Genomic DNA, 288,358 nt, shown 5'->3' with positions numbered 1-288,358 from the left:
GATTTTCAACAAGGATCCTTATTTTTAAACGGTAGTGCTGTAGATCAAGCAAAACAAAATCTGATATGGTCTTAAATCAATTGAAATTACCACTGAATACTTTTGCTGAATAAAACTATAAAGTTTTGGATTTATGTATATTTAAATCAGGTGTACATTCTGAGAATACAAATGGCTTATCTGTTTAAAAACAACAACGATATACATGAATAAAGTAAAAAAGAAAAAAATGAAGTTTTGTAAATGTGTAAATACTTTGTCCATATAGAAATCTATAAATAAATCCATGAAAATGTCAACAAAAAAAAAGAAAACTAAGGAAACTTAAAATGTTACATTTCACAATCAAATAGACCCCCTTTAGAGAGCAGACATTTCTATTTAAGCTGCTCATCCGAAACAATTCAATATCATCACATTACATCACCCACATAAAAAAAGCAATATACAAACCGAGGTCTAATGTAAAAATGTATTCCTGCAGTGCATGCTGGGATTCTCAGTTTTCAAAAACATATCATTTTGATTAACTTCATTATCTAAACTAAAATTACAAGGAAGTTAAAACAAGAAGCAACTTGTTCTAATGAATACGTTAAATAAAAAGTATTAAATTTGAGTTCATTTACAAGAATTTAATATTATATATTAATTATTTGTATTATTTTTCATTAAATCTGCTCTTAAATCTTCAGAATCGTTGATAGACATTTTACAGTGCAGATCATAAATATGATTAATTGAAAATTTTCATTTTTCGTTTAATTTTCTCAGTGTACAAATCTTGGACGTCTGAGTACTCTTCAGCTGGGCCAGGAAAACTCTGGGCTATTGGCTAAATGTTTAGTCGACTGTGTGATGGTGTACAACGAGATCACTGGACACACCTACAAGTAAGACAGAAGTTAATCATCGTTTTTATGTCCCGTCTTCTCTGCAGCCAAACAAGCTGTTAGCAATTAATAGAGATCTAATCGTGGGCTTCTTGCCGGCAGGTTCCCATGTGGACGCTGGCTCGGCAAAGGCGTGGGCGATGGCAGTTTGGAGCGTGTTCTAATCGGTCAGCTGGTGTCGCCCGGCGGGGAGGAGGATGCTGGAAGATGGACAGGAACGCCTCCGGAGTTGACCTCTCCCTCTCAGAGTGTCCGTGCTGTGCTCGGGTCCCTTAGCAACCGCAGTCGTACGTATTGACAAAGAACACATTCTTCTGCACAATGCATGCCCCATTTTTTTTTTAGTAAAGACTTAAACCTGGTGTCACTTTTCCACCGTGTCTTCCTCACGTGTTTCTCTCCTGGCAGGCGTGATGTCCGGGGAGGTTCATGACGACATGAGGGAGGCTGCGAACAACCTTGTGAAGCACTTCCACAAACCTGAGCAGGAGGTAAACACACTTTCACAATCTACCAAGTAGTGAAGAATATCTCGAGAGATACTGTGACGGCTGGGTTTGTGTTCACCATGGTTGGTTGCTCTGCTTCTGCTGGACGGGCCTCATTTACAGCTTCTCTGTCGACACTCTCTTTCACCTGAGGGATCACTTTACATGGAACAAAGTCGCTACACAAGCTCTAGTTTTCAAATCTGCCTGAGGTTATCTGCTTCTTCATGGTGACCCTAAAAAACTTCTAGATCATTTGAACGTTCCTGAAATGGGTCTCAAAGTAATAGAAAACCGGAAAACTTAACCCAAAGACATTCATATCATCGTTTTTTTGGTGTTTTTCCATTGTAACAGAATTTGTCTCCATTGTATTCTGTCAGTATTATTGTGGGGCTAATTGTGTGTGTGATGATGGAGTTCAGTTGGGGAGGAAGAGTGTGCTGCAGATGCATCTCTGCAGGAATGTTACTGGGTATCGAACTTCACTTCTTTTGTGGCACTGACCAAAATCTTTCGGTAGTACATAGTTTTGGAGCATGCTTCAATTTTCCGTGCCATGTTTTGATACCAAGACGGGATCAAAACTTGGTTATTGGAATGTGAAAAAAAGTGAACATCAGATTTGTTTTTTAACTTGTTTTGCTATGGAAATTATTTTTAACCATTTATTTCTACAAGAAAAAAGATATTGGTGGACAATTACCAAAGCTAAAAAGTTTAACTTGATGTGTAATGTCATTTTCTATCTGCTCTGTTTTATCTCATAAAACTAGTATAGAAAAAAAGTTTCCTTCAGGAACTGGTGTTTTAAGTGAAGTATCAGTATCAGTACTGGTATTGAAGATTTTTGTTTGATTCCAATCCCTAGTTACTATTGTTATTTGAGTAGCAGCATCCATCAATACAAACATGTTTCCGAGTAATTATTTTTATTAAAATGGCCACTCTTGTGTATGTGGCTTTTCTCTGGGTACCCTAGGAATGACGAAGCTTCTTAAATTTGTTTCCTTATTTATTAAATTGGATTTTAAATGAAGGTCCATCTCCACATCTCAAGATTGTATTTTTTTTATGTTTACTGAAAGTTCACTGAACTTAAACAGCTTGCACCAAGGTTATTTATTTTTTAATGTGTATTTTAATGCATGTATATATGGTCAATCAAGAGTTAAATATATGAATATGCCAAGGTTTTTTTTATTTTTATTCTGACACAGAAACACTCACTAAAATGACAAAATAAGTCCTAGAAACAAAACATTTAACAAGTTTTATTTGAAGTTAAACTCGTAATGTATAATATAATTCAGTATAAAATAGTTTCTTACCTGACTACCTTTACTGACTGTCAATCAAAAAAATGGATTCTCAACATCTGATATTCCCTTGTGCCCTCCTGAGCACAAACATACTTAAGATACACAAATGTTATATTTACTAATATAGTGGTTTATGGATGACAATATATATGCACTCAGATTAGGCTGTTTTTCAGAACCAAAAGTCCAGGCATAATGGTTTATTGACTTTCTCTACTGTCCGTCATACACATGAGCTCTCAATAACTACTGATCCAAAGACGCCGTATTGGAAATTCTTTTGGATTTTCTGTTGGAGTTTGTGGTGATTAACTGTTTTTTTTTTTTCTTTTTTTCTCAGAGAGGAAACTTGACAGTCTTGTTGTGTGGAGAGGGAGGACTGGTCCTGTCTCTGGAGAAGTTCCTCCTTCACGGGTTGAAACCCAACCGGCTGTTCTCGAGGAATGTGTTTGTGTGGGACTTTGTAGGTGAGTAAACGTGTCATATCCTCATTGAAAAGTCAATGTTTTTTTACACTCTTTGTATCGTCCTGCAGAAAAAGCTGTGGTTTCCGTGGAAACGGCAGAACAAATGGGAGACTTGCATGGAGCTGAACTGATGAAGAGTCCTCCATGCCAATTGCTGTGTCATTACGTCAACTCCATCAACTCATGCTCCCGGAATATAGGAAAGGAGGGAAAGTTTCAGCTGTTTGTCTGCTTGGGAGTGAGGTGAGTACTTTAATCTTTTAAAATGTTTTACGTCCTTTAATCGCCGACCTCTCGACCCCTCAGGGACCGCCTGCTCTCTCAATGGCTCCCCCTCCTGGCCGACTGTTCTCTGACCGCACGGACATACGAGGAGGGGGCTCTGCTGCGGGACCGTGCCGCCGTTCAATCCCTCGCGCGCATCCTTCACACGCTGAACGAGTTCACCATCACGCTGGAGACGGCGCTTGTGAAAGGCGTTGACCTCTGACCCAAAAATGCTGTGTCTGCGAAGTGTTGCCTTCTCATTGGGAGAGAGAGAGAGAGACACTGAGAAACGTGACTTGAGATGAGCGACGAACTGGAAGAGGAAGCCTCCTGAAGGCCATGGCCGACTCCTACTCCAATCATATTGCCTTGTTCTCCGCTGTAAGTGTTTCAGGAAACAGTTGTGAGTGTTTACACTGTGAAATTCTGCTTGCGTGCAGATGGGAAGTCATGATCGCACACCTGCATTCCATACTTTTACTTCTGATATCAGTTACCATACCCGACTAGTACAATGCAGTTCCTGTTTTACCGCTTGCACTGGAATTTTAATCTCAACACATGCATGGCCAAATCTGTTTTTGCAGCTCTCTGACTTTACTCAACTGTATTTATCCAATAGCTCCGTAGATGTAAATGTTCTCTATCATAAGAAATAAGTTATTATGGATCTGTTATAACGTGGATATAGATTCCCTTACGGTTCATTCACCTTCCGTTCATGCTAAACTGAAGTGAGTCGATGAGTCAAAAACCAAAATAGTTTCCCTATCGTGTCAGGTTAAATAGTCCAGACCCGTGTACATACCTCTGCTTCATAGTTCACAAGTGTTGTTTATTTGTGGCATATCTTCTGTAAAAAAAAAAAGAAAAAGAGAAATGTTTTTGTCAGTGTAAAAAATGGATTTAACTGTAAGATTTTGAGTAGCCCCTGTTTCCCTCTGAAATATCATATACGATGTCGATGGACTGCTTAGTGTTATTCTTTTTGCATTGTTGAATAATGATTTGCTGTCGCCTGCACTGTCCTACAAGCACTACAACCCACAACCAAGTAAAGAAACAGTTAGAGAAGGCAATAATGAACTGTTATTTATGGTATGTGCTGTCAAAGATTAAAGTTATTATTTAAATGACGAGTGTGATTCTGGTCATTTTTCATAAATCTACTGTAATTGGTCTGTATTCAGCTTTTGAAAGTTGAGACTCAAAAGCAGAAGCACTGACTTGACCCCGAGCTGCTGACTGGCTCAGATAACTAAAAAGAAAGTTTGTCTGTAAATGCAGATCAATCCGGATTTCTCTCCATGACCCTCCGTTGACTCTGCTGTCCTACTCTCCTCTCTTCTCTCACTTCATCATCACTGTCCCTTTTCTCCATCCACTCTGTCTACCCCATCCCTTCTCCCAGTCAGCCACAGCAGGAGGCCGTCAACACAAGTCTTGGTTCTGCGTGAGGTTTCTGCCTTTTTTAAAAGAACGTTTTTTTTCTCGCCACCGTCACACTATGATTCACTCTTTTTCTTCTCCCATGTAGTCTTACTTAAACTGTAAAGGGTCTTCAGATAGCTTTATGATTTGACACTTTATATTTAATAAAATTGAATAGATGGGTTGGTTGTTTTAATAGTAACCCAGTTGAGATCCATCAACTGGAAATTAAAAAACTAGTCATGTTTCTTGTCATTTTAAGAACTTGTTTTGTCACAAGTTAAATAGTCCACTGATAGTTTAAACAGAAACTACAAAATGCATTATGTTTCAACTCTTATCAACTGTTATAGATATAAAGATGTATACTTTATTGATCCCCAGAAAGAGAAATGATATTGTCCAGCAGCAATAACACATCCATCCATAAAAACATACAATAAATGCATAAATACTCACAAAAAATACAAAATACTATTTTTAATACGTACTGCGTACATATGATCTGTTGGACACTCGACTCGGACTGAGTTCATGTCTAAATTATAATACAAACAACCTCCTAATAAAACTATATGGTGTTGGCCCCTTGTTTGCTGCACTTATTTCTTGTTTGTAGGGCCTTGTGACGACACATCCAGAACGACACTGACAGGCAATATAACGTCAACAACGATAGATTTTTAAAAAAGCTTTAGAGCATTAAAATGTTTAATACTAACCAGTAGATACAAAAATATCATGTAAATGTGTGTGAGCTTTTTAAAACCAGAAGACGTTACAATCTTGTGGAGGGTCTTATGGCTTCGTTGCTCTTTGTGATCGTGTTATTATTCTCTGCTAATCGTGTACCCGCTGTCACGCGAGCGGAGTCAACAAAGCCCGCGTCTCCTCTAGACGTCGAGCCCCTGAAAAACCCTCCAGACGGACCATCTGGCGATCAGTAGTAAAAAGCGAAGGCCACGCCCCCCTGCTTACATTCTCCAATGTGCCATAGCAACCGCGGCCGAGCCCCCTGTTCCCGCGCAGCCTTCCCCTCCATATATGGTCTGCGGAGCGCTCACGCACGATGACGTAGGACGTCGTTTATGCAAATCTCTTGATTGAAGAAAAAGAAAAAAAAAAGCGCCTCTACTCCGACATGGAGGTGTGGGGGGCTGCGCATGCGCACCGGGCTCCACAACTCTCCAGTCCCGTCCAAGCAGCAGCAGACATCAACAAGAGAAGCGCTTTACTGATGCGGCTCCATCTTCCCACTTCTTCCCGTCATCTGCGCCCAAAAACAACAACAAGGTAAAACAATCTGACAACTGGCTTTTATTTATCTATGGGATCCTCCCGAGATTAATCGAGTTTAAATATGTTTTGAAGCGTAACAAAAAAAACACCGAGTTGACAGTATTTTATTTTCTTTAAAAAAAAGCCGCTATAGTTTGTGTTTAAGTCGCTAAAAAAATGCACTTTAAGTGCAATAAATTAAACGAAAGATGTTTTTTTTGGGGAGGTTTTGATCATTTTTTTGTGGGTTCGTACGAGCGTGATGTTGTGTGTTCGAGAAACACTCGGGTAAAGATATAAAGGTTCTGATCGTCCAAGTGTGTTTGGACCGCAGTGTGTGTGTGTGTGTGTGTGTGTGTGCGAGCACGTTTTTTAGCGCTGCGGCTGCTACATAAGCAAGTTGGAGGTCTCACGCCCACCCGGAGCACAGATGCGTCTGAGCATGTGGCCGCTGTCAACAAACACGCAACGCTTTTAAAAACTACAACTGCCCCCAAAAGAAGCCTCCGCGCGCTCGCTCCATGGTGTCCCAAAAAAAAACTAGTGAAGCGTTTTTCAGAAAAAAGCGAAACAGCCATTTTGACGCTGGTGGATCTAAGTTGGTGCACATGTCCAGTCTCTCTGGGTCGCGGAGTAACAAAGAGTAAAAAGATCAAATTACAAAAAAAATCGCATTTCCGTGTCCGCGTGCGTAACATTTTTAACAGTCTCGAGGTGTGTTTTAAGTTTGTTGAATCCGGGCGGAGGGTGAGAAGCAGCGGTGAGGAGGACAGTTGTAAAATGGGTGCGCAGTGAGCAGGTCGTGCCATGCTTCCCGCTGCCGGAGTGGGCGGTGAAGCTGGGGAGACTTTACACTTTCTTTCGATAAAAAAGGCCTCTATTATTAGCGGTTTGTTTTATTAAAGTGTCTGGAGTTGCTGTTGAGGTGTATTGTGACTGCTTTCACGCGGCTTTTTACAGTTTTGTCGCTACTAAAAGTGGGTTTTTTTTGGCTAGCAAATCGCATCACACCTCCTCCACTGCCTCCGCCTTTGAAGTGTGTTGCCATGTTGAGTTGCGTCACGTACTGTATTCTGCTGCAGAGATCGTCTCCTGGTGACAGAGGATGAACTCTGAGACAAAAATGTGTATTTAAAGAAATTAAGTTCTCGTTGTAATAAATGAAATATAAGTTCAGTTTAAGACAATAAAGAGGGGGAAGTTCCTTGTATTGCCTTTCCAAAATTAATTTTGCCAAGTAAATTGATATGATTTTTGGTTTTATTTATTCATCATTTCCCAACACACTTATTTTTTTTGTTAATTTAATTGTTGTTTTATTATTATTTTATTATAGTGACTTAAATCTAAATTACATTTTCTTTATTGTATTGTTTTCTGCCAGCAGTGTACAGACTTAAAACGAAAAGTATTTAGCAGAGCACTTTCCAAACAATCTTCTTCTTTGACAATAAATATTGTATTTGCCCATCTTGAATCTATTAAACAGAATCAAACTGACTCCTTCAAGAAACATCTTAAGACATTCTTATTGGTGCAGGTTGATTTTCTGGGACTCCTGTGTTCGTCTTATGTATCTTGAACTTTATATAGTATATTGTTTTAACTGTGTATTGTTTTTTGATCGTTAAAGCGCTTTGTGACCCTGGTCTAGAAAGGCGCTTTAGAAATAACCATTACTTACTTACTTACCATCACTATTTATCCACTTTAAAAACAAGACATGACAAAACTATTCTGGAATATGTTTAACCGAATCAACTAGTGGAAAACGGAGATAAAATGGTAAGAAGCAGTGAACACGTAACCGGTTTCAAGAATATCAATTTCTAAAAATGCTCTACACAGTGTCCGGATGGCCTCTAATTTTAGTGACTCTATATTTAAATGTATTTTATATATATATATATATATATATATATATTCCCCTTTTTCTTTATACATATTTCTGTGATTGAAAAAACTATTATTCATTCATTATTCATTGCATTCTGAATGTTATTTATATATTTTATAAATAGTAATTTAGGAATAATACTAGTAATAATACTTTATTTATTGCGTGAACATTTCATTTAGTTCTAATATGCCAACCCAATGAATGTAAAAGCGTTCTAACGTCTTTAGTTGGACACGTGTTATAAATCCCGGTCCGAGTGAGAGCTCTGCTGTGTCTCCTCTCCCTGGCACCGCACTGTCAGAAGACCCCGAGGATTGATGGCAAAAAAAAAAACAGTCTGGGGGGCGCGGCTCGCAGTTTTTGCCGCAGTTCGGCTCCACATGTGCTGTGTGGCGATCACATTTTGCCTAGCAACATGCATCGTACTACCCCTGCTCCACGCTTATTGCATGAGTGAGAACCACTTTGCCGGAGACTTCCAGATGAAACCCTGCTTTTTTCTAAAAACCGGCCGCATGCAGCTCCTGCAAGACCCCACCATGCTTCCTGCAGAGACCCCACCATGCTTCCTGCAGCACCATGTACAAGTGGGATGCGTTGAGTGTGTGAGAGCGCAGCAGCGTGGCGACATGATCTGTCTGACACGCTGTCTGTTGACCTACTTCCTCTCATGTGGGTCACAGACAAGAGATGTTTCAACCAAAAATCTCCCCCGACTGGATGCTTTGATGGTGCCAAAAGCACCGTAGATTTAGTCATTCTGAAGTGGTTCAATAAAAACACTGGTGGTGTCTATGAGAATGTAGGTCAAATGATGCAAAACAAACAAGAATTGTTGTTGTTTTTCCACGCAGATGTTTGGCTTCCACAAGCCAAAAATGTACAGGAGTTTGGACGGATGCTGCATCTGCCGAGCCAAGTCTTCCAGCTCTCGTTTCACGGACAGCCAGCGTTACGAGAAAGACTTCCGCAGCTGCTTTAGGTGAGAAGGCGGACACGTGGAGGCGACTATAACGTCTTTATATTTATTAATTAATTTGTTTTACACTCTGTGTTGCAGTCTGAGCGAAACACGATCCGGAGACATCTGCAACGCTTGCGTTCTGCTGGTGAAGAGATGGAAAAAGCTACCAGTGGGAACCAAAAAGAATTGGAACCATGTACGAGTGGGACTTCTTAATTGCTACATTTAGCAAAAAAACAGTTAAAACTAAGTGGAAAGTAAAGCCGGACGACACTTTGACCCTTTAAGAACACATAACTACTGCTTACAAAAACATGAACCAGAAAACTCTTAGTTTTAAAGTGATAAAATTCCACTCACCCTCATGTCGACTAAGGTGTAGAGAAGTTTCAGAGTAATCTGTGTATTTTTATAGGCAGAAATGGTCTTGAATGATACTCAATTTTCCTCTTTCCAAAAGACACACCAAAAAAAACTCCAAATACCTCAATACTGCTTGTCTTTAATTTTCCTCTTCTGTTTAATTGTCCCAAATGATTTTTTGTTTCAGTTTTTTTTGCAAAAGTCCAAATTTTAAGATTTTTCGTAGCCATTATCTGTGACAATGTGACAATGTGACAATGGGAACATCTTCTAAAACAATCTTAAATCAAAGACTTATTAAAAAGCTATTTGGAACCATTTCTCATGTTGGGGATAACATTTACAAGAAACATTGTGGACCAGCAGTGTCGAGGTATTTGGATTTTTTTGGATGGCTTTTTGGACTTCAAAAAGTGAGCCCCATTCATGACCTTTATACGCTAATGTACTGTTTACGAACCCCTAATGTGAATCCAAAAAGACACGGATAATTCTGATTCTACTCCTAACACATAGTTATCAAGAGGGGGAGGAGAAAATTAGTGACATTCTGGGAGACTTCGAGTCACATTACCATTTACCTTTTTAGTCCATAAATGCAACTCCAGTTGTAGACTGGGAGACAAATGAAGAACTGTCAATAAAAACATGTTATTGTGAACTCGGATCATCGTTTCAACTCTCGACCTCACATTTAAAACCATTCTAATCCATCTCTGCTGACACCCATCAAAGTGGATATCACCCTACTGTCTGGAATGATGTATTCAAATGTGTCTTTGCTCCAGGTGGTGGACGCCCGAGGAGGTCCCAGTCTGAAGATCACCTCCAGACCCAAGAAGTTGAAGACCATCTCCAAGAAAGCTCGTCCAAGCCAGATCAACCGGCTGCAGAGGGAGCTGAAGAGAATTAGTAAGCATCTTAAATATTCTGCTGAGTTTTTTTTTTTTAATGGTCTCGATCCTAACATTTAATGACTGCTCTGTAGACTCTGACGCCCACAGCACCACCTCCAGTGCGTCTCCAGCTCAGTCTCCCAGCTACAGCAACCTGTCCGATGATGGTTCAGACACGGAGCTCAGTCGTGGGTCCAGCCGCACACCTGTCTTCTCCTTCCTCGACCTCACGTACTGGAAGAGGTGAGAATATAAACTTCCATTTCACGCTCTCGCCGAGCTGTCAAACACAACACCTCAGTTACTACAGCAACTCAGAGAGGCCAGACTCCTCGAAGACACTCATTTACACCAATATTGGCATTTATTTATATATATATATATGTAATACCCTTTAGTCCAAAAATGGATAAAAACAGTTGATATAAATGTACTCACTTTTGTTCCTCCTCAACATCTTTTTAGCATTTGAAATATCATATAATTTGCAGTAGCAATCCAGAACTGACTGGCACAACATACTGCACAGAATGGCACGTTCTGCAATTCCATCATCTTTTCTTTTCCCCCGTTATCAACGTTTCTTGTGAACTGCTGTGACAACTTAAATCGCCCCAACGTGGTGAGGGTAAAGTTGAATCAAATAAAAATAAAATTTATTTGAAAACTAACAGTCACTCATAGTCAGACATACAAAAACTCCTTGGCTGAAATAATTACCTAGTCAATAATGTGTTTTTTAAAAGTATGAAAGTACTTAATTTCTGTGTTGTTATATTGAACGAAAACACGTTTGATTGTTGTTTTCGCAATGAATGGTTTAAGAACGTTTTATTAGTGTGTGAATAAACAAAGTGGAAAAAAGTTCATTGCTACTTTCCCAGCATCTGATTTGCTAACTTTTTAAATGACAGAACACAGGTTGGCTGGTACTTTGATCCATAGCTTAATTGCTGAAACGTAAAGAAGTAACGAAAAGTTAGCAGGATGGTATAGATGACTAGCTAATGGTGTTTAAAAGGGTGCATAAACCAAGATTACAACTGTATTTTTAACACGATCTGATTAAATAAATTAAAAACAAACCTATATAAACAATAACGATGTATAAAACTAAATAAAAATCTAGCCAATGGTAACCGCTGAAGTACAACGAACAAAACTAGGTATATTAGGAAAATATATAATTTTATAAATGCATAACTTACTAAACTAAACTAGCTTGCATCATTGCATTAACACGTTACTAGCTAGCCAATAAACAAATATTGAACTGCTATAAGCATATAACAAGCTAGCAACTGGTTAATATTGTGCTAGCTAGCGATGTATTTCTCCAAATGTTCTTGGATGACAAGCTTAGTCGTGCATGAGTTAACAAAGGTGTGTAATTTGTCTGCTCCCTTCAGGCAGAAGGTTTGCTGTGGAATCATCTACAAAGGCCGTTTTGGGGAAGTTCTCATCGACCCTCACTTGTTCAAACCCTGCTGCCGTAAGAAACAACAACAACAACAGCAGCAACAGCAGCAGCAGCAGCACGAGGAGGATGAAGACGAGGAGGAGGAAGACGATGAGGAAGAGGAAGAGGAGGAGGAGAGCCAGGTGGCTGTGTCTTCCCCAGTGATCCAACAAAAGGTGAAGGAAGTTCCAAGTTTCATCCAGCAGGCTGAGACTCCCCAGCTTTGTGTAACCATGACAACAGGTGCCACCAGGGCGGGGGCCATGGCTGAGGAGGAAGTTTGGTGAAATCTTTTCCGGTATCCGTTTACCTGACAGCACTTAAAAAAGAAACAGAAGTCGCCTCTTACGGCCTTCAATCATGAAGAAGTTTGGGAAAATGCTGGAAGTGTTTATTTCTCTAAAGTGGCAGCACATAAAGTCTTCTACTATATTTAATACTGTTCCGGTAACACTAGGGGTCCCGTTGCTCGGAGTGTCAACTGTAATCTCTGGGAAACCAACTTTTTACTTTTTTACAAAAGTTGACAAATTAATGACACTTTAATCAATACAATTATGAGGTTCATGATTGTTTTAAGGACTCACGATCTAACAAATGGATTGATTACCACAAAAAAGTCCTTTGTTTACAACACTGGCATTAAAAGTTTCTGATTCATGTGTCACTACAGCGGACACTAGTGTGTCATGCCAAACACTGATACAAATACATTTGTTTTCTGGCCATTGGGTCACCTTGACCCTGAGATAACACAAGGGATAAAGCCAAAAGCAAGATGGCCGACGGCCATGTCTAAATCATGACTGCGACTGATAAAAAAATTGAAGTAGATGATCATAATATGTGTATTAAAGGGTAAAAAGTGCTACTATAACACATATTTTAATGATGCATTTCTTTTTTGACGTCATTTAAATGTTTGTAATTTAATTCAATTCAATGAGCAATTTCTTGTAACATGAGATATGTGCAGCTGAAGTTGACTTCCCTTCGCAAGGGACCCCCACGTGTTACCAATGTACTTACTGTCCATTAGGCGGACGATCATCTGTGTTTGTTTTTGGTTGAAAGCTGGAGTTATATGCTGGAGTTATTTAAATTAAAACACATTCTGCACTGACACAAAAGAAGGTGCTACGCAATAACTTCACATTCTGGCGTAATCGTCAACGAGGTGGATTTTATTTAAGAATATAATATCAATATTACTCTAATACTATACAGTGCTTCTGTTTTGAGGGTATTTATGTCTGAATTTGGGGGAGAGAATGAAGCTCTGCAACGACGGGGCACAACGGCTCCTGTGTTAAGTTTGTGTTTGTAGACTGATGTTGCGTCTCTGTGTGTACATAAATGGATCCCCTTCTTAAAAAGGCCTATTCACAGCTTCAACAGCAAATACACCAGCCTTAATAATGTGTTACAGACAGTGCTAGTGTTAATTCTGGATTAGAAACGAGGGATAAAAAGGGACGGTAGCTCTATTCATTGTGGCCTCAGCGACACGTAGTGCATTTCTCGCATGAATGGCAAGGCCACTCATCCAAAAAAAAAAAGACCAAGTGATCTGATGCATGGGTCTTTCTAAATTGCATGGCCTTATACGAACTGTAAATTTTACTTTTATTTTTTAGGATCCGTTTTTTTAGGAGCTTTCAACTTATTTTTGTATGTAAAAATAAAAACAAATAAAAATGTCTTTGCATATTAATACCACAAAATACAACAGTCAAACATAATCGGTCTATTGTCACTCAGCAATATTGATATCAGTAATAATCACAACTTCCTGGTCAGTATATGGTTAAAAAACAAATCTTTATACTTGCTTAAATGATACGCCAATGCCTCTTATATACCACAAATGTGTTGTGATATATATCATTATTTTATTTATCAAACCTACGCCAAAGCACATTTAAATTCACACCAATATCATGCGATCAGTGCAGGTTTTCTATGGACACTTGTTGTTCCAGGTCGTGTTCGTCTGTCACGAGAAACACTAATGTTCATCCCTGTCTTGTTGTTTTCGGGTCCAATGGGTGTGTTATGTACATAGTGGGGTTGGGTGAGTCACATGGCTCTAATGCGGGTTCCATTATTTATTTAATTCATATTTATTTGTATCACTGCACCCCTGCTTAGAAGTGTAACACTATGAATTCTCTCCGTCTGAAGCCGAAGCAGGTTCAGTGCATCAGAAATCAACCTTGAATTATCGGTTGTTAATATTTGTGAAGTGCTGTTAAATATTTATTTATTCATCACTTGAGTTTTGTGCAGCTTAACTTATTCTCTGCCGCTGTTTTTAGAAATGTAGACTGAAATGACTGATGATTGCAACCAAACTGTACCTTCTTCTCTTTCTGCCTGTAGCTTAGAACCTTTTCCAAGACTCGTAGGAAACCAAACTGTAGACTTGCATGACACGTCGCTATGCATTTACTTTGCTTACCAGTTAGAAAAAGCTGTTTTGTATTTTTTATACATCATGTAACTTTTTTTACCGTTCCATTAATAAAAGTACTTTTGTGAATTTTACATGTGTTGTTGTTTATTGTATTGCTACTAGCTCTCAAGACAAGTTGGGGAGTCCAAATATAAGGTGACCCACTGTTGCTAATGTGTACATGATTCACGTGATTTGGACATAAAAAAATATATATATTGTCATCGTTTTATGAGGTACATTAAACAGTAGACCTGGAAGAAGTTGTATTTATTTTATTTTTTATATAAAGTGCCTTATCATAGCGAAGTTATCGAAACTTTTATCCATTTAAAATATCTGAAATTTGTGAAAAATATAATGCCTAAATAGATAGATAGATAAACTTTATTGATTCCTCTGGAGGTCTCCTTCAGGAAATTGTTTTTCAAGCTCACAGCAAGACAGATGATAGATTCATAAAACAAGAACAAGGTGCAATGAAAAGAAAGTGCAAGATGTAAAATGTACTTAGAAACATACTTGCAGTATACTTCTTAAGTACTAAAAGCAGTTATCTACTATTGTATCTAAATCCTTTAAGAAAAATCTTTCCTTTTTCTTAGTTCATAGTTGATATTTAGAAAAGGATCTGTTTAAAACAGTATATTTAGAAAGTATGTTAACATGTTTCTCTACATTTTATTGAGAGGAAATTGATCCAATATGTTTTTAGACTATACATAATATACAAATTAACACAATTTAGCTTTATTTTAGAGTAAAATGTTTTAAAATAATTAAATAAATGTCATTTTCTTCAAGAAAAAAGACAACCTTGCCTGAGGACTGCATATGAAGATTACATAACCAATCTCGGCCATGCACCATCCCTGGAGAACACACCCATTAATAATTAAAACGTTTATTCTTACTACCTCTTGTTCAATGGGTTATTAAATAACCAGTATAGACCATCTGCTGCTCACGATAGGGAAACACTTGGTGTTTATCATTAGCAAAGATTTTCCCAATTTTCATGTACATAAACCACGATGTCGAATAAGAAAACTCAGTTAATTCAATGTGTTTAAAGGTTTACGTGTAAAGCTATTTTTTTTAAATACTTTGAGACATTCGGAAATGTAAACTATATCATAAGAGCGATTAAAGTGGTTGATTTCAAGACGATTTGGTGCCTAAAGTGTATCCGCCTTGGATAAGTTATATTTAATATTATTTTTCTTTATATTATATTTTATAGAATTATGTATAATATTTATGAATAATATATAATAATTTGTAGAATTATATTTGTCGTCCACTTACGGATGTTTAACGTTTTTCCAGTTTGCGTTTACAAATAAAAATAACGTGACCGGAAGTTGTTATCACGTGACTGGAAGTTAACTCTGGGCGTATGTTCTTTATTTTTGTTTCATTTCCCGGCTCTCAGATGAAATCTTCTGCGTCTTCTGTGGTCGCTTTCGTTCAGTAAACTGCTCGGCGTCGTTACAAGAACCTTCAAGTAGTTTGTGGTGAGGTTTGTGCCTTTACTTTGCCGGTATTTTGATAGCTAGCGAGAGAGCTAGGTTGCTAAACATGGATGGATAAACTCACGAAATAATACATACAGCTGACATTTTGCAGATTCCTCTCGTTTTATAATAATGTTTAGATTTTCAATTCATCTATAATGTGTTTGGTAACTAATCGATATTGTGTTATTGTAATTATAATGTATCATTGTTATTATCATTACATTAATCAGAAAGTGACTCAGCTAATATCGCCGAGTCTTTTTCCTCATAAAGATGGTCTTTTTTATTAGACTAAGTCATGTTTTTATTGTTGTTTTATCAATACATGTTCATAGTAAACCGGTGTCACTATCACACCTTCCAGCAGTTGATGGTTTTGACCACCCATCGCTGAGGGTATTGAATGTCCAGTGATATTTTTTCAAATAGATTTTCTAAATACAAGCATTTGCAGCCCATCTAGATCTTCATCATGGTGGAGCCCACAGCCTCAGGTGTGTTCTGTAATCGGATGCTGAGCATGGTCAACTCGGAAGACGTCAACGCCATCATCCAGGCGCAAAGGCACATGTGAGAGAAGTCTTTTTATTTTAAGGGTTATATTTATTATATATGACATGATATCCGCTCGTCGAGTAACAGTAATAGAGTTGTATCTTAGGACAGACATTTTAGGCATAATGGTTTTGTAATTCTGTTATCTAAGTACTGTGAGGATGAAGAAGAAAATGAATAAACAAGGTATCAGCAATGTACATGAACCTAGATTATGCACCTGAACATCAGTAGGAAGGCTGACCATATTTTTGTACACTTGCCAGGCTCGACCGCTTTGAGAAAACCAATGAAATGCTCATCAACTTCAACGGCTTGTCAAACGTACGATTGCAACAAATGAACGAGCGTTTCCTGCTCCACACGCGCACCCTTGTAGAAATGAAGAAAGACCTGGACAGCGTCTTCAGGAGGATCAGGTAGTGGTCAAAAACAGAAATATTTTTTTCGCAACACGAACCAAGAATTATTTTTGTTTCCCCCACCAGGACACTGAAAGGAAAGATTGGTAAACAATACCCAGATGCTTTTAGTAGTAAGTATTTTTCTGTCATATTTTAGTCATCGCAACGCTTTAACTGGAATTGAGTTCCATTTTATTTCCCCAGATATTCATGAGTCGCCCACCTTGGAGGACGATGATGATGAGTTCGAGCCAGTCCATGCCAGTGTTGCTACAACTGCAACAACAGTCACTTCGGAGCAGAGCACAGAATCTTGTGACACAAGTCCAGATATTATCTCACCTGCTGTGAGCAGATGCTCCGATGAACTTTCTCAGGAGCCTCCAGACACGCCCACCTCGGACGCTGCAGACACAGCGGTCCTACAGGATGAGGGCCCGGACTCCGTACCAGCAGAGTAGATCCTGCCCGTCTTTAACTTATGTAGTCACATTTTTAATTGTATTTAAACTGCATGAACACAGTGATTGAGGAGATTACGTGTAACTTCTTTTAGGGATTCAAATTGTTCTAAAGCAGTTCTTCTCTTTTGAGAATCCATGTATTTACTTTTTATGTTTTTGATGGTAAATAAAATGTTTTATAAAAACAAAAATGCGGTTTGATCATTAGAACTCAAAAGTGCTCAACAAAGCCAAGAGTGTAATGGAACCAGCTTTCTGATGGTGTTGCTTTCACTGCCTGGTAAGATGCCATTCCTGAATGGCATTTAAACCATCTTTATCTGAATTGTTTAAGTATCTTCGTCCCAATTTTAAATTTGTTTTCCACACAAAATTCCACAACTCTCGCATTTTAACTGATCATCCAGTCTTTGGCCACCAAATAACGTATATGACTGTTTCATATTGTGTTTTTAAATTAAATTAAATTAATTTATATGTCATTTTATGGCAATGTCTCTTGTTTTATTTTAATTGTATAAATCTCTCCTTATTTAATTCTTATTATTTCTCATTTTTATGCCACCACAACAAATTCCTGTGTTGTGTTTACAACACTTGCAATAAAAGTTTTCGGATTCTGATTTAAAGTCTGTATGTTAACAACGCTATGGGGGAAAAAAAACCTTTTGCTTTGATTTTACTTTTTATTGGAATTAAAACTTTGCATTTAATTTTTTCTTGTATTCATTGCGCCAATATTTTAATATTAATTCATTAGCCCACTTTTAATGTATCTGAACTAATAAAGTATCTATCTATCTATCGATCTATCGATCTATCGATCGATCTATCTATCTATCTAAAAGGTGGTGTACCATCACTGGCCACAAGGTAGCGCTCCTTAAAAATGTTTACAGTTTTCTCTCCGCCCAGAGGTCAAAGTTCATTGATGTGTTCGTCATACATACACAAAGCAGGATCCAGCGCCGGATAATTCCATCTCTATTTTAAATATTTTTCTATCAACTTAAACGAAAACACGGAGGATAAAGAAGCACAAAGAAGACAATTGAACGTCTTTGGTTTATTTAATGCTTTTGTAAAGCTTTGTTTAAGCGACCAATGCGGTGGAAACGTTGATTCTAATGAAGAAGTGGATTGAGTGACAGCATCAAAAACATGAGGAGACTGACCAAGAAGAAAGCTCTGACGTTGGTCAAAGAGCTCGACGCTTTCCCCAAAGTTCCGGAGAGTTACGTGGAGTCCACAGCCACCGGTGGGACAGGTTAGTCCTCCTCGAACCCTGTGGAACATGAAACTATCTCAACATCTCAGAGGGAGAAATGTTCTTGTCACATGAACTATTCGTGTTTTGATCACATACTTCTCAATATTGAAAACATTTTTTTATTTACCAGAATCAGACTCTTTTTATTACAAATTAATGGCATACAAAAATTAACAATGAATACAAGTAAATAACAATCACTTAAATACTATTCATGATCCAGGAAGCAGGTAAAAACTGTGTTGTTGTTGTGATCTGTATCCATATCATGTTGCAACAGGGGGTCCCAGGTGAGACCTGGAGGGGGTTAAGGAGACACTGAATGCAACATTATGTGTTTAATATTTCTTTGTGTCAGTGTTTGCAGTGGCCAGTGTGGAGGTCAAGGGAAGGTCTCATAAATTTAAGTGCTGTTGAAAACAAAATGACGACACATTTTAGGTGTCAATTGGACGTCAATCATTGGAGGTGAAGAAGAAAGTGAGGACAAGTAGAGCAGGAATTTAACAGGAAGAATGATCATAAACCATCAACTGATTAGTTTCTAAAAACAAAACAGGATCAGGTTAAACAATGACACTTTCCATGAGCACTGCTTAAACACCCATTATCATTTTGTGCCAATACAGTTAATTTCACATGTATTTTGTCCTGCATTGTACATGAAAGAAAGTTCATTAGCTTTAATGAAGTTCTCTTGCAATCGTCATTGAAACGAGTGCTAAAATAATGATACTAAAGGCATGATGAGTATATATACTGTATATATATATATAAAAAACCCAGTAATAATAATAATAATAAAGTTGTGGTTCAACTACATTTAAATACATTTAAAATGTTTCTGATCTTGTGTATACCTTAAGAAAAAGAACATTATTTTCTTCTTAACCAGCTGTTGGTGAGAAGGATCACTGTATTTAACTACCTCAACTTCATTCTAATTAGTTTTCTCCTGCTAAGAAAATTCACAAATGCTTCTCAGAAATGCTTATTATTTTGAGTTTCTGTCCTTTTTATTTTATTCATTAACCGTCTCTTGTCTATTCAGTGTCTCTGGTTGCCTTCACGCTCATGGCCATCCTGGCCTTCCTGGAGTTCTTTGTCTACAGAGCGACGTGGATGAAGTATGAATATGAGGTGGACAAAGACTTCACAAGGTGAACGTTCACTGATGTTTTTCTTTAAAAACAATTTTGAAATCTATTTTCATTTAAACACCATCTTCTCCTTTTTTTCTTGCAGTAAAATGAGAATTAATATCGACATCACTGTGGCCATGAGATGTCAATGTAAGTGTGATGTTTGAGTACAAACTGATGATGAGATGTTTTCATCCTTTGTCTTTGTGCAGATATTGGTGCGGATGTTCTGGACCTGGCAGAGACCATGATTGCCTCTGATGGCCTGAAATATGAACCAGTAATGAATCAACAAATATGTTTGCTTCCATTGACGTCAGTGTTGATTATTTTAGTTTTTTTGTCCAGGTTCACTTTGATCTTTCACCGGAACAGAGATTATGGCACAGGTATGTTTGTTTAGTTGTTATAATGTTTTAAAATGTTCTATAACAATATTTGTTCTGAATGTGTTTTGGATTATGTAGAAATGTGTTTACGTCATGTTTCTTGATTCCTACTCTTATTCTTTTATCTTCGTCTTGAGGTGTTGAATTGTATCCTGCAAACCTGTCTTATTTATGCACCTGCCAGGACTCTTCTACACATCCAGGACCGTCTGCGGGTGGAGCACGCGCTGCAGGACGTGATCTTCAAAGCTGCCATCAAAGGAGAAACTCCTCTCAGATCTCAGCGGTGAACAATTTTATGATTTCTTCTTATTTAGTTCGATTCAATGTTTCATTTGAAATAAGAGATTAGACTCGAGTGTGGAATACACATCATTATTTGTTTATTTGTTATTTATTTCAAAATAAATACATTAAAATTAAAGAAACTTTGAAGAAACTAATCGTACAGTAATGACGTGACCTCCAACTAAACACTCTCAGACTGTCCAAGTCTGCAAACTTTAAAATATGATGGTAAGGTTTCCTAAATTCCTATACGCTTCTGTGTTAATCTTCTCATTGTATATTTATTATTTATTCAAATTTGAGGAAAAATACAACATCTCTAATCTACATTGAAGTTTTCTGTAGATTTGGAGATTTCCAAAGCAGAAGCAGAAGTTGTCTAGCGTCAAATAAGTCGATGTAATGACAGTTTTCTGGGCAAAATTTGGATTATTGTTCTTAAATTCGGTTTCAAAATTGCTAATAGTGGACATGGTTGTATTCGGGTTGAGTTCAACTCAATGCCAATACTCGATACCATTTTCGATAAAACAATGATAAAAAAAAATGAACGCCCGACTTTAAAATAAATCTTTTTATTAACAAGAAAATTGCAAAAAAAAAAGTTAAAACATCATGTAACAAACACCAAATACCACACACTTAATATGAATGATTTGAAAAAGTTGTGCTTAAAGGAACAGCAACTATGGTACAAGCTTTAGGTCTGAGGTAGTGAAAAATATTAATAAAAAAATATATATTTTAAGGTTATTGATAGTTTTCCAATGACTATCGTTGTAAAACATTTTAGTATTGCTTTTTTGAATTGTCTCCAACCTTTTTTGCATCGTGGACAAGTTTAGTGTTTGCATTATTTTCAATAAAATGGAAAAGAATTGCATGAAAAATACATAACACCATAATGCTGAGTCAGCAGGAGCCCATGGTTTGTTTCTCTGAAACAAGATTTATATAATTTAACTCCTTACTCACTTATTTTTTGAGTAAACCTAAACAAAAGCTGATTTTGATGAAAATGTTTAAAAGAAGAAATAAAACCTTTTTATGACCCAGAACTTGTGTAATTTTGGATAGAGAAAGAATATGGGTGTCCCCATTAGAAAATTAAATTAAATAAAAAATGAAAACAACTAATTTATCAACTGTTTCTCTTTGTGAAGGCCTGAATTTAGAGAAATGAAATGAAATCAGTTTCTTCTCCTCCAGAGATGGCGCTTTATCCGATTTCACCTCCTGCAGGATCCATGGCCACATGTATGTCAACAAGGTTGCAGGAAACTTTCACATCACAGTGGGCAAGTAAGTGTTGACACACGCATACACACACACACACACACACACAAACACACACACACACACACACACACACACACACACACACACACACACACACACACACACACACACACACACACACACACACACACACACACACACACACACACACACACAGGGATGATGGTTTTGTGTGTTTAACACTCGTGGTCCTCCACACAGGTCCATCCCTCACCCTCGAGGACACGCACATCTGGCCGCACTCATTAGCCACGACTGTGAGTTCACACAGGCCTCTTATAGATGAAGGGTTTGTAATGGTGTCTCCTCAACAGCTCATAACTTCTCTCATCGGATCGACCACTTGTCGTTCGGAGAAGCCATACCTGGGATCATCAGCACGCTGGACGGCACGGAGAAAATCGCTTCCGACGGTGAGTTCTGACACTTAAGTAATCAAGTTAATGTGGCCTCTTAACCTGGTCAACCACCTCTCCAGCAAACCACATGTTCCAGTACTTCATCACCATCGTCCCCACGAAACTCAACACCTACAAGGTCTCCGCGGACACGCACCAGTACTCCGTCACGGAGCGAGTAGGTCTCCCCGTCCAAGTGCTCTGTGGGTGACTTCTGGTTGTGACGTGCGTATATTTCCCCGCAGGAACGCGCCATTAATCACGCCGCCGGCAGTCACGGCGTCTCCGGAATCTTCATGAAGTACGACATCAGCTCGTTGATGGTCAAGGTCACGGAGCAGCACATGCCTCTCTGGAAGTTCCTGGTGCGACTGTGTGGCATCGTAGGAGGCATCTTCTCCACCACAGGTCTGTCACGTGTAAAGATGCCAGTGTTTAAAGGAAGATACGGAACATAGAGGAACCTGATGTCAACGATTCTACAGATAATTAAACTCAAAGAAAAAATGCCTCCTGAAAATAAAGACCGTGAGTTGTTAAACTTTTAATTATAGATTTATTAGTTTTTTCTTTTGAAGACTAAAAATAAATAGTATCCAAAAAAGCAGATCATTTTCAATAAAAGCAGATTTAAAAGTGAAGAGATTTTCGTGGTGTTGTTGTGTACTTAATTCTAGATTAAGGGAAAAAAAATAAAAAATAAATATATATATTAAACAGTCAGACTCCTGCGATTTAGACGGCTAAAGGATTTTGATTGAGTTTGGTGTCTTTATCCTGTACATCAGCCTTTTGAATGTCGTCAATGATTTGAGAGGTAAACAGGATTTTATCAAGTGAATCATGCTGAAGAAATCAATAAAATGTTTTTACCAAGTGACATATAAGTCAATAAAATGGTGACAAATGGGTCTTTAAATGCATCGCAAAAGCATTAAATGAATCCAGCACTATTTCAAAACGTAATCAGTTTTCTACTGTAAAAAGTACAAACCTTGTAAAAAGAAGAATTTGCATTTCAAGCCTCATGAAACGACTCTTGTGGTTTATGAGTTGATGTATTTGGCAGAGAGCTATTACACCGATCAAACTTTGATGACGTGTTATTCACCCCATTTCACATAAGTTTATTTTCTCTCCCAGCTGTCTGATTTCAGAGGAAGAAAACTGCAACAAACTCCCTAAAAGCAACTCATAAATAAGTTATAAATACAGCCCATTACAAAACTGCATCACTAACGAAGCCTGGATTAAGTCCAAAACTGTTTCTGGCTAACAGCAGAGAAAACTTTTCTTAAAGGCTCGTGGTATATATGGACGTCATAAACTACTGAACCTACAGGATTGTAGTTCCATAGAACTAAGAGTCTGCTTTGAGTTCAATTATTACTACTACAGAGTAATGAGTGAAACCAACATAAATGTTTAAAAGATACATGCGTTTAAATTTATTTAACCCTCCTTAAGTCACCGTTGATATAATTATATTATAACTTTTATGATATAATAATCGTAAACGGATGTAAACATTTGTTCGAACTGCCTGCGGTTTGGTTCATTGACCGCCAGGTGTCCTCAGTGAGCAGTATTACAGAAAATTAATTTACAGTTAACAGTTTTTAAAACAGAAGAAGAAAAAAAGGAAGCGATCTACGACGCTAATTTGTATTATATATTTATAAATTAAAAACACTCATTAAATTAGTATATATATAATAGTTATTTCAATGCAGCTAGATAACCAGTTTTAAACTAGTGAGACCAATACTATGTGTTATTAAAAAGTAATAAGTGGTTCATTGTTGCCATTTAATATGTGAATATTTACGTTAATGGTTGCATTAACGAAAACTCTCCTGCAGGAATGCTTCACGGGATGGTCGGCTTCCTGGTTGATGTTGTTTGCTGCCGCTTCCAAGTCGGAGTTTACAAACCACTGACGGTGAGTTTACACAGTTTTAATATCATATTATATTAAGTACCACTTAAGAATAGAATAGGAAAGATATATTTTATTTATACATAGGGGAGTCGGGTGATATCCATCCTTTATTTTATTTACGTGTACGTGCACAAATGATAGTTATGACTTTTTGCACACATTGTGAAATCAATATATAAGTTGATATTTTGAGTTTCCACAATAAACTTGCAATTGCAACATTTTTGCAACCTCTATTTTTAATGCACTGTGGCTGTACTTAAAATGACAACTGTCTTGTCTCCCATTCTCTAAACTTGAAGTCATAAAATACTCAAATGTCCATAAACAATTTAACAATTTCAACAATTTCCCGAAGGAACCCTCCAGATGGATCAATGAAGTTTTTATCTATCCATCTATAAAACTCGGCCATAACTGCCATGTTGACATTTACTTAATATTATTATTTTATATTTCTAATCAAATCTTTTTGTGACTCAATATTTGAATTTCAGTGTTTATTGTAGGTTTTTTCTTTTTGAAAGGAGCCATTAATCCTACTTTATCCTCATCTGAATACTCCTGATACTGAACCACTGCGACGAGACAAATAACAATTTAACTTATGATAATATTTTGCTCTTCTCCACTCTCAGGAGGATCCTATGAAAGCACCAGAGGAAAGTGAACCTTCAACCCCCACAGAAATCCACAGCGAGCCAGTAGACATAGGCACACAGCTGACTGTAGAGCAGTGATAGTTAAAAGTGAGTATTTTTCAAGGTTTTAAAAAAGTACCAGGGGATAAAAATGTGACTCAGAGTTGAGGAACTGTAGCAGAGTCCATCTAAGGTTCTGTCACTGAAAGCCGCATCATGAAGATTAACGCAGGTGGAGTTAAGTTCCTTAGTGAGCGCTCGAGCGTGTAAACATCAACGTCAGGATTGTTAAAGTCACATCTTTGGGGGAAAAAAACATCTTACACTTTTCTACAAATGGGCTTCTGGTGTCACTAACGTGCCTCGGCCGGGATGATGGTTGGGCTCCAATAAAAGCAGGTGTTTCTCGCTGAATGAAAAGAGTGTTTTACACCATGTCAAGAGTTTATTTGACAGTATTTCAGAATATCTTTCAGTAAACAAGGTTTTTGTTTTTTAGCAAAATGTAATATATCAGCACTGTTGCATTTCATAAAAATAGTTGTTCACGTCTTTGAAACTACAGTATCAATGATACAGTAAACCATATTTGTAGGAATACAGCTGTACAGGGTGAATAGTACACAATGAACACTACACACGTACACTTGATCTCGATGGGAGTTTTCAACGTGCCGTCCTTTACATGATAAAGTTTTTTTTATTTTTTATTCTTTACAAAAAGATCACTCACAACAGGCAGGGCGGGGACTACGCTTTCTCCTTCTTTGAACGCACCATGAACATCTGCAGCCCAGAGGCAACTTCTTATTCTCCACCAGCTTTAAGATCTTCTTTCCACTGTTGCTCGCCGACATCACGTCCACTGTGGGTTCTTCGTCTCGGCCAATCCGTGAATGACTCTTTCTTTTTCTTCTTTTTTCAACGGAGCACAAACAAAAGAGTATAAATGTAGAGGTGTTCATGGAGACCACTGGACTTCTGAAAGATGCTACAGAACCATCTGATTTCACTGGCCTGGATTTAAGAGGCTGTATCTTTGGTGGAAGAGCAGAAATGCTGATTATTGATTTTTTTTTTTAAAGACATTAAACTGGATTAGTTTAACTGCTTGTCTCTCGTGGATGTTGGAGCTCATTATAGCAACTATAACGTGACTTTTTCCCATGTATTATTTGACAAATTGGTGCATTAAAGAAGTGTTTTTTTTTTCATATCCACACGTACAATAGTGTCGATAACATCCCACCTGTGCCTCGTCTCATCCGGGGAATCATTGCCAAGCGAGCAAACGGGACAAAAAATGTTTTTATCACTTTAAAAACCAATCTTGATTTCCACGGAAGATCTCTGGACAGGCACGCCCCCTAAAGGATCCCTGCGAGCGTGAAGCGCTAATGCGAGGGACTCATCATTCCCAAAATACTGATCCCAAAAACTGCTCGTCAACGCAGCACGGCCACACCGGGACGAACCCCCGGTTAAGACAAAATGGTTCCACTCTTGAATCCAGGGGTTGACGACGATGACGAAGAAGACATGCGGCGTGATTGAAAGCAAAACTGATTATGATGATGATTGTTGAACGTCCACCGATCTGCTGAGCGATGAGGCCCCGCGGCTACATTTGATCGCCCGCCTTCAAACACCAGCAGGAGTCGAGGGCCATCACTGACTGTAGAGAAGCTGTACGGCTTTAGTGCATCGAGCCGACCGACCATGCAGTTGCTGATATGCGTGTGTGTGTGTGTGTGTGTGTGTGTGTGTGTGTGTGTGTGTACGGTCAGTAATACTGGTTCTGCATTCAATTCCCCAAATGAATGGCAACAGCTCTGCATTAGTTTGAGTAAGGCACTCAGCCCCACCTTCAACGCCGTCGCCCTCCACACCGGTGCCCCTCCCCCACAGTGACGTGGTACACGTAGCACAGTAAAAGGCATAAATGGGGGGGCGGGGGGGGGGGATCAGGGGTACAAAAACGGGTGAGTTTTTCGGTTAAATGAATACAGATTAATACTTTTTTTTTTTTTGTTTTCTCCACAATGACGGCGAGGTTGATGCTTCAAGTGTTTCTCGCTAAGACAACGGTTCCACCTGTAAAAAATATCCCACTGTGGCGTGAGATCCCGTCACGCCATGTTGGTTTATATCCATGCACAGGACCCGCCGCCTTGCTCAAGAGGTCCAGGGGTTTGCGCTGTCCGTTGATATGTAGTCGAGGGCGGTGAAGGAACCGATACGTGTCTCGTGTGTTTGTTTTTCTTTTCGTACGTTTCTACGACACCTGGACCCGCTGTACACTGGCTTCACATCTTTACAAATATTCCCAAAATATGTTGGTCAAGACGTCGTCCTCGCAAGGGAGTGAAGTAAATATCGGGAGACGTGAGGTCCCCACAGATGCTCCAGAGTCGGGGGGACCCTAGGTGTGGAGCATGAGAGGGGGAGGAACACGTCGGGTGTGGGGGAGGGGGGGGGGGGGGGTGGAGCAGCGAGTCCAGGCTGCTCTGCTCTTTAAGGTGGTGGGTGCAGTTGTTGCCTCGCGCCTCGCACGTGATCCAGAGGAAGATGCGAGATGGAGGGATGATCCGCGAGGTTCCGTCTACCTGCTGACCGTGGAGGTCCAGGACCGGAGCGTGCCGGGGAGTTTGTCGGCCCCCGGGATGTTCCAGGGTCCGGGGGAGACGGCGGTGCTCCTCGCCGGGGGGGTCTCTGTTTTGGAAAGGCAGCAGTTCCCGCCGTAGCCACCGGGGCGCTCGTCCTCTCTGGACGGCGGACCCCTGGGTCTCTCCTGGAGGCCCACGTGTCCGTCCACGCCGACGCCCGCCGCCGCTCCATTCACATCCCAGCGAGTCAGAGTCTTTCTGTCCGAGCAGGGCGAGCCGCACTCCCTCGGCATCCTCTCCGCAGCCTTGCTCAGCGGTCGCTCAGAGTCCGGCGCACCAGCCCCCTGCTGTTGGGTGGACCTGCCACCTTTGACCCCCTTGAAGGAGCCGTGGTCTGTGAGCTGGGGAGCGTTGTCGGTCATGCACACCGTGGCCTCTAGAGGGAGCTGATGAAAGGAGGAGTCGAGGACCGAGGCTTGATGGGATGAAGGGAATGTGTTGGGGTGGGCGTCAAGGGTCACTTCCTGCAGGGCAGAGTGGATGGTAGAAAAGGAATCCCAGTGGCCGCCACAGTCTGCTGGAGGAGAGAGAGAGTGAGGAGGACGGAGACGGAAGAAGGAGAGACTCACAGCCCAGCATGCACAGGCAGACGCTGAAGAACCTCAGAACACATAATAAAATAAAACCACAAAAAACATCAGCATGCAAATGTGTCACCACTACACAACACATTACACACTCCACTGCACAAGACTCATCAAGTTACACATGTTCTTCTAAACACACTGACGCTGCACTTTTACCGTGTTGATAAACTGTCGTCGACTGAGAGACACATCAGTGATGTCACCAGACTGGCAACACTTATTGAATCACACATTGTTGTCAAGACCCTTATGATGCTGTTGTCGTTTTTTTGTTTGGACAATCAAAGTTGTGTGTTAATGCTGAGGTATTGTTGACACTTTTGGTTTTGGTAAGAAAATGTTGAATTATTACATAATTGTGTAATTACCGATATAAAGTAGTGTTTATTTTGAGTGGTGCTACTTAATAACAATGTCATTACACATGGTACAATATGATTTTGCTTCTTATATGATACATATTTCATTGAATATACAGCAATATAACACAGTGGTATATAAAACCGATATTTAATTGAATGTGTAATTATAGACTAGTATGTAGGCCAGTATATTTAACAGAATTGTATATTAGCCAGTGTGCTAATACAGAGTAAGTAAGTAAGTAAGTAATTTGTATTAATATAGTGTTATATTAGCACACAGTGGTATATTACATCATGTGCAGTACACTGTGTTATTATAGAGCAGTATATTACATAACAAGTTATTACAGGGTTGGTTGGTAGCAAGGATGTTTTTTACAAAATAGTACATTAGATAGTTTGGTATATCAAATAGCTCTTATTTACGACTGCTATAATAGCTAGCATGTCATTACAAAATGGTATATGTGGCATATAAGAGTAGTATATACGATAGCATGATTATTAGCAAGTAGTATATAAGCTAATATTAGCTCGTATTAATAACAGAGTGGTATATTAGCATGCTAATTATTACATTGCGCTATGTTAGCTACAATGTTATGACAGTATCGTGTTAGCTAGCTTGTAATTACAGAGTGGTCTATGTGGCATACAAGAGTAGTATATCAAATAGCATGATATTAATAAGTAGTATATAAGCTAGCATTAATTGGAGAGTATAATTACATGCCAGCTAATATACCAGAGTAGTATATTAGCTCGTATGAATAACAGAGTGGTATATTAGCATGCTAATTATTACATTGCGCTATGTTAGCTAAAATGCTATGACAGGGTCGTATTAGCTAGCTTGTAATTACAGAGTGGTCTATGTGGCATACAAGAGTAGTATATCAAATAGCATGATATTAATAAGTATTATATAAGCTAGCAGTAATTGCAGAGTGTAATTACATGCAAGCTAATTTAGTACAGTGGTATATTAGATAGCATGTTATTACAGAGTATTATATTACCATCCATCCTATTAGTAGTATATAGCTTGTATGAATGACAGAGCGGCATATTAGCTAGCATTGAGCAATATTTATATAGTAGTATATTAGTTTGCATGTTATTACATAGTCGTATATTATCTAACATCGAATTCCAGAGTAGCATATACTTGCTAGAATTAAATACACGGTAGTATATTAGCCTGCTATCACACAGTGGTATGTTATCTAACGTCTATACATATATAAATAATTCCAGAGTAGTATACTATCTAGAATTAAATAAAGGGTAGCATATTAGCTAAAATATATTACAGAGTAGCATATAAGCTAGCCAGTCATTACAGAGTGGTATATGAATACAATGTTATTATTAAGCACATTGTTGTCATGTTTCTAACATCGCTTCGACTTTAGGTGCTTTAAGCAATGTTCTAGTGATTGTGTGTCATCATACGATTGTGTACTTGTGTAGACGTGTAGAATGATTAGTGTGGAGATGTGATAGAAGGCAGAGAAGCGATCATTTGCTAGTTGTTGTTACTGCTTAGACTCACCCAGACATATACTTATTTTTAGTGACGTGCTGGAGAGAAATTGCTGGTTCAAGATCAGAGCGTATAAATACACAACGTTCCATTCACTCTCATTCACAGAAGTATGGAGAGAGAGAGAGAGACATGCAATTTCCACGAACCGTGTCTTTAGAGTGGCCCATTAGGAAGAAATAGGGGGAGCTTAGTGTGTCACCTTTCATGCACATGGAGAGGTTGGAAGGTACCAATCCTGAGGGAAGGCAAGTAAAGAGCCTATACCATCATTACACTTCTGGACTCTGCACATGTGTGTAAAGACAACTGGAGTACAGGGAGGAGGGAGCAGGGGCGAGCGTCAGAAGTCAATGCAGAGAGATTAATACAGTTAATGAGTTAATGGAAGAGAGAGAGAGAGAGAGAGGAGGAGGAGGATTGAACCCACCGTACTCGGGCACCTGCCCTGTTCCTCTCTTCAGCAGCAGCCTGACCCGCCGGCCGCCCGCCTTGATGAGTTCGATGGCGCGAGCATGAGTCATGTCCCGGGTACTGTCCCCGTTGATCTCGATGATCTGGTCGCCCACCTGGTCAGCACACACACACACACACACACACACACACACACACACACACACACACACACACACACACACACACACACACACACACACACACACACACACACACACACACACACACACACACACACACACACACACACACACACACACACACACACACACACACACACACACACACACACACACACACACACACACACACAGGTCACTCTTTTGTCGGCGCTTATTTGCTGAAGAATGAAGGTTGCACACCAGGTGTTGGTTCTTCACCATTCACTTTGAACTCAATCAACCTCTGATACTATCATTTTTAGGAACCATGTAAGAAGTTTGATAAGAATCCTTCAGTGTTTCCTCGTTTATTTTGGGGGGTTACCTTCTGAAACCCACGCAATAAACAAAATCCAAGAACAAGTGAACATTTTTTCAATAGTTTAAATCAGGGGTGCTCACACTTTTTCGCTTTGTGAGTTACTTTTATAATTGTCAAGTTCAAAAGACCTACCTTTATCAAATTTCAATGTAAGTAAGTACATGCTTTACTCAATGAATGGACTGATAATCAGTCATGATGGAAGGATGTGTGGATTTAATCATCTTCATATAAATGCTGACTTACATAAATAACTAGAGTCAGTCAGTGAGGAGCATATTTCCTCATAAGAAGATACTTTTCCTCTGAGAGTAACTTCCAAAAATGTCCATGAGACCTGGTCTTAAGCTCAGTGTCAGCCTGTGTTAAATCTCATCCTCCACTGCAGACAAGTTCAGACTCATATGCACTAAGAATTGCATTTCCTACTGAAAATGGTCATTCATTCGAACCAAAATGGTCCACAAAAAATATTCAGATGTAAGAATCTGTGCGTGACACGAATTCAAGCCCTTTTCTATGTTCATCAAAATCAACAAAGAATTCAGACGGGTTCATCCCTTTCCATGCCTCCATTTCAATATGTCGATCATATTTAAATGAAGCACAAGACTTAAATTTCTCCATTTCTGTGATCATGAAAAAACAAAAACAAATGAAAACATGAATTCAAACTAACAGTTTATATTTGTTAATTTTAAACATGTCTGATTTGAATCACACTATTGTAAATGAGTTCAGATGTGCTCCAGTGTAAATGTTTATATTTTACACACACGGTTATTAACAAGAATATTGAATTAACAGAGGCGACCACTGGATTATTTAAATTTTAAAACATCTTCAGATGAAGTTTAACAAGAATAAAACTGTTCATCACTATCTTCACATCATCATCGCTTTGTCTGATCGTCTCCGAGCGTCATTAGAATGTGTGGCTCACCTGCACACACCTGTTTAACGTGTTTGAGTTTGAGCGTATTCTTATTATATTCATGAGATAAAGGTAATTTACAAATAGTCAATTGTGTTTAAAGGAATTATACTCGATCACGTGATCACATGAGGAAAACCAGCATTTGTTGCGCTTTCATTGGAACCTGCAGCTTCACTTTGATGGAACTGACGTCATGTATCTGTGACTCTCTAGAGAAGAACCTGAAGCGATCAAACACGCATTATTTTGTTCGATATATTATTTTAAAAAAAAACAAGCTTATAATTGTATATCGTTTTTCTGAATTGCGTAAAATGATGGGAATGTCGGGAAGTCTGCACGTTTTGCTCTTTTTATTCTCGATTCATAAACTTTGCAGTGCTGGAAGAGGCGGGAGCTCAGAATTGTCAACCAATCGGTGCAATAACCATTTGATTGACATGCACAGCAGCCAATCCGAGCTCTCTTTACTATTTTCTTATATCATATTTTATTAAATCACGCGATCTACTCGCAACAGCTTCCATCGCGATCGACGTATTGCCCACCCCTGGTTTAAATCAACAATATATTAAAGGAAATGTATTTCAACATACAAACTCAATGTTGGATATGGAGCGAACCATTGTGAAGCTTCTCTGCTTCATTTCAAGGTCTCTCATTTGGTTCTCACTAAAGCAAGAGTTTTAGAAAGATCATTCAAATATCTCACCCTCATCCTCCCGTTCCGTACGGCCGGACCGTCCTCCGCCAGCCGCAACACAAACAGGTCCATCTTGTACTCTCGGCCCCCGCGGATGCTAAAACCGAAACCTTTTGAACTTTTCTCCAACTCCACAGTAAAGTAGTCGTAGTCCTGCGGGAGAGACACGGACATGCTCGCATCATAAAGCAATGATGACTCGAGTGTTTTTAAGAGGAAGTTCCTCTCTACCTGTGGTCTGAAGTCTGTCGTGATCCCCAGTGGGAACTGAGCCGCCGCCGCCGCTGCCGCCGCCGCGTGCTGTCTGTAGTCCAGCAGGCCGGGCGGGTGTCTGTAGTCCAGCGTCGGGGGCTGTCTATAGTCGCTCACGGGCGGGTGCCTGTAGTCGACGGGTGGTTGCCTGTAATCAGTGAACGGAGGATGACGGAAATCAGGTTTGACATCCTGTCTGGCTTTTACCTCTGACCTGTGAGGAGAGAAGAGCGACAGCTTCAGAGAGAGAGTCGTGGAGCAGAACCTGCACCGGAGTGGACCGCTCCGTAATCCGCTCGGAAATAGAGCCGTCGTGAAACTTTCAGGGAGGTCTCGGTGGAGGAATGAGAGCCAGTGATGGACCGTGAGAGCTACTCTGCGTGTGTGTGTGTGTGTCGCATCCATCCATGCGTGCACTCACACTTTCACAGTTTTGACAGACCGCCGGCCGCTGCATTACCGGATGATACCTGCTGCTTAATTATTCACACACTCCGTAAGAGCTGCTGTTACACTCGAGTCTGGGAGAGACGTGACTGAGACGGAAGGTTGCAGGAGACTCACTGTTTGCAGACACTCGCATCTATTAAGATAAGCTTTTATTCTCCTCAAATCATACAAAGATCCCTGCAGAGATGTTTGATCTCTTGACACAGGAGTCTTTCTCTGCTGTGGATTTGATTATTTTCTCTACAGATATGAGATAAAAAGGACTAACATAACGATATTTCATCACAGCGTGTGGACAGTTTGCCTCTGCGTCCAGTTTGACAAACTTAAAACATCCAAATACCTCCCTGGTGCTCGTCTGCAATCTCTGGTATTGAAGCCTTGACATGAGAAATGAGAACATTTTTGTCTACGACTCTACAAAGGAACATATTACTCTGAAAAGAATCTGAACCTCGGTCGATATGAGGGTGAGAAGAAAATGAGTGAAGTTTGAATTATGGTCGAACTATCAATTTAAGTCGTATCTTGGACAAATGGAAACACTTCAGAGCGCGACTGAAGTTTATACTTTTGTTTAGAATAAGATACATCCCTTTAATTTGATGAGAATTTAAGATAATTGTAGACATCTTTAGGCCTTCATTTATTAGCTGTTAGACATCATTTAAAGTCCCAGTCTTACATAATGAAGTGTTTTGCTTCAAAGGGCCACTGTGTTGGACACTGTTCTCCCTATTGTTCCTGCTGTAAACTACTCAGAGGAATTTAGTTTCTTCTTCTTCTGAGTAATAGATTACATTTTTTAATTAAAGTTAAAAAATAATGAATTAAAAAAAACAAAAAACCTATATATATTGTTAAATAAATACATGTACACAAATAGCTATTTTAATATACACGTATAATACATTGCTTTGGTTAAGTATCTTCCCGACTCCTGCTCAAGCCTGAGAGCCTGTTTAAGACGTGACAAATATGTGTGTGCGCTTGTGTGTGTGTGTGTGTTTGCACTCAGCACAAGCTTACCTGCCATCATGGAGGAAGAGGTGAGGGGGGAGGCCAGACTGAGTCACTGGGCTCTGCTGGGTTCCTGCTGGTACTGTCTGTGAGGCGGCTGGACCAGTCACACCTATTTGAGCTGGTGACTGTATCGACGCCTGCCCAGTCTGGGCGCTCATATGTCCAGGCTGCAGGGTCACCTGGCCGGGATGAAGGCCTATTTGGCCCGGCTGAGTCGCGGGACTCGGCTGAGGACTGTGTTTCTGGGTCATGGGGCTCTGTTTCTCTGAACCGGGCCCCGACTGAGACCCTGAAAAGAAAGGAGAGAGAGAGACTTGTAAGCGAAACAGCAGAAAAAACGCCTCCAGACACGAAGACGTACCCTCTTCTGGGATGATGTGCAGGGTGACCGTCAGACCCGCGTCCTTGATAAGCTTGACGATGTCGGCGTGTGGCATGCTGATGATGGACTGTCCGTTCACCGCCAGGATCCGATCTCCCACCTTCAGTTTCCCACATCGGTCCGCGGGGCTGCCCTCGATGATGCGTCCAATTTTATGGGGCACAGCTGGAGACACAACGCCAGCGCAGTTGTCAGGACCAATTTGGGGGGAAGGATTGTTCACAAGCAACTCATTGTCACTGTGCGAGCTTGTTCTGAAGCCATTACAAATACTGGACACGCACATTATTGAGAAGCTCAGAGTAAAACGAACAAAATAGACAAAGAGATTAAGTCACTTTATCGCTGCTGAACAAAGATGCGGCTGAAAGTCTGTCTTACTCCACTTGAGGCCCATAAAAGAGTTTGACAGCACAAACTCAGGCAGAGACATAAACGTTGTTAACGCCCGCGATCCGTAGCTTTAGCTTGACAGTTTCATTCTATGGATAGAAATGACTGATGGAAGTTATTTTGTTGACACAGTGTCCTTGTGTCTTCAGTGACCCTAATGGCAGTGACAGGTTTGAGCGGAAAGTAACAAATGACATTTACTCATTTTCGACACAGGACTTCTTATACATTTAAAACTTTAATTTTACTTTTCTTTCACTTCTTTGGTACATAAACATGCTAGATAGATACTTTATTTAGAAATAATTTGAAAATAATTCCAACATAAAAAAGAAAATGAATTGCTTGTCTGAGAAGACATACAGACATTGAAGAAGGTCCTTTGCTTCCTGCTAATTTTAGCTCCAATTGAAATACCATGATGTTAATTTGAGGCTTAATCAGGCTGATATTGTTTTATCTGACAATGTCTTTAGTATCTTAAGAGCTTCTCGACGAATGATCTAATGATTGATTTAAAGATAACTAGGGGTGGGTAGCTGTTCATCCTCTTCAGTGTGGGTCCTTGACCAGATGTCTCAAGGATCCTGCGTAGTATCTTGGTCGTTTCTAGATCTGCTCTCTTCTTGAGGGAGATGTCTGATGTTGCTCCAGGGATCTGTTGGAGCTCACTGCTCCGAGTGCTTCAATGACTTCTTACACTAGTGTTGCTCTTACCTTCAAGGCTTTCTTTAGCTCTTCTCTGAGCCCCGGGTAATTGTCCAGTTTCTTATGTTCCTTTTTCCTGATGTTTCCATCTCTTAAGATAAGCTACACTTAACTATCACAGCCACTTTCCTCTGTTGCTCATCTATGACCACAATCCGGGTTATTTGATCATTTCATTATATTATTATTTTTGCTCTGTATCTGGAGGTCCCTCAGGATCTCTGCTCTGTCGTTTCCCTTCACCTTCCAATCTTGGTCTTCAGGTCACATTCTACACAGATGATCCTCAACACTATAGCGGCTTCACAGTCTGAACCTGGGATCTCAGATCTGGGCCTCATTTGCTGTCGTAGTGTTGGTCAGCGAGTCAATGTCTTGGTCACTCTTTGCGTACAGCTTGATGTCATTGATTTAGAAATCGGTATCCATGGTGTTGGTATTGAAGGCCCTTAAGAGCCTGACATGAGTGTCCATGTTGTGAGGAGGGAGGTGTTTGGCCAATAGTTGGATGGTGCTGTTCCCTTCTGGGGGTCTTTCTAAATCAAGACTGGGTCAGCCAACCATAGTGTGTCACTGTCAGCAGTTCATTTGTACTGATCTTCATGGAGCGAGGTCAGCATTTTGAGCCAGCAAGCATGGATTTTGGTCAGGGATAGTGCTGTCCAGTTCTTCTTATCTGGGACTTGGATGTTTGTAAATGTGATGGTTACGGCACCTTCTTCAGGAAGATCGGTGAAGTCTGCTCTTTGACCCATCGACCACATTGTTGTCATGTTTCTCTGCTTCTTCCACCCATATGTCTCTGGTCGTTGGTCTTGAGCTTTTGTGTCTTCACCTGCCACTGAGAACACACTTCTGCTGGTTCAGTGGAGAACAAGCCGTTTATTCGCCTGGCTTTTATATCCCAGTTTCACATCTGCCTGCACCTCTTGGGTTCATTTTCCTTGATCGCGCCTTTCTGTAGTTTGGCCGACCTCTCTCCGTCAATGTTAACTCCCCCATCTGTCCGTCCTGACTCCCCCTTACTTAAGCATTACGCTGTTAGCAACCGAGCTATCCAGACGCTTTTTGTGAGGCTCAAGTAATAACATCTAGTTGGAGAAGTATTAAGTAAACACCCCTTTTTAACAAATATCAGAAGTATTTTAATATTTTGATACATTTACTTAATTAAAATAAAGCAGTCTTTTATTCCTTTTACTCAAGTAGAAAAATCTAATTTATGCAGTTGCATAAAAGAACCTGGTTCCATTTAACGGACCTGAAATCAAAAAGATGAGCAGACCACCATCTCCCTCGAGGAGTCGGCTCACGAGCAACTCACTGATGACGTTGACGTTCTCGGGTCGGTTCAGGGAGCTGATGATGACGAAGCCGAATCCCTCGTTCTCCTTGCGGTGGATGACCACATCGCTGGTTTGCAGGGCGGACCCTTCTTGTTGGCAGCCGGCGGAGGGGACGGCGACCACCTGGGGGCCCAGAGCCGAGGCCCCGTCGCTGCGTGGAGAGCTGTGTTGAGTCGACACCGAGCTGGGGCTGCGACCGTTGACGGGGCACGGCTCTCCTGGAGCGAAGGGTCAGGGAAAGAGAGAGAGTCAGACCGACACAGTTGTCAACTTCTGATATTTACTTTTCTAGCTCATAGACAGAGCGTGAATGTCAGTTTGACATTTCAGGTGTTGTGTAACCCTGTCCCGAAGGTGTGACCCGTCACCTTCCGTGTGTGTGTTTAACTCCATCCAACAATAAAACCTCCTCACCTGGCATGAGCACTCTCCTCCTCACCGTCAGGCTGACCTGACCGTTGCGAGCCGCCGCGTGCATCAAGTCGATCACGTATTTGTGCGGTTTCCCGGCAACCACGTTCTTGTCCACGGAGATGAGCTCGTCTCCGGGCTTGAGGCGGCCGTCGCGCTCGGCGGGGGTGTTCTCGATGATGGCCCCGATGACGATCTGTTGAGAGACGGTCAACGTCAGCGAAGCCGTCGATGAGGACCAGACAGGCGTCCACTACGTTTTCCATGGATTAGACCCGTTTCTGTTTTATCATGCTGACATTCAGAGACGTTACCACAAGGCCTTCATTCAGTATGGGAGGTACTGTGGGTGTCGGTGTCAGTTCGGGGCTGAGGGTGGAGGTGAGTATCGTACTGGGCAGTCTACAGGCTCGTCCCGGACATCAGCTTTTTTTTTTATATACACGACAGAAATGATTTGATCCATCTAAACACCACTTACGAGTCAGAACATGACAAGGTACAATTACTGGACCATTATTATTGTCGCTTCACTGTCACTGTCGCCACAAAAGCTCCATTTTACGGAGCAGAAAATCAATAAACACATAGAGAAAGATAAAGAAAACCAGCAGAGGCAGGAACAAGAGTGCAGTTTAATTGATTCAATTCATGCTACCACAAACTAGAGAAGCACTTGGAGAGTGCAGACCCCTGCCAAGCGGCTCCTTCCCACCCATATCGTTTGTTTGTTGTTCGCAATATTATCGCCCTTTATTTATTTGATCCAGGTGATCAAATATCTTCTTGAACATTGCAGTAGCATTGGATCAAGTAGGTAAGATAGTTGCTACAGTGCACTGTGACACTATAACAGTGCTAAACTGGTACCTTTCAAACTGCTGGAAACCAGGATTGATTGGCATAAACCATTAAAAACTTTTTTAATGTCTTGTGGAATTCAAGATCAAAAATGATCCATTATTGAGATTATCTCAGATGAAATCATCAGAGGTAAGACTTCCCAAGGATGCCACTTTAATTTCATCAAATTGAATATATATTATGGTGACATTAGGGACCAGCAGGGACGACCCAAAGAGGCAGAACTCTGCCCAGCACTGATAAGTGAAGGATGCGTGTGATGTGAAGGTGAGATGACTTCATGTGGTTGAATCAATGTGGGGTCCAGCCCGTCCCATACGAGCCTTGTCACGGGCGTCCGGACTCACAGCCTGCACGGCCTCGTCTCCACCCAGGATGCGGAACCCGAAGCCGGTCTTCTCCCTCAGAAGATGAACCTCTACCTCCTCGTAGTCGGGGCCTGAAAGAAAAGATGGACTTTAAACGCCTGCTGCCTCGCGAAAGCCACCGACTCCCTTGTCCAGACACTCACGTCTGCTTTCGTAGAGCGCTCTGGACTTCTCGTACAGGTCGTACGGGTCTGGCTTGTTCAGGTCGAAACCTTCAGTGGAGTCCGGTACTGAGGTGCGGAGCTGCGGCTGGTTGGGGAAAGGAGTACCGGGAGGCAAGACTGGGCCCGAGAGGTTTGCCTGAGGGCTCCCGTGGGGGTCCCACTGGTCTGGTATCTGAGGGAACAGATCATTTGTTGAGGGGATGAAACTCTTAAGATACTAAAGATAAAACAATATCAGCCTGATTTAACCTCACATTTATATCACGGTGATTGAATCGGAGCTTAAACCAGCAAGAGAGCCGTTGTTTGTCATTCACGACCTTCTACAATGTCTGTACACCACTTCGAGGAGTTTTCCTCAGGAAATACACACCAGCTGCTGCCAGCCTAGTTAAGAACTTATCAAGAAAGCAACAAAAACGGTTTCTTGGGGAAATGGAAGGAATCAATTTTATATGTAAAATGTTAATGTTCTATGTTTCTACGTCAAAAGTAGCTGTGATTGGTTGACTGGGCGTCAAAGCATTTGCGGTCAACGTTTTATTAAAAAAAAGTGAAGAATTAAATGGTGAAAACGAAGCAATTATTCTTAGGAAAAATGCCTGTGACCCACTGTGAACCTCTCCATGACCCACTTAAGGGTCACAGCCACAACCATTAAAGCTAAACACATCCACACCTTTTAGCTCAGCCATTCTTTATATTGCTTCAGAACGCTAATGCCGCCACAAGACCCCAAAACACCCTAACAGGATATTAGAACTTTCTAAACTGCTCGTCCTGAGTTATGAGGAGCTGATCCTCATCATGTGCCAAAGGACGTGATAATATTTGTTCATCGAGGAGGTCATTTGGGTCTAAAGCTCTCTCGTCTCGTGCTGCTCGAGTGTCATCTTCATTCCTGTGATTGATACTTGACTGATGCACGCGGCGCTTGGCCTTATTAATTAGGCTTGATGGACGACTGGAGTCCATCCTTTGTTCTCCAGGAACACTTCATCACCAGAGAGGCTGCGACTGATGAAAGACGCAGTAACAGGTGCTGCTCGACCGCGGCGGCGTCTCCTCCATCTGTCCCGGGCTGAACCGCAGCAGGAGCAGGTTCGGGACAAACCGGCTCATTTCACAATCGCTCTGAGAAACACCTCAGAGGCTGTACAGTCACTGTGACGAACACTGATCCTGCACGCCACCGTCTCCCCTCTCTGCTTCAACACACTCGTCTGCTGCAAACACTTGCTCTATTTTCTTCTCTCAACACATTCAATTCACAAGCAGCAAACACACAAGTGCTTTAAGCCCAAATACCTGTTTGGAGGTTTTCCATGGAGAGATGTGGCCTGAAGGGAGAGGAAGAAAAATGTTAAAATGATTTAAACTCCCATGAATGTTGTGTTTTCATTAAGCTATTTAAAAAAAAGCATGTTTGCTTGTTGCAGATATTTCCACATAATTACATCATTAGCGGCATCAGATTGTATAACACATTAACACACACACACCTCTACACACACCGTGTGATGTTTCATCTGCAGAGCATTAGCAAACAAATACATACATGAGAAGGTTGGAGTCAGCAATTATTCTGACATCTGTAAAAAAGGTTACATTTTTATTTATTTCCTTTAATCATTTTCAAGGTAAATATTTGTTTTATATTGTAATTCCATTAATACTACTATGACTGGCTGAATTATAATTAATCTGAAGGACTATGAATTAAAATAAATATTACATTTTGAAGATTGACTCATTTAAAACTCTATGTTTAAAAAATATTTCTGAAAATATTCAACATTTTAAATTAAATTACTCAAAGAAAATTCAATCTTTTTAATATACAAATTAATGAATTCAATTATTCCATTAATAATATAGTAAGTAAGTAAGTATATAACTTTCAATATAGTTCACTTCAGTCATTTATTATTCTGATGGTACTGATTTAATTCCATATGGAACTGGCATGTAAACGTCATGATCTCAAGACACGGAGCAAAGTGGAACATTATGATGAATTAAAGGTAAATGTTCAATTTTCGTGAAGTATGTATAACATGTTAAGCACTTGGGGTAACCGAGAGGATGACTCTACGGTGGGAACAAAGAAGAAAACCCCCCTCAGGTGGAGAAATCTAGACAAACGGATGGAAGTTCAGAGGAGCTGTCCGTGGTGCTGAAGGACTCGAACACGAGGAGCCCCTCTGTGGGAGACTCTGCTGCTAATAACCCAAATCTGTGGGGAATACAGGCCTTGAGGGAAGCCTTTAGGGCTCCTAATAAGTCTTTCACAGGAAACATCTCTTAATGACCCGGAGAAGGAAATTAGCTGGAGCTGGGAGGCGATTGTCCGCCCGTGTTTCAGCCTCACAGAGGCTTCATTTAAATGCTAATACAATTCAGTGGCATATGTGCCGGAACTGCAGCGCGCCCATATGAATGCTGATGATTCACAAATGTACGAGTGCTGGAGGGCTGCACGTGGCTCCTCTCAAGAGTGGTCAGTGGTCAGCCAGTCTGGCAGGGCAACCTCGCAGACTAGCCTGCTGAGTTCTGGATGGCACTCGGTTCCGCCTGCGAGCAACCGACACCTTTTTTTTTCCCTCCCTCTCCTCATCCATAATGGGCGTCTTCATCGGTGCTGCCAAAGGTTTCTGGACTGTGGTTGGCTCGGCGTCAACCTGAGATGTCAGGAGACCGAGCCGTGAACATGTCTAGAGCTCGGTGGAAGTCTGGCTGGATGCCCACTCCGAGGCGAGACACAAAACCCACAGAAGTCTAACACCTCGTCACACACCGACAGTTGTGTTCTCTGCCGCCACCTGAACTCGGAATTGCGCCGCAGAACCCCTGACATTCTGCACGTCTGAGTCACGAGCAGAGGACCTTGTTCATTTCACCGCCTGCAGAGTCAGGAATGTTCCTGATGTGTCAGGATCAGAGTCCCAGAGGGGTTGTTCTCTGTGTGATGGGCGCTGGGGAGCTTGACAGCATCATCGGGGGAGGGGCAGTTATTGTCTGCTTCAGAACTTACAAAGACACTTTTATTTGCATGCTGCTGCTCCATCATCGCTCAATTTGCTGTGTATTCTCTGGTGCCTCATGTGACTTATGTTCCATAGTCTGCCACCAGGGGTCGTCTTCATGCAGTTGATATGCAGCAGCACATTTGACCTGCTCTGTGATGACATAGTGGAGCCACTTTGTTTTTTAAGATGGATATATCTGCACATAATGTGATTCAAAACTCAATATGTCATGTTTAAAATGAACATGACAAGTCTCACCGACTCTCATTTTAATAGATCTCTGTGGTAATTGTCAGGTAGAACAATGACAAAATTCCACCTCAGGCATAATATTAATATGACATTTTACTTTATTTAAGTGTCACTTTTTGTAAAGCAGATATATTCATCTTTACTGTGCAGTAACTACTAGATATCCACCCAATTAAAACATGATGCACAAAAAAAGTAAACATTAAATGTTTATTTCTCATGTTAAAATGTAATCAATTTAACATTAAAAAAGATTTTATTTACAGACTTAAGGTTCAAATATGAATAATGAATAAGAATAATTCATTTTACATTACAGTTGAATAACAAACAAAAATAGACTAATTACGGTACAAGGACCTTCTAAAAAACATGAAATAAAATAGATATTTTGAATTGTTTTGGTTTTAAGAGTGCGGGACAAACTGTGGGAGCCCGTAGCCTTTTTGAAGTCTGACCAACGTCATCTCAGCAGAGTGGTTAGAGGGGGAGATTTAAATGCCAGTGAACGACAGTGACGTTATGGTTAGCTCGGCGGCACTGCCTTTTCAAGGTCGCCTTTCGCCCCAAAACTACAAATAATAAAAAATAAGAGACTTACTACAGAATGTGTGTTAAAAATAATAATAATAATTCACCTGTGCTGTCTGTAAATGAGGCAACTATATGTTTTCTGAAGTAAATGCTGGGTAGGTTTTATTGTTCATTGATTTTTGTCAAGAGCCTGTAGTGTAGCTTACATTTCGCCACCTTTGAAAACCAAAAAGTGAAAAGAAAAATCCCATCTGATTGTGTTAGAACTCTCCTGCTTCAGACCAGCCATGCCACTTGTCTTTGTAATAGCCAGAACACAAGAGTGTTACCAGGTGGTATATAAAAGTGCAGGGCAGGCAGAAACAAAGATATTTAAGAAAAACCTGTAATTTAATGTTATACAGTTATACTGTATAGGATTTGTGAAAATGAAATTGGTTAAAATTTGAAAGTATTTTATAGATGGATCAATTAAGCTCTTGAATAATGTAAGAATTATATTTAAATGTTGTCTGAGGGGCTTTTAATTAAGCAAAACCCTCTTAAACTGTTCTTAAAATACAATGTTGTCAACGTTTACCTCTTCTATCTTTAAAATGTGTCAATGTTACTTTACACATTAAGAAATGGTTTTAATTTGATCTGCACCGTCACAGAGTCAAATGCTCTTAAACAAACAGAACGTTAGCCATAACCAACACAACACTTGTCTTCGACCAACACAATATGTTACACACCTCGACCTCGAACCAGGTCGTCAATAGTCTTGATCAAACAACAGGATTCAAACAAGTAAACCTGCAAGTCAGCATTTTGTAAAGTCGATAACTGCTCACTTCCAATAACACAATCTCGGTTAACCTGATAACTTAATCCTGAAATCTATGAGACATCCGTGAGGTTTAGTGAATCCAATCCAGGAGTCACGGAATCTGTCGTCTCTTCAAGTGATGTTTGAACTCGGACAAACAAAAGAACAAGAAAACCCTGCACAGCCACAAGAAGGAAGTGAATTAGCCAGCGACTTAATTTCCTTCGAGCTCGCAGCCCTCTATTGTCCTGGCACTTGAAACTTCTTTGTGATAGAATTCTCCTCCACTTCCTCCCGTTTTGATTTATGCTCAGAGACCGGGGGGCATGTGACCCCCCGTTAGCCTTCTTCTGAAGCCGAACATATGCAGAGAATTAAAGGCGCTGCTGAGCGGCTCATTACAAATGCCGACCAAAAAAAAGAAGCACAAATCTAAATACACAGTCTGTCGGAGCAGATTAATGTTGGAATGTCGAGTTGGTGTGGAAGGAAACGAAGCGCAGCCAGAAACTCTGAACTCTGGTGTGATGTTAGCAGTGTTCCTGCAGTGCGACATGGACTTATTGCACCATTTAGTGCAGAAAGAAAAACGATTATGACGACAACACAGAGAGTTTTGAGAACAATTGGTAACAAGTATTCACAGTTTAGATCAAAGAGAATTAAGGCAGTAAAAGTTACACAAGAGCAGCGACGATAACATGACGGTCCGGACGTTCATCGCTCACCTGTGGCGGCTCGCTGTATGAGCAGTGTGGCCTCGGCTCCGACAGGACACTCTTTGAGCATCTCCACCACACGGCCGTGTCCGGCCGCGGCCACAGGTTGCTGGTTCACCTCCAGGATCAAGTCTCCCTCAGTGAGACCCGCGGCGGCCTGCGAGCCAGGCTCCAGCACCTGCCAACGTCAACCGATCGTCAAGTAAGGCTTGATGGAAGTGAGTATACGGTTGATGTAAATGAAGTATTACACCATAACTGAGCCCTGAACAAGATGGGAATGATGAATGCATGTTTGACTTTTTATCTGAAGACGTTTTTATTCGTGCAGGCTTTTCCTTGATTTTCTGGAACTCCTGTGTTGTTCTCCGTGTTATCTTGACCTTTAAAGTATATACTTTATTGAATATTGTTTTGATTGTTTAAGCGCTTTGTGACCCTGGTCTGGAAAAAGCGCTCTATAAATACAACTTACTTACTTACTTACAATTAAAATGCCATGAATAAAATACTCAGAACATAAATGATTGGTTCTTGACAATAATTTAAAATAATATAAGGTTTAAAACCAGACAAAACCAACAAAATATAATAAGGATACATATCAAACAATATACTGTAATTTTATTGGCTATAGAGGACACCAGACCATTAGCCTCACTAACTAAATTGAAAAAGTACATCTATAGGTCGCACCTGTCTACAGTATAAGCCTCAGGTGTCCATATTGTAAAATAAAATGTTAACACAGACACAGAAACATTTTTAAAAACTTAAATAAATAAATGTGTTTTTCTGACCAGAGTGTATAACACGGCAGTAAAACGGCAAGATAAAAATAACAATCTTTGTCAAATGGTTTACCTCTGAAATGGAGTTAGTTCTTTGCGCTGCCGTCTCCAACTTCCCACCATAGATTTAAAGACGTCTAGCTCACATGAAGCATCTTCACTTCCTTCATCAGGAACAGTTTTTATAAATTAAGAGTTTTATCGAAGGTAAAAGGCTACCTTCCCCCCACTGATCTGGAGAGGGTTATACATGCTTTTATCAGCTCACAGCTGGATTATTGTAACTCTCTCTACTCTGGGATCGACAAAACACTCATGTCCCGTCTGCAACTCGTGCAGGATGCTGCCGAACGCCTCCTGACTTGAGCTCAGCTGAACTGCGACACATTCATACTCCAGCTAGATCTGTTAGATCAGCCAACCAGCTATTGCTGGATGTTCCTATGGCAAAACGTAAGACCAGAGGAGACACGGCCTTTGCAGTGGCAGCTCCTCAGCTCTGGAATGCCCTGCCTAGACCAAGTGCCCAGCAGTTGAACTTTCTAAAAAGTCTCTTAAAACGCACTTTTATTCTGGGGTTTAATACATGTTGAGTTGGACCCCTGTTGCTTCCGTTTCTTGTGTGTGTTGATGTCGTTGTGACCTGTTTTTTGGGAACCTGTAAAGCACTTTGGTCGACCTTGGTTGTTTTTAAACGTGCTTTATAAATACAATTTGACTTGACTTGACTTGACTTTTTTCCAAAGTCAGATCGATCAGCTTTAGCACCATATGTTCTTTTTTTGGTGTTTTCATTAAAATAAATATCGTCCACCTGTCTCTCTAGCTGTAGCGCCTCCTAGAGGCTTTTACGCATTAATATTGACATATGACTTTTTAATATGTGTTATTTGCTCCTTGTTTGTTTTTCCCTCATTTAAAATAATCACTATAAATATTTTGTGACGATATATGTATGAATATCTTTATCTTTATTTGTGTCACTAAATAAATTATAAATATTATATATGGAACAATCTAAAGATTAGAAACATGTTGTCAGATGCATGGTGTCAAGCATCTATAACATATGGTTAGAACATTTGTTTTTTAAAATGAATGTCAGAACTAGATATAAACTAGTAAAAGGTAGCATACGGTACTAGGTATGTTTTCAGACCCAACCTATTGAAGGTAAGTAAGTAAGTAATTTTTATTTGTATAGCGCTTTTCCAGACCAGGGTCACAAGGCGCTTAAATAATCAAAACAATATTCAATAAAGTATATACTTTAAAGATCAAGATAAAACTGATAACACAACAGGAGTTCCAGAAAATCAAGGAAAAGCCTAAACAATTAAAAGTGTCTTAAGATGTTTCTTGAAGGAGTCAGTAGATCATCAAACACAGAGGAAGAGGAAGATCGTTCCAAAGCTTAGGAGCAACAGCCTGGAAGGATTTCTCTCCTCTGGACCTGAAGCATGTTCAGGAACCATCAGTAGATTCTGATCCACAGACCTCAGAGCCCGAGCTGGGGTGTAAGGCTGGATCAGATCACTTATGTAAGGAGGAGTCTGACCATGAATAGATCTGAAAGTAAGAACCAGAATTTTAAAATTGATACTGAAAGAAACTGGCAGCCATTGAAGAGTTTTAAGGTTTGGAGAAATGTGAGTTCTTCTACTAGAGGTATGAAGTTCCTCTTTCGTTCTGTCCTGTGAAACTCATGAAGTCTGAAGAGCACAATCTTCCTTCAAGACATGAGTAATAAGTGTTCTGGCGTCTGTGAGTCAGTAGAAAAGTTTCTGCACATTGACGACCGTACCAGGGAATTAAAAAGTCTGTGTTTGTTATCTCAATCTCACGCACTGTGTTGAACTAATTAAATTTTGTTTGACCTGCCGTCTCATCTCGGCCTCGGGCCTGCTTGTAGAAACTCAACTGACGACTTGAATTTCACACTTGACGGGACACTGTCACTCGCTGGATCTACGACTCGAGCCTTTTTTTTTTTTTACTAATTATTACGGGATCCAGACGCAAACATCACCTGCTTGACTCTCTGTCCGGTGGGACTGTCCGCGATGGTGAAGCCGAAACCCTCCGATCCTTTCACCATGGTGACGGTCAGCAGCTCCGCCTGCGCCGCCGCGCCGGCGACCCCCGCCGTGCCCGACGAGGCCATGGACACGTTGTCGTCGTGGGGCGTGAGGGCGGAGGAAGAGCCCGGGGTGGTGGGGGGCAGGGACGAGCCGTCCAGATGCGTGTCCCCGGGGTGAGACCCCCCGGCCTGGGCCAGGGCCTGACCCGGCAGCTGGGAGCTCAGCGAGAGGTACTCCAGGTACGGGTCGTAGGTTCCGCGCCCGTTCACGACCAGCGACCGGTGTTCCAGCCCGATGGGCGTCATCGACGCGTTGGACGCCGCGTTGGGGTCCTCGGGGTCGAAGGGCAGCGGGTAGCCTCGGCACAGCACCAGGGTCACGCTCTGTCCGATGGGGACGGACTGGAAGAGCTTGACCACGTCGGCGTGCGTGGTTCCCAGCACGCAGATGTCGTTGATGTAGACGATGACGTCGCCTGAGAAGAAGCACATGGAGGACGCTTGAGTGGAGATCTCAGCTTCAGTGCCGTCTGTTGCTCCGGCTGTCAATCATCTGCAGCAACACAAATACCAGCTGAACACTCGTGGAAGTGGAGAGAAGAGATCGATGTGTGCGTCTGCACGTAAATGTCAAACAACACAAAAGACTGTGTGTGTGTATCTCAGCTTGTAGTTAGCAGAGGTCTGCGGGTCAATTCTGTGTGATCTTCTGACTCCCTTGTGTGTATATCAACATTTCTCTTTTGTCGTGATGCCACAAACAAACAATGTGCACTTGTGTTGTGACTTAATGTTGTTGTGTTCTGACGTAATGTTGTTGTGTTGTGACTTAATGTTGTTATGTTGTGACTTAATGTTGTTGTGTTGTGTCTTAATGTTGTTGTATTGTGTGCTTAATGTTGTTGTGTTGTGACGTAATGTTGTTGTGTTGTGACTTAATGTTGTTGTGTTGTGTCTTAATGTTGTTGTATTGTGTGCTTAATGTTGTTGTGTTGTGACGTAATGTTGTTGTGTTGTGACTTAATGTTGTTATGTTGTGACTTAATGTTGTTATGTTGTGACTTAATGTTGTTGTGTTGTGACTTAATGTTGTTGTGTTGTGGCTTAATGTTGTTGTATTGTGTGCTTAATGTTGTTGTGTTGTGACGTAATGTTGTTGTGTTGTGACTTAATGTTGTTATGTTGTGACTTAATGTTGTTGTATTATGTCTTAATGTTGTTGTATTGTGTGCTTAATGTTGTTGTGTTGTGACGTAATGTTGTTGTGTTGTGACTTAATGTTGTTATGTTGTGACTTAATGTTGTTGTGTTGTGTCTTAATGTTGTTGTATTGTGTGCTTAATGTTGTTGTGTTGTGACGTAATGTTGTTGTGTTGTGACTTAATGTTGTTATGTTGTGACTTAATGTTGTTGTGTTGTGTCTTAATGTTGTTGTATTGTGTGCTTAATGTTGTTGTGTTGTGACTTAATGTTGTTGTGTGGTGACTTAATGTTATGTTGTGACTTAATGTTGTTATGTTGTGACTTAATGTTGTTATGTTGTGACTTAATGTTGTTATGTTGTGACTTAATGTTGTTGTGTTGTGTGCCTAATGTTGTTGTGTTGTGACGTAATGTTGTTGTGTTGTGACGTAATGTTGTTATGTTGTGACTTAATGTTGTTATGTTGTGACTTAATGTTGTTATGTTGTGACTTAATGTTGTTATGTTGTGACTTAATGTTGTGACTTAATGTTGTTGTGTTGTGACATAATGTTGTTGTGTTGTGACTTAATGTTGTTATGTTGTGACATAATGTTGTTGTGTTGTGACTTAATGTTGTTGTGTTGTGACTTAATGTTGTTATGTTGTGACTTAATGTTGTTATGTTGTGACTTAATGTTGTTATGTTGTGACTTAATGTTGTTATGTTGTGACTTAATGTTGTGACTTAATGTTGTTGTGTTGTGACATAATGTTGTTGTGTTGTGACTTAATGTTGTTGTGTTGTGACTTAATGTTGTTATGTTGTGACTTAATGTTGTGACTTAATGTTGTTGTGTTGTGACATAATGTTGTTATGTTGTGACTTAATGTTGTTATGTTGTGACTTAATGTTGTGACTTAATGTTGTTGTGTTGTGACATAATGTTGTTGTGTTGTGACTTAATGTTGTTATGTTGTGACTTAATGTTGTTATGCTGTGACTTAATGTTGTGACATAATGTTGTTGTGTTGTGACTTAATGTTGTTATGTTGTGACTTAATGTTGTTGTGTTGTGACGTAATGTTGTTATGTTGTGACGTAATGTTGTTGTGTTGTGACGTAATGTTGTTATGTTGTGACTTAATGTTGTTATGTTGTGACTTAATGTTGTTATGTTATGACTTAATGTTGTTATGTTGTGACTTAATGTTGTTATGTTGTGACTTAATGTTGTTATGTTGTGACTTAATGTTGTTATGTTGTGACTTAATGTTGTGACTTAATGTTGTTGTGTTGTGACGTAATGTTGTTGTGTTGTGACTTAATGTTGTGACTTAATGTTGTTATGTTATGACTTAATGTTGTTATGTTGTGACTTAATGTTGTTGTGTTGTGACGTAATGTTGTTGTGTTGTGACTTAATGTTGTTATGTTGTGACTTAATGTTGTTATGTTGTGACTTAATGTTGTTGGCTTTTGCATTAGTGGTGAGCTTCCTCAGCCACCGTAGTATGTGCTACGACACATTAATACTGATTTATTATTTCAGAGTAAGAGGTAAAAAGTATAATTTAACACCAGCCTCACAGTTTATCACCGTCAGTAGGGACGTGTCAAACAAATCACCTTCACTTGGTTCCCTTTTAAGAATCCTCACACCTGCCTGCCGGTTGATCAAAGTCTGTGGTGACACCAGAGGTGGAACGACTGACTAATGCTGCGGCAGATTCTCTGTCAGCGCCGGTGTCGTCTAAACGCGAGGAAAGCTATGGATTTCAGCGCCGTAGTCACAGTCCCCCTGACAAATGCCGCCGCTTTAAATCCTCTATTTCACACCTCTTGAGGCACCATGTCTCGCGCACGTGCGCTAAAGCGTATATGCATGTCACATGCACACACCTCGAGCAGGCCGTTAATCTGGCAGGAGGACTGAGGGCGTGTGACGCCTGTGGAACATGGAGGAGAGAAGAGCAGAAGGTTGAGGCGGTCGGTGAGTAAGATGTAGAGGTGGATGAAGAAAAGAGCTCTGACCATGAGCGAGACATGTTCCCGGGGAGTCACAAGGACACCCGGGTGGACGGCTTTTCCTTTAAAGACTGGCGAAGGACTTGCAAAAATCTTTCTTTTGTAGGGAGCGGCCCCTGATGCCCTGAATGCAGCCGCGGTCCCTGCCAGGATAAAAACATGTTTCCACCTCCTCCTGCTTCAGGGAGGATCAGAGGAACAAAGATCCCGGCCAAGATTAAAACACTCCTTCTGGTGCCACATAGAAAATTCATGAGACAATATCACCAAGTGCTCACGTCGGAGCCATGAATCAAAGCAAAAAACACCTGTGGGGTCCATCGTGAGGACGAGAGCGAGAACCTGTTGCTGTAACTCTGTCTAATGTTGCCATCAACACTTGCTCACATCACCACAATCTTTTATTTCCATCACCACGCCTGGTGAACTCACCGGAGTCAAGATATGGACCGGGCTCGTGTTCCAGTATTGATTCAGCGGCGGAGGAAGCGTGCTGTGGTGACTCACCGTCTAATAAAAACTTATTTTTTAATGCATCTGTTTGTTGTTATTGGATCACAACAGCTCATAATCACGCTGCAACAGAAACTCCACTTCAAGCCGATTATCTTTTAAGACCTCTAGCGTGGAGAGAAACTGATTGAAACTGGGATTTTAAGCGTCGCTGAATTATTAAAGACGGTCGGATGTTGTCCAGAGAGCGCGGTGTAAGTGTAACCTGGAGTTACCTCATCATCACATCCACCGGCGCCGTGAACATCATTTCATAGCTTTCATATGTAGCGTGGGTTTACTCCGAGCACTCCAGTTGATGGAGAACACCAAGTGTGTGTCTTTCAGGGTGTCACTTGTTTCTCGCCCGAAGTAGCTGGGATACACTCCAGCCCACCCACAACCCCCGACACGGTGGTAGAGAAAGAATGAATGAATCCAAGAATGAATGATGACGATGTAACTAGCAGAAGTACCTGCTGCTGCTCAGGGATATACACACGATTAAAATATACTAATTTAGTTTTTAATTTTCTCTTCTCACTTTAAAATGCTTGCATGGACTTAACAGAGTTTTTTTTTTTAGTCGATCGAAAACAGAAACACAAAAAATATGCGAAGGCGAGTTAAAAGAAGGCCAAAATACTTTTTAAATACTGTAAATGTCTTCATATCTGAGGTACAAAGCACTAATTAAAAACCTTGACGAAGAAAATGATTCACGCTATTGTAGCACGAATTATAAAGGAGTAGTTAGCGCACTCGTTTTTGGTCTTTTTGTCCTTTGGAGACGAACAAGGACAAAAACGTAAAATCAGGATTAAACCAGATACAGAGAAGATCATGGCGGCCAATTTAAGAAGATCTTTGTAGCACCGTAAGAGAACTAAGCTGATTCAAGTGCCCTTTATAGATATAGATTAACATTTATGTTAACAAAGAAAGATCCTCGACAGATCCTAGAAGGTGCCACGATAACAATGTAAACACTTTAATTTAGATTTTTTTCTTGTTAATAGTTCCTAAATGACTTTCTTTTTCAAAATAATCTTCTATTTAAATCATTTGGGATTTATTTTGGATTTTCTTTCTATATATGTCTGTCTTTTTTTCCCCTAGAAACATGCTTTTTCCTAACCTTAAAATGACTAAACTGTACTTTCTATCCATCCATCCATCCATCTATATTTCCCTCTCTTTATTTCATAGAAAATATTTCTTTACATATATTTTTGCATTAAAAAACTACTGCTTTCCAAATTCATCTTGATCATCTTTCCATTATAGGTAAAATTAATGTAATATTTCAAGAAGGTTTAGACCTTAAATTACATATATTTTACATATTTATATTTACATATATACATATTTTATTTTAATCATTACCAACAATAAATGAATATGCTTTAAATGTAGTTGTATTTTGTATTAAACATTTATAAAATAATATTTATTTCACCATAATTCATCCTATACATATATTTGTTGTCACTTAATTGTTGTTAAATGCTTAATTGTCACTTAAATGCTGTTGTCATTTAATTAAATGTATTATGGATGACTTCTTTTTTTTTTATTTGTGTAATTAGGTTAGTTACTAATAGTAAATGATGATCTTTTCGGAGGCACAGTCAAAGAGTCGTGTAGTTTAAATACAGTTTCCTGGTCTGGGTTAAACTCCTCTCGTTCCACTAACAGATCAACAGATCAAACCAGTGGATCATCTCTCCAAACATTCCATCGCAGCATCACAGACTAAAGTGGATTCCTCACACCTGAGCGCACACATACCTGTGTCCATCTTGCTGTCTTGAGCGGCCGGTCCTTCAGGGATGACGCTCTTCACCTGCAGGAACTCGTCGGGCTCGTCGCCTCCGATGATGGTGAAGCCGAAGCCCATGTTGCTCTTCATCAGGGCCGTGGACAGGAAGTTGCCCTTCAGCTGCGTCGGGTCCCTCGTGAACAAGGGTTTCTCTGCAGGAACACAGATGGCATATTTGCCATTTTTTTTAAATGTAAAGTTTTTAAATCAATAGAAACTGACTGTGGGGTTAAAGCGGAATATGTTCCATGTTTTTTTGAACAGATTTTCTTCAGAAATTAAGCATGTTCTGCATCTTTTTTAAGCTAAAGAAGGATTTTTTTTAAATGTTGATGCAGATTTTTTGCTGGTTGTTGAACCATCCATCTCTGAGGGAGCATCACAAATCCCATCCCAGTGACCACATCTTGTGTTTATCTGCTTCCTTCACTGCTCCGTTAACCTGCTGCACATCCTTCCTTACAGTCCGACTCCTGACACACGCTCGCAGATGTTGATACTTCCTCTTATGAAGCATCAGATCTCGCTCTAGTCTGGTTCCTGCTCATGTGTGAGCCTGGATCTACCCACTCCTGCCCCGAGGACAAAGATGTTCTCAGCCCCCCAACACCCTCCCCCCCGCTCTGCCAACTCCTATTTAGCACCCAGCGATGTGGCGAGTTCATCTCAGAGGTCATGGATATAAAATCCAAACAATAGAGGTGAGTAAAAAAGAGCTTCTACTACAAGTTGGCTTTTTTTTTTTTTTTAAAGTAAACACTGACAACAAGAAACGTTGTTGCTCTGACAACGAGTCCTACAGATCCATTCAAAATGAACTAATGCTGTGAGAGAAGAAGACAACACGATCAGGAAACATGTTTGTGGCCTTGATTCCAGCTTCATTATTTTTAGTCACGCTTCATCCAAGTTATTCATTCATCAAGTCCAATTATATCTCGACATCATTTTATTTTCTCTCTACATGACATGACGCCTCTGGACGGAATTTGGGAAAACAAATGTACAAACACAAGATTAAATAAATCAGTTTGTCTATTGATGACTTTGGAGGTTAAAGTTCCAAAAGCAATATTTGTATTTTCTATTTCTGTATATAGTTTAAGCCTTTAGATGACATGACACTGGCATCACAGCATTCAAAACGTCAAAATAAAAGCTTTGATATATAAAGGAAACACCCATGACTGTGAGAACCGTCACATTTACAAAGACTTTTTAAACGTTTTTTTTTATACAATTAAAAATGTTATCTATTTTACATTCTCTGGTTGAAATATTCAGTTTATAAGAGAGCTACTTCAAATCCTCACAGGGGACGCAAATGGATGCTTTAACGCGTCATTCGGTGGCAGAACTCTCACAAATGAATCCACGATTTTAAAAGCACAGAAAAGACTATCAGCGTTGGAAGACATTTTTTATTATGACCTGCTGTGACTCGACGTGTGTCTGGGAAGAGTCAACAATGGCGACTCACCTCTGTAAATGGTGGGCAGCGGGAGAGCAGAGAGCCCCTGACTCTGCATCTGTCTCTGCTGCTCCAGGCGTCTCTTGGCCTCCAGGACCGGATTCTCAAACTGAGTCCTTCGGTTGATGTGGCTGCGACAAGAAGAAACAACGTTAAAGACACCAGAGAATACTCGACTCCGCGACTACAAAACCGGATCGTCCGTCTCAAACATGTATCGGTACTTTGATGTAACACTGGAAGCAGATGTGATCTTGTTGCATCACGACCTTAAAACTGCTTCTTTAATCTTTCAAAACACTCTCGGAATAATGTCAGTAATGTTGCAGCAGTAAACGCACTCTCCGTTCCTTTAATTATGGCTCAATTTCTCTGTGGAAAAACGGCATGGAGCGACAAACAAGACGTGAAGATGCCAACATTCATAATTCACAAGGACGTGTTAACCACAGAAATGCATTTCCTGTTTGACTAGCGAGCGCCAGGTTTTAACCCGGTCAACTGGGACACTTACTCTACGTAGTAGCTGCCATAGATAGGGTCGTCTATCTTCTCCCAGCCATAGGGAAGCTCTGGAAGAGAAGGAAGCAGGCGAGGGAGATGAAGTCAGTTTAGAGCAGAGTAACACAACACATTGAGGTGCATCGTCCGTTAAACCGACGGCACTTCGGTCGGACCGGAACGACAACACCGTCGAGAGTAGAACCGTTAAAGGTCTGTTCTTGTTTTCAAAACATTCCATTTCCTTTGAATCGATCCTCTGATGCTTCTTTTATTGAACCCTCACATCTGTCGTACGATGTACTTTTCACTCTCCTAGTGTTACAGACCAGCAACAGGCCTCGTCTACGAACATTTTGTTTCACATAATCCTCGGAGGAATCTCATTTTTATTGGGAGAAAATGCAGAGTATTCCGAGGACAAGTGCTTTTAGTCTCAGCCTTTTTTCTGAGGCAACCTTGATCTTAAAGCTTTTTTCATTACTAGCATAAGAGGCAGTTAAAATGCTGGCTTTTAATATTGAAGGACTTTTCCAGAATTCTTCTTTTGTAACTTACAGGAAAACAAACAGATGTGAAACTTGACTAAATAACCATTTTTTTTACCAGAAAGAAAGGGGGGAAAAAATATATATTTTTACGTAATATTTATGCAAAAAATGCTCAACATTGAATGATCAACAACAACAAGGACCGCTTTACTAAATAGTTGGGTTTTTGTCTTTGCACTTAGCAATGCACTTTTAATCCAATATGTTTTACACATGCTTTGATTACGTTATCTTTTCTTTCTGAGTTTTAATCTTTGTTAGTTGCACAAGTGAGGACAGTTTATTTTACATCATAGATGATCAGGTGACGACAAAAAGTCAATTTAGATATTTTCCTGACAATGTGTCAACTTTGTTTCGACGTCTTCAAAATCTTTTATTAAATCTTTCATTCAATCGGTAGTTTTGGATGTCAAAGGATTTAAGCAGGAATAATGTTTTACTCTGACGGTCAGATAAACCGGTATAAGAGGGTGTTTGTCGCCCAGTTGGTTAATGAGACACTGTTTTTTTGAGTCACAGGTTTTAAAAAAAGCTTTTTTAAGCTCTGTCATGTGTCTGGTGAGACAGAGTCTCTTAATTATTAAGCACTTTCCTCTAAGTTGTCTTCATAAAAATCCAAACTTTTTACAGAACTACGATTAAGAAAATGTGAATTAAAAAAAACTTTTTTTTTAATTATTGGAAACAGAATAATCAAACTCTATATATAAGAAATGTATTAATTTAGAAAATATTCCATTTAACAAATGTAATTATTAAAAAGCAAAACACTGATTCATTCATTTGTGTCAATAGATTTAACTTTTCAATAAGCAAATCATTTAATTAAATTATTTAAAAAAATTATTCAACATTTGAGATATTCTATATTCAATATTCTGCTGACTCTGAAATACTTCCATACACATACATCTAAATGAAATGTTTACATAAGCAATGACCTCACTATTGGAAATGAAAGAGCTGAGCTAGAACTCCACCTTCAAACATTAGTCCAAGCATCGCCTCAGAGACAATGTTGTCATTTTAGTCATAGAGTCTCAGGTAGCTCAGACATCACAGCCTCAGGTGAAATGTGTGTGTGTGTGTTTTTGTTTGCGTGTGTGTGTAGCAATTATCATTTCTCGGCTCTCGTGTCGACCCGCCGTGTCCATGACACGTCCAGCACCTCAAACGACGCCTCAAGTCCTCCAGGCCCCGAGATCAGATGCCTTCACACTCCATACCACCTTAAAATTCCCACTCAGCCACCTTAAATGTCGACCTAACTCCTGCTCCTGTCTGTGCCCTCTCCGAAACACAGTTTCCATGGAAACCACCAGTCCAAGTGTCTCTTTTTTTTTCCTCCACAGAATGAGCTGAGGGCTCTGTCTTGTGCTGTGTGTGTGTGTGTGTTTGCATTCTTGATTCTACAAGTGTGAGAGCAGTAAAGTAAGGTTATATGTTAAACAGGCGAGTAGATGTAGAATATTTGACTTGTGTGAACAGAAGAGACACACACAGAACAAGCGGGGAGAGAAATTGCGGTTAAATAATTTGTGATCCTAAATTGTGTGTTTGTCCTGCGTCGTCGTCGTCCTCTTTTCTTGCCCCAGACTTTAGGTTTACTTAAATAAATGAAGGTGGAAAAGTTCCAACGAAGCGACTGATAAGAAGCTGGTCAAATGGAAACAGCCGCCGGCTTAGATGTTTAAATCTCTGGTACGATTTAACTAACTCTGCTCTGTGATCTAGGCCACCAATTTGCACATGCGTTTCTATTCTGACTGCCGACTCGCCTCGCGTTGCACCGACTGGCCTCAGATGATCATTAATATATGAAAAAGAAGTTCAAAGAGTCTGCAGCAGGAGGAATGACTGGAGCTGGTGATTCTAACACGTTAAGATTATTGAACTTGCTGTGGTGCCACTACAATCCTGCAGCTACGAGGAGGATCGTTTGACTTGGTTTGACTGGCATCAAAAAAAAGACTGACCATTCAAACTGTGATGAAACATGGTTTTCTTTCTTAATGCCAAACGTGTGTCACACATGTGTCAGTGCAGCCGTGAATATCTGCTGCACCAGTGATCAGTCTTCGAGGATTACGAGGCTTATGAGGTGACTTACACAAATATCAACGTCGTGTCAAGAGATGACAGCAAACAAACTCTCAGTCACAGCGAGAAAAACAAGCTTGAATTTACTTTTTACGTTTTAAGAGTTTTAATAAACAACTTCCCTGCCAAAATACATCTGAGGAGGATTAGAAAGCATTTCAAGGCTGGACTTGTTTACACAGCAAACATTTTAGTTTAACTCATTTTGTTTTATTTATTTTTACAAATCTTCCTTTTCCCATTTCCCTGATCTGACTAATGGAACACAGGACCTCCATGTGGTTCTGGTTTCAGGTTCTTATCTTCAGTTTCTGTCTACTTCCTGGTTCAGTCAGGAATAGTCCATCACTACAAGATATTGAACTCCTTAGTGATGGACTCCTGTGTTGTTCCCTGTGTTATCTTGAACTTTTAAGTATATATTTTATTGAGTATTGTTTTGAATGTTTAAGCGCTTTGTGACCCTGGTCTGGAAAAGCGCTATATAAATATAAATTACTTACTTACTTACTATTATTATGGTACTTACTCTACTTTGTGTTATTCATTAAATTGTATTATTCCCTCTGTACGTTGTTGTCGCCCAGCAAACTGTACATCAATGATAAGCAGGAGGATGGAAGTTTCTGTATAATTATTGACGTCTATAATCCTTCTTATCTTATCTTAAACACTGCCGTCTTTATAACATGAACATGCTTCAACTACTTTGATATTGAGAACCACCATGTGACTGGCCACTCAAAATGAATTTATGGGCCAGATATGGTAAGTAAGTAAGTAAGTAAGTAAGTAATTGTTATTCAATATTCAATAAAGTAAATACTTTAAAGGTCAGTTTGACACTTTGGATTTTGTAATATTAATAAAAATAATTATGTAGAGACATTATAAGAGGAGAGATATTCGTCGATTTGTAGGGCAAAATAGCCAAAAACCATGATTAAAGTGAAGATTTGAAGCACATGTTGTTAGCGTACGTAACTATGACAACAAGTCCATTAACAATAACAAAAGTTTCTCTTTTCCTTTCAACGGGCCTTCAGCTGTACAAAATACCATCCATCTGTTTTTTCTATTTCTCCTCGCGACTAGGTGCACTTGTCGGGTGGAGAGTGTGATGTTGTGGACCCGAGTGAGCAGACGAGCAAGAAAGAAACAGCCAGAAGCAGAATAAGGGAAACTAAAGAAGACGCAAGAAGGTCCCGGGGAGGTGATGGGGTGTGAAAATAGTGATGCAAGGCAGAGGTAATGTTTAAGCATGAGTCTTTCTTTTAAAGGCCACGTGCGAGTGGCCGAACTGTGATGGAGGCTAAACCCTCCTTGTGACGGTCGTCACCTTCTGTCTCTGTCACTTTGCTTCAACGTCCTCCTCAAAAGCAAGAACCACCGTTAGAATGGGTTGAGAGTATGACAGTGATTTAAAGCCTTTTTTTTTCCTTGGGTGAGAAAGATGAGCTTTGGTTACGTAAGGAAGGAACTCGCCGGACTAAAAAAGTCTGAGTTGGATTTGAAATGACAGCCTTTGAACTCAGCGGAGACACCGAGCCACATGCGAGCGCTGAAGGTAAACAGCTCCGGACAGAAATAATAACCACCCGTCGAAGGAGAATCGTTTCCTTCAAAATGTGCTCGGCGTTCAACGCTCTTGCATCACTGCAGTCAAAACATCAGCCAGAAACAAGAATATGAATGGAAACGTTCATTATGCAGACATTAAATGAGCGTGTTGTTACAGCTGCGAGGATGTTGTTTTGCTAACGTGTGACGCAAGCGTGAGTCAGGACTGACGGATGCTGTAGTTCCCTTCTGCCGTCCGTGCGGCGGCTGCCCCGCTCAAACTGAATCAAAATATGTCTCCTGGCATCTCAGCCTGGAAGACATCGCTTCAGAGGTGCTGCGAGAGGATGCGTCATCGAGGATCTCGGCGATGGAGACCGACTTGGATTCAATATTGCTCGATATTACCGAAAATAGACGCTAGCTAATCTCCTCCACAAAGCAGGGAAAATACCAAACACTTATTTTAGCCGAGACTGAGATTCATGCTTTTTCTCCTAGTGGACCCCAAACATGTTCTGGTCAATGAGGCTCCACTGCAACGCTTGCACTCTAGGTGGAGCGAGGAGCAGCTAGACCAGCAGGGGGCGATCACAGTCCTGAAGGGGCCCTTTGACTGTATTCATGTGGCCCCATGAGGTCAGAGTAGAACTGACCCGAGTAGAGCATTTGGCAGACGACACGTTTTATTTTGTGTTTATTATTGTATTAACTCTTAATTTAAGTTTTATTAGTTCTTTTGAACTTCTTTTCTGGACTTCTATTCTTTTTAAAATATTTTTTGACCCTCAATTCTACGAGTGGATATTGATTTCATATTAAAAAATGAAAGTTATCTTATATATATTTTTAAAATAAATTACTGCATACTGGGCTCTTTTTCCTTTTTTACTTGTGTTGTTTTTTTTTTTTTACAGCCCCTCGCAACCCTCACACTATATAATGTGGCCCCTGAGGTAATAGAATCCAGCCCTGGTATACAGTGACTGTTGTTAGTGGCCGTCAAGCCAAAGAAAAAAACTTAACAACGAGAAAAAGCATCAATTAGACGGGAAGTCTAGAGTTAGTTCTGGTCCAAGGCGCCTGCACAGGAAGCCACCTCTCCTCAAGCAACAGGCGCCAGATTATAATTGCTGAGTCATGGCGTATAACTTCTATATTCTTCTCTTGGTTCCATTTTTTGTGGGTTACTTTTTCTCATTCTTAGAATTTTGTTCTTCTAGTGCCAGTGCCTACTTTTTGTTGTTTTCTTCAGCAAGTGTTTTTAGGGTCACTGCTCTCTTTGTTATTTTGTTCTTCCTAAGGCTTTCTAAGATGTCCACTCTATTTGTGATGCACTTTGAGTTTACTTGGACTGTTAGGTGGAGACTTGAAATCCTGGTCATTCTTCATTTTACATTTATTTTTTGGAGCTTTTATATTCGGGATAAATCGTGTGCAATTTTCCTTGTTTGTTGGTTGTTCAGTCGTTTGGGTCTGAATCTAATCAGATCTTCACTTCGAGTTGAACAAATAATAATAAAGATATGTAAAAAATAATTAAGTTAGCTGACAAAACATTTCGCCGTGGTCAGTGTTACAGTTTGACCTCATGACGTCCAGACGATTACAGTCAATTTTCCCTGAACTGGACGTTCACAGTAACTGAAAAAAGAGAAGTTTCTGCCTCGACGTTTCATTGTTGTAATGATGAGGACGCTGCAGTTAGAGAGATGTAAGGACTGCTGTGGGAATATCAGTGAAAATAAAAGCTTTTATATACCTTTTCACAAGTCCTGCAGCCAGAAACATTCACACTAACTTCAGGAAAACTTTTGAGTCCTGAAATGGCCCGACCAGGGTCGGACGTGAACCCTGCAGAGGGAGAGTGTAAAATGACTTGGCTCCGGCCGAGCACATCCAGCGAGGCCGAGTCTGATTTATTCTGCCGGGAGAGATTGAAAGGAAAGCTCCAATAAAATAAAAAATAAAAAAGGTGTGCCAAGTTTTAGGATCACCTCCAGGAAGGCTGTATTTCAGCCAAAAGGCGCTTTAAACCTGTTTCTGATAATGTACATCTTCATGACCATCAGGACCAGAACATAAAAAGTATTTTGAGATGACAAAAAATTCTATTCAAAGAGGAAAATAAGTTACTGTGCAGCAAAAAAAATTATATATATTCAAACATCTTTAACGACTAGTAAATATCTTTAGCCTAAGATTGTAAATATGATTTAAATGAACGTCAACAATGGAAAAAGCATTATAATGAATTGCAATAATTTGATGTTGCAACTTTAAGTAAAATAATGTACAGCAGAGAGGATTTTTTTAACCCCTGTGTTGTCTTTGGGTCAAAGTGACCCAGAGGCCTGAAAAAAAATGTGTTTGTGGTATCCCTTGAGGACACTAAGGACCTACATAAGTAAAAAGCATTATACTTGTTTTAATGACAAAAAATGCTCCAATGTCTACTTTATGACTGATTAGGATTTGGGAGAGTTTCCTTTTAGAATATATAAGGACTTCTGGTCACAATATATCAAATATGTACATCAGCCAATTATAATCATTCATCCTCACTACTACATTTGTCACTGTGGCGAGTTCAGGTGCATATCCGTGCATCAAAAATACTAACTTGGCACATTTTTATTTTGTACTTTTGAAAGACCCTTGACACTGAAAATAATGGACAGGTTTGTCCATGTTTTACTACAAGTTATCTGGCGAGTAAATGTACAGATAATAAAAGATCATAATTCCTTCAGGTGGTTTTTCCCACAAGAAGGTAAAGAAAAAAATGTGACCTACTGACTCAAATGTTTGTTTCTGTGCCTGACAACCCTCGAGTCCTATAAACGTCAACGAATGAGGAGAAAAACAGGAGACCAGATGGAGCCAAAAACCACAGTTGTAACGTTAAAACAAAAATATATATCTTGGAAGCATTACGGTTGACAGAAAGTTGGCAGGAAAAAAAATGCCGCTGTAAGTAAAAAGAAACAATCAACGGTTTGACGGTCGACTATTGTGTGTGTATGTGTGTGTGTTTGTGTTTAGTCCAGCAGAGTTATTAACATTCCCCTCACAGTCCACTCCTTCAGCGGGCAGAGTAAGACGGGGGTTACAAGGACTCAAGGTGCTACAGAGAGAGAGAGAGAAAAAGGAAAGAGAAGGAGATGGAAAAGGTGCAGAAGATTGAAACGTAGGTGAAGAGAGTTATTGATTGCTATCTGTCACCAGTGGCTCAAGTGTGCGACAGCACATACGTTCATCATCTTCATACATCATACGCCGATCCTCACTTCAGCTGCAACACTTGAGCGACTCGCGAGGAGATTCTTTAAGGAAGAAGAGCAGCGATAGTGTTCATCGCTCCACGTACTCATGTCAGTGAGCAGCAGCACCACACGTATTTTGATTTACGGCTCAAAATATCACTAAGCAATAATTACCGCCTCAAGGTCGGACATGTGCGCTGGTCACAAATAACATCCCAGATGAAACATGGTGACAAATTGATAAATATAGACTTGTGTTGCACCTCTGAAAAAATGTGATATTCTTCAATTTAGTAACTCTAAACTTTACAAGGTACATTTTTTTTATTAAAGCCACGAAATAACATTTCTCCCCAACAACATTATGGTCCATCATATTGTGTATTAATATTCACAAAAAATATATTTCTAAACCAATTGAATAACATTTCTAAAACAATTGAAAATGCAGAGTTGGGTGTTCTCTTGCAACTGAGCTACACGGGGAAGTTCAGGGGAGAAAACTGCCATTCATGAAATACAGGATTTAGATTAAGTTGTGGCGACAAAATTACTTTTATTTTTACTATGTCAAGTCTGTGGCTCTGTATTTTTAAACTTGCGCGAGTTCACCTGAACGAACAATTTCATGCCTGCAAGTACCTTAATAAATAAATAAATCAATTCAATTAAAAATAGTGTCATGAGATCACCAGCGCATTTGAAAAATCCACCAGTTTAAGGTTATTTCCAAATGTATTTTTAATTAAATTCTAGTGATCTTCGAATATGCTCTGTTGTGCTTTCTGTTTTACAATTGTCAATATTGAATATACCTTATTTTTCTTTTCTTTTAGGCAAAATCAACCTATTTTAAAGTGTCTTGACGCTAATATGAATTATATTGAAAAAGTAAAATGTTTTTGTATATATATATATATATATATATATATATATATATATATATATGAGAACTGGCTTCTCTTGACGTGAATGAGAAGTTGTTCTATGTTGAGTGTCTCTTGAATGTCTGAGCTTTTCATCTTATCCGCATCGACCCATCTGTTGATCTCATGCTCCATGTTTTACTCGCTCATTTACAAGTGGGTCTTTTCTTCAACCTAGACTAATCATTCCATGATTTTCCGACTGATAACTATGGTCTTAGATTCACAGAAGAAGATTTTCATCCTGGCAGCTTCACACTCAGCTGCAAATCTACCTAGTCAGGACAAAAGGCCTGAGAGAAGGCAACCATTTAATCCACAACATTGTTGCGTGACTTGGCAACAAAGTATTACTATAAGATAAAAAATAAGTTTGCAAAATGTTTAAGTCTGTGTTTACCATGTAATCCCTACATTTTGAAAACAGCTCTTTATACATTTAGATCACATACTTTTTAATTAAACTGGCTGTTTTCAAAGAATAAAGAAAATAAAACATAAGTTTTGGCACATGAAAGTCATCAGGAGGTTTGAGAACAGTACAAAAGATACAAGATAAGAAGAGAACCATCAACACTCACCATCTTCCCTGCATTCTTCTGGAGGTTTTGCCTTCTTAGCGAGTCGAGGGTCCAACCACGATGTGGTCTTGGTGTTGTGACTGGTAAAAAAAAACAAAGGGAGCAGAAACTTGTTAGCTGCGGGTTTTTAAAAGCAGTGGAACTAATGATAAAATATGTGAAAAGGTCTTTCACATCCATCTCCAACTCTCACTAAATCCTCATTTACTCTGCAGGGAAGCATTTAAGCTTAAAGTGTTTATTTAAGACTCTCTTTTCTACCATATATATATTTAATCAAGAACTGGATGTTAAATCGTATAAAGGTCTGCACTCAGTCCGAGCAATCATAAGTAGAGTCTGGGTAAATATGTCAGATATTCTATATAGGTGCTTTTAAGACTTCCACAGAGAAATAAATGGAAATGTCAGAAACGTCCTGCTGCACAATGTTAAAGTTAAAAATATTTTTGGGTGCGCGCCAAGGCTTAATGGCGTCTTACTTAGCTCATGAGTGATCGCTCAGCCAAGGTCCCGGAAATAAAACTTGATTTAGATTTTCCGGCTCCTATATGCATTTCGAAGAAAAACTTTTTTTAAAATAAATTCATTTAGGTAACTCCTATGTTCGATTTTCTTACTCGATGAAGTAGACCTCGCCCTTCTCTGTGTACGCCATCTCCCAGTTGTCGGGCAGAGGACCCAGCTCCTCCTCGTCTACATCTGGAACTTTGGCCGGGGACTTGGAGGGGGATTTGGTTGCTTCTTCTTCCTCGGCGGGGGCTTCTGCTGAAGCTGTGGCCTGACAGGAGACTTCAACGGCAACCTCCCCAGAGGCATCAGTGCTCTTATCCTCATGCTCACTAGATTCTGTGGAGCAGAAACACACAGTTGTTACCATTCTTTTTTTTTTCTCCTTCATAGAACGACAGTCTGAGTCTCGTTGGACAAAAACAACACACACACACACACACACACACACGGACATCCTGGATGAACACGACACGCCATGCATGATGAGTCAGAGTCACTGCGGAGTGTCGGACCCCCCCCCCCCCACCCCCCCGGAGAGAGAGAGTCAAGGTCTGAGGACAATGAGCATGAGGAGGAAGCAACATGGAGATGTCAAAAGCAAAAGAAACCAGGCCACACGGAGACTTCGGGGGTCAGAGTCTGAGTCAGAAACACGAGAAAATAATTTCAGCGTCAGGACGAGAACTGGTGGGGAAGTCAGAGGACGAGGAGCGCTGCATGCAGAAGACACGTCAAAAGAAATAACGCTGATGTGTTTTGACGTGTCTCTTCAGAAGTTCAGGGACTTTTCCTCTGATTACAGTGGTTTAAATACAGTTTAATTTCATTTGCAGTCAAAATAGTGGGAGAGTTATCTGGTTTTCTAGCACCTGCAAAGGTAACAGGTCTTAAAAAAAGAAGCGCCACATACTTAATTGTTCCCCCCGGCTGTCGTCCACTAATCCAGGCGACGTGATCTGTCTGCCTCTAAAAAAAACTACGTTCTACAAGTTTTTCTCTGATAATTTATTTATCTTGTTCTCACCGAGTTGATCTAATTTAATCTGGTGTTTCATGACAAGGGCGATCCAAGCCATATACAGTTTTGTTCAAAAGTATTAAATATTGTTCAGAATCAGATCAGATAAGAGGATAAAATAGACAAAAAGCCACTGAAATTACGACCAAATTCTTTGTCATATACCATTAACTTTCTTTTGCACGATTAACTAATAAAAAAAAATATCCGACTTATTCACAGACATCCTTAGTATTTAGTAAAACGTCCTTCTGACGTGAAATCGATCAGGAACTTCGACTCACTTAAGACTTTTAAATCCTCAAACCCACCTGCAAAAAAATGCGTAATCGTAATTGTCTTTTTCATACTTAAGTCTTGTCCTTCGAGGGTCTTTGTGTGTCATAAAAAGTGCAATAAATATGATTTTTATTATTATATTATTATCAAACACAGCTTGACACACGTTTCTTGCAGAGATCTACGGGTGAACCATCTTTCCTAATGGGCAGAGGCTTCAAGTTAAACAGCCGAAGGCTTACCCTCCTCTAGCTTCACAGCAGGGAAGGTTTTCTTTTCTTTATAGGCCTTGTTTGTTTTTTTTCTCCTGACAAAACCTTGATCCATATGCACATAAGAAGAATCAAATTGTGTCTTTTCGCTCCAGAGAACATTATCCCCAAAACCTTTGTGGTTTGTCCACATGGTTTTTGGCAAACAGGAAATGTGCTTTGGTGTCAGCAAGGGGGTGCTCCTGTGACTCCTGGCATGGAGTCCTTTATTTCGCAGTTTGCGCCTTATTGTCTGGGCCATAACCTGAGTACCTCCCTCTGACAAGTACTGTCACAGTTCCTCAGATATCACCAGGGCATTTACCCACCTTTCACTTGAGGTGCAGCAGTAGCAAAAGCATCCTTTTTATCCATTTTACCCAGGCAGCGTATCAACTGTGCCTTCAGCCTTAAACCTGCAGATTATTCTCCCAATTGTGTCTCTAGAAATATTGAATGTCTTTTTATATCCATGTTCTTGCATATGAAGAGAAACTACCTTCTTATCTTGACTTAATTGACCATTTCCTGGGCTGTTGCCAGGACACCATTAACTGCTAAGAAGGATCCAAGTATCATAGACCTTTTAAATCTTCTTAATTGTTAAGCCTTTATCTTTAGAGGGTTCAATTATTTGGTCAGTGAGGAAATCGCAATAAGGATATTTGTTTCTTTCTCTCTTTTTTTTTTTAATGCATTGTTATTGTTGACATTTTGGTAAATTGAGCTAATTTTAGTATTTGTAAGATTTAATTTCATTATAGACAAGATTAAATAAAAAAAAACCTTAGGCACAATTTAGGTTGAATTAAATAAAAAAACAATTGTAACAACGATGTGGCCTGTGCTGGCCATGTCTGGTGGTAGGGTCACTCATATAGACTGTCTTGGTCTACCACCATTGTATTCTTCATCGTAATGGCTGTGGATCTGGTTTCTGACATGGGTGGTCCAACAGTAGTGCTTTCCAGTGTATCATTCAATGTGTGTGCATGTTTGTTATAATATATAATTGTATTGTTTTAGGCCATGTTTACCTTTTAATTATTCCATTCAAAAGCTATTAGATTTTAAGACAATCCTCCACTTGGCAATATCATGCATTTGATGTAGAAACTTTGCTTGGTTGCTGAGTCACAGTATATTTTTAGTCACTAAAACAACACATATTGGAAAATGTAAGTGCCAAAACACTAAAGTTCACACTGACATAAAAAACAATGAATGATGCAGAATAAACTGGTAGTTTTGACAGCAAGTAATTATACAAGGCCCACTCAGTAAGTTTTAAAATAGTGTTTCCAACTCCCCCTTGTGTCAGTAATAGCATAACCGCAATTTTGCCACCGTTCAGCATTTAAATCTTTTCAATTTTCTTTGTAAAACAAGAAAACATATGTAAACATTATGTTCATTAAAATAATCGCTGGAGTGTTCTCCCAAATGATGAGACAGTTAATCATTATAGAAAACTTGAAAATAATAATGAACAATGTCAAAAATGTACTTAATATTGCTTTCAGGCCGAAGAGAACACTTTACACCTTTGTTCTTTTGCTTAAATTTGTCTTTGTAACTTTCTAAACATCATTTTCGTCTTGTATTGCCTACATTCTTTCCAAAGTGCGACCTATGCTTGTCTTCATGGTAGGAACCACGAGTCTTGGAAGACAAAATGTGACAGGCTCCAGCATCACAGGTGATAAATCAAGTTGGAAGTCAAGGGACACCACAGAATTGTCTGCAGAGGTCAAAAGAAAGAGGAAGAGAGGAGCGAGCCACGGTGCTCGGGTGAGTCGATGTATAAATAGAAACAAGGACAAAGGCCAGTGGCAGGATTGCGGAGACAGAAGGACGGACTGAGGAATATATAGGGACAGAAGGACATGGGCTGCAGCCAGAATAAAACTCAGAGCAGTGATGAAAAGTCAGGACATGAAAGCGTCCTTGAGGGTTCTGTGACTGCAGGTTATCCTCGCCCGCCGCCGGCGCCGGCAGAGTCTATTAAAATGCCCGTTATGTCTGGTCTGGGTACCGTTGTGGTCGGACTTCAAGCTGTCCTGGTTATATAGAGTGTGGATATGGAACTGGAATCCAAATTCATCCATGAGGTAAAATTAAATTGATTGTAGCAATTTATATTGCGTCTGGCTTGTTTTGCTCATTAGAACAGCGAGATGAGAAGGGAGAACCCCTGGGAATGCAGCCGAGCCAACAGAATTCATTTCCCCTCCGATATATGATGTTGTAAATTCTCGACATGGCTCTAGTGAGGACGACTGCATTGTCAGTGGAATGGAAACAAGATTCCCCCGTCCTAAGCTACCTGGTGTGATGGCCACCCCGTTGCCGTTGACAACCGGGCTCTCCTCTTCCTCCTCCTCGGGCGGCTCCAGACTGGCGCGCTGCTCCATGTTGCTGACGGACTGGTTCCTCTTCCTCTTGCCCTGGGCGCTGGGCCGGGCTCCGGGTAGCAGGGCCTCACTCACATTCAGAGGAGGGGCTGCTGGGGACGGCTCAGCTGGAGGTTTGGGTGTGCCGTAGAAGTTGTCTGAGGACGATGAACACATGCTCACATCAGAGGGATTGTATGTTCCAAGAGTTTAAAACATGTAGACATAAATCTGCAAGACAAGAGGAGAGAAAATAACCTGGAAAGAAAAGGACTTATTGCGCAACAGGGAGTCCACATCCATTTAACCTTGCATTTCATTTATGCCAACAGACTAAAATAACCATGTCATGTTAATTATCTACTTTATGTTTTAAAGTATGCAAAATATAATTAATTTACTATTTCTAAAAATAAATAAACAAGAAAGTTAAGTATTAGTATAGAAATTTCTAAGAAATATTTTGTTTACTGCTGTTATTAAAGTTATTATTTCTGTGCACTTTAACTAGCATAAACGACAACAATGCTAAGTTAGCGACTACCTCAAAATGTGCTAACGAAGCTATGAAGATAGTTTATTTTTTTATAAGCTGTAAAAAATCCTCTCCAAGTTTTCCAACTTTTATTTTTGACAAAAGTTTTTCTACTTAATGTAAACATTGCTTTAGGCTGGAACTTTTTTTTTTGTATAAAACAAGACCCTCCATGCATAACGTGATTCTTAATGTTAGAGGAATAAGAAAAAAAAAACATTGTTTCCAATATACTTAAAAACAAATTAAGAAATATAAGCGAAGTGTCTTTTAAATTGGGTTGTCTCAAGTAGTTTTTTTTTGTGGGGGTTGTAAAAATAGCTAACAAAAACAGTGTATTGCCTGGTTAGATTACAATTTTATAATTGCAAGCCGTATGTCCACAAACGGAACTTAAACAAACCCTCGTGTTATCCCAGGGTCAAGGTGACCCAAAGGTTTGAGGTATCACTTGTTGTTGGGACCTCTACCTTGACCCTGAAATAACACGGGTTAAGTCATCCAAGGTCATCTTAAGGTGATAAGTATCAGTGGAGGTAAATATACAGGAATCAATCAGTTAAATTTAGATTGTGATTTGTTGTTTTCATAGTGTTTTTCTATTGAATTAGCCGGTGTTTCAGGGGGGATGGCAATAAACCTTCAGACTTCAATAAACAGCACCTTGTTTGGTTTTTGTTTTTTGTTTTGCTTTCAATTAGTCTGTCCGTGTCTTCCTCGCTTTCCTAAAATAGAACCAGCAACAAAACGATAAAAGGACAAGACACTAAGTAGCATCACCACATCTGCAACTTTCTTGTAGAAACCGCACTGGCGAAGGTGAAACACAGAAATAGCTCTGACCCTCCCTCAACCCTTCACACCCACTGCTGCTGAGGAATTTGAAAGCGAAAATGCATGAAGGTCCTTTGGGTAAATCACTTGTATAGCAGTACTAGCAAAGATTCTATCAGTTCTAAATCTACAAGTCAAATTAAACGGACCGTTTAGAAGTCACAGCAGTTCAATCTGAATAAAAAAACAAGAATTTCCAGGATTTGGATGATGACTGAGGATTTAGGAGATGTGTTATTTTATCCTCCCTCAGACAGGAATTAGGATAGACAAAGAGGCATCACAAAACGTGGAATCGGGCAATGGTTCCAAACCTACTGCTGAGCTGGGAGGTGCAATATCACAAAAAGGAGGATCAGCACTAAAGTGTCGACAGAAAAGAGCTGGCTTTCATGCCAGCAGGAGGCAGACGGATATTAGGACGGGTGGTATCATGGCCACCATTCAAGCAATAACGACACCACCACAATGCCGGGCCAGCAGTAACACAACAAACAGACTTCAAGGTAAGTGTAACACACTTTCAATTGAAAAAAATAATTCACATAAAAAAGCCAAAAAACAACTTGAAATATTTTCAAATGAATTGCGTAACCTTGGTCGCTAGAACCGTCTCATCTTTGAAGCATCTTACTCAAGATCTTTACAACAACATTTTTACCACAGATGGTAGGTGTTCATGCGTAATCACAAGCTCCAGCAAATTTCTTGTGGAGGATATGACACATCGCATTGTGGACTTTCCAAGGCCTTTAAGAAGTAGACATGAATCACAATTTAAAAACAGAAACTTGTAGGAACTTGTACTTCATCGCTTTTACTTTCACTGTTTCAAATATAATACATTTATTTCCCTTTTGTGAGGAGTGAGAATCACAGACGTACGGGCCAGATTAAATAATAGATATTTAACCGTCTCCCTTGTCTTGCTGAGTGGATAAAGGCTGAAGCCAATACAGAACACATAAAAAGCCCAAAGTTAAATCATCACTTTATAGCTGATTTCGTAACCCTGACAGTTACCATTCATTGTGCAGGAATTTGATTAGTTTAAATGGTTCTTATTGTTATTCAATTGCATAAGTGCTCATCATATACTCAGCAAGATTTAAGATCTGGCATTGGGAGCACCTGCTATTCTGGACTATTCATCTGAGGTCAACTAATGTGTTGATTTAAGTGCGTCTTAAGTAGATCTTGGACCTTTATTGTACTCAACAGTATTTGTCGGTTTGTACAAAACTGTCTTCTGGAGATGAAATCTCATTTACCATAACCACGTCCTATCTGCTTTGAATGTTCAAGCATCGAGGTTTGTCACTGTGCGTCATCGATCCTGGAAGTTTCCACCACCATGGGACTCATTGTTTAAACAAGGGGAGTGTGATTTCGGCTGGCTGGAGGAGGAGTGAAGCCATTATTACGTCATAATGAACTTCACTCTTGTAACCTCTTGTTCGCCAAGATTTCAGATGGGGGAGAAATTTAATAAAGTAATAACTTTTAAACATCAACATGGTGAGGGACTTACTGCATCTTGAAGAGGAAGACTTCAACATTTGAAACAGGGAAGTGAGTCACATGTCAGGTTTTTACATTAGTTGCCCTTTAAGTTAGAGATCTCAGGAAATAATGTTCCAAAGTCAAGTAGTGTGCAGTTTTGTGTAGTTTTAAGCTCAGTAAAAATTCATATTTCAACTTAGTGGGTGGTAGTAGGAAGCCCAATGATGAGCATCACTAAATAAATGGAAAGGAAACACAGCATTTGGCAACGAAAGGCATATAACAGTAATAAAGAATAATTTGGAAAAGAAAAAGTCATCTTTTTTAGCCAATGAAAACATGAAGATGAAGAGCACAGTATGAGCAAAAACATGAAACATTACAGGGTCTTACGTAAGCAAATGTGTATTTTTTCATAATATAAAATATAGTCTCTAGCTATATAAGCCAATTACGATGATCAAATGCAAAGAATTGCTTAACTAATGAGTTTTTTTGGCTTTTTGAAAATGAAGCTGTATAATTATTAAGTATATCTGAACTAATTTCTAAAGTTTTACAAAGTAGTTGGACTTGTTAACAAATCCTGTTACAAAAATATTGAAATGCTTTTCCTGAGATTTATTTGAAATCCACTTGCAAAGCACCGCATAATATGAACCAATCAGAAGCAAAATAAGGCGGGCCTCTGCGTCTCTTACTATATTATATATACAAACAGTGTGATAGAGTCATTATAACTTAAGTACGTTTTATTTGTAAAGAGCCTTTCACAGACTAGGATCACAAAGCGCTTAACAACATTTTAAAACAACACCGCTGACATTCTGCGATCAAGCTCCCATAGCAAAGCAAAATTGAAAATGAGATCTCATTCTTCTCAAATGTCTTTCCTGAGAAATAAGTTTCACAGTGAGCACTTTCTCTAAAGTCTATTTTCCTGATCTCAACATAAGAGACAAATGAGACATACTGTGACACCCTTGAATATTTCTCAATTTGATCTTAGTTATATCTCAGTGAGAAATACAGTCTCTCACACTATTTGAGTTCTCAGATTCTCTTACGGTTATTTATTTTCAAGTGGATCAGCCAAAAGAAAAAATTAGAGTAGTGCAAGCTCTCAAATGAATCTCATTATGAGCTCAAGAAAGCCTTGGTCAACAAATGTGGGGCCAGAGCAGGCCTGTTTATTATTTTAAAATAAAAGTTAGTTCAACGCCATGGTTTAAATGATTCACATTTGTTTACTAGACATTTGCACTTTACTTGATATTTGCACTATGCTAGTTTTGCACTATTATGACACTTAGTTTATAATTTGTGTTGATGGGAATTCAAGTTCAAATAAAACAAAAACAAAAAAACAAATATGAAGTACAGTGTGGTTATTAATTGATAATAATCAATTTAATCCACTGCAAAAATACTATACCGTTTCAACTTTTCAATATTTAGTATTGTTTTTACAGTCATTTCTAATTACTGAAGATATTTCATTTTGAAATTGCATTCTTTATTTGTTCTCGTATTTCTCAAATAAAGCCTGGACCAGGTGTGTTGCACAGTGCTCACTGTGGGACTATCATTCTCATATATTGTACAAGTATGGAGTGTCATCGCTCAGATGATAAGCGTGTTAAGAGAGGTTGTGGGTTTGATCCCAGCTCCGAATAATTTAGAGAAATTGATAATTAAATCCTAATATTGTAGCTAGGATGTGTTTAATTAATTGTGAAAGATGACTAGTTTATGATATAAATCAATAATTATTCCAAGTTAATATTGAATGGATGCGATACTGGCCTGATGACAGTATGTCTGATGATGCAGTACTACAAGAGACCGCTCAGGGAGATGATGTGTTTGCTCAGAGACAGAGAAAAAAAATTAGAGGGAACATTGCCCCCCCGCCCTTTCACCCATAAATAAAGAATACATCATCAAAAAGGCAGATAAAACTAGAGTTTCACTTTGCAACACTTCGGGTCACTTTCTGGCAAAGGCTGCGACTTACATTTCGCAGAGAAGCTACAGTTTAAATAATGTAACATTAGTCTCCCAAAGCGACGAAAGGTTGACACAGAATAGAGGAGATTTAACGGATTGAAAAAGATATACACAAATCAAATGCCCAAAGCGTTCTCATGTGACTTTTCTGACACCATGTCTGAGCCTTGGACAACAAAGTACTGACCCGTACTTTAGGGAGCAAAAGAATATCGCATTACAAAGCATCAGTGCTGTGCAGCACAACATCACCTCCACTTCTGTCCATCTCCAGAGGAATCAATGAGAATGATTTTATGTCCTTTTGTTATATAAATACAGCACATTGTGGTTCCACTGAGATTTCTTCAATGATCTCTCTACTGTCATTTCAAGAATTGTACGCTCACAGCGCTCAAATAAAAATAAGCTTGAGCCTCAGTGGTTCAACAGGTAGAGAACCAATGAAACTGTTTTATATTTACATTGTGTCTGAAAACATGGCAAATTAACAATATTAAGAAATTGTTTTAATATAGTCACTTAGTAGTAGTTCTTACTGGAGCTGGTTGAGCGAGCAAAAGTGCTTAATGAAACTTTTTGAAATGTCACATAATCCAAATGATGCTACATCAGAATCTAAATTAGCCCATTTCTCGCCAATTGTGGAATGTTCATTGAGAGACGTCAAATGAGTTTTTTATACAAACAAAAAACAACAGACAATCCCACGTGACCAATTACACTAAATGGCAGAGATAAAAGACAATATAATAATAAAAGCTTACCATCAGAGACTGCTGATGTCTACTAGAATTATTGTTACAATTTATTTATTTTTAAATACTCTCTCCAGGACATTTATCAAGTGAACATGAGATTCATGAGATTCTTTCCATTAAGTCAACAATCGCAGTAAAAATATTGAAGTTATGTTATGTGACCCACACGAGCTCTAAATACAGTATATATAGTATGATCAAGATCAAATGTATTACTAATTCAAAGTACACCAAAATACAGTTGTTTTTTTTTATAGTTGATGATAATATCAGTTGTAAACAAATTTACAACAAAATTAATTTGGAAGATTTAATAGATTTAGGATTGAAAAAAGCAGTTCAATATTCGTGCTTCAAAGAAGGTCTTAAGAGGAAGATTTAATAAGAGTAAGAGTAGCATTTTATAAGAAGCAAAATAGGCCTTCAAATTCAATAATTAAAAATACAGAATACATGCTTTTATTTTGATGCTATAAAATTTTTAGCAATTCTTGTTTGGCCAACAGTTTGGATTGTGTTTAAAATATTCATTATTCACTTTTTGGTTTTGGTTAAAATTACACTTTTAGTTTCAAACACAGTGACAGAAAAATACCTGAAAAAAATGTCTGAGCTCCTTAATCAATCATACATTTTCACCATTAATAGAAAGAAATAATATTTGGATGCATAAGGTGTCAAAGGAAATCATACATTGAAAATAAAGTGAAAGCAGAAAACTCTTACCTTCATAAGTTCCACTCTCTAGCAATGCTCCACTTTGCTCCAATTCCATAAAGCGCTCCACACTCACGAAGTTGTAGTCCACCCCGGGCACCTCCCCTTCCTTCGGCTGCCGGGTCGTACCTGAAGAGAGCCAGAGATGGAGAGGTCACGAGAGCCAAACACTCCAGATGAAAAGGCAGGAAGAGCCAGCAAAGGGGCAAAGAAGTGTACAAGAGGAAACGGAATAGAAGAGGCTGAGCGAGGAGTCATCGCTCGTAATTGCCAAAAAGCATTCACACAGTCGTGTGACTGTGACGGTGACAGATTGAAGGAGAGGAAAGGAGGAAGAAGACTCTCAGTGCAAACAGCTTCTACGTTGAAGTCCACAGTCATTTCCAGCTATCAGTGCTTGTGGGATCATTGTATAGTGGAAACAGAAGGAATCTAGAGGAAGTAAATTACCATGCAGCAATTAAAACCTTCAGACTTAAACACCCTGGAGATCTCTATTGGTGCAACGGCTGTGTGAGTCGGGAGTTTGGATTTTAATGAGGCGCCGCATTTGTTCCACTGCCAACTGGACTTTTCAGCTGAGGCCCAGCCATGTCCGCTGCTGCCGATTCCTGCTTTCCATTGATCCGGCTTGAAACCAATTATTGGCCAAGGAACGAGGAGGGGATTCAGTTTTCTCATAATTCAGGCACATACATTCAAGGGGCCAGGATAGATTGATCTGCACGTTCGGGGCCAGAAGTTCAGCTGGTATTTCTATACATTTCTGAAATGTCAGCTAGTTGTGCAGTTCATGTGTGTAGGCAGGTAAAGTAAAACAAAAAAACAACTAAAACCATGGAACTTAAATGCTATTGATTCATTAAATAATTTATCTCGAGCCAAACTGTCAATATATGTGGAAGGTGTGTTAGTACTTTAACCAAAACTGAGCTAAACCAACTCGTAACCAACCGTTATAGTTTGAAAAGTCTAATTTCCAGTGTTTCTCCAACGTTCTCACGATAACGATAAAATGAATGCCAAGAGGTTTGCGTTTGTATCATTTTTAAGATCCAATTCTATCTACGAGAGTTTCGTATCACACACGTTGTTGACCTCCAGCTGAGAGCAGAAGGCAATAATAAGAGAAGCTCTTAAATCAAAGCTTATATGTTCAAAGGCAAAAGCATGAAGTCTCCTTATTTATACTCTCCCTGCAGAGTGCATCGTATTATACGAGCCAAACACATACCCTGAGATCTTGGTGCGACTAGCTAAAGACATAAACATGTAGACTCTTGATTTAAATAGTGTTAAGTTATGCTTGAACATTATTTAATGTTTAGCAGCATTTCGATGGGAAATCTGGTGATTACGTTGGCACTACAATTACACAAAACATCACACGTTAATCTTTTCTATTGCTACATTAAATGTATTTGTATTGTCTAAAACATTGATACTCTGAAAAGTATCAATACTCAAACAGCAGTCAGACAACATTAGTAAAGCTTCCTTTCATCATCATCTTACCGTATTAAATAGAATTCTGTTGAATACCAATAAAGATGTTAACTTTGTTATTTGCTATGACCGAACTGTCCGAGCTAGCCGTGTTAAGCTAGCTCTTCCATGACTGTAGGTTGTTATTAGCCATTAGCTGATGCTAGCAGACTTTAGCTTGCTAACATGATTCAAAGCTGTTTTCTTGAATTCAAACTTCTTACCTTGTTAAAATAGTTTCAAATTATATTTGGGTTTTTTAATCTTGTATTAATTTAAATTATGATCATTATTTTTACGATAATTTAACTCATTGATGATACATTCATGCTTCTTTTTTTTGTGTGTGTATGTGAAAAAAAAAAAGATTATTAAGCCTGTGTCTTACTTTTACATATGAAGTGTTGAAAATGGTTTGGAGTATCAAATATTTATTTATATTAATATTACAATTTCAGTACAGAGATAACTTTTGCAGGTTTTAAAGACACTTTGCAAATAGTGAAAAATCACGGTTCATCTTGTGTTAACTTGTCAAATATGGTAACAATTCTATATTTCAACTAGAATCTTTTTGCCATCTTTCGTTCTTTATGTTACGTAATTCAAAAGTTTTCCTTCTTTATCGCATGTTTGGATTTTTATTTTCCTTCCAAACTTCTCACCATATCTTGTATTGAGTGAGGTGACCCATTACTTTGATAGTTGACTGAAAATATTATTTTGAGTTATTTGAAAGCTCCAGATTAGACTATAAAGATGATTTTAGATAATGTAATAAAAACTGCTCAAGGAAAAAAAATCTCCTTCACCACCTTTAAGTTCAATGTACACATATTCATGTAGTCGTCATGGCAACATAGGCAACTTTTTCTGACCCAACTGGGGAATATTTTAGTATTTAATTTCTTCAGCAGAACAAGATATATTTTTAGAGCTTGTCAACACACATTAAGTACACTTGCGCAAGCATTCACAAGTGATAATATCTCAATCTCAAAATGTCTATTGAACAAATGTCACCACGCTTGATCTAACACTTCTCAACTTTCAGCAGCGACTTCACTTTGTCTCCGACTAGCTCTGTTCCCGACTCTATCACTGTCGCGTGCATAGGTGTGAGTGCAGTCTATGTTTGGCAACATGTGTGCTTGTAAGTCTAAAAGCTGGTGATGTGCCCACTGTGCCAGCAGTAATCCCATCATCGAGCTGATCACAACTCAGCAGGACACCGGAGATCCTAAGCACCACAGGTGGAAGCGTGTGGACCAAAAGCTCTCACACATACTCACCCAGAGGAGTCTCTTTCCACATGAATTGTGTTACCATTTCTGACACCAGGTGGTGGAAAAACCATGTGCAGAACATTAGAAACCATTGTTTAATTGTTTAATAAACGTTTAACTATTGCCCGTGCTTTTAGAAATAATAAATATGCCGCTGTATTGTTATAAAAAATAATTTTAAACTTCAGTCATTTTAAGAAAAACACATGTCGTGTGATTTTTCTTTCCTTTTATTGCAAAAAAAATATTATTTGAGAAGTTAAAGATGAAATGTTCACTATATAACAGATCAAATTTGTTTTCATGGTTTCATTCCGAACAATCATAACTCATTAGCTCAGCTTTCCAATACTTTTACCAGGCAACGTTGTCTGGACGACCCGCCTGGAGAGTCAATGACTACCAAACCGCTTTACAACAGTTAGTCAGAGAAAGTGTACACAGGAAACAGATCATTTATAAGATTGCGTTACACTCTTCTGACACTGGGGGAGCCACAGACACTGCATTACATCCTACAGATTGGGGCTTTAAGGGTATTTTAAATGTTGTTGGGAATAGGGATTTTTCTTGTTGTTTGGTTCAAATCCACCTTGAGTAAAATTTCTTGTGTGGTTTCCTCCAGGCACTCCAGTTGTACCTCACAAGCCAAACATAAACCTATGTGAATTGATCATTCCAACCTGTCCATGAGTGTGTGTGTGAATGGCTGTTCGCCTACATGTGTGTCCCAGGACAAGCTGGCGACCTTGCTCTTGCACCAAATTAGCCGGGACGTGAACCAGCTCATTAGAACTGATAAGTGGTCATTAAAGGATGGAAGGATGTTTATTTGACCTTTAGACTTTCATTGTACTTCAGCGCTTGTTTAATTGCTGACAACCATAATGTCTGTCTCTTATCTTACCTTTATCTTACCTTAATCTAATGCCGTGCTAGTGCTAATGAAGGATAATGCTGGCCCTACGCCCAAAAGTGTCTTTGCATTGCAAACAGTCAACATCTGAAAGGTGTCACTGAGCACAACATAGATTTATGGCTCAAGATTTAAACCTGTTCCCGGATACCATCTGAATCCACAAACTGTTTGCGGTATGTGTCACTCTTTGAAAGGCTCCCTTGTTTCCCTGTTTATGGTGTGTGTTGTGCAAGTGAGTTCTGGAAGTCAACATCATTCCACTGAGCAAATCTCTGTGATATTTCAATTATTTAAAGAGGTATTAAATGATCGTGATCTAATAAATATAGAGCATCAATGAATGACACCAATATGGTAGTTTATATGCCTCTTGATTGAGTGGATTTCTAGCTTTATACTACACCTTTTTCCAAATGTTTCACCTACAATACAACTACAAATCCATCTTCATCCAGCATGTTTATAAAAAGTCCAAACATTTTTTTTATTTAGGGTTTATTCTATCGATTTTGTTTTCTCCGAAACAATGCATCAGGTTTAGTTTCCTCTACTGTTAGCGACATCTTCATTTATCTTTCCCGGCGAACTGTCATCTCATAAGAAATGCGTATCCTGAAAGGCACATTACATCATACACATTGTGTCACATTACAGGCAAGTCACGGCCGGCCGACTTCCTCCGAGCGCCAGTATTGATCTCCAAGATCAGAATGAAATTATTCTGCTGCCCACAACAGAGTGGACAGAGCCTTCTGGAATACTGATGGCCTCGGTCTCACAGACATCTTGGATCTGAGCTAGAAATATTGAGCGTCTAATGTGGCTTGGAGATGAGCCGATAAGAAAACTTTCCCCGTGTCTTCCACACATTTGTTCAGACGGCCATCTCGCACACCAGCTGTCTCACACTCTCACATAAGCGTATTGTAGTTCCGCTTTGTCTGCGGCGAGTCGATACATTTAGCAAAGCATATTTTCTAAATGAGCGAAGCCCCCGGTTAAATCCATCCTCTCTGCTTTCTGCTGCCGTTTGTTACATTTCTTTATCAATCATTCCCCTAATCCTTATTGTGAGTCCTTGTATAGCCCTGTGAGTTAAAGAAGGAGGGGTGAGGAGACGCGGTGACAGACGTTTAGCTAATGTATGCTGGCAGGAAGGTGGTGTTGAGGTCATTTTTGCAGCCTCACACATTCTGTGTTTGCATCTTCTCCTCTTGAATCACTGCTTCAGAATTTCAGTTATCTTGCCACAGTCGAAAAGCATTTAATGAAAATGTATTCTTTACTAAAACATGCATTTATTTGCTCATTTTGTTTATTTATTTATTATTAAAATGTATTCTTTACTAAAACATGGATTTATTTGCTCATTTTGTTTATTTTCAAAAGCTAAGATAAGCTTTTTCTTTTTTTTTATAACAAAAAGTGGTTTAAAGTGGGCGTCCAGTCTAAAGTTCACAGCATGGACGAAGATCTCATTTGCTTCTAACCATAAATGCAAAAACAAGAAGTGACATTTTTCTGATATAGTCCAGTTTTTCTTAGTGCTCCTGCCAGAGTGAGTGGGTGTAAGGAAGTTATAGCTGTAGTAAAAATGGCATCATACACTTCTTACAAGTGTTTTAAACTAGGGAGATTAAATCTAATTGTTGAAAAATTACAATTTATTTTCATTATGAAAATATATATATATATGTATATGCAGATTTTCTAACAAAGAATCCATCCATTTTCCATAGTTCAAGAGTCACTTATTTTGAACTTGATTAAAAGATCTCCTACCTGATGGTATTTTTTAACGTTGCTCAATAGAAAAAATCTGATCGCCTCCAAAAAAAGGAATGAATTCATGTCATTCATCCAGATCTTATATGATGGAGGAGAAACTTTATCTGCCACAAAATGAATCTTTCAGCAACAGTCAAATCAAAGGCCAGAGCCTGCTGGAATGATTTAGGAATATTTTAAGTATCTTTGGAACAACCCATGATGATCAAAGATCCATCTGGTATACGATTAAAATAGATAAGCACCATTACCTAGTTTACATTGGTCACATAAAGAGACCCATTTAGAAATATCCTATTTAACCTGTTGTATGAGTCATTTGTAAGCAAACATTTTGGGCGTACTTTCATTTTTAACCTAGTATAAACTCACTATTTTGTGACTCCATTTAACTTTCATATTTTTTTTACAGTTTTCAAATCATCAAATAGCTTCCTTCCTCAGCAAGTTGACTTACAGCACCAATTATTCCAACAACAATAGTCCTTTAAGTGCACTTTAACCATGTTGTGAATAATGCATTTTGACTTACCAACTTACAACAACCACAACACTTTCTAATTAAACGACAATTACGCATTTGTTAAGATGCTTACAAACTGGGGAGGCTACAAATGTGATGTTAATGTTGTTGTTATAAAGCTACATTTTCTCAGTTTGATCTCTGGTTAAACTGTATAAACGTAGAGGTTGCACTTCCCTCCCGTCTCCGACACGTCACATTATCGAACGAGAAAACTAGCTTTCAACTGACTAACGGTACAGTTTGGCAATTTTAAACACAGATTGATCTTTATTCTAACAACTCCGTCATCAAATATATTAACTGGTGAACGCAGGGGAGCAGAGGTAAAGCAGTCCATGGTTTCAAGGGGTGATTAACTTCCAGATAGTGCCGACAACCGTTTAATCCTGGACCAAATTAACTGGTTGATCGGCTTGTCCTGCTATTTACCATGCAGTGTGAAAGGGGGAACGCTTATTGAGCATCACATCTAAAAGGTCCACATCAGTAATACTTCACCCCACATATCTACCAAAGCCTCACTTAAGGATAACCCCATCAAACCTTAAACTGCACCTCCTGATTGGACCGGTGGAACCAATAACAGTAAAAGCCAAACACTATTCCACAGATGGCGATCATGGTATCATAATAAGCCTTGGAGCATTTTTAAAACTGCATATGAATGACTCTTCTGGGTTCTAATAAATGAGCAAAGCAGAAACTTCACAGGTGCTGATATTTTTAGAGGCACAGACTGCTCTGACAGGATGCAGGGATGATTCCCCGGAGCCCGGAGCGCCAACGTTGTTTACTATTGATCGAACGCCGTGCTATTGCTAATAAAGGATAACGCTGGCCGTACGCCCAAAAAGTGCCTCTGCATTGCAAAGTGCCAACATCTGAAAGGTGACACTGTGCACAACAGAGATTTATGGCTCACGACTTAAACCTGTAATGGCGTAGAAGAGCTCCGGGGCTGGCACTTTAGCTGGCACAGACATCCTCCACCTCAACTGGCGGGGAGGAGCGAAAGAAAGAGTTATTACTCAAAACAAGGAAAATCCATTTCGAACCGAGGCTGAAACAGCTGATATACTGAAATAACTCTGCTTGTTTCAGACGACGGGAGGACGGAGAAAAGGCCTTTCGATAAATTATAGAGTTGCAGTGGAAGATTTGTTCGCTGCTCATCTTCAGATGTGTGCATGTGTGCGTTTGTACACATGAGATATGTTGGTATAATTAGATAGGGAGTCACCAGGAGGCAGAGCAGCAGCTAAAAATAAACCTCTGATGGAATGATAATGATATTAAAGGAAGGGGGGAGATGGTTCGATGATTAATGGTTTACACTGTGTGCTTTGATAGTTGCATATCCCTGTGAGGGTCATCGATGCATAATACAGCAGTTGAGATGGAACTGCAAACCTGTATGGAACACATCACACATTATCGTCTGTTCTTCTGGTTCGTCTGAAACACAAGGTCATAGAAAAATCTTAAAGCTGTGAAGTCCAAATATTGGAACTGTATTAGGAGGGTTTAATATCAGGTATAGGAGGGTTAGGTGAAGAAGTCAAGGTACCTGTCTCAGGGTTGGCCCAACCCTCACCCTCTAAATATATTGTCTTATACATCAATGTCAGTCGTTCTGAGTTCATGAACTATAGAAGATTATGGCAGCAGGTAACATCACACACATATATCAGTTTACAAAGCGCTTGAACATGGAGTCGTTCATTTTTAACAAATTGGAAACATCCATATATTTGTGCGCACCAATCCACCAGTAGACCTTGTAGGGATATGATAATATCACTTTCTATAATTGATCATCTAGATTTAACACACATTTCAAATAATCACGTGATTAACTGATAATCTTCCATATTTAATTGATATTAAATAACCATTGCCTCTCTTTAGAATCCACTTGCTCAGCTATTTGTCAGGTCAGGTCAGGTTGACACTCACACTGAGAGATACAAAACAATCTGTAGATGATGCCAGCAAGTCTGGTTCCAACAAGGACAAGGACAGACATCTGCGTAAGTCAATTGATAAAACAGGTTCTCTCTAAAAGACATCCACTGCGGTAAAATTCCACAACCAACAGGTGAGACAGCCATCTCAGAAGACAAGTGTTTAGAGCATCTGACCAATCATACATGCACAAATGACTAAAGCCGTTTACCTGAATATTCATACTATAAAAGATCCGCCATTTCATTAGAACTTTGCGCTTGGCATTTGAAGACGTCTCTGCGAGATCTCCGTTTTGCCAAGGCCCATGATCATATAAGTTGTTCTCAGACTTTTGCATATTTCACTAAACGAGCATTTTTCTCTTAAACTAATTCCTGTCTGTGTCCTTCTTTACCACCACCACATATCGAGACTGGGGAAGGGTCAGTTCATCGGGACAAAACCCTAACTACTTGGTGCCGTGACCCGGATTTCCAACAAGATATGACAGCATTTTAGGAATGAGAACCATGGTCTGAGATCTGGAGGAATCAATCTTTGCCACTGGTTATAAAGCTTTCAAAGAAAAAGGGAGGTCAATCGAAATTCCAAAAGGTGACCGTCGGATGGCTGGCTCAAAATCCATGTGTAATGTTATTGTGGTGACATACAAAGATGCCAGCGTATCTGAGATAAGATAAGATAAGAGATTACAGGGTCAAAAATTAGTAAAACTATAATTTTGGTAAAGGAGAACAAACACAAAGAAAGACAACATCAAAATGAGACTCCTACCTCCTGTTTGGAGTGATTGAGTTTGACACCCCTGCTCTAGGGCTTAAAATAACTACAAAAGTACAGAGACAAGACATACTCTTACATTTAACGCTCTTCATGAAAGCAGCATAAAATGAACTGAATAAATAAGCTCCAATGATTGAGATATTGTATCAGCTCAGATTGAATCCTGAAGGTGGGTCACATCACGAAGTGCCTTGCTGTCACCACCAGAAGAGAAAAAGGGCCTGTTTCTATAGTTTCCCACTTGATCGCGAATAAATTGCAACATCTCGCGCCAATTAAAGAAGGTCATTGAATCGAGACATTTGACTGACCTATTCCACATCTCGCGCAGTTGCTCACTTTAACAATCGTCACAATTTAAAAGAAGTGATAGACGAGGTCTATCTTGGTCATCGACATTAAAGTGGTGTCTTAAAGCAAAGTTGGAGGAACAAAAATAACATGCATCTTCACCACAGCCACATTTAATATTATTTACTTTAGTAATTTGATTTAAGGTCAAGTATTCTACACTGTGAAAAATGGTACTTAAGAAACTGTTTCTTGTTTAATTACTGCTTTGTGAAAACCTTTTTTTTTTGCTAACAGACAAAATTAACACATAGTTTTTCTTCGTTTTTTCCCATGTTGGACAAATTCTTCATTTTCTTTACAATGTAGCTTCTGGATCCATCAGTTAGCGAACAGTTAAGTGTTTGCAAGATAGATGCTCTTTCAAATACAAAAAAGTGAAGGCTGTAAAATGTGGTGGCTCAGCGTTTAAATGAATTAATCAGATTTGTATTGGTTTAGTCACAGTGTTTTCCCTCATGAAAAAAAAAAGATTTTCTTTCACAGATGACGGCTCAAAATCTTTCTTTGCTCATTCCAGCTTACCTGTCAAATACTGACAAGATGATTTCTATATGAAGAAAAGAAAGAAAGGGGAAGAGCTCCCTATAGAATTATTAGAAGATGTGGAATATTTCAAAGAATTATATAATGACGAAGAAGGAGGGAGCACAATGTCTTGTCTTAATCTGAACTCAATCATTTCTAACAATGGACTATAAAAATGAATCTTCTTTGACGTAGCCCTTTACCCATCGCAATCATTGAAGGAATGTGGTGATAATGACTGTGTAGATCCACTGAAGGAAAAAGGAAAACATGAATTATAGCACTAAACTGGTCAGTGCTGCTGCTTCCCATTATCACGGCGAGAGTCGTCTCATTAGTTCGCCGGTATTTTCAGTTGATAACTAGTTTTGACAGCCGAATGTGCTGCGGTGAAGTCGTGCGAATGGAATCCGCACTTTAAAAGCCTGCAAAAGAGAAATCTCGGAGAGAATATGACAATGAGGAACTTAAAATTGTAACCTTCAATAACAAGCTTTAAGGAATTCCGACACCCTTTGTCTCGTACGACTGTTTGTTGTGTTCACATCCCATAACAACCTGTCAGTTTTAAAATGCTGTTGATGTTTCAATTGTAGAAATTATTTTTGCCTTAGTGTGTTGGTTCCTTTCCGCTTTATTGTCACCATGTTTTGTTTCTTCGATCATGTTTTCGGTCCCATTTCTAACACCTATTTATTCACTACAGTCTAGTCAGAAACACTACAGTAATACAGCAGGAAGAGCTGTTATGAGCGTAAGAAGCTGCTCCAAAAATTGTTGCTGTTCATCTACTGCCCAATTCCATTTTGGAGTTCCAATCATCCATTCCTTCCAATTTACCTCTCCGCTGTTTAATCCATTTATTCCTCCGTCGCTCCTCTCTCTCTCTACACATTACTGACTCTCCTCTTTATAATCGCCTTCCTCTCCATCAACCTGGCTTCTTTTGTCTCCCCTTCAAGCTTTGTCTCTCACTCTCTTCCCCTTCTCTTTCAACCTCCCCCCAAATCTCCCGCCCGCCTGGCAGCTGTGAAGTGTGACAGCGGGTCAACACACACAGGCACGCACACACCAACTATTTACACTACAAAGCCAGAGCTACAGATGCAAAAACGTGGTAACACTCCCGACAGCAGTGTCTGCTACCACGACAACACGTCAGCCTCGCCATGGTAACAGGCTGCACCAAAATAATGCTTGGTCCAGAAATGACGGCGGAGGATTTTTTCCATGAGCAGCCTCCGAGCTCCGACAGGTTCCAAAACACTGCTGGTCTGTGCTTCACAGTTCATCAATCAATTACCGCTACAGTTTCAACCACGCTGAGCTCTCACTCGCCCACCGCGGAGTGATTACGGAGAGGGTTTTAAGAAGATGGGCTTTTAAAGAGACGTCGCACTAGTGCACACGTTGACTTTTTTCTCTGGGTCTATATTCGTTGTGGAGACTGGATTGAAGTAAGAGTTGGAGAAAATGAAAGTTGAACAAAGTATGTTTTTGCCGTGAGGGGCGATGAGACAGAACCGCTACCTTTACCGCCGAATTAATCGATGCTATTGTTTTGTTCGGTTTTCGATCTCAGAGTCGGAGAGAGAGAGCAAAGAAAGGTCAAGTTGTTTCTCATTTACATTCTGTAATGCCTACAAGAGGATGACATCTTGACTGGCCTCCTGCTCATGATGAATTTGTGTAGGAATTTAATTTTTTATACACAGATGTGAAACCATGTTTTAAGAAATAGATGGGTCAAATATCCCCTATGGCACAAACCCAAGGACCCCGGGGGCCAAGTCTGGCCTGCCAAGTCATTTAATGTGGCCCGAAGGAGTAGTTGGTGGAAAATCAAAAATAGATACGGCGAAGCTAGTGTTTATGTCGTGACCTATTAGGTATAATAATCTAAGGTAAACAACCAAGATTATTGATATCAACAAAATCTCCAACAATTTCAGATTTTTTTCTTAATTTATCTCTAATTTAAACTAATGCTGGAAGGACAAACATAGATATGATAAAGATACATTGGGTCTCCAAGAATTAAAAGACAATAAAACACTTCCGGTTATAGACCATTTAGTAAATACACATATTGTGAGACGCTGTTTTCTTTAAGATTTTGGCCCCTTGTATGGTTTAAGTTTGACACTCTTGGTTGAGCGGACTCGACCAAACTTTACTAGTAAAGTTATCAAATGCAAGTGTTGCTTTTTCTCTATATGTCTACAATAAGATACCGTTTATGCTTACCAGTGTCTAAGTGTGTCTGATGGTAAAAACTACAGAGACAAACAGTTACAATAGGTTTCTTCCATAGGTTGTCTGGAGCTCAGGTATAGTGATATTTAGAATAGAGCAAAGCAACTTTCCTTCTGTATAGACCAGGTGTGTGAAACTCAAGTCAATTTATGTGGCCTGCAGAATGGTTGGCACAAAATCGAAGTACATTCATGTTCATGTTGATATCCTGACATTTAAAGATGCCAGTGTTTAAAATCGGATTAGGAGCGGATATTATTAATGTCAACAATTGTCCAGAGACACTGGAGGAGAAGAAAATGAATTTAATGGGAATTCAATACTATTAAAGAGTTTGGTATATATGCATTTGTTCGGCCATTGATCAAGAGAGCTAAAAGATTTTGTGTCTTTGTCTGTACTACTGGTATAGAGAGAATCTTAAGTGTCTGAAAAGAACACACTTAGGATGTTTTCCCCATAAAGATACACCTAAACAAGTCACCAGTACCTGGTATATTGCTTTTAAATATGTGTACAAATCTGAGACTCATTCTCATCTTCTCCATTCATTCTAACATATATTCATAAAAATCTGTTGTGTTCATGTGGGATTAAATAATGACAGTGGTACATGCACATGTTAATACGTTTTTGTTTTAAAATACTATAATTTTTTTTCTATTAATTGGTAAATTTGGACCCACACCATCTGTGAAAGCAGCCAGACACCTCTTTTTGGCTGAGAAGTTCTACAAGTAAGCTCCACCGCCTGATCCTCCCCAAGGCGTCAAAAACCAGCGTAGTGTGAAAGACGGTCCGGTAGAAAAACACACTCGCCACAGAGGTACGTCAAATATAAAGCAAACATCGGAGTAAAAATGTTCCTGTCAACACAAACCAGAAAATCCAAATCCACAATCCTCCCGTGAGACTTCACTCACGATGACTTTCGGTTTGTGGATCCACATCGGAGGAGGGGGCTCGTCTGGTGTCAGCAGATGATTCAACTGGAGACCGAAGCAGCTAGACTAGCTCACACGGGGAACTCTCGCTTCCAGAAGGTGCCGCTGACGGTTTTTGATGTTGGACTCTTTGCACATATTTGTTTGCCAATCTGTCTCGTAGCCGCATAGGTAAATGATATGAACCAAAGAGCACCCACTTGTAGTTTCTCTGCGTTTGGAAAAAGATGAGGGGGAGGATCACAAGATTAACAGTTATTTTATTCTGCTATATATCAGAACAGATTGTGGTACCAATAGTTAAAATTTGTAACAATTAAGGCGCCGCTTCTGTTTGTCTTGTTCTGTTTTACTATTGGTTTTATTGTGTGTTATCTTATTTCTTTTATTCTGTACTTCCACCACAAAATACTTTGTTGTATCTACAACACTGGCAACAATAAAAGTTTCAGATTCTTCAGAGGAAAAAGAAAATACATTTATAGGTGCTCTTAAAAGATGTTGATGAAAGGAAGATAAAAGATGATTGAGAATTATTGTTTCTATTGAAACGCAAAGTTACAATGTTTACATTTTAGAAAACAAATAGACTCAACTTAAACCCTGACATACCAAAACAGGAAGTAAAGAAGGTAAAGAATGAATAAGTATTAAATCCAACAACTTAAACAGCTCTAGCAGATCAAATCTAGCATTCATGATACAATTAGTTATTAGCGCAACATGTCATATCCAAGTCAGATTTTGTTTTAATGGGTTGCATTAAAGTTGCCACTTGAAACCAGTGACACAGTAAGATGTGAGGCCTGGTTGCAGTGGCAAGTTGCACGGATGAAAAAGACCAAATTACAGTATGAATGCAAATGTGTTAAAATATAGCTACCGTATTTTCCGGACTATAAGTCGCAGTTTGGCCGGGGGTGCAACTTATACTGTGGAGCGACTTATGTGTGAAATTATTAACACATTATTACCGGTATATCATTTCACATGTTATTTTCACATAAACCGCAAGAGGGCGCTCTAGGCCTGTGTTGATAATTTCGACGTAGAAGAGGAAGCGCCGCATCTTCTACCTCCAGAGATACGAAGTTGTTTAAAAGTGATACCGATGATGAAGATTTCATTGGATTTTAGTCATTTGGTGTTACACGGATGGTTTGGTAAACTTCTTAGCATGTTATTTATGCTATAGTTATCTGAATAACTCTCAATATGTTATGTTAACACAACAGGCACGTTCTCAGTTGTGTCATGTAACGTAAGCATACCGTACAATTATTCAGCCTGTTGTTGCCTCTATTCTATTTTTATTTTAAAATTGCCTTTCAAGATGACATGTTTGTTCTTGGTGATGGATTTTATCAAATAAATTTCCCCCAAAAATGCGACTTGTACTCCAGTGCGACTTATATATGTTTTTTCCTTCTTTATTATGCATTTTATGGCTGGTGCGACTTGTACTCCGGAGCGACTTATAGTCCGGGAAATACGGTAATCATTCCTTTATTCAAGTGTTTTCTGCTGTTTGTTCACATTTGTCTGGTGACATGTCGTCCTGGGATCTATCTGTAAAGCTTGCGAGGCAAAAAAGACTTTAATGGAGATTCCAGGATACGTCTATAGTAGGGACAAGAAACCTTACACTTTGGTGTTGTTACAGTAGGAGTGAATATTGAAGGATCAGTCACTTTTTTAAGGAGCATTTTATTAAAGCATTTTCTTCTTCGTTCCTACCCAGCGATGACGCAAACAAGATCCAGAAATCTGTAGACACCTGCTGCTTATTGCTATCAATGATATTTGAAATTCCTAAAAATGCATCAAACTCAAGAGATTAACAACAATATTGGGTATAAAATCCACAAAATCCTCTGCATGGTCCTCATCGCTCATGAGTCTTTAAATGAAAGTTGACTCAAGAAGAATGACTTCATTACTTCTGGAGTTTCTCCCATGGAGTTTTCTGTCAGGCTGTGAGTTGCAGACACGTTTGTTGCTCAGTGGGTCATTGTTGGACGTTATTGGAGCGGGAGTGACATTGAGAAATCGCTGCTGTACAGAGGTGTCTCCTGTCGTGATGCAGATCGGCCCTGAGATGCTGTAAAGCACCTTTATTAGTCTGTGGCGCTGACAGCTGCGGGAGGACGGGGGTCGTAGGGAGACACACATATACAAACACACACACAGATCAATACTGGACACACACATTTACCTACTCACACATGCACAGGTGGACGTACCCAGACATGCATTACACACACCATGCACACATGAATACACTCACACACACACACACATACAGTGTAAACACGAGCTCAAACAAACATAATCACGCATGCACAAACAGTTCAGTCCTTTATTGTCATTGCAAAACAACGATATTAAAAAGGTGTCAAACAGTTGTAACATTGTTACAACGATTATTATCAAACTGCACATGAAATTGATAAAAACTACATTAATAAATAAATAAGGCTCCTCCTTACATCACTGATCTGATCCAGCCTTACACCCCAGCTTGGGCTCTGAGGTCTGTGGATCAGAATCTAATGATGGTTCCTGAACACGGTTCAGGACCAGAGGAGAGAAATCCTTCCAGGCTGTTGCTCCTAAGGTTTGGAACGATCTTCTTCTCTCTGTCATAAGACATTTTTATTTGTTCAGGCTTTTCCTTGATTTTCTGGAACTCCTGTTATGTTCTCAGTTGTATCTTGACCTTTAAAGTATATACTTTATTGAATATTGTTTTGATTGTTTAAGCGCTTTGTGACCCTGGTCTGGAAAAGCGCTATACAAATAAAAATTACTTACTTACTTACATATCATTCTGTCTTATTATTATATTGCACGATCCCACCATATAATATTGTGTTAAAAGTTATTTTCTTAAGGATGACACACAACATACACAGGCAAACCCACAGATACACACAAACACACACTAAATCAATGCACACAAATACACACTAATTCTAACCCGAACCCAAAAACTACACAGACACACATACACAAGTTCACTTATAAATAAACAAACACACATTTCAAAGCCTGCATAGTGTGTATTTGAGTGTGTAGGAACTAATTGGAAATAAATTAAATGTAAATAATACTAATATACAACTATTGTGTTGGTGCCTCTGTGTGTTAAAGGTAGCAACACAACTTTAGCATAAACCTTTCCAAGGGAGATTGGAACCACTTCATCTCTGCTCTGATTTTCTCCAGGTACTCCAGGCTCAGATTGTCAGTGACTAGGGGTATAAGGAAAGAATCTTGTTCCGTATCTTATTGTGATGCTGTAGGAACAAGGATATAAGGTAAGGTAAGGTAAGGTAAAACTTTATGTGTAGTATTGTCCAATACTTGTCTCTGGTCTATTAATAAATAATATGTATATACTATGTAAATACTGTGTATTGGCAGGAATCTGGTGATAAGATACATATCACGATACAGGGCATCCACGTTGTGATGTATTGTGTATTGTACTGTAGTAACAAGGATATATTTGTAGTATTGTCGAGTACATGACTCTGGTGTTGCAGACTTTACAGATCACATGACTCTTGACAAAATCGTAACTGGTGTTGCTGTTTTGAATCCAAACTATTTGCAAAAATCAGCTTTAAAAGCTGATGGAATCGAGTGCATCCTCTCATCCTTAGTCATTGCTGGGATCTATAGGCATTTCCTTTTTAACTGCAGAGGACTTAATGTCTGCTGCCATCTAATGGCCAGAAGTTAAATTGCAACACAAAAATGTAAATTGTAAATAAAAAGTGTGAGCCGGCGAGGATGATGACGGATGTTAATATCATTCAATCTTTATTAATATATTTCTACACAATTATGCAAATCATTCTCCTCGTTTCCGTCCGTCTCCAATTCCATGAGAGTTAACGTATATGCTGAAGACACAATGCTACACAAAGCGTGATTGGCACACCGACTAATTCATTAACCAGGTCCAATATTTGCCTTTTTATTTGATAAAATGCTAGTTTACAGAGGCTTTCATGTGCGCACTACATTAATCCAGCGTGCCAATCAAACTGCAGGAAGCGGAGAACCACATCAAAGCGTGTCAGCCAGTTCTTAAGCGGGACGCCAGCAGGCAAATCACCCCTTAAAGGAGAGAGACCCGGGAGGATGATGTATGTCGCTTTCCAGCACCGCTTCTACTGCATGTGTAACACATTATTCATCGGCTCAGCCTATCAAATCTCAACACACAAACGGAATAATCAATGTCACACTCCAGAAAAACATACATGGGAGTAGCACAACACACACACACACACTATGTAGATGTAGAGATAAATCTTCAACACATCAGCAAACACATTAGTGTCAAGACAATTGCAGCTCAACTACGATTCTTTCTCCTCAAATTTGGACGCTGGACACGTCACACTGGTGCTGTGGGTGTCGTCGGTTTTCGACGCAAAAAGCTGTTGAATTGCCCGCGAGCCGCCGGAGTCAGTGTGAGTGGAGGGAAGCAAACGTGTCTTGGCGTGACGTGGGAATGTGGCCAAAAAGACGAGTGACGTGGACGTGATCGCAGAACTATCGAAAAGTAAGTTGCAAACAGGATCAAAAGAAACAAGCGGCAGATAATTTGAGGATAAAAACCTCAAGTACCCAGAAGTAGAAGGTGTAGAACGGCAGAAACAGCCTCGAACGCAACATACTGTATGTTGAAACGATGGGTGAAGAAATAACTTTTGTTATTATAAATAATTGACTCTCAAAGGACAAATTATAAGGGTACTTGAAACTAGCTGTAAAAAGTCAGACTTTCTAACCAGAACTAGGAGGGGCCGAGTACCAACCTGGGACCAGTATTCCTTACCGGGCCACACATAGAGAAGAGAAACTGTCCTTTCATTTTTGAAAGTAAAAAGACAAGATTTTCTCCTAAGAATCGGCCCAGTTTAAAGTGAAAAATAACCCAGTGAACTAGTGACAATGAGTAAAGCAAAAGCCTCTTTTTGTTGCCGATAATCCAGCTCAGGCTCCCGTGATTCAGCATTATGGTTTAATTTTATTTTTCCTGCAGTTAACGTTTGTTTTCTGTGAAAATCTTAAAGTCAGTCCTGGAGATGAATGCTGACATAAAACCGGTCCACGGTGCTCAACAGGTTGGTAGACCCAAGAGAACAGCTCGTTCAACCAGTGGTACAAAAAAAAAAAGAGTCATACTTCAACAAGACAATGCTTTTAATGGAGGGAACGATGCTGCATCAAAGTGAAGGCTTCCTAACCTGACTTTACCCTCACTGAGGACTTGTGGGTATTTATTGATGGAAGACACTGTATAACATGAAAGCAACAAGGGGAGCTTTAAACGGTATATTGAAGATTTTTAGAATATGTGGGAACATTTCATTATTTGTAAAGGTAAAATAATGAACTTAAGTCAATGACCTTTAAAAAAGGCGTTTTACAATTTATCTCATTTAGATTTAAAAATCAATTAATCAGGCTTCAAAGTAGTAAAAGATCATCTCTGTGGAGGTTCAGAAGTAAAATATTGCTCCTATCATCAGGATGACCATCGTCTGTCATGCCTGACTCCATCATCGTCCTCCTCCTCCACAGCATCTTAAGGAACATCTCCGTCCTCTCCAGCGAATCTCCAGAGGAGGTCTGTCTGTCGGGGCGGAGAAGCTGCAGGGCCGCGTAATTCCAGAGCAGCAGATGCAAAGTGACAGAAGCTGCATGTATTTATAGGCCATCTGAGTGGAGAAACGTGCTGCTCACTCTTGATGCTATTTATAGAGCCTTTTACTGATTCCTCTGAGCGGAGCGCAGTAGAAGATATGATTCTCCCGGGAAAGACTTACGAGCCTCCCTCCACATCGCCCTCGGTGCCCTCGCTGTACGTCCAAACCCGCCCCGCCTCTCCCGGATCTCATCAGCTGCTTCTGTTCTTTCCAATCTTTTCCTCCACACTCCCTGCTGATCTTCTCCAATCTTCTCACCGGAGCTCCACGCTCGTGTCCACATACATCATTTTCACTGTTTACCGAGCCCCCCCCCCACCACCTTTCATCTTGTTTTACAGGTCAGCCCACTCCCTTGGCCCACTTTCCTCTCAACTTCTTTGAAGCAATTTGCATTCTTTACTTGCATGAAGCCGCTTCCAGGAACTAAATTATACAAAATTGACACTTGGGATGAACAATATCCCTCACCACTTCCTCTGCTTGTGTAATTACATAATCAAGAGAATACATTTGTCACGTTAGTTTATATTCATTCACTTCAGGCGACTAATGGTGTAATAAAACATCATTTTGCACATCATTTTTTTTAGATTCAGTAGAGGCTGTGATTTTTTTTTCAACAACCCAAATGCTTATGTTGACTCTACATTAGGGAACGGCAGACACAAACGCAGAGAGAGACGAATCAACTTTAACAATGTTTTGTTTTTTTGCTAAACATATGTTCCACACACATATATTCAAAATATCGGTATAGTGATATATCGCGATATTTATTTTTATGATTCTTCATTGATATTCAACTGGGCTGTATCGACATTTTTGGTGCCAACAGTCATTAAGTTCACTGCAGCTAGAAGAAGAGAATAACATTTTGCCAGATCCCGGTGATACCTGAGGACGAGAGGATACAGTTGACTCCAGCTGCGTTTAGAGTTGATGTCTGGACATATTTTGTTTTTTTTCAAAACAAATAGAAAGGAGTTATGGATTCGACAAGAGTCATGTGTTCTGTAAATTCTGCAACACCAGAGTCAAGTACTCAGGAAGTACTACAAATACATCCTTGTTCATACAGTATCGCAATATACCATATTTTTACCCCTGTATCGTACTAGATAAACTTCCATACATATCGTATCTCCTGATTTTTGTCAATACACTCCCCTATTATTTATAATAATTTGTAATAATGTTCATTTCCAAGCGTGAAGTGCCGTGTTAGTTAAGATTTTTATTTAAACAACACGAAGTTTAAATAAAGATATTTAATTAAAATCAGTTTACGTATCAATCAATTCATCATAATATGCAGGTGTAGTCAAAAAGGATTGTTACATGTTGATTGTATCACTTGAATAGTAGGAACAAAAAAGGATACTCATTTTTTTTCTTAAATCCTGCAGCTCTAAACATTATACGCTTTATAGCAGATAAACGTTAAACTGTGTCTTCAATGAGTCGTTAAATAAGATGAATTATTTTGTCCACGATCCTTTACAACGTAGACATCAAATCATAGATTATCGTTTCTGACAGATTTACACCAAAAACAGCGTTAGACAATGAATGAATATTTCTGCAGAGAAGTCCCGGTCGACCTTGAGGCCTCTCTAGAGAAGATTCTGAAGGAGGGAAGAGTCAGTGCCTCTCATGACCCGAACCTCAGATAATCAGAAGAATATGGATGGATAGACGAATTATCTCTTCACTGGCAACCTCGACTCGCTTTCATCTTTCTAGCATAAGATTTTCAAACTAGGCACAAATACTGGATACATCAAAGAGATGCTGGGTTTTTAACTCCTCGTCTCATCATCAAAATGCTCCAATTTGATGTTGATCTGAAGACAACTTAAGTTAAGAAATGATTAACTGATCTTTAATAAAAAGGGTCGGTCGTGCAATAATTGTATATACATGTAAACGTACAGATAATCACAAATTAATCTTGCAGCAGTTTAAATATGTTGGACCTTTTTAAAGTTAAATCGAAAGCACAAAGAAGTAGAAGTACTGGTATTTATCATAAAAGAATATTTGTCAAAAAAGAAATGTTCCCAAAAATAATAGTGTTGCTTTTTTTTAATAGAGAGCTTAAATGAAAACATGTCTACAGGTTAATTAATTAACTTTGTTTCAATGAGTTTAAAAAGACCTTGTGTTATCCCTGGGTCAAGGTGACCCGCTTGCCTGAAAACAAATGTGTTTGAGGTATCCCTTGTGTTACCGCTGGGTCAAGCAATTTTTTGGGGGGGGGGGTCACTAGGGTTAAGGTTCAGTGTTTACATTTCTGATGATATACATGCAGATGATTTAAAAATGAGACAAATTTATGACCAGAAAATATGGATGATGATTCTGATAAAAGGATTCACACGTGTGCACGGGTCAGCTCGGGATATTTAATGTTCTTAAACACAATTAAGCCTCCCACGTCCTGCAGTGACAGCGTATTGTGATGCAGAGTGGCGTCTGCTTGTCAGCCTGAATGACTCGCACTGACAGCCTTGTCAGACTTGGAGAAAAGAGAGTTTTTTAAGAGATCCAAACCAAATTATAAACTCTCCTCCAGACACAAGCTGGCTGCTGGACTGTTTTGATTGGACAGAACCAACGCAAGTGAAGATTGACCAAAATGAAATCGGGTCAAGAGGAGAGAGAGCAACATCACAAGTGAGAAAACTGAGATATTCTGATTCAAAGCTGCCTTGAGTAAGAACTTCTTCTCCTCTAATCTCCTGTTATCAGCGTTGCTAAATGATCGACATTTAATTAAGGCGACGACATCGCAGCTCTCACGGAATTGATGTCGCTCAGAAAGTGAGAGGATTTAATTGAAACTTGGTGATGAAGCCACGGTTCAAGCCCAGCTACAACTGAAGTGCTCGGGGACCTGCAGCCCTGAATCTGAGCCAGTCCTGTCCCTTCAGCAGCCTGCCTGTCAGTCAGCGTGCAGGGAAAACAGTCAAGGTTAGAGGGCAAAAAAGAACAAGTCAAAAAGAGTTCAAATTAAAAAGAATGCTGTTGAGAGAAGAATCATTTTTTCTTCTCGCTATGCTGTAGTTTATCCAGACCCAATGATCAGACAACAGTAGAGGTGTGAGATAATATGGATCTATTTACAATACAGTATCAATATTTAACAGCAATGTATCGATTTTTGAAACTTTCAAATGATATATATTTTTTTATTTAGTTCTTTAATGTTTTACATTCCAATAAAATCCTGTATATGTTTAAAATAAAATTATATGTTTTTTTTAATTAACATGTAGATATATTCACTTAGTTTGTTGATTTTTGTCATGCAGTTTAAGGTAAGGTAAGGTAAAAAAAAAAAATCCACAGAAAATACAGCAAATTTTCATAAAAAATAAATCAAAATAAAATAAGAACAAGAACAAAGAGAAATAAAGAGGAAAAATGTGAAAATTATAGGGTAGAACAAGCTTGGAAGGAAAAGGAACAAAATGTAATAACACAATTATTATCTTGTGTTACACAACAAAATAAATCAGAGTAAAAGCAGATCAGATCAGAAAATAACGTAAAATAACAGAACAGACTGAGAATAGAAAATAGCAAACATGACTTTTTGATTTTTTTCGCAGCTAAAGCAACAATAAAATCGTGCAAAATCCCACCGATGACTGAGGACATGAGGATACCGTCGACTCCAGAAGCTTATTTTAAAGCTGATGTTTGAACATATTTTGGTTTGGTCAAAACAAATGAAAGGAGTTACGCCTTTTCAAGAGTCATGTGGTCTGTAAATTCTGAAACACCAGAGTCAAGTACTTGGGAAAATACTACAAATATATCCTTATTTCTACAGTATCACAACATATCACAACATATCGTATTGTTGCCCCTGTATCATTATACCAATTGCATCACCAGAGTCTTGCCAACGCGCACGCCTACGCAACAAGCCTGAAGATGATTCAATTAACTCATGACACTGACGGAACCTTTTTGGCCCTTCCATGATCACACCAACTGTTGTTTGTTGCAACAAGAAAAGGATCATTTAAAGGAAAAAATAAGTATTTTCATTCCATTAGAGTCACGTCAGCAACTATAATGATAATTACAGTTTTGGATGGAGTCACTGTTGACGTGGACATGGTCTTCCGATATGGACTTGAGGACATAAACAGCCTCATTATAAGCCAGAGTGGAAAAATGTGAAAATTATAGGATAGAACAAGCTTGGAAGGAAAAGGAACAAAATGTAATAACACAAATATTATCTTGTGTTACAAAAGAATATAAATCAGAGTAAAAGCAGATCAGGTCAGAACATAACGTAAAATAACAGAACAGACTGAGAATAGAAAAGAACATGAGAGGCTGAAACAGCATTCAACAAATTGGTACAGAATTGGTGTAATTGAACTCAACAAAACAAAACAGCACAGGATTAGAATAAAGTGGACAGAACTGAACCGGTCTGGGTTTTAAAGTTAACTAGAAACGTTAACTAGAAACGTCATCTACCACACTAGTCAGAGACAGGAGTGAGAGACTTTATTGAGTTTCGTAAACAAATCTAAATGCAGTTTGTGGGTACTTAGATTGAAGGAGAAATTGCAGTAACAGTTTTCTGACACTTGGGGGCGCATGAAACAATATTTTAGAATGTTCTATATTCTCTTGAAAACGGAGGTACAGCATCTTCAAATAGAACTAAGTAAGTAAATGAGTAATTATAATTTGTAAATAATTATTATTTTGTTTGATCTCAACAAAGTGCGACCTTATTTCTTTATTAACTTTATTAAGTTTGACATTATTTTTTATTCAATTATTTTTGGGGGACTACAAGGCGCACATATATTATTGCACCTTATGTTACAAAATATTTGATAACTTCCATGCAAAGACATTAATACATGCACATATTGTGTATATACTGTTGACAATCAACTTTGATCAGTTGAAGTGGTACATTAGTGCCATAAAGAACACCATTCCATTAGAATAATAAATAATAACATGTTTCATGTAATATACATATATATATAATACAAAAAGCACAACATGAGCTCATTTAATGCTATTGTGCAGCAGCAGAGAGAATAAAGGAAAGCAAGAAGGCCTTTAATGTAATGTCATGTTATGTTAATCTCTTTTAATTCTTTGTGGGCTCTAAATATTTTAAGCTTGACATTTATATATACATTTTACATCTCGATCTTCCTTACGTCCTTCACATTATAAACAGGCTATTAAGAAGATTATCATTTACTTCAATCAAAAATCCTCTTTGCTTTTGTTTCAGATCGCACTTAATAAATGTGTCGCAGATAAATATTGTCGTTTACTGAACTCTAGACAAAGAACTACTCCTCGTGAATGTTATCCGTTCCGAAAACCACGCTTTGATTAATCTCATCTGATGATTTTTCTGCCTCAAACAATGACAAACCACATCCGGGACTGATTTGCCACAACACGGGACACAAGATGGAGATCCGAACCCCTGAGGATTCATCATCATCGTGTCACTGACTCTTTCAGCTGCTGTTATTCATTTGTCATTCACCGGCAGAGCAGCTGATTCAAACTCATTTGGAGAGATTCAATGAGCCCTAATATTTCAGATGATTTATAACTATTGTTAATGTTTGTGTTTTATTCTGTTCAGAATAGGGCTCGGCGCTATGGCAACATTTAAATGTGACAGTATTTTATTTTCTTTGAAAAGATAATTTTGCCGCATGGTGACCAGTATTACCATAAGAATTTATTCCACATTTTATCACACTAAATATATTTTTTAATTTCTGGTTCAGTTGTGCGTATATCAGAAAATTAAATTTAAAAAAAGGTAAAACTTGCCAAAATAATATCTTGCACAACAACCAGGTAAATTATATTCAGTGTTCAATAATTATCAATTCAATTATCCAGTAGTAACAGTTCTAACAGTGATGTAAAAGTGATTATAAGTTCTGAGAAAGGTAAATCAGAAGGTGAACAGAACATGTATGTAGAATTTTGACTGAACGTGAATGGACGTCTGGTTGCGTTTGTGACACGGATCTAAGTTTCATACCATACTCATATTTACGAATATTAGCAATATTGGTCCAAGCGCTTTGAACACGTCTGGGGCTGCACGATATTGGAAATATGTGCGATATTCAATATGGGTGTCTTGAAGTGCGATTTCGATTAATGGAATCTTTTTCTTTCACCGAAAAAAGTGGCGGCGTGCACAGTAGGAGTACAGTAGGGGACGTCCGGGGGGATTAGATAAGGAAAACGATCGATATTTCCCTTTCGTTTATTTTCGCGCTTTGTGCCGAAAAGATCGGAGAAAAATATCACTTATAACGCTCAGTTTTCGCGGGACTTGCATCAGTTTCCCGCGAAACTGAGCGACATCAGAGAGGAGCCACCGGCGCAACGTGATATCGCAAAATCAATAATAAATCGCAACTCCTCGTACACATACAGGAAGTTCCGCAATTTTATAAGAACGCTGAAAACAACTACGATACGTTACTTTAACAAAGGGGGTTGAAAGAGAGTTTGAGTAGCGCTAATATGTTAGTCTTACTTCCGTGTATATGGGCGCGGGCAAAACGCGTCACCATAGCAACCGAGCCTAGCAAGCTGTAAAGCACAGCTCACAGACAGAAGAAACATAAACAACAACGAGACATAGAAGTACAAATTGAAAACTTTTACACTGATTGGTCAAAGTGCACATTTAAGTAATGCTTGATTTATAAAATTAATAATTTTTCACACATTTTTTCGATATGCATATCGCACCTATCAAAATTTTTCCATACGTCGTGCAGACTTATACACGTCCAAACGTTTGAAACCGATGAACCCCCGCCTTGGCTCTCCCTTTTGATAGAACTTCCTCAAGGCTTCTTCCCAAAACTTCACCGTGCACTAGCTGTCAGACGTGTGCGTGGCAGTAAAATGATTCCCCTCTGAAACACGTCCTTGCAGTGGTTATAGCGTTATAACTGTCAAAAAAAAAGAATATCTGTCCGAATACTTGACTCTGGTGTTCCAGAATTAACTTCCAGACTCTTGACAAAGGGGGAGCTGCTTAAAATATGTCAAAACATCAACTTCGAAAGCTGCTGAAGTCGACTGTATCCTCACACGTCGCGGGAATCTCACAGGACTTAATTATTCATTTAACGGCGGGGGACATAATGAATGCCACCATCTGGTGGCCGGAAGTTTAATTGCAACACAAAAATGATCAAACACTGTGACTTTTTTCAAGTGAATTTTACACACAGTTTAGTGTAAAATAAACCATAAAAAAAAGAACTTATATTATTTGGAGGATAAAAAGAAATAAAGATTATTAACAAATGTCATGATATTCAACTGTATCGGTTGTTGCCTAGTAAATAGCACACTTAGCAACCATCCACAGCCCTCAGGGCAACACGTTCTCTGCCATAGTTGGTCATTTAAAATCGCACCTCTTGCACAAACAGACGCCTAACAGCATGACTAAAGCAATAAAGAAAAACAGCCTGCCTCAAATAAACCCCCCGAAAAACAAAGAAGTCTGCGGCACGCGCTTCATAAAAAAAAAAAAAAAAAAAAGTCTGCAAAGTCATGCATCACAGCAGCTTCAATCACCAGAGAGGCTGATTCACAACCTGCTCATTTCACCGCTGGTGGCGGCGTCCGCTCGCTGTCAATCACGCCAATGACATCTACCTCCGACAGGCATCAGAAACCCAAATGTAAACACATCCTCTTTTGTTAAGTGTGTGTTATCGCGACATTAAAACCGAACAGCTCAGCTCGGAGCAGAAACCTGGTCTCCAACAGCGGTCGGGTGTCATCCCTGTACATCCGTGCATGTGTGTAGCTAAAGGGGGTTGGGGCGTCACTGCAATGCAAGCCTCGAGACAAGAGGGTGGTTGCCGTGGAAACCCCAGGCTGGGAGCTCAGCAGCCGGACCACGGAGGGGAGATAGACGAAATGATAGGCAGCGAGAGAGCTTGTGTGATGAAGAAACATAAGGGCAACATCCCGGGGGCAGGGAAGAAAAACTCAAACAGATATAAAGCAGGGGGAAACAGCTGTGGGGGGAGGAGGAGGAGAGGGCGGGGGGGTGTCTCTCTGAGTAAGACGATGCAAGACAAAAATGTAGACGAGGGGAGAAGAGCAGGCGACTTACAGGGAACGGTGCGGAGGTAGAGGTTGTCTCTGATGATCTGCTGGTGGTCGTGGTCCACTGAGCCTTTGGAGAAGCGCAGGTTGAGGTAGTGTCGCAAGTCCTTGTCAACCACCCCCCCTGAACACAACGAGATAGAGGGGTCAGACACATGTTGAGATCTCATTTCTTACTTTTTTACTCAGTCACATTGAATATAGGTCAGTCCGGAGAGGACCTGTGCCAGTGTTCTCACCAAAAACAAACACTGTTGTATTCTTTAAACTGAAGTGTCCACATCAAGGTAGATGTTCATGTTGAAATGGTGACCTTTAAAGATGCTTAAGAAGACATGAGGAACAAATAATGGATGTCGACAATAATACTGACATACAATCAGAGCCAAAAAGTGATCGTGTGAATGATAAAGAATTTTTGACAGAGGATAACAATGTACATGAAGGTAACTAACACTTGACACACCGCCAAAAATAAAGAGGCAACTTCGCAATCAGATTCGTACTTCCCGTCAAACACCATTTGGAAATGCACGTTTTGTTTAGTCGACGACCTTGACGGCTAAAAGATTTTGGGCCCTTGTGTGATTGAGTTTGACATCTCTGATCTAAAGATAGTGCATCATGATATGTGAGAGAGAACAATACAACATTGCACGACATCCCAGTTCCTGTTTGAAGGGTCCAGCAGGAATTAAAGGACTTCAACCTAAAAGTGTTGCTAGTCTTGGTCAGGTATATTTTAAAATACTTTACTATTATAGGTCATTTTACATGTCGAAGGTGATCATTGGTTCATCCTAGTTTGACAGTATATTAAAGAAAAGCTCCCGAAAAGGAAGTGAACTCACTGATGTTGTTCATCACACAAACACACATCTGTGGCCAAAGCGTTGGTCTCTCTAGGATCTAACCTTCTCACGTACTTAGAAGCCACACTAGGGTGTCCACTTTACTCCTGAAGCTCCCACACATGCTGACACGGACGCTTCAGATATCATGGTAATTGTGTATCCCATGATCCCCTCTGGGATTCATAATTGCAATGTCAGCAGGTTGGGGGGGGGGGGTGACAAAGGCCTACAGAGGACAGACGCTTGCACCACATCATCTCTGCCTGGGTCGCTTGAATCACTGAACTGAAACATCACCAAACACAATCATCAGCCTGAAGACGCCTGTTCTACACACACACACACACACACACACAGTGTGTATGTTAATGCTCATGAATGCTCTCCTTCTCCCTTTTAATCCCCCAAACTGAAGACCCCAGGAGGATGAGAGGCAAACTACATTTTGGTATGCAAGACTCTCACATCCGTCGGTGGGAGGGATGAGGATACATGCGGTGCATTTACAAATGACTAACATGTCTTCCCACTCCAGCTTTTACACATGTGACCTCGCACCAAATTAACTTGACAGCGTTTTTGACTTCCGGTGGAAGATGGATGCAGCATCTATACCTGTCCAGGGAAGTCCTTCTGAATGAGGACCAGCACTGAACTAGAGAGGGTGCAACACAAAAAAAAAAAGCATTTGCAGGGTGATGAACATGAAGAGTGCCGCAGTGTTCACACTGACACGGGTTTTAAAAACATCAGGCAGTGTTGTCAAGCACACACACACACACACACATGTCTACACCAAGACACACATCCAAGTCCAAGCACCTGATCAGCAGCTGCTCCAGATGTCGAGGAGGGAAAAAAAACGCTCCTCGTCTCCACAGGTATATATCCACAGACAGCCTTGTCCTCCCTGGCGTCCTCTAGCCTTGGTACCAACCACTGCACATCTTGTGTCTGTGAAACACCCCCCACACACACACACACACACTCTCTCCTTCCTCACCGCTGCTCTGGTCCGCGTCCCATTTTTAAAATCCCGGAGAAAAGGATGACAACGACGCGGGGAAAAAAAAGGGAAGGACTGCGATGAGATGGAGAAAGACGGACGACCATCAGCCGGAAAAGAGAGGAGAAAGACGTGCCAGTGGGAAGCCGGGCTCCACGCTAAACCTGGCAGCCGATTGGCTGGAGCTCATCGACGGTCCTACAGCGACCCTCGGCGACCACTGCGGGTATTGCAGCCGAGTGCTGCGTGGTAACATGAGGACACAATGTTGAATAACACGAGAGACAAGGGTATTTAAGATCATTTTTCTGGGTCCATTTGACGTTTCAGATTTCTTTATTTGAACTTGGTCCTGGTCAAGGTTTCCTCTCACAAAGATGCATGGAAAGGCAGTGTACTGTGTGTTTTTGTGAGGGGGGTCTTGCACCTCTGATCCTATTTGGCCAGGATAGGATCATTATTCTTTTTTATTTCAGTGATTTATCCTTCATTTTTGTGTTGGTTTTGCAGCCTTATCTGATCAAAATTGAACTTTTTCAATTAAAAATATATAAGTAAGTAAGTCATTTATATTTATAGAGCGCTTTTCTAAACCAGGGTCACAAAGCGCTTAAACAATTAAAACAATACTCAATAAAGTATATATTTTAAAGATCAAGATAAAACTGATAACACAACAGGAGTTCCAGAAAATCAAGGAAAAGCCTGAACAAAAAAAACGTCTTAAGATGTTTCTTTAAGGAGTCAGTAAGTAAGCAATTTATATTTATAGAGCGACAGGGTCACAAAACACTTATACAATCAAAAATATATATACTAAAAAGATCAAAAACAATATCCATGTTTAGAATTGTTTTCCAAATGTTTATTGTCAATTCCCTCCTCACAGCTATTCATTCTATATTGAATGTTTCTAATAATAAAATGTGCTTTCCTTGAACAAACATCTTTGTCAAAAATAATACCTGCAGTCTGTTACTCAGCATTTTTTTTCTTGCAGTATACTTTAAGTGCGGCACTGCCAATTCTGGGAAAAGACAGAAATCTATTGATTTCCAAAATGTATAGCTCCTCGGTGTAACTGATGACACCGGCGATCAATCAGCAACTGATCAAGGCAGACAGCAATCAGCGCCGCGGCTCACTGGAGCTTTGCATCAGCAAATGCAGGTCACATCGCCTCCTGCCCGTCAAGTCATCCGACTGAAAAGTTCACAAGACGGAACAATTAACATGTTTGAAGGCCGCCCTGCTTCCCTGTTTAATTACACCATCTTCCCTCTTACTGGCGAACACATGCCGTCTTTCAATTGACTCCAAGAAGCCGACACTCCAACACGCTTTTGGATGCCACACGCAGTATAATCTTACTTCTTAGTTGCCTAGCAACACAAATGGAGCAGATTAGTTTACACAGCTGTAGATTTCCTCTTTTTTTATATCAACACTAACGAGAAAAACATTTTATTGGTGTGGTATAAATTGTAAGTAGCTGACAGATATATGCCCTTGTTTTCTCTCACAGCGTCAGCTTTGAGCTCTTTAGACCTCATTTAGATTCACTCGGCTTCAGAGCCATCATATCAGGATCCTGCTCTCAGACAAGTTGAAGAAAATGTGTCGGTGATACAAGCACAACAAAGGCGAGGTGTATGCAGATGCACATACACAAAAGAAAAAAATTTAAAACGCATTTTAATGTCTTTATTTCCAGAATTGATCAACTAAAAGTTACCAAATTCACCAGGACTGACATACTTTTCTATAGAGACCGTTTCACAAGATAAGAATTTGTAACAAAAGACGAAAAGATTAAGTTAAAATAACCCTTAAAAATCGTCTAATCTATCCATTCCAAATAATCATAATGAAACTACAGATGCTATGTTGATGTACAGTATGTTTTCAAAACATTGAACAATAATTAACTAAATGAATTAAGAACAAGGAAAAATATTACTCAACATAATGATAAGAATGTAGCGAGAATTCTGACCGGCTCTAGTAGAAGAACTCACATTCCCCCGATCGTTAAAACTCTTCACTGGCTGCAAGTTTATTTCAGGATCCTTTTTAAAATATTTTGGTTCTTACTTTCAGATCTATTCATGGTCAGACTCCTCCTTTCATCAGTGATCTGATCCAGCCTTACACCTCAGCTCGGGCTCTGAGGTCTGTGGATCAGAATCTACTGATGGTTCCGCATTCGTTTCCTCTGTGTTTGATGATCTACTGACTTTTTCAAGAAACATCTTAAGACATTTTTATTTGTGCTTTTTCCTAATTTTCTGGAACTCCAGTGTTTGTCTTATTTCTTGGCCTTTTACAGTTTTTTAATTTGTAGGTATTTTAAATGTGTATTGATTTTGATTGTTCAAGCGGTTTGTGACCCTGATCTAGAAAGGTGCTTTACAAATAACTATTACTTACTATTTAACTGTTTGAGCCCACTTGCTAGTGTGATGTAGCTTCTAGCAACAGGTGCATTTTCTTGCCATTGTGATTCCGTTCAGAACAAATAGACAACATCTCTGGATAACTAGATGACAACTATAATAATATAATTAATTATGACACAATTTGGCTTTTTTGACATAAGCTATCTCCTAGCTCCTTATGTATGTACCGCACCAGCTAACCAATTGCCACAATGCTACTTAGCATGCTAGCATCATGTTAACTACACAAAATCAAATTTGCTTTCTTTGAGTAACTGGTTATATTTTTTTGAAAATACTCGGTTATATTTGAATATATATCAATTATTGAATTTTTTTGCCTAAATCAATCATAATCTAGTGTATTTAGATATTCTTCTTTTACAACCATCTAACCAAACAACACTTTGCAGTTTAGTTCTTAAATCAGGTGTGAGTAACGCGACAGTATCTTGCCATCTCCAGTTATGCTTTGTTGTGAAGGAGAAACATTGGCGCATACTTCATTTAATGTTGCGGCTATAAAAGGTGGAAACAAGTAACTTTGAAACAAACTCCATCACCGCTCTGCCTCCGCGGCTGACTGAGCAGCCAGGCCAATACTGTTTCGCTCTCCTCTGAGGATTCTGAATCTCTTTTCCTCATTTAACTGGGACACATTTGAGATTGACTTCACCCTCAACTGCCTTTTCACATAATCAGATATATTCTTTCATTATTAACCCATTTTAAACTCAAGTGACTCACATCGTTATAAGTGCAATGACCACACAATATTGGGACATTTCTTAGGCCAAATCTAAGAGCAAAAAAAACATGTTGTTTATCTATCTATTGAAGGAAGAAACAATTTGGCTTAAATGTGAAGTTTGGAATTATACAAGACATCAATTAAACTACTTTCCATGAGCAATTTGCCAAACACAGTTATTCATTGAATCCAATATGTTGTATGTTTTAGATACATTCCAGCTCAGTATTTGTGATGTTTGGTGTTTTTGAATCCAGCAGGAAAATGGCACATTCAGTACATTTCCTCTGTGTTTAATTGAATCATCGATGCTGCCCTGAATGACCCTCAGCAGGTCAAGGTTGCACTTGAACACCGTTCACTCCCCGTCATGCGTCAACAACATGAAAAACAGCATTCAGCCCGAGGCCTGAATAACAAACATGAAAACAACTCCCTCACATGAGCCAACCAATTAAAATGCATCAGTGCCTTTTTGGTTTTATTCCTCAAATCGATAGAAAAATATGTTTATCTTGCAACATGAACAAATGCAGCCGTTACAGCCGACAATATTCCCCAACAACAGAAATGAATTCAGGATTTATTCAACTGGCACTGGCTTCAAATGCAGTACATAATCACTGTAGCCAATACCGCCTTTTAATTTCATTCCATTTCTACTTCTTTAAGCCCAAATCCCTTCCAGATATTTTTTTTTCTTCGTCGTTTCTTTCCTAAAATTTAAATGAACGGCTCATTTATAATATTTTTCTGGTGAACAACAGTTTTTTAAATTTGTTTTACATACGAGTTTCGTTTGCCATCCTTCCAACAACGGCAAAAAGTACGGGTGTCTCAGTGGATCCATCCCTGGCTAACTGTCCAGTTCAAAGCACAAGCTACATTCCTGCCAAGATTTCTCAGTTTTACAGATCATGAAATAAAATGTGAGCACAAGACATTTGACAAACTTCCGTCCAACTATTCACTAACATTTCCTGAGTCATACTTTTCATTATCCTCGACAGGGAAAATAGGACATTTGTGACGAGAAACAAGTGCGACTTCATCATGACAGCAGATGGCGCTGTTTATTTCACACTAACAGGAAATCCCTTTAGACAATTCATCTCCGGGCCAGTTGGTGGTGCTCAAATGAAGCACGCACAACATTTGGATTTAAATATCCATCTTACATAAACCGGATGAAAGGGTTAATACCTGTCATATTTAATAATACATTTCTTTAAAGAAACATCAATAATGTGTATTTTGCCTCTTTTAACTTACTTATCTGAGGAGTCGAACTCAATAAAGCAAGAGGACCAACGTTTAATTACAGTCCAAGTGAGGATACATTTTGGCGCATAAATAGAATGCTACTTAAGTTTATTTTTTAATGACTGGAGTCCAATTTTAGCTTCAGTTTGACACATGGATAAGATTTGAAATGCATTGACCTAATTTCAAAACACCCATAGTAACATAATGAATGTTTTCTATTTGAAATTTTAAATCTAAATTAAATGGGCGACACCCACTGTCAGGAAGGTTGAACTGTTCAAGGCTGGGACAATACAAAATGGCATAATACAAACTGTCTAATTATTTTTTGTATTTTATTATAAAACTCTTGTAACATAATTTGCCATCATTTGGAATCCAATCATGTGTTGGACCTCCAGGCAAAAACTGCTAGTGTGTGTCCCAAATCGCCTAGTTCTGCACTTGCACCCAGAATTTTGAGTGCACAAGTGCATCCCAATTTCCAATTGGTGCACTCAAATGGCCATAAAAAATAGAGTGTGGATCAGTGAACTCTTTCCAGCCTTAACGGCCGCCATGTTATTGATATAGTAAGTAAGTAAGTAATTTTTAATTGTATATCGCTTTTCTAGACCAGGGTCACAAAGTGCTTAAACAATCAGTTACGTCACTGGCGACGCATCTTCGGAGCAGATATCGGCTTAAATGTCTTGAAAAAAACACTCATTTAACCACAAAACAACTCAACAACAATAATAATACAATGAAACAACCTAATAAGCGAAAAGCCCTGTAAAGTGTTGGCGATAGAGTTCAAACAGCTGGTTACAATCAGCGATAAAAAGTAGTAGAAGAAGAAGCTGTCGAGTCATTTCCAGTAAGTGCGTAGCGGCAGTGTTTGTAATTGTATTGTATTGTATTTTAAGACATTACTACCCTGTCGAAAATGTGCACACTGGGCAAGTCTTAAAGTGTACTGTAAACCAGTGAACTTGGAGAAGTGCATAATTTTGGGTAACAGCCATGGATACAAAAGAATAACAACAGGATGAAGTTTAATTTTAGTGGTTTAATTTATTTTATTTTCAGATGAGCAGACAGTGGTTGCTGGTCATAATCCTCACTATCTACTGCCGTCTCTCTCTTGAGAGGAACACATAGATGGAGAAATCGAAGCTATTTGGCTTGATTTAAACAGATATAATTAGCACCGACTTGTCCACTTTCCCAAAAGACCCAAGAAGGCAACAAACATCAAGCTATAGATCGATTCTCAGAGTTTCTCTCGACACTAAACTACACAAAAGTGTCACTGGCTGTGGGGCGAAGACTCACACATACACACAAACACACACATTTGTTAAAGAAATGAGGAGAACTAACAAGCTCATGCAATCGCTGGAAATTACATTATGCACTTCTTCCCACACAGAATATTTGCATTTTGACACTACCTGCAACAAAAGGTCGACCTAAAATGCACCCCCCGGTACTACACCAGCCACTCCACTTATCGCCCTCTCACCCCGACAGTAAACAAACCAGAGCGAGTCGTAAGCTAAGAAGTGAGCAGAAGGTTAGGAGGAACGACTGAGGTGAAGTAGTGACTTCCAAAGCGGTTGTCATGGAGAACCAAACTGTGAGCGAGACTTGGTGATCGATAGTATTCCCGTACTCCCACAAGAGGTCGGCGAGGCAGCTGCACGATACAAAACTGCAAGACGAGAGTCAGACTATCAAAGGCAGAGTTTAAAAAGGAACAGATCTTTGCCTCCTCATCCCGGTTCTGCCCGAGCAGCCGAACATCACAGATGAATCGCATCACCTCTGACACCTGTGGATGAACCTCGCGGAAACATGCTGGTGCTGAAAAATCTTCCTCACAAGAGGATACAAAGTATTACAACCCATCTTATTATCGATTTCCACAGTATTTTTGGGTGAATCGACGGATGAAAACCAATGTGGACCCGAGCCAATACCAATGTGAGCCGATCCATTTATGTTTACGCTGCCGGTGAAAAGTGAAGACGGTATGACCAAGAATTAACATAGTAACTTGTTTTATAGCATACTAAGCAGAGAGAGGAATCCACAACAATATAAACCCTTCTGTTGTAAATTAAACTCTAAAATAAGAGTTTAAGAATTTAAAAAAAAGTCATTGCTAACAGTTAGCTTCACTAGAAATGCAGAAAAACCTGGACATGAATCAACCATAGAAGTTGACCTGATTCTTTATACAATGCAAACAGAACTTGTCACAAAAAGATGAACCCCTGTGTTGTAAATTAGAAGCAGAAATAATGAGAATTACAAAAGAAAAGGAGAAGGTGCTGCTAACAGTTAGCATCACTAGCAATGCAAGACTCCTGTGCTGTGTCTCAAATCGCATACTAGCGTACTCAAAGTTAGTATATTTAGTGCGTTAGTGCGTCTCAATTCTTAGTATGCGAAATTTAGTGCGCCATGCACACTAAATTGGCGTACTAAAACACCTACAAAACTGAGTATGGTTCGATGGACACTATCTATCCTAACCAGCCGCCATCTTAATGTCGTTTTAAACGGAAGTTACGTCATATATAAATGCATATATATGCATATACTTACAGGTGCATTTTCAGCAGCAGTAGAAGGATGACACGTCTTCGGTGCGGATACCAGCTTAAATATCTCGCGAATATTTCGATTCTCATATTATTTCTTTATTTCTTTTTCCAAAGTTGCAAAACGTGCTGCCAGCAGGTGTCGCTAGTGTTCAAACAGCTGGTTGCAACATCGTTAAATAGAAGTAGAAGAAGAAGCTGTCATGTGATTTCCGGTTAGTGTGTAGCAGCAGTGTTTGATTTGAGACATACTATCTGTGGAGAATTTGCGTACTAGTTAGTACGTACACTAAACTGATGCATACTAACTTCTAGTATACTAAGAGAAGTATACGATTTGAGACACAGCACTGCACTTGACTCCCGCCATAAAGATTTACCTGCTACTTTTATATACAGAAAGAATTGGTGACAACATCAAAACTTCCTGTGCTGTAAATTGTCAGCTAAAATAATCGTTTCCTTGGTCCTGTTTTCGTTTGCTCATTTTGTGTGGTGCCTTATTTCATTCTTTTATTCTGTACTGACACCACAACACATTCCTATGTTATGTTTGAAACACTGGCAATAAAAGTATCTGATCCTGATCTCAACATGGATCCCACCATAGAGGTTTACACGCTACTTGTATATAAAAACGGAATAAGTCACAATATAGTTAACCTCCAGTGTTGTAAAATAAAAGCTAAATTAGTTTAGTTTATTAGCTTAATAGTTTGAGAATTCATTAGAAGTCGTTGCAAACGTTTAGCTAACGGTTTCTTTTATCACGCAGACAGTACAAGTCCTTACATTAACCCTGAGTTATAAATGAATACCTAAAGAAATAGTTTAAAGTTAGACTTGAGGAGAAATTTGTGATAATAGTTAGATTGACTAGCACCAGGAATCTTAACATGAATACCACCATTGACTTTTGGAAAGCACACAGAATTATTTAAAACATTATAAAGCCCTGTGTTGTAAACTAAAAGCTAAATGAATAGTTAATAGTCAAAGATAAATTGTGGCATCACCGTAAGCATCACCAGCAATGCAACAAATCCTTCACACAACATCTACCACAGAGGATTTACTGTTAGTGTTATAATGCAGATAGAATTAGTCACAAAGATAAATTGTGTTGGTTAGCAAGACTAACAATACAAGATATATTTAATGCTATTTTAATTATGACATACAATTTTGAATGTAAATCTGCTTGTATATATATATATATATATATATATATCAAGGATTGCGATACAATTGTATACGTTTTGTTGTAGTATTTCCTCCCACTACTAGTACTGTCATTATTACAGCAGACAGCAGGATACATTATTAATATTAAATGACATCCACCCCCCCCTTCAGGTCTTCTTATTGATCCCTCTCATCTTCAGACTTGTCCTAATGATGTTGTTGCTCCAAGCTTTTCTCTGGAGCACCATAATCGAGGCCAGAGACACATTTACAACCTGCGAGTCATTCCGAGAGAAACACGCCAAAACAATGAACAGACTCTATGATTGAAGGAGGGATGCTCGTCCAAATTGCCAGGACTACTATTCCAAAAGAGTGAACTCTGCCGTCTCTTGCATATGTACACTGAGGAGCTGACGCTTTTTAGACACCCGTGTGTGTGTGCGTGTGTGTGTGTGCTGTTTTTAAATGCATCTATAGGGAGGTGTTCATCACTCTGATTGCCCTCTCCAGCTCAGCTCAAGAGCGTCTCATCACATTCCATCAGCAGAAACGAGCATTTGACAAAGACTTATAAAAACACCAAAAAGGAAGAGATGGAGCAGGAAAGTAAAGATGTGAAAGTGTAATGACGTGTGCAGCCTGAATACTTCATGCTCTCAGCAGGATGACAAGGCCATAATGGGGAAGAAGAAAAAAAAGGGCGGAAGAAGGGTATTAATCAAGCTACTGGTGTGAGGGAGTGGTGGTCAATATTCCAGGTGGGGAGCACGAGGAGGTCGGGGGGGGGGGTCTTCAATCCATAAAAAACGTAATCATTTTCAGACCACCCTCTCGTCACAATCCTCTCCGACGCCTCACCGAGCAGCTCTGATAGTCTAATAAAGCCTATCTGCTCAGATTAAGGGCTTTCATGCAGCCTAATCCCAATCAAAATGAATCCTGACCTGACCGCTCTTTTCTGTTCTCTCATTATGACCGGGAGAGACGGCCATAACTTAACAAGCCGAAGAGGAATCTGCTCACGTGTCCTTCAGAGCAGCTGCAGATTCATCATCAACATACAGACACTGCTCTCACTCACAAGTGTGTAATTACCCGACGGTCTCCAGAGCCTGACCCGTCTCCTTACATCTGAATACTAACTTCGGCTGAAGAGATGGGAACGCTCTGTCCTAAATCAGCTTTCAAACTCTCTTTAAAGCACGCTTGATGCAACTGTGAGGCAACGTTTGGTCATTGTATTCTACCAGAAACATTTTTTTGTAATGTTGTGATGCATCCGTATGTTAGTTTGGTTTAATTTCAACATGAATTGAACATCATGAAATAGTGTATACCTCTGCCAAGAAGCTACTTTCACTAATGAGTTCCTGAAACATAAGCGATACACTAATCTCATGATACTATTCGAATGCTTTTAGGGGTCATTGAATTTTGAGAGAAATGTTGCCGTTATTTTACAGAGGGTGTAATAACTTCTGCCATCTAGTGGCCAGAAGTTTAATTGCAACACCAAAATGAACAAACACTTGCATTTCAATTGTAAATAAAAGCTTGAATGTTTTTATTTTATATGCGCTAAATTAAAATATAAACCATAAAATAACTATGAATATGTGATTTGAAGCCAAAAACAAAGACAAAATTATTCATCTCTTTTTTCATCGATTTTAATCAATTATTAGGAATATTGATACAGTATTGTGACAAAAATATCTTCATATATATATATACACGTGTATTGATTTTTTTTTCTTACACCTCTACTATCAACTTAACAAAACTAATGGTACAATTCATGAATCTTATGGGCTCACTGCAAATAAATAAAACTACAGCTAAAATATTTGATTGTAGTGGAAGGTTTCCAGATCGTACGTGTATGATGTCAAGACACGCATGACTCGACGTGTACCATTGTTTAAAAGCTTGCTAATTTAGTGAAATGCATGTTAAGGACAATATGAAATTTAAACATAAACCATAAAAATAAAAAAATTTACAAAGTCAAACGACCAGCTGATGCAGGAAAAGAAAAATCTCTTCATAGAATTTATTGAAAAAAGACAATATAATGAAGCCTTAAACAATTTTCAAAGTATTCAAGATACACCAACAACATTTTTTTAATACAAATTGTCCTTGGTTGGTTTGGATTGATTGTTTGAAAATTAGCAAAAGTAGTAGAAACTGAGAGACCAAAAATTAATATTAATAATTAAGGCGTTTTTTATTCAGAAACATAACTTTTTAATGATTAGAATGTTAAATATTGTGGAAAATATTTAAGAACATGTTTTTACTTACTTACTTATATGTTGTAAAATTGGTAATAGGATTGGTAATATTTACATTGTTGGAAAGGCAACAGTAGAAGGTTTCTGTTTTATAACATTTGAAGTAACTCTCGCCGCATTATAATCGAAACATCGCAGTTAAACTGGCTTTTGATGTATTTTTGTTAACGCCCTCAAAAAGCCACTTGTCCTCTGATTGACCCGCACTGGCCCCTACTGGTCACACGCGTCAACTACAGTTGCAATAAAACAAGCTAATGAGGGACATAAACATCAGTCACGATTTCTTCCTTAAAAAACACGTCGTCTTTAATTGCTACAATAAATCCACTACATGAGTTTATCGCCAACATCATAAATTCAAGAGGGGGTGTACGTTTTGGATATAAAATTCAATCAGCAACCAATCGGCTGATACATTATGACCACGGACATTAAAAGTTTTTCCAGAAAGTGGCATTTGAACAACATCTCTGATCAGTAGTAACCGATAAAATAAAGATGATGAACACATCTCATAATTACTTTTTGTTCCAGGACAGAAAAGAGACATGATTGATGGTAACAGATAAGGGGGGGTGGAGGGGGTTAGAGAATGTTAGAAATGGATGCATCAAACAAGAGGAAAATACATTTCTGTGTTGTTATTTTCCTTTTTTTTGTGTAGAGTCGTTTCTGTATCATTTCAAAAACATTGTCGATACAAACACAGGAGAGAATGAAAATGGCAGAACACTGTTGTTGTTCCTCCACCGCTTCCTCTGCAGTTTGTGAGAGAGCGTTTGTAATCCTCGTTCAGATCCCATACCATCAGATTAGCTCCACTTGTTAATCTACACTATTGTGGTGTGCTAGACACACACACACAGATTGTGCACAGAGATTTGCAGAACACACGGTTTGAAAGCAGGCACCGTATTTGTAAGTGAGGCTGTAAACACACACAAAAAAAAAATCACATTTATGTAGTGGACAGTGATGAGAGTGGTACGTCCTTGTTGCCTCACCTCTGAAGGTCTTTATGAGGCTGTTAAATAGATGTTGGACTCTATTGTACTCATCAGTATGTGTCTGTGTGTACAAAACTCTATTTTCATTTAAATATTTACATTAGAAAATGTGCTTAAGCCCCACCCACTGAAATCACTCATAACCACAACCACTTAGCTATGATTGGTCAAGCTTTAAAGTTTGTCACCGCGCATCATCAATCCCGCAAGTCTGCACCTCCATGGGATGCAGAATTTCTGTTTTTGGGATACTTAGTATATAAACGGTTTGGAGTCAAACACAGGCGCCGAAAATCAATTTTGGCTTCAGGCCCTGAAAGGATGCCCATGAGCCGTTATAATCGGCATGTTAGCTCCCCTGTTGAATTTTCTATTCCAAAATCATCTTTCACAACTAGAGCCATGCATGGTCCAGTCAGTCTGTCCTCATATAAACCCACTATCCTAGTCGGGTCTGACAAGAGTCACATTTAGTTTTTTGCTTACAAATATAAAGACTTTCCACAAGGTAAACAATAATTTAATTTGAAAATACTGGCCTTGATAACATGAATAAATGGTCTGTGTGTAGATATGTGCTTAAGATAAGTGAGACTGAAGCCTTGTTGTGTTTTGAGTCGCAGTCGTTTGGCGTCTCTATTCTCCACCAGCTCTATCTCTGCTGCATTCCTTCAGAGACGCTGCACTTAAGTAGGAAAATGCGCCTCTCTGTTGTAGTACAGTTGTTCTACCAGTGGATGGCAGTATTAAGATAGTAGTACTGCACTTTTCACCTTGTAATTCAATGAACAAATTGCTAAATGGAGTTGAAAGTCGTGGTTCTGGTGAAACAGGTGAACTAGGCAGCCATCCAGGGTGGCATTTATTTTGGGGGGGCCGTATGATCCATACAGAAAAATAATCTAAAAGGATGATTCGAAGGACATCCTATCACATGTCGCAAAGAAGGATTAAAGTTAACTGTCAGTCAAAAAACGCACGTTTGATTAAAATTATTTTAAATACAGGCTCATAAATGCTGCATGTGTTGAGTCTAAATTGTGTGAAATAGGATGACCCCTAAATTCTCTTTTACCCAGATACGTCCTCTTTTTGGGACCCAGGGGAAATTTATCAAATCCTTGGAATGTCTGTGGTTTTGAGTTGAGTAGAGTGTACTTTATCTTTGCATCACAGAGACCATTGTCTTAAAGGTAAATCCACATATCCAGCTTTAATTTATCTCTCAAGATTTACTTTCTTTACTAACCCAGATAGCTCAATTGGTAGAGCACGGCACTATTGGTCACAAGGACATGGGTTTGAACCCCACACTCAGCAATGTATTTTTTGGAGGTTATTATTGGGCCTTATTTGAGTTTCCGCTGCAATAAAAAATACTTGTCTCCTTTTTAATTCTTGTAGAGGCATTTGTTTTCCCGCATCAGCCATTAGCATTACGGGGTGGAAGCTCGAAAGTAAATTTGAAGTCAAATTTTCAACACAGATGGACTCAATAAAACGGCCGACTCTGGGTTGACTTCATGCCACAGTGATGAAGACGTTGATTGGTTAGGGATTGCGGTGAAATGTGATTGTGTTACAAAGTTTGTTTTATTTTGATGCTTCTTGTTTCCCTGCTGTTCCCCGGTTCCCTGAGGTGAATTTATGAGTTTGTCATCCAGCTGCATCTAAAACACAAAACCTGTGTATTCGCTTTAAAAAGATGCAGCTGATAAGCTGGCGGTGTGAATAGCAACATCAGTTACAACAGTTGTGTAATTGCTCCGGTGAGTTTTAAGCCAGCTGTCTCATTTATTCCCGCTTTGTACTACACAACCCGACTGTTGTCGACTTTGAGAAATTGTGTTTTCTCACCGGATAAGTCGTCCATCTAGGACAAACGTGTCTACAAACTTGAAGGAATTCACATTTTTGCTGTCGTCGACTGTAAAACAACATTGTCAATTTTTCAGTCTCACAATGTGTCCTGGATGAGGAGAAGTCCTCTGACCTGATTCAGTTAACCGGACCAGCAAGAGGTTTGGTCACACAGGCCGGCTGAGCTTTGGTTTGATCCTCTGAGCTGAGCCGCGGCTTCTTCCAGCCTCAATAAAATCATCCGCTGCCTCTGACAGAACTCATCTCTTGGTGTTATTAATACCAGCGGAGCAGACAGGATGTTATGCACTGATTCTTCAAGCTTTTTCATCAACACAGCGACAAGAAGAAGAGAAAGTTTGGCTTTTATACCCCCAGCTGCATCTGTCCCTCAATCGAGGAGTCGTGGAACGAGACAACTTAATACTGAACTGTCACAGGAACTACAACATCTGCCGACTGCTGGCTTTATTTGAAATTACTGACAGAAGCTATCGTGAGTGGGAAGTCTGTAAAAACCAATACGATCTAAAATAAGGAGGAACGATCCAAAACATGGCTTTTGTCCGTGTAAGAAACTCCTGACATTTTTGAGCTTCTCTCAAAGTGTGGACCAACAATTTTAACAAATACTTATTTAACACAGATTAAGACATTCAGAATTCTCTGATTTAAGAATGACTCCACACTAGGTCGATGTATAGACCATGTTAACCACGTGTTCACTAGATAAGAATGTTCCAAAACAACTGGAAAAAAAAGAATACATTGTAATTGGAGGATGTCCATTGTTGGGGGCGAATACTTGTAATGACTCAGGTGCCAATCTTTCTGATGTTTAAGACCAGACTCTAGCAAGGACAGGATCAGAAAAGAAGTCGATCTGAGGGACAGCTTATGTGGAGAGGTTTGCGGAGACCAGCGTTGGACACTTCAAAGAGGGGTGTCAGTAGACATCTGGGCGAAGAATGTTGGAAACTGAGAACCCAGGAAAGGGAGAAGAGATAAACAGCCAGTGAGGTTCGTGGATGAGGCATACACACCGAGAAGAGGTGTGGAGTGGACAATCCATGTTAGGTTGGAGCAGGTTAATGTTCTGTGGCAACCATCATGTCCCCTGAATGAGACAAGGGAGATGGAAAAAATTATAATAATAATTTATATACTGAAGGGGGCAGATTAGTAAACTCTTTTTCCTAAAGGATCTTTTATATTTCAAAAAAATAGTTGTAACTAGCTTGGAGTATTAAAGCTGATTTTCGGAAAAACTTAAAATTCTGTATCGGTTATAAAAACACCACAGAACACAGAGGCACCTTAAAGATTGATCAGAGTTTTGTAGAAGGAACCAGGAATGTCAGACCACATGAGGCTCAAAGAGACCAAAACAGGAAGTTAAACATCAGTAACATTTGCAACGATAATGGTTCTCATTAAAAAAAAAACTGAAAGTATAAAACAGAGGAAACACAACGGATGGCTAAATAAAACACTTGTTTACAAGCCACCGGGTCACATTGACCCAGAGATAACACAAGGGTTAAAAGGCACAGAGACAGTGCACACCTACAAAAAGGAGTTTATTTTATATAACTCTATAAAATCAAATCCATTAAACCATTTCCATGATAAAAACAAGTGTGTTGGCTTACAGAGACACAAACCGCAGTGTATCCCATGATATACATTTGATTGAAATAAATTCAGAGCTTTTTGACTTATCTTGTCAACGGACCTGATTGGTGGAGACAATAACAGTTTTGTCTGAGAGCCAGGGAACTGTCAACAGCAGCGATTGGAGGTCTCTGAAGTTATCTGAAGAAAGGGTGCACTTTCAAACATGATGTCAGTCTGAGGAGCTCGATGTCATCCGTCTAAAAACAAATACTCGCTCTTGAACAAAACAACCGAGCGGCATGTACAGTGAAACGAAATGATCTGGAGATTCTTTAACCTTCAAATATGACTTTAATGTCCTGGACAACAACTGCACCAAAATAGTTGACATTACTATTTATACCTCAGGATTGCACTTTGTAGTTATTTTTTGACCAAAAGGATAAGTGCTAATGAATAGTGACTGGAGCTGTTTATTGAATATCAAAGCTGTATATTAGAAGTGACATTAATTACACTGATGGGAAAGGAAGCGTTCGGTTTAAGCACACTTGTGTCTGCTCCAAATTACTGTACTTAAGAGAATAAACCACAGAGCCGGGCTCAGTGTTGGGGTGCGTTTCAGAAATGAAGGTATTTATACCGACATGTTATATTCCTCTAACCAAATCTACACCTAAAGTGACACCTTCTCACCCATATTCACACGGTGGATCCTAGAGCAGCTCCTCGCACCTCAGGGAGTCGTCAGAGCTCTTCTATAAATCTGCATCAATGAATGAACAGGCCATTTGCACTTCACCCGCGAGAACATGAATATGGAGGACAGATGTTTGTTGTTCAAACAGACTTGCAGGCCGACCGACCGCAGAACTCTTTCATGGGGTCCGGTCTGTCGAAGATGAACCATCAAACAGATTTTGGGGGAGTAATCACACAACATAAGGAATATGAAATGCTGGCAAATAGATACCAAGCTGCTTCAGATGCTTCTCTTGCATCTATATTATTTAGTTCATCTCTTAACATCTGACTGATGAAAGTTAAACAGCCAGTCCTGTGGATATACTGTGTTGTACTGTCAACATGTATCGCAACACATCCAACGTTTTAAGCAACAGATTTTTTCGGAATTTTAGTGAACAGTTTCGATTGTTATTCAGATTTCAAGAACAACTCAGCCAAGAGCATATCACGGACCACAACTAGACCACAACACAAGACCAATGTCACTGCATTGAGACCAAGACCAAGACCACAGACCATCAACCAAAAACATTTCATGCAATATACTGACACAATAAATGATTAAATACGTTTGTCTACAAATATCATGGACAGTTAGATGCCAATTTAAACCAAAGGATGTTTAAAGTCTAATGCAGTCCTAGGTGTGAATAGGTACTGCCCACATGTTTACAGTGGTGAATGGGTATTGCAATACCATGGGTCAACCCGTGTTGTGTCTGAAGGAGTTAATGGAGCGATAGTTTGTGAACCTGTTCATAGTTTGGATGTTGTAAACGGAATGTAATGTATTTTTTCTCGATTAACTTTTCTGTGAACGTGTTCAATCTGGCGTCCGTTAATGTCACGCTATATAAATACAAATTTACTTACTTACTTACAACTAGGGATGCAAACAATTAATCCATAATCGATTAATTGTCGATAAGAAATTACTCGATTAAAAAAAATTACACAGCGAAGCAGAGCTCTATGGAAAGTATCATCACATTCTATTCTATGTTAATCTTTGTATCCTTTGTCTTTGTTATTTGTCTTTGATCTATGTTCTTTATCTTTAGACTTAGATTGTGTCATCTTGTACTTTTCACTACTGTTTTTATAGAAACTTTGTTCTTGTTCTTATTTTTTATTTTTTTTATGAATTATCGTCTGTATTGCTGTGTGCTAATTGGAAAAGCTATTTCCCAAAGGAGATCCTGAGGGATCAATAAAGTTCTATCTATCTATCTATCTATCTATATGTTCAGTGTGCAGTTAGAAATTTTGAGCACCTAAGAATATGTTTCGCGTGCAAATAACAGTTACAGTTTGCATGTCATTTGTACTCCAGCAAAAACTAAAGTGGTTTGAGCAAAGAAAAATCTCTTTTACGTTCAATAACTCTCACTTTGCACACGCTTTGCGGCTGCTGTACGAGTGCTCAACTTCAATAAGCCAACCAATCACAGAGACCGGAGAGAGCTTGTTTCTGATTGGCTGTTTGGTTTCATACGGCAAAAAAGTGCCGGAAAAGTGTTGCATTTAAGTGTTTTATTATAACAGTAAACCGCTCACTTCAGCCAGAAATAAAAAGTAAAAGTGTTGCATGAAAAATAGTTTGCACGTTTGCTTATGCCTGTTGTTCATGAAACCAAACCATAGAGCTCGAACACAACAACACTGACACAGGATGAAGAGCAAGACGGGGCACAGTTTGGAGTCACTTTAAGTTAATAAAATCATGACAAAGACACCAAATGCAGGATATGTGGCAGCATTTAAAGGAACTACAACTCCATGAATTTGTTAAACTACCACCTAAAAACGTCACATCCAGCCCTGCTACAAGCAGCGAGTGGTTCTCAGCCTACAAACACTACAGCGTTGGGATGTAGGGTATGTGACTCCGCAAGCAGATGCGATGAGGAGCACTATGGTCTTTTTTGTTTTATGAACAGGCAGCCTATATTTTAAGTTATTTTAATGTTATTGTGATATTTTCATATTTCCAAGTTTAAAGGGGGGTAATAAATGTTTCTCATAGTCCACATGTGACACCTTATTTGTCTTTTCTTTTATTATGCTGCTAAGAGGAAATGTTTTTTTAAGCTAAAGTAGCCTACATAATATTGTATTCTTCTGTTCAGGAATTGTTATGGTGCTGTACTGTTAGTAATGTTTCCAATGACGCAGATCAATAAATCTTTGATTACGGAATATGATTTGCATTTTTTCTTTATATCACAACTTATAAGATAGCATTTTATGTTACGTATACAGTAGATAGAAGCTACTCAGAAGTAAATTCAGGTTCTCAGACAAATTGCCAATCAATTAATCGATCTTTAAGATGATGAATCAATCAATCAATTAATTATCGATCATTTTTCATCCCTAGTCACACCCTCTCAGTTCATTGGCTGCAGAGCCTTTCACGCAAACCCCTGCTAAAACACACTATAAATAGGTCTCAATGTAAAGCATAAAAACATCCAATCTGGCAACACCTGCCAACAGCTACGCACAAACGCTTACATCATCAACACAAAGAGCAGGAAATGCGAGGATACGGCAGCATGTAGCCGACACACTCGACAATGAATCAACGATTTGTCTTATAATCATTTTAAGTTTGATGACAAGTTCAGTGAGGATGGAAAAAATCATACTATGTGCAGATTTTGACACCAGCTTTCAAAAAGAAAATCTAAATATTTGGACCACAAACACATCACTGCTACTGTGGACGGAATAGTCATCAGAAATGTCTCGATGGAATCCCTTTTTCGGAATCGTAGGGTTTCAAGATTGAATTCAAGATTTAATTTATATTACCCAATTTAACGTACAAGTAATTTATTGTATTGTATTGTAGTAATCAATTTTTTTTATATGTATTTAATGCTAAAGTGTATTCCACAACACCAGATAAAATTCATGTGTTGGTTTTACAATACTGACAATAAACTTTTTTAATTCTGATATGACGAGGAAATCTGATGCATATTTTTTACTGTTAAAACATTAACATAAAATACAAAATTGCTGACTGTAGATATATTGCCTGTGGAAATTATTTTGGAAAAATAAAAGGAACTATAAACTCGTTCATTTTTGGATCAGTGAACTTTTGATTTTTTTTTAATTACGAAATATGAACTGAACTAGTTTATTTTAAAATTGGTGAAATTAACACTTAATGGAAAAGCCATGGTCTTAAGGTTATAAATCAGTTCATAAATACATGGTTGAGAATGAATTATTTAAAATCATCAGACTTTAAAGGCACAACTGAAGCAACTTTGTAAGTCAGTTTTTTCCATTACAAATACAAAGTAAGGACCTTGTGCTTCTGAGAAGTCGACCTTTGGTAGACAGTATCCTATAGAAACAGAAATGTAGAGTAAGAGAATGACTTTTAAGATACACAGGATCATTCGTCTTGTTTCTCTTTGAATAAAGCAATGCTCCTGCACTGATGATTCAACCACAGGCACGCTCTGACAATACATTCCTCTCAATTATTGCGAATAAAAAGGTAATGGTCGCGATACCGACGGCACAATGCCTTCTCCGAAACCACCGGGTTCAGTTTGAAAACTGCGGGAGACTGTAGTTAAATAAACAGGTACAGCAGCAGACTCATGTTTAAATGGATAAGAGCCGGCGGGAGAGAGGCAAGAGATTAGACTCGTCTGGAAGAAACAGATTCATGAACATTAGCATTTAACCCCTCGCTCGCCGCGGAGCTCCGGCACAATAATCAATCACATTCATGCCTTGGTGGAGAGATTGAGGATGAGCTTGAGTGGCACATCCTCTTTGAGCAAGCTGTGTGAAGTCCAAAAATAAACACTGGTTTGAGTGTTTTTATTTTTTCCTCGTGTCCCAGAAAGTCTGATGCTCTTCTTTTTTTTTTTTTTAATGGGACCTAGTCGCCCCCCAAGCCATTTATGTGGGCTCTGATGTAAACCCGGCTAGAATATATGATTGCTGTTGCCTAATATTCAGAGCGTATAGTCATTCTATCTAGATTCACACAGGATGACAGAAACGGGTCATATCGCTACCATAAATCCAGAGCTACACAAGATACGATAACAATATTTTAAAATCATCACTACTGACATCTTCCTTGAAGCTGTGTTGATATATTACAAACATTCTTTTACCATTATTTTTCTAGTTTGTCATATTATTAATTCATATTTATTTGTCTGTTTTATTGAAGAGTATCACACAAAGGCGCGATTGTTGATACAAGGTGGTGGATCAGAATTGTTGCTCAGTAAGTTGATGATAAATCAGCATTTTAACATTAAATTTTTTTTTTTTTTTTATGGTTGTAAATAGATAAAAGCCGAGTTACTATTAATTATGTTTTGTGTATTTATTGTTTTTAAAAGACATTGGGTCAAAACAAGTCATACAATAACAGATGTCCTTATATGGTTGTAACCTATGAGTGAACCAGACAAGTTGGCCAAGGAAAAAAAAAAAAGTCAGATTATCTTTACTTCTGTAACCCTGAGGTCCATGATAACTTTTATTTTGGCTGGTTTGTTCAGTTCCCGCCTTATTGTCATATCCAAAACCAAATAGAAAAAAAACAAAAAATACATGTTTAATTTAAAGGAACTGTTTTGTGGCTAAGGATGGGTTTTTTTATTATCTAAAACTACTGCAAACAATTTGTAAAGCTAAATTTGAACACAATTGTGGAAAATAAACATTGGAGGTTTTCTCACTTTCTCAATTTTTGGAAGCAATTTTTGACCAGCCTGACAGACAGACAGACAGACAGACAGACAGCAGAACGGGCCTGTCTGTCTGCACAGCATCAACATGATATAAAATCATATGATCCATTAGGCCTGGTTGTTGGATCGAGCCCATCTGAGACCAAAATAAACCCGCAGACTGTGGCATGATCTCTGCCGGGTGGACACACCCCCTCCAGCCCGTGGCACCCCAACAGACGGGGCGAGCTCGTCATCCTCGGCTGGTACTGATCCTGCTGCTGAAAAAACCCCACGATGTGGTTCCGAAACTACAGTTTCAGCGACCCGACCGGGCCTGCGAGGTCCGGGAGCGACTCGAGTGCGATCAAGAACCCCCCAAAAAAAACTCTGCTGGTCTCACCTTGTTTGACACATTTGAAGCGGACCGGGTCTTTGCAGTGCTTGATGACGGCCAGCACGTCCCGGGTCGTGAGTCCGGCCACGGGCATGTCGTTGACTTCCAGCAGCAGCTCATCCTGGGCCAGCTTGCCGCTCTGGATCAGCCCCTTCCCCTGCTTCACCTCGCCGAAGTGGGGGAACTGGCCGATCTCCGCGCCCCCCTTCAGCTCGAACCCCAGCTCGCAGTCCTTCCCGCGCGTGATCACCGCTTCGTGGACTTTGTTGGTCCAGTGGTTCTTCTTCTTGAGGCTCTTAGACATCGTTGAGGGCGAGTTCTATTCGTGGCCCGAAAACACTCGGTTCCCTATCGTCTCATGTCTGCCTTTCAGAAGGACCGGCTGCAGCTGGGCTTCGTCATCACCGAGGCTTCGGCGGCAGCAGTGTCCGCTCTGCGGGCCCCGCGGTCCGGCTGGAGGCTGCGGAACAACACGGTGGCAGCGGCGGAGGATTTTTTTTTTTTTTTTTTGGACTCTTGTCAGACACACAGACGAGAGACAAATAGTGTCGGATAACCCGGATGTGGAACGTGAAGGAGGGAGAGATGAATGGTTCTGGTTCGAAGTAGATGGACGAAAGGGGAGGCGCTTCACTCCCACTACTCGTGCAGGGGCGCTCCTAGAGAAACTGTGGTCACACGCAACTAAAGGGGGGGGGACACCCCTCTCTGCTCCTCATTTATTGATTGTTTCTCAAGTCTCTCCTGTCCTGGATTATTTTAATAAGGTTTAAAACATACATATTTGTTTGGTTTACAAGTAAGAAGAAGTCTTGGTAGTATATTTCACTTCTCAAGAAATTGACTCCTAAAATAAACACCAGACTCTAGATCGGACCCTCGTTCCTTATCATAAGTTGATGAAACAAAGATTAAAACCATTTCACCAGAAGTGACATCAAAACCTCCCACTGTAAGTAAGTAAGTAAGTAATTTTTATTTGTATAGCGCTTTTCCAGACCAGGGTTACATAGCGCTTAATTAATCAAAACAATATTCAATAAAGTATATACTTTAAAGGGCAAGATAACTGATAATACAACAGGAGTTCCAGAAAATCAGGTAAAAGCCTGAACAAATAAAAACGTCTTAAGATGTTTCTTGTTCCAAAGCTTAGGAGCAACAGTCTGGAAGGATTTCTCTCCTCTGGTCCTGAAGCGTGTTCAGTAACCATCAGTAGATTCTGATCCACAGACCTCAGAGCCCGAGCTGGGGTGTAAGGCGGGATCAGATCAGTGTACGTCTTGCATGTGTTGAGCAAACACACAAACAAGGTTGTTTGTTTGTATGAACAGAAAATTCGACATTGTTGAAAATTAAAAGTACCGTCTGCCACAGATGGAACACAAACACACCAAGGAAAATTAACGTAAAGAAGAAACAATTGTCATAATGAGAAGTAAGCATTTGTCCTAAGAGAAAAAAAAGCTCAGAAAGAAGTTTCCAAATATGTGTTTCAATCCATCCATCCATCTATCCATCCATCTATCCATCTATATATCTATCCTTCCATCAATCTATCTAATCCATCCATCCATCCATCCATCCATTCATTTGTCCATCAATCCACCATCCATCCTTCCATCTGTCCATCCATTCATCAATCCATCCATCCATCCATCCATCCATCCATCCATCCATCCATCCATCCATCCATCCATCTGTTAATACAAAACAAAGGTTTTCTTGATATATTGTCTAGTTAAGGTGCCTTGGCTATACAGGAATCAGATTAAAGTTAGTTAAGTTTTAATGTACGTTTTTGTTTGTTGTGTTGTGTTTTTTTCTTTGACAGAAATAAAATTCCATTGACAAATTTACTTCGTCATAAAACACAATTTCCTTTTTAGGGTTAGGGTTCTTTTCCTTTAATCTCAGGTCAGTTTTCTCTGGCACCAGAAGCATATTTTGAATAGAATGTTTAACATGAGCTCGGAATTGTCCAACTCTGGCCACATAGGCAACAAAAGTCAATTTAACTGATTATCTGTTTTGACTTTCTATGTTCCTAGACTCGTAAGTTGAGTTCCCATGACTGCCACTTATAAAATGAAGGTATGGATGAGTAAAGTCAACCTGCTGGCATCAACACGTATCTTTTTGAGGATGTAGAAGAATGCTTGCTCAGAAAAACAACAACAGAAATAGAAGATGATTCAGCGTAACGTATTCTCAAACGTGGTCCAATCGTACCTGCCAGACTCGCGTCGACCTTTGCTCGCCACATTCATCATCTCTATGTCTGTTTCCGAATCCCAGCAGGATTGTTTCGCAGTTACATAATTCCTAGAGAGACACAAGGTCCGGCGGAGAATGACAAATCTTTTTGTTGCTATTAATTTTCGATGACGGCCTTTTTCGGAGCGGCTAAAGTTTCATCCATGATTTATCACACAAGTCAAGAGCCGCTCCTCGACCGAGGACGTGTGTGAGTTTCCTTCTTGTGTAATGTGAGTATTTCTCCCTGCAGCCAGAGAACACCACAGTACTAGTGCCGGGCTCATCCAGAAGCTAAATAAACCATGAAGTGCAGAAGATTCACTCTAAATGTCATTCTGCTCCAGTCCTGTGACATTTGGGTCACACAGAAGTCTTTTGTAATGTACATGTTCTTGACTCTATTTCTCGGTGGGTGATGCTGACCATGTAGTTTTATGACAAGCAACGTGAAAGTGGGAGATTAATTGGAAAATCTAAAAATGGTCTTTTAAGGTCTTTAATGGGCTTTTAATAAAATAATCTATATTTTAGCTTTTTGCGCCTCCGCCGTTTGAAATCGGAACTGCAGTTTAAAGTGCATTAAAAAAATATATAGTGATAATAATCATTTCCTTTAGTTAGTTCCATCACTCGATTGGGTCATAGGGAGCAAACTACTTCGAGAGGTAAGACTTATATTCAAGTTAAAAATTAACCTTTTTATAATTACAAGCTATAGAAGCAAATAATCAATCATGTTTTATGATTTTTTTTTAAGATATGGAAGTATATCAGTGCCATCATGAATTTTCTTATAGACATTTTTTACATTGATTTATTTCTATATGGAAAGGGTGAATCTGTGTTCATCGAATGATTAAATTTCATAACTTGTATATTGAAAGGTTAATTCATTTATTTTTTAATAATTGAATTAAAACAATCGAATATTTTCTAAATAGTACAGAGTCCCTAAAGTTAAATGTGGCAAAAAAGAGCATCTGAAAATACAGATACTAGATACAATTTGAGGTAAAATTGCATTATTATACCAACATTTTAATATTTAATTTAAAAGGCTATAAATAAAGAAAATGAATTATTTGAGTTAGAATATTAAATTCGGTTTGTAAGAAGAAAAATAAATATGAAATAAATAAATATTCGATTCATTTTCAAATTCATTTATCTAAAATAAACAACAAAACATATTCAACCTTTGTATAAAATTATTGAATTCAAGGTTTCAACATTCAATATTCTAATAGCCACTGATTAGTTCTATAGGAAGATATTAACTTATAATTTCTTTACATTCCAAGAACCACAATAGGTAAAGAGTGAAGGCTGTAGAAAACATTGTGACTTTAAAATAGAAACTTTTCACTTTTCATCTGATGACATGTCTTATCACTGCCCTTCTTTTGATATCGCCTTCACAGCGGTTTATTATTTGGAGCTTCTTTTTGAATATTTCAACGAAAATAAGTCGTCTATCAAGAGCTCGGAGCTGGAGCAGCTAAATTTGGAGTCACATCAAGCGACTCACGCCACTCAGAGACTTTCTCTTGGCAGGATGTGGTGCAGAGAAAGCTTTCAGTGTCTCTCTGGTCCGAGTTATGTGGAGGTGAACGATCCAGAGGATAGAATGGAGCGCTAATGGCACTATGGCAGCATCACTGGGTCAAACTACAAAGTTTGAGGAGTAGTAGTCGATAGTAGCATGGAAGGAGTTGTAGAGATGATACTGGAGGAATTCATACTTTTGTGCAGAAGGTCCTATAAACATGTAGCCTTAGCTTGACCCAATTATTCATATGGACTCTTCATGCACTCAGTTCACAGAAAAAACGAAATAGAAAAAAAAGTAAATACATATTAGATTAAACATACAGCGCAAAAAAGTTACAAGTAATAATATAATAATAAAACAATGATTAATAAATATTAAATAGTACAGTTCAGTTCATTTCAGTTTATTTAAAAGCCCCATTTGCATAATTGTATTATAAGTAGTAGATCAAAATCCACAATAGATGAACAACTGACCATTAATTACTGCTGACTAAGCATTTTCTAAATTCTGTCATCCTGAAGTTCAACTAGAATGATTCAATCCCCGCTACACAACCAGCTACACATGGTAACCTCATCATGACCATGTTTTGAAGTTATTACTTAGTTCTCCCCCCATCTGAAATCTCAGCAAACGAGAGGTTACGAGAGGGGAGTCCATTATGACGTAATAATGGTATTCACCCCTCCAATCAAGCCCAGCTTTGTTTTTCAAACAAGTCCCTTGGAGGTGGAGACTTCCAGAATTGATGACACTCGACCAATCACAGCAGAGCGGGGGTGGTTATTGTAAACAAGATTTAACTTTAATTTTTTATTTGTTTTAATGTGTTTTCAGTGGGCGGGGCTTAAGCACATTCCCTAATGTAAATATTGCATAACATACTGGTGAGTAAAATAGAGGTCCAAAATCAAATTAACACAATGGTTGACCTTTAATCCAAGGTCATATAAAATATCTGATTTTATTTTAACTGCTGACATCCACATCATTATTCGTTTGTGACCCTGGTCTAGAAAGGCGCTTTACAAATAACCTTTGCTTACTAATTGTATTGTATTGTATTTGATTAAGTGCACTTTAATGTAGAAGTCTCTTATTGTCTTTTAATAATCTATGTTTATGTCCATTTATATTTATATTTACTTCATTCTATTCTGCACTGTTTACACCACAAAATAAATCCTGTGTTGTGTTATAATTTTGGCAATAGATTCTTATTCTAATTACTCTTGGTTAGTGTGATGATTGTAAGAAGAACAGATCATTAAAAAACATAACAATAATTTTAAATATGCAAGGGGATTTTATAGTTATTATAATTATGATTTTTGTTTTTATCCGTTATTACAATCGTACTTTTATGAATCCGTATAATTAAGTGTTTATATCTGATGCATATTTTTCATGCCTTCTGGTCTAAAATCATTGGTTTAATTATTTTTTGACAACTATTTCAAAACTACACATTGGTGTCCACGCGTTGCTGCGACACCATATTAGTCTCCAGCATCTTTATGCACAGAAAGTAATGAGCTTCCTGCTTCACACACTGCCAGCAGCAGAAGGCGAGAACACAATAACACAAGGAAGTCGCTCCCTCACTCACAGGGGGAGTCTCTATAGAGCTTATATGGATTTAACTCACTGCCTCCCTAATACCACCATCGCTCTTTGTGTGCTCACTGTTAGGGAAGAAATGCAAACGGCATTCTTTTGAATGAAATGTCGAGCAGAGTCACCTTCACTCAAACCTGTGTGATGATGAAACGATGAAGAGAAGAACCAAGAATGAAATATTGATCATTAATTCTAATATTGACTTGAAACAGGACTGAACTTGAGGCTTGAGTTGCTGATATGTGGATTATCTTGGATGGATAAAGTCACTATTTATAGATTCTACTGTAGAAAATAAATACAATTCAGCAAATATTATGGAAAACAGACGGAAATTAAACGTATATCATAATCTATAATTGCATTTAAATGTAATATTATGCAACAAGGTCAAGTCTGTGCTATGTGTATATTTCTGCCAAAACCTGAGACACTGAGAACTCCAAATTACTGTTTTTTTACAGGAATTAAAATGAACAAAAACTATCTAAACCTGAAAACAGCAACATTTTCTATGTGTTATAATAACACTCCCTCTGCTAACTTAAAAATGATAAATACTAATATAAGTCGAAAGTTTTATCAATGTATATTTAAAAAATAATTGAGCTTGAACTTGAAAAATACTTTAATAATAAATTCTTCATTACGTTTTTCATTGTTCTTGACAAACCTGAGTTTTCATCTGGAGCTCCATGTTTTCTTATCGTTCTCGTCATGAAGGGGGGAAAGTGGTTTAATCTTCCTCCAGAAGGTCTGAGGATTATTTAAATCATGCTTCAGTTCAGCTTTTAAATCACACAATGACAACCAAAAATAGTCTCAGTTAATACCTCATCATTGTGCGACGGCGGGGACGGAGTTGGAACCTTTGCTGAGCGACGGATCTTATTTCATGACGCTTTGAGCAAAACGCTAATAAAAATATGGCATAAGACTATTGTTGTGAATATTAAAATATTCATTTTGATAAAGACTAACATATATATATATGTATATATATATAATGCTAAAACACACTAGCCTTTGCCTCCGTAAACAGCTGCAATGGTTCATCTTGTCCACTAGAGGGACCACTTACTTCGGTAATTGAAACCATCTTTAGTTTCGTCAACCAAATTCATTTCAATAAAAAAATGTTTGGAGAAAAAAAACTATGGGATAGAAATAAAAAAATTCGATGAAAAAGGTTTAGTATCATGTAAACACTATCGAATTTCAAAGCTTTCCCCCCCCTTTTCGGCCCCTGTGGGCTCCCAAACAGCAGATGGAAGTTTATCGCTCGTCTCTTACCTTGAGTTCAGATTATTTACGTTACTTCCAGAAGCCTCTAGATAGAAGAACACAGAACAATTGTGGGAAAATGACTGGGCTGGATTAGTACCTCATGACTCAAGGTCAACACCATTCTTAGAAGAAAAAAAAAAAAGTGTTCTAGCCATGATGGTTGCGTGTGAAATTGCAGATCACAAATTTAACAGATTAAGGAACCAAAAGAAGATAAGGAAAATACAAAAATAAATTTAGTGTATTACTAAAGATAAAAAAAAAAGCTAGAACAATGTTGCACTAAAGATGAAACGTCATGATTAAAGTCAAAGATCACATGACCTCATCATGACATTTAGCTTTAAGACCTCATTAATCACAAAAAAGCAGCGGTTTTCACTTTGAGGTAAAGTCTAAACTACATGAAAGATCGACTCTCACACAAACACACGACAGGAGATGAATGTATTTGTTGCATAAGTTGCGGCAGTTTCACCACAGCAGCTCTTTTATTAGCAAAATCATGGAGATTAGTCCACTAACGTCCCCATCAATGGAAACAGGGGGTCGGGGGGGGATATGTAACTTGTAACCAACAGATATCGGCCTCAGCCAGCGCACCAGCACTCCACACCTGGTCCAACCGTCTGCTACAAGGCCACCATTGACGTCCTCGGTTCAAAGCTCCTTAGAACAGCCAAATATTTGGGAATGCTCCGGTTTGTTGCACGCCAACATTGTGCACGTCTCAATTAGAGATTTATTTGGGTGGACTTAAAAAAATAAAGCTTTGAACGAGGATGACAATTAGAGGAATAAAGTCCCTTTGTTAAAACATTGTGTGCACACATACACACTCATGCACACACAGGTTTTGGTCTCCATTACAACACAACTCTCATTTGCAAACACGCATACATCCGAGTTTCCACGCGCTCTCACAGTATGTCAGAGTGAATTGGTCTTTATAGTAACTTGGTTTTTACAAGGAGGAAAGAATGAATCAACAAAGACAATTGATTTAAAAAAAAAAAAAAAAGATAAAATGGTTCTTGGGGCAAGTGGGAACATAAAGAAAAACACTAGGTCAACAAAACACAGCAACTAAAGCATGCAAGGCAACAAGGCGACTACTGACGAATGTGTTTGAATGAATCAAAGAAAAAAAATGAATTGAAAAAGTGAAGGCCCCAATTGTTCTTAAAAAAAAAAAAAAAAAAAAAAAAAATCCCCCGCATAGACAGTCGTACAAATATTTTACACAAAAACGTTTTTCTACACTCCGTCTTTAAACTTTTAGAGATGAACATAAGTTAATAAAAAGGTTAAAAGTGACATTCTAATCACGTCCACGAAGATCCTCACAATAGGTCACTGGGTCTTGGCCTGAGGGAGGAAAACAACCTTTAATATGAATCAATCCGACACAGAGAGAGAGAAAAGGGGTGATGGGGGGGAGAGACAGAGGGAGGGAGGAGAAGCTTAGTCACCTTCAGAAAAGGCCACAGTCCTTCAGGTTGTTTTTGATGATGACGTCGGTGACGGCGTCGAACACAAACTGCACGTTCTTGGTGTCGGTGGCACAGGTGAAGTGGGTGTAAATTTCCTTGGTGTCTTTTCTCTTGTTCAGGTCCTCGAACTGACACTGGATGTAGGCCGCCGCCTCCTCGTAGGTGTTGGAACCTGTGGGGGGCGACAGAGAGGGAGGAGCGGAACGCTGAGTAAACCAGAACTCTGTGGTTGCGGCGTAAACACCACTTATATAATGTGTTAAATGATGTTTAAAAAAATATAAACGTCTGGTGCGTCTCTCCATCGGGCTCATTAAGGTTCGTGTCTCACCAGCATATTCCGGGTAGCAGATGGTCAGAGGACTCTTCTTGATCTTCTCCTCAAACAGATCCTTCTTGTTGAGGAAGAGGATGATGGAAGTGTCGGTGAACCATTTGTTGTTGCAGATGGAGTCAAACAGCTTCATGCTCTCGTGCATTCGGTTCTGGAGGACGGAGGAGATGAAAAACATCATGAAGTGAAGACTAATAATAGTGCAGCGAAGAACCAACCATCTCTTCATCCTCGGCCAGAACCAGGTCGTAGTCGCTCAGAGCGACGCAGAAGATGATGGCAGTGACGCCCTCGAAACAATGGATCCACTTCTTCCTCTCGGACCTCTGACCACCGACATCAAACATTCTGTGAAAATATTTTAAAAATATTAGATGATTGATTATTCATCAATCAAACCCCTGTTTGACTATAAGAAACCAATAGAAGGCATATTTTTCCCTCACTTGAAGTGCAGGTCTTTGAAAGTGAAGTGTGTTTCCACGATACCAGTGGTCTTGACTCTGGTCCTCAGCACGTCCTGCTGGGTCGGCACGTAAGCTCCATGAGATATCCTGTCCAGGTCATTCAGGTAGCTATGGGGAGCAGAAATAAGCATCAATCATAATAATTACCCTTTCTTCACACAATCGACTACCGTCACCATGGATTCCAGAGAAGTTATAAACGCACACTTAACTGAAACCATATATACACACAATAAATAACATTCGAGGAAAAAAGAAAACCTTTAGGCACGAGGTGTTGCAAGTGTGTCGTCAAAGTGAGATTTGAATCTTTTTTCTTTGGATTTCTAGCATCCAGATTTACTCTGAAAATATTCCCCTGCAGGCATGTTGTCCACCAATAAAAGACGCATTGTTTAATTGTGTAGAATATTCAAAGAATTCATAAACCAAGAGCTTCGGTGAAGAAGAAGACGTAACAGATTTACGGGTCGTGTCAACACGGTGTTGAGATAACATGACAAACATATTTGACTCGTGTCGACTGACGTACAAGTTTAAACACTTGACTAATCAAACAGCACAGATTCAAACAGAAGACTGTGGAAATAAGAAACCTCTGCAGTGCACACGTACTAAAGGATTTAACAAGTCTAACGTCAGATCTTTTCCTTGACTACAGTCATCTGCCTGTTTTTCAAAGACTTGTCTTCGAGTGCTGAACATCGAGGGACGCAAAACATTTAACCAAAATTAATCATGAGGTCTGACCTCCAGAAAAAACAAACTATATTTAGTCATTAGTACAGATACAGTCTGTGGTACTGCCCAAGTACATTACAATTACAACAACAAAAAAAATGTATGTTGCTGTGATCTTTGGTGGTTTTAAACTTAAGTCGTAATTTTCTACCAAGTTATATTTGCATAATCTCTTGACATCTGAAGACGCCATTGTGTTCAGGTTGAGTAAAAAACGAGTAGAGAAAAGTTAGGGGGCATCTTGTTGCCTATACAGCATTATGGTAAGTATTTTTAATCATTTAATGTGTTTTTTTGCAAGTCAAGCCATTTTATTCTGGTCGCTTTTCTCTGTAGGCCAGTCAGAAGAAATGATGCCGACATTAAAACAGTCCGCTGTTCAGAAAGAGTTCACGGTTGAAGCGGGTGTCACTCACTATGCTGCAGAGTCGTTGAGCTGGTACTCTCTGGAGCGACTGAAGCAGGCTTGGACTCCTCCGTCCTTCCACAGCCGCTGGATGACCCCGGCCAGTTCTCCGGTCATGAAACCTTCCTCTGCGGATCCGGCCAACACAAACAGCTGCCGGGCGTCATCCTGCCAACAACCAAACACGATTAATCCCCCCAGCAGTGAAGTGCTAGTGTCTCACCTGATGGTAACTAACGTGTCTTTTGGAAATATTTGATGCTATAAAACAAGCTGCTCATGTTTCGTAATGGTTACAATGCGACAAGTATTTTTTTTGTTATGCAGAGAGAAGAAAAACAGATCAACCAAGCGCGAGCATGGTGATGAAGTCGAAGGCTGTGATCGATTCTGGCGCAAGTTCAAGAGCAACCAACAGTGGAAAGTGTATAGATATTAAATCATAATAGTTGAGGGTATTCAGATGAAGTCACAGTACATCACGTACAGCACCAGCGTTTTCACATCACAGCAGATTTGATAAAGGTTTTCTTTTGACCTGCTGCACCAGAGAAAAGTGCCAGCGGGAGAGTATGTCATATGAGCCTTTCATTCCAGAAAAACCCAACCCTGGAGGATACACAGCTCTGTGTTCATTCACTCACTGCTCTGGCTGCGTCGGCGAAGTCAATCTTGAGGCGGCCCATTGCTCTGATGATGGCAATGATGGACTGGATGGTGTTGCTGTAGACGACGGCCTTGTACTGCTTACATTCCTCCTCTGAGTAACCGGCTTCGTGGATGATTCTGCACATGAGGGAGAACATTAGGCCAGATGCCCGACTCGCTCGCCCATCACTAGATTGATGCAAGACTGCTAGAAAAATCTAAACCTGAAGGTTCACAGTTAGTTAGCTTAGAAAATGCATCAAAAGGAAAAGTTTGTTTTCAAAAACCATCATATACCGGCATCTACTTATAAAATGTACAACACGACAGTATTTTTAACCTCCTTTAAAGCCTAACCTGTATCGTTTAGTGGTGTCAAACTCAATTTAAGAGGCAAAAATATTTATGCAGTCCAAGCAAAATATATTTTTATCCAACAGACTTCAGACTCTGATCTTTTGATATTGTCCTTTATTGTGAGGCCTATTGCATCAGGCGTTTCTCTGCTGTTTTACTCTTATCGTTAACAAAATATCTGTCCCTTTTCTAGTTTTAACGCTGACAAGTAAAATGTGAACTGACCAGTAAACTTTCCGATATAAAAATAAAGAAATTGTATTGTAATCCAACGAGTTCTTGGGCTGAAAGGTTTGATATGGCATGTCAAGTAAAATGAAAATCGTTCGGTTACAGATGTGGCGGAATGAAGGGAATGCACAACGATATGTGTTGAAGCTACACTGAAAGTAGGACGAGGCAGAAGCATAATTATCTTGTTGAAAATGTATGTTAAACATGTTTTTTCAAAGATAAGAACATGGATCTCCAACTTGCACAGCCGTTTTCTAATGCAAGTCCCCAGAGTTTGATTTATATTTTATGGTTTAATGTTTGGGGATTTGTGGGCAGTTCCACTGTGAATTGCAGCCATCTTTAATTGGTTTTAATTCAACTATAAAAATCAATTTATAAAAATGCTAGGGTTTGATGAAGTGTGCACTCTAAACAGCCTGCAAGTTTCAGACCCAAGCGTAAACTTTCAATCTTTTAAAGTCATACATTTTATGACTGACATTTTGCCACTCATAAAAATAACATTTCAAGCTTTCAGTAATTGCAAATGTTGCATTCAAGGAAAATAAAAATCCAAAACGTACTTCATCTGTTTAACAATGGTACTCTTCCCAGACTCTCCAGCACCTGAAACAAAAAAAGGGGGACATTTAAATATAGCAAAAAGATTGATGGAGGCAATTATCTAGAGTAATTTATGAGACGGTATTAGATATACCTACGGATTCCTCCCTTTAATAACAAAATGAATGGGGAGAATTATAAATTCCAAGTATACCAAAAGTGTTTATTTAGGTCAGGCATATTTTTTTTAGAGCCTGAAGACATTTAAAGAAACACCCCAGAATCTCCAAATCAAATATAAATGTTAACCGTCACCCAGTGCATTAAAGAAGGCGCCTCCAGCCACAGTGCAATTGGATTAATCAAACAGATCCTCCAGTCAATGGGATTAGAGTTGAGTTTAAACCTCTCGGGGCTGGAAACGGCTTTGGTTTGAAGAGTCGATCTGATGTTAGTCAATAAAACCAATGAAGACTTGATACAACGTCAAGACCAGCATGTTAGGATTTGGGTGAAAATTGAGAAATACATCAGGAGGAAGCCTCAAAAGACAGATACTTCCTTTGAGACGACAATGCTTTCAGCTGAGCACACAACATTTTAATTACCCCACTACTGCAGGGACCTGATGCTCTCGAGAGGAGAACCGTTCACCAATTCATCATCAGCAGCGTGAAACCGATGTCACAAAGCTCATTTAAAATTCACTTTAATACTTTCTGGCCAAAAACATGTGTCAGGAGGACATTGTGTAACTTTGTGTGATGATTAAAGCTCATCAGTGTTCACTTTGTTTTTTTTATGCGTGATGTAAGAATTTAACAGGAAGGGCGAAAAACATGCAGCCAGAGACGACTCAAAAACACTTGCATGTCATTTGCAATTTAGAGTCATAATGGCAACACCTCAATGTAGGATGTTTACAAACATCTAACGGCAAACAGTTGCTCTGCAAAAGCTCCGTTGATTAAAGGCAAAAAAAATAAAATAACATGCATTAGATCGAGGTTTTCAAAGTCATATGGAAATCATGGAACAGGAAAACAAAAACAACCGCAATTTTCACCTAATGAAGGGAACAACAGTCAAATAAGGTGAGCCTCAAATGACAAGTGCTGCTGCACAGCCGTGTAGTGACAGACATTGGTTCATTCCTATGTAAGCAAAAGTCATCTTTCATGCATGAACCGTCGTTTCTGTTGTGTGTACAATATTTCCACAGATTCCCATTGATGTCATTCGGGCTGTGCAGTTGCTATGCAACCCCTTATCCGTTCTTTTCATGCAGACACACAGAGCTGGTGCAGGGTTCCTACAGCTTCAGTCAAGTTCAAGTCAAGATTATAAGACTTTTTTTTATATACCATTTGAAATAAAACTTTAGACCAACTGGACAACCAACCAAAATTGAACAATAAAAGCAAGTTAATTAAAGAAAGTTTTACCCAAATGTTTATTTGAATATATAGTTAACCCGACTTAAACTTTCCTCGACTCCCATCATACCCTTGAAAGGTTTGCTGCGTAAAGTACAACGTGCCTTATCCAAAATAAATGAAGTTACCAAATGTTTCTTTTAAACTGACCTAAATTCATACTTGCATGTTCACATTTTAAAATGTGGACTCATTATAGACATTTGAATGCCATTTTTATTTTTATTCATGCATTTAATGTATATTAAGACTTCTTAAGGATCGATGCGAACCCTGTTACGAAGGGAAAAATGTAACTTTTAAACGAACTTTGAGATGCAAACCAAAAGTGTATCTGATGTGGCAAAAGAAAAAAGACAGCTAAACCGTGGGCGTCATGTTTAACTTTTAAACTCCACCACCCACTTGCACTTTTCAGGAAGGAAATTATTCGACGAAGGGAAAGTGTTAAATGTGTGTTCAAGTAATCTATGTTGACTTTTATAACCTGCTAGTCTGCCCTTATTATGCGAGGGACAGACAATGTGGAAACTTTTTTAAAGGAGGTTTCTCAGCTTGACCACCATTTCACTTTTTTTTTTCCAGCAAGCCAGGGTCAACAGATGTTGAGGCAACTTCCTTCTGAACGTGACAACCATTCACACCCCAAATAAAACAGATGGCGACCAAATTGTGTTGTTACAAAAGATATCAGTCCATTTGGAAATAATGGATCTTTGTTTGTTTGGTTCAAAATAGATATCAGCCTCAAGTTATTTACACGTTTTCCAGATTTTCTCAAAATTGTTTAAATCCAGTCTGTGGTTTACATTTCTCACGTTAAATTAACCAAACTAGTACTAAATATTAACTTTTTCGTTGTGTAAAACTTTTGAAAAAGGTGGGTTTTTTTCAAATCCCAAGCAGCGGTAATGCTAATGTGGGTTCGAATCCCTTTGAATGCCTTTCAAGACGTGTTTGAAGAGTTTCAAACACACCTATTTACATGTTAACAAACACGGTTCCTTTTAAAAACAAGCAACAGATTAAAATCACTTCGACAGCTCAAGCCAGCGAAACTAATCCTTTGGGGGCTAACGTCGAGCAGCTAACTAGCTTTAGTTAAGAAGCTAATTGTTTAGCCGCAGCTAATCTGCTTATGATGGTCGTAACGGCGGCGACTGGGCGGTGGCCGCTCACTACACACGACCGACATTTAACCGAACAACTTGTTTTTAGAAGAAAAAAAAACCCGTTTCTCGCTTTTATTCACTGCGCTAAAGGTGTCAGCAACAGCTCAAACTTTTGCGCTAACCGCAACGGGGATCGTCGCCATTCCATTCAACGGCTAGAATAGAAATCAAAGCCGATATTTAAAAAACGTTAACTTTAATGTTATGTGTTGGTAAGTTAACTTGAATAATGTGCTTTTTTTTTTAAAATAAAAACGAGAGAACGCTCGGTGGCGACACGAGAGGAGTGCCTCTCCTCTCCAGTAAATAGACCCCTCCATCTTTCTCTCACCCAGCAGCAGCAGCTTCACCTCCCGGGCAGCCTTTTCTCCGTCGTCCCGCAGATTCCTGTCGATCATCTTGCTCCGCTCCTGGGCGGCCTTGTCGTCCGTGCTCAGAGTACACCCCATCTTCTTCTTTGTTCGAGAACCGGATTCTTACGAGTGGATTTAAAAATAAAAAAAATAAAAAAGTGTAGACACAGCACACCACAAGTTTCTTCTACCGCGGCTAACGATGTTTCGGAACGGCTGCTAGCGAGCTAGCATCGGGCGCAGGAGGGAGGAGACAGTCCAACAGTTGGGGGGACCGAGCACGCCCTGGACTCCCGGACGTCTTTTCTTTTTTTTTTTTCTTTTTTTTAAAGGTGAATTCAATGAGCACTTCGTTCCAACTCGCTGGGCGTCCAAACGGCGGCCTTTTCTGACAGTCGAATGTGTCACGAAGGGTTTGGAAACGAGGCGAGAGAACGGCGGAGTCTCACACGATCCTCTTCCTGTTCTTTTCACATACCTGGCCAGTGCGCATGCGCCACAGAGCAACACGCTTTGCTTTTAAAAAGCTAATTTCTCGTGCTTTAAAGATGAAAACCACACTTCCCCCCCTTTAGTCGATATAGATCAACGTTGTCCTCTGATATCTTTCATGTGACTATTTCAACAGTGTGGTTTCGTTTTAACTCAGTCATTCTTGTTGTCTCATTTAATTGACACAGGTGGTTTAAGGAATGCTAATTGCCATAATAAACCTTTTATTTATTTTTTAACAAGACCGTTATCTTTTCATATTCTTTTGCTTCCTTTAACAAACTACAGTGGATTCATATTCTGGATCTTTTCCAAGCTGAGTTCAAATGTGATCTGAATCTGTGAATCCATAAATGAAGATGATTTATAACATCTTTTGTATTTGCTGTATAATATAAGTAAGTAAGTATTTTATATTTATATAGCGCTTTTCCAAACCAGGGTCACAAAGCGCTTAAACAATCAAAATAGTACTCAATAAAATATATACTTAAAAGGTCAAGATAACACAGGAGTTCCAGAAGATCAAGGAAAAGCCTGCACAAATAAAAATATCTTAAGATGTTTCAGTTTTTTCACTTCAGACTACCATATCATATGTACTATACTATTCCTAAGACCATAAATACTGTTATTGTGATTTCTCGTATAGACTATTGTAACAGTTAATTTTGGTGTCTAAACAAGAAGGATCTCTCTCACCTGCAGTTAATACAAAACTCTGCAACGAGGAATTCTCACCTGCTCTAGTAGAAGAACTCACATTTCCCCAACCCTGAAAACTCTGCATTGGCTGCCAGTTTCTTTCAGGATCAATTTTAAAATTCTGGTTCTTTCTTTCAGATCTATTCATGGTCAGGCTCCTCCTTACAGCACTGATCTGATCCAGACTTACACCCCAGCTCGGGCTCTGAGGTCTGTGAATCAGAATCTACTGATGGTTCCTGAACACGCTTCAGGACCAGAGGAGATAAATCCTTCCAGACTGTTGCTCCTAAGCTTTGGAACGATCTTCCTCTCTTGATGTGTTTAATGATCTACTGACTCCTTCAAGAAACATGTTAAGATATTTTTATTTGTGCTTTTCCCTGTTTTTCTGGGACTCCTGTATTTGTCTTATGTCTTTGCCTCTTTGTGTTTTTTAATTTGCAAGTATTTTTAATATTTCCTTTGATTGTTAAAGCGCTTTGTGGCCTTGGTCTATAAAGGCGCTTTACAAATAACTATTATTTGCTTACTAACTTACTGACCTGGTTATGAGGCTGACCTTCTGAAAAACCTTTAAATCAGGTGTCAAACTCCAGGTTACAAATCCATCTTTCTAGGGCTTTTTATTTTTATCAGATCGCATCCAAAGCACATTAATATCATGACCCACAGGAAGGAAATTAACTTTTCAGATCATTCGATATCTTTCCCACCACAGGTTGGATCCCGATTCCAACTATGTTTTGCCCCCAAAAAGCAAAATGTAAAGACAAATGAACTGGAAATGGTTTGCGTTGAGATGTGGAGTCAGTCCTAGACTTCTCTGGCGTAAGTCTGGGTGGGATATATCGCCCATGGTAACTATGGAAATAAACTGGATTCTTATGGATCAGTTAAGTTGTCCTAATTTAAAGACAATTATCCTTTTGGTTTTTACACCAACGATAGTGATAAAATACCAGAGTCTGACAAAGAAAATGTCTGCTAATATTTGATCCATGTTGTCATCATTTGTACTACATCATTGAGTAAATACTCATATATATATATATCAATATATATAGAGAGAGAGAGGTTTTATTGTTTGTCCATGTGTTTGTTGTCCATATGGATGTGTTTGTGTGGACAATATCTGAACTTATTTGCATAAAAAGCCTGTATTGAAAACCCACTGGTGTGTGTTTGCATGTGGTGTTTACCTAATAGTTTTCTCTCCCTGGATGAAAATACTTGAACACACGTTAAACATCATTGGATTCACATCGTTAATTTGCTTTTAGTTTCAGTGTTAATATGAAATGAGCCACAATACATGACCACACACACGCACGCACACAAGTTTATTCACACACACATTCTTTTATAAATATTGACACTGTCTGCTGCGTATCTGGGACAAATCTTGTTTGCACACGGTTGTTTTTGGTCGAGGTAAATCCTGGAAAAATCACCTGACCTTTGAAGGACACTCAGAAACAACATCTCCCGTCTATCCTTATACTGTACATTCACTTTTATGTACATTATATATTAACTTCTCTTCAGAATATTCCTCATTCCTTATATATGTTGTAGTTAATTTATATATATGCATATATTTGAGATATTATTCAGCCAATTAAACAAGGTAATGATTAATGATAAGGTCACTTTCACTTCCCTGTCTGGCGTTTGCAAATTCTGGTTTTCATAACCACATCCAGCAATGCAAATGCTCATGGATTTGGAGATGAGTCTGGAGTTTGTAAAAAAAAAACAAAAAACATTTAAATACAAGTAAATGCATTTGTTTAATAGTTTTCTTTTAACTATAAAGATATATTTATGTTAACATCAAGAAATGTAATCCTATTCACAGTTACTGTTTATTTACCAAATGCATTGTCAATGGTTAACCCTTGTGTTATCTCATCTCTCTCTGGAAGCCAGGGAGAGGTCGTTCACCTTGACCCAGAGATAATACAAGGGATACCACAAACATATTTGTTTTTGGGCCCTCAGGTCACCTTGACCCTGAGATAAGGATTACAATAAAATATTTTGGCACATTTCTTTTTTATTATTGATATTTTTTACACTCGAAAAAAGAGTACAAATGTAGAATAATAATAAGTCGTGTGCTAAACTGAGCCTTTCATTTCTACTGTTTAATCCTCAACATTGACAAAAATGGCCTCAAATGTCTTTTTTTCTTTTTGATGATCTCAGGTTTCCATTTTTGTTAATAACATTATGATAATTGTAGCCTCACTATAATTAAGTCATTTCATTTTACCTACAGTAAATTACAGGTGGGGTTCTTTTGTTATTTATTTTATATACCATTTATTCATTGTATATAATTAATTGTATGTTGATTGTGTGTGTTTGTATGTATATGTTATTAATATAAATAATAAATTACACACATTAAATGCGTAGCATATAACAAATAATATTGTCAACAAAACTATACAATAATTAACATAAAAGTAACTCAAAAACAACAAAAGATACAACCTTTACCAACTTTTTTCTTAAAGTATATTAAATAAATAATTGTAGTTGCATTTCACTGATCGATCTAGTTGGAATAAACCAAAGGTCATACTCTTTTTTCCAAAGGTCATATTGATGCTATATGCTATAAACGCTAACATACATTTGATGATACATTTTATGACATCACTTTTTTCTGACACATCCTGCCCCCATGTTGCGGTCAGAATTCATCTCCTCTCTTTACATAACATTTCCATGTGGCATCATATCATGCAAACATATCGTGCAAACGTTGTTCAGAATCTAAAAAAAGAGTTTAGTATGTGCAAGAGTGGATCTTTAGTAAAGTAGAGAATGAAGACGAGGCTGTGGTGAATGAAGCCACGACAGAGCGACATGTCAGCACTGCGAGCCTCATCATAGTCCTCGGAGACCTCCATCTTCCTACAGAGACCTATTAGCCTTTGCACGTGTGCACGTGACCCTGAGCTGCACCTCACACTGCTGCAGAACATTTTGTTTTGGGTTAACCTACATCAAAGTGGCCTTCTGTGTGTAGACAGGCATTGAACAGAGACCTGACACCCATCAATCACATAGAATTTTTGCATGTTTATGTTAGTTTTGCATTTTTGAAAAAGAATGATTCTTCGAAGCTTCGAAATTTAACTAAATAATTACACTGGCTAAATTTCTGAATATATATATATATAAAATGTGTGTGTGTGTATAGAAATTATGATTGACACTTAAGAGAAATAATAGTTTTGGCCTCGCGAGTTGTTCTTACGGCCACTAGATGGCGACAGAGCAAGGTTTAAATGACTTGCCTGTTAGCGCGTTCCTTTCTTCTTTCGAAGTTTAGCTGTCTTGCAATTCATGCATCGATTAACGTTTCTAATTATTTCCTAGATTCAATTAAAACAACTTGAACCTTTATATATATCCAACTAATTCCACTATTACGTCTTAAAAGTAGTTTAATAGATGTGCTCATGTCTTTAACACTGACACTAAAGATGTAGTATGTATGTGTCTTTAAATAATTATAAAGCAATGTTGTTACTTTATACTTTATATATGTAATATTTCACCATTAGACGAACGTTTTTTTGTTTTTTTTTTCCAAATAAAATATAGATATAAAAATGTATATGACATACATTGATGTAAAATGTAAAATGCACCACAATTTGATGTATATTATAGATATTTTCTTCATTGTTGCAAAGACACTTTAACTGGAAGCTAAATCTTCAATAGATATCAGTGGATCCAGCAGTTTAAGACAGAGAAAAGTTAAGAACAAAATGCATTATGAATAAAACAAATGATTAATCATAGTCATTAGTGTTTGTTCTGGGTTGCAGGAGAGTAATGATGATATATCATAGTTTATCTATCTATCTATGATATTACATTTGTGTCTTGTTGTCTTATGTTGATGACAATAATAATGCAATTTACTCTCCTTCAGGTGAACATTATTGATGATAATGTTATTTTATCATGATTATATTACCTGCCTCAAGATAGTGTTGTTGTGCACACATAGCCAGACACACTGAAGAAAGAGACTTTGTTAAAGCTGTTATAGATGTTTTTGAATCACTTTATAAACTAAATCAATGTATTATTTTCAGTCAGTCAGAGTCTATGTTAATGACCCCTATTCATGTGTGATGTATCCACATTCAATACAAACAAAAATGTAGATGTAAAGTATTAATAAAACATTTGATTATGGGCACATAATTTATGAATTTCTTTCTGTTTTATTTTACACCATTTCAATGTGTGTGTGTATGTGTGTGTGTCAAATTTAAAATACATATATTTTTTGTTTCACGTTGCCTTCTGTCAGCGATCTGGTAGTCGCTACTGCCATCTGCTGTCCCATTGATATTATTGCTGAAAATAATATTTAAAATTCAAAAAAGGTATTTAATTACACAGATAGAATAAATGTGAGGACAATATTTTGACTACAAATTGGTTTAAATGTACCTGTTATCGTGCATTTGTTGAGAGTAATCTTAAAAAGCATTTTATTCACTTTAACTATGTTGAGTTTTGAGAATATCTTAAAGTTCTTACCGGACAAAACTCTTTTTATTTCTTGAACCATATGCTGCAGAGTTGTGTATTTGTGCCATGATTACGCACCAGTAGATTTCATGAAACATATAGTTCCAGGACTCTTTCATGGAGGGCTGTTATTGTGCGTGACCCTTCGTGGTCCATTCAAAAAGATGCTGTGACCTCATTCCTGAAAATACCCTTCAGGCACCAAAGTGTTAGAAGGACTTCATTGTTTTGTGTTAACTTTCTTCTTGCTTCAGATTATATCCTGGACATTAATACAGAATGATCTTTTTTTTTTTCTTTGCCAGGAGGAAGATATGTATGCATTTCTTATCCTGGTCTTTTCTAAAAAAAAAAAACTCAATGTAAAAAGTAAAAGAATGAGTTGACAAAGCGAAGGCTGGAGTGTTTGTGTGGAAGGATGATGCTTTCATCACTCAGAGTGTTGTGCAATAATATAGATCACACAGCCTGCAGCAGTAAATCTTTTATGGTAACCCGCCGTCTCCTTTCTTGTTTGAGCACTTTTATTTCACTCTACACGCCTCAGACTGTGACGCTTCGACACAATCCCGTGTCTATCGTCTATCGAAAAAGCAAGTACGTCACATTTTGATCCGTAAATCTTTTTTTTTCCTTTTCAAGCATCACAATCAATAAATCAATTAGACTGGACGAGCTTTTAAAGCATCATTTCACATCCAATTCAACTTTTATTGATAGGGATACATTAAGTTGTATTTTGTTTCTGTGCTGAGAAATATCAGGCTTAGGATCGTATATGTCTAATAAAAATATCTAAAATGAGCATTTCCGGCATCGAGAATTTGTCACTTACAGTTTACCGGGAAATAGTGTTTATTAATTTATCTTTTCTTTTAAATGTTCCATTTTTTTTATCCAATATGTTTTCACGAAATGATAATATGCTGCTGCACTGCTAATGAAAGCTTACCTTAGCTTCACCCCAAAGCTATCAATAGCTAAAGTTGCTAGCCAGATGAAAGCACAGATCTTGTTGGGGGTTTTAAGTAGATGTATTTTAAAGTTAGATCCTCCTTTCCTGCTCAAGCAAAGAAGCTTTTATTTCACTCTTGTTGTTTGTTTTGGTTTAAATTGGTGTCCTAGCATAGCGGTCTCAAAGATGCCTGGAAAGACACAGCTATCGCAGAAGTTGAGACATGTAGCACATATTTAAATCACCAAAATAACAATAAAATAGCCTGCAAGGAAAACTATTATCAATATTTCATTTAATTGTTTTTAAGACAAAGAGGAGTAACTAAAGTAACAGAAGTAACTGAATATAGAAAATAATTAAATTAAATTAAAATAGATTTTGAAAGGCATATTTTATTATTTTTGTCCAAATACATAAGATACATATACTTGTGGTTTGGGATTGTTGACTATATAAAAAAAACAACAGATTATCAAAGTGTTCATTGTTTTTATTAAAGCAATAACCACCAAGAACAGTTCAATACTGATTTAAGTAAGTAAGTAAGTAAGTAAGTAATATTTATTTATATAGCGCTTTTCCAGACCAGGGTCACAAAGCGCTTTAACAATCAAAACAATACTCAAAAAAGTATATACTTTAAAGATCAAGATAATACTGAGAACAACACAGGAGTTTCAGAAAATCAAGGAAAAGCCTGAACAAATAGAAACGTCTTAAGATGTTTCTTAAAGGAGTCAGTAGATCCATCAAGTGCAAAGAGAGAGGAAGATTGTTCCAAAGCTTAGGAGCAACAGCCTGAAAAGATTTCTCTCCTCTGGTCCTGAACCGTGTGCGAGGAACCATAAGTAGATTCTGATCCACAGACCTCAGAGCCCGAGCTGGGGTGTAAGGCTGGATCAGATCAGTGTTGTAAGGAGGAGCCTGACCATGAATAGATCTGAAAGTAAGAACCAGAATTTTAAAGTTGATCCTGAAAGAAACTGGAAGCCAGTGAAGAGTTTTAAGGATCGGAGAAATGTGAGTTCTTCTACTTGAGCGGGTTAGAATTCTCGCTGCAGAGTTCTGAATCAGCTGCAGGCGAGACAGATCCTTCTTTTATTTATTTATTATTATTGATTTAAAAGATTCTATTATCTTCTAAGATTCCAATATTTATATATTATACTTTAATATAATATCCACTTAACTGTTTTCAGGTTTCCTCTCGAAAACTGTGCACTTTAATTTACTTCTATGTTTAAATTCAATGTATTTAGCTTTTTCTTTGCTTATTAAGTAGAATCTCTCATTACTTGCTCTAAAAATAATTGTTTGTGTTCCCATCTTTGTGATTAAACTTTCAAAGACAATTAAAATAAACTAGTTATTAATAATAATTGCTATTTTTTCTGATAATTCTTTTCACATTTTGCAGTACTTTGCTGTGTATAATGCATTGTACAAGTAACGATACTAGTAGTTGGAGCTTTATCTCTATTTCCTCATATCAGTCTTTTGAGAACAGCATTGACTTTTTGTGTAATATGAGCCTCAACATGTGATCCCACTACAAAGGCTTGAGCTCACTTTCTAGAGACACTAACAAGTGTTTACAGGGACAACAACCACGACAAGACAAACTGTTTACTCTTGTCAGTAGATACACATAAACATTTCATGCCTCAGTTTGTGAGTAGACAAATATTACGTTTGATTTGTTTCCCATTTTTAAAAGAAAACAAACTGTTAATGTTTTTTCTCTAAAGGAGTAAATACCATCCCTGACCTCGAGGATAATAATTCATTCAAGTGTTTGTTTGGTGCAAACTATCAAAGTCAGATAATTACTAGCTTGAAACTTGAAACTAGGAAGAAGATATAACAGCGACCTAACAGCTCAGTGCTTCAGAAAGTGTTCTAGTCTTTCACTTAGATTGATTTAGATTTAGATTTAGATTGATTTTCACTTAGATTTAGACTAAGATTGTATCATCTTGTTCTTTCTCTTTATTTCTCTTTGTTCTTGTTCTTGTTTTATTTTGATTTATTTTTTACGAAAAATTGCTGTATTTGCTGTGGCATTGGAAAAAAACAATTTCCCGAAGGAGACCTCCTGAGGAATCAATAAAGTTCTACCTTACCTTACCTTACTTGTATACAAGTAAAATGTGTGACTATAAACCAGATGTGATTTCTATTCTTTGTTTAAGTGAAAAGCATTATGTCAGATTCCAATCCTGACAGTAATAGTGCACAAACTGGTTTTAAGTTATAAGCCAGAGACAAAAATAGACAAAGACTTATCCAATTTAAAAAATAGGATTTAACCTTCAAGTTTATCAGGTTCTTTAAGTCAAACATTAGTTTCTGTCACTGTTGTCTTCAATCCCGGAAACCCTAATGAGACTGGAAATTCAAGACCATATGGTGGGATGGTGGCAACACAAGAGATACTGTCTGATATTGATTTATTGAGAAATAGACGGTGCTCTCATGACCTCATGGTAGAATCTTTTTTTTTTTCTGTTTTCACGAAAGAGCTAAAATTACGGCTTCATGAGATTATCGCGGAACGTTGGACGTCTCCTCTAGTTGACTGTAGTTTCCCAGCAGATCAATTAGCCGACCACCGTTGATGTGATCAGTGCGCTACAACTCCGGGGAGGACAAGCCTCGTAAATCATCTCATGTTGCCTCATATTGGATCATCGTTTGTGCGTCTGCTCGATGGCATGCTTCTTCGTTTCATTCTCAATATCGTTTTTTTTTTTTTTAGACGACAGACCATTTCTCTTTCTGGTAATTCCATCAAAGTAAGGTCATCCACCAACTGGGGCAGAGCGCGTCACCGGTCGGTTAAAAGGTCGACGTGGTCTTAAAAGGTTAACATCCTGCAGCCACTGACTTTTTAGGAACACACGTCCCGTTTTGTTCTGTTAAGAGTTTTTACAGGCTTTTAAAGTGTCTGAGCGCCCAGAGGAGGCCAGTGCTCTCCTTGGTGCTGAAGCTGCGTCTTTCTTTTCTCCGTCTCACTCTCGACTTTATTCAAATCGGTGGCTGTACCTTGAGGGAGACGGCTCGGCTATAATAGCCGTGTTGACCCCTCCTTCCTCCGTCTGTCGGTCTCTAGAACTCATGCACAGAGCGACCCGCACACTGACTGGTTCTTGTCAGAGGAGGAGCATCATCCAGCTACTGCGACCAGAGGTGAGGATATCATGGAGACTGAAGCAGCAGCTCATCTCAGTCACACAAGGTAAGAAAACACTTTTATTTATGCATTATTATCTTTAACTTTTATCCTGTTCTGAAATCTTTATGTTCATTAATTAAGCGTCATATGATCCCACAAGTCATGGAGACACTTCCAGGATGTCAGCATTGACATATTGATTGACATCAATCCAGGACCTTAGAGCATTAGTTTCCAGCCAAAAGTTTTTTTGTTTTTTTTTGTCCTGTAGGTTTTATTGCTCCCTGCAGGCTGTTCATGTCCAGAGCATCACAGCCCACGTCTGGATTCCCCAGCCTCCCCGCTCCCGAGGAATCCCCCGCCTGCTTACATGTTTGATTAAGAAGGAAATTGGATTTCTAACAGGCAGACTCCCCTTGAAATACTGTTGTCGCCGAAGATGAAATCAAGTTACGCTTCCTCGTCGCGGCTCATTAGCTTTCCCTCGCTCTCTAGTCGCTGTGATGCTCCTAAGATCTGCCCGTCTATGACCTGTTACACCGCCGTGTGAGGTCACAGCTCAGCCTCATGTGAAATGTCCCACTTCGCACTCAACTCACAACCGACTTCTATCTGCTTTGAATCCAACGCGGATCGTTGAAGATGTTTTACGACGGGAAGGAGAGTCGTTTCTTTGAAGAAGAGGGCGACTCTGTGTACTGTCTGCAGACGCGGATCACGTCTACGCTGCTTTCATCTTTGCAAACACACTTCTTTCTTTTTTTTAATAACCGTCTTACCTTGCTAGATACTGGTCGAGCATTACCGGAGCAGCTGTTGCATCTGCTGGGTCTAATTGTCCACATGTTTGTGTGCCTGTCAAAGAAATACTCCTCTCATGTGTGACTCTCTCCAGTAGCCCTACAGTGGTCACAATTAGGGAGGTCCGGTGCTACGGGTGGGATGAAGAAGGAGCGGTGGGCAGACCCGCAGTATTAACTTGGATGGAACAACTGCATTTACAACCAAATACACCTAAAAGATCTATAAAACGTGTATAGAAGTCACAGGAAGGAAGAGTAAGATTTTCCTTAATTTGTCCCACAGTGGAGACGTTTGGGTTGAAGTAGAGGTGTTAGAGAAAATATCGATACAGTAATATATTGTGATTTAAAAAAAAAACAACCTGATACTGTATTGACATATAACAGTGTTGATTTTTTTTTATTTCCAAATCATATGTAAGTAAGTAAGTAAGTCATTTTTATTGTATAGCGCTTTTTATAAAAAATTACTTACTTACTTACTTACATATGATTTGTATTAACATAATTATTTTGTGGTCTAAATTCCATTAAAGTATGTGTAAAAAAGATTTTCTAAAACTCAAACATGCAAATACTCACAGCATAAACTTCTGGAAGCAGTCATTGAGTCCTCTGCAACTAAAGGAACCGCAATATTCTGGCAATGACTGAGGATGAGAGGATACAGTTGACTCCAGCAGTTTTTAAAGCTGATGTTTGGACATATTATGGTATTAAAACAAAGGAAAGAAGTTAAGTACTCAAATATATCATCTTTTCTACAGTATCAAAATATATCGCAATATATCATAATATATAATAACATTTACCCTGATACCTTATGTATCGCCAGATTCTTGCCAATACAAACACCTATAGTTCAGCAAGTTCAATGGAAGATAAATACATATCAGATTAACTATGAAGTAAAAGAAAACAATAAAATAAATAACAATAATAATAATAAAACAACAATAAATAATTATACACAATTATAGCATGAAAATATAAGTAATACAACAACAGTTTGTTTTTATTTCCTGAAAAGTAGGCAAAACTCAAAATGAGATGGAAAGACAAAAAAAAAAAAAAATAAGTAAATGTTTTTGGTCTTAAAAGAGAAGAAACAAAATGTAACATTAAATATCTATGGCAGTGTGACTCCACAATAAGAATCCTGAATGAAGATCAGACCTGGATTATTACGGCGCCGTCTTAAGTGGAAGGTACTAAAGGGATCTTTAAACTAATTATTCCTCCATTTTCTTCTACTAACTAAACAAACTCATGGTGTAGTGAGAGAACCGCACTGTGACTGACAAGTATCCAATAAAGCAGTCGCCCTTCACCCCCACAGAAAGAAAAATCATTTATGTGTTTTATTAATTAGAACTGTCTGAAAGGTTTTGAAAAAAAGGTTTTATTTTCTCTGAAGTAACATTATCCCAGACTATTGACACCAGGTAGTCCATGAAATAATGTCAACAATTAACCAGTCAAAAAAAGGTTGGGTACTCCTGCATTAAAGGTCAGATCATTACATAATACTCATTGAGTCATTTTTATTGTGCATCAGGAGTAAACTTTACTGTGTCTGGAGTCCATCCTTATTTTAGGATACAGCTTTAGATGTTTCCTCACTCATGTATAAATAATAAGGGTCCAAGTTTTACTCTTGAAGAGAAACATTGAATAAAACTTTACACATTGACTGGGTAAATAGAGAATAAGGATTGGAACCAACAACCCCATGTGTTGCTAAGAATTGTCAGAATCAGAAATACTTTATTAACCAAAGGAAAATTGCTTTTTAGTTGCATTTACAGCTCAAGAAATCATAGAGTTAGAAGTTGTATGTACATTTTATTGGAAAAAATGACCTTAGACATTAATATAATGTTAATGTATCAGATATGTACATTTAATGTCAGTCTACGTAGAAAATGTTGCATTGGTATATGCATTCAATGTGTAGGTATGAATATAAATATGATCCAGTTTAAATGCATCCAGTTTATTATTGCACAGATTAATTATTTCACCAATTGAATGTTAAATATAAAGAATCCAGAGTGTTGAATATAAAGAGTCCAAATGACACACTAACCAGTGTGTAACCTTCAAAACATTTTCCTCCTGTAAATCAATTACACAAAGGTTAATTCTTTACCAAAAGTTGAACATTGGCTACTCCAGAAGGCCCAGAATTGAATTACATATTAGTTTATTCCATGACTGTAGGTTCGTAGTTTTAATGTTTTGTTGGTTTGCTTTGGGGAGCTTCAGTTTCCAACCATAATACATAATACATAAGACATACAGAGATGATTGTTCTTAGTTGTCATAAGATATGAGTGTGTTTGTAAGTCGGCTAGTATCTATATGTACATCAGTGGAAAAATGTGATATATGTTTCCAATATTCAAAAACACATCTCTGTAAGACAAGAGTATTAGAATAGCATTCAAAAATGTAAACTTCTTTCTCATTTTTAATATTAAGAATATAAATAGAACAACTAAATAATTTTAAACTTATATTATTCAGTCTATAACTTTATGAAGAAAATGACAGTTAGCTTATAGCAGTAGCCATTATTTCGAGGATGATAAAAATCACCACATGAGAAATAAAGGTGACTCAAGAGACTAAAGTACAGAACAACTTGATAACCAAACAAACTAGTCTAACCAGTGTTAAGGTCAGTTTAAGTGTAGATATGTACCAGGGACACACACAAACACACACTCACACAACTTCGTCTCATCGTGACAGAAAAGAGGCAGAAGGGGTCTCTGATGAGTAAGTGATAGAGTTAGTGACGCTGTAATGAAGTTTGATCAGGCTGTAAGAGCAGGAAGGAAACATCTCTCAGGTACAGTACGATGTTATCGTCCGGCCTAATGGAGTCACTTACGGGGTCTTACCAGGACCATCACCGCTCCGACTATCTGTCCATTGATTTCCTGATCCGTACGCTTCAGTTGACCAGGCGTCTGTTCCTGAAGCATGTTCGTGACTTCAGTAGGATTCGAATCATGCATTTCACTTCATTATTTTCACTTAAATACATGAGTGGAGCCATAAAGTAACACATTATGTATGTGGGAGTTTCTTGATGGGTTTTCAAACAATCACTGATCTTACAGAACAAACTCAGGAGACGTAAAAAATGTCTTATAATTCTTAGTAATTGCGCAGCAGAAGACTGGACTTGAGAGCAGGAAGAGAAATAGATGGCAGCAGATTCATAAAAACAACTTGACATTTTTGAAATAGCTCTCACACTTTAATTAGAAACTCACCTTTACTCAAGGATTTACATCCTCTTTACATTCAAACCAGCAGCTCGGATGTTGATCACAGCTCAGTGAAGAGGACAACAACCACGACAAGACAAACTGTTTACTCATAAATACACATAAACATGTTATGCCTCAGTTTGTGAGTAGACAAATATTAAGTTTGATTTGTTTCCCATTTTTAAAAGAAAACAAACTGTTTTTCACCCTCAATTCAAGCCCAGTGGAAATAACAATCCATGTTAAATTCATTTAATGTGCGACTTATAAAGTGGGTAAATCAAAGAAGAGACCATGTATAAAGAGGTTAAGGTGTTCATGGTAACACATATTTTAAGATATGTAGGTTGGTAATAACTATCCGAAATAAGTGTAGCTTGTTTATTTGGTTAAATATTAATTCACAGTCTCACATCATTTATAAAGTGAGACTTTAAAAAAAACACATCTTCTGCTGCTCTCTGTCAGTTGGACCCCGAAATACTTTTAAATCCAATGACTAATAGAAGTGAGACAAAAAAAGACAATATTTCTGCGGAATCTCAATAGTTAGCTGGAGTCTTCAACCGATTTGATACTGTAAACTAACCCAACAGCACCGAGAGACATGAAGGACGACTGCAAGATTGATAGATTTAATTTTCAAATCATGCATATTTACACGTAGGTGACTGCTGGCCTTATGATGGGGACCAATGATGTAGTTTTGGGATGGTTGTGTATTTGTATAAATACCTTTGTTCTTTTGGTTTTCTTGTGGTTGTTTTTTAAACATTTTTTGTTAATCAAATTAAAATGACATAAATATAAACATAATTCTTTATTACCCTTGGTTTTTTGGACATAATATTTGGGCAAATAATAGTAAATATTAATTTGCTTCCTTAGATGTGTAATTTCAATCCAAATAGTCAGTTTTGTGGTTTCTTAAATGTAGGTTTCTTGATAAAAACCAACATTCATGAGAGACTTTTTGAGTTTTAAAGCTAAAAACAGAGCTTCTAAACAGATGTCCTGCCTTCCAGCTGGAAACTGCCTGCAGACTGTGATGTGTTTCCCTGATATGAAAATGTGGGACGCTGCTCTATATTTTAACACCCAGCTGCTGGAGTTTTTATTTGCTCACCTGGTTCAGTCTGACAACCGGCCCGACTGACTCCGTGGCTGTGCTGACAAGATCAAACTTCGCCACCAACTGCACTGAAACGCTGCCATATTTGTGTGTATTTCCAGTAGTTTTGGCAGCTTTAAGACCCTGGTTTGAATCTTCTGTGAGGACCACCGAGACCTGCCAAAATGGAGACCCCGAGTCCACCCCACAACACCAACAGCAGCGAAAGCGGACTCTTCTCTCAAAGTCCGTACACCACGGTGGAGATCGTCATCATCATTATGGTGGCCGGATCTCTCAGCCTGATCACCGTCGTTGGGAACATCTTGGTCATGCTCTCCATAAAGGTATTGATCATTTATGATTATTGATTTCAACATCTCTAGTAGGCATACAGATGCCAGAGTGGTCCTGGTCCACTATGGTAATGCAATAGAAATGAGAAAGTACCAGACTACAAATGGATTAGCATCTGACGGCCTGTAATCTCTTCTCTCTCTCCAAAGGTAAACAGGAACCTGCAGACCGTCAACAACTACTTCTTGTTCAGCCTGGCCTGTGCAGACCTCATTATCGGCGTCTGCTCCATGAACCTGTACACCGTCTACATCGTGATCGGCTACTGGCCCCTGGGAGCGGTCGTTTGTGACCTCTGGCTGGCCGTGGACTACGTTGTCAGCAACGCCTCGGTCATGAACCTCCTCATCATCAGCTTCGACCGCTACTTCTGTGTGACCAAACCGCTCAGCTACCCGGCACGCCGCAGCACCAAAATGGCGGGACTGATGATCGCGGCGGCCTGGGTGTTGTCCTTCGTGCTCTGGGCCCCGGCCATCTTGTTCTGGCAGTTCATCGTGGGCGTGAGGACCGTTCCTCCAGGAGAGTGCTACATCCAGTTCTTCTCCAACCCGGCGGTGACGTTCGGGACCGCCATCGCAGCTTTCTACCTGCCGGTGGCCATCATGATCTACCTCTACTGGCGCATCTCCAAGGCCAGTCGCAGCCGCGTCAAGAAGGACAGCAGGAAGGCCTCCGCGGTCAGTGTGGGGGAAGTTCCTTCTCACAGTCAAGAAGACCCGGGTGAGACCCAGAACAACTGCACCAGGGCGACAGCGGAGAAACGAGAGGCGGTGAACGAGAAGGAAGCGCTGCAGCAGCAGAATGGAAGTCCTCCCTGCAAGGATCCTGATAAGGTGGAGGAGCTGACGGACACCATCCACGCCTCGACCTCCAAGGACACAGAGTTATCAGCGTCTCCGCAGAAGGCGTTGAACGGGAAAAGAAAGACCACTACACCTTCATCTCCGACTACCTCGGCTGCCGATAGGCAAAGTTTGGTCGCCAAGAATTTGTTCAAGGTATTTTGCTTAACTCCGTAAACTAATATTAAAACCAAGAAAATTAATTCCTTAATGTTTACAAATATAAATTAAAGACAAGTCAAAGCCTCTTGCCATATATTGCCATTTCTTTTTAAAAACAGACGTTAACACTACCAAATAATGGGAGGGACTTAATACCAACATTACTTATGGTGCCAAAAATAAACTCCCATGATGCCTTTCTACACGCTTCTCTAATTAGTGATGCCTGATTGGTTGCTATCTACTGTATTTAAATTCTACGTCTATGTTGCGTTCTCATAAGTGAACCACAGCTGTGATTAGTTGACTGGGCGGCAAAGCATTGTAGTAGCTGTTCAGTTTACCGAGAGGCTTGTGGAGAGGAATGGACCACTGGACTCTACCTTATGATGATACATGTTAGTGTCCCACAGAGATAAGGACAGGAAGTTGATGTTAGCATATGTGTGCACCTGAATGTACCATTGATAATAGTGCTCATATTCAGTAAACAAACTGACATATTCATTTCCGAATTGACAGACGCATAGAAATATTCTAATCTGAAGATATCACCCATTTCAAGTGACCCGTGGTCCCAAGTGTTTCTTGCTATTAAGCTACAGCAACATTAATGATAACTGGAAGACTCTAGTTTCACACCGATAGGTAGTGTTGTGTTTATGATGTTTCATTGATATCAGTTTAGCACAAGAGATTATACAGCAGACCCTGCATTGTATTGGCGTTTAAAAACGAGGACACTGCATAATGAACCCTTCATCAGCTGTTACTCAACCTCATCCACCCATCAGTGACATGAGATGAACAGCTTCCTTCGCTTCCTCCGAGCACCTCAGTTTTCCTCCTATAATCAATAGAGAAGATTGGTTCAATTTGATATGTGATTTTCAAACTTCCCTTCCAGACAGCTTAGACAGAAAGATATGTTCCCTAGTCTAGAGTAGAAATGTGACACCTCCTCCTCCTACTGGACCTCCGATGAGCTGAGACCAATCCAATGCAGGAAGCCGAATAATTAAAATCTGTCCAATTAAAGAAGCAGCTTCTGGTTTCAGCTCTTTGTTTTACTTCCATTAAATGATCTAACATCAAAGTCAGTTTTACTCTGATTTGTGTCTGTATAATTGTTAAAACAGATAATCTATTTATAAATATAATTGAGCCACTTTGATTTGAGCCAACCGTCCACATAAAATGACTCGTTGGGCCATATTTGGTCCTCAGGCCATGTGTTCGATGTTGTTAGTGGTTCACAAGTTGGACTGAAATCACTCCTGTGTTGTTCTCAGTATTATCTTGATCTTTAAAGTATGTACTTTTTTTGAGTATTGTTTTGATTGTTTAAGCGCTTTGTGACCCTGGTCTCGAAAAGCGCTATATAAATAAATATTACTTACTTACTTACTTACTTACTCACCTTTTACTTGTGTTCTACCCCCTACAGGTCACGAAGCAAACTGCAGTTGCAAAGTGGAAAAGGAAGGGAGTATCTTCCAGAGAGAAGAAGGTCACGCGCACCATCATGGCCATCCTGGTTGCATTCGTGGTCACGTGGACTCCATACAACGTGATGGTCCTGATCACCACCTTCTGCTCCGTCTGCATCCCCAACACGCTCTGGACCATCGGCTACTGGCTCTGCTACATCAACAGCACCATCAACCCGGCCTGCTACGCCCTGTGCAACACCACCTTTAAAAACACCTTCAAACATCTGCTCCTGTGCCAGTACAAGAACATACGCTCTGCACGGTGAAAACTACCCTCACATCCTGTATATAGTGTAAATATTGAAACAATAATAGTCAAATGAACAGCTGTAAATACATGTGTTTGTTAGAGAAACATCATAATGCAAAATATGTCTAGTGAAGATCTAGTGCTGCTTATATGTTATATCACAAAATATGATATTCTGTAGAACCTAATAATCTCTCTGATGTCTATAAGGAAATCTATGTACAAGCCTGTGTTTGTCCATCTGATAATTAAAGACAAAATACTGCAGTAAAATGTGATAGTTATCCTTGATGTCCCTTCGCATGTTGTGTACTCTTTAATGACAGACAATAAAATATCCCAGAGACTCTTGAAATGTTAAAGTGCTTTTATAGTATAGTTTCAGAATGTGTCAAGAGGCAAGTTTGAGGGTTTGTTTGATCTTAAAAGCTGATCATGGACAAAATATACTTGCATTTTGTATACATTTTGTATATATTTTATAATTGTCAGCAAAAAATAAAACCCTTAATATTTATGATTATTATTTGAGAAACTATTGATCCAGTGCATAAGTATTTAAAACAGTTTTCATTGCTCAGATGGTAGAGTGGTTGCCTGCAGTCCAAAAGGTTGCAGGTTCAATCCCAGCTCCAGACAAGCTTGTGTCGTTGTGTCCCTGAGCAAGACACTTTACCCTGATTGCTCCTGATGGTAGACTTGGCGCAGGTGTGCAGCCTACTCCCATCAGTATGTGTGAATGGCTGTCAAAAGCACTATCAAATTTCCTCTCGCGGGACAAATAAGGGATTCTAAAAAATATATATAAAAAAGTCTATTCAATTATACTGGCCTATTGCGTCCTCTAGTGGAGATTAGGTAAAGTATCGTCACTGATCTAGTTATTTCTATATTCAGAAAAGGTGAATTAATAGGATCAAATAGTTCAAGTACATATTTATTTAATATATTATTGAGATTTATTTTTAGAGCCTCAAATACTAGGGAAAAACACTAAACTACTCGTTCTTCACAGCTAAAATGGCCATGAAAATACAGCCAGATGGGAATAGATTTTGTACCTATAGCTGTACCTGAATAGTACTGCAAAGTGCAGTTCTATTAGGACAGAAGCATGTTGTTGCTTGGTTCTGTTTTGTTTCTATTGCTTATTATGTGTGACATGTTGTTTAATTATTTTATTTTCTACTGTCGGACAACAACAAATAAACCTATGTTGTGTTTAAAACTCTGGCAATAAAAGTTTCTGATTCTGAACAGTTTTAATTCTTCTAACTTGGAACATCTTGTCAAAGAAAAGCAAATTAAAGACCAGAATTGAATTTGCATTTTCAGTGCAAGCTATAAATATTTAAAAAGATCTGAAACAAAGATTAAAAAACAAAGATTGAAAAAGCCACCATTTAATTTAAGTAGAGACACTAACCATATTGTCATATACATCAAATCATACTTAAAAAGGTCAATTTGTATGATGTGTGACTTAGTTTTAATGTGTTATTAAATTATGTTAAAAAATATTTATGATTTTCATCTTATTTTGTGTGACTTTCCACTACTTTTTTTTAAAATGCATTTTGTTTGTCAATTGGCAAGTTAGCAACAATTATAATATTAGCAATTTGCTATCATGTAGCAACATGGCATTCCACTCATCTTTGTTAAACAACATTATACACTTGTTTGCTTTTATATTTTAACCCCCCCCCCCCCATTTTTTAGTCAGTTTGTGGTGAGCTGAATAAGAAGTTGAAACTGGTTAGGTTGTTAACTTAATATTAAGCTAGCTTTTGCGCTAGTTAGTCTAGCATACATCATTGCACAGATGCCTCAATATACTATAAGAGTACTTGCATTTATTTATTGATATAACTTTTTAGGGGTTAGCGTGATCGCCTCACAGCAAGAATGTTTCTGGTTCACTTACAGTTTACTCCCGGCACTCCAGTTTCCTCCCATATACCAAAAAGATATAGAGGCTGATTGAGAAAGTGGGGAAATTTGTCTTTAGGTATGAGTGTGTGTTTGAATGTTGTATGTCTTTGTTTGTGCCCTGTGACAGACTAGCCTCCTGTCCAGGGTGTCCCCTGCCCCCCGTGACCTTAAGGGATAAAGCTGCACAGAAAATTCTATTCTACCCGTCATCCCTGGTCCGGCTAAAACCCTCATGCTGTGTTGCGGAAAGTCTGGGTCCAATCATGAAAGACGGTACCGAATGATTGACAGGTCAAGATTAAACTTGTGGCCGAAAACTTTATTTTTATGATTGAAAATAATACTTGTGTGTGAAGCATTCAAAGATGTTCAAACATGAAGGAAGGTTTGTAACGACACCTGGACTGCGACGACCTTTGATCGTTGTAGGTCAACGACTCCCTTTGTTTTTATATTTGACACACAAAACAAAAGTAACATTCTCTCTCTCGCTGGTAACTTTTTGTCCTCACTGTGTCGTTTACCCTGAAAACACGTCAGGGTTTTTCCACTTGATCTATTTTCCCTCTTCTGTTTAGAATAAACAAGACGGAACAGAAGAAGCATGAGGGCAGGTCGCTGCTGTGAATTTCCTTCACTCTCAGGATGACGGAGGACACGGAGCAGACCGGCGGCTCCTGGGAGCACCTGTCGCTCCCTCGCTACTTCCCACATGCAGTGGATGGAGACACAGAGGCTCTCCAGATCCTCAAATCCGGGCCGGATCTCCTGCGGATGCTGAGGGCAGCAGAGAGCAGGTGTCCTTCACAGAGCAAGGATAAAGACAGGAGTACCGACGTGGTGAGTGAACACATCCTCTAGACATTAAGTTGACAGGAGACGTGCATCTGCATTCACTCAGGCTGTCAATGATTTCAATGAATGAATGTTTGACTACACTTGGCACTCAAACTCAAATCCACTCACAACTTCAGCCACGGAGGTCAAAATAACATATGAACCCATTTCATTCAAACATTTCAGGAGATCTCTTTATAGTGACAAAGAAGGTATATTTGGGTGTAAATCCAGATTACCATCTGGACCTGGGAGGGGGGAGGGGTTATTACCTGAGGGGTTGTTGTGAGGGACTGTAACCACAAACAAAAGGAGGAACAAAGAATTTAAAAATGTAAATCACTTTTAAAAACACGCTGTTACAGACTGGCTTTTAACCCTTAACTGGATTAATTAATGTTTTTTTTTAAGGCTTTTTTACTCATGTTTTCTAACATGCTATTTTAAAAACTAATATAATTTATTTTGTCCTTTTACCATATTGTTGTTCTATGGTCCTGTTCTTAATGTACTGTTGGATTATTTTGGTTTTATTCCACCTTATTACTAATGCATGTTTGAAAGGTGCCTATAAATACACATTATTATTATTATTATACATGTCTTGTTTCAGTTAGCGCTTTGTGACCCTGGTCTCGAAAAGCGCTATATAAATAAATATTACTTACTTACTTACTTACTTAACAATTATCTACTGTAATTATAGTATAGCGTGAGCTGCTTGACAGAGGTCTGTGCAGCCTGAGTGCTTTTGCACTTTATTTGTTCATGAGTGTCAGTGAAGGTGTAATACAGGGCTGGGGTTGGTAGTTCACAACTTCACATGACATTTCAAAGGAAAATTAACAAAATGAACACATTACTGACTACTTTTTGTCATGTCTAAGCCTGGCTCCTGGGCCATTTGTGGCCCTTAAGATGATATAATGCGGCCCATGGTCGACGAATGGCCTTTGACTACTTTTCTATAGTCCCCTCTCTTTAATGCATCCCTCCTCCTCTTCCTCATCCTTCACATGAACCTTTTATAAATGTATAGCCATGCATGTACGTTTATGTAACCTCCACTCAAGAGGGACCCTGAAGCCGTGGTCACTCATCCTCGTTTGACCTGACGTCACGCTCCTCCACCTTCATATAGAAAATCCGAACACGATATTTTCTCAGCACAAAAGCCGACAAAGACTCTATTGAGGTGTCACTCCCTCCACCTGTCACCCGGACCTGTCGATTGTTTGTGCGGCAGAGCGTCACACGGTGAACTCTGAGATCAGTGTGCGGTCACACTCCAGAGTCGCCAGCATGAAGAAAGTTTACAGACTCATGGATTTTAGTAAAACCAAGGACCAGGAAGCCGTTCAGTCCATCTGCATCAAGGTAGCTCTGTTTTACTTACTTCCTGTGTTTTAAGTTCTGCATTCAAAAGTACTCTGACGTGCAGTTAATGAAGTCACTTAGTTTCATTCAGGTTAACTCAAATAAAGTACACTTCACTTATATTTGAAATCATTACACTAGTATTACGATTGTGTGACGGTCCATTAGTCGTCCTTCACACCTAACGTTGGCTTCTGTTCACAGCCAAACGTTCTATTGTGTGAATGATTAAGTTCCTTAACTTAGAGGTTAAAAAATAAGAAACTGAATTCACACATTACAGTTTCACCGCCGTTGCAGGGAAATCATGTGCAATAGATTTGTCTTTGTTGGATCCAAGGACAGTGAAGATTATTATAGATAATACTATTCTTGGCATTGATGGCATAATTATTACAATCCTTTTTTTAATGAAATCTTTTTTTTTCAAGGGGGCGGGGGGCTACCCTAAATTGGGTAGACACTTATGAACAACTTAGAGTATATTATTATGGATATTAAATTATATTCCTCTGTTACACCTATCACAGTATTAATTCTTCAAGTATTATCAATGGGGCAAAAAGGAAGGGAAACACAAAATCAAAACCTATAAGATGGTTATATTACAATACATTAACAGATGAAAATAGTACTTGACTTTCGTGTAAATAGTAAAAATAAATCTACCAGTAAAACAATTGCTTTTCTAAGTTTCTTGTAGTCCTATGGTTGATGAGGCTTCATGAAACAACTGATGAGGTATCATGATACAGTATCATTTTGAATGGTCACTAGATGGCACTCTCTGCTTTATAATCTTTCAATCTAATTTGTTTAAATCTGACTTATTGAAGGAAAACTGGCAAAATCTTCAAACTAAGAGTGCCATCTAGTGGTCATTCAAAAAAAACACTGTGCCATGATACCTCATCAACTGTTTCATGAAGCCTCATTAACACATCACTAGTTTCTTGTATTCATTATTCTTGTTTTAAGAAACTTTATAAAAAAATATTTTACCCAGATGTCTTTCGCAGTTTTTAAAAACTATAATAAGTAGTGTCTTTTTTTTTATCTTAGAACCTCAAGATACGACTCTTTCGATTAATGTATCTCATTAGGTCAAATACGACAATTCTACTCAAAATAAGACATAAACACTTGCTTGGACTTCAGTTTTTTCTTCTGTATTAGAAACAATTAAAACTTTATGAAGTCAGTTTTACATAAATCAATCTTTTGATCAGCAACAACCATGAAATTATATGAAAAAGCTAGCTTAGTTACGTAAGTAGCAAGAAGTAGCTAGTACCTGCTGATAGAGCCACTATCTAACACAGGGGTCTCAAACTCCATCGTGATATAATACAGCCCCTAATAACCATGACATTTGTATCGTCCAATACACAACACAAGAACGTTGTTTTTGCCCAAGTAATATTTCAAGGTTAGCCTTTCTATTTGAGGCTGAAAGTTTAACTTTAAACGTAAACTAATATGTTCTTTTGGAGACAAGACTTTGTTTACCTCAGTCCCACCCACTCTTCTGTCATTGTCACCACACGTCATCAAACCCCGAAAGTCTCCACCTCCAAGGGACTCGTTGTATAAACAAAGCGGGGTGTGATTACAGCTGGCAAGACTTCAACATGTGGAACATGTGAGTGAGTCAGGAGAGTAGAAGTTTGACATTAGTTGACCTTTAAAAATAAAAAAAGGGTTGATGACTGTACTGCACCATATAAACCACAGACTGCGACTTAAAATAACTTCAGACCGTTTCAAGTTTCTAATCCAGAGCCGGTTTGCATCAGGATATCAACTTGGCCTTGAGTGTCATCATGACCTACTTTTTTTTTTCCGTCATGGCCCAATTAAATAGACTTGGATAGTCATAGTGAGACGCCTCGTGATCGGCTGAGATATGTCGGCAATTTTCGCTTGTGTGTTTTCTCCATCTCGTGACTTCGCCTCAGCATCAACATTGTTTTGCTCCTAGACTGACGTTATATAACTGGCCTTACCGACGGCGACAGTTAAAATGGTATGTCCAGCGACAAGCCGGCACTCACGCCAGATATAAATGTTCCAGCCCATGACACACAAGAATGTCTTGAGAGACACGAGTGTTGATCTTCTTAACAGCGAGGGCATAGAGTTGTTTTGGAGGCGGGCCCCGAATGTGTTCATGCATGTGGAAAAGTGGATAAAAAAAAAAGAACAAAAGGAGAAAAAGTAGCCTTTAATAGAAGCAGGAGATTGTAGAAGGAGGGAATAAGCCCTCGGTAAGCCTTGGAGCTGGACTTGAAGCTTAAGCCAGCTGAGACATAGAGACAGCCTGCAAGCAAACATGGCCAAGTGGGACTCTCGTGGCACCAGCCCAGCTCTCAACCAGGAACCCTGGACGGTAAGACGCACAGGCGAGAGGAGAGAGTTGTGGCAACGGTCGAGGTCCGGTCGCTAGATTGTGTTGTGTTGTCGCCACATCTCAGGCCACATCCAGGTGAAAGTTGTCTCTCTTCTTCTCACAGCAAATCCACTTGACCGAGCAAAAACAGGAATTCAACCAACGTCCCATCAAGGCTCGCCGGCGCTCCTTGTCCCGGTCCATGTCGCAGCAGTCCACCGACAGCCACAGCTCAGGTATGAAACACACACACACACACACACACACGCGCCCATAATTCTGCTCACATGCCAGTGATACAGATTCTGATCCCAGCAGCGCCGGAGGATTAGCCTTGTTGTGTTCTCCCTTCACTCAAAGCCCTCTGAAGTATTCGACTTTTTAATTCAGCCCCGATCAGACGTGTTAGTCTTTCTCAGGCTAGTTGTGCTCATTAAAACTAAACCTTTCGACTTCAGGACCACCATGTCACCCAAATTATATAAACTATCTCATAGTGTGACCACATGCTGAATCCCTACAAAGAGAACGCTAGTATGTAGTCGCCAAGTTTCAAGAGTTGTTTGGGTTTAAACATGTATCCTGAGTCCCAAAAAAAAAGGGTCAGGATCTAGATGAGGCTGGACCCAATTGCCGTAACTAGCAACTTTAAGAATAGAATAAAAAAAACATTTAATAAATAAATAACAAGTCCAATCAATACAATCACACAAATACTAAATACTAAAAATCTCTAAATGTCCAAAAGTAAAAGAACTAAACAAAAAAAAAAAAGGCGTCCACTGAATGGAAGAATAAAAAAGAAAACAAAAGGAAAAAACAGAAAACCCGGAAAGGTCACTGGATGTCAAAATACTGGCAAATTAGCAAGAAAAAACTAAGCACTCAGGCATGGAGGCAAAACCACAAGAAGTCCAACAAGAATAATCCACAGAAGGGAACGAGAGAAACTACTACAAACCAGCACAGGAACATCTTTGATCTGGTAGTTGAGGAAGTAAGAGTGCAAACTTCAGCCGACACTTGACCAGGCCTGTTGAAGATGCTGTAAAATACTCCAGACAACCAATGAAAAGAGCTGGAGTCGTCACCTGTATCTCCTGCCTTGTGTGTTGAAGTGTGCAGCGAGAGCTCCGAGGATGAATCCACTCCCAGGGAGAGGCTTCAGAAGAACTCTCGCGGTCACTCCGACTTCTGCATCAAGAACATTGGACAAGCTGCATTTGGAAGGCGGGAGATACAGATCGCAGAGCAAGGTGCGACCGACCCCTCAGCTGTCGAGGAACACTTTTAAGTGTTTTTTTTGCTTCTTAGAAATGCCGGCTTTGATGGTTCTGAGAAAGCGAGCAGGGAGTGAGAAACCTCTCGCTGGAGCCAACGTGGTGGGCTGTACACACATCACGGCCCAGACGGCGGTAAGTTATGAAAGTATGAGACGACATCACTGCCATCAGGATATTGAATGGTTGAAACTTTTTTTATTAAACCCTTGTGTTGTTTCTGGGTCGAGGCGAATGACCTCACCGGCTTCCAGAAATATGTATGCAAGGGATACCTTAAACACATTTGTTCTCTGGCCTCCGGGTCACCTTGACCCTGAGATAACACAAGGGTTAGGGATTGATTAAATAATTGAATAAATGTTGTTTTAAGTAAGCTAAATACTATTTGCTCTTCAAGACTCTGAAGACAGTGGATTCATTGTACTCAGGTTTATTGACTTGCAAATCTTTTTGTAAAACTGAAAACGGACAAAATATATTTTCCATACATTTGTTGAAAGATAAACTGTACATTTTTAACCAACAGTATATTCAAATTAACAGACAATAACCTATTAAAAAAGGCAAATCATCACACGATCACAGTTGAATTGTGTATAAATGAACATTGATTTATCGACCACCGGGTGGCAGGAAGGGACCACTGGTCTCAAAAGGTGCGCCAGGTGTGGCTCAGCACGCGCTCACAACATGACATCAAACGATTAACCAACACAAATAAGTGAATCAACATCACTAAAGAATAACAAATGTTACATACCGACGATGCTACAGACGGATCTTGCTTCTGAAACGTATGCTCTGCACCTACTTCCATATATGACCTGGTGACGTTCACATCACGTGACATCCGGAATATTTTTAATATAACTAATTATATTCGAACAAAAACGTAGAATTCACAAACCATCTTTCCAATAACAAAATAATATCAGAGAAAAATGATTAAATGCATCTCTTAGCATTACAAAAATACTAGTGACAGGACAGTTGCTATAATAGTTCTACATATATCACGTAATTATATTGAATTTAAAATGGTACGAATTGAAAAATATTGAATTTACAACATTTATTTTATTTGTTTTGTTAATTACAATGTCAAACTCTATGAGTAAAACAAAAAAAAACATTTTAAAAGTAACCAGGTTTTTTGAAAGTTTAAAGTACAAAGAAATTAAACCTTTCAATAAACAAATGATTAACTTCAAATATTAAATGAGAACAATTTAACCGTTTACTATACAAATCATTACAATCTAATATTAAACAAAAACGTTCTATATAGAAATGATTAAATTATATTATGAAAAAGAAATTAGAACATTTGACATTTTGAATTAAACTATTCACCATCCTGATGTCACTGATGTACTTCCATTGACACGCTCACTGGTTGTTGCTTCATCTTGGTCATGTCTTCTGCTGCAGGTTCTGATCGAGACTCTGTCTCTGTTGGGGGCTCGGTGTCGCTGGGCAGCTTGTAACATCTTCTCCACTCAGAACGCCGTGGCCGCTGCTCTGGCAGAAGCAGGTCCTGTGTTCTCCTGCTGCTCCGGCTGAACCTCCTCTGAACTCCTCCTGTACTCAACAGGTACCTCTGTGTTCGCATGGAGGGGTGAGTCCGAGGACGACTTCTGGTGGTGCATCGATCGCTGCGTCGGCTCTGAAGTGTGGCAACCCAACATGGTACTTTCACACTGTCCAGGTACTTTAGGGGGGGTTCTTATAGAGTGGTTGTCTCTCCTCGTCTGAAGATCCTGGACGACGGTGGAGACCTGACACACTGGATCTACAAGAAGTACCCGGATATGTTCAAGAAGATGCGGGGAATCGTGGAGGAGAGCGTCACTGGAGTCTATCGGTCGGTGACGGACGTGAATGTTGTTATGTTAGGACGTCGTGGTGAACCACAAACTCTCTCCAGGTTGTATCAGCTGTCGAAGGCCGGGCGTCTGTGCGTTCCTGCCATGAACGTCAACGACTCGGTGACCAAGCAGAAGTTCGACAACCTCTACTGCTGCAAGGAGTCTATACTGGACGGGTCAGTCGTGAGCTTTAGAGGTGTCAGAAAAACTGTTCACAAAGTTTCACAGACAAATCAGTTCAATAGCAAAAGATTCAGACTCACACCAGTAAGAGATTGTTTCTTCACTCCGGAGGGAACAGCAGAACCAACGCGGAAGTTAGCTCGCACCAACTGTTCGACGAAGGCCCGCGTTTTATTCAGTTTGTTCACAGCGAAACACATTGTGGAGGAGTTACATCAAAAGCACACAAATTTGTTAGTCATGGTACCTCTTGGTACTTTTCGGATAACAGCCAAGGTCGTTGTGCATATTCTCATGACAAGATCTTATGCTCATCCCCCCTCCCAACTTGGTTAATGTTTTCCTCTATGCTCTTTAGTTGAACCCTATATGTGGGTATACTTATTAGTGCCCTTTAGTTGAACCCTTTAAATTGGTTATATCCCGGGAAGAGTTTCAAACAAATACATTGTCAAAACAGTCAACAGTTTCTTGCTTAAGGCAATCAGCAGTTTCGAACACATATGCATTTGTGGCAAAGCGAACACATATTCATTGTGGTAGATTAGTCATATGCATTATGGCAAGACAAACACATTAATATTGTGAAAGCGTAGTAAGCAGTTTAAAACACATTAATATTGTAATAAAGCAATATTTCTTTCACAAGAGGGAAACTAATAAACTCTTGTGACTCACTCCCATGTTTCAAATGTTGAAGTCTTCCTCTCCATGATGCAGTAAGTTACTCATCATGACCATGTTTTGAAGGTATTACTTTATAAAGTTCTCCCCTGTCTGAAATCTCGGCGAACGAGAGGTTACGAGAGCGGAGTCCATTAAGACGTAATAATGGCTTCACTCCTCCAGCTGTGATCACATACGCTTTTTTTATACAACGAGTACCCTTGAGATGGAGACTTCCAGGATTGGGAAACCTCAGTGTTTGACCAATCACAGTAGAGTGGGCGTGGTTATGGTAAACAAGATTTCATCTCCAGTATTTCAATGAAAAGAGAGTTTTGTACAAACAGATACATACTGATGAGTAAATAAAGTCTAAGATCTGAGTGAAGAGACACTTAAATCCACACAGTAGTTGACCTTGATCTGTCTAACTTCATGAACTCGCTCGTCTTTCAGCCTGAAGAGAACAACCGATGTCATGTTTGGAGGGAAGCAGGTGTTGGTGTGCGGCTATGGTGAGGTGGGTTTACCGACAAAGGTTTGAGAAAAATCTCTATATTCATAGATGTAAAGACGCAAAATGACTTCTCTTGGGGAGTGAACAGCTCAACCTGAACACAAAACTAGAATTGTTTCTTTAAATACTTTACACCAGAAAACATATATTTGAAGAAAAAATGCCAAAATGAGAGGCTTCTAAATGAATGTAAAATGATCTTGGACATCTGGCCTCACTTAACCCTAGTGTCGCCCACAGGTCGGTAAAGGATGCTGTGCGGCACTGAAGGCGTTGGGGGCCGTTGTTAGTGTCACAGAAGCCGACCCCATCTGTGCTCTGCAGGCCTGGTACCGACAAATATTTGCAGTTTACAACCACATCCATGCCTCAGCTTGATCAATGCTCTCGCCTCAGCATGGACGGCTTCCGGGTGGTGAAGCTGAGTGAAGTGGTGCGACACCTGGACGTGGTGATCACCTGCACAGGTAAAAACGTCAGCTCTTTAAGTCGGCGTCGGTGAAGCAGCGTGGTCCTCCTGCAGGGAACAAAAACGTGGTGGGGAGAGAACATCTGGACCGGATGAAGAACGGCTGCATCGTCTGCAACATGGGACACTCCAACACGGAGATCGACCTGGTACAAGGACGTGGACGCTGTGTGGTGACAAGAGTGTTTCAGTGACGGTTCAAATGACTGATTTTACAGGCCAGTTTGAGGACTCAGGAGCTGAGGTGGGAGCAGGTGCGACCTCAGGTGGATCACGTCATCTGGCCTGACGGGAGGAGAATCGTCCTGTTGGCTGAGGTACAGATGATTCATTAAAACATATATACAATCTAGTCATACATAAGGAAAATTAATAAAAGACAGACTTTTTCCATTTGTTATTGTTTTTTAATGTGTCGTTCAGAGAAATAAACATACTCTGTGTTCCCCCTCAGGGTCGTCTGCTCAACCTGAGCTGCTCCACTGTGCCCTCCTTCGTTCTCTCCATCACTGCCACCACACTGGTCAGTTGGTCTTTTACTCAACTCTCTCTTCATCTCTCGTCCTCACATGATTTTTGCCTTCCAGGCGCTGGCTCTCATCGAACTGTACAACTCTCCAGAGGGACGTTACAAACAAGACGTCTACCTCCTGCCAAAGAAGATGGGTGAGTCCAGCATCACTCCAGCATCCTGATGAATGAATGAAAACTTTTCTCAAATGTTATTTTTGAGAAATGTCTGACTGGAAAAAAACTTTTTAAATCTAAAATAGTAAAAGAAAATTGACATAAATTCACTTCTCAAAAATGTGGATGAAAATACATTAAAATTAAAGTCCTGGCAGAGTCGAAAATATGCCAAAACACATACACCAAAGTTCAGATCGCAGGGGAGAATGATAACACAAAGAAACATTACTACTTTGGAAATTAGACATATTTTTAATAGAAAGAGTTTTAAAATCAACCTCTTTAAAACTAGGGTAAAAATGTAGCAAAACCAAAATACAGGAGGTGGAAGACCATGTGAACACAAAGAAATGTTACCGGAATTTTGAAAATGATACTTTAAGTGTCAAAAATATGTTTATATATTTAACTGAAAAAGTTTGAAAATATGCCAGAAAAATCAACTTGTATAGAAATGGAAAAAATACTCGTAGGAATGTCATAGGAATTTCTTCAATAATGTGACTTTTCTGAAGTCTCAAAAATCCGGAAATAAATAACATTTTCTTCTACTTCAATTTAGAAAATGCTCAAAAATGAATGTCTGGAAAAATAGGGGGAAATGCCATGTTCCTGCGGATTAACTCAAAGAAATGTTACAGAAATTAAGAAAATGTCAATTGTTATCGTTTAAATTAGAGAAATTATCTCTATTTTTCAATCTGAAAAGTAAAGAAAATGACCAAACATTAATGGTTCTGAAAACGGAAAAAAAAACAAATCAAAGTTCAGGTCCTGGCGGACCACGTGAACATGAAGAAATCTTATTTTCTGAAGACTAAAAAATATAGAAAAAGACGACATTTTTTCTATAAAAGACATTTCCAAAAAATGTCTTTCAGACGAGTACGTGGCCAGTCTTCACCTGCCGGCGTTTGACGCTCACCTGACAGAACTGACCGACGAACAGGCCAAGTATCTGGGGATCAGCAAACACGGACCGTTTAAACCAAACTATTACAGGTGAGAGCAAGTCTCTAAATATTTGTTTTACCTTCAAACTCACGCACTTGTGTCCGACAGGTACTGACTCCAGGCCTCCTGTGGTTTCTGCACGCAGTGAAATAGCACCCTCTAGCGTTGACTACGTTAATCGTACATATATATTGCTCACAATAATGTAATGCTGCCAGTTTATATATATTTAAATACATTTGATATTTCTTGCACACATTAATGTAATTGCACGCTTCTATGATGAGTTAATGCCAATCGTAATTTTCACCTGTAAAATGCATCTTGGAGCTCGTACTTTTCACATGTCAAAAAAGATACTGAGAACTAAATAAAAGACAAAAAAAAAGGGCGTCCTATTTTTTGTCCAAGCTTGTTAGCCACTAGAGGGAGCCAGACCTCAAAAGTTATCGGCTCCATTTTGTAATTATAACCATTCGTTAATAATGTTTCATTAGCCAGAAAGACAATTGTTGTTTGGCTTGGTAGCTAATACATTACTTTCTTTTTAAAATGAGAGACGTAATCGAATAAAAGATGGCGGCAGCTCATTGAATTAATAATAATTGTGTGGCTGATGATGTGGAAAATATGTAGACAGTTAACGTTATGAAATTTATAGGAAATGATATTTCGTTTAAAAGCGGCTTTAAGATTTTAACTCTATATTTGTAGAGTTTGTTAAATGTGTATTTTATTCCCTCCTAGCAACAAACGTATATATTGCAGAAAAGATGGACCTGGTTAAATTAAAAAAAAGATTTTTCTTATAAATATCTTCATTCATTGTCTTCCTGGATCTCATCTTCTTTGGATGAAAGACAAGGGACACCCTGGAAAGTTGGCTAGTCAATCACAAGGCGCAGACAACCACTCACACACTTTATTCAGAGTCTTGTGTAACTTACTTGATAAATAACACATTAGAAATAATTGATAAAACAAATACCGCAGTAAACGTTTGCAACTTAATGAGGAGAATTTCACGGGTAAAATCTCTGGAGATAAGCAGAGACAAGTTAATCAACCAACTAACTTAAATCCAGTTAGTCTGGACAATGATGATCTGTGTCTGAAACAAAGTCCTAAAAATACACCCAACCCCCATCTTCCTGAGTTCCTGGATTACTGTAATCCAGAGTCTCTGTGTGTGTGTGTGGGGTGTGTGTGTGTGTGTGTGTGTGTGTGTGTGTGTGTCTGTCTGTCTGCATTCACCTGTTTTATTTTGGCACAGCAACAGTAAACAGTAAAACCCACTCTGGACACTGATGCCGTCGGACGTTTCTTTAATTGTTTCGGCGTAAAACCCTGATAAAGACCATCTGCTGGAGAGACATTTTATTTAGAGCAAACAACTCTCACAAACGTTTACAAAAGTTTTCCCGTCATCCTGCGTGTGGTTGTGTTACATCGAGTTGTGTGTATATCTAGAGGGTGTGTGTGTGTGTGTGTTCTGGTGATAATCCATCAGTTAGCATCAATGACAGATGGTCTGTCGTCGGACCTGCGTGGTCAGTAAAGGCAGTTTTAGCTACCAATAAGTGTGTATCAGGATTTGCTGTGTGTGTGTGTGTGTGTGTGTGTGTGTGTGTGTATGTGTGTGTGTGTGTGTGTGTGTGTCCTTGTCTCCTCTATGTTAGGGATTCTCCCTAAAGAGCTTTGATGCTTCCCTGCATCACTACATGCTCTAATCACTGGTACCAGCTGTCAGCGGGTCGCTCGTCCTCCTCCTCCTCCTCCTCTGGCTCCACTTAACCCCACATCCTCTGCAGTCGCTCGTAATGGACTCTCACGCCGCTGAGATTGAAACATGATCGACGCATATCAGCCGCTCCACCTCTGCACTCGTCCCGCTCGCACACACACACGGCTGTAAAAATGGCATCGGGATTATATTTCAGGAGACTGTTGAGGCTGATTCATGGGAACAAACATGAGCTCATTCAGATGTAGGGAAGTGATCGACGCGCACAAGCACTTTTGGTAAACAGTGCATTAAATATAGTTTGATACAGTATCAAATAGGAGAGTCACTCCGGCTTTTGACCCTGTCTTGCCGGGACAGTCAGTCTACTGTCAACAAAATTGAATCAACATTTAAGGTAGCAGTGGTAGCAGTTATGATAGTTGTTTAGTAATTGTAAAATAGTGATGTGTAGTAGTAGTCACAGACATATAAGTATAAGAAAATCTAGAGTCTTGGGAGCCACATCAGTAGTTTTTTCCGTAGTTTTTAAGCAGTAAGAGTAGTTAGTAGCCCGGACAATACTGGCAGCAGCAGAAGAAGCAGTACTATAACTGTTTATATCAGACATGTCGCATCTTCTTTTGCTCGGATTACGTTTGAAAATGTATCTTATTGATAGCCTCCAGCTTGTCACAGCAGGAGGCCGTTCATGCAGTCTGGTTCTGCTCAAGGTTTCAGCCTGTAAAATGTCTTCCCTCGCCACTGTCGCTTATGGTATAATTCACCGGAACCAGCTTTTCTCTTCTCTTATGTAGTGTTATTTAACGTTTTAAGTGTTAGAATTTCACATTTTAGTAGTAGATGTAAGGTAGTACTCATATTAGTTGTTGGATACTAGTAGTAATATAGTATTAAAACCAGTAGTAGTGAGAGCAGTTTGTACTAGATATCCCTTGTAAAAGTACTAGAACATGCAGACACACTAGTCATAATACTGATAAGTTCAATAATACTCCTAGAACTAAAATTACTAGTTGTAAAGCAGTAACATCAGCAGTATTCGCTGGAGCCTTTTTAATAGTATAAGCTGCAGTAATTCTCATAGCATTAGCAACTTAAGTAGCCAGAGTCTGTGGGATCATAGAAGTTGCTAAAGCCGAAGGATTAAAGCAACAATAGGTAACAATTTAACATGTCTCACAGTCATGACTCGCAGCAGAACTTTACTACATTACACAGGAAAATAAAACCTTGAAACTGATCCAACGAGAGGCTGCAACTCTTTTTGTGAACAAATACATCTACATACATTGCAATAACACTTTTCTAATAAACAATACATTTAAACCTACTTATTTTTGCTTTAATAGATTCAGTAAAACTAGCAGAAGAAGGCATTTTACGTATAGATGTAAACTATTAGTTGCAATTATTTTCAAGATCTGAAGGGAACAGAACCCAAACAGAACATTTGTCACACAAACATATCATTTAATAAAACGGTCCAAACAGTCCAAGACCTAATGAAAGAACTAGCAAGGGTCCAATATCTCGTAACACAATTCGAGTCCAGAATCCTAAAGAAAATCTCCAAAAACCAATCATCCACCATCTGGGGAAACAAAAATCAGAGGAAGGAATCTTGAAAAGAAAATGCAAAAGTTTAAAAAAGCACTTAAATACTCAGGTAAAAATGAAAAATCCAATAAAAGCGATGTAACAAAACAGGAAGAACCACAGACAATTACCAACGTATGGAAACTTGGTAGAAATACTGCCGGTGTCAAGGCCCCCAAGGGAAGAAACAGCAAGTGACCCTCCAAAATAAGACCTCAATAAAAGGATAAAAATAAGGTATTTTCAGAAGTATAGTTAGTTTGTAGGACAGCAACACTCAAGGTGGTTAGTGGATGAATTCAATTGTAACACACGACTGTTAATATTTTGACAAAGATGGACACTCAGTTTGGAATCATCAAAACCCCCCTATGAGCTCTTTTGTGGAACCCATGAGCGTAAGTGTGTGTTTTCAAACCCCCCGTTGACATCTCCTTTCATGCTGGTTCCAGCACTCATGAACACCATTGATTTATTGACAGGTCATGATAGTGGACCAGTGCTTAATGGTCTGTGCATGGATTTACTGGTCGCGTCTGTCAAGTCGGTCTTGGTTCCGAACCTCGAGGTATTTGGGTCTCAGGTTACGCTCGGGCTGTTTGTGGAGAAGTGTTTGGGAGTGAAACAGAGGAGGAGTGAAGGTGTCGTCTGCTTTATAAACGTCCGTGTTTAGCGAGGATCTTCAAACCCGCCCCCCCAGTGTTCTGAGACCGCAGCCCGCACAGGGAGGAATGACCACTGATGACCCCCCTGTGCTCCTGCAGCCACTCACACGTCCAGCCCCAGCATGAACACGGCCCGACGCACTCTTATCACTTGTAAATAACAATAATCCTCTTCCCATGATAAGTCCAGGTGAAGGGCAGGTTAAAGCTCTCGGTCAGTTGTTGGCAAGTCTAGAACCACCGGATCCTTCCAGCCCACCAGAGTGAGTTCTACCATTGCCAAACACTGTGGGAGAGTGCACGGGACACTTGCACCAGCCCTGTGGGGGGGTGGGGGGGGGAGGGAACCGGGGAGGTCTGGTTACACGTCTCAGAGACGAGGTCGCCATGGCAACCGCCGACATCCGAGAAGGACGGCAGGATCGATCGGAACCCAAAAAATTCTCCTGAAGATCAACGCGGAAGACGGCGAGAGACGAGAGGTCACGTGACCGGCTGCACGAGCCCCGTCCTATATTGACACTACACATGATTGCTCAAACTCTGAGAAACAAAGCAAAAATGTGCTAGTGCCAAACTAGGCCGAGACAAAGTTTCGCATGAGCGAGGACGAGGGTCAGTGAGGATCTATCTCTGCTCTGTTTATGGCCCTATGGTAATTCACTGATGGTCTGCTGAGACAGTGAATTCTACCAGTGCCATACACAGAACAGGAGGAGAGTCCAGGATTCATCGCTTCCAATTTGACATTTACTGGCGAAAGACTTTGTTTTTATAGTGGAAAAACAACATTTTTTCACTCACAATCATTAAGACAATCAAGTAAAATTCTGAAGTACTAATTTCAAGAAATATCTTTGATATTTTTTATTTATTCAAAGCCTCCTGATAGAAATACTTAGAGCAGAAAATCAACCTTGAAATGCACTTAATAATCATATGGCGTCATGTGTTTCTTCGGAAAAAAAGGCTGGTTTTCCGGCTGTGACATTTTGACACATATCATTTTATTTATGTTTAAATTTAATTTTTCACTTAAATCTTACTCTTACTTTTCTCTGAGGTTATTTGTATATCGAAAACTGTACATTATTAACCTAAAGGTCACATGAAATACAAGTTAATGTAAAAATAAAATGTGTTTAAAGAATAAAAATTGACTCATTTAAGATCTAAATATAGGACTGACTACCTACTCATTAAAAACACAATTTAAATGCGTTTTTTTCATTGAATAAAATGTATTCTACAAATTTCAATTAAAAAATAAACCAAGAAAGTTTCTTTTTCACATTCACATTTGAGTCTTGGACATACCCTGGTAAACAAAACACGTTTTAAACTAATTATTATCCAGATAAGATGTCAATTATTTTAAAACATTCAAATAAACGTATTGAAAATCTCATCCAAGACACCAAGAAATCTCCAATCATTATCAAATCTACCATTTATGATGTTCAAAAAAAATAAGCAACACTCACCATCCGTCACATGACTCACGAAGGCTCCATCACCAACTATAAATCGGTGCATCTCTCTGCGACATGTCGCTGACTAAACAACCCCAGAGGTCGCGGTGTGTCTTGAGGCTCTGACCCCGTCAGGAGACGAGAAAACATGGAGCCGCTCTTGGGTTTATTATTTGACTATCCTGGATGGGTGTCTACAGCTCACATTGATTTTGGCTGTGTGGAATGATGCGCTAAGTGATTTTTGAGATGCTCCAAATGGGTCCCAACGCGAAGCTCATCTTCCCGTTTCCGGGAGAAATCAATAGAGTGAAAAGCTTGAGAGGGAAGGAGAGAGAAGGCAGAGCGTCAGCATGTACGCTTGATACTAAGATGTGATTTGGCTGCTACAGGTTAGCACGTTAGCATCTATCTATACTTTTTTTTTAAATGATATAAAAGAAACTTCATATAAATAATTGTCTGTTTTGAGGCTCACGTTGGGAGGTGAGGAGTTTAGGAGGAGTCTTGCATAAGTTTAATCAAACTTTAAAAGCAGATATTTTCACAAAAAGACCATTTTAAAACGTCTCGAACAAGCATTTAAGTAAGTAAGTAAGTAAGTAATTTGTATTTATATAACGCTTTTCCAGACCAGGGTCACAAAGCGCTTAAACAATCAAAACAATACTCAATAAAAGATATACTTTAAAGGTCAAGAATTTAGAAGTTAGCATGATCTGTTTGGTTATTTTGGACTTTTAAATATGAAAGAACAAGAGCTATTATTAGTATTAGTAGCATGAATGTGTGTATAAAAGTGTGACGTTTATTTGTATGACCTGCTGTAGCTTAGTGACCTTCTGTCTCACCCAATGTCAGCTAGGATTGTCTCCACCCCCATGGTTTGGATAAGCGGAATATAACGGATAGATGTCGGACGCGATCAAACACATACAGTGCTAACAATATAAGTCATGTTTAAGTTGATTTAACCTAAAAGGCCGGAGCAGGGAATCAAAATCATCCAGAGATCGTAAGAGAAGAAACAAAAAACTCATCGTCCCGGACTGGAGTCCAGTTCTTGAATTAAACCGTAAAGACAAAACATTATTTGGAAGTCGTTCATTCTTACCTTTTCGACAGTGCAAAAAAAAACATCACTAGCTTGTCGATCCTGGTCTTAAAAAAGCTCCATTAGGAAGATCAATGAAGACAAGCAGAGCTATTTGATCACTCAATACGAATGAATAATGGATAGATTTTTGTTGCTTCTAACAGCTTGTGTGTCCATCCCCCTTGGCTCCGGTCTTGTTTTTGGGCTGGATGACAGGGGATTTTCTGGTGGACAGGTAATTAGTTGGTAAGCATCTTAGCCCAGTGGCAGCGTAGTAATCCACGCCATCCTCCTTCTGCCGCCTGGAAACGCAACCCCGCGCTTCAGTTTCTGGATTTATTGCGCAACTTTATTGTGAACCCATTCAGAATGCTTGGGTTGTGAAAGAGTGGGTGTCGTCATATATGTCTTCATAAAGTTTTATAGACGTTTTTTTTTATTTAATTTTATATTTTGTTATTTATAGGGTTATTCAATTAGGTATTTAGTCCTTTCTTTGTACACTGAAAATATGTATCTCTGGATCATTCAAGACACGGTGACATTGTCATCACAATATAATATATTTAATATATAGTTTAAAATATTGTAAAACTGTTATAAGAGCAAATGAATATTGACACGCCATTGTCTCTATGAGCACATCATTAGATATTAGAATACAAAGCTGTATTGGCTCCAGCAAGCCACAAAACCATGACAGACCAATCGAAACATCCTAAGATAAAGGTGTTATATATTAATAAAAGAAACAAAAACGCAATAATTGGGTTAGAATTTGTAAATACGTATTTATTAAGGCACATAAAATAAATGGTTAAAAATAAGTGATAGATTGATTTTTAGCCGCTTATTCCCATAACTAATACGTATTATACTAAAAATAAAGAAAGTATTCAAACAACACGTTGATATAATAATACATAACGTAAAAGACACACGTTTTTTTTCTTCCAAGTTTGTCAATCGCATTTAAAAATATAATATATATTAAATATATATTTAAGCGGGGAAAACAAACATATTTGTATTTGTTTTAACCGTTTTTAAGTGTGTTTGATAATTTTTGGATGTGACGTCACGTCTATCCTAAAATAAGTGTTCTGAAAAAAATTGCTTAAAAAAAAACTTTAAACTCGCTTAAAAACAACTTTTGTTTGATCTGTTATATATTTTTAAAAAGCGGTGGAAGTCAGTGCCATATCTACCTCGCTGGTCCTCCATCCTCCTCCTCCTCCTCCTCCGGGTGTGGCAGCGACGCTCAGGACGGAAAGTTTGTCTCTTTATATAGTCTCGTCTGCGGCTCCAGGCCGAGCTCACTTACCTGCTGTCGGTGATTATTAGACAGATTGCAGGTGGAAAAAAAAAAAAGAAAAAACGAGGCATCATCCTTTCAGTGGATGCGGATCCGTCGGAGAGGAGCGGGGCAGGTTTGGGTTACGGCCGGTTCCAAAGTTGACAGTGAAATCCAGCCGAGCTGCCTTTTGTCCAGATCCATCCATAATGAAGGAGGAGCAGCTCCGTGTCCTCCTGCTGCTGCTGCTCCTGTTTCCCTCGAATAACTGCACGAGTCATCAGCAGTCAGGTGTGTCAACACTATCAACATGTGCTGCAGCACATATCATCAGATAGTGAGGTATTTTAAAGAAATACTTATAGTACACATTTAAACACCATTGACTAAATAATATATGTTTTATTTATCCCACCATGTTTCACTCCCTCTTAACAAAACTGCACAAACCATTTGTCTACCTGTCAAAGAACTTATAGTTTTAAGCCAATAAACCAACTTTTATTCGTCAAAAGTACATTTTTAAATGAACTAAGCAAAAAAGTAAGTGAACATACTGTATGTGTTGCTTAACAGAAGATGGCTGCTTAACATGACAACAAAACAATATATTTTATCCCTCCGAAAGAAAGTTTGTGAGAGGAAATTGTAATTTTGTTTCAGGTTTTATAAATGTCTTTCATAGTTTGTAAATTTGTTTCAGGAAATTGTGATTTTATTTCATAGTTAATAAGTTTGTCACAGAGTTTGTACATTTTTACCGGAAATGTAGTTTGTACATTTTTTCCAGAGTTTGTTCCTTTTTTTGTTTAGGAAATATTAATTTTGTTCAGGTTTTTTGTATTTGTTTTATAGTTTGTAAACTTGTTTCAGGAAATGGTAATTTTATTTCATAGTTTGTAAATTGTTACAGAGTTTGTACATTTTTACCGGAAATTGTCATTTTGTATCAGATTTTACACATTTGTTTCAGGAAATTGTAATTTAATTTCAAAGTTTGTAAATTTGTTTCAGAGTTTGCACATTTTTTCAGGAAATTGTAATTTTACTTCAGGACATTTTAACTTTCTTTCACAGTTTGTAAATTTGTTTCAGAGTTTGTACATTTTTTCAGAAGTTGTATATTTGTTTCAAATTTTATTAATTCTTTCAGGAAATTGACATTTTGTTTGTAATACATTTATCATTTTGTTGTAAATTTGTTTTGCTCTTCAGGCAATAGTCATTAAAAGAAGATTCAATTGAATTGTTTTAGAGAAGCAGTTGGTGACACGTCACATTCACACGTCACTTGTATTTGCACTGGAGAGAAACGGTATTACAAGATATTTCCGCCTCAACTCGACCTCATCTCTCCTCTTAGCCATCTTGTTGTATCATCTGGTGTCACTTCTGTACCATAATGTATTGTCTTATCTGTGAAACTTTTCTCAAAATCACTGTTTATTATTGAATATTTATACTTGCAGTGAACCATTATGGTGTCAAACTAAATCAAACTAGCAAGAGTCCAACAATTTAAACGCAATCCAAGACATGTATAGAAAACTCTAGTGTGAGTTTAAATGTAACATTGATGTATTTTAATAATTGAAGGTTAATTTAAGAATCAGTTTGTATTTGCTACAAAAAAGTTGATGGGTCATGACCTCGACATATATTCGTTCGACACATGTCCCAACAGTCACGTACATCAAAGAGCTCTAAATAAATGTCTCCTCCAGCCGGACCAGACTCTAGAACCTTCTAAAGTAAGTGATTGTTTTATCTCGACATCTGAACAAACTCGTCAGTCATAGTTTTCTTTTGGCTGAACTCTGCATCATGTCCAGTCGTTCTCAGAGAACGTATGATCCGTCAACAGAAGCAGCGATCAGAGCCAAATTAAAACACTGCTGTAACTGGAAACCTGAATAGAAACACGGCGGTGAGCACAGCAATGAATATTTTATTAGATGATTGGTCTGAGGAGCATCGCTCCAGCATCTAGAAGGTCTATTCATCCCCCTGTATGGAAGAGAATAATGCAGCTCGCATGAGTCAGAGGGTCTGGACGTCACCTGTCAGTTCACCTTCAGACTGAGCTGGGGTCAAAGTTCCTTTTAGGAGTCCATCAGCATAAGTGTTGCCAGAGAGAAGGATTTTATTGAACATCTGATGGACGTTTCTATTGATAAAACGTTCCGACAAGTACATCTTCAAAAAGAGAAGTCAATAATAACACCATAAAGTTAATTTCCCATCTTATTTCTACCTGTTGTGCAGTAGCAGCTGGCGAAAAATATTCTAGGTGGCGCTCTTTTCCAGTACATTTTCCCCCGATCATATATGTTACATGTAAAAATTAATAGTAAGTAAGTAAGGGTTTAAGTTTAAGTTAATGATGAATAATGTTTATTTTTCTCCTTGTTTCTTTCCAAATGAAAACATATTTAATTATACTTTTAAATACATCATTTCAGAATCAAATAAATGATTAAAAAACTAAAAACCAACCTATCGTCTGCACCAGAACAAGACATACTTTCTACCAAATTATCACAAACACACACAAACATACTGCAAAGAAAATAAAATTTTAAATATATATTTAAAAAAACTAGTGTTACTAAACTAATAAGCTAAATAACTAATTAATACAAAATAACCAATATTAACAAACAAAAAAAGGAAATTAAAATGTCGGGAGTGGCGTCACAGGTGGGCTATTCAAGAAGAGTCTTCATATCCACGCCAGAGACCGGATATGACGAATGAAGACACGGACCAAGATTATAAACAGAACAATGAAATAGAGTTTATCAATGTAAAGAGTTTCAAAAATATACAAAATGCTCAATGTTGATGATTGAAACTATGTTAATTTAAAAATAAAAAACTAAAAAAAAAATTAAAACGATAAGTTAAAAAAAAAACCCAGCTAAATCAGTGGGAGGGCGGAGCACTAGCGCCCCCTATGGGCCAGCCACCACTGCTGTAGTGTCAACTAATACTGTGAATGAAGTGGTTGAAAACAATAAGGTTTCTGGTCAGCGCTGTTAAAACCGGTTAAAGTCTGCCCCCTAGTGGACTGTATGGAAAGCACATAAACCGCAGTCAAAGTTTTGTTTAAAGAACCAGAATCTCACTTTTTTGTTATCATTTATTTCTTCAAGTTACAAGGGAAGCACATTTATGTTTTGCCTTAAAAAAAAAAAAAATCAGGGATATTTTTACCTGCATCCTGGACCTCAGGTTAAAAAGACAGAAATAAAAACAGAGAAATGATAGGCATCAAAGTCACGTGATTAATAAAATATGTTAAACACTGATAACTCCAGGTGATACTAATAAGGTTAGACAACGTTTCCTTTTTTTTTCTTGGAAAAATGACATCATGTGTTGCTACGGACTACGCAGACTTACAGGTAAATATCAGAAAACAAAAAGATTTATTTTCCACTCTTCAAATCCTTCTGGGATACAAACATGTTTTGGAAAATTAAAAAGGGATAAGATCAAGTTAGAGGTCAATGTTATGCCAACAAAAAAAAAAGCCCATTTGATGCTAATGTTTTGTATCCTTGAAAATAAAAAGCCTCTTAACGGAAATATCTGTGTTACAAACATACTAAGTTCAAGATTAAACACAAACTAATATACCATCATGACTCATCACTGCTATGGTAACGCCTCAGTGTCTGGTGTCTGTGTGAGGTAATCCAGGAGAGAAACTGTAACTACACCTTAATACTCGTCTCCTCTACGATCCAGCTTCAATGTAAACTATCAATCTTGGAGAAGAAGTTGGATATTTGTGTGTGTGTGTGTAGTTTTTACATTTGACTCAATTTGGTCCCACCAAATCGTAAAGAAAGTTGCCATCATGAGAACAAAACGATTGTTGTAACGTTGAACGGCGGAGACAAAGAGCACTTTTTGATCAACAAAGTAACGCGTGTTACGATGATAAACGTGGACACATTTGCATAAAAAGAAGGGGTGCAACATGTCTTTGGAGGATTCCATTAACCACGACTTTAATCGACCGACAAAGATGCGTCGACTCATCTTCATAGGACGATTCGTTTATGTTTTTTTTTAAACTAGTGCGTATCGAACCAACGGCTATGATTTAACGCCTGCAAAGAAACAACCTACCCCTACACAAGTCAAACACCTAGTATAGTTCAACACAAGCAATAGGCAAAGTTAACAAGTTCAAGAATTCAACAAGGACCTGGATTCGTCCTCCCTTCGGCCCAGGTCGGAGAGAGGGCCCCGCAGACGGTCGAGCCCACCCTCCCCCCACGTCTAAAACTCCACAAACTCAACACAACTGGACTTCTGTGTCATGCCACGATATACAAAGATATTCAGAGAATGACAAACACCAGGCCTAAAACGGAGAGGAGGGTGTTGATGGTCATGATTGTGAGAACAACACAGGTTACCTCTTGACTGGATTACATTCATGCAGGCGCACGCGTGAATGGAAAAAAACAAAAACTAAAAAAGAAACACGAGAATCCTGCACACACACACTCACACACACATGCTGCGGCCTGTTGTGTCAAATCGTCATACACTTGTGTGTCTGCAGGTCAGTCTGCACACACAGTATTTACACCAGGATCAGTGGTGAAGCCTCCCTCTGATGATGATGATGATGATGGCGGCGCTGAAATGATCCGGTCAGTGTTTTTTTTTTTTTTAAATCCTCGTTTTTGTTGCAGCGACCACTTCACGCTGCCGTTGAGATGCAAGTTCAGACGTTTACTGCAGTTCCTGTGTCAGGAGGTGTAGGCAGGTGGTCTGGAAATCCTATATAAAAGGTGAATTATTTTATTGTACTGCAAATCCTCATGTAGCGATAAAAATCCTTGTGTTGTTGTAAAAAAATTGTCTGGTTTAAATATAGCACTAAGTTTTTTTGCTCTTTAGCAAACGACTGTCTGTTGGGAGGCGAAAGGGATGAGGGTTCCTCCCTTCACTACAACTCCATGTCCTGAGCCTCGTCCTCCGAAAAGTCTGACATGGAGCTTTCAGAAGAGGAGTCTCCGCCTCCTTCCTCCTGCTCCTTTAGGGCCTCCTCCGTGGCGTACTTCTGGATGTACTCTGGGGACGACAAGACGCTGACAGTGACTCGGAAATAGACATTCACAAGTCGTTTTCATCTTTACATTTTACACATTAACAATACAAGGCTTATGGTCATTTAATCAATGTTTGATAATCTTGTAAAATTTGACTCAAGTTACCTTTGATTTTATGTTTGTAGTCCTCCGGTCGATGGAGGTACATGGCAGCTGCGTCCCCGTTCAGGGGGTCGATGGGGTTGGGGTAGGCGAGCAGCTGAGGCAGGAACGACTCGAAGATGTTGGTGAGGTCTGGGGGAACAAAAGGGGAGAGATTGAAGATGATATATATCCTTTTTAAATCATTTAAACATCTCTAGACGTATATCAGTGCCATTAGAATATTGAAGGGTAACATTTCAATTATTGAAACTTTTATTAAAACATTCGTTTTGAATCATAGAAGTTAATAATTTCTATATTAAAAGGATGAATGTTTTTATTTAATAATTCAATTCTATAACTTGTACATTGAAATATGTACCGAATAACAATTAACTGGAATTAAAACCATTTTTGACACATGGTTCTAATCCCAATAAATAAAAATGTTCCAAATTGAAAGAAATTATTCCTCTCCTCTAATATTCAATATAAAAATGTTGGTATAGTAATGCCACCAGAATATACCAAAGGAGTAGAAATACACAATAGAACATTTTTGTACCCTTTTAGTATTGCTTGGTGGTACTACTGTATGCCAACATTTTTATATTTTATTTAAAAGGCAACAAATTGAAAAAAAATTGAATTTAGAACATTTTTGAATTATTGTAATTTAATATTTTCAAAAAGGTTTGATATTCTAATGTTTTATGAAATGTATTCACGAACAACAAATTCAATCTTTCAAAATAGAAAACATTGAAAAACAATTACATAAAAAAAAAAAAAATGAAATAAAAGAAAATTTAATGTTTGTAATGTTCAATTGCTCAATCATTCAATATTCAAGCAGGTGAGTTAGCAAACAATGAATTCCAACACAAGTAAAAACTGATACGTGACACGAGTTTGTAATCAAAGTCGCAGCATCAACTTGCAGGTCATTAAATAAACAGAAGCTTTACTGAGGAAAAAAGAATGTGAGAATCAGACAAAGATCGCAGCACATGCGGCCCAGCTTTCTCATAGCTTTCTCAGCTTTAGAAAGACCTCAGAACCAATTGTCATGTTTGACAACATAAATCAAGCCATTGTTTTACAAACGTTCACGGAAGGACCTGCCGCTTTCATCCAGTTCTCAGTATTATCTTGATCTTTAAAGTATATACTTTTTTGAGTATTGTTTTGATTGTTAAAGCGCTTTGTGACCCTGGTCTGGAAAAGCGCTATATAAATAAATATTACTTACATGCATAGAGGAACAGGGAACTAGATGCAGTGAAATATTTTGGCTCTTCTACTAGGAATATGGAATCTTTTGAGGGTAAAAAAAACATCTAGATAAAATGTATTTTTGAGATACTTAAACCGTACAGTGAGAGAAACTGGAATACAATTTTTTTTAATATGCATCCAACTATATCTGACCCTTTTACATCAGAGATACAAATATAAAGTGTTGGATGCGATTTTTGTTTTGCTTTCTGAAAGTACGAAAGTAAAAGAGGACGACAACCGTTCATGGATGTGATCAAGACATAAAGAGTAGACTGTGGAGGAAGATAGTACGAGGTGGAGGATGGTGACTTCTGTGGCAACCCCTGACAGGAAATGCCGAAAGACAAAGAAACTCAGTTAGCTGATCGGCTCTTAAGCTCTGTCGAGAAATTGTCTCTTTCCAGAAAACGTGTTTAGTTTAAGCGTAAGAAAAACAAGTTGAAGAAGGTTCATCGGAACAAAATGTTCAGAGTAAAACCACTGATTTTGATCCAAACAACTTGTGCTGTCGTGCCATGGTTTCAGACAACTCGTATATTTGCGAGACATGATTGAGATTTAATGTCCACCTTTAACCATTAAACGATAACCTCGGGAAAGCGTTAAAGCAGAAATGGGCAAGATGGAAAACATTATTTCTGGCTCCCCCGAGTGTCACAACAGTGTAATTACAATGTTGTAGAACCTGTTGTCGTTATGTGTGCATTTCTTTACAAAGCAAGAGAAAGTATCTTATTGTGTCAGTTTTTTTGTATTTATTTTCCTCACTAGTTTAAAAAGTCCTTTGGGATTGAGAAAAACACCATCCGTGACCCACTGTTGTAAAGCAGTTTAGGGGGTCACACAAGACTCGTGGACCCTCTTGGATCGTGGCATTTATAGCAATAAAGTTTGATGCTTAATGTATTTTAAACATTTCTTTCATTCCATACAATAGCAGAAAATTAAGTTAGTAAACAGCATTGTTTTTACCCAACGGTCATGATCATCAATCATTGCTGAGTCAGACACTGGTGACAACTGACGCACACGAGAAAGAAGAGAGAGCAACAGAAAAGGGCGACATAATATCAAATGCATGTAAAGAAGTGCTGTAGCAACAGCAAAGACAAACTTGACAAATAAACTTCTCCCACAAATCCAAAATTCACTAATTCATCCAGTCATTGGTCCAATTTTTAAGTCCTTCAAGGACAGGCGGTTCAACGCGTGTGTGTGTGTGTGTGTGTGTGTGTGTGTGTGTGTGTGTGTGTGTGTGTGTGTGTGTGTGTGAAGCTGGAAACTGCTAAGAGGCTTCTTATCTGTCAGTGCACCATGTATGACCTCTGCACAAGCATCACCTACATGTAAGCTGATTAAAGGTGCTGTGCCTGGAGATACTTCCGAGGGAGAAGGTTCACCGGGCGAATCTTTCCAGCCCTCTTCACCAGTCGAGTTAATTTAATGACAAACATAAACGTTTGACTTACCATAGAGCGCTGTCCATGTCTGGTTGATGACATCTAAACACACGGTTCCTGACCTGGAATACAAATAATACATGAAAAAAATGAAAAGTTCAATCATGAATCTATATCATATTCGTCAACAGACATTTTTAAAAAACAAATATGTGAAGCACTACACACGATCCTACTGATGCACGTTCACAGTTGTTGATCATCTTCACCACTAATTGAAGTATAAATCAAAAACCTGACACATTTGTATTATAAAGAGGTTATACTTACGCTTCATCAATGTTGGGATGAAAGATTTTATTCATAAATCCTGTCAAAGAAAACTACAGTTAATAATTCAAAAAATTACATTCAAAAGTGAAAATGCTGACACGTACCTATTGAAGGTGACTTGAAAGGGTATTTATCTGGTAGATCCACACGGACCTTCCACACACCTCCCTCGTACGGTGCTGTTGGAGAAGATGACTGGTTTATCTGACAGTACATATCTACGTCATCAGCGAAAAGGTGAATGAGAAAGCGGAGAACTTACTTCCTGGGGGTCCGTGAAACTTCACCACAAACTCGTTCAGACCACTGAGGATCGTCACCTCATGCTTGCTCTCGATGCTGAAATGTCTGGTTGAGGAAAAAGTCACGAGAAAAGCAAGAAACGACAAACAAAATCCTGGACTTGAGCTACACAAACCGGCAGCCCTGTTTTCTGTCAACTGTGGGGTGAGCAGCAGTTAAACACAAGATCAACAACCAGAGATACAGACATGTTATGACAGCTCAGCCATGAACAGTTTAATCATGTTGTTGGGGATTAGCATAGACTACCTGGTATTTGGTGTCAAATGTGTAAATGTTTCATCTGAAACAATGCCTCATGAGTGATGACATCATGGGAACATGTCAGATGTATGGTGATGCAGAGGCAGTTGGAATGTGACCGAGCTGGAGACGAAGTGTCATCATCACAGTGCACAACAGTGACTGTCGAAGATTACTTTGACACAAACCAACAATAAGAATTCATTCCAATAGCTGGTTTTCAACAATGAGGGGATTGTTAAATAAAATATGAAGGCAACTTTTTATCCAGCATCTAAAAATAGATTATGAAAATGTCCTCGTTGTTAACAATGTAGCTCAAGCTGAACCTGCTAATGTAGCAAACTGCTTAAGGTCAATTCCTGTTGGCTTACACAACATCAATATACTGAAGATAGAGGTAGTAGAAAATGAAGATCCGTCGCTCAACAGAAAAACTGAATCTTAACCACTAAGAAAAAAAAAATAATAATAATTCAAGACAACTGTTAACAAAAAGGCATCTCCATCCTGCCCCTCGCTGTGGGTTATCCATAGAAACCAAAGCCGTGCTCACTGGAGGGTAACACAATTACACAAGAGAAACCTTTAACAAACGCTCTCAGTTTGTTGCCTCCAGACATTCATGATTAAATGTGAACTGGGTTTACTTGTGAAGATAGCAAAATAAACCAGTTACAGACACACATCCTGAAAGCTCTGGTGCTCTGCCATTTTCTGGAACTAAAAGGTTTAGAAGTTCAATGTTAGACTTTATGAAAAATAAAGCTTAAACAAAGACATGACTTAAACCACAATTACCCAAGACAGTGTTCTGTTCCAACTACAAAAAGTTTCTATTAAAGTTTGCATGCCTATGTTTTGAATGGTTTATCCATAAGACCAAAAAAGATAAAATTCTATTATGGAAGTGTTTTTCAAAATGCCAATTACTCATAAAAGTATCTTGCATTACATCTTTTGTTTAAAGGATCTTATAAGGTACAGTTCCTCACCATGGCTTGACCATTGTTCTAATCAACATTTTAGAGTTTACTTTAGTGAAATATTTTTAAAAGTGAGTATTTGAACAAGTGGGATCTGAATACAGTGGCACTTAATTTTGACAAAGATTACGTTACCTACAAATACGTTTTTTTCCTCCATTTATTCAAATTCATTGTTCTTCTTGATGTCATTATTCCCTGTGTTCCAATGTTTGTTCAAAAGTCCAGAGAGAGTTTAAGAAACGATACCTTTATATGATTTTGAATGGTGAACTTGACTATTTAACCAATAACAACCTTTCATTTAACAAACATTGCTGAACATGTTCAGACTGAGCCAACGAACTTCCAACGGGTATTTACAAACTGAAAACATTTAAATGGATTAGTGGTACTTGGGAGGGCTTACATGCTCTCTAAATGCTAAAGTAACTCGAAAATGAATGTATGCAAAGGGGACAATTGTGTTTGTTATGTAAACAGTGATAGGTCATTATTTACATAACAAATAATACATGTAATGACAATTTAAAATAATGATCAAAATGTCCCAGCTTCACATAGTTAAAGTAATAAAAATATATATATGATTTGGGAAAAACATTAATGTCTCATGGGGACCATGACGAGTCAGTGTGTGGATCCTCTGACTGTGAACTCACTGCATGTTGTTGTTCCTCGATCAGCTGTGTGTGAAGCCCCGCCCTCTACCATGTTCCGGATGGTAACAGACTGACCAATCACAGCGCAGTATCAGGCTGCAGGACCAAAACAAAACAATTGTGCTCACGTTGTCAGAAAGGCTTCCTCGCAAACTTCACAAACGTAACAATTAAAATAAAACACGACGAAAAAGTCATTTAAATTCAGTCAACTGTGAAAAAACAGGTAGAAAACAACTCGCTTAAACGGATTCAATAGTCTAGACAAAAACATCAGAGCAGTGTCGATGAAAAACAGTAAATCCGTATATAATATTTTAGTTTAAAGAAACCAAGTCGAATGCATTTGCAAACAATGCTTAAACAAAAAGCAGTATATATGATCAATATATTTTACATTTTTTTGTTATTTGTAGAAGGTTAAAAAACACACATCCGGTTAAATCGAAGTCATGTTTTCAAGGTGTGTTCTCAAACTAATGTGCTTTGTCATTTTTTCACTGTGTTGACTTGTGGGCAGGGAAACGACAAGATCCATTTTCAGAATCTCCCCCCTTGTGTGTATTTTTCTTTGCAAATTCCTGATAACAAAACAGCACGAAAGTGCCAACCGCCGCAGCGAGTTGTGTTGTCAATCCACCTGGCTTTAGCTTCACACACATATTTGCTCGTAATCTCAGCGATCGCCATCTAGCAGCAGCTAGCAGAGCTAACAGTGTTGCGACAGATCTCCATACAAACAAGTAGCACAGCTAACGCTAGCTCACACAAAATGACACTCAATGTGTAGTTTGCTACGTGTAGTTCTCTCGCCATTCTGTGTTACTCGACAGGAAGCTAGCTAACTGCTACCAGGCCGATTCTTTTTAAGACAAAGTGACCAGATTAAGGTTTACATTTAACGTGTTAAAACACTTTTCGCATAATATATTAACGTCGAAATGCTAGCAATGTACATCAACAATGTTACCAGACTGTATCTCACACCAATCGCCTTTTATTGGCTGGATTAATGCAGAAACAGTCGCTGATATAAGCCGAATACTTGTGTCAAAAAGGATACAGTTTCACCACGTCGGTGTCCATTCGCCTCTTGCCCGGACTTGGAGACGACATTTTTTGTATTCCTCTCTGAAGTGAGCTAAAAATACAGACTGGTTAGTGGACTGCCACTCCGCCGTTCTTTTGTGGGGGAAACACCGAGGATCCTCGCAGTCTGTATCAGCAGTCTTCCCGAAATGTCCACGAATACGGCTTTAGCTGCAACATCGCCCACTTGTCTTCGTGTAGAGCAGCCTGGATGTTCCTCTGAGCAGCTCTACCTAGTTGTGTCCCGTCCTGAAGACTCAACCTCCAGCCTCATAGAGGAGGGACTCTGGTATAGATATAAAACAACACTCCGCTAGACCACTGTTTTTTTGGGCAAACACACAGTATCCATCAATTCACTTTTTCGACATTTCTGTTTCTATTCTAATAACATGGAGTCACGGTGTTCTCGTGTGTGTTCTTTTACTCCATTTTGCCAATGAAGGTAACGCGCGTGCTGTTCTACGTCATCTAGATCTATGCAACAATGAAAGGCTGAGGCCAAAGTTGTGTTTTCACGAGCTCTCTGCTTTCACCCAAAACTATGAATCATAAATGACAAAGGTAATCCAATCACTCGGTCCTTATATTTACGTTGGTACTTTCTAGTAGAATACACACAGTTTAATTATAAATATTATAATCATTAACTATAAAATACACATTCTGGAATTGTTTATAAGGTAAGGTAAGGTAGAACTTTATTGATCCCTCAGGAGGTCTCCTTCGGGAAATTGTTTTTTTTCCCCAATAGCCACAGCAAATACATAATAATAATAATAATAATAAATACTAATAATTATATAATTTGAAGGAGATTATTATTGTTTACATTAAAATAAACCAAATCTAACGGTAGTTGTTATAATTAGATTGAGTTGGTTAGTTGTAGCATATGAAACAAATCATTCTTGATGTGTCAAGGTCCTCCTGAAGCCATCTAATGCATTTGTCAATGATCCCCACTCTGTACACACATACAAAGCCAAACATTCACATTAAAACTTTATAATTTACGTAGACCCTTAACACAACACAATGTGTTCCAAAGAGAACTTAATAAACCTAGGAGCCTAAAAAGGGAAGAACAAGAGTTTTACAATACATTGTTTATACATAATTCAGAACAAACCTTTGGTTATACTTAGTATTTACTGATCAATTGTTTATTTTTTAACCTGATACGCCCGTCTCCTCTTCTCCAATGGATGGTTATTGGAAAGAAAGCAATGGTCACGAGGTGATCAATTCAGTAAATCTTGATAAACCACAAAGCGTTTGATCCAATCTTAAGGAAATCAAAGACTGCTCTGTGACTTCATCATTCTTGAGATTCTTTTGTTAGAATCTTAGTTTTCATTTACTCTGTCAGCCTGAGAATCTATACCTTATTTAAGTAAAACTTTCACTGACCAGACACTAAAGATAGAACTTATATTTTAACATTGCACACTTTAGATAGATGGATGCTTTATTTAGAATGAAAAGAATAGATTTCTTATCCTTTGTCAAGGTGGGATATTATTTAAATGTTAATCTTCGCAAGTGAGAGTCAGTAAAAAAGGGTATTTTGAAACCGGAGATTAAATGTATGCAAGTGATTAAGCACCTAAATAATGGTGATAACTTGGAGAGATCAATAATTAACTGCATGATCACATCGCATTGTATTAATTATATTTACAACCATTCAACTTGCATTTTACACCTTTTATGCATTTTATGATTAAATATTTAGTTTCAACCATAAATAACCTCACACCTTAGTGACCATGAAGTTAAACATTTCCTTAGGCTGCTGTCTTTTGTAAAAACAGGAAAATATAAGTAACATTGTTCTTTAAAATGTGCTGTAGAAATGATCTTTGTATTTTCCTCCCGAGACACCCACAAGGATTGACTCACATCAAAATCCACCAGCAGCAAATTCAAGGTCTGACAGTAAACACCTGCTGTGTAAAAAATATGACTCAATAACATTTTGAATTTGTACATTTTCATGGACACAACAGACATTTGCCATTTATCCCACTCGTACACAGCACTCGTACCATTTACAATGGCTTTAAGGATTCATTGCTATACTCATAATACATAAAAGCAACATTGAAAAAAACAACATTTTCCCATCTATTACTTCAAATCATTGTTTACCCGATGGATGATAGAATATTGTTTTCATTATTTGACTAAATGGCAGTTCTGGGATTGTTTTTTCTTTATGATGATATAATTAGATTGTAGTGTAGTGATGTTCATACATATATTTAAAAACTGTACCTTCTTCTTCAGCAACATCAAACAGAACCTGAGGACATTCAATTTCAGACGGACCGGAAGTTAATCTTTCAACACTGTGCAGGCGTGTAGAGACAAGTTTGTCACTGTGACCGTGGAAGTCATACATTTTGAAGTCGCCAGTGGCTGATGCTGCAGCGTGTGAGTCGCAGTTCTTTTATAAACAAATCCATGTGGCTCCTGGCGATGACGTAGGGACGCCGCGGCCTTTGATTGGTTTAGCGCCGATCACGTGCGCGTGACGCCAGCGGCTGCAGCAGGTGTGGACAGTTGTGTCTCATGATGTTGTGATTGCGGAAGGTTTTGCCGCCGACGAGACCATTTGACGCTGAAGACCCGTGTTTACCTGTCGAGTCTCTGCGCCCAGAAGCCTCTCGCTGTCCGCGGTGAAAGAGCCAAGATGTCAGCCGAGTGGGACGGAACCTTCAACCAGCTCAATAAGTTCGAGAAACTGTCGTGGAGGCCACAGATCCCAGAGTCAGGTTTGTGAAGGGATTGCGCGCGGAGAATATAAAGCTCTTAAATCTGCACGTGTTTTATTAGCAGGTGCTTCAGAGAAGTCGAAAACGACAACATGTCCTGTTATTTCAGTCTCCACTCGCCTGTAGTTGCTGAGCTAAAGCTAGCAACCGTTGCTACGGAAGCCTTGCTAACGTTGCTATCAAAGAAATCATAGGACGTTTACTCCGCGAATGCACATGTACTTTATTTTTTTTTTATTAACAGTCAATGAAATTTTCGCCACGAAGTGCGTTGAAAAAAAAAAATCCTATAACCACTACAATAAATGTGATAATAAAAATTATATAAAGAGATTTAATACATTGACTGTTTGCTGCTAAGCTAACGTGTTTACCGTTATGATCGTCTGTGAATCACTCATAATTAACACTTGTATCTATGAAGGAATTGTGACCTAAAAATAGAAATAAATACACTGAAAAATATTCCACATTTTGCCTCTTATAAGGTAAGGTAAGGTAAAACTTTATTGATCTTGTGAAACATCTAGTAATATGATTGACCATGTAAAAATGGAACACAAACACACTCATTGTGAAATCTGGACTTTTATTCCCGTCATCTAGGACTATATAAACCTTAAGGTCACCAAAGGACAAACAAACTAGGTCATGTTATGTGATGTTTGTTATTTTAACAAATGCTTAGTGTTACAACCAGAATCAAAGAGGCATTTTTTTAATCCTTGTGACCCACCAACTGTGTGGTTTGTATGAGACTCTTAATTCTCTGTTTGTTTCTTTAACGCAGTCACTAAGAAGCGGACCCGGTGGCTACAGGCCAGACGACCGTTCTCTACTACGTCACCAAACCTTCGGATTCCCAACAGGTTTCTAAGAGAAGGTGTGGTTACAGTTGCACGTTAAGTCTCGCCACAAAGATTCAATGAAAGAAAAAGCCTTATTCTTGTCAGATACTCACACACTTCTTGTTCGGTCTCTGCGGCAGGACTCTGTGTCCCCCCCGCCCGAAGCGGACACCGCTGTGTTGCCGACAGCAACAACTTGTATCTGTTTGGTGGCTACAACCCAAACTATGAAGAAGCAGGAGGTTCCGAGAACGAGTTCTACCCTCTCTTCCGAGAGCTTTGGCGCTTTCATTTTGCCACCGGCACCTGGCAGAAGGTCCAGACTGAAGGTTACATGCCCACAGAGTTGGCCTCAATGTCAGGTGAGTGTCACGAGTCTGGTCAAGCTTGTTTACATGTCGTTTGCGGTAACTGTGGGCTGCTCATGCATGCATTTTTTTTGTTTTCACACACTACACTCGCTACTCGATTTACAATTTTTTTTATACCACAAAGTCTTATTTGATTTACCGTCTTACATTCACGTAGACTTCAGTTAGTCTTGGTAACTTAATAAAAAAAAACACGGTGGGTCAAGGATGACTCTTAAATATTACATTTCTGAATGACAATCGTGGGGTTTAATAATTTTTACATCTCTATTTACAAAAAAAAAAGCCTACACTTGTAGCTCGATCTTTTCCCAGGTTAACCACCATTGATTTCAGTCTAAATGTGCAAGGCATTCTGGGATACCATTTACTGCCAGGAGAGGTTCTTAAAAATCTTAAAAATGACGACAATACACTTGCTGCTCCACCTTTTAGAATCAGATTAGCACTAGGAATTTGCAGGAGCTTTAGGGCTATGATTGAGGGTTAAGGAGATAAATGGGATCAATCTATGAATAAAATGAGCCTAAAAGTAGGAACCATTTTCTTTTCTTCCAGCTGTTTTTCATGGCAGCAACCTTCTAGTCTTTGGTGGAACGGGAATTCCATTCGGTGAAAATAACGGTCATGACGTCCATGTCTGCAACGTCCAGTACAAACGTTGGAACCTGCTAAATTGCAGAGGGAAGAAGCCCAACAAGATTTACGGACAGGTAACCATGGAACGCATGCAGCTGTAAACAAGCAGATTATTTGACCAAAAAAAACCCAACATCTCCATTTCCAGGCGATGGTCATTATAAACGACTTCCTGTATGTGTTCGGAGGAACGACGGGTTATATTTACAGCACAGACCTGCACCGACTGGACCTGACCACGCGGGAATGGACCCATCTTAAACCTAACAACGCACCGACCGATCTACCTGAGGAGAGGTGAGTGATGGTGATGGTAATGGTGATGACAAGGTGAGTTGTTCAATTATTGAACCCGGTGCTTCACAGGTACCGACATGAGATTGCGCACGACGAACACAGAATATACATCCTAGGAGGCGGGACTTCTTGGACGTCGTACTCCCTCGACAAAGTGAGGATTTGGTATGAAATGTAAACATGGAAAGTCATGTACTTAAGTACTTTGCCTTCTCTTTAAAGATCCACGCCTACAACTTGGAAACGAATTACTGGGAAGAAATCATCACCAAACCTCATGAGAGAATAGGTTCGTCCTCTATTTTTAGTCTCTTAACTTCGACCGTTTGAAAAGAATGCTAATCCACTCGTTCAGATAATGGTTCCATAGTGTTGTAGGAGGGGCTGGAAGTTTATCCTCTACTTTTTCAGAGGGTCCAACTGAGGAAGTTTTGGCAGCTTGTGAAAAGGTTTTATTTCTTGCTTGGCATGAGATAAAGAAGCAGATCCAAGAAAGATTAGCTCCACATTAGCCTTGCATGAGGTTTCCTTGAAGAGGAAATTTTCTGGGAAAATTTGTGAGTCTCTAATGAAACCACGTCCAGTCTTTGGATTATTATTTTCGTTACTCTCCTACTGCAACTGTATCTTCTACGATCATTTCATTGACAGGATATCCTGCTGCACGTCGGTGCCATAGCTGTGTCCAGGTCAAACGTGGTAAGAAAGTCAAAAAAAAAAATGTGTCGTTCAAGTAAACTGGTATCGTTATTTATCTCCACCTGCTTCCATCTCCAGAGGTCTTCATTTGTGGCGGTTACAACGGAGAGCTGATCCTTCCGGATGTCTGGAAACTAAACTTGAAAACTTTCCAGTGGACCAAACTACCGGCCGTCATGCCAGAACCATCTTACTTCCACTGTGCCGCCGTCACTCCGGTGAGTAGGTTGACCTTTAGATTCGACGTTCAATCGTGTCTCAAACTTCCTCCTTTTTAAATGTTGTATGAGATGTATTTACCCATTTAAAACGTATTGAATCATGATGACTTTAACTGTAATGGGGTTTTTTTTATATAGTCTTCTATAAACAAAATAATTATAATATAAAGTAATTGATGTTAAAATAGGTAATATGCAGCAGCTACTATATAATTGACTCTGAATATAGAATTGGTAGTAAAAAATATATATAATTATGAATCATCTGAGATCAATCTGGACTAGAACATCATGTTCAAGAACTCAATCTACTTGTCTGGATCATGAATATTATTTATTTACATTTAATTTTTCGGCCTGCGTCAATGTAATGTTGCTTCTTTTAACATATTGTCATTTTATTTCATTTTCTGTCTTGTTGAAAACACTGGCAATTAGCAGAGTCTGATTATAATACTTATATATAATGTTTTTTTAGTAGTATAGCATTAAGTTGTATTTGATTTTGGAACTTTGATGCACTGATTCTAAACGTGCACTTCTGACAGGCCGGCTGCATGTACGTCCACGGGGGCGTGGTCAACATGTCCGGAAACAGAAGGACCAGTTCTCTGTACAAAGTGTGGCTGGTGGTGCCGAGCCTGCTGGAGCTCACCTGGGAGAGACTACTTAAATCATTCCCTCACTTGTCTCAGCTGTCCAACCTTCAGCTGCTCAGCCTGGGACTCACACACACGCTGATTCAACGACTCAAGTAGAGCCTTTTTTTATAAACCGCACTGACTCTCGAGACTTTGAAAAGACGAGGACGACTTCAAAAGAGAAAAAGGGATGTATTAACATGCACTGCTGGATACATGCGAACGGTGGGACTTGAACCTTTTTTGTTGCATCACTGTGATCCATCACCGGCATGCTTTAACTCTTTTATGCTGTATTTTTCCGGATTTTTAAAATGAGGTGTTTGTCAGTGAAGCAGTCAAATATCTTTATATTTTTAATACATATCAAGACACTTCGCCCAAACCCGTCTTTTTATTACCGACCGTTTGTTTTTAGTACTTGTTAGTTCTGCTCAAAGCAGTTTCAAGATTCAAACATTCCCAAAGTGAATATCTGTCTTGACACTATTGTTTATAAGTGCCTCTATTGTTTCCCTTATTAAATTTATTTTTTTCCATCTTTTAAAACTGTTTTTAAGGCTGTGTAATTATCCCAATACTGCAGCACTGAGAATGAAGAACAAGAATGGTGCTACTCAAATCATATTTTTGTTCTTGATATCCTTAATGGATCACATTATTTTTGCTGCCTTTGTTCTTTTTTTTTAAAATTTGATGTTAATAAAAGTTGATGTTCTGCATGTGAGTATGTCATGCATGCACGTAGACTTTGGAAAGAAAAGCTGAATGTTTTCCAAGTTACTGTGATGCTTTGTATCAATAAAAACACAGGCAGCTGATTTTCTTTTTTCATAGCAAGAGAGAAAAACAGGGGAGTCACATTAGTGCATACAGTGCAGTTAGTAAGGTGATTTGTACAAAAAAAACATACGTAAATATCAAGTTAAAAAAGAATGAATACTTTACTTCTGAAATGCTGATGTTCTCTCACCGGAACAAGGTTGAATTCAAAGTCCAAAGTAAGGAATGACTTCCGGCCACAGGCGGAGGGTTTCGAGCATCAGGGAGACTTGATGGAGGCGTGAAAGATGGAGGACTCGGACCAGGGGAGTCCAAACTTGATTACATAAGAAGCGAAGACCAAACAGTGACATCATACCAAGAGTTATTTTATACAGAAGTTCTTAAGTATTAAGCATTTATATCTTCATCCCTGTTCAAAATTGAGAACTACTTCACTGAGAGACAGTATTTCGCATCAACACTTTGACGCTTCATCCTGTGGTGTTTTTCAGTTGACTCATGACTCGTGACATCAAACCTTTACAGTCTGATGTAGTGAAGAGCGAGGGAAGCTCGTAGGACATTATAGTTAACTGGTGAAACGCTGCCAAAGGAAGAAAGATGAGTCTTGATGCCAAACCTGGGGTGAATTAAAGAGATTAGTCCTCACAGATGGCCTTGTAATACCTCTGTATTCCTCTAGGGGAGCCAGAGGACGATAAAGCTAAAAGATATTCTTACTTATTCACACATTTAACAACTCTTAGTGTTACTGGCTCCTTACTTGAGAGCACCAAGAGTCTCTACATGTGTCTTTGTGACAGTTATCATGCTGAAGATAAACAGAAGATCTCTGCGAGTTCTGACATAAGAAAAGGCATTTCTGTCCTTTATTTGTTCTTTGAGCTCCGGTCATGTGACTTGAGGATTAGGCTGAAGGTCACAGGGGTCAGGGAGTGTGCGTACCCTCGCTTGTTAACCTGACGTCAACAAATAAGTGCAATATACTTGTGGCTTTTTGGCTGCATCAGCAGCCGGTGGGTGAGGGAGCGTAGAAGTAGAGAGCCAGCAGGATGAAATAAACCACCACCAGCGCCGTGCCTGCACACACAAGAAGACACATGACACGTCATCTCTGGGTCACATGACCGCCACATGTGGCCCTGTGACTGTTATTTTGGGGCCCTCATGACATCAGAAAGAATTCTGAACTTGTTTATAAAGAATCACTATTAGCTAAATTGTGATACAAAATGTAAAAGCTTACTATAAATCTACTAAACAAATGTGATAATTAATAAGTTATATTATTTTTCCATCATACTACCATTTCCTTGACACTTGTTTTTGCCTTTTCCCATATTGTGTCACTACTTTCTTTGACAGATATTTTGAGTGTAATTCAGCTGCCTGTTCCATTAAGTTAATTTAAATTATTATTATGATAATTATTTATTCTTGTTGGTATAGTGAAAATTAATAATGATTATCTATAATAATTGTATGATTTTCTTGCCTATGATGATTGAGAAGTGACAGCACAAGTAGAAATAAAAGGGTATATAAAGGCCGATAATTTACATAATTATAAATTTTATAAATAAAAATGAATGAATAAAAATAATATATAGATAAATGTGTGAATACATATATAAATATCAAATAAATAAATGACTGAATTGATTTTTGGACAGTGCTATTTCTGTTTATATACATTAATATTTTGTGTATTCTGTTGATCCAACATTTATTCATTCATTATTTCCTTACTTTTTCCACTTTTTTTCTTTTAAAAAGAAACATTTTACTGGCAATTGAGTAGGCCGGTCGTACAACAGTCTAAAGCAGTTGAAGTCAAACTAGAAAAACACTCACATGATGCTGACGTACAGCCATATAGTCATTTTTATCTTTAGTTCTTACTCATTATTATTGCCCTTCCTCTATTTGATCAATATCATTTGGCATTTTAACATTTGAAATATCTTTGACAGAAACTACTTTAAGGCATAAGAATTCTGGATCTTACAAAACAATGCACACAAAAGCAAGAAAAGTTTCCCAATGATATTTCCAATCATTCGTTTCTTATACATGATCAACATGTCAAAACAATTTCACTGAAATGTAATGTTCGGATTTACACTTATTTTACTGACACAGGCAACGAGGTTTATTTATCTATTCTTGAAATTACCTTGAAAATAATCCGACTTCCCATCCATGAATATATAGTTGACGAGGATGACACTGAAGATGCTTGCCCAAAGGTGCAAGTCACTAAACAGGAGCACGAATCCAACATCCTGAGGGTAAAAAAAAGCAGGGTTGACATCGGTGGACGTTATTAAGAAAAGGGTCAAGGAAAGCGATTCTCACGTAAAAGGCGTTGAATAAGACCAGGATTGGAATCTGCAGCATACACACTTGGACCGCGATGCAGCTTCCCACCTGCAGGCTGAGAGACAGACAAGGATTTAGACTTCAGATCCAGCTGTGGCGTCGCTCGTGTACCTGAGACTGATGTTGTTCTGCAGAGCGAACTGGATGCCGTTTACGATCTCTGGGATCTCAGGAGCCATAGCCAGCACCGTGACCCCGATGAAATACTGCCAACAGAGGAGTGATGAGAACAAAAAGACAGAAGTCCAGATGGAGGTTTGCGGACCTGGGAGATGTTGGGCTGGTTCAGGACCGGCTGGATGTGCTCGGTGATGAGGTCCGCACATGCTGAGGTCAGCACAGTGGTCCCAAGAAGGATGACTAAAGACCTCCACCTTGACCAGTGGACCACGGCCCCATGGTCGCCCCCTGCTGGAAACAGATTTTCACGCTAAGATCGTACAAAGTTTGAGAATAAACGTCTTCTCACCGTCTCCGTCTTCAACGTGCACGTCGTAAATATGTGAATGAGTCTTCAGAGTGAAGATGAGTCCGATGAGGTAGGCGACCGGCAGGAGGGCGGACACAGTGTACACCAGAGGCCTGCACACAGGTAGTACTTCATTCAATTTCAGGTGAATAATGTGTCTTTTTCATAACTTTCCCATGAACTGAAGTTGGGTTTTCTGAATTTATTTCATGTTATTTGATAAAAGAAAACATTCAATAAAATGTTTTAACTGTAATATAATATAATATTTTATTTTAAAACTCTGGAGAAGGAGAGATTTGAAAAATGAAAAAGAATGAAAAAAAACCCAGGGAAACACAAGACTAACACTGCAACAAACTAATGAAATATGAAGATTTTATTTCAAAAGATAACTTTAACAGAAGTTAATAACAAAGGATGTTAAATTAAATCATAATAAATAAATACATTTATTAATGTACACATTAATAAATAAACACCTGAATTAATGTAAAAATGTCGAAATGATACAAAGACATCTGATCTTGTCTTTATTAATAAATTTAATTAATTAAATTGGCTTTTTATTAATTTACAATGTTTCTACTTTTCGTCTTTTATTTATTTTGAAATTTCCCTGGCAGTTTTCAAACTGAGTTGGCCGATGAAAATTTATAAATAAATGTATGTAATGAAAATAAATTGACATATAGATAAAAGTTAAAAAGTATAAATAAATGTATATATAGACAGAAAAAGCACCGTTCATCAACCAAAATAAAATGAGTAATTTATTTATTGTTTACATTACATTATTTTTACGCAATTATTTATAATTGTTGCATTTATTGTCCTCCATACTTAACAGGCGGAAAATAATAAAAAAGTTGTTCTCACTCGACATGGTTGCGGAACAGTGTGCCGTTGCTCTGTCAAGTTTGAAGAAGAAAAAGAAAATCAGAAACCGTCAACAGCTGAGAGATAAAAACTACCCACCAGATCGTAATGACAGTTGTCGCAGACAAACGAGGGACTGACGCTTCTGTCAGTGGAGTTGTGGCACGAATCACACACCAGGTTCCCGTAGGCTTTGGAGAACAACGTGGGGGCAAACACACCTTCAACGTGCAAGGAAATAGAGAACCATCAGCAAAGTCAAGTCCCAGGTGTATAATCAGAGTAAAATCTAATTCAAAAGTGAAAAATAAAGTAACTATATAGAGCTCCATGTTTCTTCAGGGCAGCCTATTTGCCTGACTTTTGAGAAATGTTGTTCACGCAGCCACTGCTCTCAACATTTGAGCAGTGATTCAAGTTTTAACTTTTATAAGTCATTAATAACATTTCACTTCCTCAGGTGTTGTTTTTATAGAGCAGACGCCTTCATTTAACCACCATATTAGTGACAAGACCCCCCTCTATTTAAGATTTAAGAGAGAATGAACACCATGTTTTCCTATCATGAATATGTCTCCATTCCATATTAGAAATAATTTTGATTTAAAAAAAATAAATAGAAAATGTATTTATTTTTCCTTCTAATCCTTAACCTTTAAAGACATGTTATGGCTGTGGGTTACATTTCACTTCACAGCAGGTGAACTGTTAGCCACTAGTTCAGCTAGCAAGTAAAACATTCATTTTAAAATATCCTTCAATGGCTGTTTAAAAAAACAAAAACAAACTTAATATGAAAGTTCGGTGATTTAAATAGTTGCTTATAATAATTGATAAGAATGAACCACAGTTTGGAGAATGTAAATCTCAATGAATCATTTCATTAAAGAAGCAGATAATCGTGTGTATGTCACTAAAATGTCATACATTGTAAACTTTTTCAGTGTTATTTAAAAGATTTGTTAAATTAAATAACACTATTTGTATATCTTAGTTACCAGGGAGAGCAATCTTCAAAGTCAAAGAAATGAAACTTGTCCTCATGTCCTCACACCCATATTTATGTCGTTGATTTTTCTAAAATGCATTTATTGACTCATCATTCATTAAATGCTGACTGTATGTACCTTCTCTAGACTAGACTCAAGCGAGAGCACTTCAAGTGGTCCTGCTGACTGAGCACGACAACTGTTGCCAGCTGCTGCTCCTCCACACCCCATCATGTCTGACACAGCTGCTGTCAGCACTTCCTCACCTCCTACTGAGATGAAGAGCAGCGAGGAGCTCACTCCTGTGCAGCGACTGCTGAATCGCTGCTCGCTGTGTCTCAAGCCTCCGATCACCATGCAGACGCCCTGACGAGAAGCACGTTTACACGTTAGTTTTTTAGCAAAATGACGTTAATTAGTCATTATTTTGACCTGAAAACACAAAGAAAAATGAGTGAAATTGATTCTTCTTGGATGGAGCTTCTCAGGGACAAGAAATAAACTGGAAAATCAATTTATTAAAGTCATATGAGGAGAGATTTGGAGACAAAAAATGTTGGAGGTGGAGTTTAGTGAGAGCAGAAGATGTCATAGATGTGGCGAGGACATGAAGTTCCCGGTGAAGGATTCATCTGTAGTAGCTGTTGTCGGGAAAACAAGGGAGAGAATAGTAATTATAGACAAGAGGCGGATGAAGAGGAACATAGAAGAAAGGGAGGGAAAGGAGAACAATGGCTCCCTGACTACATCTCTGGCATTATGTCGAAATTATACAAAACACTTGTATCACTAGTTTATATAACTTTGTTTTATAATCTTTTTTTTGAAGACCTTTTTCGTCTTTTCTTCCATTTATTTGTCCTTACTTATGGGGTTTTTTAATTACAAAAAGTGCTTTTATATGACGTCTTAAAATGTTTATTAAATGGCAACTTATTTTATAGCATACTATCCCTCTTTTTTAATTTGTCGATTTAATTTTCCATTTTAAAATATGAAATGTGTAATTTTTCCTTTTGAATCTTTAAATAAAATAATTAAAATAAAATAAAATAAATATAAAATAAAAATTAAATTAAATATCATATTAAGAATAAAGATTATTTAAGAAAGTACCATTATTAATTCATCTTTTGAGGTTTTGGGGTGACACACAGTATATAATGTGGCCACTGGGGAATTTAACTGTATATCCTCTACTTCTTAGTCTGCAGTAATCACTTTCAAGTACAGAGACAGTGATGGCAGATAAAGGCCACATGAGAGGAATTGAAATACATGAAACATTCAAGAGAACATTTGAAAAAAGCCCCAAAAACTAACAAAACAAAGAAGATCAATTGAAATTATTGTTTGAAACATGAAAACATTAGGAAGCATTAGGGTTAGAAATAACTTTTTAATCTCAAAAGACGACTTGTTGGAGATGAAAGAATATAAATACTTAAGAAGCTTGTATGAAGAACCGCTCACCGGGATAAAGAGGATGCAGCCTAGTAGCGTTCCGGTCAGCGCTGCCTTCACCACCTCCTGCAGACACTGGTTTGCTGCCCGGTGACCTTTGAGCAAGGCCGTGATGTAGAAAGTCAACTCAGTGATGGAGCCGAAGGTGGCGTTGACCACCGCGCCCACGGCAAAGTTACTCTGCGCTGAAATGCTGTAGAAGGAGAACGAAGATCCCGTGAGCGCCGGAGCATCACGGGTCACGAGGACCTCACCTGGCGATGCCCATGCCGATGTAGTAGGACAGAGGGATGATGGAACCCAGAGCTATCGCAAACTTGACTTGGGGGCTCGCGTAACGGTTGTCAGTGTCCGTGTAGCCCATCACCAGAGCGACGATCACCAGAGGAAGCAGGTCTGAGATGGTCAAGGATATTAGCAGCTCTTGATTTACGTGAAAAACAAGTAGTATTGAGCACAAAAAATGCTGATGATTGAACTCGACCAGAGGTACATTCTTGTCTGGACTGAGGGGTCTGTAACTTATAAGCTGTGGTTGTCAGCTTCTTATTGTTTGAATTGAATAAAATATTTCTTAGCGTGAAATTATCTTATAAAAAAAACACCATCATGAGATCACGATACATTCATTCATTAATTTTCTTTATTACTTAATCCCATATGGGGATCCTATCCCAGTTTCTTTGGGCGAGAGGCAGGGGACACCCTGGACAGGACGCCAGTTTGTCGCAGCGCACAAAAAGACACATCCATTCCCACACACACTCATACCTACGGACTATTCCCCCAAGTTCCCAAATAACCTCTGTATGTTTTTGGACTATGGGAGGAAACCGGAGTGCCCAGAGTAAACCCACGCATCACAAGTGCCCAGAGTAAACCCAAGCAACACAAGTGCCCGGAGTAAACTCACTCAACACAAGTGCCCGGAGTAAACTCACTCAACACAAGTGCCCGGAGTAAACCCACGCAACACAAGTGCCCAGAGTAAACCCAAGCAACACAAGTGCCCGGAGTAAACTCACTCAACACAAGTGCCAGGAGTAAACTCACTCAACACAAGTGCCCAGAGTAAACCCACTCAACTCAAGTGCTCGGAGTAAACTCATGCAAGACAGGGGACACGTACAAACTCCACACAGTACTACTCCACCATGTGCCCAGATCACAATACACATACATATATTTGAAGGATACTGACGGCAAAAACGTTGATGCCGTCCACAGTGTACTTGTAGTAGTACCAGTTCACGGCGTTGTAGCAGCACAGCAGCGCTCGGTTGTCGTGGCTTCGTTTCTTAAATCCAAATCATAAAAAAAACTGGTCATTAAATTCAATCAATGAAAAGTCAAAGGCAGTGAATCCGATGATTTTTTTCTTGCCATTTTTTCACGGCAGTTGGAGACGTACACGTCCTCGGGACGCAGGAAGAGAACGACCCAGACAGTGCGAGCGTTCATTTTGGCCACAGGGATGGTGAAGATCAGGATCCAGGCCAGGAAGCAGACCAGGGAGTGGACGATGAGCAGCGGAGGGAATCCCAGGAGCAGCCACACGTAGGTGGAGAAGCGACACTGACCCAAGAAGAATCAAACTTTTACTCCATTTCTCAAGGTGACACTCAAATGAACAGGGTTCTACCCAGTACGATGAACGATGTGGTTGTGCCAACGTTTCAGTGATGGGCAGATGAGTCGGTGGAGGCAGCAGAATAGACGTATGATCCTCCTCCTCCTCGAAACACTCACAGGCCGGCGTCTGCTCACAACATCTTTTTAGCGTTTTCCCGATCTGTGGCAATAAATATTGTCTATTATTTCTCAAGCAGTTCAACACATCTTGGTCAAGTTTGGATCAAAGCAGCAATAATATCATTATGTCAACATCGTTTAGAATTCTTCCTTAAATCACACCTTCATGTGTTCAAACTCTTTGTTCTTGTTGTATCACTTTTTAAAATATGTCCTCGACTAGGAAATACATCCTTCAACGCTATAACATATGATTTTCTGTTAAATAAATTGTAATAATACTTTTTTAATGTTCTTACATACAACATTTAATCTTTTTCCCTATTTTCTTCATATTACTTCAGTTGTTTTTCCATCATGTCTTTTCTATATTTTGGCCGAGGGCTCCTCACAACAGTCACAGTTGATAACGTGGCCCCTATAGAAATGTACTTACCCACCTCTGCATTTAAGATTAAGTGATATTTCAGAGTTTTCTTTCTGCCGCCACTCCCTAAAACAATGATTCCTACACAAAATGTTTTCTCATTATTTGCACGAGAGTCTATGTAGAGCAGACATGAGTGTGGCCTCTTGACCCCATGTATTAAAATAATACTATAAAACTGTCCATGTAGAAATGGTTCTGATGGCTTTTAATACTGTTCATAAAACCTGTTAAAGATCATGTTTAAAGACATTGGTTTCTCTTGTCTTTTCTTCCTCTTTTGTCCTTACATATAGGTAATTTTTATTTATTTTATGAAGTGCTTTTTCTATCATATTTAAATTTAAATTCATTTTTAATATGACTAGTAATAAAATATCTAATAAATAAATATATCCTAAATATTACACAAATTATTGTATGGCATAATAACCCTTTTTTATTTATTTGATGTATTTTAATTTTAAATTCAAAACATGTAAAATGCAAGTCTTTTTCTTTAGTTATCTTTAAATAAAATACTGTTAAAAAATGAAAAAATATATAAAATCAGATTAAGAAAAAGCATATATAACATAGTATTTAACGTAGCCCCTGAAGAAATGTAATTTACCTCCCATTACCTCCATTATGTATATCTTCTTCTGATAAAAAAAGACTAGAAATGAAAGACTAGAGCAGATGCATGTTCACTTTCTTTAAAAGACAAGTGCAGCTATGTTTTGAATTTAACTGAAATAAAATGACATCTCAAGTATATAAGTACACCTGTACTTAGAAGAGACTCTCCGTAATAGCTATTATTATTATTATAGCTAAGTTAAAGGCTATTAAGTTGTATTAGCGGTGAATGATGTAACAGAAAACCAGCGTCCAAACATCCAACGTACTCTAGATACTCGGTGTAAACCATCATAATTGATATTTAATACTCATAGAACATAGAGCAGGAAGTTGAGTGAAAACTCAATGTCTGTCTTGCTGCCCAAAATTATCTCCTCTTGCGGAAAAGGAAGTGTGGTAGACGAGTATCTATAGTCACAGCAATAATTCTACTTGTTCTGACGGCGCAAAAGATTAACCTTTGACCCATTTTCCTTTTATACACTTTTATAACATGGCACTTTTTTTTATTACAATCTCACTAAACTTGTTATAGTAGATGTTGCACTTCATATTTGAGATGTGTCTGAATGTATGTGTGTGTGGGGATGGTTTTATTTTGAATCATCCTGAATTGTCTATGATACTTTTAAGATGTAGGGAAGTGTACTCATCATAAACCTGAAAGTTTTAACTCGAATTTTGCACTCTTGTAAATTCTCTTTAAAGGGCAACTAATGTAAAAAAAAAAAACGTGTTTCAAATGTTGAATTCTTCCTCTTCAAGGTGCAGTAAGTCTCTCATCATGATGATGTTCTGAAGTTATTACTCTATATCTTTACTTACTTAATATGAAATCTCGGCGAACGAGAGGTTACGAGAGTAAAGTCCATTATGACGTTATAATGGGCTTCACTCCTCCTCCAGCAATATGTAATCATGCCCTGCCTTGTTTACACAATGAGTCCCTTGGAGGTGAAGTACAATAGAGGTTCACGATCAATTTAAGAGACACATAAGTTAAGCACATTAGTTGCCCTTAATCCTTTCTGCAACAAAATAAGAAGAAGGAAGTCATGGTTAACTTGAAGATACCTCATGGATGGATTTTCCAAACGGCCAAAGAAAGTAGCAGGACAACTTCCAGCAAAGCTTTCCTGAAATAATGAACGGAAAACTTGGTTAAATGTAAGCCTCAATTGTCGCGATCACTGTCCCTACTTACCATAACTATAACCAACAATGGAGATAAACATCAACGCGCTGACCAGCAGGTACATCACGGCGACCCACCAGCCGAAGAGAAGGACGTATGCCACATTACCACAGGTTATGGGATGGCCTGGAAAAAACCCCACAAAGAGACACATTACGATCAGATCATTATTGGTCATTATATATTTTTGAACAGTCACCTGGAGCAACGTCAGCTTTAATGATGTTCAGCTCAGAGTAGAGTTCCTTGACAACCTCAGAGCGAACTTCGAACGGACGCTCTGTGACGTGACTTTTCCATTTCCTGAAACCAAACTGACAAAGAGAACATCATAATTGATGATTGTTCATCAGGACACATCCTGACACCGGGATCTTACTCTGTAGTTGTTGACCAGTTTGTTGGCCTCCACTTGGTTCTCTGCTCGGAGGGTCCTGCTGCTGGGGAGCTCCTCCCAGCCCTCGTCGCACACATAACAACTCTGACCTACAATGATCGGCAACAACAAGTCACACTGAGGAAGCTTTTGACAAAGTCACGTCCGAGTACTTACAAGCAGATGTGCCTTTGGTAGCACATTTACAGTAAAAGGACGAGTAAGTGTGGACGTCTGCAGGATTGGGTTTCTGCTCATGGTTTGGGTCTGTGGGAAGATCTGGATCCACTGGATCATCTGGTCATGTAGACAAGAGATACATGTTTTATATTACTCATTCATTAATATTTAAACAAGACAACAGTCTTCTATCTTCTCACAGTGTTTCACTGCATCAGTGCATCTATCGCATTTTATTTTATTTAGATGCCGTATTTGGCAGTGGCGCACCAGAGGCTTTACACCATTACAGATTAACTTCCCTGCGTCGCCATAAAACAACATTTTAAAATGTGTCTGTTGTTACATTTTTCTACTTTAACAATCCACAGATAACATGGTGAAAAAAATTATTTATTACCCGAAAGAAGAATTTAACTTTGTTCATTTTAATGTACGGTGATTATTCTTTTAGAAACATAGTTCATTTCACAATGTTAAATAGACATAATTGAGGATCTGTATTAATGCAGCTCTTAGCGATTTGAAGTCGAGTGACGCCAATGGACTACAGTGGTAGTGTTTAGCCCGACAGGAGACCACATTTCCCATGAGCACTCGCTATACGTTGCAAAAGCTGCCATGTCCCAGTTTGCAGCAGTTGGACGAATTTTCTGTTTCCAGACTTCCATTTAACTTTGTTTTTGTACCGTAATTCCCCCCACAACCACATCCAGCGCGATATCTAACATGTTCACACCATCAAGAACTTTTACAGTGAAAATAAAAAATCACACAAAACACCTCAAGTCACGGTATACGAGTCGTTCAACTAGTTTTAAGTTGATGTGTCATCACAAGTTATTTTAGTACAAAATTATTAAGGTACCCAAAACTACCCAGAGCTGCTTTACAATTATTTTTAAGAAATACTGCTTCATAGATTAACTTTATTAGCTATATTTCCCTGTAAATCAACTCCAATTGAGTTTCCCCACCCCCCAAAAAATGACTCACGTTACATAATATTGAACAACCATCTCATCAGTTCATGGTTTGCTATGTGTTTTGTGGCTAAAGCAGAATCTCATGAGAACTTAACTGGAGAAAAGGGTGTGAGACCATGAAAACCCAGACAAATTGGGCCACAGAAAATGGATTTGTTGGGGTGTCTCTGAGTCAGTCTGCTCAGAGGGAGGATTATTCATTAGAACCAGGCATAGTCTATCGAATGAGAGAAGGTTATGGTCTCAAAATAAAACCAGAAAAAAGACTGAGTACTTGTTGATTTGAAAATAAGAAAACCTACGTTCGTCTTAACTTTAAAATACATGCTCCAAGAATACAATCTTCGACACGTTTCTTATACCTGAGTATATTCATGATGTTTAAGCCACGATGTAAAGTAATATATTTGTTCGTAGATTGTGACGAATCATCAAAAGCAGGCTCTGTTAGGCCAAGACGCATGACAACAATTAAAATGCCGCAAAAATGTCAATGACTCTCACGATCACAAACCGTGTGAAGAAAACCGCAATCACAAGGCGACGGATCGACGACTTCTCTTTTTGCATTTTTCTAACATTAACCAAAATGTCTAGTTTTATTTCCTCTTTCTACGACCACGGCTTTTTCGAAGTTGCAACTTATTCAGATCATTGACACAAACCATATGATGAAATTCAACATGGCTGCCATATGTCCAGGTTCGTTTGTAAATCACTACGACAACAACATAAACATTTGCAAAGAACATTAATCATGTTTATACACTTTAAAATATAAACCTATAGAATAATATATACACTGATGTTTGCACGAGTGAACAGACATAGCTGCCATTATTTTAAAGAGAAGAACAACATGATACTTTACCTTTGCAGCAAAACAAAAAAAAGATATATGTACATTAAGCCATTGGTACAAACTGTGTCGATGACTGGGCCGTTTTGCCCCAGTGACAAAGGTTCAGGTGAGGATGGAAGATTTGCTAGCGACTCTTTAATTGTTGAGTGAATTCTGTGATTTAAATCGACGCCAAAACTGCCCGGTGAGAAAAGAGACCACTGGCTGCCTGGATTGATGATGTCACTTAGTATAGTATATAATATATAATAATATATATAATATAGTATTACACTTAATATTACTTACTTACTTACTTACTTAACAAATACTGTTCGGCATTCTTTCACGTCATTGCTTGATGACCCAGATTGTTGAAAATCACTATAATTATATTTATTTATTGCACTATTCAGATCTACATTTTAATAACATTGTCCAGCTTTTTTATTCTCTGAAATGATTTTTTTTTAAATAAAATACCATTATTTCTATTATAAATCAGGGCCGGGTCTAGGCAGGGGCAAGAGGGGGCCTGGCCCCCTCAAATAAATGTTGTGCCCCCTCAAACTTACATGTAAGTAAGTAAGTAACAGCACAATGCCCCCTCAAGATTTGTGGCTGCCCCCTCATACATGCCTGTCTAGACCCGGCCCTGTTATAAATGCTGAAGTGAATCTTTCAGTTTCAGGCTTCATTGACAGTTTAGAGAAGCAAACAAAATATGAGATTTAGAAAAGTTACATGTATACTAAAGAAACTAATAGTCAAATAATGTTTTTATGATTTCAGAAGCAGGAAAGTTGCGTTGTAATGTAGGTGTGTAACTTTCTTTAGGGGGGTGTGGACCACCCTGACTGTAATATTAGAAGAATATTACTACATTTTTGGAAGCATTCACATAACGTTTTAGAGATTGAATATCAAAGTGTTTGCTGTAGTTTTACAATATTATCCGCAGAACATGTTTCGCAGAGAACAACATATATACGTTTGTACAGTTTGTACACCTGTTCATGACATGCTAATGACACACTATTATCCACATTGAAGCGCCATTGGTTATAAGCTTTATTACCTCGAGTGTTCTCCTGTGTCTTTCTTCTCCTCCGGCTGAAGGAGTCTGGACTCTGGGGAGAAGACAGAGACATGGTCGCAGCAGGAAAAACTGCTTCTACGCGCCGCTGTCGCACTTGCTGAGCGGATTCGTATACGGTGACACCAGCCGAATGGGATTATGGGAACTGTAGTTTAGCATGGCGACGCTTCTTAAAGGGCGACTCATGTTTAAACCAAACTCTCCTGATTCACTCACATGTTTCAAACGTTAACGAATTCCTCTCCAACATGAAGTAAGTCTCTCATTATGACCATGTTTTGAACTTATTACTTTATAAAGTATAAAACATATTCAAATTAAAAGATGGTTTTGTCCGAACAGACACATACTAATAGTACAATAGAAGTCCAACATCTATTTAACTTAAAGCAACAAATTAGTTAAAAATAGAAACTAAGCTGAGTTTTGATTCTTCTGTTTGTTGACAGTAACCAAATCTCATGTTTAATTAAATTAATAAATAATTGTATTGCTATTTGATAAAGTGTTAAACTATTTAAGAGAGCAATAAACCATAACCATTTCCAAAATTCTATAGAAAAACAGCAAAGATGAATAGTAATTATTTTCTGCTTTGTCTTCGACGTTCACATTTGTCTGCATGATGGAGCAGTTTTAATATAGATAGTGGTATTTTTCGTGCATCCTATTTTTTCTTTCTGTTTAATTTTTTTTTACAATGTTCTATAGTTTGCTGTACTGTTTTTAATCCTACATTTTGTCTTGTAAACACAAAATGGTTTCCAACCCCGGTACAGGTAACGTTATCGGTCTTTGAGGCTTTTTTGTAAAAGTTTTTTTCATGAGTCATGTGACTTTTGACATGTCAAGACAGTTGTTTCAGTAATTTCGACTGAAATAAGTTAATATGAGGACTAGTGCAAATGAGGTTTTCAAAACCCTCTTTATCTAAAGGTTAGATTGTGAATAAAAGTGGTGCATTAAAGATTTAGTATGGACCAGCGCAATTGAAGATTAGAGGAAGACAAATCCTCAGATCCAGATGAAAATCCCGAAAACGATCATCTTATAATCATCTGTTCCTTGTACCTTCATCAACAGACGGACAGACCAGGATCACATAACCTCCCTGGTGTAGGTCTGTCTAACTTGATTAAATAACTGGTTGATATTTATGTTCCTGTTACAAAATAGATAGTTACAAATAACATTTTATCTCAGCCCAACAAATGTCAGTCTGATATTCTTAAGCAAGGTTTTTTTTAAAACAAATTAATTTATAGTTACCTTTATACAAGTTGTGTCTGAACCAGAAGAAACTTATATTATTATATAAAACATTCCAGCATGGAAACCTAGTATGACCCCTGAATACTGCCAGCAAATATTGGGATAAATAAAAAAAAAAAGATTAGATATCCTTAAAATATATAATAACATTTTCATTTAAGGTTTTTGACCATTTTTAACCCTAATTTAAGCACATTTTTGTTTCGTTGGAAGCTTTAAATAGAGAAAACAGAAACAGGTAAATAATCTAAACTTAAAGTAGAACTTCGTAGTTTGAAATAGTGTGAAAGAAAGTGAACTGAACATTACAAAATAGATAAACATTTGGCTGAGCCAGTAAGGTTACAAAGACCTTTGGGAAAATGGTTGAATGTCATTCGCTGAACTGACTCCCAGGGCCAAATTGTTTCATCAGAGGACATTGGTTGTGTGGCCTCTTTCTTTGTCTTTTCTTAGCACAAGAGGAGGAGTCTGTTAGGCTTAAAATCATATCGTATATATATTGAGCAGCACCTTTTATTTAGACTTGGGTTTCGTCTGGGTGAAGCGCCTGCGAAGCTATGGCAAAGGACGGGATTGCTATGATTCTTCTGGCACTAGTCCTGCTCGGGAGCCAATTTAGGGTGGATGCCTGGGAGCCTGGTGGTTTTTTCAAGCCACAGCAAGGGAAGATCTACCAGCTTGATGACTTTGGGGGAGCAGCTTCACAATATCCTTCCACGCAGCAGGGTCCTCAGTTTCCTCAAGAACCACAGGCCTCTTCTACCCAGCATCTCTCTGTGCAATATTACCCACAGCCGCAGCAAACGTCTCCTCAGCAGCCACTGGGTCAGCAACAGCAGCAACAACCGGCGCCCCAGCAACAGCAGTTTCATCAATCTCCTACCCAACAGCAGAAACCAACTCCTCTGCAACCACCTGTACAGAAATACTATCAACAGCAGCAACAACCGGCGCCCCAGCAACAACTTGTCCATCAATCATTTACACAGCAGCTACAAGTGACTCCTCCGCAACAGCAACAGCAGCAGCAACAAGCTCCTCAGCAATCACAATTCCATCAATTTTCCAAACAGCCACCAAAACCTGTGCCACAAGAACCAGAGGACCCGCCAAAGGTTCCTCAACAACAATCACAGCATCATCAATTTTATCAACAGCAACAGCAACAGCCACAAGCTCCTCAGCAATCGCAGTCCCATCAATTTTATCAACAGCAACAGCAACAGCAACAGCAACAAGCTCCTCAGCAATCGCAGTTCCATCAATTTTCCAAACAGCCACCAAAACAAGTGCCACAAGAACCAGAGGTCCCACCAAAGGTTCCTCAACAACAATCACAGCATCATCAATTTTATCAACAGCAACAGCAACAGCAACAGCAACAGCAACAGCAACAAGCTCCTCAGCAATCGCAGTTCCATCAATTTTCCAAACAGCCACCAAAACAAGTGCCACAAGAACCAGAGGTCCCACCAAAGGTTCCTCAACAACAATCACAGCATCATCAATTGTATCAACAGCAACAGCAACAGCAACAAGCTCCTCAGCAATCGCAGTTCCATCAATTTTCCAAACAGCCACCAAAACAAGTGCCACAAGAACCAGAGGTCCCACCAAAGGTTCCTCAACAACAATCACAGCATCATCAATTTTATCAACAGCAACAGCAACAAGCTCCTCAGCAATCACAGTCCCATCAATTTTCCCAACAGCAACATCAACAAGGCCCTCAAACGCCTCAAGTATTTTCACAATTGGTGTCAAAACTGGTATTTCAACGTCCTTCTACACCAGCATACTACTCCCCCCAAGTTTCCAAGTATGTACTTATACCGCGTGGATTTAATCAGGATACCAAACCACAACCTGGGACACAATCCCAAAACCCACAAAAACCCCAATATCCACAGAAACCCCAGCAACCCCAAGATCCACAACAACCTCAGCACCCACAGAAAGCTCAGTTCTCACAAACTAGCATCACAAAAAATCCCTCCCAGCAGAGTTGCGATGTTGAAGAAGGACAAAGAGTTCCATGTGGTGCTTCTGGAATCTCCGCGGCCAGTTGTGAAGCTATCAGTTGCTGCCATGATGGGCAATGGTGCTATTTTGGAAAAGCCGGTGAGTAACTGTCCCTTAAGATGTACTTCAATCACATTTTTGAGAGTGTGCATGATGGAACTAATTATCTTTGTCTAATTTTGTGCATCCAGTGACTGTGCAGTGCACCAAGGATGCCCAGTTCATTGTGGTCGTGGCCAGAGATTCCACTTTGCCCAACATTGACCTTGACTCCATCTCAATGCTGGGTGGAGGCCCCGGTTGCTCTCATGTTGCATCCAACTCTGCCTTTGCCGTCTACCAGTTCCCAATTACTTCCTGTGGAACTATTGTTACGGTAATCCTTTTTTTTCCCGCCAGATAAGTGTCAAGGACACACTTCCAGTCTCCACCTTCTAACAGGTTTCCTTTTACGTTCTTAGGAGGAGCCTGGATTAATAATCTATGAGAACAGAATGTTTTCATCCTTTGACGTTGCAGTCGGACCTCTTGGTTCCATTACCAGGGATAGCCACTACGAGTAAGTGTGATTTATTTTTTAGAATTAAACGATTTCTAACATGCTTTTTGCTCCTCAGTTTGCTGTTTCAGTGTCGGTACACGGGTGTGTCTATCGAAACACTGGTTGTAGAAGTCATCCCAATACTTGATCCACCTCCATCGGTCGCTGAGTTAGGGCCAATCCAGGTGGCATTGAGAATAGCTAACGGAGAGTGCAACGCTAAGGGTTGCAATGAAGGTGAGTTTCACGAGAATAAAAAAAGCGATAACCCGAGATCATTTCTAAGTATCCACTCGCTCACACAGCTGAAGCGGCCTATACCTCCTTCTACATGGATAGCGACTATCCTGTCACCAAAGTCTTGAGGGACCCTGTATATGTGGACGTGCAGCTCCTGGAAAAAACGGATCCCAACCTTGTATTGACCCTCGGCCGCTGCTGGACGACCATCGGTCAAAATCCACACACGTTGCCCCAGTGGGACATTCTGGTTGACGGGTAATTCAGTAGGATGAAGCACATCCACCTTTTGTCCTCCCTCTAAGACTGTATTCTCGCAGATGTCCCTTCACCAGCGACCGTTACCAGTCGTCTCTGATTCCTGTGTCTGCGCAAAGTGTGGCTTTCCCAAATCATCACAGGCGTTTTGTCTTTAAAATGTTTACCTTTGTGGACTCCCAAACGAATGAGCCTCTAAAGGCAGAGGTATTTGAGGGATTTATCATCAGAATACATTCAGCACGGGGTCTAAATCACTAAATTCACTGTGTTCAGGTTTACCTCCACTGCAGTACCGTCGTGTGCTCTCCTAGCGGTGGAAACTCCTGCCAGCCATCCTGCTCCAGAGCTAGTAAGGAATTCGCACACCATTTTTAGCATGTATTATTGTAATATTTTTCTGTTTGCAGAGCGTGATGTGAAGGTTGTTTCCGAACATGAGAGAGAAATGAGTCAACCCCAGTACATCTTCTCTGTTGGACCGGTGATCATGAACCCTGGCAGTGAACCAAAAGAGTAGTCTTTCATCTGGAATTAGTTTTCATTGATGTACATGTACTTGGATATGTACCCGTCATGAATCACATCTAAAGGATGCAATTTTAAGGAAAAACACACCCATTGGAAGATGCAAAATAAATAATACAAAATAATTCATAATGTAGTGCACATTTTCTTCTGAGACATAAAGTTGTGTCGGTTTGTATTTTGTTATTTATCGGTTTCATTGGCTTAAAATGACATTTCTTCAAACTAAGAAATGTGCACAATGATTACGATACTTCTCACGTTTATCATGATTGTTTAGTTAGGTCTGGATCTATTTCTCTTCTTAACACCTCATTCTTATGCTTACCTAAATGATATAGGGTCTGCAAAATAATGTCACCACCACCCCTCATAGAACAGGTGTCATAATGCATTGCAACAGTTTGTGTAGTTCTGGTCAAATCGGACGAGCAAAGATTGCCTAACCAAACTTTTTCTTAAGGTCAATATGTAACATCAGTATTGTAATGACCCAATAACAAAAGAAAAAGGTCACCAGAAGTTTTATATACCCCCTTTCTCATGAAACAATACTGTCTAACTATTATTTTAATTCATTTTTTAAGTTATGAGATAGAACTTTAGCATTTTAACTTCCAATATTAGTTGTTTTTTTGGGGTCACGCGTGCACAGCTATGAACTTATGTCAGATTTGAATCAATAGAAATCATAATTATCGATTCGATTTGCTGTTAAATATTTGATAAAGTGTGAAACACAAATAGAAAATCACATTTGTGATCCTGGTCTAGAAAAGCGCTCTACAAATATTACTTACTTACTTACAATCAGATTAAAGCTTAAATTACAACAAAATTATTGACAAAATGTAAGAACTAGTCCAGACTTGTTCACACCCGACCCTCATGAGTCACACGTGTTTTTGACATATAATGATATGTTTTTGTATTAAGTATTGTATTACCCTCTAAAAATAAGTTGCTTACATCTTTTGTTAAGAATGTATTCATTTTTTATTTTCCTCTTTGGGAACATGTCTTGCCTCTTAAATCATTTGACTTATACATATTTACATCTGTTGCAAACAACATCAGTGATGTGAAAGTCGTTTCAGAGGAAGGGTTTTTACGGATCAACATGAAGGTTTTTTGTATATTTTATCTGGTCACATCGTGCGACCACAACATATATACATGAAGGTCGATAAATGACACAATTATAAATACAATAAAACATAATAATTAGTTCATAAATAAATACTTTGAATTCAACAATAAACGGTGATGTAACAAAATATATAAATAATTAAATGTACAAATAAAAAAAGGTAAAATGTATAAATAAATGTAAATATACAAAGAAATACCACCATTCTCTGACGAAACTAAAATGATGTATTTATTTTATGTATTTATACATTTGTCATTTATTGTCTTCATAAACTCAGTCACTGAGTAGATTCAACTGAATAGGTTTACTGCTATAGCGTGATCAAAAACAGTTTGTTCGACACACCGGTTGAAAGTTTGTCGAGCATACTCGGTATTGGATCAATAAATGTCTGACATGCCAATGAAGCAAACAACCGAGGAAGGAACACGAAGACCTTAGAAGAGGTTTCTGTGACCTCAGAGTGTTTTAATGTCACTCTCAAAACACACAAAGCATCCTCACGAACAGATTCTGTATATCAAGTTACGTTAAATTGTGTTATACACCGCTCTACTTGTATCACTAGTACAGACAAGGTTTCTTTGATAACTTCTTTATTTTTTTTCTTTCTTAATCTTATCATTTTAAGATTCTTCAAATCTTTGATAAGTTAAGAATAGTTTTAGGGATGTGTAGAAAATCTAAGTGAGAGCACTGAGAGAAAATGACATTTTAATTTAAGTTTTTCCAGCAGAAATATAAAATAAATCATCAATTTGCTTGCTATTTATCGCTAATGGAGTCACAGGGAGTGAACTAATGAATTCCTGAAAACCCTCAAAAGGTTCAGTCATACAGTATCTATATTTATATGTCTTTCTAATGCCTTATTGTCGTGTGCTATAATGGACAACCTAAAAAAGGTAAATAAGTAAGTAAGTGGGTAATATTTGTAGAGCGCTTCTTTAGACCAGGGTCACTGAGCGCTTAAACAATCAAAACAATACCCAATAAAATATATAATTATATATCGAGAACAACACAGGAGTCTCAGAAAATCAGCCTGCACGAAAAAAAAAATGTCTTCAGATGTTTCTTGAAGGAGTCAGTAGATCATCAAACACAGAGAGAGGAAGATCATTCCAAAGCTTAGGAGCAACAGCCTGGAAGGATTTCGCTCCTCTGGTCCTGAAGCGTGTTCAGGAACCATCAGTAGATTCTGGTCCACAGACCTCAGAGCCCGAGCAGGGGTGTAAGGCTGGATCAGATCACTGATAAGGAGGAGCATGACCATTAATAGCTCTTAACGTAAGAACCATCATTTTAAAGTTGACCATGAAAGAAAATGGCAGCCAGTGAAGAGATTTAAGGATCGGAGAAATGTGAGTTATTTTACCAGAGCGGGTCAAAATACTAGCTGCAGAGTTTTGTATTAACTGCAGGCGAGACAGATCCTTCTTGTTAAGACATGAAAATAAACTGTTGCAATAGTCCAGGCGAGAAGACACAAATGCATGGATTACAAGCTCCAGATCATGTCGTGACAACATTTTCCTAAGTTTAGAGATTTTTCTCAGTTGAAGAAAACAGTTTCTGGTCAGTTTTCTGCAGTGTTGAACTAGAGACGTGTTAGAAATAGGCCTGAAATTACCGAGGTCAGTGGGAAAATAATAAAAATTATATTTTAAATACTACACCATTAGGAGAACCAACTTGCAGTGGCTGCAGTATAAAAAAAATCATCATCATAAATCACACGTCTGCATCCATTTTTATTTTAACAATTCTTGAGAACAACACCTTTCATTTCCCAGACAGAACACTGATAACAACAAGCTCTATGTAACAGCTCACAATCCAATCATCGTTTCTAAGTAAAAATAAACAGTAAAACCTTTAGCATCAAACAAGACTGTACAGGAGCGTTTGAGAAATGTTTCAGAACAAGAAGAAGCAGGTTTCATTTTTAATGAGTTTCCGACTGGTTCAACAAATACTTACAGAAATGTCTTAACTCGCACTTAAATCTCTTTTTACTAAACTGGAGTATTATCTTATTCTACGACACCAGAGGGCGCTCTAGAGCAGAGCATCAGCAATCCACACAACAAAAATCCTCACTTGGACCCCCTGCTGAATATGTCGTTGTAGGTTAAAATGTGTCGACTGTGTCGTCTTCTGGTCCCAGAGAGACAGTAACTGGTCCACTCATCGCCAGAGAAAGGGTCTACCTGCTGTGGACCAGCAACCAAACAGGAATGAGTGACCCCCCACAATAAAAGGCAGGCGGTGAGAATCTTTAGGTCGATGTACAAACCTGTGGTCAGTTATAAATCCATGGTCATAAAAATGGTCACAAGTGCGGGAGGAGGATTATTCAGCCTCTCTGCAGCACTTACGGTGTTCAAACACAACTAGAAAATGATTGATAGAAAAGCAGGCGCCGATGTTTAAGACTGCTTTCATTCAAGTCGTTTTTGTTTTTACACTCAATTGAAAATAGTATCATGTACAACATTTGTGTGTGTGTGTGTGTGTGTGTGTATGTGTGTGTGTGTGTATAAAAACAGAAGCTAGAGAAGAATCGTAAACACAGACCCCGGATTAAAACATGCACAGGTTTTGCTGCTCATCCGTCTTGGAGCATGTGTGTGCGTGGAGAGAGTGTGTGTCCGTCAGTCGGACTTGTCTTTCTTTTTGCCTCCTATCGGAACTTTGCTGGCCACGGCGGAGCCCACGGCCGACACCCCTCCTGCCACGGCGTACACGCCCCCCTTGACCAGACCCACGCCTGCCGCGGGCACGGAAGCCACGGTGCTCACGGCGCTCTTGGTCAGGTCCAGACTCTTCCCGCCCACCCAGGCCACGCCCCCGATCGTGGCTCCTACGGCCCCTTTGGTGACGCCGTACAAGCCTCCCGCCAGTCTGCCCAACATGCCCGGCTGCGGTTGAGGATGGCCTTTGGCTGATGGAGAAGAAAAAAAAGAATCTTCTGAGCTCATTTAAACAAAGAAGAAAACAATAAATCTTGTTAAAAAGATCCTTATTGTTTAAATAAACTCTTAATGCTGAGGGTTGACAGCCTCAATGTTAAAAAAAAAAGTCCCATAATGCATCAGTTGCTCCTTCAAGAGTTCTTCTGAAAGCAAAATGTTTGAATGAAACTATTTATAAGTATAACTATAAATGTTTGACTTAAGAACTGACTTTTGTCACAGGATCTCTACTTTGCATTATTTGTTTTTATAAGTTTGTACGTGTTTTTATACAAACCATCACACCTCAAGTTTTAAAAAGAATATTTAATAATAAAAAGTATTTTCCTTGATGTCATGAATGCTAAAGTTAAATACTTGTTTTTGAGTTAAATGTCTTCAGAAGATTTAACATTTTTTGTAATCACAACCGAGATGATACTTTTGACCTTTAAACCGTTCTACATGACAACAAACTGTCACTCTTAATCTTATTAATCGGTTTTAATTTGTCCATTTATATATTGCGCAGTCATAATGAAAGTCTACGGTGGTTGAAAAGATAAACATTTCTTTATTTTTACCACCATTTTCCACTTGTTTGACGACACTTTGTTTGACTTTGTCACAGAGCCGCTTTGAGCTCGTCAAGTCTCAACCTCAATACATATATTTAACTTTTAAAAGTACACAGTATTGGTGAGCAAACAGCAGCATCCACTGTTGTGACGAAACAAAAGTCCAACAGACATCATCTCCAGAAGTCGTCTTAACAGAGACTAGAGAAGTACGAGTTTAAAGTAACGATTTAGAGTTAATTCAATTACTTTCAAAAGTATTTATGATCCAAACGAGGTAGTTAGTGGTTTGTTGGTTAACATTTAACTATTATGAACAATATAAGTCAAGTATCCGTTTGTCCTTAAAGACACTCTGAAGTGAGTACAGTTGTAAACTGCAATGTTTTAACATTAACTGAATTCAATACTTTCTATATTGAAAGTTTGATTTTCTTTCTTATTTACAATTGAAATAACATAATAAAGAAACAATTGTTGTTGTTTTTTTTTACACTAAACGTTGGATATTCAAATGAATAAAGACATTTTATTAATTCAATATCTTTTAATAAATACCATTTTTTAAATAAAATATTAAAATGATGGTTGTCGGTGCCACCATGATTGGCTGAAAAGTAGCTCTGTACATTTTTATATTAAGTTTAGAAAGCTATGATTTAAAAAAATTGAATTCCAAAAAATATTGAATTATTGTTATTATAATATCCAACTCTATGCGCAAAAAAAAGGTTCTTGAAAACTTCAGTATACAAATTATTAAACACAATTATTCAATTTAAAAAAATGCAATACATAAATACAAAGTTTCAACAATGAAAACATTAAATTAAACCCTTTAACAGTCTGATCACACTGACATACTTCTATTATCTAGTCCCACATACACACGATTTAAAGTCTGCTCAAATAATTAAGTTTCTGACTGAATACGTTCAAATTATACATTTATAAACACGTTTAATTTACTCGACTGTTGCAACTCTGACCTGAGTCTCCGGGCTCATCATCGTGGTATGCAGGCACGTCCTCGGGCACCTGCTCCGCCTCACTCATCGCTGCGGGACAACAAATGAGGTCATGTGACTCGCTTCAACAAACTGTGATCTAAAAATAATAACCTCCATATCAGCAGATCATTTTTATGATCGAGCCGTTTGAAAACATGAACTGCAACACAGTTAAAGTAAACAGAAAGGATTTTTGTTTTTGTCTATAAAAAGGCATTTGTGTAGATTTTTAATTATATTGGTTACAACCTTTATTAACCTTTGTTTTTGAGCATGTAGGCAACTGTAAGTTACAGAGAGGCTGAGAAAAAGAAGTGGATTTTACCTACTTTAATTTGAACTTGAATGCAACACGGTAGAAAGCAAGAGTAATTGAGCTTAATAAAGAGGCGTCTTTGTCAGTGTTTTGTAATAGTTTACACGGTTCAAGCAGCAAGAATCAGGACTTCATTTCCCCCAAACCTATCATGGTGTTTTTGAGGTTGTCATAAAGTAAGAAAAAAATCAGGTAGATATTTTTGAGACAGCTAACAATTTTATTTGTTATTATACATCACTCATTTAATGTTTTTTATTTGTATTGTGCACTTTTCTCTTCCCTTAAAATAAGTGAAAGGATATTGAAAATTGATTGAAAACCTATAAAAGTTTTTTTAAATAAACACAATAACAATTTTGGTTTTATTTAATTTAAAAAAAATGTACTGGATCTTTTAAATTCAAACTTTCCATTTGTAAAGATCCCCCCCCCCCCCCATCATATTACAACTACCTTCTTTTTTGCTGGCTCGACGCTCCCAGGCAGCAAATACACAATAGAATGTGTTGCCTGAGGAAATTGAATTGTCTAACATTTTGGTAGAAAGACAGTTCAGTAGAAATACTTGTGTTTATAGTGACGATAGGAAGACACGGTGCAGACAGATAAACTAGTTTAGTAAGTGATTGAAGGGAAAAGGATTTAATTGTAACAGTTAAGCTGTTAAATCAACAACTTCATTGACTTTAGGAATGATCTGAGGATTAAAAAAAACAATGTTTTTTAAAGAAAAACTTTCTCCAAGTGTCCCTCAGCTGTGACAACACACCCCTCCTGGCTGCTCGACTTTAACACCATCGTGGCACTCGTCGACTGTAAGCCTCGTGAATGCCAGCAGTCAGGACTGCAGGATCTGTCAATAATGGGGATTGGTGTGGGTGTGCTGATGATCCGAAAACAAGGCAGACCAGTTCACCGTCTAAACACGGAGCTGCACAACAGGATGAAGAACAGATGACAAGCTGCCCTTCATCCTAGTAGAGCTCAAACAAATCATGCACTGCACTTTGATTCATCTCTATATGTTTAAGAGTTTATCACAAGGGATTTAGTTTATTTAGTTAGCAAATTGACTGTGAATCCTTTTGCAGCGTCAGCAATGTTTTGAAGAGTAATTTGGCGGAGAGGAGAGAAAATTATCAGGATGAATATGACCTGTAGAGAGTTGAGAGTTTTGTTGCATTTTACTGTTATGATAAAGAAACGCGGTTCAATAATTCTCTTGTTCTAAAAAAGGCAGCACATATATTAATGTATTGATAATAAAATTGAGTCTCAAAAGTTTGGGAAAAAACCTGGACAGCATATGCAGTTTTAACAATTTTAAGCAGTTTTACCTCAATCTTTTAATAGCATTTAATTTGCATTTTTTTGGGGAAAATTTCAAGGTGTACAACTTTAACACATCAAAATTTGGATGCGAGCATAGACTTGCTATTGTTTCTCAGCCTCTGGATTTGTTGTCGTGGTTTAAAACCGACCACTTGACATGAATATGTGACAATAAAATAGGTGACATTAATAGGATTACTCTGTGCAACTCAGGAGTTCAACAAGAAAGCAACATTTGACATTAATAGGATTTAATCATCTTTATTACCAAGATTCTGTTATAGCACGTACCCATGCAGAACACTAGATCCCACAAGCCTGCCAACTCCAGACAAGTTTAACCCCAACAATAGATGGTTAAAATAAAAATTACATAATTCAATGACTAAAAATAACCTTGATTTAATGGCAGCCTCGCTTTTTTAATTGGTACGTTACGTGTTGCGTTCACTGACCGTAGGTACAGAATCATTTATTAGCTAATTAAGCCTTATGGGATAAATTAAATACCCAATTGGTTGAAAATATTGTATGCAATGGATTTGGAAGGCTCAAGGTGAGAGTATATTTAAAAATAAAAGTGTGTTAAAGTGTAACGTTGACGTTCATATACGTTGTGCTCTTGAGGCAGACACGTCACCGAACAAACACAAGTCCACACGTATCCTGCTCTTGACACCTGGACTAATGTCGTGATCCGGGAAACTTTACTATTTCCACCCGTGTTAGTTAACCTGGTAATAACCCGTTAGACTAAACTAAAAACGCTGCTTTTGACACCAGTTGGCGACTGAAAGTTGTAATGGCTGACACGTCCCACAAACTCCACCATCATGTCGTGACTTACCTGGATCCGCGCGAGCTTCCCCCGATGTCTCCTCTTATATTAAGACTATTTATGGATCTTAAACGTAAAGATACTTTTAGAAGCAGAAACACTGTTTCCTGAGGCGGCAGGAGGTGCAGGATCTTCGCATGGATTCGGTTGTTTTTTTTAGTGAACTTCAGTCTCCGCCCCTCAGAGGTACACAGTGTCCACAGCTGCGCTCTTTAAACACCCGACACACGAACATGTCTCACATTATCTGGACATTTAATCCATACTTTCAGGAGCCACGTCAGTGTCAAGTTAGTAAAGTGTTTTGGTTTTTTTTATGGATGACGAACTTTATCAATATAATTATAGGATTTGTGGCGCGGAGCGGACGTCGGTTCCGCCCCACAGCGGAAATGACGTAAGAGACGTTTTTAAAACTGTTTTTTTAAATGCAATTTTTAAGTAATTGAAACAAAATCTCTCTTCTTTATTAGCAAAAGGGTCGTGCTAAAAAAAATAAAATAAAAAAGATTAAAAAAAGGAAAGAGATACATTTGTATCATCCTCATGCAAACGAAATAATAGTGAGTAACAGAGAAATACTACATTTTTTAGACTGTTTGACTTATTGGTACAATTTAAACACATTCTCATCAATTCTCCAAATACGTGACGCTATTATTCAGAGAGTTTTCAGATCATCATTGAATTCCATTCCTATTCCATCATTAATATCACAAGGCCTGGAGCCCATCCCAGCTACATAGGGCGGGATGCAGTTGACAGTATATCAGAAGGAAAATATAGACTATTCACACACTCAGTCCTTACAGTTAATAACAACTGAATGTGTCCAAATGTTCATCCAAGTTCTAAAATCATGGACACCAACTGAGACGTTGTTCCTCTGTAAATGTTCATCTCTCATATCGTGTGATACTTTTAATGGTGGAAATGGTGAGTTGGTGGAATATTGAATGTGAAATTGAAACTTTTCTTCACCTTAATGATGGCAGTAGTACATGAATTAATGTTAGAAATAAAACTAAATCAACGATTGACCTTTAAACTGACCTTAACTTATTATTAGAGACAATGGGAGGTAATTATAATTGTTTATAACAGAGACAAATATGAGAAGGGACTTTAATTAAGCATATCAAGTGTTAAGGACAAAAACTGAAATAATGTCCAAGCTATTGAATTGAACGCCTACTAGTTTATGTGTGGAAAACAATAAGAAACGACTAGAAGGGCATTACATTTTACTACTTTCATTTAAGTACTGTGATTAAAAAACAAAATAATTAATGGTATAAAAGGAAATTAATGGTAGTCTTTTAGAAATTACTTGTTATCAAGTTTGCAGAAACTTTTGTTGCATATCTCAAATAACAAGATAAAGCGGAAGAGGGGAATGTAAATAAAAGTAAAATAAAATAAGACCAAGTCAATCGAAAATACACAATTTTACATCTTTACAACTATGGTTCAATTTGAGAGGGGTCTGGTTTAAATTTAGATAGTATCCTGATCCACTCCCTGCCAGCTGGTGGCGGTAATGAACCATAAAGTTGTTTGCCGCCAAAAACAAGAACAAGAGATTGATGGCGGGTTTTGTGAAATGACAACAACAGAGTCAAGGATTTGAAAAGATCTTGGACTTGGACGCTGCAGGTGTTGTCAGGGCTCGGTGTCACCAGCAGGACAGGTAGCTGACAATATTTATGATTTCCTGTTTTTATCGTTATATTTGTTTGATTTTGCACGTTTTAAAGTTTAGTGGCAATATAAAGCAGATAAGCTACAGAACAAACACACCATTAATCTTAAAGAAACACCGTAATGTCGTAGAAACTAGTATAAATAACAGTATTAAGTCTCGATAAATCATTGTGGGGAAATAATCGAGCTATCACGATTAAAAAAATCATTGCAAAGTACAGTAATCTTCAATTTCAATATAGCATTTGCATGAAACATTTTTACTTTACTTAAAAACAATTCAATATTAAATCCTTAAATAAATGTAATGTCTAAAATAAAGTTAATATTAAGCTATTTTAAGTTCAATGCCAATGCCTTTTACCCCTTCAGTAATTCATCACACACAATGATTTTCGTTTTTCTTTAAATGTTTTATAAATGTACCGCTAAAGAAAAGCATTAGAAAAAATATATTTTCTTTGTAGATTAACTATTCACTTAAAAAGCATTAGTAATACAATTCAGAATAAAATGTTTATTTTATAATGTTATATACTGTATATAGCTGGAAATTGTGTTGTTTTTGTTTTTTATTTAGATATTAAGACACTGATCATAAACAATGCTGGGATAAGTAATGAGCTGTTTTCGCCAGTAGGTGTCACTGTGACACTGTTGTCAATTATTTGCCAAGCGTTATTTACATTTTAGTCGGAAAGAGTGTAGCTTTCTTAGGGAGGAAATGTCTAAAATACTTAACTAGTGTTTAACCATTTAATACTAAAATAATAATAAAGCATATAGATTTTATTTTCTTCAGGCAGAAAATGCATAAATAAAAGCTACATTTTTAAAAATTCTCAGGTGAAAACTGATATTTATAAGCAAAAATAAACACATTTATTACGAGCTTACAAAGTAACTTGTAGAGAATTAGGTAGAGAATCTTAATAATGTATAAAATACATCCAATATCAAAAATGTACATGGATTTTCTTGTTTATTATTGATTTGTATCAGATCTGTTTTAATTCCATCACAACCCATTGACTTGTATAAGCTGGTGTTTCCCGGGGAAAGACACATTTGTTGACCCTCAAAGTAATAATGTTTGTGTCAAATATGTCCATCGAAAGCCTCGTTCACGATGGGTCGGAGCTGACGTCGGGTCACGTGTGGACTGTTGAACGGAATCACACCTCGTTATTTGCAGATGGATGTTCGTTCAAGGCTCAGACGTCCTCGAAAGACTAATGGGACAAAAGTCATCACTTAGTCATCGACTCAGCAGGCATGAGTCGGCGTCGGCCGCCTCCTTCTTTCAGTCGCACAAACAATGTTCAACACAAATTAGCACGAGCTGCTTTGTGTTGGTCAAGGCCTCGACAAAGATGCTACACGGAGTGATATGTCATTAGAGAGCAGGTGGGAAAGACGACACGGAGCTGCCCCCCCCCTCTCCAGCTAAGTGGTGAAGAGGTCGCCATGGCGACCGGTGAGCCCGGTGCTGTTGTCCCCTCTGTCGGAGGCCGTGGAGATCAAACAAACTGCTTCTTAACTTTGTTTTAAGTGAAGGGTTAACTGTTTTGTTGCACAGAAAACCCTTGTTAAACATAGTTAAACACAGCTGATGTGTCCTTTACGTGTCAGTCACAACTCTTAAAGTGACCCGCTGACCCAACTGGAATTTAAGGTGCTGCTCTTCTCTCTGTTAAGTGTGATTGTGCCCAAGGCCCCCGGTATCCTCTCTCTTGAACACCCCGCTAGGGTCGGGCAATAACCCCACCAACCCCCAAACTTTATTCTTTTACTTTACAATGTCTACAGTCTGAGGATATTTCTCTTTTTTTTTATTTTATTACTTCTATTCACGTATTCATATTGTTTTTAGTCAAGCATGAGAATGTTACTCTCTCACTTTGAGTTTGTTAGCCATGAATATTTTTGTCTAAAAATTTTTATTTATTTATTATATTTTAGTAAAGTAAAAGTAGATTCATCGAAATAATAAAATATAACGTACGTAGATTTGTCGACAAAACCAACACATAATTAAAAATAACCACAAGGGTTACTACTCTTTATCGTTACCATATGGTTTACAAAAAAGAAAAAAGGAAGATGCCTTGACGTATCCTTTATTGTTCTTACAATATTTTCTGTTGTTTATTTGTATGTTCAAAGGAGTTTTATTCTGTAATTTGTTTTCCATTTTTCTTAGTTAATAAGTGTATTAAACCAGGGATGCGAAACATTGAAAGTATACAAGTGTTAGAATGTGTCCTCTGTTGGGCAGTTGCCACGAACAGCATGTCAAATGTTGAACACTTTTGTAGGTGCATGACAGGAAAGCAAAACACGAGAAATGCGTCTGGCAAAATAAATAAAAAATTATATTCATTATCATGTTTAAATAATCATGTGAAGACAGACGAATGCGACGTTAGCAATTGTTAGCTCTGGCTCATTAGCCATCATGAGGACGCGTTTCAGAGTTGCACCATTCTGAGGTAAAACTTCCTAATGTGTAAAAAAAAAACATTGATTCTCCAGAACAATCTCGCTTCTGCTGTACACACTATCATGTCAGCCATCTTCAGAGGTTGAAACGTCCACATTACTTAAAAACTTCATCGATCAAACATCCAAAATTCATAATTTGTTAAGATTTATGAGAACGTTTCCTTCAACCCTTCTTTTCTCTCCACTTATAATTCTCTGAAACCTCTCGACCTCGACACTTTTTTTCTTACGGCCCAGTGAATTCTCTTCAAAAGTCCTAAAAACAACACTTTATTTGCACCTAGATCGTGAGTGCGTGGAGGTGCGAACAATGAGCCGGGCTAATTAGATCACTGTAACCCTCATATGAGCAGCGACACCCCTGGTGGTCCACAGACCCCGCCAGCCAGGAGAAGAAGAGAGTGTAGCCGGGGCGGGTGTGTGTGTGTATGTGTGTGTCGGGGTCTCAAATCCCCTTTAAAGCCTTTTGTCATTTAGACTGGGATTTATTTGTTATTAAAGGATGATGATTATTATGGGCTGTGCCAGACAGACTTGGCAAGAAGACTATCGTCTTGTTTGTTCACAAGGAAATTCTCTTTGTTTATATGTAGGTACGATTATGTGTATTTCATTTTTTTTTAATGGCATGTCTCCACTGCCATCTCTAAAGATATAACCTGACGCTTCCTTGTGTCCGGTCCACATGTCGATAAGACGCTCCTCTCTTCTTCACTTCCCTCTGACAACTTGTTACATAAGTTGTATCACTTTTGTTTTCTCCTGATCACTCACTCATCGCTCATGGAAGAAGTTAAAAGACCAAGAATAGCTTTAGAGTTTCACCCCCCCCCTCTCCTTCCTTCCCTCCCTCTTCCACTCCTGTGTTCTCCCTTTATTGAATCCCGCCCTCGCCTCATTTATCTCCGCACCCCCTGCTCTCCTGCTCCTCAGTTTTAGGGGGCCGTTAGGGGGCATCCTCTTTTCTCCTCCAGCTGGGTTTGTTGACACACAGTCAATCTTCGCATTTCTTTCACCTCAGCCACCTTCTTTTCAACTTTCGACCCCCTCCTCCCTCACCCCATCACTCCCTCGCTCCTCGCCCCGCATCACCACCACCCTCGGACAGTTAAAGCCTCGGACAGTAAAGCTGCGACAGCTGTGAAGTAATGACGCCTCAAGTGTTTTCCAAGCAGCATCTCACGGCTAAAGAAACATTTATGTAGCTACTGAGCGTCGCACTTTAGACTTCAACTGTCTCTGTGTGTGTTTCATGAGCAGGATGAAGCAACATAACCATACACTTGAATACTGTGAAAACTTTAACTCTTTAAAACTTGTGTTTCGACATATAGTATTTTGGTTTCAAAACAAATGAAAGCAGTTACGACTTTGTCAAGAGTCATGTGGAACACCAGAGAAGTACTCAACAATACTACAAATATATCCTTGTTTCTATAGTATGCAACATATCATGCCTTTGGCCCAGTATTGTAATATGTATCGAGTCCCCAGATGACGAGAATGAAAATAGAATTTAACCTTAAACCAACTCTTATTCTTGAAAAAATGTTGTGACTTTATCCTGTTTCGAGTTGAAAGTTTTATGAGGAAGGAAGAGTGTTCCCAGGATTTATTTTAAGTCGAGACGCAGATGTTGTTATTTAAACTGACCTTTGTTTTGGTATTGACTTGATGGGTGTTTTGGGGTTACCTCCCCCCCCATCAGGATGAACAGAACAAGATCAAGTGTGGATCAAAAGTCCCATCAACCCATCGCCAGGATCACACGCAGCAGCAGCTCCCACAGCACCAGCAAAGACCCGGAACCCCGACCGTACGGGAAACAGCGAAAGAGGCAGAATGATTCGGGTCTGTCTCAGGACCTGAGCCAGATGAGTGTCAGTGGGCAGGACCACACCTCCTGCAGGTGAGTGTCTCAAGAACATACCAGCTTTCATGTTCAGGTCATCGTGTCTTTTTTTTTCCAGTCTTGGGAAAGATTTCAAGAACAACACTTCGAAATCCTCTCCACTTCTCAAGAACGGGGGCGGGGCCAGTTGTCGGGGTGGTCTCGCCTCCGTGGTCCGGCTGATGAAGCTGGGTCGATGCAAGAACGTGGTGGTGGTGGCCGGAGCCGGAATCAGCACCGCCAGCGGAATACCTGACTTCAGGTCGGTCCCTTTTTTTGATGATAAAATAGGAAAAATGTAAACATTTCGTCTGATGCCGGTGTTCAGAACTCCAGGTACCGGACTCTACGCCAACCTGGAGAAGTACAACATCCCGTATCCTGAAGCCATTTTCAACATCGACTACTTTTCCAACGACCCCAAGCCTTTCTTCTCTCTGGCCAAAGAGCTTTACCCCGGCAGCCGTCGCCCCAACTACGTCCACTACTTCCTGCGCATGATGCACCAGAAGGATCTGCTGCTGCGACTCTACACCCAGAACATCGACGGACTGGAGAAACGTGAGCGAACTTTGATGGACATGAAGAAGCAGGTCATGGTGTTGACTGTGATATAGGAATGTGTTGGCAAAAGAATCTGGCGATAGGATAATGATACCGTAAGAACAATGATATAGTTGTAGTATTGTACTCTGGTGTTGCAGAATCTACAGACCACATGACTCTTGACAAAGTCGTAACTGCTTTCATTTGTTTTGAAACCAAAATATGTCCAAACATCAGATTTAATAGCTGCTGGAGTCGACTGTATCCTCTTGTCCTCAGTCATCACCAGGATCTTACTGGATTTTTTTTCTTAAACTGCGGGGGATATAATGATTGCTGCCATCTAGCGGCCAGAAGTTAAATTGCAACACAAAAGTGAACAAATTCCATGAATATTTGCATGTTAATTGAATTTTAAAACATTGTATTTTATAACCCATTAACTATGATGAAAATTAAATATGATTTGAAAACTAAAAATATAGAAATGTATATATTTTTTAAATTGACAATGTTGAATATCTATACGGTATCGTGAAAAAACAATCAAGGTATTTAAGTGTATCAATATTTTCCTACAACCCAATTTTTAACATCCTGCTTATGTAACACAAACACAGAAAGTTGAAGCCTACAGTGTGTGTTAAGTTTAATTGCAACACAAAAATTAACAAATGCATTAGATATTTGCATGTTAATAGTGAATTAAAAAATGTGAATTATTCTATTTTATACATAATTGAATTGTGATAACAAAAGAAGTGCTGTTGAATAACGACATGGTATTGTGAAAAGAAATTGCAGTTTTTAATTTTATTGATATTCTCTTACTTCTGTGAGATCATGTGAACATGCGTGTCCTCCACAGTGTGTGGTATTCCTGAAGATAAACTAGTGGAAGCACATGGAAGTTTCACCACAGCCTCCTGTCACCTGTGCTACACACCGTACCCCGCCCACGACGCTAAGGTACTTCTTTTATTTCTTCCCCTTTTAAATTTGGATTATTTTTGAACCAGTCTTCTCCTCAGGTGTCCATCATGAGCGACAAAGTCCCGGTCTGTGGATTCTGCTCGGCAACTGTCAAACCGGATGTGGTGTTTTTCGGAGAGGACCTTCCCCAGAAGTACTTCCTCAATACGGAGGATTTCCCCAAAACGGACCTGCTCATCATCATGGGAACATCCCTGCTGGTAATGTATAACGTTCATATTTTTAACCCCCCCCCCTGCACTTGTACTACTGGTTATTATTATTTTATTCATAATTGTTTTTGTTATTAGTTATATTATTGATTATGTTCTTGTGTTATGTATAATTCATTTTCATTTACTATTGCTTTTGTTATTGTTGCTTTATTTATTAGTAACTAAAAACAGTTTACTGTCGTAATGTAGAGATGAAACCATTTACCCGTCATAATTAATTTAATATAAATAACTATTAACGATCACCAACATTTAAAGGAAGGAAAGGTTTGGGGGAAAAAGCAGAGAAAAGTCCATTTAATTTAATTTAATTTGTGCTCTCTGAAGTAATTGTCATTATCGTAAAACTAACCTGTTACCTCTATATAACTTGAGTTCTAAGAGTGCAAGCCGGTTGGAGGGCAGCACATGAAGTCAGGTTAACCTAATGAAACAAACGTAGTATACAAAAAAAACCGCGTAAGATTGTACGCAGGCCAGACTTTTTAAGTTTTAACTCTTTTCAAACCTTAACAAAATGTGATTTAGTTTCTAACAATCATGACTTGTGTAGTTCAACTCTCTAGTGATTATTTTAACAATGTTCTTTTCAACATAACCACCAGGAGAGTCTCCTTGTGTCATGTGATCATCAGTGTTTATGTGTAGTATAATTAAGTATTATATTATTATATGAAGTACTGACAGACCATAAAGACGAAACCAGAAACTGAAAAAAAAAATCACAACATTGTAATTGTTAGGTTGGCACACTAGGGGGAGCCAGAAACTATTTTTCTAAACTACATATATGCCCTTTATCCTGCCGCATGAAAGAAAAGCTTTTTACCAACCTCTTCAGATCGAACCGTTTGCCAGCCTGGTGAACACGGTCCGCTCCACTGTTCCACGTTTCCTGCTCAACCGACACGCCGTGGGTCCGTTCCAGAAGAGCCCGTTACGGAGGGGAGACCACATGGAGCTCGGAGACCTGGAGGCCACCGTCCGACGCTTTGCCGACATGCTGGGCTGGAACGAGGAGATCGAGGATCTAATGATGAGAGAGGAGGTGGTTTTTTTATCGTCTTTACTCATTTATTTAGACATTGAAGTCGAGAGAATAACTTGCTGATGTGTGGAGAAAGAATGATGGGAAGTGTTGGTGATGAAACGACTCTCTGTGCCTGTAGAATCTGCGTCCACTGGTCAGCATTTCCCCACCTGCCCCGGAACGTTCCGACCCCGCCATGACTCTGAGGTCAGAGTTCACGTCCGAAGACGGCGGCGGCGGCAAAGATACCGACTCGGAGACGGACAGCAAGAGTTCTGCCTCGTCCCACTGAAGACTTTTAAACACTGGAGTTGTTCACACTGCGATCTTTTTTAATGGTTTAATGAAGATTCACTAACTTTTCAAAGCACTTGTTTATGTTTTATCAAAAGCTGTATTTTATATATATATTAAATAAAGTTTTGTATTACAAAGAAAACTGATATATGCATAATTTTTTCAATAACTTTTATAACTGAGAAGGTTCAAAACACAAGGATTAATAAAGTGGAATCCATTTAAGAAACACAAAGTAAAAACTAAAAGGTCAACACAGTCCGTGCACGACAAAATATGGATTCAAACTCAAAACAAAATAAGACAATCTGACATTTAAAAACCTGAAAAAAGATGAATAACCAGCAGAAAATGGTGACGTGTTCTTTATTTTCACCTCTAGTCGTGATACAAAGATACAAGGGATGGAATGATTCTTTCAGAACAATAACACAAACGACAACAAAACAACCGTCAGTGACACAAGTTTTTTTTTAATCGTACTTTACAAGAAGGTGCACCAGAGGCTCAGGAGCTCCAATTATTCTCACACTACACGGAGAAAACTGTCACTTTTTGGGGTTAATCTGAGCTTTTTTTATGAGACTTTCTGGGGGTCACTGGACCAGGTGATTGAGTTTTATGGAGACAGGTTGTCTGTATTTGAAAAGAATATTTAGAGCTTCCTGTGCCAGAGGGAGGAAATATAGGGAATATTTCCTTTTTTTTGAAGCCTTGAAGTTGCTAATTTTATTCTTGGAAAGTATGATTTCAACTCTGTCAATGTTGATCCATCAAAGCAGGGAGTAGCGAACGCCAAGCTTTACCGAAAATAAATCAATTTGCTAACGATTTTTTCTGACCCTAACTTGAATAAAATCCAAACAATAGTAGTGAAAGTGACGCGGTGCACGTTTAAAAGGAGATCATCTGCATCATCATCTTAATAAAACATAAATAAAAGTTTATCTTCATGTCAACGTTCAGAGAAGCACACCTTCACACACCGACGGCTTCTTTAAATGTTTAGTTTGCGCGTGCATGTGGTAAAACTCCAGCGACAGATTTACACGTGTGGAAATTACAGTGTTGGCGAGGGCGGTGTGTCGGGCTCCAGTGGTGATCGCCCCCAAAACAGTGCGAGCAGGAAGTGAGGTCGTCACTCGTCAGAGTCTGAGCCCGACTTCTGGCCAGGGGGGTCACAAAGGTTCTCCTCCAGAGGGGCTAGAGACCCGTCGGGCCTCATGATCATCGGCCGGATCACGTTCTGCCTGTTGACACAAGCGAACATGTGATGACGCGTGTTTCAAGCGGGACCAATCAGAAGCCACGTTTTAACAAGCCACTTCCTGTTTCAGTCTTTTGTGTCCATGTGATGAAAAGAAACGTCTTCTCTGGATGTTTAACCTTTTTTTGTGACGGTCTATAATCAACGCACAGACGCCGAGTAACTTCAGATACTTTCGGTCAAACGTCTCAGATTTGAGGGTCCTTCTACTCCGTGGACCCCTCCCCCGCTGATGGACACTTGTCCCCCTGTGCTGCAGCAGTTTAATTACAGGATCAGGGCTCGCACTAATCTCCTCAAAGACCCCCCCGTCCTAATCCAATTATAGCTGCACCTTGAGTCGGAGCTCACGCCCAAATGATTATTCTCAAATGATCAGGATGATACTCGTCTAAATTTAAAAAATAAATAATTAATAGATAAATCAAAAATACATTTTATCAGGCATTGTGAAGCCAACCCGATATTATATTGAACTATACTATAAGGACCATTCAATTGTATCGACTTGTTTTGTAAGCATTTATTTAAAGGGAACCTAATGTGCTGATTTAAGTGTCTCTTAAATTGTTCTATGACCTCTATTATACTCGTCAGTATCTTTCTTTTTGAACAAAACTCTAATTTAATAAAGATATTTACATTAGAAAATAAGCTTAAGCCTAGCCCACTTAAAATGCGCTGTTTTGGCCTGAGAAGAAGTCTCGTCCAAGCAACCACGCCCACTTGGCTCTGATTGGTCACAAAAACACAAGTTGCATTCAAGGACTCACGTAAATTTCAAATTCACCACTGAAACTTAAAAAACAATAATAAAAACACATTACAATTATAATGTACACATTACAAAAACACCTAAAGTCAGAAGTAACTCTCACCATGTTTACATGAATATTTATTTTGTTTAATGATTAACATGTAGGTACTTAACTGATTTAGGAATTCTAGGGAAGGACATTTTCACCAGAGTGATGTCAAATGTATAATTTGAACCGTAATCTCGTTTGGCGATATTTCAGTCGGGAAAGTAATAACTTCAAAACGGAGCAACGTCATGAATGACCTGCTGCATTTTGACGACTTCAACATTTACAACATGTGAATAAGTCAGGAGAGTTTTCACGTTAGGTGCCCTTTAAGAATTTCTATTTGAGCTTGCAAACTCAACATTGCATATGAGGAACCATTCCTCTTAACAACCCTTACAGTAAAAGTGACCTGAACAGATCCCTTAATGCTTTGCCGCCCAGCCAATCAATTACAACTGTGTCAATCTTTTCTGACGTAGCAACATAGACGTGGAATCAAAGTACGACCGATCGGCCGTTACTAAATAGAGCCGTTTGTAGAAAAGCACTACGTTGTTGGCAGCGTAAGAAAGGTGGTTCCCAGTTTAAATAAAAAACCTTTTGCTATTCCTGAATGCAATATATACATTACATGTCTTCCATACATGTCTCATGTGAAAGGCAGCAGGTACAACAAGGGCTAACAAGGTACAAACAAACAAAAACTTGTTTCTCATTTCCAATTAGAGCCGAAATTCTCTCCGGCAGAGCAGGTCTGGTATTACTGGTGCTGGAGGTGGGAGCTGCTGGTTTAAGAGGTGGAGTATGTGATAATTGGACGACCAGTTAAGCAGTTAGGAGGCACATTCTTGCAGGATCCTGACTATCTCCTAAGAGTCGGCGCTCCTCTTCATCAGCACACCTCCTCAATGAGTGGACGAAGAAAGAAGCGCCTCAGAATGGAATCTCTCGGGCACACGTGCCTAATTAAAGCTGCTCCGTGTCCCCTCAGCTTTCTTATGCCCCCCCCCCTTATATGTTCCACCACTGTTGCTTTGACTAGTCCTTTCTACATCTGCACATTGACGGGCCGGTCAGGTGACGGTGTGATTAATGACGCGGACATACGGACGTCAGGTCGAGCCCATTAGCTGATAATTAACCGTTAACGCCGCCGGCGCTTCTATTTACACCTGCTGAAAAAGCGGCGCTGTGCTGGAAGTCCGGGGTCTAATTGACGGCGCCGCTAACTGCCTGGGATTCTTGTGCTGATGAGTCCGTTGGCAGGAGTCGTGCACACGGTTACCGTCAGGTGTGTGACAGACGTGAGCTCGCGGTGAAAGGTCAGGATCTTAATAAGGCTATTTGCAGAGGAAATAATGAATCATGTGATTACACACATGTATGTTGGCCCCGGGAGAGACCGACAAACACTTGTGTGCTCAATATAAAGACGTAGCTGAACTTAAACGTATTTCTTTTGGCTTTCAAATCATATTTTATTTATTTTATTTATTTTTTATGGTTTATAATTCAATAAAGTGTGTATAAAAAAAAACCAATAAACTGTACAATTATTATAAATCATTTACAACTTTAATGTTTGTTTATTTTTGTGTATTTTTGCAATTAAACTTCCTGCCGCTAGACGGCAGCCATCATTACATCCTGCGAGATCCTGGCCATGACTGAGGACAAGAGGATACAGTCAGCTCGAGCAGCTTTTAAAGCTGATGTTTGTACATATTTTAGTTTTAAAACAAATGAAAGCATTTACGACTGAGTCAAGAGTCATGTGGTCTGTAAATTCTGCAACACCAGAGTCAAGTACTCGACAATACAACAAATATATCCTTGTTACTACAGTAACGCAATGCATTGTATCTTTGCTCCTGTATATATGCGTAAATAGCCTGATCTTATGCAGTTTCCTATACGTTCAAACTCACCTCGCCAGTTTGTCAAACATTGTGATGAGTTTTTCAGCTTCGTACTCCTTCTGTTCATCGGTCATCTTATCCATGGGATTTGGCACCGGCTCCTCCACGCGACCCGTGATGGGGTTGATACTGCGGGTGTAGAGAAAACATCAAACACACCACCAGCAACGTTTGCCTGACTCAATATCCATCTGCTTTTGACTTACAAAGGCTTTGCCGTCTTGTACTCCTCTGTATCGGAGTCTTCATCGTCCGAATACTGACCCTCCGTCCTTCCCCGTGTGAGGAAGTCTCGTCCCATCAGAAGTCCAGCAGCGTTTCCATACCCGGTGTACTTCAAGAGGTTGTTAACTGGAAAGTAAAATTAAATCATTCCATATATATAAAAGGCCAAATCTGTGACATTTGAAAGAACGTTTTAGGCTCCCCCTAGTGTTGGAACAGAGTAACAGCAAGACTCTCCAGGTAGGTCGTCCAGACAAAGTTACGTAGAGAAGAACATGTTTAAATAATAGCTGGAGAGATAATAGATCTCTAGTCATGAAGGTTCAAATTAGACCACTTATTACAGAAAAGATAAAATCAAAAGGTTACATATTATTTCTTTAAAAACCATCTTAAAAGGAATTACCATTTTCTTTGCACAGAACAAAAAGAAACTCAGCGGCCGACTGCTTCACGCCCAGGTCCACATGGGTCATCAGTCGTACTAGTTTGTTTCTGACCGTGGTCCCGACCTCAGGCCGCGTTGTAACATCTCTCAGTGGAGGCAGAACCTGGCGTGTAAAACACAAAGACTTTTAACTTAAGAGTTTTCAAACGTTACACGACTGACAATAAATCAATGTACCTGAGCTTTTATGTATCGACGGAACTCTCTGTGGCACCGAGAGCCTTCAGTCATGAGACTGAGCACTGGGGTCAGTCCTTCTTTATAGTTGGACTCCTGCTTTAAGGACAGAAAAAAAAGACATATTACAGAAAACAGAAGAACTGGGTGAGTGTTGGTCAGAAGTAACTGGTTAAAAAAGTTTGTTTCATGTTTCAAGTTTCCCAAATTAGCTGAAATTCAGTGAAGCATTCCTTTAAGTTACTAGTTTATGAGTTCTTTATACCTTGTCAATTCTTTTCTCCATGAAATCCAACAACATTTGCACTGCATCCAGGTTTTTCCCACTGTAGTTTTCATCACCTCCCTGGATGGGAACGTCGATGAACATGTCCAGGCAGGAGACGGGAAGGTTGTTCAGCAGGTTGACAGCGTGACTGCAGACAGGATATGATTTCAATGATGAAATATGGAACACAGTGAGGTGTCTGAGGTTTGAGTTCTTGGTTGTTGAACTCAACTAGGATTCAATTCTACTTTCCTCGCATCAACTCATGGGCACCACTGATGACAAGATAGGTTGAGCAGGAAACAAGTTATAAAAAGTAAAGTGTAACCCCTTCAATTTACAAAATAGAACACTATTGGCTGACGTTAAATTACACTTGAGACTGAAAAATAAACATTTTGTTATACTGGGCCAGTTGCACCATCCCACAGTAGTAACAAACAGCCTCATTCATTCTCTGAGTCATGAGTGGATCTTCACAGGGCGGAGCTCCAGCCACAACTACAGTGACAGAAATTAAATAAATTCCCCCAAGAAATATTCAGCCAACAAGGCAGTCAGAGAAAAAGTTTTTTTTAAAGTGATTTCATCTTTGTGTGTTATTTAAGGAACTTAAATCTCTGCAACTGAGGGATAATTGTTTAATTACTAATTCAACAGATCGTTTAATCACACCCCAAATGAACAACAGCCATCAACCTAGAATATAATATTCTTATTTTTATCTGAAGGAAAATTGTGATCACTGTTCAAGTTTGTTGAAACCAACAGAAAATAATCCATATAGGAAATAAAGCCTATACAAAAATGTGACTTAAATAACAATTGAAATATTAAAAAGCAACAACCTTTTTATACACAAATTATTGAATAAATTGTCAATTAAAAACAAATCCAACCTTTAATTTAGAAATTATTGGAAAAAAATTGAAATGTTAAATAAACTTTCAATATTCTGATATCACTGATTTATCTCTATACTTTTCCTTGTTAATCTATATTTTGGCTTTTTAACTTGCCAGGTAATTTTTTTTAACTAACTTGTGCACAAACACATTCATGGCAACAAATGAGCCAATGTGTATTGGTCAAGCAAGTACAAAAGAATGATAAGAAATCACAGTTTTAGAGAATGAACTGATCTAGAAGAAGCTCTATTGTGGAACAGGTTTACAATCCCACAGTATGAGCTGAGCACGAACATCCAGCCACATGGAAAGCAGTGAGTGGATAAGAGGCTCAGAGTATAAACATGTGCCATTTTCATATCAAGGCACTGGTTTAACCTGATTTATGCAAAATACAATCAGCTCTGCAGCTACTTTTTTAATCAAAATAGATCCATCTTTGTCTTGTACTAACTTTAGAAGTATTCGTTGAAGCTTTGTATTTGTACAGAAGATGCAAATCATGGTATGCAAATAATATTTCCATGTACAACATTGTCCAACGTTCCACAGTCCTCAGAGAAGCTCGCCGACATCTCACCTGTGGACTTCCTCCGTCTTCTCCTCAGTTTCTGTCTTGAGCATCAGCAGATGGCGAAGAATCCCGGTGATGAGCCGGAACTGGTGGTCGTCCTCCTACGTCACATAGATAGAAGTTAGCCAAGAGACACAACTAGTATGTTGTAACTCGAAAAGGGAGCTGCGAAGCTACAAACTAGTAGGCAGATTTACTATCTAGTGGGTGAAAAAATTGTCAATTTTTACGATTTAAAAAGGAAACTAGGCAAATAAATTACATTACTATATCCAGGTTTTTCAAACGTGTGTTACCTGTCTGTAGTTTAAGTGGTTCCAGAAATTGAGAAGCAAAAGCAGCAATTAAATAAGTTTATTTAATATGTACAAATGTTGCAGTTTCAGCAGAAAATATCAAATTAATTTTCGTCTGTTTTATTGTTAGCTTAAATATTAAAACACTTAGCTTTTGTAAAATAGAAAATCTGCAACGGTTGATTTAAACACATTTCTTAAACTCACCTCTCCAGCAGTGGACAAAGTGAGGTTGAACATGGACTTCAGTGCTTCCATCACCAGCTCGTTGTCCTTGGCAGGCAGAGGACTGGCCTGCGGGTCCGGGACAGCAGCTTCATAAGGACCGACCCAGTGGACGTCCAGTGTATGTTCCAGAACTTCTGTGAGAAGTCTCAAAGCGTCCTGCTCTTTTCTCAAAATGCCCCTCACTTCAGGTCGCAGGGCAGACAGCAGGAAGAGGAGTCGTAATGTGAAGAGACCCACTTCGTGGTTCCAGGTACGAGCCACGGACAAGTTTGAACACAGGCCGTGATGCAGTTTAACGTCCACGCTGACCTGCTGGGCCGCAGGACTGTTGAAGACGACGTTGCAGAGGCACTTCAATGCCTCTATAGCTACGTCGAGTTCTTCCTCGGACAGTGGCTGGTTCTGGTTATCACCGGTTTCTCCAGCGGATATCCTGGCCATCCTCCCAAGGACCAGCATACCCTCCTTGGTGGCCACAGGTGCCAGGATCTTCTTGTCTCGGGAGAGGATGCGGAGAGTCTCCAGACACGTCTTCTGACAACTGGGCTGCACTGGAAGTCCAAGTACTGCCAACAGACTCTGACATAGTTTCTGTACCAAAAATCTCTTAGTATGCATGAGGACAACACACAAACACACACACACACACACACACACACAGAAATGTGTCACTACTTACACTTCGCAGCTTCTCTTCTTGTTGGTTAAAGGTGAAGGTGTGGCTGTTCTGAAAGAGAAGATACTGTTACATCTTTCCACGTTTTTATTAACAATAAATACATATTCTTGTGTCGGTTTTTTGAAGTGTCAACATGACCGGCTGAAGTTTCATGAAACGATTAATTAAACTTTAAAATAAACCAACGTTATATCAATGACTAGTGCAACGTTATATCTACGGTATTTATACTCGCATAAAATATGCATATTTTTATTTGACAGCAGGCTTATTGTGTTTATTTACATTCGTTAGCTCGTTAGCTTCGTGGCTACAGGTTAGCATGACAGCTAGCACTGCGTTTGTTTTGGTCGCGCTGAAGACTCACCTCTTGGTTAAACTGCCGAAGGACCGTCTCTATCTCGCCGTCATCCACGGTTTCCAGCTGCGAGAGGATGTTGGTCATATCCATGGTGAAATGATGTCGAGACGAGCTGTTCTTCTGGGAGTGTAGCGTTCAGCGCTGCGGCGAGCCTAGCAGTCAGGCTAGGTTAGCTTAGCATAACGATCAGGAGTGTGTGTGTGTGACAGAGACGCAGCAGGGAAACTCCCACAGACTCTTTCTCTCCTCTGGATACACGCAAAAATATATTTAAATAAACATGCATGAAACGATTTTAAACATTGTATTTTATTTATTTTTTCACAAACATTTTTCCGATAAAAATAAATTGGTTTAGATATAAATAAATAAAAATTTCCATTATATTTTATATGGTGGTTATGACGTACAAATGTTAGTCATCGACCCTTTTAATACTATTTTTAAAAATGTATCCAGCTTTTTACTTACTTATCTGAGGCCAGGTCAAGGAGGCAGCATCCAGAGAGAAGATACCCAAGTCCATATCTTGACCCTCGTCTTCTGGCTACAGGCAGTTTTGTACCAACGTTTTTTGCAGTTTTCTATGACTTTAGCTATTTATTTAGTCGCTACAGAAACATTGTGACCATAGGTGCGAGTAAAGAAAGGAAACGTGACTTACTTTCTCTTATAGACGATTAAACCGAATAGGTCTGATTATTTAAGTGAGTAAGTAAGTAATTTATATTTGTAGAGCGCTTTTTCAGACCAGGGTCACAAAGTGTTTAAACAATCAAAACAAAACTATAACTATTTTAGTATAAAATATATACTAAAAAGATAAGAACAACACAGAGACGAACACAGGAGTCTCAGAAAATCAATGAAAAGCCTGCACCAATAAAAATGTCTTAATATGTTTCTTGAAGGAGGGTTTTTTAAAAGATGTTCGCACAACACAAAGATAATTTATGTTCCAATAAATACAGGAGTCTGCAGTTCAAAGCTTGTGAGAGTGTGAGACAAAGACCTCAGCTCGGCAGGACATTGTTTCTATAGACCATCTGCTGTGTACTGCAAACCCCATTAAGCTTTTTTTTTTGTTTTTTCCCCCAACCTTTTTTATATACTTTGATACCTTTATGGAATTATTATGAAGACAGAAATTTTTGGTTTCCCCATCACTGTAATTACAAACAGCACTTTCATCATCAGGGGCTCTAGTCTCAGATAACATAACATTTTAAAACTGTGTTTTAGTGTTATAGTGATTTAGAGATAAATAAATCAGTATCATAGATAGATTCTGACAGACTAAACAATATTAAATACTTAAAATACATAACTGAAACACAAAAATACAACTTATATGAATGATTTATCAGCTCTTGTGGGTCTTTAAGGAACATCAAATCTTTTTTTTGACCAAGAAAACTAGTTTAAAACAATAAATAATAATAAACTCACTATTTGACATGCACTTGATATTGTTCTTTGTTTTCTATATGTGAAATCTTCCCACAAATGATGGTTTAAAAACCTGTACTGAGGTACTTAATAAACCTGTTTAAATTGGAAAAATATTAAGATGATTAGGATAAAAAACACACATGCAATTTGTAGTGAATCAGTTGAACAACACAATGGTTTCCAGTGCTTTTATTTACAGAAAAGTGACTAGACTCCATGTTACTGTACACTGATAATATCCCGCCTCACTTTATAAATACCCATGGGGTAATAGGTCCTCAGTAGCTTTGAGTGTGTTATAAAAACACACAACCCTAAGTTAATGTGTCCTTTGCTAATCCAACCAAACAGAGAACAACTGCAACATGGAAAATAAGAATACAACATGTTACAAAGTTACAGAAAATACATACCATATATTTATATATATTTATATTGTCACATAAAATCAAAACCAAAGTTTCGAGTCACAGCATTCAATCATAAAAAAAACTATTAAAGGCGCTTGGACACGCTGATGATGTCCCTCACTAATTCAAAAGTGTTGGTGTGTGTGCCGCTCTGTGTCTCAAGAGGACGTTAAGGCTGCTGAGAGAGGATCTCGGCGTCACGGCCCGACCCGACACACCACCAGTGAGACACATTCCTTAAAACAAAGGCACAGTGTGGCAGCGGCATTGCACTCTTAAAAATGATTTTGCTGCGAGTTTCTATATCAGTTCTTTTTTCTTCCGATCGGTGCAGAAATGCAGCCCTTTCGTTTTCAAAACTTAATGATTGAATTACAACACCAAGCCTTCCGCACGTCCACTCCAGCGAGTGCTCGGAAACTACATCCGGCTTTTACAAAGTTCAAAGGTTATTTAGCCCAGCCGGTCGTGGCCTCCCCGTTGATGTAGGCGAAGCCTGGGAAATGCTGCGAGTGTTCGTACTCTGAGTTCCTGCGCGGGCCCAGAGGTGTGTACATGTCGCCGGACGTGGCATAGCGAGGCGTATGCATAGGTGGGCTGGTGTAACAGCTGTTCGGTGGCGACACGTCTGGCCACCGGGGGGCGACGGGGGCGGGGTGCAGGCGAGGCGTGCTGCTCATCAAACACGGCTCCATCCGGGACATCTGACCGTTGAGCTGGTACTGTGGGTGAAGAAACAGTTTCAACAACATGTACAGCAACAATAACTAATACAATAACTAATCAATTAGTATTAAGAGCAAATAAAAATAATTCGAAAGAAACATCTTGTTGTAGAAAAGCCTCCCTGGATTCCATAGATGGATGGATGGATGGATGGATGGATGATAGATGAATGGATGAATGGATGAATGGATGAATGGATGAATGAATGAATGGATGGATGGACGGATGGATGGATGGATGGATGGATGAATGGATGAATGAATGAATGAATGAATGAATGGATGGATGGATGGATGGTTGGATGGATGGATGGATGGATGGATGGATGGATGGATGGATGGATGGTTGGATGGATGGATGGATGGATGGATGGATGGATGGATGGATGGATGGATGGATGGATGGATGGATGGATGGATGGTTGGATGGATGGATGGATGGATGGATGGATGGATGGATGGATGGTTGGATGGATGGATGGATGGATGGATGGATGGATGGATGGATGGATGGATGGATGGATGGATGGATGGTTGGATGGATGGATGGATGGATGGATGGATGGATGGATGGATGGATGGATGGATGGTTGGATGGATGGATGGATGGATGGATGGATGGATGGATGGATGGATGGATGGATGGATGGATGGATGGATGGATGGATGGATGGATGGATGGATGGATGGATGGATGGATGGATGGATGGATGGATGAATGGTTGGATGGATGGATGGATGGAGTAAAAAAAGATGTCAAGAAGTTAAAAAGATCTTGAGAAGTAAAAGAAGATGTCGAGAAGTAAAAAAAATATTTTGAGAAGTAAAACAAAAAAAAATTCTTGAGAAGTAAAAAAATAAGTTCTTGAGAAGTTAAAAAAATATGTCAAGAAGTTAAAAAATATTTTAAGAATAAGAAACAAGAAGAAATAACAGAAGTTAATAAAAAAGCGATCTCAAGAAGTAATAAAAACATCATGAGAAGTTAATAAATAAAAAGACCTTGACAAGCTTCTTCCTGCCGAGGGCCTCCATAGATAGTCATAATGCTACTTGACGATTGGAAGACTTCTTGTACTCAAGAGCAATTCCCTAAGAGAAAATATCAGTATCCTCTTTGTGTCTCTTACTTATGCAATAGTTATTTCGTTTTCTAAGAACAGTCAACACATTGAACAGTGTTTGTGTCACGATAACCTAAAAAAAAAAACACAACTGAAAGCTTGAGCTCTTTTCGTCTTCTACATCTCCTCAGGCTCTTTGTCAAATCAGATTGCAGACTTTCTTTTCACACCTTCTTGGAGACAAGATCATTTTTTTTCTTGCGCAATATTTGTCAGATTTTGTATTCGACCATATAGGATTCTGGGAAATGATTTTGCACCAGCAGCAGAAACGAACCCGCTTCTGAATCATTTTCCATAATCATCTCCTGAGTGTTTTGTTGCCGACGGAGACCGAACATTATCACCGCTGGGACAGCTGCGGATCCGACTACTTCCACTCTGGACAGACGGCAGACAAAGTGAGAGCTTTGTTCCCGATTTACGCTCCGATCAGCCTAAAACAAGTGGAAGTGAAGCCCTTTTTTTCTTCTCTGCTAAATATAAACACAACAGTCGTTCCCTTCATGAGAGATGATAACATGGAAAAAGGCCTCCGAGAGCAGAAAGGAAACCATTGAATAATATTTGATCCATACAAAGCTACTGGTGCCAGAACTTAAGTGAGGCCATTCAGAGCAGCGGAGATGGGTCACCTTCTTCTGAGAGACACAAACTCAGAGGTATTCTAGGAAAATATCCACCGGTTTAAGGACCAACAGAGACTTGAGAGAATGTGGATGTTAAAAACCTTCTGGAAACAAAATGTTTTACTCACTGGTCTCTCGTTTATTTCGGGGTTACACTCTGAAACTCCCGCATTAAACAAACTCAAAGCAAAGTAGTGACCGTTTAATTTTTTAATTGTTTAAATTAACAAAAGTTATTTGAAACTTACAAACTTCACATTGCATCCCCCTTAATAACAGTGACTTAAACAGCTCCCATAATGCTTTGCCGCCCAGCAAACCAAATGTAAAACCAATTTAAATACAATATTGTAGTGATCAGTAAACCGTCACTAAATAGAAAAGTGTGTACAAGGGCATCATGTTGCTGTTCACAACTGTGGCTGTTAAAACAAGTAGTGACTGTAATAAAAATCACGTTTTGAATATTATCTTAGTCTGCAAGTACACAGTTGATACATTCCCCCTGATGTCTCTGAAATATATGACAGATAGCGTCACAAAATCTGGACAAACTACTGTCCTACTGATGACAGTCATCCACTGAACACTGTCATCAGTGAGCAGAGAAGCAGATGGAGCACGAATGCTCCTCCCATGATGCAACATTTATAGACTCAGGGACTTATTCATTCCTCGTGTTATTAGACTCTATAACTCTGAGTTTGGAGGCAAGAGCAGAGTGAAAAGATGATGATATTCTATTCTATGTGAATCTTTGTATCTTTTTATCTGTATCATTTTTCTTTGAGTTATTTCCTTTTGACATATGTTCTGTATTTTGATCCATGTTTGTTATACTTGGACTTAGTTCTTTTGTTTGCGGTTTGTTCTTGTTCTGTTTTTTTATGAAACTGGAACCCAATTTCCTGAAGGAGATCTCCAGAGGGATTAACAAAGTCTATCCATCGAAAAGAAAGCTTCTTCCATCTTAGAGATCAGGTCACAGGGACAGCAGTCGGAGCAAAGAGGCCAAGAATTTCCTCTGGACAGAAAACCTACTTCAGCTCAACCGGGAGATCATCATCTCTCGGGTCTTCCACGGGAACTCTCCCAAATTGGACCTACACACGTTAAGAATACATCCCATAAAGGTGGAGAATTAGCTACTTCGAGTCTCTCCCGAATGACTGAGCTCTCACCTTAACTACTCTAAGGGAGACACCCAGTGTATCCGAGAACTTTGGATCACTACCCAACGTTCTCGAGGCTCAGCTCTTTCTAAGGACCATGGTCTTGGATTTACAATAAAGGTTTCCACTATGTTGGAAATATAAATGATACATTTGCTCTGTAGATGTCAGTTTACTGGGGAACAAAGAAATAAAAGACACATTTGTTTGTGGCATTTTGGACCTGTGGAGGATTTACATTTACACACAACGTTTTAAAGAACATCTACCCTACCTTTACGTAGTAAGAGTGTGATAGAATAATAAGGAGAAAGCTGTCCAAGCATAAATACTAGTAGCATAAAAGAGATGATGAAACTGATATTGACGTCAGTACTAGTACAAAGTTTATAAAGGTGGTCTGGTAGAAAAAACACTAATAAAAGAAAGAAAGAAACTTGTAGACGTAATAGTTGTTACACATATTAGTAGATGAAGCAGCAGTGAGTGGATGAAAACATGATTGTGTTATTACATGATTATTAAATGAAACGTGATTATCTCCCGATCGGCATTCGACTGACCTGTGCGGACGACCGATGATAAGCAGAGTAGTGCAGGGGCGAAGGGATGGCGGGCTCGTGAGCCAGACCGGGGTACTGGCTCTGGATGGAGTGGGGGTGCTGGTTGGCATAACTGCTGTAGTTGTAGCTCCCAGTATATCTTTAAATATGGCAAACAAGAGTTAAAAAACAGTCAATATTTCCCGATTTTTCTTGAATATTGTGAATAAAAAGACATTTACCCATGCTCCTCTCTGTGGGCATAGACTGGCATGCGATGGGCGGCGGAGGCCGGGGGCACCGGGGCACTGTTCCTCATGCAGGACAGCTGCTGCTCGGTCTCGGGAGCGGCTCCTCCTGCTGTGGTCACTGTGTATGTAAGGGACCAGGTATATGACTGAACAGCTCCTGGTAGACACAGAGACAAGTGTGACGGTGCTAAGAACCTCCTCTACTGCTCTGAAATCTACTGCCTGCTCACCTGTGGTGGACGGGACGGCAGAGTAGTCCGGGGACACGGCCGCTGTGGGGGAGCTGGCCGAGGACACGCCCACCGAGTGGACCGACCGGGCCGGGGAGAAGGACTCAGGAGACGGGGACGTAGGAGTGGTTTCTGTGAGCGGGAAGTCTTCTTCTCTCTCTGCTGCAGGTCCACGTGGAGGAGAGCAAAGGTGTTAGTGCCACTCAAGATTTTTTTGAAAATCAATTGAAAAGTTTCTGAACGTGTAACTCAACTTTAAGGAAATGTTTACAGTTTACATGAACAATAGTATGGAAGTATATCAGTGCCATCAGAATATTTAATGGTTGTGTTTTTTAATTTGTTGAAGTCTTGTTGTTGGTTTATTTAATTGAATTATTGTTTTTTAATAATTTCATTGAATTTTTTCTATATTTAATTATATATTATATACTGTATTCTAGGTACATTTTTTTTATTTAATAATGGAATCTTACCTTAAAAATTTAATACCACCATGATTGGCTGAAATAATTTGGACTCTCTTGGTATTGTGGCACTACTATATCGTCATTTTTATATTGAATTTAAAAGGTTAGACTTTTTATTCATCTAAACATCAATTTGAATTTTTATTTATATTAAAATTAGAAAAAAACTTGATGTAAAAAAATTCAGTTCGAAAATATTCTATTTTATTGAAAAAAGTAACCTTTAAATATACAAACTATTGCGTTTCATCATTTAATTAAAAAATATTAAATGCTGTTTTAAAATAATTGTAATTGAAGTGAATTGCAGAAAAATATGATTTAGACATAAAATCCTAAACAAGAAAATAAATCATTTTTCATGTTAATCTCGAGTTATAATTTCCTATTATTAAGTCAACGACAGGTTTTATGTTTATGTTGAGATTGTTAAAGGTTTAATACTCAGGAATACTGGCGAGTTAACATGACTTTAGGTTCTAAGTTCTTTCATTCTGGTGACAGAGTTCAGTGAACTCCTGTGAGCCAACACACTCTTTGAGTCATGGACGTTGTTTTACTGATTTGACAGTATGCTGTGTTTTTAAAAAGTATTGCAAAATGAGCTCCTTGGCGAGAAAATCCAGAAAGAAGTAGACGGTGAAAATGATAGTTTGATACAAATGCTGGACGTAAGCATCAATGAACAGATGGTTAGACGCTGAAGATTGCAGTGTTAACAATTGACTTAATGCAAAAAGAAGACAAAAGTTAACAATACTTCTAGTAGGTTATTGTATTTTATTTTTATCTGGCCGTTTTACTGCTGTGTTGCTAGCAGTGTTTGTAAAAAAAAAAAACATTTATTTAATTAAAAACATGTTATTATGATTTAGATGGTGCGGCTCATATAAAGGTACACTCTACAGTCATGAAATAAAACTGCTTAAAACCACATTAAGTAGCTCTAAACCTTTGTCTCTCTGCCTGTACTACATCAACTATACCAAATCAAACTACAAACTACCAACCACACAAAACCTTAGCATAACTAACCAATGCCAAATAGTAATATAGCTTTATTCAGAAGTAGAAAAATACTTAAGTTGAATCAACTAAACTGCTACAATTAAAGTGATACAAAATATTTTTAGTGCAAAGCAATGCTTTAAAATACACAGTCGATTGTTTCAAAACTAAAAAAAAATCATAATCAGACTGAAGTTTATTTTACCAAACCATACAATACTACACTTCCTTACTATATATGAAGAAAAAAACCATAGTTATCTTTACATTCAACACCACACTACGACCATCTGAAGATGTGAACATGTGCAACTCTTTGGATCTTCACGTCGATATTCCAGCCACTCACCCGTGCTTCCTTCTGCCTTCATGGCTCGCATCAGGTCGTTGGCTCGCTCCTGGCAGTGCAGCGACTCCAGCAGGTAGAGCACATAGTCGTCGAACATGAGGTGGATCAGGTGGAAGGAGCCTGTGAGGGAAACACATCTTCATTCAATTGAAATAGACAAACAAGTAGAAACCATTAACAGGAGAATAAACGAAGGACACTTGATGACATCACATCCTTCGGACTTGACGGCCGTTATTTAAGAAAAGCTTTACGCAATTCTTTCCGAGACGGTGCAGGAAATATGTCGGCTGACCTCGGGGTCACACGGAAAAGAGACCCCGGCATGTGAGAGTCACAATTGTGTCATTGTGGCGGTTGCTGCCGCCTCTCCGTGTGCATAATAAACACTCGCGGCTATTCAGGACGCCGGGTGTAATCCTGACCTGTCATAAAATGGAAAGCGCAGTCAAACAGATCAGGGTGAGGAGGGAGCGAGGGGAGGAGTGAGGGGGGAGAGAGGGTCGGGGGGAGGTAGGGGGGAGGTAGGGGGGCACTTTTGTTAATTAGCGGTTTGAGAGATTCGGTTTATCAACACACCGCAACCAGCTGTGGCTTTGATATTCAGGGAGCAATTCAAAGACACTTTTTTTTTTTTTTTTCACCGGAAATGGAACACAGGGACACTAACTCACGTCTGCAGCTCATCTGACTTAAATTAGGGTTTTGGCTCAGCTTATTACTTATTGCTACAACAACAATTCATTATTAAAACTACAACAATTCATTATTAAAACTACAACAACAATTCATTATTAAAACTGTGTTTGTCTCTTCTTATCATACACATTATATGAGTATTTTTTCTTTATTTAACTCTGTTTATAGATCTTTAAATGTAACAGGTTTTTTTTGTTTAGTATTTTTCCTTTTACTGTTTTATTGTATATTTTCCCTACTATATATATATATTGAAGATATTCAAAATGTATTTTTCATATTGTAATCCAAACTTATGAAGAGGTTGTTTCAAGCAGGAGAAGAGAAAACTTATACATATATTGTCATATTCTGGTGATGAATTGAGAGAATAATAGGGAGGAGGCACCTTTGTCTCTTCTTATCATACACATAATACAAGTATTTTTTCTTTAATTAACTCTGTTTTAAGATCTTTAAATGTAACAGGGTTTTTTTGTTTAGTGTTTTTCCTTTTACTGTTTTATTGAATACTTTCCCTACTATATACTGTATATATATATATATATACATATATTGAAGATAATTAAAAATCTATTTTTAATATTGTAATCCAAACTTATGGAGAGGTTGTTTCAAGCAGGACAAGAGAAAACATATATACATATATTGTCATATTCTGGTGATGAATTGAGAGAATAATAGGGACGAGGTCAAGGTAGCCAGTGCGGTTTGAGGTCGTAGTGCATCAACGGAGACATCAGAGGACAAAAGGTCATGAGCGATCTGGTGATTCAAAGTACAAACTATATATTTCATAGCCAAGGTGGACAAGAATCACATATATTTAGACAACAAAAAAACAATTCAATGTTTGCTGTGTAACTCCTTTAAAGTAAGATAAAAACATATTAAGTGGTTTTAGATATAAACTAAAATAAGTATGAGGAAATTAGGTTTAATTCATTTTTATTTCAATTTGTATTCAATAAATAAAATATATATGGCTTTCCAATTCAACATTTCTAAATAAATAAAAACATAAACCGCCAACCCCTTTTCTTTTGATGATTTTGTAGTGAATGATCTAAAACATATATCCATAAAATATATGTATTATTATTTTAATGCTTTCAAATACTATATTTAAATAATCATTTGTTGATTTTGACGTACATTTTGATGACAAAATCAGCAGCAGTAATATCGACTCACCGAAGCTGGGGGCGCTGTGGAGCGTCATGTCCCGGATGACTCTGGTCCCGAAACACGACCACATGAGCAGGAACTGCTGGGCCACCTTCTTCAGGCAGCCGGGCCTCTTCCCCGCCACCTAGAGAGAACATTACCATGAGAAAAGAGGGGGAAGGGTCGGGATGCCAGAATTAACCCTTCGGTCCGTATTGGGGCTTAACCCTCGAGAACGAAAAAACATGTCAACAAGTCAACTATTTAATTTGCCCCCGGGGACACGCCCCCCTATTGAAGTATTGTCTGGCTGGTCCAGGACGTTACCGGGGCAACCAAATTTTACAAGCCAATATCTGGCACATAATGGGCGCAAATGGGAAGCTTGTAGACATCATTAACTGGGAGGATTTTAGCGTAAGAGGCTGTGAGGACGACAAGCAGCGCAGAATCACAGGTGCTTTCTTACGCCAAGTTACTAAAAGAGCATTAAAACATAAAAACATTTTTTTTAATTCAAATATTGTTTTAGTTAAGAAATGAGCTGCATTGATGTCAATCAGCAATTCAATGCAGAGTAATAATATTTAAAATGATAATTGTTATTATTATTAACAGCTGGATAAGAAATCCACGTTTACTGTTAATATACAAGGAATAATATTATTTCTAAACTCTTTCTAGTAAGTAATCTAAGAAAAGTACTTTACGGTGTTTACTATTATATTTGTGTATATATACACAAATATAATATAATGAAAATGATTGTATAAAATATTTATTGTTTGAGTATAAATAAGAATGTTTTCTTTCATTATTAATTTGTTCCACAATCATTTTCATGGCATTTATTTTCAATTTAGAAAGACAATAACATAGTCACATATAGATATTACTTCTTTTTTTTTTAAAACCTCTACTGCAGAATATTTGTTATTGTATTTTATATTAAATGTTTCCACAGAAGAAATAGCTGAAAGAAGACACACGTATGATCAAAATCTGATTATATGACTCCTGAAAACAGATTTAAAAAAAATTAAATATTAAATTACATTCATAAGAATGGAAAATGGCATACATTTAGGAAAGTAACTATATGTCTTATTATTAAATCATATTTACAATGAATAAAACATTTATTTTGATTTTTCTATTTGATCTAATATATAGTTAATCTTGAGAGACTTTGAGAGAAATGTGTCGATAAATACATGTAAATATAAAACCATGTTTTTTTCTTTAAATAATAAAGCAATAATGTTGAGTTTTCTATAATATAAAAACTAAATGAAAAAACTAAAATTGTTAATCAGGAGCGATCGCTGAGACATTTAGAAAAGGCTTCTCTCACCTTGACGACGCAGCGGTCCACCATGGAGTCCAGCCACTCGATGTAGGCCTCAATGGGCGACTGTTCCTCCAGCAGACGGTCGAACTCCTGATACACTGTCGGAGAGCAAACACACCCTCGGCTCAAAGTGTGAAACACAAACAGTTTGGATGCAAGTGTCACAACTTGTGACCCCTGATCTGGTCAGGACCGTGTCCAGGGGGCGCGAGACCAGAGAGGATTGTGGAAGCTCCGCAGGGAGTTTCAGAACGGAGTGAACTTGTTTAACCTTTTGGTCTCCGCCGTCAATGGATGACTCTGCTGGTCGTGGGAATGTGTTGTTCCTCCGTGTCTGTGTGATGAGGGGAATTTGTGTGGTTCAAACCCATCGACTTACAGTGAATAATGAGCTGCCGGTGCTCCTCTTGTGAGTCCTCCATGGTGTAAAGTGTCTGCTTGGTGATGCTGTTCAAGTCCACATTTCTCCAGTCCTCCAGCATTTGAAAGGTGATGTCCGCGCTGTTTATGACCGTCCGCGAGGCCTGGAGGCAGATAAATCTACAATATTACTCACGGAAACACAAACACACATCTCTTATCAGCCGTTGTTTCATAAGGATTTTATTAAAAGAGCAGCGGTGGCCACCTGACACAGATGGTTTAATGATGTCTGCCGCTTGAGAATCTGAGAAAATCTCCTGGACACTGGAGGGAGATGGAGAAGAACAATATGGGTCATTGAGAGGAACCTTATCGAGCACACTGCTGCAAAATTGAGACACGTACGTTCAAACTTGATATTCCTCAGGTTTTCTGGAAGGTCGTGAAGAGCAATTTTCAGCCACTCGTCGAGCTGTTTGGCGAATTTTCTAATAACCTGAGTCAAACTGGAAGAGCAAAAAAACATATTAAAAACAAATAAAATATATGCATGAGTCGGCAAACTTTCCATTCTGACACGTAAAACAATTAAAGATGAGGTAGGTTATCGCACAAGCTACATCTTAAATTAAAAAGTCCAACCTCCTTTCTTCTGACTCTCCTCAAAGTGTTTGACAGACCAACCAATATTTTTGATTGATCTTGCACAGGTGAGTTTATAGTGGATTTTAAGCAGTAAAGTAAAAAGAGTTTCCAGGAAAAGTATCACATTTCAGTTTGTTTTTCTTCTGTTTCGAAACAAAGAGTTCATAATAATTGAGTTTATTTTTCTGGTGTAATGATAACAGTGTTATGCACTTGCTTGCTATCAAAGTTACTCATATTTATGTTATTATAATGACTCCAAAAATGGCACGAAATAATGTTTTATAGTAAAGTCTGGAATGTATGTTATATCTCAGTAAAGTTACTTATCTTTTAAGATTTAAAATAATACTTAAAGAGAACATGAACTGCAGACACTATGACTTGAATCTTCAAAAACAAAATGAAGGATTAAAGAGATATTATATAATCCTCAAATATATTTTACCTATAATACTCACAATGGATTTTGAACTGAATGATGTTGAAATAACATCGATAATCTGATCCTTTTAATAAGATTAAATTGTCTACAGATGCTCAGATTAACACCACAACCAGATTAATGAAAACAAATACGAAATGCAGATGAGGAAATTGTATTTTAAATTAATGTTAAAATAATAAAAGCATAACTATAATTTAGTAATTTGTTTGAAAACTTTAGTTTGTGTGTCAGAAATCAACCAAGAATCTCAACAGAGAGTCGATCAATACTCCCACCTGACCTCTGACCTTCACAATATTAAAGAAGATTAATTTGCTCTCTCACCTGTCAGGTAGTGCTTGCAGGACGGTGGGCATTAGAACGCCAGAGATTGCCTTGTAAAGAATGGAGTCACAGACGCCCACTATGTTGACCACCGTGGAAGATCCAAGGACCGGCAGCATGTGGGGGGGCATGCCCTGCCAGAAGTGCAGCAAAAAGCTTTGGACCTAAAATGATCGTCACAATTTCAAACACAAAGCACGACAGAAAGACTGATAGCTTGAAGCGACAGTTACCTCGTCGAAGTTGGCCCGGATGACGGTGTCCAAGATCCTCTGACAGTGAGTTCTGTACATCATGATGAACGTCGACACCTGAGAACGAAAACAAACTCAAATTTAACAGCTTTTTTTTTTTCCCTGGGAAAGTCGTGGAAAAACAAGGGAATAAATCTCCAGAAAACCACGTGGAGCAATAAATACAATGCTACAGCGGCAAAGTGAAATAAAACGAGCTTTAGAGCTCAGCGAAACATTTAAAATCATGGCCCCTCTTTTAAAAGCCGGACAGCTAGTGCTTGTCCTTTGTCCATCGCTGGATCTTATTATCTCCCCCGAAGATTAAGAGTTAGTGAGGAGCCAGCACATAAATCCTCAAGGTCTTTCTCTCGGCGAAGACCTGTGAAGGTCCCAGGCAGATAAAAGAGTGGAGCCAGGAGGGGGGGGCAGCGATGGCACGATGGAAGGCGGGGTGTGTAAGGATGGACTATTAAAACCACTGTTTACCCTCTCTTCTGGCAGACTGGCGGGCAAATTTAGGTCTTTGACATTTGGGAACTCTGGCAGGAGCGTCCCGAGTTTGGAGCGAGGTGAATACGCCACTGTCTGCTTCGTGACCTCCTTCTTGCCCGTCTCGTTCACCCAGGCCGCCCCTTTCTTGGAGTACATCACGTCGTAGTACTGGGAGCTCTCCTTCACCGCGATGCCGTAGTAGTGGTACCTGGAGGGGCGTGGAATCCAAGAGGTTATGGAATCAGAAATATGCCAGAAGGAAAACATCGTCCATAATAAACTATAAACATTGTTTGAATTAACTAAAAGTTCCTTAAATGTTTAAAACATATTCTTCATATTCTCTATTAATCTTTCTGAAGCCACACAAATTACTTACTTATTTACTTACATCCAAGTGATGTAGCTAATGCTAAGCTAACTGTTTTCTCATATTTACATCCCTAATAAATTACTGAGGTTAAACATGTTCGAATCTACCACACTTTCTCAAAATTAGTTACTCAAAATTATATTAACTACAACCAGTAAACAAAAAAGTCCTTTGTTGTGATTCATTTTTTACATTTTAAATCAGGCAGTCGCATGAACAGCTATGTTTTTTTAAGGACCCAATTCTAGACTCAAGTGTAGCTATGACAAGCTAATACGTTAAATTAAAGTTGTTTCTATTTTCTAAACATAATTTTGCACCGGATTATTTTATATTATATATTTATTTATGTTATATCTATATATATATCTTATAATCTATCTGGTTTTTTTTTCATCATCAACAGACAATGTTACAAATCTTGACATAACTAATTGTTTTGGCACATTAACTAAAATTAAATTGAAATATATTTATAATATATTTAAAATATATATACACAAGTTAATATTTATTACATGAAGTAGATACAAGACTACTCTGATTTAATAACCTGAACCTAATAACCTAAAAGGTTGTACAGATGACGTTGTTTTATAGTAAGTAGTAGTTTTGTAGTAAGTAGTAACATTCTATTACAATAACTTGAGTTTGAGTTCACAAACAAAGCTGTATCTTTGTTACCTGTAACCTTCAAATGAACAACTGACTCACTTGGACTGTCCTCTGGTTCCCAGTCGTCTGGTGGTCAAGGCTGGGAACTGTTGACGTATGATCTGAAGACGAGAGGAAACGTCAGTAACTTCTTCAACTTCAGTAAGTTCTGCACCTAAATCATCCCTAACATTATTTTACATCATTGTGTTCTTGAATCAGAACAAAAACCAAAACAGTGGTTTATAAATAGAACACAATTAATGAATGTAATGAATATTTCAGTTAAGCACGTATTTATTTGACATTAAAGATTAAAGGAAAAGTGTACTTTTTAACGAGAATTTGAAATTAAACAATTTTTCCCACATTAATGCATTTTCCATTATTTTTCATGTTTTAATGGTGTTGCTTTAATTTGTTGCAAAATGTTGTGCAATCTCCTTAATCATTGTATAAAATAAACATTGTAAAACAAAAGTCTAAAATTAAATGATGATTAAAATAACAATTACAACAACAACAATAGTAATAACAATAATATGATGCATCAAATTACTGATTAGATCAACAAAGATGAGGCGTGTCTGAGTTGAAAAACTTGTTTTGATAATAATAAAGATATATAAAGCATCCAAATGTGAACATACAAATCTCCTCCCTCCTTATAGAAACATTTTTATTTGTTAAGGCTTTTCCTTGATTTTCTGGAACTCCTGTTGTGTTATCAGTTTTATCTTGATCTTTAAAATATATACTTTATTGAATATTGTTTTGATTGTTTAAGCGCTTTGTGACCCTGGTCTGGGAAAGCGCTATACAAATAGAAATTACTTACTTACTTACTATTTTATTATTATAAATGTGTTTTTAGCAGGAAACGTTTCGTCATAAAGTAGGTTTTCTTTAATGTAACCCCAATAATGACTCGCATTAAACTCCTCACAGCAAGTTTCTATTCACGCTGACATCCAGCGGTATTACTTATCCCGGCAATAAAGTCTCCCGTCATCTATCAACCCGTCTATCCTTCTCCTTCTTCTTCCTCCTCTCCACCCTTTTTGTCCCAAAGAGATTGGCTCTTCGCTCCGACTCCTGGTGCAGAAACTTTAGCAAACAGTGTAGCTCTCTATTGTGTGGGATGAAAATAGAGGCCAAGCTGTGAAGTTTCTGTCAGGCCCCGCTTGATAAATGAGCAGACAGGGAGGCAGTCCGCGGTTTTTTGTCCCGAATCAATGAAGCCTTCCTAAAGGACACCCCACACTGCTCCAGCCACTGATCTAACATTCCGCAACATCTCACCCTTCCAAATTTCCTTTAATTACACATTAATCCAGGCCCCTTCTCTTTTTCAATATCTTCCGACAGGAGCTGTGCGAGGGGTTTCAGGGGGGGAGATGGGGCTGGGGGGTGTTGGGGGGCCGGTGTGCCGGCCATCGCTGGGGGTAGTGAGTCGGGAGAGGGTTGTGGGAACCAGTGAAATGGCAGATTTGGTCGTAGATTATGTGCAAAATGAGATTTGCTTCACACTGAGATGATATTAGCTCGGTGGCAGCTGACGTTTGGATAATCTTCAAACCTCTTTCGCTGGCTTCTAAACACGCCTCAGCTCTGGTTCATCCATAAAGTGCAGAGATTTGAGGCACATTTTACTACTTCATTTACTCTAAACTTTCACTTCGAGGATTAGTTTCTAACACAAATACTATTTGTATTTGTATTTTTTTTCGTTAAATCTGCTCTTAAATCTTCAGAATCGTTGATAGAAACACATCTGAAATACTGCTGATAAATCTAAACAACTCTAAATATATGTAATAAGGATCTAAATCATTATTTGGAGTTACGTTATGTATATCTATGCTTTAACTTAGCTCATGATATCTTTATATATGACCCACAAGTTTTATACATGAAACACCCAGTGTCATTACTAGTAAAAATAGAAAAAAAAGACTCCACTACATAAACCAGGAATCCCATAATGCACTTCAAACATTAAAGCTATAATATGAGCTTTTTTCCCTTTTAAAAAAATAACATTAGTAGCAAAAATATTTCAATTTATTTTAATAGTATTTTACTTTAGGTTGTTTGTAAATAGCACAAGATTTGCTAAGGAATTAATCAGGAATTAGTTAAGATATATTTCTCAGATATAGTTGATATATCATCGTATAGATGCAGGAAAGATTCATCAATGACTTGTATCACTTTTAACCGGTTCAGCAAATGAAAACTGTAACTAGTTTAACTCATTTATTTCCAGATACACACATATTTTCCAAGTTTATTTTAGAAAATAATCTGATACATTCAAGATGACTTTGAGACATCAAGTGGTTTGATTTAACTAGTGACACAAGTTTGAATCTCGGTCAGAACATTTGTTTTCTGGGAGCCAACAAATTAAAAAAATCAAGGTTGTTTTTTTTTGGAAAGTTAGAAACAAAGACCTTGGCAGATGTAAAGTTTGTACTGTCCAAAAAACAAGTTTTTATGAAATGTCAGGAAAGACGACCACAGGGAACGCTTGTGTTATACAAGCCTTGAAGTCCAAAACAACTATATTCAATTTAAACTTCCCATACATACATAAACGTGCAAATTTAAATCTCAATTTCTTCAATGGGGTTGCTATGGCAAAAGTGAACAGAACAAATAACCTAAAAGTAGTTTTGTTTTTTAGCCACATTTTTACAAACATAGATGATATTTTTCTTCAAAACAAAAATATTGATCAAAGTGATTAGACATCTTTTGAGCAGATTGTGTTGAACTACACTTAATTGTTTATTGGGAAAAAATGTTTTTTCTTGATATATAAGGTTCACAGCGACTGGTCCAAGAGTTGATCGCAAGGTTGAACTAATATTTGGGGAAAAAAATTGTTTGAACACAAATACAACAATTACATCTTAATTATAACTAAGAGTCGTTTGAGATACTTACGCCAATGACGATACTAGTATGTTGTGATGGATTCACTTTGTCGCGAAACTTTAATTTTAGAGTAAAATCTTCATCGCTGTCACGTGACCGTAAAACTACTAAATAGTTTAATGGACCAGTTTCTTACTCATCATAATAATTTACTTTAAATTATTTCATATAGTTTTTAAGTCACATATGTGCCTTGCTTAAATATATAATTGAAAAAAATTGAAAATATATTTTAACCAAGTGTAAAAGTGTCAAATTTTTGTATTGATTAATATTGTTGAATATTTTCGTTTTTTAGCAAAGGTGAAGACAAATGAAGACTGAGTTAGTCTGATAAAATACAGTCTAAAATAGTAGTAACAGAAAATGTGAACGACTAGTATCTGTTTGAGTTAGATCGACTTGTCAGTCACATGACGAGTGAGTTACCTTTCCGAAACTAGCCGCGTTCACTGGTTGCGTGTCTTGCTTTTCGCTGAAGTCCAGGTAGTGCATGTAGAGGGCGCTGCGAGGGATACACACACCTTCTGCTATCTCGTAGTTCTCCTCCAGCCTTTGAACACATCAATGAAATAAAAATCAATTGATGTCACTTTTAAGATTTTCCTGTTTAATTTACCAAAAATATGCATCATAAACACACATTAAGATGATTTAGAGTTAAACTAGTGAGAGATTTAGATCTGTCGGACAGTATGTCAACATTTTATTTCTCAATAAAATAAATAAAGGGCCTGAAACTGAGCTTTGCTGAACTACAGAATTATGAATGTATTTGCCAAAATACTCAAACATTTTTTTTAATTTATATCAGATTAGAATCGTATATAATGAGATTGAGATTGAGATATAAATTGGTGATTTCACTCATGAGTCGACTGATTTTCCTTTGTAGCGGAAAATTATTTTCTCATTTTTCTATTTGCATTTGTGTGTTTTTTTCGCTTACATTTATTTTGAAACAACGCAAATGATTCAATCTAGTAGAGATAATAACGCAGTATATGTCACAAAGCATAAAATTATTGACAAATTAACTGTGTTAGATGGATGTACATTTGTCTTAATAGACAAGAATTAATTGAAATATGCGAGAATTAATAAAACTTTACCTTGATTTCTATTACTATTACACAGAATGATCATTCATTTTAACTCTGCAATTGGTGAAAATAGAGTTTATAAACAGTCATTTTGTAAAGTAAAACTAACATTTACATCCTGACTATTCCTGTCCTTTAATGTCTTACATGTCATTCATTTGTCTGTAGTTATATTTGAATTGGAAGGTTTTGCAGGAAATGTTTGGTGGAAAGAAGGGACGTAGTCATATAAATCCACACTGTAACAACATATTCAGGAAATGTAATTAATGTGTAATTATTTTTAATAAACATTGCATGCACTTTAATTCAAGCAGCTTCACATTTATCGACTCATAAATGAAAACTTACCATTCGAGAGTAGCTGGTGTTGAATGTGGTTTGGAGGCTCTGTTGTTTTCCTTCTCTTCATCTGCGACAAACACCACTTTGATTTGAGATGTGTGGACACTTTTTAAGTTAATCTTATCTTACGTTCATCGTTGGACATGTTTCCCAGAGACGTGTGGCTGGAGTAGCGTTTGCTCTCACTCTCGTTGAGGCATCTCTCGATCCAGCTCTCTGAGAACACAAGTTACGACTCATCTCAGAGTGTTTTATATATATATTAAAAAAATGGTGTTTGTCACATGTTTGTGTGCAGCAGCCGTTTGTTCAGCGGCTAATGTGACAGGGAGCGTCACAACAATGATGTGTGGTCGCCGCTGCCGCTTTATTTGAGGTGTTTTCACCAGGACGGCAGGAATCCAGCATTGTTCCCCCCAAAGAGCCGCGAGCTTGAAAGAGCCCGTGCACGTTACTGAGGCCGCCATTGTCCTGCTTTAATTTCTGCTCACAATTAGCTCGACTGGTGTTCCTTCTCTCGCTGCTCACAAGCCAAAATGTTCTCTCATCAAAACTGAGGATTAAACTGTTCAATCTGCTTCTTGACGCTTTAAAACCTGAAAGTTAAATATTCACATGGAAAGATTTGGCTAGTAAAACATGTTTTTTTTACCTCCTAACGCCAGACAAAAACTTAAAGAAACCAACAGGTTTGTGTTTGATTCAGAATGTTTTCTACGGCAGTTTTCAAACTCTGAGTGACATCATCTCCTTCGTCCATCCAAACAAGTCAACAACTCAAATGAGAAAGTGAAGCCAGCGAAGTGAAACTAATGCTTTGCTCTCAGGCTTCATTTGCCACAGGGAGGATCAGTGCGGGACGGGAATAATTGGATTAAATCTGATCAACAAGTGAAACGGATGTTCAATCTCGTATTATCACACATTCCCAGCTAAACTGCTTTTTTTTTTTTTACCCTGTACAACTTATTATTTAAATAACTGTTAAAAGTTTCACTTTTACATTCATTTTAGACTTCATTGACGAAGTAAAAAGTACAAAATTCAAATTATATAAATGCTTATTTAAATGGAACTAGATTTTTATGTCACATAAAGAGTAGTTGAGCACAAACAGACAAACAAAAAATAGATTTCGGAACAGTTTAAATGTAAAATAATTATCTTAACAGTGAAATACTACATATTCACTAAACAGGGAACAATTTGGTTTAAAATGTTAGTTATCCTCAGAAAATAATAATGAATTTCATTGTTTTATCTTCGGGAATTAAATGAAAGATTGACATTTTTAAAGGAAACAAAGAATATCATTTAAATTTAATTAAAACTCAACAGGGGATAATAACAAGAAAACAACTTATAAATCATCCTTAATTGTCTTTAAGATGTTTATAAATGTATGTCAAACTGTAACAATGAAAACAATATGTTAAAATGTTAAATATATCAACGCATTTGATTAAAATACATTTTAAAAGATTATATTATAGACTCAGTTAATTATTATACAATGAATTGAAAATGTATTTATTGTTTAGTAGTATTAGTTCATTCTTTAGCATCTGATTAACTAAATATTAAAATGTAATTAGGTTTATATTCTTAAAACAGTTTGATAAAATCATATACATAAATAAATATATGATGACTTTTCTGTGTCAAATGCTACATGACATTTTAAAAAGGGTTTCACGAGTATTTAAAAAATGACTAAAATTAAAAAGGCTAATGTAATGAAAGCGTCAGTTTGATCCTTTAAAAGTTGATTCACGCATAACTCGGTCGCAGCAGGTGGATTTCTCTCTTCCTCCAACTTCTCCGAGGTTAAAGCGAGCAGATATCAACAAGTGCTAGCAGTTCTCAAACTTCCAAAAAGTCCATCAAAAGCACAGTTTCGGCTCGAGGAGCCGCAGAATGGAGCGCGAGACTGACCTGTGGAATCCATATCAGGCTCCTCCAGCAGCCCGCAATGCATCCTCTTCCCATCAACGGCACTTGCTGCTCCGAGGAAAATGGCTCAGTGCGCGTCTCCCCCTCCTCGGCCGCTCGCCTCTCTTTTCCCTGACCACTGGCCGTCCGAGGAGATGTTGAGGATCTGAGGCTGGGGTTGGCGGAGGAGAGGAGGGGAGGAGGAGGGAAAGAAAGGGGGTCGAGACTCCAGAAAATCCAGAGGGGGGAAAGCCAGAGCCGTCAAAATGTTTGCTGATGTTTCATGGGAAAGGGGCTGATTTTATAGGAGCCCTGATGGGGACATGTCATTGATAGGCTTGGAAGGCTGATGAATGGCCCCAAGTCAGATGGGGATGTGGCAAGGCTCACTGGAAGTCTTTTGTGGGGCTGTTTTGAATAAGAAAAGCTCCCTCCCAACCTCAAAAAAAAAGAAGCTTAGATCTACGCAGCCCTAACACTGTGGCCTCCCCATCTTCCTTTATGGTATTTAACGCGTTCTTATACTGCGCCGTGCTGCAAATAAACATACACATGAAGCCCCCGTTTCACTCTCAAAACACTTGTTGCCTCCTTTCTTTTCTCCCATCGTTCCCTCTGATCCATCGCTCCTTCTAAATATGACCGCATCACACCTCTTTTTCGCTCACTTTCTCCGCCTTAACTTTTTATTTTTTAAGGGTAGAAGAACACGGTCGCAAACACACACAGAAAAAAAACAGGGGGGAAAGTAAAAGTGCAAAGCCTGAGGCTGGTCTGATGGAGTGCCTGAGAGCTGGAGAAGGGAAAGCTGTGATTAGAATATGAATGGAACCACAGGAGAGGGGGAGAAGAGAGAGGGGGACGACCAGCGAGAGGAGAAAGGAGGATTATGGCTGAATTACTCACCACACCATGGACGGTGGAGGACGTGCAGCGCGCAGGCGTGAACTTCTGCTCGCCAACATGCAGCCACTGGGCCGGGACACTTCAGCGGATCCCCACCTGGTTCTAGAGGTTCAGATCCATCAGACGGTGCTGAGAAATAAGACGTTTAACACTTACTTTTATTCCCGTTCCAGCCTCTCCAAATGTTCCCAAATCAGAGTAGAAAATGGCCTTTCCATGGAGTTTAGTCCACAAGTAGAAGAAGATTCCTGGACAAACTTTGAGGAGAGACTATTTAAAGTTAGAGGTGAACGACTAAGCTTCTTATCTCAGCCTGAACTTACCTCATAGACAATAATGTGCAAGAGTCTTGAGAAAACCCAGTGACTCTAGGACTGAGTTAGAAACTTGAATTTGAATGTCCACTCAGACACTGGAGGCCTCGCTGCCGTCGCAGCTGCTTTCTTTGACTTGTAAACTTCACACGAGAAGTTTACAATCATTGTCATCCAAACAACTTCCGGCCTTCTATTGTGGTCGTCAATAATCTTGACTTAGACTTTTCTTCTACTGCTATTCCTTTACATTAAAAATGTCATTTATTGATTGATTTTTTTAAATTGAAAGACACATGAAATATAATAAATAAAAAAATACATAGAAGAATAAAGGGAGGAGAAACGTGTCAATGATATCTTAATAATCATATTAATTAATTAATCACTGTGAATGATACTTATTTCCTTACTTTTGTTTTTGATTGTGTTTCTAATTTAATTATCGTTTCCTTCACTTTGTTTTTTTTTTTCAAATCACAGAATTGTATTTTGTGTTGCAGTGTTTTATTATGTTTTTCCCCTGCTTTCTTTTTTGTTTCCTTTTGAGGCAGGGAAAAAAACCATTTAATTTGCATTTCATGTTTTTGATGTACATTAGATGGTAAAAAATAATTAAATGAAATAAATAAAATACCCAAAAACAATTTTCTCTATAGTCCACATCCATCCAATAATAATAATAATACTACTTTCCCAGCATCATGTCCACCAAAGCTAGTGCAGGAGTCTCTACCAGTTTTCCAACATCATCACTTGTTGTTTTACAAAACCACTTTGATCAGGGAAAAACATTTTATTTATTTTCACGTATTTGAGAATAAAGAGAGACACTAAACATCACAATATTTTTGGGGTACACTGAAGACCTCACACGCCCTCGGACACGAAAAAAAAAGCTCTCATTAATTCCAGCGAACGTATTTCCCCGTCCCGCCTGTGTTATGTGCTTATTAGAGGCAGTTAAAATAGGACAGGTGCAGGCAAAAGAGCCTCTTCCACTTGTCTATTCCCTCCTCTGTGCCCACACTAACGGATGTGTGTCGCTTTTGTTCATCAATAAAGCAGCAGTTTGTGTGTGTGTAGGTGGGGGTGACGATCCCACAAACATGTTTGGTGGAATCAAGGTTTGGTTTTTTTTATTTAATGGAGAAACTTTAAACCAGACTTTAACTGGGCAGATCACAAAAGAGCTTAATGTTCCTAAACATACCCTCAGTAGAGAGAAATACTACAAAAGTTATCAGATGAAGCTCCTGTAGGTGTCAGTAGAGAGCATGTAAAACCGTTGTTACTCCTGCAACATAACAAAGATGTCTGCTACTGAAGTTTACATCTCTATTGAATTAACACCTTTTTATTTCCACCAAACTCATTTATTAACTTTATTATTATTTACATGTATTATCTGACACTTGATTGACATTTGATGATTCTCAACTTCTTAAAACTGACTATTAAAGAAAATAATTATTAAAATCGGAAAAAGAAAAATGATAGTATTAAAATTCAATAACAAATACATGTGTTAATATACTGTAGTATTTTACAACTTATACTTGTGTAAATTATTTTGATTCAAACTAAATCATACATTTTTAAACATATAATTAGCATTTTTTTATCTAAAAATCTGAAAATACTAAATCCACGCATAAAATTATGTTTCTTCTCAGTGACAGAATAATTATGTATATTAAAATATTTCAAATATACAAATTTTATCTGTAATATGTGCAATTATGATAAAATATAATATTACATTTTAAAAATGACATTAAATTAAAAATAAATATAAAATGAAAAAGAAAGAAGAATCAACTAAATAAAGACAGGTTGTAGCAGCATATTTATTATTATTTACACAAGTTGAGAGAAAAATCAATGACACGATCGATCCAAACTGCAAACACATGATTAAACAAACAAAGGTCTTGACATCATTATCTTTTACATTCCTGGGAGGAAAATAATATTTTTGGCTGTCATCTGTAAAAGAAAAAAAAGAGAAAAAAAAAAAGTTCTTCACTCGTTGTAGCGCGACAGCTTGAGTCGAGGGATGATGTTCATGGACTGCATCTCCTGGAAGAGAAGTTTGCAAGCGTACGGGATCCTCAGGGTAGACACGTGACACGACGACTTACAGTAGTGGCACCTGGTGGACATTCAGAGCGGAAGACGAAGAAGAAACACCATTAAAGACCGTTTGAGGACAGACTTGAATCACAACGACTCACCAGCCAGAGTATCCCAGAAGTCCACACTGACCGCAGACGTCCACCTCGAAGGCGTCGCTGGAGATCATGAGACGCTCCAGCAGAAGCATGCTGGCTCCGTAGCCAATCAGACAGTCGCGTTCCATCTCACCCAGACGCAGACCGCCGTCTCTGGAGCGACCCTCGGTGGGCTGTCTGTTGAGACACGGGAGACATCAGATGTTAACCCACATGATCCGTTTTTATTCTGGACTCCATTGAAAAAACATTGATGTAAACATCCTGGACCAGATAGTTCACTCTCTAGTACATCCACTCACCTGGTGAGAACTGCTCGGGGTCCTCGTGCTCGGGCGTGCATCTTGTCCAGGACCATATGTTTCAGTTTCTGATAGTAAACGGGTCCGAAATAAATGTAGGCTTCCAGAGGCTCCCTGTGAGAACATCAAGACAGTTTATCACATTTAATGATGGTCACAACAGAGCAGATCTTCTCTTATGAGTCTAGAAACATTTTCTTAAAATTAAAAAATATATTTTACATAAAAAAATGGTCCAAAGATGTAAAATAATGTTGCGTAAAAGTCAATAAAAGTTGTTACCTGTCACAATTCTGCACTTCTTTTCTGACCTTATATCAGATACAGGTACAAATACTTCATTCTTTGATTAAGTGGTTGAGTTTCTTGACCTTCTTTTAGCCAAACTTGAGAAGCTGAGTCATCTAGGAGAGGCTCAGAGTAGATCCTCCACAGAGCTGGTCAGAAGCTCTGGGCCTCTCCCTCTTGACAGAAGCCCCGGGTCATACCCAGGACATTATCTCAGTTTTACCCTTTAACCCAACCTTCATAGGACGATAAGTACATGGACGTCATTTGAAACGACCACATTGTAGTGAAAATATTGTCAGGAGAAATTATACTTTATAGGATTTATTAGCGGCAGAAAATGGTATTTTAGGAAATTTTCAAATCACGTACAATGTTTTCTCAGGCAAAAGTGCTACTTAAATTAGTATTTTTTTTAAATATTAGACTAATTAAATAAGAAGGCTTTATGCGATTTGATCTCAAACTTCAATTTGCTTTTAACAAACTTTACTACGATCTACATTTTCCAGGTTATTTCTCATCATTCAGGATCTCTAGAGGTATTTAAAAGCCTGTTGACTCAAGAGTTGAATCTCGGGTCACGACACCGAACCTGTGACGGTTCTGACCAACAGTATGAAAGTCTTTACCCGGTGATTCCTGAGGTGACGAAGTCTTTGCCCTGGTAGTTGTAGCCGTAGCGGATGAGATCCTCGCACACGTCCTTCACCTTGCTGCCTCCGAACGCCGTCCCGTAGTGGAAGCGCCCGTCCAGCACCCCCGCCTTCCCCGCCAGCAGCTCGATCAACTTCCCCACCTGGAACCGACACGACGACGCAAAACTTTTGTCTGGGGTTGTAAATCCCGAGGGATGTTATTATTATATAACGCATGTCGCCCTGTGACGGGGGCAGCCGTCTAAGGATGACTGATTCTGACAATTCCAGCGAGGTCACCACCACGGGACCCCTTGACCCCGCCACATAAAAGGAAACACCTACTCTCATTTCACCCCTCGGCCGCTGGAACATCCTCCTGTGCCAGACAATCCTGAGCCTCTGCCATGACAACAGGGCCGAGCAAACACGCCGCCGACGACGACTCGGGCAGTAAATATCCGTCAGGATTTTACAGTTTAACAGACAAAATGTCGGCGAGGAGGCGGCCAACTTCTCCGCTCTCAGCCATTCTCGCACTGTGGGCTCCTGATAAAAACTTCCTGGGATGAAAGCGGCCTCTTTCCTGGCAGGGACCTCGGGCGGTGACAAATATTTGTTTGTGAACAGTAAGATTTCTGTTCAGCCGCGTCAAAGGACGTGTGCTCTGGAAGCCAAAGATAACCTAAAGAGGACAGGAGCCGACATAATGAGGCTTTTGTCTCTGGAGAGCTCGCTGGATCTTTTCAGGAACAGAGGTCAACACACAGTCGGAGAAACTCGCTCACAACTGGATGCAGGTGCAGGATTATCTCTCCTAAACCCAACCCCGGATTAGCTTCTCTTTAAACTTAGATTAGAAGACGTTCAAGACGATTATGATCCGATAAATCCCTCTTAGATATTTTAATGACAATCACGTTTATAATACACATAAATGAAATGACTAAGTTGGACTTCATAGATGAACAAAGTTCCTGAAATGTTCTTAATCATAACATTAAAAAACAGACATTCAATACTTTCAGTGGAAACAATAAATGGATAAAACATCACTATTGTCTAAAATGACTCATTTGGAGAAGAGACTTGCAGCTTGTTAGTGAAAAATAAGATATTATTACATGATGCTATATATTTAAAGCAAAAAAAGGTCCTATAATACTAAGTGTAGTTATTGATGTTATGAAAGAAAAATTTAATAAACGCAAATTAACATTTTTACTTGAGGTGACAGAAAAATATAAAATAGTATATTTAAATAAAACCCCACTTACAGATTTAGTGCATTGCTTTATTTAAATTAGTTTCTATGTTAAAATAAAAATGTTAAATCTAGGTTAAAACAGAATACATTTCTTTTTTTAAACTTTGAAAACATGAGAAGAAAAACATTTAAAAGTTAAAAAAAATTGTTGTCAAGTCATGTGACCTGCATTTAAAACATATTTAAATTATTTATATAAATCTTTGTTTATATGAATGTATATTGTCCTTGTTAAGATACTTGTTCTTTATACTTGCACTTTGTCATCCCTTGCAATTTTTATTTTTTTTTGCACTTTGTACTAGTTGTTGTTTTTATGAAACTTGCTGTAAGTAAGTAAGTAAATGTTATTGAACGAAATCGATCTAATTTCAATCCTTCAATATACTTCTATCTAAACTATGTGGTGGAACTTGAAGGGGGCTGGAGCGTGTCCCAGCTACAGAGGGTAAGAGGCGAGACACACCCTGGATAGATTGTGAGTCTTTCTCAAAAAGAAACAAAAGTGTACTCAAAGAAAACCCACACTTGTTCTTCACTCAAAGCACTTCCACACAAACAATCTGAGACTGATAGGAGTAGGCTGTGACGCAGCATGTTAGCTCAACATCAGGAGCGACGCTTGAGTGACTTGTTCAGGGAAACAAAGACACATATCTTAAGCTGCGATGGAACCAGCACCTTCTTATACACAATCCAACCTGAGCCATGTCTTACGACAGTTTCTCCTTTCGTACGTAAATGTGGTCCAACCTCAAAATAATTAAAGTGGAAAACATTTATATTTTTATATTAGTCATCATCAATATATACAATAAATGTCAGAGACTTAAATATATAAGGTTGTCCATATATTACATCTGTCTAAAGTTTTTTTCTTTTTCTATCTCTTTATCCCTTATGTAGGTCACAGGGGGGCTGAAGCCTATCCCAGTTTTATTGGGCAAGAGGGGGACATGCTGGAAAGGAGGCCAGTCCCATAAAGACACACAACCATTCACACACACACACACACACACACACACACACACACTCATACCTAAGGACAATTTCCCCAAGTTCCCAATCAACCTCTGTATGTTTTTGGACCGTGTGAGGAAACAACATACAAACTTCACATAGAAAGGTCACAACTTGGCTCCCGACCTGGAAGCAAACCAGCAACCCTTTTCTAAACCTGCCAAATTCAGACGTTGATCCCATCTGTGACCGACAGTCTCAGGCCACTCTTCTCCATACGTTTCAGTCCGGCCCCACAAGTGTATCATTTCTGGAAAATTGTTTTTAAATTATTTTCTGATGCTTTATTGCCACAGATACAACCTTCTGTAACACGTGCCTTAAATCTCAACAATAATTGAAAAAATGACTTGGAAAAAAACTTCTTATTTTATTATAATGGAACGCTTTACATTCTTTTTTTTCTGTGGTTTTCTTGACTTTTTGAGGAAGGGAAAGGTGTTTGTGTAAAAAAAGAAAAATGTAATTTGTATTTGATGATATCATGTTTTGATGTACAGTAGATAATAAAAAAAAATCAGAGACAGACGTAAACCATCGATTTTTCCTGGAAAAGTACATGTTTTCACTTTTCACATGTTTGTCATCTTCTCTTTTGATCAACTGTATGAGAAGAGAGACGTCTTCGTTTTGAGTTTTCAGCATTTAAATATGATTTCACCTGCTGAAAATACATTTAAACACACAGTCAAGTGCTTCCTACCGTCATTCTGGAGGGATATCCGTGAGGGTTCATGATGATGTCTGGACAGATGCCCGAGTCACAGAACGGCATGTCCTCCTGCGGGACGATGAGGCCACACACGCCTAAAAAGAAAAGACAGGAATTCATTTGAAAAAACTGAAGAAGAAAACAGTTGATCCCATAAACACTTCAGCAAAAAACATCAATAAGTGAAATTAACCTGTAATTTTATTACAATAACAAACATGTCCTTGTTGTCATGTCCAAGTCTTTTAGGTTTCATTATCAAAATGTAATTAAAAGATTAAAAAAAGATACTACTTTCTAACGCATCAACCTATTTTTTATTTTCAGCAATTACAATTTTTCTAAACATATATTTTTGTATGGTTGTTCCATTCTCCATCTATTTAACGTGTATTCTTCAAAGTAAGATGCCCCTATATTTCCCACATGAGGGAAATACAAGTGTGAATATTTGAGCGGTTTTTCATGGACATGTTCATCAATGTGACTGTATAGCACGAGTCAAGTCTCGGGGTGGGCTATTCAATTTCCTCTGGGGCCACATTATATACTGTGACTGTTGTCAATAAAAAGAGCTCAAATATGACAGAAAAACTTTAAAAACATAGCAAGAAAGAATATTAAAGAAAAAAAGAAATATAAAAATAAAATAAACCTTATATAGACCTTTTGTTAAAAGTAAATATAGTAAAGAAAAATATAATTTTCCTCTAAATAGATCAATATTTTCTCCATTTCACAAAAGTTACAAAACAAAAGTGAAGGAAATCTGAAATAAAAAATAAGGTTTTACTTAAAACTATTACAATAATGAACACAAAATAAGAGTAAGCCGTGTATGTTCTACTCTGACCTCTAGAGGGCCGCATGAATACAGTCAAAGGGACGCAAGATAGAAAAAAGTTAATATCGGGACTTTAAAGAGTGATTAATCTGAGCTAAAGAACAGCGATTAGGATGTTAAGATTTATACAAAGACTTTCAATAACATTGAAACTGAAGTTGGTGGAGAGGAATTTGATGAAAATAAGTAAGTAAGTGATAATGTTAAAGACAGTTTTGTAAATATAACGTTAGTTTTGGCCTCTTGTGTGATTAAGTTTGACATCATAGCTGTATAGTTATACATCTATAACTTATTTTAATGTCAACGTTTTGGTAAATCTTGTTTAAAAAAAATAAATAAAGTGTTTACTACACAACAAAAAAGTGCTCAGCTAAACGCAACTTGATGTTTTGAGCGGTTTGTGGTTGTGCACTTGGCTGCTGAGGAGCTTTGTGAGAACCTCTGGCGGAGGCTGACATTTCTAAACTCATGTGGACAGACAGGAGCCTCTTTTGATTCACATGACGAGGGGGACAAGCAGACTGGTGGGCAGTGTTTAAGTGTGAGTGCAAATGTTTGCCGAGGGGGCCAAAGCACTCTTCGCCGGCCCCGGGTAAACAGATTGTAGACCCATTTGCAAATGAAAAAAACAGAAAAGGGCGGAGAGAGAAAAAGAGAAGAGAACAGGAGCAGGAAGTGGAGAAAGGTGCTTAGGCTTGACAGGGAGAGCGGGATTACACACCCCTGACTTTGGTGAGCTGACAGGAAGTGGAGGGGATTCATTTGAAGAGAAATTGAAACGTCGGACGTGGGGAAACTTCACTATGAGCCCGACTGGGCCGCGCCAGCGTCCACTGGTGTCTTGAGGCTGTTGAAACAGGATGTTGACTGGGAACCAGTGAGACGATTGAGCGGAGAAGTCTTCCAACAGCAGGAAGGAGTGAAAAGAAAAGACTTAGGGAATTTAAAAAAAACTCAAAAGTGGAGGTTTGTAAGCGGTAGGTGGATGTTGGAAAGGTAGAGCGACTCGGAGGGAGCAGCTCTGAAAGCAGACGTCCTGTGTGTTGTTTGTTTTGTGTGAAAGTGAATGATAAAAGAGGCATGAAATCAGCGGAGAAAAGCAGGACAACAGCAAGAGAGCAGAACCCTCCATCACAGCTCCACGCTGGCGGCTCACACAATGGACCCCAACTACTGACAACCCCCCCCCCACCTCTACCCCTGCACGGATTTTACAGCTGTGTGTGTGTGTGTGTGTGTGTTCACAAGTGTGTGTGACCAGTAAATAATTAACTTATTCTGCTCTGTTGACCAGGACTTTTAAGACTCCTCATGAGAAGTTTGGGGCTCGACTTAAACCGGTTTCACACAAATATTAGCTAGAAACGTCACCGAAACGTCATCGGAACCCGGTCCGGGACGCCCGGCTCTCCTCCTGCTCACCCCCTGACGACCCCCGGGCTCTTCGTCACTTTCGGAGGCGGCTGACATTGTCCTCGCCACCCAGCAGCCACAGTTGATGAAGGGGCTAAATTATGCATGGCGCCAGTTAGCTTTCTGATTAAAACATCATACAGGCCCTCTTTAGGGGAGGTGCCTGGAAACAATGGCGGTTGTAAACACATTTAGCCCGGTGGAGGCAGAATACTGCTGTGTTGTTATACATTTGCATAGTCTGGCACGGCACAAAGAGCCAATTAATTGAAAGGAGCTCTTGTTAGATGAGAATTAGGGGGCAGTGACAGTGCAGCAGCCACCATGACTTGATCTGAAGATCTGTTCCTCTTCTGCAAGAGGTTTCGGCGAGAGGAGAAGCGGCACCTTTCTGTCCGTGGCGACTGCTGAACTTGTCCCCGATCTCAGGCCTTCTGGTCTGACGCAGCAGGATCTTGATGAGGAAGGCGTCTTCGGCGTTGGAGGAGATCATGACCTTTTCGATGTACGAGTCGGTCGAGCCTTTGTAGCTGCAGAATGAGATATGGTTTCGACTCTGAAGAAGAAGAAGTCATGTGGGCGTGGAGAGCCGGGGGTCCACTCACCTGATGGGCACGTCTCTGTACTGAGGCTGTCCTGGCTGGGTACTGCCCTCCAGTGGCGTCTGAGTGACGGTCGGCATGGATTTGTTGATCAGCACCTGCTTGTTTTCCACTCGCTCACCTGTTGAGCCCCAAAATATAGAGCTTTTTAATTCTTTACACGGACGTTTGTCAGATCCATCAGGGCTGTCGGACTCATTCACACACATGTTAAGGTCTAGACAAAAATTATTATCGTACATTTTACATGAATACAATAAAAGTCTTAACAAATTGTGAGATCAAGGTCTTTTTAGAGGCTTATTTTAGCATAAAGCTTCTCTGTCGATGACTTCACTAGAAACGTCAGGTCAATTCAAAAACGTCTTCCAACTGCATCAATACTTTAAGAAGTTTCTAGATGAATTTATATTCTTTTATTGGTCAAAAATCAAACAGCAAAGATTTAAAACTTGACATAAATTACCAATTAACAGACTATGATGTTTTTAAAATAGCAATGTTTTTTGGGGGGATTTTTAAATATTAGTTGGACACAAAAATAACTTCTTCTTTGCCAAGATGTGAGACGGGGAGAACTTTATAAAGTAATAAGTTAAAAACATGGTCATGTTGAGGGACTTACTGCATCTTAGAGAGAAAGACTTCAACATTTGAAACATGCGAGTGAGTCAAGAGAGTTAGGCTTTGACATTAGTTGCCCTTTAAGTTATATTTGTAACTTAGAGGGGTGTATTGGTAGAATTCTGTCCTATACTCTGTTCATCCTGAAGAATTTAATTGTAGGAAAATTGTCAGCATATTTATCAAAAAATGAAGAAGACGACTATGATGAAAGGATCTATATATGTATTCCACAAGCGAAGACATAGAAGCATTTAAATAACTTTTTGGACAAACAAAAAAGTAACAGATACTTTTGACAATATTGGTATCGCATTGTGAATAGAAATATTGCAATATTTAAGTAAATCTATATTTTCTCTTACATCCCTAATATATACAGTATATTATATATATCACAGATTGACCCAGTAATGCTATTACATTTACAAATTATTCTACATGTTCATGTCAAAAGGAAAAAATAGTAGATTAATCATCTATCTATCCTCACTACAACATTTGTCACTGTGGCCAAAACCAACGTCTCCAAAGTTTTGTTTGATGCCATCTGGACTTTATTCTCTTTCATCATAAGAGTAAAAATACTTTGTATGGCATGTTATGTGTTGTAATCACTTACCAGGTGAACAGATTCCATCAGCATCCAGGATGTTGTGCCTCCAAATTGGCTTCCGTGTGGCAGCGTCGAGCATCGGCCCCATCACCTTATCAAAGGTCTGGTTGGTGTATCGGCGAAGAATACACTTGGTATTTTTGTAAACAAGGCAGCGGCCGAAACCTGGAGGGAACCATTATTTTTCTGTAATACTTTTACTTCAAGTGACATTTTTCTCTTTAATTCCTCCCACCTCTGTCCAGTGAGGCTTTATTTAGAACCAAAGCATCCTCGATGTCGTAGCCGCTGTAGCTCATCACGGCTACAGTAGCGTTCTGTCCTGCTGGAAGCTTCTCGAAGTCGATCAGCTCGATGGTTTTGGTCTTGACCATTGGTTTTTGAGGATACGCCAGCAGGTACATCAGAGTGTCGATGCGGTTCCTCTGGTTATAACCGATAGTCCCTGATGAACCAACCAACAGGATTATTAAAAAATGTTTTCAAATGCATGTGCAACAACAGATTAGGATGACACGCTCGTTTCCTCCAGCTGGGAAGGTCGACTCTGGCTCTGGTTAGCACCTTAGATCTGCCGAGGTTGAGGTAGGGGGTGAGTTTGGGAATAATGCGCTGCCTCCCTGGAAGCCTTGACATTTGTCAGATGCTATTACTTCACAATCAAATTACAAGCAGAGAGTCTGTGATAATGGCCCGGGCCACACAACCAGATTTGCACATGTATAGGCCTGTCCACACAACACACACAAGGCAAAGGATATTGGGCCAAATATAGTTCCAGTCTGTGTTTCTGAAAAGATGGGGGGGGAAGGGAGGAAGAAACAGAGGTAGGGGAAGAAAAAGAAGAGAGGGGGGTGATCCCCGGCTCTTGCGAATGTTAGCGGGCCTGGTTGGGGAAGTTTTGGTTACCAAGGAGCCGCGAGTGCACACTCTGTGGTCTTTCGCAGCTGAGCACACTGACCCCCTGAGCACGGCCAGCGCAGACACAATGAATTGCTAATGACACTCTGGGTGACTGGCAGGGAAAGGGCCTCCGCACACACACTGCACAATAGAGGAGCTACGCAAGCGCCCCATGTTTGATGTCCACGCACATACACACCCTGACACACATAAGAAAAACACTCCATCACGCGTACAAATGTCTTGTGACAGGGGACGTGGAGTAAAACTGGTTTTAGTTGAGCGATCTTCTGCTACGCTTTCTTGCACGTTATTTTGTCTGAAACATCTCCAGAGATTAGCTTACTGTAAGTGTTTGTGTGACGCAGATATCAAAGCAAAACCTGATGCTCAGTCAAAGATGTTTGAGAAAGGATTTGAGGACTAAACTGCTGACTAGTGCAACCGGCCTCACCCATTGCCTGCTTGCCCATAGCACACTGGTATGTGTTTCTGGGGGACTGGTTGTGGTGGGGGTAGGGGATCAGACCAGCACACACGCCCAGGAGAGTAAAAGGCTCAATCTCCAAGTGTGTCGTCTCCCTGCACAAGAGGAGTTACAGTGTCAGGGAAGACTTCAAGTCGTTTTGAAAAGATAATTCTGACCCGACTTACTTGCCAATCATGTGTTCATACAGCGCGATCTGACAGTCGTTCTCCTCGTTGACGTCTAGATATTCTACGAGGCCCTCGTGCAGGAAATCTTCAAAGGATCTGAGAAGAATTATAGGTTTCTCAAATACCTTTTCTTTAGAAGAAAAATGTTATTTTCCTGTCGTCGCTTTCAAATTTCAGAATTTACCTTTTGCCCTGAGACAGATGTTCAATGTGTTTGTTCATCACCATCGGCTTCATCTTTTTCACGATAATGTACGGCCTAGAGAAGAATGACAAAAAAAAAAGAAGTCTGAGTCGTAAAAAAGATTCCAAGTAATGGAAACAGAAGTGAACAGAAGTGTGGACCTGCAGAGCCGTCCGCCATCAGAGGAGATGTAGACGCATCGGTCGGTCAGGTTGGTGGAGATGGACACAAACTCATTGATGAATCCTGCTCGACGCATCAGCCTGAAGGTGCCCACGAGCTTATGGTGATCCCGGATCACACCCAGGATGTTACCTGACAACAGGAACATGGATACATGAGCCATGCTGGGATAACAAAACGATATAAGCTTCTCTAAATCCATATCCTTAATCACAAACAGAAAATATACGTTTGAAATAAAATACTTATATAGCTTACTTTATATATGTAAAGGTATAATAAATCAAGTTTTAATGTATTTCCAAATTATTTGCCCATAATTATATCTAATAAATCTATAGAAAATGCTTTTACAAGTTTCTCATGTTGTGAGACATTCTACTATTACTTTTTGAAATCTTTCCACCCTTATTGTTTTTATAATACATTTAATGTTTGGAAATCAATCTACACTTGCTTAAATGTTGTATTTATTTTATGATTTTTTTCCGATTTATCCTCAGCATATACATCCATAAATTAAACAAAAGAAGTAACATAAATTGAATCCAATGATGTTCAGCATTAAACATTTTGTTCACTAATAATGAGGAAATAAACGGTTTGAGGCTCGATGAAAGTCTGAGGACTCACTTCGGAGCCAAGAGTGCTCGCTCAGCATTTTTTGTAAAAGCATTGGAATTGAGGAGATTAAACTGAAGAAATGTAATGTAGACACTGATTCAACCAAAGGTTCAAAAACATGAATATAGTGAACGTATATGTAGAGATGTTTTGTATTTTAAACTTTAAAGGTTCTTGTAAACCTGGTATTTAGACGCTCTCTCAAAAATAATTGAAATGATTAAATTAGTTTGTAGAATGACATTATTTCTGCCTCAGTTCTGCCTTCATGTCAGTTGAATGTTGTTACTGGCGTGTAAAACCATCATAAACGTCTGCACTCGTATCACCTCAGACAGACGGAGAACAGAGGAGCCTCTGTGCTCGGCCGCTCCGAGGGCACATTTGCAGTGAAGGGCTTTGACACCTGCTGCTAGAAGCTAATTAAATGGTGTGGCAGCTAATATAATTTGACACTTATCAGTGGTGAGAAAAAACACATACAGTAATTAAGGGGCCAAGTTGTGACTGGAGGACAATGCTACTGCTGCCACAAAATGATCCATTTATCCTTTATTTTTAAATTAGCTAAGCAGCTTTGTGCACACAAGCTACACATTCCAAACAGTGTGACTGAACTTTCTTAAGAAAGAACCTTTATACGTTATTATTGTCGTGCTCTAAGAGAGCTTCACCGTTCAGGAAGACGATGAATACGCTGGGGTAGGACAGCTCTTCACCACACAGCAAGTTGACGTCCTCAACTCCCAGATTGAAGGCCAGTTTGATGATTGGACCGTCCTCCATGTCCGTTGTGATGTGTGTCATCAGGGCCAGGTTCTTCACGAGTCCACAGGCCTGCCAACACGAGTCACAACAGTCCGTCAACAATTACATCTAAACCACAACAATAATTGTATTTGCAAGTGAAGCAGCACAGAATGAAGAATAGCAGCAACAGTATTTGTTCCACACAAAGAAAATTCCTAATGAGTGACTGATTAAAGTGTTACCTCTAAGTCAAGGTGACCCAGAGGCCAAAAAACAAATGTGTTTGTGGTATCCCTTGCGTCGTCTCTGGGTCAAGGTGATACCACAAACACATTCGTTTTCGGGCCTAGGGTTCACTTTGACACTGAGATAACAAGAAATTACCATAACAGAAAGCATTTAAGGTAAAAACTGTTCATTTCTTTTTACTAGTTAAAGAAGGTTTAAAATAGTCTCCTATGAACATCTGACATTTAAAATTCACAACTTGTGTTACTTTATACTTTTAATAACATTCATCCATTATTTCCTGCAATTTTTCTGTAAGCTTTCCTCATTAAAAATTACTCAGACTCAGCAATTTAACATTTTTGTGATAATGGCCCGGTCCACACAACTAGATTTGCACATGTATAGGCCTGTCCACACAACACACACAAGGCAAAGGATATTGGGCCAAATAAAGTTCCAGTCTGTGTTTCTGAAAAGATGGGGGGGGGGAGGGAGGAAGATTTTGTAACATTTTGACACAAACGCACGTGACATGTAAAGATCTAGTTTCAAACTATTTACATGCTTCGCTTTCAAGATTAATAGAAAGAACTTGATACTTGAACTTTGTCCAGACTTTATCAAAAATTGACATTTCTCCATCCCAACACTTTTTATGCGTTTCTTTGTTTAGTTCCATGCCTACTTTTTGGTTGGGAATGAAGCTTTGAATAAAGGTTTAATTTAATTAATAAATGCATATTCCATAGTAAACAGAATTACAAATTACAAGATTTTGGCTAGTGTGTGATTAAAACTTTTTTTTCAAACTTGATTCAAATATAAAGTTCTATGGGTCCAGAAAACAATGTACTTTAAAACTTTCAAGACCAGAACCAGTAACCTCTATGTAAACCAGGATGTGGGTTTAAGCTCCATGAGAGCCACAGAGTAGACTCACCTCTCCCTCAGGGGTGTCAGATGGGCACAGCATGCCCCACTGCGAGGGCTGCAGAGATCGTGGCCCACTGACCTTCCTGGTCTTCTCAAACTGGGAGGAGATCCTGGTCATCATGCCGAGAGCGGATATGAAGGAGAGACGAGACAAGACCTGGGTGACACCCTGACGGTCCATCTTGAACCTCTTCAGAGACCAGTTCCCCTGTGGATCAAAAAAGGAGTGTCACTCAAAAAACAACAACAAACTGAAAATAAGGATTACTGTTTAATAGTTATGTCAGAAATACTAAAAGAATGTGCAAAAATCTTTTCTTCTGCCCAATAGGATGTAAAATCTAAAAGGCAAACTGGACGTTTGACTTAAAAACCTCATCTGCAGCCACTCACCGTGGAAATAGCATTGACCATTCCATTCGTGATCTGGTCCTGCCGCATGTGCTTGACCACGTCAAACTGTGCCGCTCTCTGTTTAGGGATGATCTGGTCGGCGATTTTCTTCAATTCGGCATTAAACTTCTTGAAAAGATCTTCAAACAGCAGCGACAGAAGCTTGAAAAAGGAAAACACATATTGAATAATAATAATAATAATGTATAATAACAGACAAGAGCAGACGATAAACTGGCCTTTAGATGTTTTCATAAAAGCACCAAATGATTATTGGCCGCATTTGGATGCATTTTAGTAAAATAAATCGAAGAAGATGTCATTAAAATTTAAAAACACATGATAATGAGTAAATGAGAAGATGATTACATTTGACGGGATTCAGAATTACCACCTGGATCCACAAATCATTTGAGGATTCTTATTGTATGGCTTTTGTGAGCTTCTGTGTTTCGATCAAGAAACATCCACAATGATAGATCCACCGGCACTGAGCTCATTTCTATTCACTCATTTATATTAATACGTCTTCATGTTCTTCTGCTTAATCCCTTATGGGTCACGGGGGACTCTTCATCAGCTACATGAGTCAAGACACCTTGAGCGCATCTCCAGGCTATCGCAAGGACATTTTTAACATACGTTTTTGCGACATTATGAGGCAACTACCAGCATCTTGGCAGAGGTCTGCCCTCCCTGTGTGCTTTCCTGATCAATGACATTATAATGTGTGACAGACCAACTTCCAGATAACTTTTCTTCTTGAGGTTTGTTGACTTGTGACAGTGGGATTCTGCCCTGGCCTCCCTCCCGGGATCCAGGTTGTATTCGACCCAGGAGCCCCCCCCCCCCTCCCCCCGTGTCATAATTCCCTCCTCCCCGTCCAGAACAAACATCACAACAAACAGGCCTCGCTGCTTGAAATTAATAAAGAAATTAAGTTTCTGACGTGCAGCCGTGCCAATTAGTTGAATGTCAGGGAGCCATAATTGGAGAGTGAGGAGATTGCTGGCGTTGTGTGTGTGTAAGCTGCTATTGAAAGCACCCCCACACCCCCCCATCTCCTGCTCCTTACACAGAGCAGGTTGAGGGGGAAATTAAAGGCCTTAAGACAGCAGTAATTACATTATCAGAGCTGGGCCCGCGGATTAGCTCAATCGCTCCAGTCAAGGCACAATTCTATTGTCAGAGCGCAGAAAAATCCCAATGCCTGCACAGACCGCGGATTCTGGTTCTGAACACGTATCGCACTCCTGACAAAGCCCGGGCCGACATAATGGGTGGGGTGACGAAAAAACAAAGCAGCAGGAAAATAATGAGGCTTTCATTAAAAGAGAGGCAGAAACAAATATGCAGGTGAGAGATCAGGACTTAAGCTGCTGCAGATTCTGTGATCCTTCCACACCAAAGAGGTGTGAGGAAGGATTAATGCTCCAGAGGAAAACAACAAATGAACAAAAATGTATTCATTGAATAAAAATCGTGTGTTTGGTGTGGTTTAGTAGAGGTTTATCAAAAGCTTACCTGCCCTGCCAACTCCAGACGTTTGTTGCCGTAGTAGTCCCTGTCGTCCACTTTGTTGTCCCCTTGAGCAAGGATCACCCGCCGCACCATCACCGCCAGGTAGATGCACTTGGCCCTGAAGTTGAACTCTTTGACCTGAAGATATTTGTCAAATTGAATAGAATTCTAGAAAACATTCATCAACGTTCCTTCGTAAACTTACGGGGACATGTGTGAGAATGAGCGAGGCCAGCAGCTCTCTGGCCTCCTCCATCTTGGTCTTCTTGGGTCCTCCCCACATGCGCTGTCTACGCACTTTATTGCCAAGATACCTCAGAGCCTGGAAGGTAGAGGAAGAAAGTAGGTGAGATTTTATTACTACCAGGTGCTTAAACAAGTCAAATTATTTAATTGCAACTTACCCAGTGCCAATTTCATCTTTAAAATCTCCTAACAAGTCATTTTTACGACATTCATAGTCGAAAAGAGAAAAGTTCGGGCGTCCCTGCTGAAGCTGCTGCCCTCACGACCCTTGATAACCAGAATAAGACGAGACGTCTGACTTAACTAAAGCATCTACAGGCATAAATACTGGAAAAACTTTTATGATATAGAAATTCTTAACTGTGGCTTAAATTCAAATGTCAACAATCCATTCAATGGGATATTTGATTAAACAAGTGCATTAGAAAAATTATATTTTTAAGAAATTTCTATGATAATCAAAATCATTAGCAACTTTTTTTTTTTAACTTTTCATAGAGATGATTAATTTTAATCTTCAGAAACCTGTAACGAACCAGATACACAAACGAGATGGAAACGTATATTTTAAAACACTTAATGTTTTCCCATCTTCCAAAGGTCCTACATTGGATATAAGAAACTATTTATTTTATAAGCATACAAAGTGTTATGTGGTGGTAGATTTAACCTCAAAACTGACATATATATTTGAAATATGTCTCAACAGTTATTGGACGGTAAGGTTCGGCCTAATAGTCGTGATTCAACAAGCAACATTTTTAAATTGTGTTCCTGCTTTAGAGTAATGCCCCTGCCAAGACTGTCACTAAAATATTATTATTAATTATTATTATTAATGGTGGAACCATGAATTCTTTAACAGGCTTAGGCAGTCTAATCGATCCTTATGGCACACGCAGGCATCTGACAACCAGAGAGAAGGTCAAAGGTTAATAAAACCAAGAGCTTGACCACCCACTCTGTAAGGTTCAAGACATGAAAACAGAGAAATTAAAAACAATTCTATCCATAAAATACTCATTTACCATTAAGTCTGTACGAGTGTGGATCAAAAAGGAAGAGGTGGCGTTTAACTGTGGTTGTTTTCATAATCTGATAAAGCTTTTTCAGACTTATCAGCCTTTAATTATATAGAGTTAGGCTTCATTGTGCCCAGTACAATGAGCGGCTGAATGCCATGAAAAGACATCATGGAGGCCGGCAGACAGTGGAACATAAGAGCTGCGGTGAGCGGTTGCTAGGACGCAAATGTGGCCTCATCAATGCATCAGCGGTTCCTCTAACAACATAATCTTTATGAAAAACAAATTGGCTGATCGCATTCATCGGCGGACGTCAAAGAAAACATGGCCGCCTCATGAATAAGTCGTGAAAAGCATTACTCAACAGGCTGCTAAGACAAAAAGCTTAGTCATCTGATCCGCCGGAGACAAAGAAGACACGTCTGTCAACAGCGGCGGCAACAGCTTTCTTGGTTGACATTTTACAACTTCATAAAACCATCATCCGCTCGTCCATCTACCTGGGTCTGTGTGAAGATCTGGGCCTTCTGACACTCTTCCAGACTCGGGGCAAAGCTCGCCATCACATGCTCCTCCGTGCCAATCATCTGAACGATCTCTTGGTCACTCTCCACGCCCATGCCCTGTGTGACAGCAGGAGAATTCAAGTCAAGCTGTGTACATACATCAAGACGGACATACAAGGTGTCGGCTGAGCAGACAAGTGTCAAGAGTCAGGAGGGGACGGTGTTCTATGAGGTTGTGTGACATTTGCTTATGGGAACGTGATGCTGTGGGAACTGACGCAGTGGTCCGTGGAGCACTCGAGGTCGTTTCTGCTCAGGTCCAAACAGCTGATTGTTGCAATGGATCAGAGCAAACACAGTGTGCAAACGTCTGCTGGATAATGACTTTTGCCTGCAACACTTGGTGTGCACAGTTGACATGTTTGGAAAGTTTGCTCAGAAGATCAGAGGTTAACGACCACAGCTGGCTAAATGACATTCTCTTAGAAGGCCCATAGAAGCATGTTATTATCCTATGCAAAGTGAAGTTTTAAATGATAAAAAAGTATATGCTAATTATGATAGAAACAAAGGGTATTTAATATGTTTATACATTTTGTGACGCAAATAACGCTCCATTGCCCCACTAGCAGTTTAAGGATTTTTGTAATAGAGCAGCGCCCTCTCCTGGTGGCCATTATTGTTACCTTGAATATGATGGCAATGGGAGCATCTTCCGATAGTGTGTTGTGTTTGAGGTAGAATCTTCCATGTTTCACGATCATGTTGGTTCTGCTCTTCTTCTCATGAGTGGAGCTGTGATACAGATTTGTTTGTCGTGATTATTTGTATAATGACCGTGTAATAGGGAAGATGTTATCATTCTGTACCTGGTTACTGAAGCACCAACAGCACCTTTCCTGTCCTGCTCCACAATGATACGATTCTTAGACAGCTGCTCCTGAATCAAGATGACCTTCTCTTGACCTTTGACAATAAAATACCCCCCTGGAAGCAGATTAAAAAAAATGTATTCAAGACATGAGCTGATCTTATTTCACATTAAACATTCTCCAAATCATGGATACCTGGATCTAGAGGGCATTCGTTAAGTTTTGAAAACTCCATTTGCGTTTTCCCTGCAAGGACACAGTTTGAACTCCGTAGCATGATTGGCATCCTGAGAAAAGATGATTTAATTATACAATTGATTCGGTAAAAGGATACCAAAAAGTACTTTAAAAATACCTTCCGATCGGCAGTGCATTTCGGATGACTCTTTGACTGCCGCGTGTGTACTCAATGTCAACAGTGATTGGTGCAGAGTATGTCATGTCTCTCAGACGACACTGAACAGAAATCACAAAAAAACAGTAGAGATTTAAGTTGACTTGCCCTAATAGTGAAATAACTAACTGTTCATAAGATACAGTAGATAGATAGATTATGTTTATACAGTTAGCATGGGATGAACAGTTTAGTTATATAGGCCAATTTGTGAATTTAAACATTTGAAGGATTATTTGCGAAGGATGTTTTTACAGCTCATACAATTTAAATAAACAAACCAACAACCATTTGTATCATTTACTTACCTCATGGGGAGACACAGGTCGAGTAACATTAAAACTCTCTTCCACGTCAGGCATTCCCACATAAATATTCAGGTATCTGCAATAATAAAGTACACAAGTTAATGTTTTGTTGCTGAGTTTGAGTAAAGAATGGTTAAACTATTAATTGATCTTACTTAATGTACCACATCGGGTCAGCATCGCTTGTGATCTTTTCATTTGCTTTCATGATTTTCTTAATCTAAAATAAAGAGCATTCAAATGTGAGAACACATACGTCACTCATAAGTTGTTTTATTAAACACTTTACCTCCACATTGATGAAGTAGTTGAAAGAATCGATATGTTGCTTTACCAACCCTTTTACCTTGAAAATAAATTAACAGATTATTTATTCAGTATAGAAATAAAGTTTACATTATTTTATTTTTAAGGCACCGACATATTTATTCGTTTATTAAGGTGTTGCAAAGAGTTGCTCTACGATTCAAATGTAAATAACGATTTGAACTTGAACATGAAATTCCAGTATAATTACCTTCAAGAATGCTGGCAACAGTTTCCATTTTTCCTGTGGATTAATAAGAAGCAGAACATTTTTAGTTGAGCACAGACGAGAATTCGTATTTGACGTTCAATATCCGAGCCAGAGCTGGTTGTTGTTTTGGTGCAGCGAGTGAATACTAAGCACTCGTGGTTCGCACATTTCTTTCTTTTATAATTTAAGACTCACCTCTACAGTGTCGACAGGAGCTGCTAGCTCTTGTTGAGTCATTTGACCGAACTCTCCCCCCAAAAGATCCATCTTTATAAAGAATAAACGCGTTAAAAAATAACTATATACATAGAAAATATAGGGCCGGAAGTTACAGCGGCATGTGTTCTGGCAGGTGTTTCCTCGAAATGCTTCCGTGCCGCGAGGAATCGAATAATAGGTTCCGGATCTCGCACCATGCAGCCTTGCATTGCATAGCATTGTTATAATTCGGAAATGAAAGAAAGTGTATTTTAGTTTTCAATTCGGAAATTTGTGTTTACACATCCACCGGGACCTAAACCTTTTTTCGGATCTTTTGTTTGTTTTCATTTTTAAAGACGTTAATTTGGGGGAATTTCTTTTAATTGTTTTCTTTTTTTAAACATAGTCTTTTACCTAACTTTAACTTTTGGTTCTGTGTGATTTCTTATTATACTTAACATATTTTACGACTTCATCCCTCGGACGATTTTCCTGTAATATTATTCATTAGTATTAGTAGTATTATCACATCTATTCAATATTTTTTACAAAATGTTTAATTAACTTATTGGAAAAATTACATTTGGGGAGAAGTAAAAAAAAAAAAGAAAAAAAAAGCAGTGAAGCATGAAGGAAGCTTGAAGTGTTTATTGTCATACATGCATAGATTAAAATGTGCACGTGTAAACCAGTGGAGTACACAGAGAGGACGTGCTCAGTGAGAGTGGCGCGGAACATGTCTACCGTTGCTGCTCATCAGCTTCGGGTAGGCGGTCCCGAGAGAGCGGCCGTGTCTGATCACCACCAGCTCCATCTGACACTGGTCGATGTTGACCACGACTTTGGTGCTCTTGTCGGTGTTCATGAGGAAGAGGACGGTGAAGACGGCCACCTCGAACTCCGGGCTGGTGCCGATGAAGGTGCTGCCGACCGGCTTCACCACGTTGTGCCAACTGAACTGCAGGTTCAGCACGTGGTCGTCGTGATCGGGCTGAGAGGAAAACACAAGTCAAGAGTTGAGATGAGAAACGAATGAGAAAACATTTTGGGGGTCTCACCAGGTCGTTCACTCGGGCCTTGTATCCCTTGTAGTCCAGCTGACTCTCCTTCTCCTGCAGGTAGAACTGAACCCAGTTATGGAAACCGATGATTTCCGTTCCGGCTTTCAACTCTCCGACGAATACGTGCTCGAACCCACACGAGTCCCAGCTGCTCAGACAACACGGAGAAAATCCATTAAAGTCTGCAACCACACAGAAAGTGTTGTGGTCTCACCCAGCATTTCTCTGTCTGTAGTAAAGATGGAACCAGATCAGGTGCAGCTGACTCCGGAACAACGTCAAGTCGGCATTGGACTTGCCTTTAGTCACCAGATATCTGTGAGCTCTCTGTAAAAAAACGTCTTTATTAAAACCATGCTTTGGCTTCTACATAATTCAAGATATGTAGGAAGGAAAAACTGAAATAAACTAAAATAAAAAATAAAGCTCTGGCTTCCAAGAATCTACTGTATCTAATTCCAGTTCTGGCACATGTGGGGAAACATTCCAGCGCTGCAAGCAGATGTTTTCTTCCCTCATGTTGTAACGTGAGACAGAATGAGGATCAAAATGTTCTTTACCATACCGTGAAAAAAGTCCTCATCATACGTGCTAAATTATAAGAACTAAATATACATCTAGGCCTTGTTAAGTCCGTGGGAAAAAGCCAATATTAACTGTTTTAAGTAATATTTTATAATGAATTATATAACATAATATTTATGATATTTAACCAACTCATATGTTTTTTATGACTTGATTTTAAAATTATATATTCATGTTTCAAATGTATTAATGTATTTATAGTAAAACCTGTTTAATTTTCTATACATTAAAAATGCTATTTTTAGATTGTTATGCTTCACTGTTATTTTCTCTCTTTTAATTTTCTTCAATTTGTCTTTTTTTGTAAAAATAACTTTAAAGTAAAAAAAAAAAACATTTACATGGATCTTTATTCCACAGTTCAATGTCATTTATATAGAGGATCTTGAAATAACTCCCACATGCAATCATATAACATTTTATAACTGTATTACTATTACTATGTATGTATGTATTATTATGTATTACTGTAATGTATCTCTATACTTAGGAAAATGTTGTCACAACATGATCTGGAGCTTGTAATCCATGTGTTTGTTTCTTCTCGTCTGGACTATTGCAACAGTTTATTTTCATGTCTTAACAAGAAGGATCTGTCTCGCCTGCAGTTGATTCAGAACTCTGCAATTCTGACCCGCTCAAGTAGAAGAACTCACATCTTAAGAAATTTATATTTGTTCAGGCTTTTCCCTGATTTTCTGGAACTCCTGCATTGTTCTCAGTTGTATCTTGATCTTTAAAGTATATATTTTAATGAGTATTGTTTTGATTGTTAAAGCGCTTTGTGACCCTGGTCTGGAAAAGCGCCATATTTATATAAATACAAATTACTTACTTACTTACTTACTTACTATAGGGCCATAGTATAATTACACTGTATTTTGGAATAATATTCTTAATTAAAAAAAAAATCAAGTGTTTTACTTCATATTTCTTTTACTTGTTTTCAAATTTCTATTTTTTACTATTATTATTTACTTTTTTACATTTAAATCACATTAATGACTTTTTTTTTTCTTACAGACACTTAAAATAACTTAGCCCTTCAGGAAATAAAATATCCCACCTTTGATCAGAATCCATAAATATTTAGTTTTGGATAACTCTATCTGGTGGATAGAAATCTAATAAACTATTAGTGTCTACTGTGTGTTGTAAGTAAGTTATTTACATTTGTAGAGTGCTTTTCCAGACCAGGGTCACAAAGCGCTTAAACAATCAAAACAATTGCACAATGTTGTGCAAGTGAATTCTATAAAAAAGCTCATAATAATGATATTTCAAATGCTAAAAAAAAGGCATTCATTTTGTATGGATACAATCATGTCACATTCTTGCGTTAAAGGTTTGATTTTGTCAGCACCATAAGGACCTCAGACAAGTACCTTCATGACTTCTGTCTCCAAGATTGCATCTAAGAAGAGATTGATCTCCGTCCTCTCCTCTGCAGTGACTCGCTCAGTCACGCCCGTGGACCGCTCGTAGTTATCCAGGAGACTCATGAACCCTGCAGGAAAAGAGTTTTAAAAAAACAACTTTTTGATCACCTGCATATGACTCCAGTCTCACTGGAGAAGGTGGTGATGTTCTTCAGCTTGTTCTCGTTGACGTTGGAGAACAGGGGCAGAGCTGCATGGTCCGGCACAGCATGGGTGCCCTGGCTCACAAAGCCAGCTCGACCCTGCAGGAGACATTCCTGTGTTAGGAACAAAAAGAGTGAGAGGAGGGAGAAGCTCCATACTTGGACAGCAACGCTGTAGTCCACTCCAGGTGTCATCCTGTTGGCGTCCAGCGTCCACAGCTCGTTGAAGAGCGTGGACAGCTCCTGGTTTATAGCAGGTCTGTGGCATGAAGGGATCAAATGTGTTTAAAAAGATTTAATAAATAAAACTGTTAGGTGTACTTACGTAGATGCCTTTGACCCGCTGAGACCAACGACCAGCAGGACAAAGACTCCGCAGAACCTGTTGAACGTACAGAAAAATGATGGAAATAAAACTTTCATTTAATTTAAAATCACTTTTTAAATCATTTCAAGAAGAGTTACCTGACAGCCATGTTTGCTCCTGTGAGTCTTTCCAACACTGCTCAGAGTTGTGTCAGAAAGTCTCCACCCAGCACTTGTTGTCCTGCAGGACTTGGGCAATCGCCGCTAGGGATTAATAAAATAGCGCATGCGCAGGTCTGACCCAGTACACCTGCAGTTTAGTAATGAACCAGCAGAGGACGCTAACACCATCTCTGTTTTAGGGCAACTACTGTGTTGATTCAAGTGTTTCTTAAATTGATCTTGGACTCTATTGTATCATCAGTAGGTGTCTCTTTGTACAAAACTATCTTTTCATTTAAATATTTACATTAGAAAATGATCATAAGCCCCGCCCACTGACGACGCTTTGTTTTTCTGGAGCTAAAATCTTGTTTACCATAAAAACATCCACTCTG

The 288,358-nt window shown here is 38.8% G+C and overlaps 17 protein-coding genes across 25 annotated transcripts in view; 8 read left to right on the top strand and 9 right to left on the bottom strand.

Annotated features, from left to right (window-relative positions):
• Positions 1–4,571, top strand: part of LOC148073725 (DENN domain-containing protein 5B-like) — an 18,684-nt gene extending 14,113 nt beyond the window's left edge. The window contains exons 16-21 of the mRNA XM_087796736.1: positions 775–893; positions 996–1,180; positions 1,302–1,384; positions 3,044–3,170; positions 3,239–3,413; positions 3,477–4,571. Coding sequence (XP_087652862.1) covers positions 775–893; positions 996–1,180; positions 1,302–1,384; positions 3,044–3,170; positions 3,239–3,413; positions 3,477–3,660 — 873 coding nt within the window. The 3' untranslated portion in view covers positions 3,661–4,571. The remainder of the gene's footprint in view (positions 1–774; positions 894–995; positions 1,181–1,301; positions 1,385–3,043; positions 3,171–3,238; positions 3,414–3,476) is intronic.
• A 1,224-nt stretch (positions 4,572–5,795) lies between these two features.
• LOC148073724 (SIN3-HDAC complex-associated factor-like) lies at positions 5,796–14,275 on the top strand. Its single transcript, XM_087796739.1, has 6 exons — positions 5,796–6,161; positions 8,901–9,028; positions 9,107–9,206; positions 10,162–10,285; positions 10,362–10,512; positions 11,679–14,275. Exons 2-6 carry the CDS (start codon positions 8,901–8,903, stop codon positions 12,013–12,015), a joined length of 840 nt encoding a protein of 279 aa, XP_087652865.1. The 5' UTR covers positions 5,796–6,161; the 3' UTR covers positions 12,016–14,275.
• Positions 14,276–15,564: 1,289 nt separating this feature from the next.
• Positions 15,565–17,569, top strand: kxd1 (KxDL motif containing 1). Of its 2 annotated transcripts, none has more exons than XM_087797362.1 (5): positions 15,565–15,700; positions 16,158–16,273; positions 16,525–16,677; positions 16,747–16,793; positions 16,867–17,568. In XM_087797362.1, exons 2-5 carry the CDS (start codon positions 16,176–16,178, stop codon positions 17,121–17,123), a joined length of 555 nt encoding a protein of 184 aa, XP_087653488.1. In that variant the 5' UTR covers positions 15,565–15,700; positions 16,158–16,175; the 3' UTR covers positions 17,124–17,568. The 2 variants fall into 2 exon arrangements, with proteins under 2 accessions (XP_087653488.1, XP_087653489.1); XM_087797363.1 differs by having other exon boundaries at positions 15,574–15,705; positions 16,867–17,569.
• Positions 17,570–18,073: 504 nt separating this feature from the next.
• Positions 18,074–25,574, top strand: LOC148073722 (endoplasmic reticulum-Golgi intermediate compartment protein 2-like). Of its 2 annotated transcripts, XM_087796738.1 has the most exons (14): positions 18,074–18,393; positions 19,448–19,556; positions 19,642–19,688; positions 19,751–19,818; positions 19,887–19,927; positions 20,112–20,213; positions 21,425–21,517; positions 21,716–21,771; positions 21,829–21,927; positions 21,993–22,090; positions 22,158–22,320; positions 23,775–23,854; positions 24,493–24,603; positions 25,220–25,574. In XM_087796738.1, exons 1-13 carry the CDS (start codon positions 18,288–18,290, stop codon positions 24,592–24,594), a joined length of 1,164 nt encoding a protein of 387 aa, XP_087652864.1. In that variant the 5' UTR covers positions 18,074–18,287; the 3' UTR covers positions 24,595–24,603; positions 25,220–25,574. The 2 variants fall into 2 exon arrangements, with proteins under 2 accessions (XP_087652864.1, XP_087652863.1); XM_087796737.1 differs by having other exon boundaries at positions 24,493–25,574.
• On the bottom strand, positions 24,921–124,364 carry magi2b (membrane associated guanylate kinase, WW and PDZ domain containing 2b). 2 transcript variants are annotated; one of them, XM_087796734.1, is made up of 23 exons: positions 123,601–124,362; positions 100,859–100,975; positions 74,123–74,242; positions 67,687–67,911; positions 63,920–64,148; positions 63,300–63,379; positions 54,326–54,383; positions 53,821–53,942; positions 52,310–52,492; positions 46,765–47,291; positions 43,954–44,122; positions 39,908–39,939; positions 38,579–38,771; positions 38,415–38,506; positions 37,207–37,399; positions 36,771–37,010; positions 34,325–34,510; positions 33,970–34,252; positions 32,470–32,704; positions 32,248–32,391; positions 30,090–30,228; positions 29,862–29,897; positions 24,921–27,675 (listed from the first exon to the last, which is right to left on the bottom strand). In XM_087796734.1, exons 1-23 carry the CDS (start codon positions 123,896–123,898, stop codon positions 27,098–27,100), a joined length of 4,479 nt encoding a protein of 1,492 aa, XP_087652860.1. In that variant the 5' UTR covers positions 123,899–124,362; the 3' UTR covers positions 24,921–27,097. The 2 variants fall into 2 exon arrangements, with proteins under 2 accessions (XP_087652860.1, XP_087652859.1); XM_087796733.1 differs by lacking the exon at positions 29,862–29,897 and having other exon boundaries at positions 32,248–32,704; positions 38,391–38,506; positions 123,601–124,364.
• Positions 124,365–130,765: 6,401 nt separating this feature from the next.
• On the bottom strand, positions 130,766–138,968 carry gnaia (guanine nucleotide binding protein (G protein), alpha inhibiting activity polypeptide a). Its single transcript, XM_087796732.1, has 9 exons — positions 138,481–138,968; positions 135,562–135,604; positions 134,401–134,542; positions 133,767–133,924; positions 132,589–132,717; positions 132,361–132,490; positions 132,140–132,293; positions 131,788–131,980; positions 130,766–131,683 (listed from the first exon to the last, which is right to left on the bottom strand). The coding sequence occupies exons 1-8, from the start codon at positions 138,596–138,598 to the stop codon at positions 131,790–131,792; spliced, it is 1,065 nt and encodes a 354-aa protein (XP_087652858.1). The 5' UTR covers positions 138,599–138,968; the 3' UTR covers positions 130,766–131,683; positions 131,788–131,789.
• Positions 138,969–153,787: 14,819 nt separating this feature from the next.
• On the top strand, positions 153,788–169,929 carry LOC148073719 (S-adenosylhomocysteine hydrolase-like protein 1). 3 transcript variants are annotated; one of them, XM_087796823.1, is made up of 17 exons: positions 153,788–153,949; positions 154,109–154,960; positions 163,372–163,483; positions 164,366–164,503; positions 164,562–164,662; positions 165,962–166,064; positions 166,125–166,219; positions 166,288–166,394; positions 166,458–166,574; positions 167,704–167,767; positions 168,005–168,093; positions 168,161–168,231; positions 168,288–168,382; positions 168,452–168,550; positions 168,688–168,756; positions 168,821–168,899; positions 169,805–169,929. In XM_087796823.1, the coding sequence occupies exons 1-17, from the start codon at positions 153,788–153,790 to the stop codon at positions 169,927–169,929; spliced, it is 2,478 nt and encodes an 825-aa protein (XP_087652949.1). The 3 variants fall into 3 exon arrangements, with proteins under 3 accessions (XP_087652949.1, XP_087652948.1, XP_087652947.1); XM_087796821.1 differs by lacking the exons at positions 153,788–153,949; positions 154,109–154,960 and adding an exon at positions 163,060–163,247; XM_087796822.1 differs by lacking the exons at positions 163,372–163,483; positions 164,366–164,503; positions 164,562–164,662; ... (10 more) ...; positions 168,821–168,899; positions 169,805–169,929 and adding an exon at positions 156,414–156,725.
• Positions 169,930–181,159: 11,230 nt separating this feature from the next.
• Positions 181,160–191,644, bottom strand: LOC148073718 (ubiquitin-conjugating enzyme E2 H-like). The gene is made up of 8 exons (XM_087797753.1): positions 191,544–191,644; positions 189,238–189,549; positions 186,243–186,319; positions 186,085–186,159; positions 185,978–186,017; positions 185,717–185,769; positions 182,988–183,116; positions 181,160–182,844 (listed from the first exon to the last, which is right to left on the bottom strand). Exons 2-8 carry the CDS (start codon positions 189,288–189,290, stop codon positions 182,720–182,722), a joined length of 552 nt encoding a protein of 183 aa, XP_087653879.1. The 5' UTR covers positions 189,291–189,549; positions 191,544–191,644; the 3' UTR covers positions 181,160–182,719.
• A 192-nt stretch (positions 191,645–191,836) lies between these two features.
• On the top strand, positions 191,837–196,304 carry LOC148073717 (kelch domain-containing protein 10-like). Its single transcript, XM_087796595.1, has 10 exons — positions 191,837–192,043; positions 192,834–192,926; positions 193,032–193,253; positions 193,821–193,975; positions 194,050–194,198; positions 194,268–194,352; positions 194,421–194,487; positions 194,850–194,897; positions 194,976–195,115; positions 195,667–196,304. Exons 1-10 carry the CDS (start codon positions 191,962–191,964, stop codon positions 195,874–195,876), a joined length of 1,251 nt encoding a protein of 416 aa, XP_087652721.1. The 5' UTR covers positions 191,837–191,961; the 3' UTR covers positions 195,877–196,304.
• Positions 196,305–196,607: 303 nt separating this feature from the next.
• cax2 (cation/H+ exchanger protein 2) lies at positions 196,608–210,290 on the bottom strand. 2 transcript variants are annotated; one of them, XM_087796594.1, is made up of 20 exons: positions 210,188–210,290; positions 207,280–207,399; positions 207,106–207,212; positions 206,926–207,040; positions 206,736–206,852; positions 206,606–206,667; positions 204,371–204,520; positions 204,112–204,303; positions 203,926–204,025; positions 202,983–203,124; positions 202,738–202,921; positions 201,531–201,630; positions 200,375–200,496; positions 200,276–200,307; positions 199,397–199,509; positions 199,193–199,335; positions 199,039–199,133; positions 198,904–198,982; positions 198,722–198,830; positions 196,608–197,625 (listed from the first exon to the last, which is right to left on the bottom strand). In XM_087796594.1, exons 1-20 carry the CDS (start codon positions 210,258–210,260, stop codon positions 197,552–197,554), a joined length of 2,229 nt encoding a protein of 742 aa, XP_087652720.1. In that variant the 5' UTR covers positions 210,261–210,290; the 3' UTR covers positions 196,608–197,551. The 2 variants fall into 2 exon arrangements, with proteins under 2 accessions (XP_087652720.1, XP_087652719.1); XM_087796593.1 differs by having other exon boundaries at positions 196,609–197,625; positions 199,193–199,338.
• Positions 210,291–212,040: 1,750 nt separating this feature from the next.
• LOC148073715 (uncharacterized) lies at positions 212,041–215,064 on the top strand. Its single transcript, XM_087797766.1, has 10 exons — positions 212,041–212,441; positions 212,557–213,262; positions 213,334–213,604; positions 213,697–213,881; positions 213,967–214,064; positions 214,123–214,283; positions 214,352–214,544; positions 214,607–214,751; positions 214,821–214,896; positions 214,955–215,064. The coding sequence occupies exons 1-10, from the start codon at positions 212,041–212,043 to the stop codon at positions 215,062–215,064; spliced, it is 2,346 nt and encodes a 781-aa protein (XP_087653892.1).
• A 2,895-nt stretch (positions 215,065–217,959) lies between these two features.
• tmem263 (transmembrane protein 263) lies at positions 217,960–223,607 on the bottom strand. The gene is made up of 3 exons (XM_087797097.1): positions 223,269–223,607; positions 220,750–220,818; positions 217,960–219,172 (listed from the first exon to the last, which is right to left on the bottom strand). Exons 2-3 carry the CDS (start codon positions 220,814–220,816, stop codon positions 218,883–218,885), a joined length of 357 nt encoding a protein of 118 aa, XP_087653223.1. The 5' UTR covers positions 220,817–220,818; positions 223,269–223,607; the 3' UTR covers positions 217,960–218,882.
• Positions 223,608–224,842: 1,235 nt separating this feature from the next.
• Positions 224,843–232,582, top strand: LOC148073713 (NAD-dependent protein deacetylase sirtuin-3). Its single transcript, XM_087797290.1, has 8 exons — positions 224,843–224,949; positions 229,177–229,377; positions 229,439–229,621; positions 229,688–229,920; positions 230,774–230,874; positions 230,937–231,098; positions 231,955–232,161; positions 232,283–232,582. Exons 2-8 carry the CDS (start codon positions 229,178–229,180, stop codon positions 232,433–232,435), a joined length of 1,239 nt encoding a protein of 412 aa, XP_087653416.1. The 5' UTR covers positions 224,843–224,949; position 229,177; the 3' UTR covers positions 232,436–232,582.
• Positions 232,583–232,790: 208 nt separating this feature from the next.
• ric8b (RIC8 guanine nucleotide exchange factor B) lies at positions 232,791–240,790 on the bottom strand. 2 transcript variants are annotated; one of them, XM_087797288.1, is made up of 10 exons: positions 240,606–240,790; positions 240,239–240,286; positions 239,539–240,150; positions 239,042–239,136; positions 237,551–237,701; positions 237,286–237,384; positions 237,067–237,211; positions 236,642–236,786; positions 236,445–236,564; positions 232,791–233,690 (listed from the first exon to the last, which is right to left on the bottom strand). In XM_087797288.1, the coding sequence occupies exons 1-10, from the start codon at positions 240,687–240,689 to the stop codon at positions 233,579–233,581; spliced, it is 1,611 nt and encodes a 536-aa protein (XP_087653414.1). In that variant the 5' UTR covers positions 240,690–240,790; the 3' UTR covers positions 232,791–233,578. The 2 variants fall into 2 exon arrangements, with proteins under 2 accessions (XP_087653414.1, XP_087653415.1); XM_087797289.1 differs by having other exon boundaries at positions 237,286–237,381.
• Positions 240,791–242,225: 1,435 nt separating this feature from the next.
• rfx4 (regulatory factor X, 4) lies at positions 242,226–262,580 on the bottom strand. Of its 2 annotated transcripts, none has more exons than XM_087797569.1 (18): positions 262,040–262,580; positions 260,234–260,320; positions 260,111–260,171; positions 259,086–259,209; positions 255,774–255,835; positions 254,681–254,894; positions 254,192–254,269; positions 253,959–254,122; positions 252,947–253,047; positions 252,807–252,865; positions 252,558–252,702; positions 252,182–252,276; positions 250,855–250,972; positions 248,962–249,081; positions 247,135–247,296; positions 246,896–247,061; positions 246,675–246,813; positions 242,226–243,183 (listed from the first exon to the last, which is right to left on the bottom strand). In XM_087797569.1, the coding sequence occupies exons 1-18, from the start codon at positions 262,080–262,082 to the stop codon at positions 242,911–242,913; spliced, it is 2,211 nt and encodes a 736-aa protein (XP_087653695.1). In that variant the 5' UTR covers positions 262,083–262,580; the 3' UTR covers positions 242,226–242,910. The 2 variants fall into 2 exon arrangements, with proteins under 2 accessions (XP_087653695.1, XP_087653696.1); XM_087797570.1 differs by having other exon boundaries at positions 246,896–247,022.
• A 2,483-nt stretch (positions 262,581–265,063) lies between these two features.
• Positions 265,064–284,395, bottom strand: polr3b (polymerase (RNA) III (DNA directed) polypeptide B). The gene is made up of 28 exons (XM_087796980.1): positions 284,262–284,395; positions 284,067–284,099; positions 283,839–283,895; positions 283,705–283,769; positions 283,550–283,625; positions 283,203–283,303; positions 283,043–283,134; positions 282,845–282,962; positions 282,662–282,770; positions 281,970–282,092; positions 280,404–280,520; positions 280,202–280,336; positions 278,678–278,839; positions 278,292–278,492; positions 277,045–277,207; positions 275,725–275,878; positions 275,564–275,638; positions 275,377–275,475; positions 275,177–275,304; positions 274,055–274,264; positions 273,826–273,984; positions 272,583–272,700; positions 272,365–272,507; positions 269,709–269,812; positions 266,713–266,879; positions 265,793–265,906; positions 265,494–265,667; positions 265,064–265,411 (listed from the first exon to the last, which is right to left on the bottom strand). The coding sequence occupies exons 1-28, from the start codon at positions 284,331–284,333 to the stop codon at positions 265,282–265,284; spliced, it is 3,399 nt and encodes a 1,132-aa protein (XP_087653106.1). The 5' UTR covers positions 284,334–284,395; the 3' UTR covers positions 265,064–265,281.
• A 505-nt stretch (positions 284,396–284,900) lies between these two features.
• Positions 284,901–288,068, bottom strand: endouc (endonuclease, polyU-specific C). The gene is made up of 8 exons (XM_087797059.1): positions 287,961–288,068; positions 287,821–287,877; positions 287,655–287,754; positions 287,483–287,594; positions 287,299–287,420; positions 285,543–285,655; positions 285,326–285,476; positions 284,901–285,258 (listed from the first exon to the last, which is right to left on the bottom strand). Exons 1-8 carry the CDS (start codon positions 287,969–287,971, stop codon positions 284,983–284,985), a joined length of 942 nt encoding a protein of 313 aa, XP_087653185.1. The 5' UTR covers positions 287,972–288,068; the 3' UTR covers positions 284,901–284,982.
• Between the last annotated feature and the right edge of the window lie 290 nt (positions 288,069–288,358).

The sequence above is a fragment of the Callionymus lyra genome, chromosome 8, assembly GCF_982586985.1.
Source record: "Callionymus lyra chromosome 8, fCalLyr1.hap1.1, whole genome shotgun sequence".
Lineage (NCBI taxonomy): Eukaryota > Metazoa > Chordata > Actinopteri > Syngnathiformes > Callionymidae > Callionymus > Callionymus lyra.
Note: the sequence above shows the minus strand (reverse complement) of the source record. Positions and strands in the feature narration are given on the sequence as shown.

Bases quoted from the DNA above. Each gene is read 5' to 3' on its own strand.
- LOC148073719 (XM_087796823.1), top strand. From the start codon at position 153,788: ATGGAGACCCCGAGTCCACCCCACAACACCAACAGCAGCGAAAGCGGA. The intron at 154,961-163,371 runs GTATTTTGCTTA...TTCTTCTCACAG, and splicing joins TCGCCAAGAATTTGTTCAAG to CAAATCCACTTGACCGAGCA. The intron at 164,663-165,961 runs GTAAGTTATGAA...CTTCTGCTGCAG, and splicing joins ACATCACGGCCCAGACGGCG to GTTCTGATCGAGACTCTGTC.
- gnaia (XM_087796732.1), bottom strand. From the start codon at position 138,598: ATGGGGTGTACTCTGAGCACGGACGACAAGGCCGCCCAGGAGCGGAGC. The intron at 134,543-135,561 runs GTACGTTTTGGA...CCTCATGTGCAG, and splicing joins ACCATTGTTAAACAGATGAA to AATCATCCACGAAGCCGGTT. The intron at 132,491-132,588 runs GTGAGGGAAAAA...ATATTTTCACAG, and splicing joins TTCAAAGACCTGCACTTCAA to AATGTTTGATGTCGGTGGTC.
- tmem263 (XM_087797097.1), bottom strand. From the start codon at position 220,816: ATGAGTGAGGCGGAGCAGGTGCCCGAGGACGTGCCTGCATACCACGAT. The intron at 219,173-220,749 runs GTCAGAGTTGCA...CTTCTCCATCAG, and splicing joins TGATGAGCCCGGAGACTCAG to CCAAAGGCCATCCTCAACCG.
- LOC148073724 (XM_087796739.1), top strand. From the start codon at position 8,901: ATGTTTGGCTTCCACAAGCCAAAAATGTACAGGAGTTTGGACGGATGC. The intron at 9,029-9,106 runs GTGAGAAGGCGG...TCTGTGTTGCAG, and splicing joins GACTTCCGCAGCTGCTTTAG to TCTGAGCGAAACACGATCCG. The intron at 9,207-10,161 runs GTACGAGTGGGA...TCTTTGCTCCAG, and splicing joins CCAAAAAGAATTGGAACCAT to GTGGTGGACGCCCGAGGAGG.
- LOC148073713 (XM_087797290.1), top strand. From the start codon at position 229,178: ATGAACAGAACAAGATCAAGTGTGGATCAAAAGTCCCATCAACCCATC. The intron at 231,099-231,954 runs GTAATGTATAAC...CAACCTCTTCAG, and splicing joins TCATGGGAACATCCCTGCTG to ATCGAACCGTTTGCCAGCCT. The intron at 232,162-232,282 runs GTGGTTTTTTTA...CTGTGCCTGTAG, and splicing joins ATCTAATGATGAGAGAGGAG to AATCTGCGTCCACTGGTCAG.
- LOC148073722 (XM_087796738.1), top strand. From the start codon at position 18,288: ATGAGGAGACTGACCAAGAAGAAAGCTCTGACGTTGGTCAAAGAGCTC. The intron at 19,928-20,111 runs GTATGTTTGTTT...TGCACCTGCCAG, and splicing joins GAACAGAGATTATGGCACAG to GACTCTTCTACACATCCAGG. The intron at 23,855-24,492 runs GTGAGTTTACAC...CTCCACTCTCAG, and splicing joins GAGTTTACAAACCACTGACG to GAGGATCCTATGAAAGCACC.
- LOC148073718 (XM_087797753.1), bottom strand. From the start codon at position 189,290: ATGTCGTCTCCAAGTCCGGGCAAGAGGCGAATGGACACCGACGTGGTG. The intron at 186,320-189,237 runs GTATCCTTTTTG...CAGACATTTCAG, and splicing joins GACACCGACGTGGTGAAACT to CATCGAGAGCAAGCATGAGG. The intron at 182,845-182,987 runs GTAACTTGAGTC...TGTCGTCCCCAG, and splicing joins CTACAAACATAAAATCAAAG to AGTACATCCAGAAGTACGCC.
- polr3b (XM_087796980.1), bottom strand. From the start codon at position 284,333: ATGGATCTTTTGGGGGGAGAGTTCGGTCAAATGACTCAACAAGAGCTA. The intron at 282,093-282,661 runs GTAACAATAATG...GCTGTCACACAG, and splicing joins CCATTGCCATCATATTCAAG to GGCATGGGCGTGGAGAGTGA. The intron at 275,639-275,724 runs GTCCACACTTCT...ATTCTTCTCTAG, and splicing joins GATGGCGGACGGCTCTGCAG to GCCGTACATTATCGTGAAAA.
- LOC148073717 (XM_087796595.1), top strand. From the start codon at position 191,962: ATGTCAGCCGAGTGGGACGGAACCTTCAACCAGCTCAATAAGTTCGAG. The intron at 193,976-194,049 runs GTAACCATGGAA...CTCCATTTCCAG, and splicing joins CCAACAAGATTTACGGACAG to GCGATGGTCATTATAAACGA. The intron at 194,353-194,420 runs GTGAGGATTTGG...TTCTCTTTAAAG, and splicing joins CGTCGTACTCCCTCGACAAA to ATCCACGCCTACAACTTGGA.
- ric8b (XM_087797288.1), bottom strand. From the start codon at position 240,689: ATGGATATGACCAACATCCTCTCGCAGCTGGAAACCGTGGATGACGGC. The intron at 237,702-239,041 runs GTGAGATGTCGG...TCCTGTCTGCAG, and splicing joins AAGACGGAGGAAGTCCACAG to TCACGCTGTCAACCTGCTGA. The intron at 237,385-237,550 runs GTATAAAGAACT...CTGTCCTTAAAG, and splicing joins TGGAGAAAAGAATTGACAAG to CAGGAGTCCAACTATAAAGA.
- cax2 (XM_087796593.1), bottom strand. From the start codon at position 210,260: ATGTCTCTGTCTTCTCCCCAGAGTCCAGACTCCTTCAGCCGGAGGAGA. The intron at 199,134-199,192 runs GTCCGCAAACCT...CTCTGTTGGCAG, and splicing joins ACCAGCCCAACATCTCCCAG to TATTTCATCGGGGTCACGGT. The intron at 198,983-199,038 runs GTACACGAGCGA...TCTGTCTCTCAG, and splicing joins CAGAACAACATCAGTCTCAG to CCTGCAGGTGGGAAGCTGCA.
- magi2b (XM_087796733.1), bottom strand. From the start codon at position 123,898: ATGTCTAAGAGCCTCAAGAAGAAGAACCACTGGACCAACAAAGTCCAC. The intron at 54,384-63,299 runs GTGAGTGTTGAT...CTTCTCTTCCAG, and splicing joins AGAAGAATGCAGGGAAGATG to AGCTTCCCTATGGCTGGGAG. The intron at 52,493-53,820 runs GTGAGTCGCCAT...GTGTTCCTGCAG, and splicing joins GCTGCCCACCATTTACAGAG to AGAAACCCTTGTTCACGAGG.
- endouc (XM_087797059.1), bottom strand. The intron at 287,755-287,820 runs GTAAGTACACCT...TTCATGCCACAG, and splicing joins AGCGGGTCAAAGGCATCTAC to ACCTGCTATAAACCAGGAGC. The intron at 287,421-287,482 runs GTGAGACTGGAG...CTTTTCCTGCAG, and splicing joins GAACATCACCACCTTCTCCA to GGTTCATGAGTCTCCTGGAT.
- LOC148073715 (XM_087797766.1), top strand. From the start codon at position 212,041: ATGGCAAAGGACGGGATTGCTATGATTCTTCTGGCACTAGTCCTGCTC. The intron at 213,605-213,696 runs GTGAGTAACTGT...TTGTGCATCCAG, and splicing joins GTGCTATTTTGGAAAAGCCG to TGACTGTGCAGTGCACCAAG. The intron at 213,882-213,966 runs GTAATCCTTTTT...TTACGTTCTTAG, and splicing joins CCTGTGGAACTATTGTTACG to GAGGAGCCTGGATTAATAAT.
- rfx4 (XM_087797569.1), bottom strand. From the start codon at position 262,082: ATGCATTGCGGGCTGCTGGAGGAGCCTGATATGGATTCCACAG. The intron at 253,048-253,958 runs GTGAGAGAGCAA...TTGCTCTTCCAG, and splicing joins CTGCAAGCACTACCTGACAG to TTTGACTCAGGTTATTAGAA. The intron at 252,277-252,557 runs GTAAGTCGATGG...GCTCTCCGACAG, and splicing joins CCGGCAGCTCATTATTCACT to TGTATCAGGAGTTCGACCGT.
- kxd1 (XM_087797363.1), top strand. From the start codon at position 16,176: ATGGTGGAGCCCACAGCCTCAGGTGTGTTCTGTAATCGGATGCTGAGC. The intron at 16,678-16,746 runs GTAGTGGTCAAA...TTCCCCCACCAG, and splicing joins AGCGTCTTCAGGAGGATCAG to GACACTGAAAGGAAAGATTG. The intron at 16,794-16,866 runs GTAAGTATTTTT...TTATTTCCCCAG, and splicing joins ATACCCAGATGCTTTTAGTA to ATATTCATGAGTCGCCCACC.